Source organism: Cydia pomonella, chromosome 1, assembly GCF_033807575.1.
Source record: "Cydia pomonella isolate Wapato2018A chromosome 1, ilCydPomo1, whole genome shotgun sequence".
NCBI lineage: Eukaryota > Metazoa > Arthropoda > Insecta > Lepidoptera > Tortricidae > Cydia > Cydia pomonella.
In genome coordinates this window covers 13,583,842-13,815,151 of record NC_084703.1, presented here as the reverse complement: position 1 = coordinate 13,815,151, position 231,310 = coordinate 13,583,842, and the positions used below count along the sequence as shown (strand labels likewise).

The following is a 231,310-nucleotide window of genomic DNA, read 5'->3' as shown; positions in this document are numbered from 1 at the left end:
CTATTAAAAATTAAACTATGGCCGCTCAACTCAACATGTATTCACACAAACTTACAACACAATGCTGGGATTGCACAAACTCGAATTACAACGATTTTCAGCTTACTGGGAATTAATTCTTTGAAACAATCTAATTTGATTCTTCTTATTCGTGCAAACTTTTTTAAATTATTTTTTTGTCTGCCAATGCTTTTCCACTTCTAACCCTCTGGGTGTAGCCCTCAGGAGATCTTCCTCAGTGTACATCGTTGAGCACAAGGAACGTTCGATCATGTGTTTTGTTGTTTGGAGGACTCCACACTCGCAGAAAGTATCACCTTGTCGGCCAATACCCCATCTCAGAAGATTATCTTTTGACCGACCAACTCCCGTTCTTAGTCTGTGAAGAGCTTTCCGTACTGCCCAGTTTTTCTTTCCCCCGAAGGTAATTTCATTGACCTATGTCCATTATAACTGATATGTATTGATTTTTTTAGTCGTTAATTTAACATGCTTACTCATAGTTTACTTTTAGGTATATCTTGTAGGTATTTTATCTAGTTAAATTGTTTTTTTTATCTGCCACTCAATTCCCCCATTTTCGCTTTATATTTTACACCCGTTTTTCATTTTCTTACCTTATCGCATATTTTATTAATTAAATGTGACATTTAGTAGTACATACTAGTAGCTCTGTGAGCTGTAGACCTCGCGAGCATAGCTTAAAACTGAATAAATATTATAGCACCGCTGTTTAGAAGAATTTATAAAAACAAAATTGACAATAATTTTCAAGAAAAAAAAACCGACTTCAATGAGGGAGACCGGTGAAAGAAAGATTATTGTTGATTTTGGATTTCATACAATGAAATTAAGAGACTGGTAAAATACCTGCAATAGGGTATTCGACTATATTTAAAATAAATTATTTCACACCATGCATTAAATAGTATTAAAAATGGCTATAACGTTGCTTATAAGTGTTGAAAAGTACCCTCAATTCCTCATGGAATCCATAATCAAAACTCAATCTTGACAAAAATATGTACCTTGAAAACCTAACTGCTTCACAAACTTGCGAAGAGAACAAAATTGCCAAACGTGAACTATGCGGCGTTGAAGATTTTCATTCTGTTCATCATCAGCAATTCCGCTTCATCAAATGTCACTTCTACAAATGTAAATGCTTGATTTGATGATGAAAACACTAAGATCACTATATTTATGCCTTTAACATTTGAGGAGTTCCCTCGATGCATCATGGACCCCATCGTCAGAACTCTAACTTGACAAAACAATTATATTTAATCATAGAATATGGTCACAAAATTTCACGCGAATCGGTTGAGAATTGCGACCTGTAGAGGACAACATCCGGACATACGAAAGCAGATTGCCCGAGTCAAAACGTAGACCTACGCTACGCTTCGGTCAATAATTAAACAGTACCAGTATTATTCAGTCAGCAAGTCAGGGGCGGATTAAGAAGGCGCGGGGCCCTTAGCACAATAGCTGGCAGGGCCCCCTAGTTTGAAAAAAAAAATGATTAAGTGCGAGTCGGACTCCGTCAGTACCATCACAACATTTTTACGATGTCTTAATTTTTTTCCACTCGTTCTCGATTAGTTTTTAACATGTTATGCAGTGTATTTTTTAGGGTTTCGTAGTCACCTAGAAACTCTTATATGCTCCGTGATCGTTAGGGCCCCCCCCACATCTAGCGTCTCCCAAACGTCGACGAAACTATAATTTGGCATGGATACATAAAACATGCATTGCAACAGAACGGGTAAAATAAAAACTATAAAAAAAAATTAGGATACCTCCCATACAAAATGTTTTTTCTTTGTTTTTTTTTTGCTTTGACCCTGTAGTGTGGCGTATGGTTGGATAAGGTCTTTCAAAACGAATAACGTTCTCCAAAAACCTTATTTTTAAATAAAGTTATTACTTTCGGAAATATCGCTCAGATAGAAAAATGTGTGAGGGGGGGGGGGGGGGGCTCTAACTTTTGAACCATAGGCCCAAAAAATATGAAAAAAATCGTGAAACAAAAGCTTAATAATAATAAATACTTTCAATGTAAACTTTCAGCGAAAATGATCGGTTTAGTCACTTTTGGGTTATTGCAAAAAATCTTCTCTTCTTACTAAAAAGACGTACAAAGCGCTGCAAAGGTTACTTCCCTTATGCTTGTAATGTAATGTAAATGATACTTATTAACAGCTCCCGTTTAGCCTTTTTTGACAGAATGGTAACAATAATAAATATAAAATAAAAAGAAAAATTAACGGAACTAATAAATTTACATTGTATTTAAGTGAATAAAATGAAAATGAAACGAAGCCCCTACACAAGAAATGTTTTTTTGTCTGTAGTTCGTGTCATCCACAAAGACGCGCCCCACTCCTCCTCCCAATCGCCTATAGTACCTACAAGTGTGTTGTGCAACCTTTTACTACTATAGTCGTTCTGTCTATACACATTAATTAGTAGACATAACTACATTGCCAAAAAGTTTCAGATTTGTACTATAAGCGATTAGAAAGAAGAGCGGGGCGCGTCTTCGTGGATGACACTAACTATAGGTATATGACGTCATTTAAAATCCGGAGTATTTTCCTTATTTATTAATTTGAAGGAATTCCGATACATTTTTATTTTTTTTATTTAGCCATTTTAAACTAGCCTAATCTTAATGAAGTTGTGTTATTTTATCACAGGTCCTTTCTTTTATATAGGTTTCCTCCTTACCTTCGGTTTTCATTATCAGATCAGGTCGATTTTGCCATATTTACACAAATGTTTGCAGATTTTGAAAACAACTTACGAGGATTACAAGTTAAATAAAAACATGAAGGGATTAACAACAACAATATTATTAAGTTTAATAAAAGCTTATAAAAATAGGTGAAAAGTGAGTCGGACCTAAGAAGTGGGAATTAATGCCTAAGTGAGCCAAAAAACAAAGCCGAAGGCTGAGCTCCTTGAGCTGATTATTATACGGACCACCCGATTTCGTAGCGTTCCCGTGCGAAGCTGAAGGCCAAGCTGCAGGAAAGCAGAGCCTAGAATTAAACCAATGCCAGAGTATGAACGAGGCCGTAGGCCGAGCTCCGTATAAGGGCGGATTCCCGTAGCGTTCTATCGCGGCGCGCCACCATGCAAAGGCTGAATTGTAGTAGAACAGAATTTGGAATTGAACCAATGTGATCTCGGCTCACCTGCTGCTCGGCCTTAGTTCTTGCTCGAAATTGTGACTTGCTGGGATGCTTTGGGTATCGGGCCCTATGTAGGGCTTTACATCCGGCCTATGCGAATGCAAAGCCCTACATAGGGGCCCCGCTGTTTTCTTTTTATAAAATTTTGACAGTTAGATCATATTTATCACGGCTTTGCAGCAGCTCGGCATATTTTGGGCGCCCGGCCATCCGTAGAGGAGCGCGTCCTTTGGCATCCTACGGGCTCAAAGCTGATCATCATTAGGCATTAACTGTAAGGTGCAATTTGTTATTAGAAATAATAATTATAAATTAATCATCCTTCCTTGCTCTTCACTAATATGTTTTTAAACACAGTATCTTCTTTTGTTCGTTTCCGAGCTCTGCTGTTTCCTGCAGCTTAGCCATGCACAAAAGTTTTGAGACACTCTGCACCTTCGGTTTTATGATAAACTCTGCTCTTGCGTAAGCCTAAAAATTATTTTAATTTGGTATCGTCATAAAGAAAAATAGACAGGATAATAACAAATAATAATAATTGATCAATTTTGTTACTGACTTACGAAAAAAGCGGCCAAGTGCGAGTCGGACTCGCCCATGAAGGGTTCCGTACCATTTATGACGTACTAAAAAACTACTTACTAGATCTCGTTCAAACCAATTTTCGGTGGAAGTTTGCATGGTAATGTATAATATATATTTTTTTTAGATATTTCATTCTGTTATTTTAGAAGTTAGAGGGGGGGGGGGGGACACAAATTTTTTCACTTTGGAAGTGTCTCTCGCGCAAACTATTCAGTTTAGAAAAAAATGATATTTGAAACCTACATATCATTTTTGAAGACCTATCCATAGATACCCCACACGTATGGGTTTGATGTAAAAAATTTTTTTTTTTAATTTTATTACGTATTAAAAAAAAACTACTTACTAGATCTCGTTCAAACCAATTTTCGGTGGAAGTTTGCATGGCAATGTATATCATATATATTTTTTAGATTTTTCATTCTGTTATTTTAGAAGTTACGGGGGGGGGGGGACACACACATTTTACCCCTTTGGAAGTGTCTCTCGCGCAAACTATTCAGTTTAGAAAAAATGATATTAGAAACCTCAATATCATTTTTAAAGACCTATCCATAAATACCCCACACGTATGGGTTTGATGAAAAAAGATTTTTCGAGTTTCAGTTCTAAGTATGGGGAACCCCAAAATTTATTGTTTTTTTTTTCTATGATTGTGTAAACATCCTAATGCGGTTCATAGAATACATCTACTTACCAAGTTTGAACAGTGTAGCTCTTATAGTTTCGGAAAAAAGTGGCGGTGACATAATCGGACAGACAGACGGACATGACGAATCTATAAGGGTTCCGTTTTTTGCCATTTGGCTACGGAACCCTAAAAATACATTGTAAATAAAATGTGGTAGTACAGGATCCGCGGAATGCGAGTACTACTTGAACTTGCCGGTGCCGAGTGCCGAAATCGCATGGTCAGGGTCGGAGCGCGGGGCCCCCCTTAGGCGCGGGACCCTATTAACATATGCTTTTTCTGCTGTTCGGTTAATCCGCCACTGCAGCAAGTCACGCCAAAGTCTTTGACACGTTAACAACTTAACACTTTGCCATGTGTTAATAGTGTAAACTCGTTCAGACTTTACCTTGCAAAATACTCTTTATTTCCAGTGAATGAAGGTATATGTAATCTTTATAGGAAGACTCACAAATAATATACTCAAATATTATTTCCTGAAATCATTGCGCAATTAAGTACCTTACTGACTTGATGACATTGAGCTACATCGTGACTAATCAGAAAAATCACATTAAAGTAAAGCAATTACCTACGTTGATCCATTTTTAAATTGAGTCCAAACGTTTAGTAAAGATAAGATAAACCATTTGTATTTTTGTACTGGCACCTGACGAAATAAAATAACAAGTTACGACTTTGTAACAACTTTATCACATGATAAAGGCATCATGGAGTGTAAATTTATGGAGTAGTATGGAGGAATGTGATGTATAATTCATTACGAAGTCGAGGCTTCTAGGTTCTTACTTAGGTCACGTTAAACTCATAAAAGCCGATCGCTTAGGTATAGATACTATAGATACGATTCGCATCTATTCGTATTTTTTTTAGATAGGTTGGGATCCTTTAAAAAAAATGTAGATTTTGGGTGACCTTAGAGCTCATTAGTTTTGGCAGAATGAAAGTCGTTTATACAGAGATACCCACGTACGTAAATATATTTAATTTAATCATTCAAGGTACAAATGAACATCCCATTTAATGTTCGTCACAAGGTACTCATTCAAAAGATTCCATTGTGGTTCATTAACGAATTCTCATTCACGAGGAAAGTTTAAATAGATAAGTATTGTACCTCTTAAGTTATGAGTGATAGGTATAAGTAATAGTATAATCTTGCATTTAGCAATAAAACACTTAGGGTCAGTTGCACCAAACCGTATGTCACCGCTAAAACGTTCCCTTAATTTTATTTTATGGGAAATTTCACAGTTCACTGCTGAGTGACATTGATTAATCCTTCAAATTTGGTTGGTGCATGATGCAATTGGTCCGTAGTTATATTATAACTGTTTAAGGGAAGGAGGGATAAATCCGCGAGCGCCAGGGTGTTTTGTTGTTAAACAATAGCCTTTAAAGACCTAACCTAACTCTGCAAGTCTGCACTAACTTTAATGGAACAAAGTCTGAATTTGGCACTACAACCGTCATATAATATTCATCTGCTAATCACTATTCGTTTAGGTATTTTTAACTCAGGCACTTGATCTTTGCCTTTGGTGAAGTGGAATTGTTGACGAAAACCATAAAATGATAGCTGATAGCATTTCTTGTTGAAAACTATAAACATTAATGTTGTATCAGCTGTACATGTCGACAACCGCATTTTAAGCGCCACTTGCACCAATCACTAACCCGGCGTTAACAGGTTAAACCTGGAGTTACCATGGTTACCAGTATAATTTGACACTAGGTTAATAGTTTAACCGGTTAACCCTGGGTTAGTGGGGCACCAAGTGGCCAAAGTAACTTCCCAGTCACAGTAATAGTCCCAAATGAACTAGTCGTAATCACAGGCCCAGTACCAGGGGCCCATTTCTCGAACGTATTAATCTAATATTAAGTCCACGAACTGTCAAATCGTGAAATGAATTGCCATGACAACACACTAGTAATATTAAAATAATATTGTTCGAGAAACGGCCCCAGTACATTCCAGAAGCAACCCCAGCCCTATACCCGGCCCCAACCGTTCGACGCGAATTTGACATTCAAATTTTAATTTAATCCCGCGCTTTGAAATTACTATTTGTAGCATTTTAGTTTAAGAGTAACTTCGGCCTCACGCTCCCAGGAAAATCGTAACGTTTAATTTAGTCTTCAAACTATACCGATTATCTTTGCTCTTTACTGTGTTAATTTACTTATGTAAACCATAGATAAAAAATAATAGACGCAAAATTTATATCAGACCGTCGTTGAGGTACTTATGCATTATGTAAGAAGATAGTATTATAGGTATTATCAGTAAACTTCTATCTGTGTTGTTCTTTGGTTTATCTACTTGCACAAACACGAAGTAAAAAAGCATCGCGTAGGTATCATGCATGCGATAGCAACATGCTTTCAATTTTGTTATTGCGCCAAACACGCTGTAATCACCTTTAACTTGACCGGTCGTCGTAAGGAGAAATCTATTTGCATACATTTAAATGTATTAAAGCTCAAGGACTTGGAAATAAAAACACATACTCCCGTCTAAGTGATTTTTATCTCACTGCAATGTGTAGGTATATAACTATGTATAAATAGGTTATAGTTACTCATACATAAGGAGCACAAAAAATACTTCCATATTTATTTCTATATCTACGAAGAAATTTGTTATTTTTGATTAATTTTCGCATTCCATTCATCTTTGTCATACTCGTTGTTAAACATGAGCTCTTTCTCTTTCAGTGAGCGGGAGCTCGTTAGCACGTGCACATCTCTCGCTTGTCCAGGTACGACTAAAGGCAATTTAGGCAACTTGTACAATTTATCACAAGGTAAGCGCATCAATTTAGGAACTCGTATAACATATTTTGAGTTATAATAAATCATTGTCTTACTAGAAAATTATTTTCAGCCAAGGAAACATGCAACATTATTAAACGAAATTTGTCCCCGCCGGTGACAGATGGGAATACGCGCTGCCAATACATACCTAATTCCCGCATGTATGGCGGCGGTCACGTAGGGTGTAAATAAATGGGAAAACACCAAAAAACTAGAGTTGCCCGCAACTTCGAACGCGTGACGGTAGGTATAAAAGTTGTTTCACTGCCCCGGGGAAGTGTGCAGTAAAGATTTAAATTGTGCTGTATGGTCGAGTTTACAAACATCTATGCAAGCCAACGTTCTAAAATAGTTATTTACGATAAAAGTGCAGAAAATAGGAAATTCGCAACGAGTGGTGATAAATCAAAACACGACAAAGGGAGTGTTTTAAATCGACACGAGTTGCGAATTACCTATTTTCTGCACTTGCATCGTAAATAACTATTTCACCACACCAGCTCGTAAAGGCTCCCTTGATTGTTCAAAAACTGATGAGAAAGTGACATTTTAAGTTTTAACCACAAGATTGGCAAAGTAATTTGCTACAAATTGTAAGCTGGGGCCTTATTCGAGATGCACAACTGTCAAATTTCGCGTCCACATCAAATCAACACTTGATTCTATCGCATGTTGATTGTATCAAGTGTTGATTCTATCAACTGTGGATATTATCATTTGGAACAATCAAAACTCATTCATAGAAAAAATAATCAAACAAAAATCAACTTCGTTTATTACTACTATATAGTTTGAAATGGCTCTGAACTCGAAGTGGTTCGGTTTGATTTGATTGTCACCTGACTGTGGATTGCTAATGTCAAATTTTGACAAGTGTTGATTTTATTGCTAGACTTTTTTGTCCATGGGCTTGGGCACCATCTTGGATTTTTTGACGTACGACAGGGAATACCCTTCCTTTCCTACAATATATGGCATAGAGTAAAGCGTCTTTTTTTTTAAACATAAGTTTACAGGAATCAGCGACATCTTGTATTCGATAGGATAAGTAATGCGCTATGAACAATGCGGCGGCGAGTAGTGAAACTATACCTGACAACGTCAATCAATTAAAAAGTGACCACATAGTTGATGGTCGATAAAGGCGATTATTAATTGAATTTTAACGACAATAAAGAACTATTGACATGCGATCTTTTTGTTGAACCCACACCTACACGTCAAATAATGCTCACTCCACATATTCTCCTATAAACGCTCAAAATTGTAAAAAAAATTGATGCAATTTACTCCGCACCCAGTCTCAAGTTGCTTCTAAACCACGTTCACGAACCAAGTTGTAACCTGTAAACACATCTGTAAATATAAGGCATATGATTTAGAGATAAAGTCCGTTTTTTTTAAATTACGAGATGATTCATGAATAACCTTTATTACTATAAAAATAATACTACATTTGTCAAATTTTTTTTCTGTATTGCGCTATTACATAATGCATAAAATTGATATAAAGATAGGTACCATAGTAGCTCGCTCACTTGGTCTATCAACAACTATTTTAATGTTCTTTGTACTCGTATACGCGACCCCATTGTATGTACAGTCGCCATCAGATATATCGGAACGCATGTATGAGATCTCAAATTATTTAGATAAGACCTACTGTACTGTCTATATTACTTACCAAGACCTAAGTACCTATTATTTATATATACCTACACAAAGAGAATTCCTATGTTAAAAGGAGATTAAATACATATTTTGTTATTCAACTACAAATAAAATAAAATTTATCTTTTTCAGTTAACACATTTTTTTACCGATTTCTTTAATAAAATAAAGCATTAAATTATTATGTGACTATATTTCATTGTCTTCGGTGTAGATTATTTACTGATGTTCCAATTTCCTGTATCAGTTTGGTACCAGGAAATATAAAAACTACACCTCTTCAAAAACTTTGCTGGTAGTTCGACATCTGTAAGTTTAAATATAAAACATGATAAAAACACTTAAGTCAAAAACGTATACATAAAATATTTGCCCTATATTCTGGTCGCTCGGTAGGGTGCCCAGAAGGCTGGGTGCATTTCCGCGCTGGTTAACAATGCTGATCCTCTGGTCACCAGAAGCCTATATAAGGCGCTCTCATAGAGCCACGCTAGTGCCCTAGAGTTTCAAATTCAACCCCAAGTGCCACAAATATGTAGTTAAGGGTTTAAATTCTGGATCAAGAACATGGAATACTGTTCGCTAGTAAGGCCATAGGTATTAGAAAAAAATAATAGTAGGAGACGGCCGTGGTCATGGTAGGTGGTACAGGTGGGCCAGGCAAGCTCTGAAATTATGCACCTATTTTACTATAACTTTGTTCACCTGTGTATATTTACTGTTTCCATGATAATCATTTTTAATATGTAGCCCGTGTAATCGGGCTGTATCATTGGTCTCATATTTTTTAACACAAAATCATAATTTTAATTCAATAATTAATGGTGTTTTACATATTAATCATTAATGTACCTATTTTGCAAAATTTTCTTGCATATAATAATATTGTTTACTTCAATTGACGTGTTTATTATTTTCGTTACTATGTCAACGTTAATACTTAAAAAATTATAACGTGAAGGTTGAGTCCGCAGTACAGTTACAGTTTACGTACATAGTGGCATTAGCACAGTCAGATTAGGACCAAACTCGAAATGTCTGAACAGTCATGAAATTTGGTATGTATATACGCCCCTTAAAGGCCCCTTTTTCATGCCCACACCATTTGACATTTGGGGACCTCGAGGAACCGCAGCCATCTTGGAAAATGTGGACCATCCAGGAGAAATTCGCGTTTTACTCTAAATCTACGTTCTTTATTCAATAATCGTGTAAGGCAACATTCAAGCTTATAAAATTCTACATAAAATAGTTTTAGACATCTTTGCGAAAAATTGATCTTGCTTTAAAAAATACTTGCTAAACCCAGATTTAGCCCTTATACCCTTTCATGGGATATTCTCTTAATAGGAAACTTGGAAGAATAATAATTCCACTTTTAACTATACATTTGTACATAATACCCCAATATCAATATTTTACTTGACTGCAACTTAACCAGAAAGTAGGGTTATGGGTATAAGTACTGAGGATTCAGGACAGCCTGTAGGTTAGGATACTAGACGGATTTTTTAAATGACGTATTATTTAGCCCTAAACTTTTTTCTTCCGTTAATTTTAGTAACTTTGTATTGCATAGCACTTGTATACTAACTGTGGATCTACTGATGTCTGTTTTACTGTACTCCGCTCAATAGTTTTGGCGCTAGAAGAAAAAAATATGATTTAATATTCGGAGTCCTCTCAAGGCGGCTGTATTGATTTTTCTTTAATAGAACAAGTAAAAGTAGGTTGTGAATGGCAAGAGGAATCTAACGATATGTCATTTAAAAAAATCCGTCCAGTATCCTAATACCTAGCTACTGGGTGTACTGAAACATCAGTACTTACACCCATAACCCTTCTTTCTGGTTTAGTCGCAGTAGAGTAAAATGTTAATATTGGGGTAGACCACGTACAAAATGTATAGTTAAAAATAGAATTCATATTCCTCCGAGTTTCCTTTTAAGAGAATGTCCCCTGGAAGTGTATAAGCGTTAAACTTAGATTCAGCAAGTATTCTCTATAACAAGGTGTATTGTTCCGCAAAGATATCGAGGACTTTTTTGTGTAGAATTTAATAAGTTTTAATGTTGACTGTTGTGTTGATGGTACACATTTTCCAAGATGGCTCGGATTCCTCGAGGTCCCCAAATGTTAAATGGTTTGGGCATGAAAAAGGGGCCTTTAATTTATATACATAATAAATTTCATGACTGTTACAGAGATTTCGAGGTTGGTCCTAATCCGATTATGCTACATTTTGTGCGTCCGCAGCAAATTCGGTTCTCCATACAAATGCAGTTTCGCTCTCATTTTAAATCGGCTAGCTAGATTGCTCTGAAACTTTGTACTTACAATAGGATATGATATGTCTATGCCTATAATTAATTTAAAACATAAATGTGAAATAAGAGCCAATTAAGTTCAATATTAAGAATATGTGTCGTTGTTGACTCGCCGACAACGGAATTGAGATCTATATGGGTGCCATGTTCTGTGCTGTGTAGAAAATCCTGAAATTAGAAAGGATTTGTCTTGGCTAGTTTTTACGTATAGCGTAGCCTATCACCGAAATGTCACAAACACCACGAAGGTTCGGCTTGTACGGGCCCTCGTTTTTCCTATATTCTTATACGCTGCGGAGACCTGGACTATCCGAAAGACAGAGGAGAAGACGATAGACGCCCTAGAAATATGCGGTGCTGGAGGAAAATGCTGGGGATATCCTGGACCGAGTTTCGGACTAAAATGTCTCCATCCTTAAAGAACTCCGTATCAAGCAGCGCCTTCCGACTCTCGTAAAGACCCGCATACTCAGTTTTTTTAGGGTTCCGTAGCCAAATGGCAAAAAACGGAACCCTTATAGATTCGTCATGTCCGTCTGTCTGTCCGATTCTGTCACAGCCACTTTTTTCCGAAACTATAAAAGCTATACTGTTCAAACTTGGTAAGTAGATGTATTCTATGAACCGCATTATGATGTTTACACAAAAATAGAAAAAAAACAATAAATTTTGGGGGTTCCCCATACTTAGAACTGAAACTCAAAAAATCTTTTTTCATCAAACCCATACGTGTGGGGTATCTATGGATAGGTCTTTAAAAATGATATTGAGGTTTCTAATATCATTTTTTTCTAAACTGAATAGTTTGCGCGAGAGACACTTCCAAAGTGGTAAAAAGTGTGTCCCCCCCCCCCCCGTAACTTCTAAAATAACAGAATAAAAAATCTAAAAAAAATATATGATATACATTGCCATGCAAACTTCCACCGAAAATTGGTTCGAACGAGATCTAGTAAGTAGTTTTTTTTAAATACTTCATAAAACATAAAAAAAAAAATTTTTTTTCATCAAACCCATACGTGTGGGGTATCTAAGGATAGGTCTTCAAAAATGATATTTAGGTTTCTAATATCATTTTTTTCTAAACTGAATAGTTTGCGCGAGAGACACTTCCAAAGTGAAAAAAAGTGTGTCCCCCCCCCTGTAACTTCTAAAATAACGGAATGAAAAATCTAAAAAAAATATATGATATACATTACCATGCAAACTTCCAACGAAAATTGGCTTGAACCAGATCTAGTAAGTAGTTTTTTTAATACGTCATAAATGGTACGGAACCCTTCATGGGCGAGTCCGACTCGCACTTGGCCGCTTTTTTCGGTCACGTCTCGAGGAGGAACAACGACTCCATAGAGCGTCTAGTGGTGCAGGGTAGAGCAAACGGAAAAAGACCGCGCAAAAGGCCACCTATGCGATGGACTGACCAAATCAAATCTGCCATGAAGGGTCCCCTGAACGCATTTGCCAGAATGGCCCCCAACCGCGAAAAATGGCGAGAAATCGTACGGCAAGCAACATCTGCGCCTGATATCAGCAGTTGACAACGACGCTCTGCAAAGAGTACAACGACAAAGAAGAAGAAGACGTATCATATTTGTCTAAAATTTGGTTTGTTGGTACACACACAAGGGATAGTCTCTAGCTAGGTACGGGGTGCCACACTCGTCAGCGCGACGGCGATATATTTTACCTTTTACCTAAAAATCTCAAATTTGTGTACGGGCTCAGCTCCTGTTTCGTCTTAAGCCTAAATTTAACAGATTCTGACTCACAGGGGGCTTTGAGCATGCTGTTGCGTTCGTTTTCAAATATTGAAAAAAAAAACTAGCCTAACAACACAATAAATGCTTGTTTTTCCGCATTCTTCACTATATCTCCCTGTCTCACTACTATCTGACCTTCTAACCCAGAGGGGAAAATATACCTTATTGGGGATACTCCATCTTCCTCATGATAATATATTTTACTTTACTGAAAAGCAATCGGTACATGTTACAAGATGCACATTGTTAAGAGCCGGGGTTAGAACCCACGACCATTGGTTTTAAAATGAAGCTTTGTATATAATTTGTATTTTTATAATAAATCTGTTTTCTTGTTGACATTTTGTGGTATTGTATTGCTTTATGTTAATTGTCAAGATATTTTTTTCATCCTGGACAATTGTCACATGCGTCACATGTACGTTTTTATGATAGATCTACATCGACGCAACTGCATGTCATTGTCAAAGAGCATTATAATCACTACGTTTTAAGAGACGGGATTTCCATACTAGCGAGTGGAATCAGTTTGTTTCGCAAATCATTACCAAAATGTACGACAAAGAACTGTCAAAGAACCATAGTACCAACATAAGCGATTTAAATAGTGTAGTACGCTACACGCTTACGATTCTTATCGATATCGATAAAATGGGGAGGGTTGAAACATAGGCTCCTGTCTACAAATTTTGTACTCGAAATCAGGTTAGCATCGAGTTCACATTTAAGTTGTATGTTATATAGTGGATAGTTCTTAATTGGACTACTATCTGGTCGGGCTTAATGTGGACTCGAATTATTTTAATACAGTTTTTAAGTCGTGTTTTTTTATTTTATTAAATGCTTGATTTTCATAATGATGTGCACATACATGTTTGAATAAATGTAACTTTTCTATGGGAAGATGTATCAGGTCTTCGTTCCCAACAAATTTGGCCCACTGCCTGCATCTGAAAACATACAGCCTTGGAAAAACATGACTTTATATTCCATGTGTTTGCTAATGAGATGATCAACTGATTATTTCGCGCTAATATGCATCTATAAATCATGTTTTTCGGCATCCAGTTATCAACAACCCTTTATCAATGCTTTAACTTTTTATGTATTTATATGTCTGTTAATCATGAGAACGGGTCTGGCCTTGTTGGCAGCGACCCTGCCTATGAAGCCGATGGTCCCAGGTTTAAATCCTGGAACGGGCATTTATTAGTGTGATGAGCATGAATATTTGTTCCTGAGACATGGGTATTTTCTATGTATTTATAAATACTTATAAATTAGGTCTATGTACATATATATATACATTATTACACAAACTGACTTAGTACTAAAGTATGAATGGCATGTGTTGTGGGTACTTAGACAACAATATATATATATACCCACAACACATGCCATTCATACTTTAGTACTAAGTCAGTTTGTGTAATAATGTCCTATAATATTTCTTTATTTATCATAAAACAGAGATTAATTTTCTTACATTTTAGGTTAATATATTAAATAATCATACACACACAATAAAAAAATATGTTAACTAATGACCATTAATGCATAAGTTATAGATAATTTATGCATTATTAATCTTCGACGAATTAATTATGGTCATATTGCATGCTAGTTCTAAGGAAATTTCACATATTTAATTTAATTATTTACACTGATATACAAATAAAACTACAGTTATCGATAGTTATAGTACATCCCTAGTTCACAACGAAAAATAATGTAAAATATCTAATTTTCGATGTGTTTATAGCCTGCTCAACCAAAATAAGGTCAAAAGTATCTAAAGCAATACTTACCAGTCTTCAATTTTCATCCAAGGGAAATTTCACCATAAAATCCCTTTTTTCGTGATTTTCTCGAGTGGCTCGCTTGCCACATATTTCACACTTAGTAAACAGTTTTCTCGCTGGCATTGTAACAAACTCGCTCTTTATTCTGATCACGGTTGACTATTTTCGATTTTTTCACTAAATAATAAAGAAATTACACGAAATACCCGAACAAAACATTGAAGCCTTCAAAACAAACAAAGCAATTAGGCTGACAGTAGACTTGATGTAAACTTGACAGAATAAATAGCACTGACGTTTTCTTTTTCTTCGTTGGCAATGATTTGCGAAACAAATTCCATACAAAACTTTTTTCTTCCTAGTTGCGTCAGCCTGATCGGAATTTGGCAGCTAACTCCATCTTGCGTCCAGTAGGAGAATCAAAAACGTACAGAAAAAACTGCTCTCTGCCTTAGGATCCCCTTTTAAATGTCATAAATCCAAACATGGCAGCCATACCCATCGACAAAAAAGTTTACCGTTGATCTAATTTCATTTGACAGTTAACTAATACGTATTCGACACGCTTATATTTGACAATTAGAATCCTGACTAGAGCTGGGACTGCGTACCAAAAGTACGTCTCTGTTACTCGTACCAAAAGTACGTCTAAAATACCAGTTTTACGAGTATGACCCCCAATAGGCAGTTTACGTATTTGCCGTGCTTAGGCGTCTTACAAATAAGGATTATTTATACAAATATCGACTTATTATTTCGATAAGGGTCGGAAATATGGTGACGTTTTGAGTGAAGGCTATGAATCTATTGTCATATTTTTGTTATATATTATTACATTATTTTTAGATACAACAGACACCCAGACGACCATCTGTTAACAAAAATTTATTTTACCTAAAGTAACTACCGTTACTTGAAAGAATGGAGGTACGAGGTGATAAAAGTTTCATATTTGTTTTATTTCAGAAATCAAAGTCCGTACTTTTAAATACTCGACAAGCTAAAAGTAGTCTATTACAAATAACCTGTTCCAAAAACTATTCCGGTACAACGCCCCGCCTCTAGTGTGGATATTGTTCACTGACAGGTGGTGATAATAGCAATTCGACAAGTCACAATATTTCTCACATCAAATGGAAATCAACACGAAACGTCACTTTTAGCATGTCGAATAAGGGCCCTGTTTCCTTATGTTAGTTGGTAGTATTGACTTTTAAATGATCAATATTTAAAAACGTTTATTTGGATTTTAATGGATTTAATTTTGTTTGATTTTATTAGTATTTTCCTCGTGTTGATGTGATGAAAAGTTGTGTATTTCACTCGGTTGCAATTTTTTTAACCCTCGCGCCTTGTTACCATCGCATCGCTCAAGATTCCACATTACGAATTTTGGAATCTAATAATGAAATTAGCACGACACGAGCGATTAAACAACAACTTTGCCCCCTTGTAAAACAAATAACTATTGCCTACACGACTTTATCGTCAGTATCTCAGAGGTGATATTATTACATATGAATAAAAATCAACCTTTGGTAAAAAAAAAGGCGACAGAACAGGACAGAACAGATTTTTTGACAAAATGGGACTAACTTGGAATTATGCACCAACAAAAAATTTTTTTTCAATTCCACCGGCCACCCATACGGACGTTATGACATTTTACACTTTCCGCTCTTGCGACTCCACTCTGGCCGGCCAGTCAAGACCAGCACAGAGACGAGGACCAGACCAGACAGATCATACCAAAAATACGCTGAAATGTATGTTATTTATGTAAGTACCTAAGTGACTTCAAACTTGATGTCTGCTTCCCGATGCTAAATCCAAATTGGTAAGGCAAGGTAGGTTTGTATTTCGTCAAGTATACTTTGGTATACTTACTTGACGAAATGGATTAAGCCTTTTGAGTCTTAATCCATTAATTACGTCACACAAAATTTCGATTTTTTGTCACGCCCCCTCCCTCTTGTCACGCTTCTTCCTATCTCGCTCTGTTGCTGTGACATATAACCCGAAACTAGAGTTTCCCGCGTAGCCAACATCCCAACGAACAGCAAGCGAATAAAACGCAACTATCTGATAGAGATGACTACACTATGCTACGGAGCCTTAACGATTGGCATGTTGGCTACGCGGGCTGGACGGAAACTAGCACTATTACCAATTAGTCGAAGATGCAAAAGCCATAAAAAGCTCCATAAAAATACAGTCAAGAGCATGTCAGGCCATGCTCAGTTTAGGGTTTCGTAGTTACCCTTCTGTCACAAACACAATAGGCTGCCTTGAACGGGGCTATTAGTAAGAATCATGTCAAGGGAAGACTTTTAGCGCTAATTCAATAGCTTAACCGATCATGTTCGCTATAGCTTTTTTTCCACTTTATCGACTTTTTTCCTATACCCTAATGAAATTTTTAGTAGTTTTTTTTTTAAGACTCCGGTCGAGTTACTACGCACTTTTTCACTCGGTAAAATGTGTTATGGTTTTGAATTACTAGACAGGGCTCGAAAAATCAACTCAGTACCCATCCCATCAAACTGACCAAGGGGCTGATTTTTAAATTTCGAGCGCTTGAATTCGTCACTCGAAAATCTGTGGAAAACGGCGAATTGATATTTTAGAAACACAAGCAATAGAAATTGGGAATCTAGTGGTATTGACCACTCGTTTTCAATGATATTAGTAGAATTTAAATGCCTAGTAGTGGAGATAAATTGAAGGGAATTACACGAAATCGAGCACTCGAAATTCAAAAATAAACCGGCCAAGAGCATGTCATGTGCAAAACCGCCAAAAGTATCTGATATTCCGGATAACTTTTTCAAATATAGATAATTCTCTAAAAATCACCTTCAAAACTATATTTTTTACAGTCTAAATTGGTCTACATATATAACCATCAACTTTTGTTAAGCTGTTACAGAATGTAAAAGTATCTACACTTTTGAAACCTTGTTTGTACTTTTGATGCTGACTGTACATATATAGTATTGAAACAAATATTCCTCTAGAACTATTTATTGAAGTCTGTCAAATATACATTTGAAAATACAGCAGTTATATATAAAAAGTATGTACCTGATGGCCAGTTTCAACACTCCCCCTACATCAGGGCAGGCTTACTTATCATGCCCAACAAGGTGCGTGCTCTGAGGAAGCTTTCCTTGGGCAAAGCTTTTGTCAACGTATCCGCTACTTGCTCCTTGGATGGCACGTAGAGGACATCTACCATCTTTTCGTGGTACATTTCTTGTACGAACTTATACCGTGTGTCTATATGCTTAGTCTTGAAATGGAACACAGGGTTTTTGACTAGCTTGATTGCACTTTGGTTATCCACAAACAATGTAGGTATAACGGTGAATCCTCGCACTTCTTTATAGAGACGATTGAGCCAAATTACCGTCTGGGCTGCTAGGCTGGCTGCAACAAATTCTGCCTCGGTCGTTGAAAGGCTCACACATCTTTGCGTTTTTGAAGACCACGACACTGCTCCCCCTGCGGCCAGACATACATAGCCAGAAGTCGACCTTCTCGTAGCCTTGTCTCCGGCGTAGTCCGCATCGCTATACGCTACGAAAGAATTTCCTTCCGCTGACGAATACTTGTACAATATACCAAGGCATTGGGTTCCCTTCAAGTATCTCAAGACTCGTTTAGCGATCGCATAGTGGCACGTATCGGGTTTTTCAACATGTTTCGATAATACATTTACAGCAAAGGAAATATCCGGTCTACTCACAACCGATAAATATAATAATTTTCCAACCAATTCTCTGTAATGAAAATTATTGACATTCGTGTCACTGTCGAGTTTGAAATTTTCTGTCATCTGACTTTTGTCTATCGGAATAACAACAGAGTTTGCAGCACACATGTCATAATGTTTTAAAATAGTTTTTATGTAGGCTTCCTGGTTGATAAATATTGAGCCGTCATTTAGGCGATTTATTTCTAGCCCAAGATAGCAGCCAACTTCAGAAGTTCGAACTTGAAATTCTGCCGTCAGGGCACTCAGGAACTCTTCCATACATGTTTTGTTTGGAGATAGGACTAATCCATCATCCACGTAGATCATGACGATGAGTTGCCGATCTTGGCTTATAAACAAGCACGGATCAGAGTCACTTTGCTGAAGCTTATATTTAAACAGGAACGAACAAAACTTCTTGTTCCAGCACCGTGGTGCTTGTTTCAAGCCGTATAGGCTTTTGAGAAGCTTGCAGACGCGGCCTGATCCGTCGTCAAATCCCACAGGTTGCTCCATATATATAACCTCGTCGATGTCGCCGTATAGAAAGACAGTCTTGACATCGAATTGGGTAATGTGCATTTTTCTAAGAACTGCTTCGCTAAGCATAGTCCGAATCGTATCCCAGCGAACAACAGGGCTAAAAGTTTCGTGATAATCGATCCCGTGCTCTTGGCTGAATCCTCTGATGACTAGTCGAGCTTTAAAACGTTCAATAGAACCATCAACATTCTTTTTAATTTTGTAGACCCATTTGTTGCTGAGGGCCTCTCTATTTTGAGGTAAATCAACAAGAGTCCACGTATTGTTTTGTTTAAGAGAATTCATTTCCTCTTCCATGGCATTACGCCATTCTTTATGGTTCTTTGAATCCATTGCTTGCTTGTAAGTCTGAGGTTCATCTTCTGAAAGACATACACAGCAATTAGATCGGGAACTTTGAAGTAATCGTCTATCTCTTAGATTGTAGCGATTTACTGGATCTTCATTAGAGTTAGGAGGAGTTTCAACTTCGCTAGTTTCGGGTATATCGGGTAGTAGAGCCTCATCCGGAATAGCCTCATTACGAGAGTCGTTTTCTGTTTCAAAAATCTCAGCTGTTTCTGGATCTTCATGCTCGCCTATAACACATGGAAGCTTGCAAAAGTTGAAAGAAACTGTTTCTGATCTAAACAGTACATCTCTTAAGATGATAACGTCATTCTTTTCAGGTATCCAGATACGATAGCCGTCTTTGTCTCCGCAATATCCCACCAAATATCCTTTTATAGCCTTCTTATCGAGCTTCTTACGTTTCTGCTTAGGGATATGTACAAAACATTCTGTGCCGAAAATACGTAGATGGTCAATACAAGGTGTCTTGTTATACCAGAGCTCATAAGATGTCTTCCCTTTAATCTGTGTTGGTCCAGTCCTGTTAATTACGTAACTCGCAGTATTAATGGCTTCAGCCCACAATTTTTTCGGAAGGTCTTTATTGTATAGCATGCTTCTTGCTGCCTCAACAAGAATCCTATTTTCTCTCTCTGCACCGCCATTTTGTTCTGCTGTGTAAGGCATACTCATGCGGTGATGTAGGCCAATTGCTTCGGTGATACGGTGTACTTCGACATTGTTGAATTCTTTTCCACCATCTGTGAGTAATTCTTTAACAACATGACCGGCCGTTTTAATTTCAGCAATAAATTTGGGTAGTACGCTGGCTACTTCGGATTTTTGTTTTAGGAAGTATACTCTTCTAAACTTTGTGAAATCATCTTTAAATACAACGAAGTATCTTTTTCCACCAAGTGATAATTCTGACATAGGTCCACAAACGTCAGCGTTAATTTGATCGCCTGGTTTATTGCCACGATGTTGCCTTGTACCGAATGACAATCTAGTCATTTTTCCGTATACACAGCCATCACAGTCATCTTTCTCTGGTGAAAATTTTATACCGTTGCGTGTAAGGACTTCCTTTACATGTCTTTTATTTTGATGACAAAATCGTTCGTGCCAAATTTGTAAGTTAGTCCCTTCTTTGACCACACATGCGTTTGCAGTTCTTACTCTCATTAGAAGTTTGTACAGATTACCCTCTCTGATGCTGACAGCTTTAACTTTGCCGCTCTTGTCTTTAAAGATGCGCTTGTCCTTGTCGGCTACCTCAATGTAACCGTGGTCTAAGGCTGAACCAGCTGAGAAAAGGTTTTGACCTGCTTGCGGTACATACCACACGTTAGTAAGGTGAGCACGATTCCATTTGCCATGTACAGACATTTCTACGTCAACAATTCCTTGGCCATAAGCATACATAGCCCGATCATCTCCAAGGCGCAGGGCTTTTGGGTTATCGAAAGGTGTGTAGCTTCTGAACCAATTTGCGCTAGACGTGACATGATGAGACGCACCAGAGTCAACGATCCAGTTTGAATTGGGATCGCTAAGACGAGACAGAAACGCATCTCCATCAGCCTGAGTGGACTCGTTACTCGCAGGTTTCTTTGTGTTGTTTCGCTTCTTAGATTTCTTGAGCAAGAAACACGCCGATCGCTTATGTCCGATTTTGTTGCATTGTGTACATTTAACGTTAGGTTTACTTGACATGAGAGCTTCGTCAGATATAGAAGTAGAAGAACTAGTACCGAGATCTCCAAGGCGTTGCTCGTGAAGGCGCAGACGTTCCATAAGAGTAGAGATATTTCTATTCTCTTTAGGCACTGACTCCCAGGCATTTTTGAACTCGAGGTATGTTGAAGGTAAGGTATTCAATATCCTGTTCATAAGTTATGATTGAGGGAGTGCTCCTTCTTCCTTTAATTCGTCGTTGAGTTGTTGCCATAATGTATGTAGCTTAGAGACGTGCATAGCAATATCATCAGCTTCATCTTTAGTATAGGTAAACAACTGGCAGTACAACAAATCGAGTCTTCTCTCATTCTTCTGCTCGTAGACCGAGTGAAGTTTATCCCACATTTCCTTACCAGATTTGGCAGTGAGAATATGCCGTTTCGGTTCGGCGGACACGCTACATCCTATGATGCATTGCAATAGTGAATCACGTTCTTCATATTTGATAAGCTTCTTTTGATAACTTTCGGTTTCGTCAGCCGGCGCATCACTACTTGGCGGAACAGGAACAGACTCGACGCCTTTTACTATACCTTGCAGTTTGTGCATAGTTAGTTGCAGGTTTATGTCGAACTTCCATTCTAACCAGTTGTCTTGACCGCGTAGCTTTTCAATATTAAAGCGATCTAGTTTTTGACCACTCATATTTTATACGGAACACAAAATCTCAAAAGATAAAACTCATCCGAAAAATAGAAGAAAAAGCTCACTATAAAAGGTATATTTGTAAATATTTAACCATAACCTATTGAAACAAATATTCCTCTAGAACTATTTATTGAAGTCTGTCAAATATACATTTGAAAATACAGCAGTTATATATAAAAAGTATGTACCTGATGGCCAGTTTCAACATATAGTAATCATGTTCGACCGAAACATGTTTTTTTGCCGAAACCGAAAGTTCGGTTTTGGTTCTAGTTTCGGGCGAAACCGAAACTTTTATAGATGTATTAAAATTGCGGAGTAAAATATAAATGGACCGTTAGACTTTTCTTTTAGGCGTATAAATAATGAAATATATATAATTCGCGTAGATGGTACAAAATAAAACAAGTTTAGTAAAAATAGGTTAAATAAATAAATATTATAGGACATTATTACACAAATTGACTAAGTCCCACAGTAAGCTCAATAAGGCTTGTGTTGAGGCCCTCAACACAAGCCTTATTGAGCTTGAGGGTACTTAGACAATGATATATACACCGTTTTTTTTTTTGATTTGCGTTAATTTCGAGGGTGCATTCCTGAGCTTAAATTAAGTAATTTTCTCAAAGACACCGATATTCTAATTAACTCCATTTCGGAGATAATCAATCATAAATTTTTATATTATAAGGCCCTGACGAGCGTGTACACTTGCCTTAGGGCCTGTTTACTTATTGATTAGTGTTTAGTGCGAGTACATACATTTGCTACTAAACGTACGTACTATCTCGGACGATCGATGTTAGAAATGACATTGATATATCACAGTTTTCAATTGTTTGGTTGAGTTAAATGTAATGCCCATGTTACAACAACGCTATATGCAACATTTAGTTACTTTTTATAAATATAAAAATTGTAAAAAAAAAAAACAAAAAAATATTTTTTTTGAAAATTAACTATGCCATTTAGTTTCCTTAAACGTACTTACCGAAACCCCGGAGTTAACGCAATTCAATAAAAACACGGTGTATAATATATAAATATTTATAAATACTTAAATACATAGAACACACCCATGACTCAGGAACAAATATCCACGCTCATCACACGAATACATGCCCTTGCCAGGATTTGAACCCGGGACCATCGGCTTCGTAGGCAGGGTCACTACCCACTAGGCCAAACCGGTCGTTAAATAAAATGTATTACGACTTTAACCTTAAGAGATCACAATCAATCTAACTTCAATAAGGCCTTTTCAATTTACTAAGCGAACACTCAAACTTACACCTCTTTTAATCTGCTAATTTAAAACAATTGTTGTACAGTCAGCGTCAAATACTTTGCAGCAACCAAAGTAGCCAAATAGTTCGGTACACCATATATTTAGTATGGTGTACCGAACTATTTGGCCACTTTGACTGCTACAAAGTATTTGACGCTGACTGTACAGCTCACTACTACTGCCTACATATTTGTTCCCTAATAGTCAAATATTTTACTCGATGGACCGAATTCATTTGGAACATTGCAAGTTAGCTGTGCAATCATAGTGCACACTGCACAAGCAAGTATTAACTGCAAAAAACCGTACCTAAATATATTCAAATTCTCCAAGTCTGTGAATCAAAGACTTTTCAAAATACCGGCACAGAAACGACCCGGCTAATCCACAAATCGAAGCAGCTATTCTCATGCAGCTATTAAAATCGAAATCGAAGTTCATAAGTAAGCAGGCGTTAGTGTAGCGTAAATTCTAACGTTATCAAGCAAAAGGTACCACAACATCGCTTACCATAAGGACGAAATTTACTCGTATCTTTATACGAATAACCTTTCAGAGCGTCTTTATGGCAAACGAAATTACTACTAACGCTATGACATCTCCAATGTTAAGTAAACCCTAAATGGCTCAAATATTAAAGTCCGCGACTGTACTTAACTTCTGAACCTTATTTGATCTCATATAAATCATGAGTTTCGTATCTTACCATCTTTTGAGAATGTTACCGGTAACATTGGTAACTTACTAGTAACATTCCCAAATGGAAACTTACTGGTAGCGGAAATGTTTCCGCAGCCCATCACTGTAACGAGCCGGGATTTGAACCCGCGACCTCCGGATTTAAAGTCGGACGCCATATCCACTCGGCCACCACCGCTTAAAAAGTATTTAGTATTTTGAAAATAGAAAATAGTTTTCATCAAAAGGTATTTAAATAGAAAATGCAAAATAAGTATTTTCCATTCTGTATCTGCATTTTAAATACTTAGGTACTCGTACATGTATTTAAAATAAGTCACATCTCTGCTACTGCCGAGTATGACCCTCTACACTATCGTGCTCGCCCGTAATCGTCTGTAATCGCCGATAGTGTAGATGAGCCTTATGGGTTCCTAGTTGACTACTGATACGGAACCCTAAAAATGGGTATTTTTAACAATATTTTAACCCTTCTTAAACACAGGAAATTAATATTTTTATAAATTGTAGCCTATTCCTCATTCGGAGGTCTAACATCGGGTATATTAATGCCTTTGCTTTTTTAACCTTATTTTTATTTCCGCCAGATTCTTCAGTGAAAGGACTGAAAAGAGAATATATTTTTTCCGGCAATAAAATAACGTTATTAGGTATAGGGCATTAGTATTAGCGTCAAGGAGGGCAATGAAGCGATTTGCAGGCCTGAGTATTGATTTTAAATGGGTGTCCTTGGGAAGCCGTATAATTTAATATGAAGCAAGCAAATGTCGTGATAAATACTTAATATAGTGGATCAATACTAACATACCAATTTTATAAAATAAGGTCACGTAAGTACTCTATAAATACAAGGAGTCTAGACCTCCAAAATGAATTAATGAATGGTTAAAGCTCTAGGACTAGTCACTTGAGACTTAGTTCGTTCGGTTAACAAGTCAGTGAAAAAAAAAAGCCATAAACAGTTAAATATATTTTTTAGGCAACCCCATTTTTATATGTCCGGAATAATATTTTATTTAATAAAATATAAATTTCATCCGGTTACAGATCAGTGAAGGTCGACCTTACTTGGAAATCTTGATATCTTAGACCAATAAAAAATGTGCCTGAGGAAAAATGGAATGTGTACTACAGAATCATCCTGATGTAAATAGAATTTGTACACATTGTCAGAAAGAGTTAAAAAAGGAATTGTAAAAAAAAATGTTATATATCTACCTACTTACCTACAGTTTTAGAAATCTTACGAACTTTCAGTATGACCTAAGAACATTGAGAGTCGGCATCTCCATCAAAATGATTCCACACCTCATTGAAGTGCCGGCACTTCATTGCGTTTTGTACGTCTCCGACTACTTACTGGCGAGATGCCACACATGTAACGAAAACTTTAAAAAATAATAAAAATATAAAATGCCTTTATGCGTTATAAAAATGTATTCTAATAAAATCTAGAAACATAATAAAAGCAATATAATAACAATCCACTGCGAAAAATGTTTTGTTTTAAGCTTATTTAGATTATTTTGAAACGTCACTTTAAACACTCACCATTTGCTTTGGCGCATAGATTACATTTCGCAGATGTAACACAAAGGCACTAATGATAATCTACCTTATTGTTTGCAGAATATGTACACAAAAATGGTATATTAATTTTAATATACCATTAAAACTTATAAAGTAGTCCTAAAACCTTTTGTTTGACTCTCGAGTCAAACACAAAAGGTTTTAGGACTAAGTACTTTATACATTTTAATATCGGTAGTGTCACAAAAGAAACAAAAATCATTACTTACACTTTAATAGAAATAAATAAATTTAATCTAGATTCTTTACAGTACGTATTTAGGCAGAAAATGAACAGTTATCATACTTAACAGTTTCGTCTCCGACTAGCTATTATTCTTAAGCTTAGTGACAGACGTCAAACGCGGAAAATGGCGGACACAAGTTTGTTGAACATTCTCTGCTCACATAAGTCAAAAGTCCACACCTCGACATTGGCAGAATCCACCTTGCTAAATAAGCGAAGAGTAAAAGCCATTTAAGGGAAAAAAACAAAAAAAAAAAAAAAGTTTGTTCTCGATAGCGTGTCTAGTACGTAGTACATTTATGTCAGTGCCAAAGAATGAAAAAAGTTGTAATGTAAGTAGGCTTAGGTCCTATGCAGCTAACGATGTCAAATATAGAATTTATTTATCTGTGTTCGAAGTGAAGTTTTTCAACATAAAAGTACACTTGATTTTTTCGCGAAAGGAATGACGGTTGAATCATGTTATACGGCTGGTTTTCCTACAAACTTGTAAGCGATACCTAATGCGAAATATCTTTTTTCTAGTCCAGCACATCTAATTGTCAATTAAATGACTGCATAGTAGCGCTGGATTTGGGACAAGCCTCATACAGGGCTCATGACAGCAGTGTTATTATATTCATACAATATAATACAGTCAGCATCAAAAGTAGCGTATGAAACAACGCGCTAATAGGATCTGATATTCCGGATAACTTTTCCAAATATAGATAAATTGTTAAAATTCGCGCTCAAAAATATATCTTTTACAGTCTTACTTGTTCTATATTAAAGACATCACTTTTTGTTGAGCTGTTACGGAATGGTAGATACTTATTAAACGTTATTTGATCTGGTAATTTTGATGCTGATTTACTGATTATTTCCTTTGATTTTATTTATCATTATAGGCGTTTGCTGCTGTCTTACAAAAAATGTTGTGTGCAACGGTACATTAATAAAATTAGCTCTTAATAATCTCGGGCCTGTCTTTACAAAACTCGACTTTGTCATGTTTTGTAATTGCCATGAATTTAAAGAACCCTTATTATGTACTTGTTGCACAATAGTATTTTATGCAACAGTTGTATAAGAAGGGTCAAAAAAGGCGAGTGGCGTGAGTTACAATGTGAGCCGGAGCCGAAGGCGTAGGCGAACATTGTAAAGGAATACGCCACGAGCATTTTTTGACCTACTTATACAACGTTGCATACAATATTTTTCCTACGAGTCAACAAAAATAAATCTTAATTTAGGTAAACAAAGCAAAAGTATATATCCAAGACGCGCGAGCATACCTTGTTACGCGGCCGGCCGGTCCGCGACACCTCGTAACTCATGAGGCCCTGGTACTTGCTACTTGCTAAATTAAATTTTTGGACAGTTTTTTCTCAATTTTGGCCACCGTAGCCTACGGAGACTAACAGGCAACGCTAAGCGGTCTTCGTAGTCTATGGGTGTTGCTATATTACAGGTGTCACATGCGTGTTTCTGACTTATGAAGTAATTATTTTTACTATGCAACCAAATGAATATTTTGTAAGTTGGCAGCAATGCACTTAGTTTAAACTGTATTCGTTTTGGTTTTGTTAGGTTGGTAGCCATTAATCGCAGTAACGTTATAGCGATTAAAAGCACAAGAGCTTTTATGAGGAATAGACAATATAGACTTTTCTTGAAACCTTTTATGTATGTTCTTATATTCGTGTTAATGAATGCATAAATGACAGATAACAGTAGAGGAGTAGGAAAAATACTATTAAAGTACTCCTACTTAAATGTATTGTATTTGTTTTAATTTAATACTGATAACGTCTATTAAAGGTTTAATATTACGTGACCTTTTTTGGATTTCGTCTTCGACCACTGTGTGAAAAAGGACTATATGGTGCATTATTGAGTTTTAAATCAAAATTATCCACTATTCAATTATAAGAGAAACAACAATGCCCGTATTCTGCTACAATTTTATTTTTATCTAAAATAATATGATCTACTGTTGAAGAAATAGTACGTATTATTGCAGAGGCGATGAGATTGCGGTAAATGGTAATTCTTGGATGAGACTTTGTTGATTGAAGAGATTTTGTTGGACAAATCGAAGCAGAGTCATGCAACGAAGACGAATCAACGAATTGCCTCTCCTACCGAGGCATGTATGTTAAAATTGTCCTATGTAACGTCGCATACGTGTAACTATGTCTTAAATTGTTTTGCTGTATTATTCCAAACTAAGCCTAGTTTTCCTAAACTTCTAACCTCAAATTTTAGGAACCCTTGTTGTGTGACTGTTGCACCATATGATATACTTGATTGTCTTATAAAGTGCCTGTGAAAAGGCTGAGCGTGAACATTTATTTTGCAGACTTGATTATTTTCTTTGCTAAGGCGTAAGTGCTTTTTTTAAGTATTACTTTTAAAAAACCCAGTTTTTTTACAGTAGATTGAGCCCGATACCTACCCAAATGTATAAAGGTCATTGGAGGTACCTTTTTAGGGTTCCGTAGTCAACTAAGAACCCTTATAGTTTCGCCATGTCCGTCTGTCTATCTGTCCGAGGCTTTGCTCCGTGGTCGTTAGTGCTAGAAAGCTGAAATTCGGCATGGATATATAAATCAATAAAGCCCACAAAGTCGTACAATAAAATCTAAAAATATCATTTTTTTGAGGGTACCTCCCCTACACGTAAAGTTGGGGTGAATTTTTTTTTTGCTTCAACCCTACAGTGGGGTATCGTTGGAAAGGTCTTTCAAAACTAATAGGGGTCTTCAATAAACATTTTTTTGATAAAGTGAATATATACGGAGATAATCGCTCCGAAAGGAAAAAAAAATGTGCCCCCCCCCCCCCCCCCCTCTAACTTTTCAACCATAGGTACAAAAAATATGAAAAAAATCGTGGAAGTAGAGCTTAAGAAAGACATTAAATGAAAACTATAGCGGACATGATCAGTTTAGCTGTTTTTGAGTTATCGCAAAAAGTTTCCCCTTCATAGTAAAAAGACTTACTTTAATTAGGTACTGATTATGGAATTTTGCCTATTTGTTTAACTCGCGTGAAAGGTACCGTTTCATCCCTTGGTTAACAATTTACTATACTTTAAGCTCCAGTTTAGCTTATTGTGACAGAAGAGTAACTACGGAACCCTACACTGAGCGTGGCCCGACATGCTCTTGGCCGGTTTTTATATTTGAATGTAGGTTTTCTTTATTATCAAACCGACATCATGGTTCCTGGTAAAAAGTTCCCAACTCAACATTTATTCTGTGTCTTCCTTATCACTGACTGCCCCATTTGGATTGCTTCGATTTGCATATATACAAATTATTCATTGCGATCGGTGATAGATGTTTTCATAAAACCACGTTACCTATTTATTCTATGACGGCAAGTAGCGATGAGCGGGTTTGTTTATTCCATGTGCCTGATGAGAAAGAGTGCTGATACGGACTATAAGGTTAATGCGGAAGAAAAACTGTTTAGGCTTACAGATTATTTATTTTTATTTTTATTACGAAAAGGTAAGCGTTTGACCACAGTCTCACCTGATGGAAAGTGCCGATGCAGTCTAGGATGGAACATGCTTACCTAAAAGATGTCTATTCACTCTCGATTTAAAAAGATCCAAGTTATAATGGACTGGGAATAGATTTGCAGGAAGTGAATTCCACTCCTTAGCCATTCGCATGATAAAGCTGGATGCGTAGCGTTTAGTGCGAATCAGTGGTAAAGTAACGACATAAGGGTGAAACGCAAGTCCGCATCTAGTCCCACGGTGGCAAAACGGAGATGGGGGGATAAGATTATGTAGTCCCATCGATATACCGATAGAATACCGATAAACAGGCTACCTTTCTACGGTGTTCTAGGCCCTGCAGTCTAGCCTCTACCAATCTCGCATCCCCAATAAGCTTCCTAGCGCGTTTGTCTATAGAATCTAAGGCGGCTAGCTGAGACTTAGCAGATCCATCCCAAAGGTGGCTGCAATACTCCATACATGATCGGACTTGAGCTATGTAAAGCTGAAGAAGCTGCCTCGGTGTGAAGTACCGCTTGACCTTAGAAAGGACGCCTAATCGTCTAGCTGCAGATTTAGCCAGAGATTCATTTATGAAAGAATCTCCGACCCCCGCACGCCACTCAGTTTGAAAGTAAAAAGGTTATCATTCCATAATAGATCTGTCATTTTACATGGCGGATTCAGCTAGCGAGGTCGGTACAAAGCATCAGCTGTGTGTTTCATAAATAATCATGCTGTGTACATAGTGCAGAGTATTTTTGAAGCATAGGAACTGCGTCTGATAATCTACAAAAGAGCTACCCTTTTGCTGAAACTTACTTTTCGGTTTGACATGTTTTACGAACAACTACTAAACAAATGAATAAATAATAATGAGATTACCGTAGGTGCCTGCCGTAAAAATTATAAATACTCAGAAGGTATAGCCAGTACTCGCAAATGTGGTAATAGATCGTCTACATTTCCACATGCATCAACAATGTTTTAGTTATACTGGGTGTACTACTCTTTTACTTTCCACTCACTGATTGGCTGATAGCTCAATAATCTCAGCGCACGAAGTTCATTTGGTAAAATATAGTAGCGGATATCCTTTTAAAAATAAGAGAGGTTGTTTAGGTCCAGAAACTTATCTGTAAGGCGCTTATAAAGTAAACGGCATTGGCATTTTTTTTCTAATAAAAAAATATACATTTGTATATTAGCGCGATGTTACCATGATGTTTGACATTTTTGTAATTTGTTGAGACGATAGATAAGTACCGTTTTGTTATAAGAATGGGATTAAAATAGTAAAAATGAATAATCACAACACGCTTACAGAAATTAAAGCGACTGCGAGGTTGATTATTTGAAGGTTTTTGAAGTGTATGAATTTGTTATCCCTTAAAAGGATTTTAAACTATAAGTATGTATAATGAATTAGTTTCCTAACAGTTGTCCTGAATAGCAATATTTGTAATGACTGGGCCGAAAGTGTAATAGATGGATTCGTATCTTCGAGGGCCTCCCCTGGGGCTCATCCCTCAAACTAACTCATCCATTTATTGGTCACTTTCTAGCCTCTTCAACAATGTATAGGTAAAACACTTAACTAACTTAACTATCTTATTTTTTAACCTTTTTTTCAAGTTTGACTATTCCTGTCCACTTATGGATCTGTAATAGTTGTCAATGTCAAGTAAAGTTGTCTATTATTTTGCGTCGTTCATGAATACAGTACCCCTAGTGTAAATTTGATCGACATCATAACGTGACGAACGCGTTTGCGTTAAGTCTCATTTTGTATAGGATTTTGAGTTTCCAAAACGTCCCGCTTGGCGCGCTCTTTCTGATTTGTTAGATGAGTTTCCCAAACGCAGTTATTCCTTGCAGCTAATTTTCTTTTCGCATTTTTTCCCGAAAGCGATTATCCTAAACACTTTTTTTCTCTGCAGCTTATTTTTACAGTCGCTTTGCTTCTGATTCCGATTTTTTTTTGTCTGAATTTTAACCTGCAGTTAATTTTTCCTCTGCAGCTTATTTTTACAGTCGCTTTGCTTCTGTTTCTGATATTTTTTTGTCTGAATTTTAACCTGCAGTTAATTTTTCCTCTGCAGCTTATTTTTACAGTCGCTTTGGTTCTGTTTCTGATATTTTTTTGTCTGAATTTTAACCTGCAGTAAATTTTTCCTCTGCAGCTTATGTTTACAGTCGCTTTGCTTCTGTTTCTGATATTTTTTTTGTCTGACTTTTAACCTGCAGTTAATTTATAAATTATTTTTGTTTCGTTTTGTGTTTTTATCTGTTTTTTCACCCGTAGCCATATTTCCTAATAGTTTTCTCAATGTTCCGTTTTTTCGTCTTGTCGTGTTATTTTAATGTCCGCGACCAGCTACCAGAGGGGAGAAGGGGGGGGGGGATATATTATATATAATTTGAAAAAAGTCGAATTTGTATTTATGTAAAAATAATCATAATATTTTAAAATAATTGTGTAGCACCCATATTAATCTTTTAATGTAAGGTACACTCGGCTAATTCCGAAAATCGGGATATTCCGAAAATTACTAATATCACTAATATTCTACTAAACGCGGCTACATTATTTGCTCAGATTAGTGAGCGAGTGAAAAATTCCCGCTTTTTTGACATATCTTATTTATCTGCAATATATATAATAGATTTATCTTTATTTTTTATGAAATCTGTTTTTTGCTCCTAATTATTACAATAATAAAATAAAACCGGCCAAGAGCATGTCGGGCCATGCTCAGTGTAGGGTTCCGTAGTTACTCTTCCGTCACAATAAGCTAAACTGGAGCTTAAAGTATAGTAAATTGTTAACCAAGGGATGAAACGGTACCTTTCACCCGAGTTAAACAAATAGGCAAATTTGCATAATCAGTACCTAATGAAAGTAAGTCTTTTTACTATGAAGGGGAAACTTTTTGCGATAACTCAAAAACAGCTAAACTGATCATATCCGCTATAGTTTTCATTTAATGTCTTTTTTAAGCTCTACTTCCAAGATTTTTTTCTTATTTTTTGGACCTATGGTTCAAATTTAGAGGGGGGGACACATTTTTTTTTCTTTAGGAGCAATTATCTCCGAATATATTCACTTTATCAAGAAATGTTTGTTGAAGACCCCTATTAGTTTTGAAAGACCTTTCCAACGATATCCCACACTGTAGGGTTGAAGCAAAAAAAAAAAGTTCATCCCCACCCTAAGTATAGGGGACGTACCCTAAAAAAAAAAAATTTTAGATTTTATTGTACGACTTTGTCGGCTTTATTGATTTATATATCCATGCCAAATTTCAGCTTTCTAGCACTAACGACCACGGAGCAAAGCCTCGGACAGACAGACAGACAGACAGACAGACAGACAGACGGACATGGCGAAACTATGAGGGTTCCTAGTTGACTACGGAACCCTAAAAACGCGTTTGTAAACAAATTCGAGCATGTTAGAAATTGTTTTAGGGAAATATTGCGAGCAACAAATATACTACAGAGTAATAAAACGAATGTAAAAAAACGCGTTTGTAAACAAATTCAAGCATGTAAAAAATTCGTTTTGGAAAATATTGCGAGCAAAAAACTATACTACAGAGTAATAAAACGAAAGTGAAAAAAATGCGTTTGTGAACAAATGCGATCATAAAAGTCGCTACCGAGAAATAGTAAGACAGGGAAATTAAAAAAGTGGGAAAATTTGCGACTGTGAATAACGGCGAAAAGAAAATTAGCTGCAAGGAATAACTGCGTTTGGGAAACTCATCTAACAAATCCTCAAATCCAATACAAAATGAGACTAAACGCAAACGCGTACGTCACGTTTCGGAATCGAATTTATTTACACTAGGGGTACAGTTTACTACGGAAGTAAAATTAAAAAAATCGATTTTTAATTCAGGATTTGTTAGATGAGTTTCCCAAACGCAGTTATTCCTTGCAGCTAATTTTCTTTTCGCCGTTATTCATTGTCGCAAATTTTCCCACTTTTTAAATTTCCCTGTCTATGTGTTACTATTTCTCGGTAGCGACTTTCATGATCGCATTTGTTCACAAACGCATTTTTTCACTTTCGTTTTATTACTCTGTAGTATATTTTTTGCTCGCAATATTTCCCTAAAGCAATTTTTAACATGCTTGCATTTGTTTACAAACGCGTTTTGTCTTATTCGTTTTGTTATAATTCCCTAGATTATATATTAAGTAAGTTTCTCGGTAAATATAAAGTTACTTAGTTATTTCGTCCGGAATCCTAATAGAATAGACCAAGATTAACTAACTGCAAATATCATAACCTCTAAAAGTTATTTCTATTATATCTAAAATTATTTCAACTTTTCACAAGCTTTTCACATTTGTATTTCCACAACAGTGATGTGTTGTTAAATATATTTACTCGTATTTTCATTTAACACTCATAATCGTAATTACGATTAGATTTCCTCCGTCGCGAGTACAATATAAATATAATGTATAATGCACAAAAATCTAATCCTGTTAATTTTGTTATGTCTGTGTACGGTCAGCTGCAAATATTGTATCGATACAAAACATCAACGTGGTTGATCAACAATGAGGTCGTGTATACGTATTTATGGCGTTCTGATTGTATCCATATTTTTGTAATTGACCATACTTACCTGTCGTTCTTGTCCGCAACAACATACATCAGAAAATTAATACTTATGGATTCTAAACAAATTTAAAAAATATATGATTCCCTTCCCTTTATTCATTTAAAGTATTATGATTACTTTTACTTTACATACATTTCAAATCGACTATTTTTCAAATTATATATATCCATCCCCCCCCCCCCCCTCCCACACACACACACACACACATCTGGTAGCAGGCCGTGGACATTAAATTGCACGACAAGAGAAAAACGCAACAGTGGGAGAAAACGTTTAGGAAATATAGCTACGGAAATAAACACAACAAGGAAAATAAAAGAATTTAAAAATTAACTGCAGGTTAAAATTCAGACAAAAAAATATCAGAAAGAGAAGCAAAGCGACTGTAAAAATAAGCTGCAGAGGAAAAAGTGACTAGGATAATCGGTTTCGGGGAAAAATGCGAAAAGAAAATTAGCTTCAAGGAATAACTGCGTTTGGGAAACTCATCTAACAAATCGCGTTTTATAGTTGGCCCAACCTGATATTACATAAATAAATATTATTATAGGACATTATTACACAAATTGCCACTGTGCGAACGGGACAGCAATAAGTATGCGCGTGCGATAAAGATAGGAACAGCCGGGTCATTTACTAAATTCTTCGTGCTTAGCGTCCGTACTTTATCAGTTGTAAAAAAGAATTAAAATACCTATACCTAAACGAAATTGTTTTAAATCATTTTAATTTACAATAATCGATGAGGTGATACAGATATTAAGCGGAAGTGATAAATAAATGTTATATATATAACATATATATTTATATTTATGTTGTATATATTTTCTATTATATATTTATATTATAGATTTCAACCTACAGAAATCTGATCTTAAGCATGCATGCTGATCCGTTATCTCTGGACAATGCATTATCGATTGCGACATGCCGATCCAGTGAACAATGTTCTGCGACCTTAATACTTAGGCACGTTTCGCCATGCCGCTGCAAATAGCTGATGTTTTCAAAGCAAATTAACATTTATCGCTCAATAATTAGTGGTCACCATTGTAAAAGAATCATTGCCAGAACGGCTACGCTCACAGCCAATTTAAATATTAACGCTTTTCTCCTAATTAGTATTTGCATGTGGTGTGTAGCGTCCGAGTGTGCCAAGATGTTGGCCGTGTGCTTCCCCATCCTTGTGTCTTTGGCTGTGGCAGCTCCAGGCATTTCACGTACTTGTTATGATTACTGCAATTCAAAGTAAGTTTTACTTTATATATTTATTTATTTTTCGCCAGACCTGCTCGAAAGGCTCTCTTAATCTTTTGACATAGGTGTTCAAAGTTATCCAATAGAGGGCAAAGTAATTCAACTCATTTCTTCATGTTAAATAGCTGTCAGGGTTGACTTGGAACTTTTAAGCGATGATATTGAATGAGAAATATTGAATAGCGTTACTTTAGATAGTATTAATATTTACCTCACGGTATTTAATTTGTGTTTCACTAGGGAGCAAAGCATTCCTTAGGTTAAATTAACTATTAATTTCTCGAAGACGGATGATTTCTCGAGCGGGATGCTATATAGGTATTCAACACAATTATCACATGCATGAGATTGTTTTGATTGTTTCTATAGTCTAAGATGCAATTGCGAATTTCTGCACAAGTCTGTGTTTCACCCTTGGTCTTCATAGCCTTTACAGAGCTACTTGTGCTACTATAGGTACTTATTTAGTTTCCAAAAAAAATAATTATGAATGATCCGATTCTGGGGAATGACACTTAATGTCGTTACATTCATTTTCAAATATTAGCAATGCAAACCATTAGCTGTATTTAAACTATTAAATCGTATTAAATAAAATCTATCCATCTAAATGAATAAAAACTTATTACAAAAATGTAAACCCTTTTTTGTAACGACATATACTAAGCGAAAGGATAAACGCTCGAGGCTCAAAACAGATGCTGTTCCAGCTTAGGAGTTAGATTTAGAATTTAAAAACAAATACATCAATTTCTTGTTAATGCTCTTCTAAGTCGATCCCTCACTGCTGAGGATCGTGAGTCCGCTTGCCAATTTTCCTTATGGCAGCTCTCCACTTCTTCCTGTCGGTTGCTTTATGGAAAGCGTTGCTTAGTGTCATGTCCATCTGGGCGGATATTTAGTCACGCCATCTCGTTCTCTTGGTCCTCTAGGCCGTCTGCCGTCCCCTTTCCCTTGACTGGCCCTGTCCCTTGTTAATGTAGCAGCACATTAATTGTAAAAGACTCACACGGCAATAAAAATCTATAGAATTTTTCTGTGTTATATTTTTATCAATCAATCTCAAGTATACGGATTTACATTACGACTAAATGCATACCATTAATTTCACAACCTACCTACCTACATCGAATCTTCGTCGAAAAGACCCAAACGCAAGAAGATCGTTATTAAATTGTTATTATAACATCTAATAGTACCTACATTGTTCAATGAGGCAGGTATGGATAAAATTGTAAACAAGAGTCAATAGAAAGTGCGTAACGGACGTAGCCCACGGGAGTATTAAGTACATACAATATTTGAAATCACATTTGCAAGGAATAAAGTTTTAAAAGAATTAAGTGTTCAAAATATTAAAATTATAGGTAGGTACGTAAAAACATGACGGACTTTCATTTTTCCATACAGCTTGGGTACGGTGACAGATATCATCTCCATACAATTCATAACCTTACGAAATGCTGTGAGAAATGTATTGAAATGACATCTGTCACCGTACCGAAGGTGTTTGAAAAATACAAATAATCGTTAAATAATTATTCTTCTAATCATAATAAAATAATAAAACTAACATAAGTATTTATAAAGTAAGACTCATATAAAGCTTGATTAATAATAATAAAATGTTTGACTTGCCTATTAGGTAGGTACCCTTCTCGGTTCATATGACTTAGTGCCATTTTTTTCCTTCCTAGAGTTTTGTTTACAGTTTCTCCCGCTAATCATGCTTAAAATACAACCCTTTATGAGCAAGCGTAAGCGAGATGAAAACAAATGTTTCTGATATTGCCCTAAAACACGCAAGTTTACATAAATGATACAAAGCTATGTTTCTACATAAGTGTATAGAACCTGGGCAACCGAGCAAAGCTCGGAGAGAAGTACACTTAAATTGTAAAAAAAAGAATGCCATTTTTTTGTAAAAATATATATCACATAAAATAAGTATGTTTTATGTTACAGCCAAAAAACTCAGTGGCCCTTATTTTCTTTTGAGGAGTATATATTGTTATCTCAAACATTAACTACATTTTTTTAAACTTGTCTAAAAACAATAAAAATTAAAAAATATATAAACTTGAACATATAAAAAAAAACAAAAGTTAGTCACCGGGCGGTATTCGAACCCGTAACACTGGTTGTTTCTTGCCGTCCGCGTCTTAACTTAACCCACTGGACCAGACGGACAGTAGCCGAAAACACGAAATTAGCGACCATATTCTGCGTCGAAAGAAAAACGCATGAAAACTCGAAAACACGCGTTTTCCCAAACAAGACTAATCTAGATCGATTGTTTACCCCCAAAAACCCCCATATACCAAATTTCAGCGAAATTGTTAGAGCCGTTTCCGAGATCCCTGAAATATATATGTATATATATATACAAGAATTGCTCGTTTAAAGGTATAAGATATATTTGCTTAGAGGTGATCCATTTATTACATCACACGAATTTTTGACCCCTCCCCCCTCCTTATCGCATCTGGTCATATTTGGCAACTCTCTCCCCCCTGGAGTCACGTCACACATTTGGCAATCTTGTTATTAACGAAATAAGCAATTCAAATGAAGTATGTATTGTTATTTTAATAAAAAATAGTTTTAATCATAGCAATTTAGTAATTTTACGGCACGAAACCGATTCGGAATAAAAAGTATCACGAATAATAACTATATATCGTTGCAAAAACGAACAGTTATTTAGCTGTACTGCGAATACAAAAAAATTTTTTTTTGTCTACAAATGAAGTTAAGCGACGTCACAAAATTGTTCACTCCCCCCTCCTCCATATCACATGTCACACCTAAAAGTGTGACGTACTCGTAATTAATTGATGATACCTTATACATAGAAACTGATTCTGTGACATACGAGGGCCGGTCTGAAAGTACTTAGCATCTCCGGATTTAAAGCGTTTTGTTTGTAGGATAACTCAATGCTGATTATGGCTTTAGAAAGTATTTAAAAATATATTAAAATATTTTAGGAATTTAAGATAATTTAAAACCGTTAGACTATGGGCATTCTGTAGGAGACTTTCAGGGGGCTGGTGGGGGAAACGGCACCACTTTTGAGTCTGGCAACATCACTAACATTGACATATTATCGCTAACATCAGGTTTCTTGTAGCCTGGGAGCCCCACTACAAGGATCAGATGTCAAACTGCGATCTAACAATTATGCATACGACACTAATCTAGACATCCTGGTCTATGTATTAAGGCAAGGGATGACAACGTCCAATTGTTTAGTTACACAATAAAACTTCAAAATAGATTGTGAAAATATGTACAAAAATTGGTCTCAGAAGCATAATGTAACAACACATGTCTTAAAGTATCAAGTGTTCCATTCTGGCTAAAAACCTGAATACAACCTAAAAAAACTTTGCACATTTTACCTAATCTCAATTTAAAATAATAGAATATAATAGTAAGATGACTCGCCCTTAAGTAGATTGATTTAAAAAGGTTTTAGTGGGTACGGTATGTCATCAATCATCATCATCATTATTATTAGAAAATATTTTTATATTACAGTACATATGGTGCTAGTTTATCGACTATGTCATATGTACTGTAAAACTTTATACTATACCCACATGCATGTGCGAATAGGTAATTCGCAACTTTAGTCGATTTTAAACACTCCCTTCGGCCGTGTTTTAATTTATCGTCACTCATTACGAATTTCCTATTTTACGCACATGAATCGTAATGTACTTCAATGAATTTTTAAATAAATTATGTACTTGTTATATTTATTTTTCCAGAGAATCCAAACCAATCAAAAACATTGTGCCCCTGGAGTGTAATTGTGCGGATTTCCTAAATATTGTGATTGAGTCCGAAGAGTCATCCACGCTCACTTTAGACGATACCGGCGTTTACTTTGTACCGGCAGAAGTTCAATTCATCCAAGACCAGTTTAATTCCCAGCCTTTCTTTATTTCAAACCCGGCAAAGCTATTCCCAAAAACAAAATATAGAATAAATAGAGAGTATGACTCTTCAAAAGTGTCCTTAAATGATCCCTTGCCTTCGCAGAGCGCACATATTGAAATATACAAAAAGACGGAAACAATTTCACATACCAGAATAGATGAGGAATCAGGAAAGTCACCGTTATATTTAGATATAGAAATTCAGAATTCGGCAGATACAGATAGAACAGCTGAACAGAAATATACCTTTATTGAAGACTTTGACACCACCGAAAAGACTTTGGTTAAATGTCTCGACTTTCAGATTGTACATTACACAAGGCAACATGGATTTATGAAAGAGTTTCAGGAATTCTGGGAAGCCAGAAATTTAAACAAATATAAAAACTGGTCTGATCTGGATGTAGAGGAAAATATTCAAACATGGTGTAGTGAGCCTGCTTCTATAGTACAAAAGAGCCTCCATGAAATTAAGCAGGGGTTACCCAAAAAAGAACCTAATTCCAGGTCCGTTGAAAGAATGACAGAATATGTCAATAAGACTGACATAATAAATAAAACTAACAAAACAATCATGCCAGAGTTTACAGAGCTAGAAAATACAACATCCTCGTTCGGGTCTAATATCCTGTATGACAATGAAACTGAATCACCTAAAAGGAGTAATAAAAGCACCGAAACAAATACTGTGCGGAAAAATGCGACGGGAACATTCGATACTACATACAATCCGATCGTAAAATGGGCTGCCGTCAATACGAATTCGTCCACCAGTTTAAATACGGATAATATAAACGAAATACAACATTTAACTTCCCCTGCAGATGCAATGTCTGACACAAGTACGGCTACCACAGACGATGCATTATTAATAGATTATCCGGACAAAATTAAAATTGCGACGACCACCATTAATACATTATATGCAGATAATTTAGACACAAGTAAAACTACAGTAGAACCAGAAAATGATTTAGACACTATGGGTTCTGAAGATCTTATGCACACCTACGTCCCAATATTAACAGACGTTAAGACACTTGGTGACAAAGATGACATTCACATCTTAAACAATACATCTTTGGTCCACATCTCGACCACCCCTTTAAGTACAGAACAATCCTTGGGAACAGAAAGTATCATTGATAAAGATATTTTCGATGGTGAATCGTTTAACGACAACAATATTCCACAGATTTCAGTCACCAATGCTTACTCTGAACTGCGAAGTGCGTACCAGGAAAATGAGATGAACATACCCAGAATAATAACCAAGGAATGTCAAAATAATACAATACAGACTGTAATAGACGGCATTGAAGAGTTACCAAATAATGATTTCACAGATAATGAATCCGACTTAAGAGGCCGTCTTTATTTCGTTTCAAACAAAGAGCTTATTCCAGTGCGTTTCGTACAAACGAATGGTACCATTAATTTGGGCATAGATGGATCCAGACTGTGTGATAACTTAATCCGTAAAGCTGACAAAAAATCAGACTTACTGACTGCCTTATGTGACTATATACAAAGTGACATGTATCTAAATAAAAACCCATAATACAATTATATACCTTTTTACTATGCTGTTATTATAAGTTTTTATTCAGAAAACTATTCAGTACCCCTAGTGTAAATAAATTCGATTTCTAAACGTGACGTACGCGTTTGCGTTTAGTCTAATTTTGTATTGGATTTAGAAAGAGCGCGCCAAGCGGGACGTTTTGGAAACTCAAAATCCTATACAAAATGAGACTTAACGCAAACGCGTTCGTCACGTTATGATGTCGATCAAATTTACACTAGGGGTACTGATCTTATAAAGTGGTATCCAGAGTTAGAAAAACTAGTTAGCACTTTGATTTTTGAAGAATCTGGATTTTTTAATAACAAGGAATTTATTTAAAAAAAAGCCGCACAAGCGCGTGTTCGTTTTACTCGCGCAATGAGGGTTCCGTACAAACTTTGAATTATCTCGTGTAACTATAAAAGTGAAAGACTTTTGATCAGTACCCCTAGTGTACATTTTTTCGATAGCGAAACGTGACGTACGCGTTGGCGTTGAGTCTCATTTTGTATGGGATTTTGAACAGCGCGCCAAGCGGAACGTTTTGGAAACTCAAAAATCTTATACAAAATGACACTTAACGCAAACGCGTAACGTCACGTTTCGCTGTCGAAAAAATGTACACTAGAGGTACAGAAGTACCTATGCTAATTATAATTATGTACTGAGAAAATGAAACATCGACAAATAATAACATCGTCATCGTCGTAATTTCCATATTTTTTGTCTCCTTTATAATTAGGTACATTATAAAGAAGACAAAGAATATGGAAATTATTAATTACTCTTTAATCCCACCACTCCCCGTTACCTAAAAGAACGCTTTAGCTATTTAAATTCCACTAGATCCTCACAAAATTTGCTTCTTTCTGTCCCTCCTTCCTCCTCAAATTTTGTAATTGCTCATTCACTTTTCGGGCTGTTCGGTTACGGAACTCTCTTCCTGTAGAACTAAGACGCGCTCAATCCCTTGCTATTTTCAAATCCCATAGTACATTACGATACAAGTGCGAAACAAGAGGAACATATTCGCACATGTATCGTACAACGTTTTACTGTACATATGGCCCTTTAAATGTTCGACACAGTAACGTAATATGCTAATTTTCGCACTAGTGCGGTAAAGTAGCACCATATGTACTGTAAGGACTATTATCAGTCTCTTCCTTAGTTTTTCTGTCCGCGTTACTGGTTATCACTTTTGGCAAGAATTATATAGTATTGTATATATGTATATATGTAGGTATATAATTATGCAAGTAGTATGTATGTATAGGCATTGTCTTACTGTTGTAGACTTAAATTTTAAAGGTATTGTCTCTACTGCTATTTAGTTTTAATTTAGTTTTTTTGCACCTCTTAATTAGTTAAATTAAAAGTTTCATTTCTCCACTACCTAAAGGTTGTCTGGAAGAGATCGCTCTGTAGCGATAAGGCCGCCTGTTGTTTACCTCTATCTTCATGTATTATATGTGTTTCCATGTACATTTGTTCTGAGGTTGTGCAATAAAGAGAATTTGTATTGTATTGTATTGTATTGTAACATCGATAAGTCGGTCATGGATTAATAATTAAAAGTTGTCAATTCTACTTGATGTAATTTACCGGGAAATTACAATGCAAATCAATTACAAATCCGACCATAATTTCTTTAGATATTATATATATTAGTATTTAAAAATTAAAACGTAAACTGTAGAATACAGTGTCAAAAAATAAGAAAACTATAAATGAGTGTATCAAAGAAGATATTGAACGTGTTGTGTATTTCGCGGTAACTATATTTTTATACAATGTTAAACATATCTAAAACGCTAAGATAACGTCGATAATAGACATGTCGATATTTGATTTTTGTTATTTACTTTATTTTGCCACAAAAACTTCTATGGCTGGATATAGCAGAGATTTGACAAACAACATTTTAAACAGAAGTATATTAAGGTAAAACATTAAAACCCGCGCTATCGCCAAATCTTCCCTGCGCGGCTTTACGCCCCTTCTTAACCCATTTTTTTCCAAGATGGTATCCTTAGAGTACGTCTAAACTAACTCTGCAGCGTATTTGATAGCACAGAGTGTGAAAGTGTTTTATCATAAACGTCAAACTACTATGAAATTATGACGTTTGAAATAATACTTGCACACTCTATGGTATCAAATATGCTGCAGTATTAGTTTAGCCTGATTCTACCTATATTTCAGTTTTCTAGTAGGTACTGTAACCAATTTTTTACCAAAATCATGCCAAAATCTAGTTTTGGCAAATTTAGTTTTCACACAGATATTAAAAATTAAAATAGGAGGGACTCCTCAAATTTTATGGGCAAATCAAGCATTTGCATTCAAATTGTAACTAAATGGGGACCAAATGGGGACTAAAAGTACCTCTTTCAAACACCATGATTATTTTAAAAATAAATGAAATAATATTGATTAAAAAATTGATCGTTTATTAGAACTTAGGTATCCACTTAGATTAATTAGAGTCCTGACTTGATATGTCAAAGCATATAACTTGTTTATAACATGTATATAAGTAATTATACTAAAACACTCTACTAGTAGTAAAGAAATAAACTAAAACAATACTTTAGGTAACAATAACAAAGATGTCTAGTAAGAATGGATAATTATTATTTTTTCTATATTTTGTGGGGTTAAACGAGTTCTGGACTTATTAAAAATTCTTTTTCTCAAACTTGTAATGAAATATTGACATGACTTACTCATCCTTCCATAATTAAGTAAATCATATATAATGCATATCGCGTCAGCTGTGAACTGTGACAGTGACTTGTGTGTATGATAATAGTATAGATTTATGATAAAATTAATTGCAGTGATGATAACGTGTTTGTTACCGATATACCAGCATAAATCATGACATCTAATATAATATTGTATTTTTACACTTTGACTTTGAAAAAAATATTATAACATAATGGCGACTCTGTGGATTCTAGAACCACGGCGAGCATCCAAAAGTCCCAAGTCTATTTATAACTTATAATTAATTGGAGGATATTAACAAATGAATTTGCTATTTTAATTATGAACAATAATTTATAAATAAGGCTTTAAATTTTAAAATGGCTACCAAATACTTTTAAATTACATATGTAAACTATTTATCCCATAGCATTTGCTTAGTATTCCAACTAAAGTTTAAAAATACCTAATGGTGGATTAGAAAAATTTTGACTACTTAGTTAAGCTGGGCTTCATCAACAAAGAGGGTCTTAAATTGAATCCAGACCACAGCCGTGGGACTACATATAGTAATGAAGCCCAGCTTAACTATATATATATATATCTTTGATATCTGCTATATATATATATGTATATATATATATATACATATATATATATATAGCAGATATCAAAGTAAGGGTCATGCAGTAAGAATAAGATCTCATCCTATCTTAATACTGATTTTGATTCTAATACAGATGTAACCAGTACCTCCTCTTTTAATAATTTCCATACAGACAAGCTCTTTTTCAACTAATATCAAAGGCAAAGGTGGTGGTGCTGTTGATGACATTGGATAAGTAACATAAGTAAGTAATTGTAAGTACATATTTTAATAACTAAACTTTTGTGAGACACGGACATATTAAATACATTAAAAACAAGTATCATGTATTGAGACAATTGTTATCAGAAGACCTGATATATGTCCAAATAATAATGAGAGAGTGAAATGTCCAAATCTCATTTTATTTGTGAGAGCTTGTATACAATACAATACTAATATTCTTTACTGCTCACCAATATCAAAAGAAACATAACATACAAATTAAGCATATAAATTAAACTATGGTAGGCAACAGGTGATGTTATTGATAAAGAGCAATCTCTTCCCAACAACCTTTGCGAAAAAAGAACAAGTAATGTGAGTAGGTGATTCAGTAAGTGGTAGAAGTTGAGAAAAGGATAAATAATAATTAGTATAGTTAGAATAATAATGCAACACAGCTTGTGGCAAGCTGTTGGGGAGTAGCGACTCCACATACCGTGGGGAGTTCTGTCACCTGTCTGACTCTGTCTGATTCTCTGCCTCTGGCTTGCCTTAACTTGGCCAGAGTCAAGTTGTTAGAGCTAATATGCTCCAGGGGTGGAAGTGAAACATGCATAAGACGCGAGCTGCCACAGGTGCCTGGTTTTTTATCCCATATCCCAGTATTCAGTCTATTACTTTCACCCAATAAGCCAGTTCATTTTGGATTCCACCGACTCTCATATATTCCTTACACACGGGCAAGGGCAGCATTCGCTTGATGTCCCCATACATTTCATTAGTGTCAAAAGGGGCTCTACGTGTTGGCTCCGCGCACGCCTCCCAAAGGTTCGGAACACCATAGCTCCGTGGCGGGCAAGGCATACAAAAAGTACCTATAATAGTGCATTGCGGAAAATTCAAAGGCAGGGTAATTTTGAAAATATATAGATTATATATATTTTGCCATTTTAAAAATGTCTGCTGTCGAAGTTAGTGCAATGCACCTAACAGATTTAAGAAAGATTGGTAATAACCTATATTACTTACTATTTTAATTAAGCCTTTTAAAAAGTGGAAGAACAAGAATAGTGCTATAATTATGTACACTTATGTACTGCTAAAACTAGAATATTATCGTCACTAATTCAAAGCTGGCTAATAATCGACTGCAACAAATCCATCTCACACGTTTTGTGACAATTCGTTGCACTTACACAGTGTATAAGTGCTATATATACCGATTTTATATTAAAATAATAGTATTTATTTACCAGCTTAAGCCTATTGTGACTAGTTTATGTAAGTTAACAGACTTTAAACGTTAAAATAGTATTCATAAAAAAAACCCTAATTTTACCGGCTTTTAACTTAAAGATCTGAGGGGCTACCGCGAACCACGTTCGACGTGTTGTCTCCCTGTCACACTTTCTTCGTACGTACGAGTGCGACAGAGAGGCAACACGTCGAACGTGGTTCGCGGTAGGCCCTCTGCTGTCAATGTCATTGTCATATTAAATGTTTTTTTTAAATTCGTACTACGTATTAAATGAATCACACATATCTATGGCGCTGATGATCCGGTAAAATTGCAACAGACGAAGTTAATTTTTTACCTTATTTCTTAAAACTCAATTATAAAATAGATAATATCAATACAACGTTTATAATAAGAAAAAAAATATTTTGTAATTTAGTTTATGGATCAAATAATATGCATCCATGGAATTTAAAAAAAGTAGCTACTAGTGTTGTATAGATGGTTTATCGACAGTATATTATAGCAATTGGTTGGCGTTTGCGTTCGCACGGCTTGATTTGATCAGACAATTTAATCAGATTGCCGAAAAATTGTCCCGTCAGAACTGACCTTGAGCCTAAATGTAATGTGCCAATTATAGCCACACTTTATCAGGCCTGGGGGCCTACTGCAAAACTGAAATTCCCAAATTGCGGGGATCTTTCTCTTTTTCTCTCACTAAGACGTAATTAGATTGACAGAGAAAAATGCTCGCAATTGACAAATTTCGGTTTTCGCGGTAGGCCCCTGACCTGACGTCCGACGTGAAAGTATTTTTCCGTTTTACCAAATATCAACACATCGTTAACAATATTTAAAATGTAAAATAATGGTTCATTTGCAAAAATATCTAACATCGAATATTTTTGGCAATAAGAGACAAAGCTTTTTTACATTTCAAATATTGTTAAAGATGTGCTTCTATTCCGTGAAACGGAATACGATTGTCTGGCCCAATATGGGAAAGTGTGGATGTAATTGGCCCATTAATCAAGTAATCCATTGCTGAGTTATCTTCGCCTAACTCTACAGACCTTTATAAAACGCGATGCTAAACGCGTTTATAGGCTGATTGATGTGCGTGACTTGTCTTGCTGACTTGGCGTGGCTGGTGCTCGCATCCTTAACACAAGATTGTTTTCATGATTTAATTTTATTTTATTTGCTTTAATTTATTTTTAGAGCGGTGGTGGCCGAGTGGATATGACGTCCGACTTTCAATCCGGACGGAGGTCGCGAATTCCAATCTTGGCTTATACCAATGAGTTTTTCTTATGTACGAAATATCATTTGATGCTTACCACTAGCTTTTCATTTATGTTTACCACTTCGTTTTAAGGAAAACATCGTGAGATTCGTGAGGAAACCTGCATAGTTGCATACATCTGCGAAGAACTTCAAAGGTGTATGTCAAGTCCCTAATCCGCATTAGGCTAGCGTGGGACTATAGCCCGAGCCCTGCCACACATGAGAGGAGGCCTGTGCCCAACAGTGTACCTGTATAGGCTAAATTATTGTATATTATTATTATATTATTTTTTATTGATTTAAAATAAAGTTTAGTGGAGTCAGACCATGATAAGTTGGCAGCGGTTTTAACAGCCCAGACAGCGCAAGTGTTGTTTTAAACATCAAAGTTCAATGAAATGGTGACGTTTACTTAACAAGTGCACAAGCTGCGCTATCAAAATCGTTGCCAACTTAGCTTGGTCTGACAACAGTGGCGGTACTTCCATAAGTACAAGCCCAAAAGCTGGGCTTGCCTTAGTTGCCTTACCGAAATTACGTAGCGATAAGATCAATATAGATTATTTTTAAACCACGCGCCAAAAGAACTCGTATTATTGAATTCAAGCCACCGCGGCGCTAGCGGGTTGCAATTTTTTGCCGTGGCGTGGCTCCTCGTCCGCGCGAAAGAAATCAGTCGTAGGATCTATTCTGATCTATCCTGCTCGCACTCGTCGGTTTGCAACCGGGCTTGCTTTTTCGTCCCGCTCTAGGCGCTCTAGCTTACAAACTGCCATATAACGAATGTAACTATGTGTTGGTATCTATTAGGACTATTTGGGACCGTGCGAAGTGCATGGTGGGGGTAAATAAAGCGATCTCAGCGCATGAGGTGGTAAAAATTTGAACTAACTGCGGATAGCGTCTTTAACATTTCGTACAATTATATGGCTCGAAATGAAACTTTGATTTACGATTACTCCTGAAATATTCATTTAAATTGTATGGTGTAAGGGACCATTGTAAGCTGTATGAAATGCTTAATATAACTAACGTATATATTTTGATAATTGTTAATAATGTATCCATGTAAATAGCTTTGCAAATGCCACATATTACGTGATCTTTTTCTAGAAGTTACGAATATTTATAGTAAGTTATCCTTAAAAGATAGACATTTAACATCGCGGACTTTTTTGTAGACCTATGAATGAGAAACAACCCCACCATACATTGTGTTGTTATAGCTCAAACGGATTAGGCAGCGTTTTCGATTAAAGCTCCTAGCCAGCGTGATTTTTTTCCGACAACATCGTTATATTTCAAACAATTTACACAAAACCTTAACAAGTTATATACTTAAGCCTTCCTCAAGAATCACTCTATTGATAGATGAAAGTCGTATGAAAATCCGTTCAGTAGTTTTTAGTTTTGGAGTAGCTGCATAATTGTGCACGAGCGCGAGTTTACTAAACAACTTCAAGTGTATTATTATTTGACTAGTCAAAATGTGGTTGAAATAGTATTATTCTACGTCGAAAGTATAATTTAATTTGTTTTAAGCGAATCAGTGAGTGTGGACTTGTTTGTTTGTTGTAAGTGTAAGTCTCTAATTCGTTAACAAGACATGAAGTTGTTCCTTATGTGATGAGATGCGTCCACGTATATACGTACACTCAACGAAGGCAAGGTAAAGTTGTTAAACTTCGTAGAAAAACGGGATATCATTTCCGCGCCCAAACCAACACCTGACTTGTGTATTTCTCAGTCAAGTCAGTCGCATAGGAGAAAATTATATAGGGCAACGGCCGGTTACAAAACACAACACATTGAATTGTTAGTTGATCCCATACAAATGAGATGTATGTATGCTTCCGGCTATGACATCTTATATAATTTATCAGGCGCGATAAAGATAAGTTTATAATTGCTGATATGTTTGTAAAATTCTATTTAGTAGTATAGTAGATACTTACCTCAGTGCGCTATGATTAGTTCACCTCGACTGGCTAATGCATTTGAGTGCGAAAAGTGAAGATTGGAGAGGTTCGGCTTGCTCTACTCCAAAACTCTAGGCACGCCACTGTCTGACAATATGTAATATAATAGATTTTGCGTTTCAGCAGCCGAACCATGAGTAGTAGTCATTTTCAGTAAGTTTAAGGTTATTGTATCTTTTTATTTATAGTATATTTGTATAATGAATGGATCTATTGCCTGTATAGAGAATCATTCAATTCAACCAATATAAAACTGATAAAACATTAAGGGACATTGGACTATATTTAGCTAAAGATAAATATCACTAAAGAATTGTTGTAGCTCTTATAACTAAAGGTCAGTCTAGACGGGACCTTTTTTCGCCAATCTGATGTAGTTGTCTGATGAAATCACGCGTTAGATTGTGAGATTATGGAGGTGCGGAAGCAAGAATACCAATAGGGATGTTTCCAATTTTTGAAAAACGCTTGTATTGCGTTCTATATTAACTAAAAGTTGCCCTAAAATTCAACTTTTATACTAAAAACGGCTTTAAATATGTTAAATTAATTAAATATATTTTGACAGACGCTTTCGCGCCCAAAACGCTCTTTGAAAATTGCGTGACGTCACAGTTTACGGTTTGACACATAACTACATTCACACGTAGAAGATATGAACTGTCAACTGAAATTTGTCATTTGTTGTTTATCGCCTAACTGTCAACAGTGTCAATCCGAGAGTTGTGACGTCATCAGAATCTTCAAAGACGTTTCGAGTTTGGTCACGTGACGTGTGCCAAAAGATATTTTAAATTCTATATTTACAAAAATATGGTCATTACAGGTCCCCTAAAAGTAATTTAACATGTTCTTATAATCCAAATGAATTTATTGGGATACAATTCTGCCCTAAGATTTGTAGATGGAAACAACCCTATTGGTGACGCTAGCATGCGCGTTTGAGGGTATTATTTAAAATATAGAGTGCTTTAAAATCACAATAAATCTAAAATTGGTGAATAAATTGTATACGTGTGGACGCTAAATAATTTTTGATCAACTCGTCTGGACTGGCCTTTAATCTTTAAATTGTCTTAAAAATATTTTTGTTACTAATAGGTGCTATATATTGTTAAGAATGTAAAACTATTATAAATATTAACTACAAAATTTTATATAAAATATCGACAGTCGATAATAAACAAAAACTTATTACGTGTCACTATTGCGCGCGTCCCTATATAAATTCTCTTTCTCTATATTTGTCTTGTCACGATCGAAGAGCAGAACAGTTAACATCGAGGAGAGGTCGTGGAGGATTTTTACCATCTAGCCACCATCGCCGTTCGCCAATTACACCATGGCTGATACCGAAAAGGCGCCGCAGCCGCAGCCCCAACCACAACAGCAACAAGACCCATCAACCCAGCCGCAACAAGCTAAAGCGGCCAAACAAAAGCAGGTCATTGGTAAGTGCCGCTACGCCATCTTAGTTTTCGGGTGCCCGGCATTATGTTATCGAAAGCACATGGCTGCTAAAGTGTAAAAAATATTATTTTCGTGTTTGTTTCGATTTAAGCAGCAATTTTAAGGAGTTTTTGCATTCGCTATAATTAAATATAGTGTTTTGGTTGTCTAAATTACTCATTTTGGACAAGTAAAAGCCTTATTGATCGAATGTTGACCCCGGCGCATTCTCGCGTGGGTACCTGGTGCATCGCGACGCAGGCTAAATCAATACCGGAGATGCGTCCCAGTGCTCGCGTTGAGATTCGCCGCCGATGAAATGTGCCCGAATAGGTAGAATCTTGACTACCTGTAGGGGTATTATAATAATAATGCACGAGTATCAAATTGGATTCCAACTAGTACGACTGATGCATCTATGGTTGGTTACTTTATTAGTTCACAAATAAATATCTAGGTCTAATGCATTCTTCTTACTGTATCATAGTGCAAGTGTTAGGCATTAATTGTGTATAAACAAATTTGTTAGTACCTAACTCAATAAAATAAATTGTTGCTGTTTGTGTACCCACAAATTTGATCAAGGAAATATATTTTTAGAGAAAGAGCTTGTTGATTCCTGTTAAATAATGGTACGGTCTTCATTTCAAATGAATATAATGAATTTATTACTAATCTATTGTTTAAAGATTCTGTTCAGGAAGAGCCGTGGAATGTATTGGGCCACATACATTCCATGATCCTTCTCTTTTCACAGTTACAATATGATAGAAGATTATCAGTAGTCAAAAAGGTGCATATAGATGCAATTAAAAATCAACTTTAACACATTGAGTACCGGGAACCTGCTCGGCAGGTTCTCTATTCGTAGTCACTTTCCTCTACAAAGCGGGAAAACGCTGGGATCGGCTATGATAACATTGGTAGCGAATGTGTTAACGTTAACCAACAATTAAGGACTTTTGACTGAAATGTAATTTTTCTAAGGGCCACTTGCACTGTCCCACTAACCTGGGGTTAACCCTGAGTTAGTGGGATGGTGCATGTGACACTAAATGGAGTTTACCCATTGAAGTACTTTGCATATGGCACCAGAATAGATTTTCCTGTCAATCCCTAGATTTTTGTAAAGTTCTTGTTTTTATCTGAATTTTATGGCCTGGATGCCTTTAAGTGCCAATCTCAAAAAATAGAGAGGTAAAACCTATGCTGGTGCCATCTATGCAAACCTCTGATAGTGGCCAACTCATCCTGGTGAAATAGTAAGATTTAAGCCTTTATTTTAGGTTCATTGTTATTTGATAAAGCTAATGAGTAGGAATATACATTATAAGCAAGCTTATTTTTTTTTAATGAAAAATATGTTATAAAAAAAAATCTTTGTATGTATCAACAACTTATTGATATTTTTTTTTACACAGCTGAAAAAGTATCCGGCACCGTCAAATGGTTCAACGTCAAGAGTGGATATGGATTTATCAACAGGTAATAGTAATATGGAATCTTATTCCTATAGGCGAGTCCACACAGCAAGCGAGCGAGCACGCACAAATTTCCTCGCGCGTATGCTCGCTCTGTGTGGACCCGGCTTATTACTTATAATATTTGTTGCCTTATGGTCATGCCGTTTTTTGTTATCATTAATGCTTTATGTCCGTGGTGTCCAAATGGAGGATGCCAATCCGGATCTGGCCTGCAGATCTATTTTGTGCTTTATATTACATTTGTTTTTTATTTAGTCATTATATTGAAATGGAGTGCTAACTATGGTAATCTTTTTTCAAAAACTGGACTGCTGTATGTACTATTGGATTGACATTATTATTTTGTATATTATTGTGTGACTAGGGTATGTCCTTAAACTGCATCCAAAAGAGAGGTATGGGCACTGTGAATATAATCTCGCTTTGTGTGGTAGGGCACAGCACTGTGGATGTCTTTGCAGATCTAGAGCAGAGCCCAACTTGGGAAGTACCTTACAGAAAACCGCAGCCAAATAACACTAAAACTTGCTCATAGTTATTGTGTTCCTGCCGGTGAGCAAGGTTGCCAGAGCTCAACAAGGGTGTGGAGTGTTAGGGTCGGCAACGCGCATGAAACTCCTATGGACGATAGGCTAAGGAGGCTGCTTACCATCAGGCAGGCTGTACGCTTGTTTGCCACCGACATAAAAAAAATAAGATTCATGGGTGCTTTCTATGTATTTAAGTATATTTTGAATATTATATATATTGTTGTCTAAGTACCCACAAAACCAGCCTTATTGAGCATACCGTGGGACTTAGTTCCTATACTGATCACTGACTGACCAATTGCTGACTGAAAGGCGTGAATTATACACAGACTGCGTAAGGTGAAGGCGCGGCGCAGGCGTGGCACAGGCATGATGCCACATCTAGGTTTTTATACAAAATATAGGAAAAGCGACGGGTCGCGCCGCTTGTCGCCATCGCACATTTTGCATGAAAACGTTTTGTAGCGGCATCATGCCTGCGCCATGCCTTCACCACGCCGTCTCTGTATAATTTGCTCCTTAAAGTCAAATTTCAAACTATTTTTAAATTGCACATGTTCTTAGACAAACCAGTTTGGAATTAATTTGTTGAAGTCTATACTACATAACTGAAATATGCCCACTTTCCACTGCTAATTACGAATTAATATAAAACTTTCTTTTACATATATGTTGACAAATAAAATTATATATTTATTTCAGGAATGACACCAAGGAGGATGTTTTTGTGCATCAAACTGCAATTGCCCGGAACAACCCACGCAAAGCTGTGCGCTCGGTCGGAGACGGCGAGGCAGTGGAGTTTGCCGTGGTCGCCGGGGAAAAAGGCTATGAAGCAGCTGGAGTCACTGGTCCCGGCGGCGAGCCAGTAAAGGGCTCGCCCTACGCAGCTGACAAGCGCCGCGGTTTCCATCGCCAGTTAGTAGTTTGTTTCGTGTATTGCTATTAGTTGCATATATTTTGCTTATTGATAATTACATCTGTGGGGACAGCAAATTAAACTACATATACTTATTACATTTATCTAGGTATTACCCCCGTCAAGGCGGCGGACGTGGCGGTGAAGGCGCTCCACGCAGAGGTGGCATGGGACGCCGCGGACCCCCTCCCACCCAGGGGGGCGCCCAAGGGGATGAGGGGCAGGAGGGAGGCAGTGCACCGCCTCAGCGTAGGTAAGTAGGATTGTCCCAACAAACATTTATTTATTTTTATTTATTTAGGTAAACAAATAGTCACTACAAGAAAGGCTTAAATATAAAGTATTTTAAACACTGTTTACAGTATGTGTGACCAACACCGTTCACCACTTAGTAATTAGGTACAATTAGTTAGATTATTCGGAGATTTTTTTTACAAGTTTTACAACACTGGAGCTTAAGGCTCCGGGAGGCATTAACATTGATAAATTCGTGAAGAAGATAAAATAATCCTTAACGCTTAACAGTTAACAGTGCATGCAGTGTTACTTTAATATTGAATACTTACATTTTTTTTCGCTTCATATCAGTAGATGTTACATTTAGTTATTATCTCTAAGTACATCTATTACAAGTTTTTATATACACAACATTGTTAAAAGGTATAATTAAAAAAGCGGCCAAGTGCGAGTCGGACTCGCCCATGAAGGGTTCCGTACCATTTATGACGTATTAAAAAAAACTACTTACTAGATCTGGTTCAAACCAATTTTCGGTGGAAGTTTGCATGGTAATGTATATCATATATTTTTTTTAGATTTTTCATTCTGTTATTTTAGAAGTTACAGGGGGGGGGGGGGGACACATTTTTTCACTTTGGAAGTGTCTCTCGCGCAAACTATTCAGTTAAGAAAAAAATGATATTAGAAACCTAAATATCATTTTTGAAGACCCCACACGTATGGGTTTGATGAAAAAAAAATTTTTTTTTCATTTTTATGACGTATTAAAAAAAATCTACTTACTAGATCTCGTTCAAACAAATTTACACACGTATGGGTTTGATGAAAAAAAAATTTTTTTTTTAAAAAGACGTATTAAAAAAAATCTACTTACTAGATCTCGTTCAAACCAATTTATGGGTTTGGGTTTGATGAAAAAATATAATCGGACAGACAGACGGACATGACGAATCTATAAGGGTTCCGTTTTTTGCCATTTGGCTACGGAACCCTAAAAATAGTGTTAGTTTCATGTCAAATCACAAAATGATTAAAATTTTAATCTAATTGCAGTTACTTCCGTCGTAACTTCCGCGGCGGACGTCGTGGAGGTGGGCCAGGACCGATGAACCGCGGTGGAGGCGGCTTCCGTCGCATGCGCCCGCGCAACAACTACCAAGGCCAGGGCCCGGCTGGCGGTCAGCCGCGACAGAACGGCCAGGAGGGAGAGGCCCCCGCCACTACGTCATCCCCGCAGCCGCAGCCGACTCAACAGGCCAAGCCCAAGACCACCAAACCTGCGGGCACCACCATCGAGACTACCACCAATGAGAGCCAGGCCTAAACACCCGGCATCTTAGTGTGGCACAACCCCTTGTAGTGCATGTTAATTCTAGCTGTGCCACACTCCATCACATTTACTGTCTGTTCAACCAGTGTTGTTTCAATGTTGTATCAGGCTCTTGAGAAATGAGATCTTCGTAATTATAACAACATTTTATCTTTCATTCGTTAATGGTGGGGAGGTACAATAAAAAAGAACTGCAAGTATCATGGATTTAAGATGTGATATTTTATTAGTAAAAATTAATTTATTGTTTTAACTTTTTAAATTTTGCATTTTTTACTTGCAGTATTTTTCTTTGTGTATATTAATGTATTTCTGATTTTAAATCAAAAATCTATGAAGAGGAAAAGTTTGTGCAATTAACGTTTGATATAGTAAGGGATATGCAGGTCCAGTGCCCCAATTAAATTGAAAAATGTGAGAAACTTTTGTTTCAAGTTTGATTTTGTGCTGCATGTTACGAAATTATTTTAATTTTAATTAGAAGTACTGTACCCACTTGGAAGATTAAAAACTTCTTTATACCTGTGTGAAACATATTTCATTTCAACATCAGTCAGCTATGCAACTCTTTGTCGTGACCGCCTTCTCCGGTGTCAGCGGAACGGGGTGCGGTCGTGTTTTAATTTATCGCCACACGTTTCGAATTTCCTATTTTTCGCACTTGTATCGTAATGTACTATTTTAATACAGTTGCTCAAAAAGTGCTACTTTACGTAGCTATGTATAGCGTGCGGAAAGTTGGTTTTCGCTAACTAGTGCTTTTAACTTTTCCATTTTTTTTTAATTTATACTTTTTCCAATTCATGGCTACTTATTGATGAGTGTTAATATTAGTTTTCTTTAAAAGTCGTAATGAACTTAAAAACCTTCTGTAAATGTAAGATTAATAAAATAGTACATTACGATTGCGAAAAATAGGAAATTCGAAACGAGTGGCGATAAATTAAAACACAACCGAAGGGAGTGTTTTAAATCGACACAAGTTGCGATTTACCTATACGCACATGTATCGTACAACGTTTTACAGTACATATGGCCGTTAAATTGAAAAATTGAAAAAATTTCGACATAATTACGTAATGTGCTAATTATCGCACTAGGGCAGTAAAGTAACTCCATATGTACTGTAAATATACATATTTCATATTTTATTACTTACCTCTTCAGCATTACAACACGTTATTTTTTAATATTGAGTATTGAAAAACAGTACTTAATAAGTTGTCTGAATGGAACGGAATAGCTCCTTAGGCAGAACTGAGGGCCTACCGCAAACCACGTTCGACGGGTTGTCTCCCTGTCACACTTACGTACGAATTTGCAAGTGTGACAGGGAGGCAACACGTCGAACGTGGTTCGCGGTAGGCCCTCAGCTGTCGGCTATAAATAATAGTTCCAAATCTCTCAAGAGTAGCTAAGAACTTGGGCGTTATTGACGGAGTGAAGTGCGCTGTCTAGTCTGATAAGATTTTTTTCTCAAGTATTCTAGGTATTGTAGCGCCACCTAATTATGGTTTTTTGTCGAACACTTTTTAGGGTTTCGTAGCCAAAAGGCAAAAACGGAACCCTTATAGATTCGTTATGTCCGTCTGTCTGTCCGATTATGGCACAGCCACTTTTTGATATATGGAGATTTCCTTGCCATTACCTTCCATAGAATAGCTGCCGAAACGCCTGTCAAAGATGAGGCGTTTTTAGGGTTCCGTAGCCAAATGGCAAAAAACGGAACCCTTATAGATTCGTCATATCCGTCTGTCTGTCCGATTATGTCACAGCCACTTTTTTCCGAAACTATAAGAGATATACTGTTCAAACTTAGTAAGTGGATGTATTCTATGAACCGCATTAAGATGTTCACACAAAAATAGAAAAAAAAAACGATAAATTTTGGGGGTTCCCCATACTTAGAACTGAAACTCAAAAAATCTTTTTTCATCAAACCCATACGTGTGGGGTATCTATGGATAGGTCTTCAAAAATGATATTGAGGTTTCTAATATCATTTTTTTCTAAAATGAATAGTTTGCGCGAGAGACACTTTCAAAGTGGTAAAATGTGTATCCCCCCCCCCCCCCCCCGTAACTTCTAAAATAACAATGAATAAACTAAAAAAAATATATGATATACATTGTCATGCAAACTTCCACCGAAAATTGGTTTGAACGAGATCTAGTGAGTAGTTTTTTTTAATACGTCCTAAAATTAAAAAAAAAATTCTCATCGAACCCATACGTGTGGGGTATCTATGGATAGGTCTTCAAAAATGATATTTAGGTTCCGAAGATCATTTTTTTCTAAACTGAATAGTTTGCGCGAGAGACAGTTCTAAAGTGAAAAAATGTGTCCCCCCCCCCCCCCCCTGTAACTTCTAAAATAACAGAATGAAAAATCTAAAAAAAAATATATGATATACATTACCATGCAAACTTCCACCGAAAATTGGTTTGAACGAGATCTAGTGAGTAGTTTTTTTTTAATACGTCATAAAATTTAAAAAAACTTTTTTTCATCAAACCCATACGTGTGGGGTATCTATGGATAGGTCTTCAAAAATGATATTTAGGTTCCTAATATCATTTTTTCCTAAACTGAATAGTTTGCGCGAGAGACACTTCCAAAGTGGTAAAATGTGTCTCCAAAATGGTAAAATGTTGAACAAGATCTAGTAAGTAGATTTTTTTTAATACGTCTTAAATGGTACGGAACCCTTCATGCGCGAGTCCGACTCGCACTTGGCCGCTTTTTTTCTTACTGCAAGCATGTTTTAAGTTTCCAAAGGCAACATTCGATATTGTTTGTATATAATTTAAATATACCATACACAAATAATCGTAACTAACGATACTTAGGTAATAATAGTACAATGTTTTATATTTACATTTGTTTCTATCTTATAGAACATGCATAAAATAAAATTGTTGTTTATCTTATTTTTTCGCAAGTGTATTAAATAACGTCGTTTGATGTTAGTGCGGAAAGTATGTCATTACTTCACGAGTACCGCGATATCTTGCCACGAGTACTATTTTGTAAACACAAAATATGTCAATGTAATGGTAAGTAACTGATATTAGTTTGATAGTGCAATTACGCTAAGAGCTAGACTCAAATAAGTCCGGTTTGTGATAAAGGTTTTTTTCGATAGCAAATGTATGAGAATTCTAAGGGGGAAATTGAAAGGGCAGGGCCCAATTTTATAAAGTTACAAGTTGCGGGTTACAAAAGTACAGGCTACAGGCAGCTGTAATGCACTGTGAACGGCTACAGGTGTTTTATAAATACACGCAGATAATTACAGTTGTAAAGAACCATGGTCAATCTCGATTAAGTACAAGTGACATCTACAGGTGTGAAGGACATCGCTGTTTAAAAAAAAAGTTTTTCGTAGATACTCATTGAATTTTGCTGCTGTTGTGTTTGTTTTTAGTTTTCAATTATTAATGGAAAAATGACCAGAAATGAAGATAAAATCGAGTGGTTGAGAGCGGTGTTCGATGCCAAATATACACTTTTCGGGTCGTTTTCAGGTAAAGCATTAAGGCAAAGGACGATAGATTTAATGAAATATATACCTAATAAGTAAATAAGTACTGTTTTACAACCGAGGTTCGTGGGCTATTACATTAAAATATATCGTTTCGGTAGCGGCTCAAAGATACGCTGTGTATCGAAAATTATGAATAGTACACTTTACCATAATGTGTGCACTATACTTATTGGAATAAATGCTTTCTACTCTACTCTACTCTACTCTAAATAAAGAGACGAATGCTATTAAATCAACGACAAATATCGGCACCAACGCTTTTCCTAGTATATAAAATAAAACGAGTCATTATAAAACCAATATCAAACATATTGTCACTTTATTTACCATATAAGATACTTTAACAAAAATTGATCAGGTCAGTGCATGGAAAAGTATATAATATATAAGACTCGGAAGAATCTCTCAGAAGAAAAACTCGAGCGGAGAGCGAATCACTGAGAGTACTGGGGGCCTACCGCGAAAACCGAAATTCGCAAATTGCGGGATCTTTCTCTTTTACACAGAGAAAAATGCCCGCAATTGACGTACCTGCTGTACCTGCTGTTACAGAGGGCCTACCGCGAACCACGTTCGACGTGTTGCCTCCCTGTCACACTTACGTACAAACTTACGAGTGCGACAGAGAGGCAACACGTCGAACGTGGTTCGCGGTAGGCCCTCAGGGCTCCTACCGGGAAAATCGAAGTTCGTCAATTGCGGGCATTTTTCTCTGTCACTCTAATTACGTCTTAGTAAGAGTAAAAGAGAAAGATCCCCGCAATTTGCGAAGTTTACATAAAAAAAATTTTAGGGCATAAATCAAAATACCATTTTTGAACAATATTTCCCATGACATACCAAACTCATCACATATTAATCTTTTGTAAAACTAATGGAAAATGAATATTTAATAGTTAATACCAAAGTAATTGTAGATTAAAAGATATATAACTATAACCATACCACTTACTTTTATGCCTATTTTCGTCATTTTTAGGGTTCCGTAGCCAAATGGCAAAAAACGGAACCCTTATAGATTCGTCATGTCCGTCTGTCTGTCCGATTCTGTCACAGCCACTTTTTTCCGAAACTATAAGAGCTATACTGTTCAAACTTAGTAAGTGGATGTATTCTATGAACCGCATTAAGATGTTCACACAAAAATAGAAAAAAAACAATAAATTTTGGGGGTTCCCCATACTTAGAACTGAAACTCAAAAAATCTTTTTTCGTCAAACCCATACGTGTGGGGTATCTATGGATAGGTCTTCAAAAATGATATTGAGGTTTCTAATATAATTTTTTTCTAAAGTGAATAGTTTGCGCGAGAGACACTTCCAAAGTGGTAAAATGTGTGTCCCCCCCCCCCCCGTAACTTCTAAAATAACAGAATGAAAAATCTAAAAAAAATATATGATATACATTGCTATGTAAACTTCCACCGAAAATTGGTTTGAACGAGATCTAGTAAGTAGTTTTTTTTTAATACGTCATGAAATTAAAAAAAAAAAAATTTTTTCATCATACCCATACGTGTGGGGTATCTATGGATAGGTCTTCAAAAATGATATTAATGTTTCTAACATTATTTTTTTCTAAACTGAATAGTTTGCGCGAGAGAACCTTCCAAAGTGAAAAAAAAGTGTGTCCCCCCCTGTAACTTCTAAAATAACAGAATGAAAAAACTAAAAAAAATATATGATATACATTGTCATGCAAACTTCCACCGAAAATTGGTTTGAACGAGATCTAGTAAGTAGTTTTTTTTTTAATACGTCATAAAATTTAAAAAAAAAATTTTTTTCATCAAACCCATACGTGTGGGGTATCTATGGATAGGTCTTCAAAAATGATATTTAGGTTTCTAATATCATTTTTTTCTAAACTGAATAGTTTGCGCGAGAGACACTTCCAAAGTGAAAAAATGTGTGTCCCCCCCCCCCGTAACTTCTAAAATAACAGAATGAAAAATCTAAAAAAAATATATGATATACATTACCATGCAAACTTTCAACGAAAATTGGTTTGAACGAGATCTAGTGAGTAGTTTTTTTTTAAAACGTCATATAATTAAAAAAAAAATTTTTTCATCAAACCCATACGTGTGGGGTATCTATGGATAGGTCTTCAAAAATGATATTTAGGTTCCTAATATCATTTTTTTCTAAACTGAATAGTTTGCGCGAGAGACACTTCCAAAGTGGTAAAATGTTGAACAAAATCTAGTAAGTAGATTTTTTTTTAATACGTCTTAAATGGTACGGAACCCTTCATGCGCAAGTCCGACTCGCACTTGGCCGCTTTTTTTAGTTACAAAAATGATAGGTAAAGTTTCAAAATTATAATTACTATAACATTTTTAATACCAGCAACGTATAAACGAAATTAATACTAAAAGCAATTTTTTAGGGTTCCGTAGCCAAATGGCAAAAAACGGAACCCTTATAGATTCGTCATGTCCGTCTGTCTGTCCGATTCTGTCACAGCCACTTTTTTCCGAAACTATAAAAGCTATACTGTTCAAACTTGGTAAGTAGATGTATTCTATGAACCGCATTATGATGTTCACACAAAAATAGAAAAAAACAATAAATTTTGGGGGTTCCCCATACTTAGAACTGAAACTCAAAAAATCTTTTTTCATCAAACTCATACGTGTGGGGTATCTATGGATAGGTCTTTAAAAATGATATTGAGGTTTCTAATATCATTTTTTTCTAAACTGAAAAGTTTGCGCGAGAGACACTTCCAAAGTGGTAAAAAGTGTGTCCCCCCCCCCCCCGTAACTTCTAAAATAACAGAATGAAAAATCTAAAAAAAATATATGATATACATTGCCATACAAACTTCCACCGAAAATTGGTTCGAACGAGATCTAGTAAGTAGTTTTTTTTTAATACGTCATAAAAATTTAAAAAAAAAATTTTTTTCATCAAACCCATACGTGTGGGGTATCTATGGATAGGTCTTCAAAAATGATATTTAGGTTTCTAATATCATTTTTTTCTAAACTGAATAGTTTGCGCGAGAGACACTTCCAAAGTGAAAAAATGTGTGTCCCCCCCCCTGTAACTTCTAAAATAACAGAATGAAAAATCTAAAAAAAATATATGATATACATTGCCATGCAAACTTCCACCGAAAATTGGTTCGAACGAGATCTAGTAAGTAGTTTTTTTTTAATACGTCATAAAAATTTAAAAAAAAAATTTTTTTCATCAAACTCATACGTGTGGGGTATCTATGGATAGGTCTTCAAAAATGATATTTAGGTTTCTAATATTATTTTTTTCTAAACTGAATAGTTTGCGCGAGAGACACTTCCAAAGTGAAAAAATGTGTGTCCCCCCCCCCTGTAACTTCTAAAATAACAGAATGAAAAATCTAAAAAAAATATATGATATACATTACCATGCAAACTTCCACCGAAAATTGGTTTGAACGAGATCTAGTGAATAGTTTTTTTTTTAATACGTCAATAAATTAAAAAAAAAATTTTTTCATCAAACCCATACGTGTGGGGTATCTATGGATAGGTCTTCAAAAATGATATTTAGGTTCCTAACATCATTTTTTTCTAAACTGAATAGTTTGCGCGAGAGACAGTTCCAAAGTGGTAAAATGTGTGTCCAAAGTGGTAAAATGTTGAACAAGATCTAGCAAGTAGATTTTTTTTTAATACGTCTTAAATGGTACGGAACCCTTCATGCGCGAGTCCGACTCGCACTTGGCCGCTTTTTTATGAACAATATAATTAACATGGATCGTTATTAAAATTTAGCATTGTATTGCCATTTTAAATAAAAAAAAATCCCTATAACGTATTTATGTAAACTGGATCTTTTCCGTTGATTAATTTGCCACTATGAAACTATACCTGGAGTAAATTATCAAAAAAGATCCAAGTAACTTAAATCGACTTTGATGTTTGAAGCTGAATATAAGAACAAGTTAATTTAAACCTGCAAAAATGATTCAAACAGTTTGAATGATTTCTGTTATTTTTTCCTCATCTATTTAGTTTGTTTATGAATTACGATCCAAGTCGACATATATAGTAAAAAATTCAAAATTAGCCTATCATAGCAGTAAAACTGCCTTTTAGGTTAAGTATAAAGTTGTTTAAATTTAAAAAGTCAGCCTAAAGTTAATATATTTAACATGAATCGTTTTTGTTGTTTACTGATACACCAATGCTGGAATAACAAGAATTCCACAAATGTGATCCAAGTTTGCTGAATCGTTTTTGTTGTTTAGCTAAAGTATTTACACATCGTCAAATTAGTTTCTCAAAAACGATCCAAATGGGTTGGATCAGTTTTGTTGATATATATTTAGGACGAAAAGTATTCATTGCATTTTCTCAAAAAGATTCCAAGCAGTTTGGATTTTTCTTGTTGAATTTTATATAAACCAGCCCTGTCACTAACCTAATTTTACAACAAGGTACCAAGAGTATTGAATACTTATTGGTGAATATCATTTTTAATCTTTCATACATGGGGGATGGTATCCGATGTCGATTAAAATATGAAAACGCTATGTGAGCTCAGTGCTTTTTTGCTGAATGAAAATATACACATTAAAGGCCTGCCTGGTATACTTAAATCATGTTTTGGTATTTTTGTGGATTGGATCCTTTTCCTTTAACTACGTCCAAGTGTTCCAACCTACACTTGTAATTTACAATATTTTTATAAAACGCTTGTTCGATTATGAGTTTATAGTATTTTATGCAACAGTTGTATAAGAAGGGTCAAAAAAGGCGAGTGGCGTGAGTTACAATGTGAGCCGGAGCCGAAGGCGTAGGCGAACATTGTAAAGGAATACGCCACGAGAATTTTTTGACCTACTTATACAACGTTGCATACAATATTTTTCCTACGAGTCAACAAAAATAAATCTTAATTTAGGTAAACAAATTACAGCAAACGTATATAGCCAAGACGCGCGAGCATATCTTGTTCCGCGCCCGGCCCGCGGCCGGTCGGCGACACCTCCTCGCAACTCATGAGGCCCTGGTACTTGCTACTTGCTAAATTAATTTTTTGGACAGTTTTTTCTCAATTTTGGCCACCGTAGCCTACGGAGACTAACAAGCAACGCTAAGCGGTCTTCGTAGTCTATGGGTGTTGCTATATTACGGGTGTCACATGCGTGTTTCTGACTTATGAAGTAATTATTTTTACTATGCAACCAAATGAATATTTTGTACGTTGGCAGCAATGCACTTAGTTTAACACGTTCACTGCGGCTTGAGGCAAAACCGCCCCAAGCTCGACTATACGCTGGTGCGGGGCTAAAAGTTCCTGTTATCTCTCTCGTGCGGGAGCTGTCGCCGTTTACTTACAAGGCGTACGATAAAGACAAATATACATTTCTTTATGTTATTCAAACCCAGACTCGTTGGTATAAAAAAAGTGTTTGAGATCAAAATAAGCCTCGAACGCACTGGGTATATATTTTATCCACACAGTGCGGGTTGAGGTTTATTTACGCCCCTAGAAAGTGACCTCAAGGCCGCACTGAGCGGGACGCGGGCGGCGCGGGAGTCGATCGCTTAACGTTAGTGCGGCCATAGTTGTCGATACGGAGCCAGCGTGTTTCACGTAAATAATAGGTATAACCTAAATACGAAAACGATCGTGACCTATAGTGTTTCAGTTAGTATTTGCAAGTGTGAATTAAATTGTGTTTTAATAAATGTTAATAGTGTAAAGCATATACCGGGTGTGGCCTGTAATAAGAGCAAAAAATTAAAACATAGACTCTACTCCTCAAACTAGACAACGTTTTTCAACAACTTTTAAAAATAACATGTATTTTGAATTTTATTACAGTTATAAACTTATATTGATGTCATATACAAAGGAAAAAGTGACCATAAATGTATTATAATCAAGAATATAATACATTTATGGTCCGCATAGCATGCAGAAAGAAGTGGTTTACATATTTGCACAGGCATGCAGTCGGTATATTTGATAGTTCAGAAATTATTTGTAAAAATGTGTGAATTCCCCCTTATAGTGTCATCCACTGAGCCGCTAACCTTACTTACTCGAACTCGAAATAATAAATATAGCATAAATGCATTAGATTAACTTAAAATTGCGTCTGAGATATTGTATCGAAGATGGTCGACGAGATGATGACTTTTCATCGATAATTTAGCGATAACTATCATTCCCTTCACTAGACTTAGATAAAATTTTGTGCGTTTCGAGGCCTAAAAGACCTCAACAATTCTTTAGGTATTTTTTCTTTAACCAGAGGTCAGAACCAAGGGCGAAGCTAAAGGTATTTTAAACATTTACTGACAAATGAAGACCACAATAAACAAAACACCTAATCCTTGTCTAGGCAAAATTATGAAGGTTGTAAGTAACTACTGAAATTTGAGGTCCATAACGCCTCACCCGCACTGTAAATGAGCTTAGGTTTGGGCTGATTCGATCTCAACCGCACCAGTTTAAAGTTCGCCAAGATTTGTCCCGCAGTGAACGTGTTAAAACTGTATTCGTTTTGGTTTTGTTAGGTTGGTAGCCATTAATCGCAGTAACATTATAGCTTATAAAAGCACAAGAGCTTTTATGAGGAATATACAATATAGACTTTTCTTGAAATCTTTTATGTATGTTCTTATATTCGTGTTAATGAATGCATAAATGACAGATAACAGTAGAGGAGTAGGAAAAAACTATTAAACTCCCATATTTTCGTCTATGGTTGAGCTACATGCACTTGTACCTGTAAAATTGTAAAATATAGTTGGTCAAACCAATTTGTCAGTAAATAAGAACAATAAAAACTATACTCATCCTTTTCTTTTGGATGCTAGTACTAGTGTAAGACAAAGATAGTATGACTCCCTCTGTTTATGTTTGAAATGAGATAGCCCTTTGACAAACTATAGTACTTTTATAAAACGCAAATTGTAAAAAACGGAACAAGTGTTGCCAGTAAACGCCTGTAAACTTGTAACTTTATAAAATTGGGCCCTGGTGGGGATAACGGCATCAATTTTCATCCTGGCAACATCAGAGGGCCTACCGCGAACCACGTTCGACGTGTAGCCTCTTTGTCGCACTTGTAGATTCGTACGTAAGTGTGACAGGGAGGCAACACGTCGAACGTGGTTCGCGGTAGGCCCTCAAGTTTCTAGGAACTCCACTACAAGGATGAACTCAAACTGCGGTCTAATAATTATGCATACGACACAGTTATTAAGATCCTGGTCTAATCTATGTAAAGTTGTCCCTAAATATTTATTATTTTAAATAAATCTAAGAGAAATTTAGTGGTGCTCCATTTACGGATGGAAACCCAAATAGATAGGTGAATATTTAGTATGGTGAATTTATTTAAATATATCTATAAAATACATTTTTTGGCGTGAAACGTAAGGTGAACGAATGCCTTTGAAAAGTTTGAAAACCCGTAGAGCGGCTGCTAGGAAAACTAGAAATAACGAAAAATGTTATTGCGTGGTGGCTTAAATCTTTGTAACTATAATACCTATATGTGTAGTTTTGATATCAGTGTATAGATGAAAGTAGCTATTACTCGGAAATGTGGGTGCCGCTGACATAGATGGCGCTGATTCTGCGCTATAAACGACACATTCGGAGCTAAAATTACCCCTATTTGCAGTGTTTATTTACTCGTAGTATAGTAATTAAATTACTCATCAGTCCATTAACCTGTTAATGGACTATTGGGAATATTACGCAAAACTTTTACGTGGCCTTTTACAGCGTAAGCTCGGGCAAAGCCCGACGTTCAAAGCGCGCAAAGCGCGTTTTTAACATAATTGCACTGCAAGGTAATAAATATTACGCCCACTTGCACGCCCTTTACACGGTACGCTTTGTGCGCTCAGACATACAGAGCGAATGCGCACACAGTGTACTGTTTTGTGTCTGAGCACTATTGTATTATTTGCTGAGCACTAACTTTAAGTTCTGTGGTTTAGCAATAAGCTCTCCTAAGCTTCGAGCCTTCGGCCGTAAAGCGGCTTTTGCAATAACCCACGCCACGTTTCACGTCAAACCAATATGATCCGTATGGTCTATTAATTAGGCATTTAGTTACGTCCACTTCTTTGTCAGCGGTGCGTAAATAAAATGCTATTTTGTACAATAGATTCTGAAACAATTAAAATTTCATACTTATAATAGATTTTGAGCTACGTAGGGGTCAAATGGCCAAATGGTTCCAGTAATATAACACACGGCCGCTGCGTCGCCAGTTCTCTTATTTTAAACATGGCTTGACCCGCTGCCGCGTGTCTAGGTCTAGATTCTTGTTGGGGCAAAGACACCAACTTCACGTTAGATGGCGATATTCCATGCAATAAAAATTCCGAGTTTAGTATCATTTTTCTGGTCGGGTTGAATAAGTAATAATCGAAACCCTTTCGTTATTATTCGTTGGCCTGGTGCGTGCACCTGCGGTGGCAGCAATATTTGCATTTTTATCACTAGGCCTGCCACTATCGCACTTACATACTTGTTAGAACGTGTCAGGCGATAAAAATGCGAACGTGCTTAGCCTGCAGAATGAGAACCAATGAAAGTGCGACAGCCAAGTGAAAAACGTTCGTTGGCATGGTGTGTACGCGAGACCTTTCTTTACGAGAAAAAAAGGAGACGAATACTGTACTTATTGCAGAAATTTTACTGGCTCTGGCAAGTTGGCAACACCAACGCGAATGTCATTGTGTCAAACGTAGCTGCGCGTACGATAGGGTAGGGAATGATACCAGTCGTGCGTGAACGAACGGCCGACAAACGCGCGCGTACTTTTAAAACTTACCAACTAATATGTTTTGTTTATATTGATTGTAGAGTGTAGAAGTGTTTGTATTAGTGCTTTATAATTAAAATAGATCTACAAATATATATCTACAAATTAACTTAAATTTTAAGGTAAGTTCTATATATACCTGTATATTTCAGTAATAGTTCGGATTTTACTTTATTCATGAAGTTCAACACTTTCACTTAGCATTGCGTAAGTTTTGTTTAATCATTCGTAGTCCCGACAAATATATTTTTGTCTATTTAGGAGCTGAGGTCTATAGCATGGTGTAGTAATCCTTTTACTTATTAATATAAACCACACCAACAAATATGAGAAAATTTATCATTTAACATACACATGCACTGAGATGTTTACATGTGTCCAGATAAATTTTTGGGATTTGAGTGATTTTCATTACGATTATTGTGATACGACAAGTACTTAACATACTATTAATTAAGTAATTAATTACGTTAAAGCGTTTTGGTTTTTATTATACTGTTTCAAATAAGTAGGTTATATATTGTATGTAAGTATGTACTTTTGTATCATGCGCGATAAACATCCTCTTAGTTTTTGTGGAAGGTAAGGTCAGCCACTTGCCGTCGCGCTAGATGACATTCTATGGCCTCTACCTACTCTGCTAGCGATTGCTCGTTTCGCCGTTGAATGTACTTAATCATTTACTTGTACTCAAATGTTCTCATGGTACCGGCAAGCATTGCGTGATCAGATTGAAGGTTGGAAAAGGGAAAAGTCATATTATACACAATGAGTTCATACCTAAATCTTGGTACTTAAACAAGTTATTTTATTTAAAAAAATTAAATGAATAAAATATAATCATGTTATTAATATACCTATATTATCTAAGATTCTTATTATTAAACATCGTAGACTTGGTTCGTTTTGGCAGTGGTGCTTGCTGTCGGGCCTGCCGGCGCTGGCTTGTTCGTGGACTTGCTCCGAGTTACTGCCCGGAGTTTCTCTTGTAACTTAGCGGTCATAGAATACATGGTATTAGTCCTGTGTAATGCTTTTTCTTCCTGCAATGGAGTAATTAATGAGATAAGTCGACACACGGGTCATAGTACCAGGTCATAGTCCTTCACAATAGGTATTATCTTGCATCGCTTTCGCTCTTATTACGAGGCGTAACGAACTCATAATAAGAGCGTATTTGTAGGTAATCAACATCCGCAGTGTTTAGGGCTCTAAGAAAAACAAAACATTGTAATAAATGGTGCAATGGTACGGAACCCTGTGAACGCGAGACCTATATACCCACTTGTACTGGTTTGAAGACAAAGGAACCGAACATATGCTTACCGACACGTAAAAATGATATCTATTACTTATCTGGGCTTGTCTTCTAACTATTGTCACGTAGGTAGGTATATAAGAAATAAACTGCTATACCCTTATCCTATTAACTACCTACTAGTATTTAGTATTTGGGTAAAATAATTTATTAGAATATTCTTTCTCTCCTTTATATTTCAATACGACGAAAATAAACTATGTAATGCACTAATGCATCTACGTTATGTCGACACGCACGAGTACCAGTAAGTAATAACATCATTGATTACGGTTCAACAGTGGCTTATTTTTTAATGAAACTCCCTAAAATAGGAAATAAACCGATTCATTCCTCATTATTATTAAAAAGACATTTTACTTCATAGCGATATGTACCTACTAGAATAATACTGAAGGGCAATGCCATCTGATGTACAGTCAGCATCAATAGTAGCCTATATACAATGCGCCAAAAGTAGTTATGTGCCATCCCGGAATACTTTTCCAAATAGTTATATATTTCTACAGCTGGCGTTTAAAAGTTACTGCTTCAGTCGAATTATTCTACATATAGAGATATATCTCTCGTAGAGAATGGTTACTTTTGACTCGTTATTAAATTTGATCCGTTAATTTTGATGCTGACTGTACTTATTTAAAATATTGAGGGCGTCCGCTAGCTGGCGCGGTTGCACGGAGCGGGTGAGCGGGTTAACGAAAAAGAGTATGCGCAACGCTAACTGGCGCGGACACGTGAGACGGATTTTACCTTACAATAACACCTGCTCCGTTCGCCCGCGCCAGCTAACAGACGCCTTTAAAGGTCGGGGACTATAGCCAAATATTCAAGCATGGAATAAAAGCCTTACGTCCATTTGGCAAGTATTGAAAGAGAGATATTAAGTTTATGATGAGGAGAAGAGAACCTATATAACGAGAAGACGAACTGAGTTACGTACTCTGAAATTGAAGTCCCAAAAAAGTAACCTAATTCGAAACGCTTATCCTCAAAATGTTCCTAAACAATAAATTGAGGTGATTAAAAATACTTCTCCATCCGCGAAGATCGCCTGGTTGATTTGCTGCAACTTGTGTCTAGTTAGCACATCAGAGTAGTCACACGAAGATGATTCTGAAGACACCTAAAAGCAATGAAATTGTTCAGGAAAACCTCCAAGCATGTGTTTAAGATGGAAAATTAGTCATTGTATTGGCCTTAAGAGGGAAGTATACCGCACGTGATCGTCCATACAAAAGGAGAAAACGTTTTTCCACTTCTAAACATTTTCTATTCTCCACGATTTTCAGTATGTCATTGATGCAATGAAAAACTAGTGAACGTCCTTTTTTCCTTTTTTTCCAAATTTACACATCAAAAAAATTTTTTTTTTGAAAGCGAAACCTATAATCTTAGAATATATACGTATTATGCTGATGCGATCGACATCAAAATGAAAGTGATTTGTTAAGATTTAGTTGGGTAGTGGAAAACGTATTCGCCTGAAATGGTATTTCGTAGAAAAAATACCGATACTTCGTTAGATTCAAAAAACTATTTTTCCCTCTTAAGGTTCAATTTGTTAACACGATTTCAGTGATTGAACTCGTTCTTTCATTTTTATCCATCATGCAGACTCATTCATATCGAGTTTCGTAAAAAGTTTCAATAGTTCAGTTATGTATACGATGCGTTGGGCCATAGAAAAAAATAGAGTGCAGCTCCTTATCTCGATTTAGTTATGTAGGTATGGTCCCATTCGGCAGAAAGCACGAATAATATGCTTATTAACCTTAAAGCTATATGCATGCCAAGTTTCGTGCTATATGCCGATGGGACCATAGTTGAGGCTAAGGAGCCGCACTAATAAGTAATTTCAAATTAATGTATTCTCGGCATATTTTTCGATATATATGGCTAGTTATTTTTATATAGGTAGGTATTATATAGAGGATATCCAGAGTCCCTTCCCTTACACACGCTTACATACGTATTTTGGTATGTATTGTACAGAGAGACGGAGATGGCGAAACTATAAGGGTGCCTAAAAAACGAATGTTTATATGGAATCACTACCTACCTAATACTAATTATATGCACACCGTACCGGAACTAGTGATGTCCGCTGGACTCTATGAATGTCGCGAGAGCACGCAGCCGGGGATGTGAATACTGGATCTACGCGGAGCCTGTTGTCTTCATTAGCGTTAAATACAAAGAATGAGTTGGCACTGGGTGGCAGGAATTTGGTGAGAACGTGCCAGGCTGCCAGCGCTGCGCAGAGGAGGGCTGCGGACACAGCGAATACCGGGGCAAAGCCGAGCTTTTCCACCGGCAGACCGCACTCGGCCTTGCGCTCGTCGAACCTGAAACATAATGCACTTGCAAACTAAAATAGATGTACCGGGTGAACTCTCCGTACCCGTAGCTGGGACCGAATCAGACTTATTTTCAGTATTTGCGACCAGGGAATTACATTAATTATTTGTCTTGGTAGCATAAGAGTAGTTTTATTTCGACGTTATTGGACCAGTTCTTGGCCGTATTATTTCAAGATCGAATGACGGTGCATTTGCGTATAATGACTGTTTTGGGCTGTGTAATGTATATACCATAATTCATAAAACAACTAGTAAACAAACGGAGGCCATACTTGATACAAACCTACAGTCACCGAGTCACCTGACTGTGGTAAAGTGATTGATATAAATAACGTTCAAGTGCCAAACTACCTCAACAGAAATGAGTGCCTTTCATCCCTTAAAATAACACATGGCACGAGTAAACGTAATTATTATTATTATTATTTAGAGCCTGTCGTGTCCCACTACTGGGCAAAGGCTTCCCCCCCCAATCTCTCCACTGATATCTGTCCAGTGCTGTGCCTGGCCACTCCTTCAAGAAGGAGTCCAGTTCATCCCGCCATCGCCGGTGAGGTCTGCCAGATCCCCGATTCGAGTTTTCGGGCTCCCACTCTGTATCTAGTGACTTTGCCCCACAACTCATTCGGCATTTCGCAGACGTGAAGCCTCATTCACTCTCAATAGTTCTTGGTTAGGAAAAAATACAAAAAGTGGGTCAAAGGTTATGTTTGTCCTGTTACAAAATTAAGGATTAAAAATGTTTAAATAAATAATGATATGGTCATCGGTGAAGATTATAGAAATAGGTACTTAGATGAATCTTTCGATGGCTCGTGACTATAAATCAGCATCGGCATTAAAATTAACATTGATCTCTTGTTAACTAACCAGTCAGCAACTCCGCAGTTTTTGATTCCATCACATACTACGCCGCTAGTAAAACAGTATCTGTTCTCATTGTATACACATAATGATTCGTTTTTCCTGTAGCAACTTTTCTCGCGGCGTGAGAGCATACGGGCTGCGGTTGCTGTCACCTGGTACATGTGAGCCTGCAATTATAAAGGATATCCTTAAAGCTGGTGTCTCTATATTATTCTCGCATGGACTTAAGGCCATAAGTTTTAGCCAAAAATTCAATATTCGGTCATTGAGATATAGTACTAGATTCGGCATCTCTATCAAAATGTTTCCGCACTTCAATGAAGTCTCGGCACTTCATTGCGTTTAGTTAGTAGGTCTCCGACTACTGGCGAGATGCCACGCATATAAAAAAAAAATGGTTTGTCAAATAATAAATAGTCCATTTAGGGTTGCCAACTATTTTTTGGTGGATAGTATTTTCCAGAATAAGGAATTAAACATATAGTACATTTTAAAAAATATAGTACTTTTAGATAAAATGCTTAACATAAGTGTAATATACGTTAAATCATACTTACTAGCACTCTGTTAAGATTAGTTATGGTAACGATTTTAGAGCAAAAATGTAAAATTGATAGATTTAGTCGTTGAAATTGTACTCCTTTTGTTACGTAATATCTAAATAACAAGTATTGGTTTCTATTAGCACGTCTTCTCATCTTGCCTTTTAATAATGAGGTCGCAAGCGTGTGTCCCCGGTAGACTCCAGCTATCATGCCATCAGTTAGTCATATATGTAAAACTGCTCACTCGTCATCTCATACGCCCAGTAATAATAAAGAGTAAAAAAATATCTTTTTAATAACAATATTTATTTAAAGTTTAAATTTATATTTTTTATTGAGCTTTGTGCACTTTTTAGTAATGTCTAATTTTTAATAAAATGAGACAACGATTCAGTACATTTATACTGAATATTTATGACAATTTAATAGCTCACTTTTATTAAATTTATGTCAGCCCTGTTGCATTCCCCACGCCATTTTGTCTTCATACTTGAAATAATTTTATTTGATTAGAATTAAATTGATAATCGATCTTGAACAAATTAGAAGGATGTCGGAAATATAGTATTTTAGCGTACTATATATTTTTTCAACAGTATACAGTACAGAGAGCCAAAATATAGTACAATACTATATAATATAGTACGGCTGGGAACCCTAAGTCCATTGTGCAACGATGGGGGTAAGAGGAATTTTGGATATGAGGGAATTAAAGACCCGAGTTTGCAATATTCTTACCCCGGGGTTACACGCTATGTTTTTCATCACACTTGCGAGGAAAAAAGTAAATTTTAAGCGAAATAATTTTTAAATACAGTGATATATCAAACATTCGTCCGCCATTTTGTAATTTCTTGACAGGTTAGGCATCGAAAGCACAGATCTATTCGGCATTCAGCCACGATTAAAAATTATGAAAAAATATTTTAAACGGCTGGTAAATTAATCAAATGAAGTCAATTTAAACATAAAGAAATATATTAAATTATAAACGTATTTAAAAGAAAAACTCATTTATGCTATTTGGTTTGTATGAATAAGTGACATAATAAAAAAAGCTAGTTTTTTTCACAATCCATAACCGTATTACATTTCTTTTTTAGCTTACTGTAGGCGTGCATATATGCCTTCTTAGGTAGGTATATACCTACCCAAAATGGAGCCATATATCGTATAGGTACAGATAGTGTGACCATCCCGATTATCGTCACATAAAAATGCATTAATTTTGTACTATTTAGACACTATAAATTAAAGTGAATGTTGACAAGGAAAATATAAATTACTTAATTGTGGTCCATGGTGATGGGTAAGATGAAAGTCGCACATCGCACAAGCCAAACACTTTACTGTGAACGACTCTTTTACGTTGACCAAATACGAGTATGTTCTCTGTTAGTCAACGTTTGTCTTTGTGTTTTGCATACTATATATGTCACAAGATATCGAAGTAATTACGAATTAACTAGATCACTTGGATAATATATTCATATAGTTATATTAGATATTCTAAGATAATGCTTAGTTGTGAATTTGAGCAAAATGTATTGACGGAGTTAGTGAGATGAATGTACCTATTTTCATGACAGTCAATTCAATACTCCGTACCTCATTACAGTCGAGGAAATTGAATCTTTAGCAGTTTGCGGTTCAAATAAATTTAGTTGTTCATACTTATGCTAAGAATGTCCAATGTAAAGTGAACCATAAACTACTAAAGAATCAATTTCCGCGGCCGTACATAGAATACTTAGATAATATCTAAGTTTATAAAATACGAACGTTCATATCTATATTAATACTGCTGTTACTCCAGAAGTGAAATTGAAATCTTTCCCGAACACTGGTAACAAAATAAGGCGACTTTTTGTTGTTGCCATCGATGGTATCGCATATTTTGTAACATTTATCCTTTGTCTTATACACTGTTAGTGCACTTGGGTTTCGGTAGCAGCTGTAGTCCATATTTTGTGGATAAAGAATGGATATTATTAAGTATACGTCAGAAGACTCCGCCACAATTTCCACCTGGCAATCGTAGTCGATTGAGTGTAATGTATGAAACACCTGAAACAGGAACGTTTATATTAATTGAACATATGTTAAAATAAATTAAAATAATTTATGAAGTATATTATTTTTATACTCCAAATAACTTTTTGTAAAGCCTGAGCAGTAATATATATGATCACGCGCCATATTGCGGAACTGTGACCTTTTACATGAAAATAACAGCGCCCTCTTGACAATGATCATATATTTCTGCCGGCCTAGCCAAGGTGACAATCGCTATCGCTTCGACAACGAAACGCTTTGTGTCTCTCTATCACTCTTCTATATTAGTGCGACAGTGGCTACGGAGCGTAAGCGATTTGCACGTTGGCTACGCGGCCTGATCAACCGGTCTAGCCAAGGTGACAATCGCTATCGCTTCGACAACGAAACGCTTAGTGTCTCTCTATCACTCTTCCATATTAGTGCGACAGTGACAGCTACGTTTCGATCGCTACGGAGCGTAAGCGATTTGCACGTTGGCTACGCGGCCAGGCTTTTAGATACTGCACCAACATTTTCCTGAGGCTCGTATCTGATTGTAAGTAATTTCTTGTTCTAAATCTGTTATGGATTTGAATTATCATCTGTCAAGAAATACATTTCATAGCAGGTTGCGCCAATAATTTTTATGGGAGAAAAATTGTCGCACATAAAAACAGTTTAAAAAGAATGAATAGTACCTTGATACTAAATCCTCTGATTGTAAAGGTTTTGTATTGTAATTTTTGTGTTCTTTCATTCCTAGGTTTATTTTTTGGATCAATTGAAATCTGATATTACTAGTGTTTGCCTTTCCGGTGTGAAAAGGAGACAAAAATATGTGTGTACCTTTTATATAATATGTGTAGTATCAGAAATATCAGAATCCAAACCCTCGTTTGCAAATGATCAAATTTAATAATAATTTGAAAACAAATAAATCAAAATAACTGACTTTTGAGTCCCGATTCTAACGACATATAAACAGCCACAATATGAGGGGTAGGTACTCGGAGCGGAGGCTGCAGGACCATTTCAAAGGCAGCGCAGCATTCGCCAAGGTGGAAGAATTTTAGAAAGTTAATGGAATCTGTAGTTAATGAAAATTTACGACGCTATTAGGGTGAACCTCAGTGCACTTATATAATATCTAGGAATTGCATAATAAAACGGTATCCAATTACTTTTCCGTCAGACTGCCCAGTGCCCAGGCTCCATACAGGCAGGAGGGTCAAAATTAACCCTGCAACCGACTGTACTTAGACCGTATTAACTAAATCTGCCTCAAATGGAGATAAGTATTTGCCTATGGAACTCACCAAGGTAATCGTGTCTGATAACCCCATACCAAAAGACAAGTCGTACCTAAGAGCGCTAGAATAAGCGCAATTGTTAGATACGTCATACGGTCGGTAAAGTATTAGGAGCCCAACACCACTTACAGACAGAAACAAGCTCAGTAAGATACTTAAACCAAAAGCTTGATACATGATGTCTACAAGTTACTTAAATGATGTTGAAACTAATTTTCACTTGACAGATAACCCTTATTGGCAATTTACTTGAAAATTCTACATGGTCGCGAACGTCATTTACTTAATTGATAATGAAAACTTCTTGTCAACATATTTTTTTTTACCACACCATCTGGTAAAAGACTCTCTTCATTGGTTTATTTGTCCAAGGTCTTCATTGTAAAACACTGATGAGAATGAAGCATTTTATCCACATGTATGCCAAAGTAATCTGATGCAAATTTTGAGTTGTATTGATGTTGGCTGGTAGAAATGATGAATTTGAATGATAAATATTTAATCATTCAAATTTGGATTTTATATATATACATAAACCCCCTACGCTATATCTATATGCCAACAAAATCCATTTATCGCAAAAATACCTTTCCTCATTTTGGAAAAGAGCTGATATACTTCAAACTGATGGATCGAATTCTATGAAATACTTATAGTTAAGAAACACCCTAAAAACCTCGTTTTATATTTAAAAAACGCATCGAAATTGTCCCATTCATTCAATGCTACTGTAACCTCCCCTACCCACACCCCAAATCTACCCCATCTATTCAACCCCGGACCTAATAAAATAAGGAACCTAATCGTTATCAATCCCACCTTTAAAATTACCCCTAAAATTTACCCCAACAATAATTTTACCTTAACAATAATTTGGCCAAGTGAACGTCTAGTTAAAGGTTAGGACCCCTTGAAGCGAACCGCGGTACCCTAGATTCTTTAATGAGTAACAACTAAATCTTGGACTCTGATTCTACCTGATTAAGTATTACCTAGACGTTAAGACTCTGAAATTTACTATACTAAATAATTTATTATGATGATAAGAAGTAATCGATAGGATTTTATGTTAAGATTCAACCTTCAGCAAAATACCGTAAGACTGTGTTATTCCAAACCCTTTTCTATATTAAATATGACACCTTACAAGTAGAATGAAAATATATAACAATCGACAAGGTATGAGCAGTGTCGTGGTAAAGAATATAGGCTCCGCCCACATGCACAAGGTCGTAGACGACGGGTGTAGCCTTAAGTTAAACTCAATGATTTTGATGTAATGTAAGATATATTTCTATTAATTTATTAGAAAGATATTTAGTTATTGCAGCATATATGATTATATGAATATAAAAATATTTTTGGTAAAATCCTGCTACTCCTATTAAGTCTTCGGGGTAACATTGAAGCAGCACTCCTGGGTTAAGCCCATTTACACACTTATATTAAGATTAAATATTTTTACCTATCAATCCTATAATCTTCTAAACGAAGTGTGAATGGATCACACGTGCTGCCTCTAATGCTAGATGCAGGTCTGAAGACTCTTACTCCGATTAGCAATATCAATCGGGCCACCTACTCCTATCTTATTAGCCAGACGGGCTATGACCAACGCTTCGCAACCCTATGCAAACTGGGCTGACGAAGAGAAGCGATAAGTATTCGTCAGACACCATTTACTTATCTTTTTATATCCAAAAGCTAAGGCTACTAAGCCATTATCCCAGTCCCCATAGCTAAAAGTAGGCTGAATTCCTAGGCCTTTTAAATGTATAAACGAAGTACAAGTTTAACTCATTACTGTACTTTATGAGATCGAACTATCAAGGTGAGTATTATTCCACTCAAAGATTCCAATGGACTGCGCTCGCCTGCCAAAGGGTCTCTAAAACAAACCATTCTTTAATCCCAGAATAGTCTGTGTTCCTAAACCCAACTTGATATTTAAGGATTGAATATATAAATACCTTAGGACCTGATCGTAATACTCAGTACTTCGTCTCTACACCAAAAACCCAGAAATGAAAATACATAGATAAGATGTTACAGATAACCCTCAACTTTCCACTCAGAGTAACAGTCTGGAAGATTTAGGTAATTAAAACCCATTACCAGTATTTCACTAATATTATCATCAGTACACGTTATAAAACCATAGCTTCACATCATTAGAACCTTTTGAAAGATATATATATACACTAACCAATCGAATTTCTAGATCAAACCTAAGAGAGACCCTATAACAGTGTGTGTGACTCTACCCTATTCCTACCCTTAGACCCTAATCTAGCATGTCCAGAACACAGATCGTACTTACCATTGATCTAGTGATTTGGAACATACACAAGTGTATCCCTAAGTCTAAGCTGTAAGCATTCGGCCGACAAAACCGAGGTATAGCAAACCCTAGTGTCTGTGTGATTGGCCCCCTCCTCATCGCCACGTGGGCACGGTGGATGAGAATAGACCGACCTAGCATGTCTATAAGTAATCAGCACACTAGCACACACACCCGTACCAGTCACATGGGATACCCTGCCATGACTAAAACTTTATCTGTGTTTGTTACCAATCATGACAGAAGCTCTCCCGTGACCAGCACTAGCATGAGCCAGAGCACCGAAATTTATAAATATATTTAATACGAGACCTAGCCTCAATTACTGCAGACTTCAGTGAGCCGAGATTACTCTCAATGGCACGCACGTGATGCCCTCACATTCATCTAACAGCTGGACTTTGAGACTAAGGAGAGTATGCTCGCCTCTTATGTTGGTAAAGAAGAGACGCCAAGTCCTCTCAACTTGGAGCAAAAGACTTCTAAACAGCTGCAGTTTGACACCGTTAGGGAACAGCTGATTAGATGGACAAACTGTTAGTCCAAACAGTGATCTGGCTTTATAAAATAACAAACTAACCTCATAGAAAGGTAATAAAATAACAAAATTAGATTTTACTAACAAAAACTCACAATATAGTGACACAGATAAGGAAGTAAAGAATCTCCACCATAGCCTAAGCTTAGCATTACGACAACATTGTCCCCGCAATGCCAAACATAGACACAATTTACAAGTTTAAATTTACCAGGATAATTCCCAGCAAACACAAACAAATAGAAGGAATAGTAGAGAAACCTTACTTACTCAAAGCCAGAGATACCGCCAGTCCGATGGTTAAAGAATGAATGCCCCTCCTCCGTACTTTACGGCCCTTTTATATACTTTAGTAGCGACATAACAGCGACATAACGGCGACATAACGGCGACTAGCGACATAATAGCGACATAACAGCGACATATTGGCGACTAGCGACATATCGGCGACATAATAGCGACATAACGGCGACATAATAGCGACATAACGGCGACATAATAGAGACATAACGGCGACATAGTAGCGACATAACGGCGACATAGTAGCGACATAACGGCGACATAGTAGCGACATAATGGCGACATAATGGCGACATAATAGCGACATAACGGCGACATAGTAGCGACATAACGGCGACATAATAGCGACATAATGGCGACATAATAGCGACATAACGGCGACTTAGTAGCGACATAACGGCGACATAGTAGCGACATAATGGCGACATAACGGCGACATAGTAGCGACATAACGGCGACATAACGGCGACATAGTAGCGACACAACGGCGACATAATGGCGACACAACGGCGACATAGTAGCGACACAACGGCGACATAGTGGCGACATAACGGCGACATAGTAGCGACATAACGGCGACATAATAGCGACATAACGGCGACATAATAGCGACATATCGGCGACATATTGGCGACATATCGGCGACATATTGGCGACATAACGGCGACATAATGGCGACATAACAGCGACATAATGGCGACATAACAGCGACATAATAGCGACATAGTAGCGACATAACGGCGACATAGCGACATAACGGCGACATAGTGGCGACATAACGGCGACATAATAGCGACATAATAGCGACATAACGGCGACATAACGGCGACATAATAGCGACATATCGGCGACATATTGGCGACATAACGGCGACATAATGGCGACACAATGTTTTTTACGCACACAACGACAGGATTCGCTTGGTAGTCAGTTTAAGTAGACCAAAAAAATGATAAAATGAAACGTTTCAAAACCTATCAAGCATGAATATGCTAACATTATTATTTAACTTCAGGTATTATAGTTTTGTTTCCTGAAAATAACGTCTGTATTGTAATATTTTATGTTTATTATTAAGTTAGTAACTCAATGTTCTTTATTGCACCAATAATTATGCATTTATTCTAGGTTAACTTCAATTGATTATTATCATTCTTTGCAGCATTTTAAAATAAATAAAAAAAAATGAAAATTCACTGAATGTTATGTATTTAATCGAAATCACAAGTGGTAAAATACGGAAACGTGTCCTTCAAGTTGTAATTGTTAGAATACGGAGTGAAATCATGACTGAAAGATGCAAACGAAGAGTACTGTAGTTTTTCATTATTTTCTATGTGTTTTAATATAAAACCAAGGCCAATATTACGAAATAGGCATATGGCTAGTCACACTACGATGCCACTGACCGACATTGGAGTCAAACATAGGTATAACACCTCTCTTTTTGCGTCGGGGGTTAACCAAACCAGTGCGTGAAAATAAATATTAGTTTAATACAACGATTGACAATGTTATAGATGGTGGCGGATAGAGACTCCGAGAAAACCGACAGGGACCTCGCAGATCAGTATGGCTACAAAAAGGATTTTCGGACAGCAATCCCGCAGTTCCTAGCAGTCAGCGTCAAGAACTTGTTATTACTTGGTAAGAAATCATTTATGTTATGTAGTCATTATCTACTAAATGTTTAGAACGCTTCCTCTCTCTGGGGCCATCCATTAGATTAAATTGATTCTTAAAATTTTGATTCCATTATGACAGAAGATATTTAATTTCAGGTTATGGCATGACACTCGGTTTCCCGACAATTCTCATACCTGCAGTGAGCCAACCAATAGAAGAAGAACAATTAAGTCTATACCCGTCACAAGTGGCTTGGATTAGTAAGTGGAGATATATACAAGAACAATTTGTTTTACAAGGGGGCAAAATTGTTGTTGAAGTCATCGTGCTATATTCATACCCGAGCAAGCGAAAGATTCCAAAATTGAAAGTTTCAAGGCACAAACGAAGGTTAAACAATTTTTGCTACCAAGTGGAAACAAACATTTTTCACCACACCAGCGCGAGGAAAATATATAATAACTATAAAACATTGCAAATCAAATTCAGATGAGTGCTATTAAATATTTATTAAACTATCAATTAAAAATCAATTCAGCCAACTGACATGAAAACAATTCAACATTTGCATTTAATTACGTTGCCAGTCTTGTCGATAAAAGCAACTTTCTAGTATTAGTTTTCGAAGACAATGAAGACCTTGGACAAATAAACCAATGAAGAGAGTCTTTTACGAGCTAGTGTGGTGAAAAATTCCTTACTGTATCAACATGCACCTTCAGGAAATTTCAGAGATAAGCATTAAAATAGGATTTGACAGTTAATTTGTTGTATTCCCTGCTTGCAAATCTTGAATTTTATTTATTAATTATTATTGTATCTTCTTGGATTTCACGGGCCTAAAAATCCCGGTCTCTTGATAGGCTTGCGTGGGGATATAGATCCAACGCGTAGAGGCCCCTTGGAGAGCTTTAATGTCATGTAGAATGCCTGCTGGAACCCGTTCACAGGCGCAACAATAGACACCCATGAACCGGTCAGAAAAAAAAAAACACACAATTATGGCTTCGACGCATTTCGCAATTCAGCAGTGTTATGCAGCCGAGCGCGGAACCGCTGGTACTTGACACCCCTCGGCCAATCTTCTCCACCTGCCCTACTACTCTACTACTCTCATAGAGTACCTACTCGTACGTCATGGCTTATAGACCAGCAAGTAGGTCGTACGTAATGTACTCTCAACATAAGATAGACGAAAAAAAAACTTTTTGAAAATAAAACCTGGCCGCATTTTCACTGATATAAGATACTTATCATACGCATTTGCAATTCAAATAAAATTATAATGGCAAAATAATTCAATTTCTTAATAGCTGTTTAAATTCAAAATACACAGATTTTTAACAATTTTTCTTGAGATTGCAAGAGTTAAGTAGATAGGTACTTAATCAAAGTGCTAGAAAAACAATCATGAAACATGATATTCTGATAATGATGCCTTTGATCCAATAACTACTGAAACATACTTGTCTTGTTGATAGCTACTTTGAAACTAATCTACTATACTATCTCAAAAATCACAACACCCAGTAACAGGCCATGAGGAAAACTTCAGTTTATCTACATAAACATGATCCAATTCCATATTATCACCCTTCAGGTTGTCATAGATAAAAGTTAAGTACGTACTATTTACCGGTAACAAGATATGTTTAAAGAGCTTCCCTTTTTCCTCAAATGATCGCGGAAACGAACGGAACCGTATTACAAGACTCCGCTGTCCGTCCGTCTGTCTCTCCGTCTGTCACCAGGCTGTGTCTCATGAACCGTGATAGCTAGACAGTTGAAATTTTCGCAGGTGATGTATTTCTATTATATTAACAACAAATACTTATAAAAACTATTTACAAAAAAAAGTAAACTTCAAAAAGGATAAATTAAAATATTATCCTTTTTTAAGTATATGCGTTACCAGCTGATATGAACCCGTGGCTCGAAGCTCGTGGTAAGGCTGTAGCCTTACCACGAGTTGCAACTGTAGTTGCACTACATCAAATTGTTAGTTTACGAGAGGAAATACTTGAGTTTGCTTAAGAATATAGTCAGATCACCATACACGTGCTTTTAAAAAAATAGTAGTTCCCTCAATTCCTGATGGATCCCAACATCAGATCAGAACCCAATTAAAATGGAACCAACTTGGAGGTAACTCCTTTCAAAAAAAATTTTTAAGAAAAAAAAAACCGACTTCATTGAGGGAGACCGGTGAAAGAACGATTATTGTTGATTTGAGATTTCATACAATGAAATTAAAAAGACAACGTCCTACACCTAATTATGTAGAAAAGGAGGTAACATGTTTTTTTTTGCCACTGCACCCACCTTGACACAATTCAGATTTGCCCTATGGTTGTCTGGTAAGATACCTACCCGCAATAGGGTATTCGACTGTATTTAAGATAAATTATTTCAAACCATGCATGAAATAAAGCAGCAGATAATTATTAAAAAAGTAAGTAGGATAGAAATATAAAAATGTCCCTTGAAATCCTAACTGCTTGGCAAAGAGAACAAATTGCCAAACGTGAACTATGCATCATTGAAGAGTTCCGTTCTGTTCATCATCTGCTGATATGAACTGCTGTTCCACTTCATCAAATGTCACTTCTACAAATGTAAATACTTGATTTGTTAATGAAAATACTAAGATCACTATATATATGCCTTTAACATTTGAGGAGTTCCCTCGAGGCCTCATGGACCCCATCGTCAGAACTCGAACTTGACAAAAATTTGTCTTGAAAATCTAATTTGCTTAACAAACACAGCGAAGAGGACAAATCGCCAAACGTGTACTATGCGTCGTTGAAGAGTACCATTCTGATCATCATCAGCAGTTCCACTTCATCAAATGTTACTTTTTTAAATGTAAATGCTTAATTTGTTACAGAAAATATAAAGATCACTATATGAATGCCTTTCACATTTGAAGAGTTCCCTCGATTCCTCATGGATCCCATCATCATAACTGTGTTTTGACAAAAACGGGACCAATCTGTATATATATAAATTCAAACAAAAAAATAATTTTCAAAATCGGTTCAGAAATAACGGAGTTATGGAGTAACAAACATAAAAAAAAAAACAACCGAATTGATAACCTCCTCTTTTGAAATCTTGAAGTCGGTTAAAAAAAGAATCACTCAAATCGGACCGCAGGTGTCGAAGTAATCGGTGAACATACATAAAAATAAATAAATTAATAGTTTAAAAAACACTAGAAAAACACGCTTTTCCTTCGTCAAAGTCATTAAATTAAGCGGTGCGTTTGGGCAATTTGCATTTCGCGACCAAGCTCTTCTTTTTGCTTAGGATATATTTGAGATAACTGAAAAACTTCCAAGTCAATATATAATAGGTTTGTCATACCCTTGAAATCTGATCGTGTTCAAAGTCCATTACGTGACCTTTCTCACAAGTGCAAACACGACTATGATACGATATTCCACCATGGAATTCCAGTGCCTATCTTCCGGCTTCATCATCAGACCTTGAAACCTAATCGTGGTCAAAGTTCATTACAAGACTTTTCTAACAAATCCAAACACAGGTATGATACGATGTTCCATCATGAAGTTCCAGTTCATATCTTCCGGCTCCATCATCAGATCAGTTCGACAGTACCATATTATTGTATTGTCATCAGAACTACATACAGCTGCCAATTTTCATGACGCTACGATCCTTGGAAGATGGTAATATTAGTTACCTTATTTCTATGAAATTGAAGTCGTTTAAAAAATAGAATAAAATAAATATTTAACGGAGCTCCCATACAACAGACATGATTCTTCTGCCGTTTTCATTTATTATTACGCAGTGTAACACAGTGTAATAATAAGTTACTGCTATTTATTTACCTCTATTATCCTAATAGTCTTAACGAGAGTAGATGAACAGGTGGTCTTATTCTATATACTTACTCGTACACATAAATAAATGGCAACGACGTTGTATTTCATTTATTCACTTAAATACAATACAAGTTTACAGTATGTCATCACACCAAACCAAAGCACATATCTTATACAGATATAGTGCATAATCCTCTACCATCGTATTTTCAGGGAAACGTACGAGCGTGTCATGCTATTTCAGTTAGTCTCAGTACAGAAAGTACTGAGGTTGACTGAAGTAGTATTACAAATACGAACTTTTCCGAGAAAATACGATTGTAAAGAAATAAACACTACATCTGCACTAAAGTAAATATTGCATTGGTTAGCATATTGCATAAGGTATCTGTCTGTCTAAATGGAGGCCTCCACTACCAATATTTTTTTTTATATTAAGGCAAATTTTAGGAAATAAAGTCACATAAGTACCATAATAGTAAAAAAAAATCGGCACCGGAGGTCATTTCAGACAGTCACCCCAGCATGCAATTTACTGTTAAACTTAAGTACCAACACAAAACAGAATTTGTACACCTACTGCTGATAAGACATAGTGATACTAAGTAATGAATTGTATCACCTATGTACCTATGTTTAACAAATAAAAATATTGATTGATTGGTTGATTGGTTTTTCATATTTTAGAAATATCTTAAGAGGGTGCGGACCGTCAAGTAACGCCTGAAACCCTGTATGTGTAGACGCAACTGTACTTTTCGGTTCTTGGCTCATGCTTATAGTTAAATTTTTGCTTAATTTAAACAACCATCAGTATCAAATGTCATTTAGAACGCGAACTGTAGAGATATATATCTATATCTGGATAATAATTAGTGCCGACTGTATTAAAATGTCATTTTGATGGAAAACTTATCAACTTATACCATACTTACTTATACTTTAATCACAGACTACGAGTAAAAACGTCTACGTCACTAAGGACTTTTTAGAACCTCTATGTTCATGTCCTTGTGCTACCCTAGCGCAGCCGGAGAGATTTCGAACTAATATTTTACAGCAGCCAGCGGAACACTTTAGCAATAGTTCTCCCGTAAGAGATTGTTCATAAAGAAAACTGTAGACTGTCTTAGCTAACATTGCACTAGCTTGAACAGAACTACAAGGAATTGTCATTACTCATTATATTATAAACATCATGTTTTCGTAAAAATTTGCCACGAACGATGACATGACCACACTTCGTCATTGCAAACGCCATACAGAGTTAGTTTAGGTTTTTTTTTATTCAGGTAACTACAAAATAAATGCTAAACCTATTTACTAAGTATCGTTAAACCTGTAAGATTTGTCTCGATACTCCATTCCGTAGTAGACTTTATACAAAAATGAATTATCTTAAAAGCATAACAAATTGGTTAATGGTTCATAATAACTATACTCAGGTTCAGGTTATTATCAGCAGTTTATAAATTACAAAAAACCGATACCATTGCACTGAAGTTCTACTCTATGATTATTTTGTTTACTAAGGACTAAGGAGCTACTAGTGAAATGTACAGGGTGCGTAGACAAGATACCAATCGTTAACGCTCCGTAGCGAACGAAACGCAACTGTCACTGTCGCACTAATACGGAAAAGTGATAGAGAGAGATGACTACGCTAGGAAGCGTTAAAGATTGGCTAAGCACCTTTGCTAAGCACCCAGTACAGGTAAAACCTTTTTCAGGTTCAATCAACTTAATAGTGGTCCCATTGGGCTGCGCGTTGTCCGGCGCGGTGACCGCTCCGATGGGCCGGCGGCGCGCGATGCAGTTTGTGAACCTGCCCTTCTTCGTGGCTTGGCTGATGTTTCATTTTTCCACCACTCCTGCGCATTTATATGGAGCTCTCTTCCTCACTGGGTTGGCGGGAGGACTTCTTGAAGCTCCGGTAAGACTTTGGAATGAATGAATATGAATAGGTACAGTCAGCATCAAAAGTAGCGGATCAAACAAGGTGTCAAAAGTATCTACCACTTGAACAGCTTAACAAAATGTTATGGTTCTATATGTAGAACAATTAAGACGGTAAAAAATATACTTATGAACATATATTTTAGAGATTTATCTATATTCGGAAAAGTTATCCGGAAAATCAGATACTTTTGGTGCGTTGTTTCATCCGCTACTATTGATGCTGACTTAGGGAATGCTAACCGGTTACCCGGTAATTTGACCAATATTACAGTCGGTAAAATACCGGTAATTTCCAGCCGTAACCGGGAATTTACCGAACGTTGTATAGGCAAATAAAAATGTAAAAACCTGTTGAATTACCCATCTATGTCTTCGTACTTACAAAAAAAAACAATTACTACGGTTTACGATTACGAAGAGACACTTAAAATACTTACTTTTCTGCATCTTATGATCTCGTCTGAGTAGGAACTATTTAGGAAGCAATGTTTTGTGACAAATGAGTGGTCGCTAATCCCTCGCCCTTTCCCTTCTCGCCACCCCTACCCGACCCGCCTTACTATGTTCAGTGTCCTTTGTTTTAGTCTGTAGTGTCCGACAAGTGTAGAATGCGAAAGAACATTTTCTACCGCTGGTTACTTGTGTTCAAAATATCGTTCACGAATGTCTAAGCAACGTTCTAATTAATCGCCTAGATATTTAACAAACGCAATTATTTTATATATAATTAACAGAATGATCTGATGATGACATGTTCCTGATTCCAACTCCTATCTTAAGAGCCCGGTAACGATTTTAGAGCAAAAATTTTAAATTGATAGATTTAGTCGTTGGAATTGTACACCTTTTGTTACGTAATATCTAAATAACAAGTATTGGTTTCTATTAGCACGTTTTTTCATCTTGCCTTTTAATAATGAGGTCGCAAGCGTGCTTCCCCGGTAATAGGTGACGAGAAGGGATATATTTTTTAAATTCATATAAATTATGGTAGTAAATTATACAAAATGATGTATAAGAACAGTTTCAGCAAATGTTGTAGATTGTTTAAGTATCAAAATTACGTTGAAATTAAGTCAATTTTCAGAGAAATTGTCACTTGTTTTGAAGTAATTTCTGGAGAAAATTGATTTCGTCTAACTTTCATTTACACTACTTCAAATTTATAGTAACAAAAATGTAGTTTATTAAAGTTGAAGTACAGGATATGTGTAATACAAAATTACCATTTTTAGCAATCCAAACTTAACGAAATTTACAAATAAGATCGACAAAATCACTGCTTTTCGCGCGTTTACCTAAACGTCCATCAGAAAAAAAAACATTACTAATTAAGTGAGTCTGTTTAAAAAAAATATATTTATTATAATGAAAGATAACAAGACGTGCTAAAAAAAACCAGTACTTGTCATTTTTAATAGTTAACAAAAGGTGTACAATTTCATGCGCTTAATCTATCAATTTGACATTTTTGCGACTAAAATCGATAACGGCCTCTTAAAGTGCAATTTTAAAGTAACTAGTGTTAAAATGATATGAAATTAATCTTGCTGTTAAATTTTTTTTTCTTATATTTACTAGATTTTAATGAATGTTGATTACGGTTTTAGTTACTTTAATAACAATATTATATTGATAGATGTGTAAATGCAAACTTGTATGACATTTAAATGACGACTGTCACTCTTTAGTTATAATTTTTGTTACCCTTTGATTACTGCGATTTTTAAAGAATTAAAAAAGTTTGATGTTGCTTATTTAATGTACAAGTTCATTTCGCTTTGAAATGATACATGTTTGATTTTTTATTTAATATGATTAGTAAATATATCTTGTTTAATGTTTATAGTTTATTTTCATTATTTTGTTTTGTCGATGTTTCTATAACGTGCTGTTGATTACTTTTAAAGGTTACTGACGAAAATAATGCAAAATCAATGTTTTTTATTTCATAAACGTATAACCGGTAATTTACCGGTTAACCGGTTAGTGGGACCTCGCGTCGGTAAATTACCGGTAATGAAAAACGCCCGGTTATTGCATTCCCTATGCTGACTATACTTTATGCGGCACTTATCTAGATTTTTTTTTTAAAGTTAATAATTTATTAAGTTTTTAATGATACTTTTCGGCACAGTGAGCATAAACTTAATAAGGCCTTAAATCAGTCCTTATCCGTATACCTATATAAGTACTTCCTTATAACCTTTTTACCGTAAGTATAGAACAGCGAAATATATGGTTAAAGTTATTTGATTTATTCGGGCCCTCCCAGCATAAAATCATAAAATATCTATATTCTTAAATTAGTAATAAAATAATATATTTTAGATAAACACTTCGCAAATGACCTCTAACTTCATCCATACATCCTCTAATTAAAAAATGACAAACTGGACGTTGGATTCAAACTAGTTTTTTTACTCGTGAATCCAACTAATTTGGCAAAATCACGTGCGTAATAATATTATCTCATAATCAGTGGCGGATTTGCCTAGGGCGGCTAGATATTAGGGGCGTCAGTCTACATAGGTACATATACACGGTGCCCGTGAGCATTGCGAGAGATTTTAATAGTAGGTTTATTCCTGATCATATTTAAAGACTAAAATGTCCTATAAACTTTTTTTGGAATTCGCCTAATTTCAGAGTTAAAGCCACTTACAAAAAATAACATCTTTTCATTGTTACTTAGAGCGAAACGCCTTTTTGATGGTGATGTTGCCACTATGGGACCTAGTCCAAATATCCTTATTGATAATGTCAAAAAGTGTTAACTTAAATTAAACACTTTTTCAGTTACAGTTTTACAAATAGCGTTTACATTTTACGTACAAATACGTACAAAAAACGAAAAACAAAATTGTTTTCCTTCTTTTGGCCTCAGAAATGCGTGGTCTCTCGGGTTTCTCGTGGGCAGTGGGGACCTAGTATAGAAAGGTGCCGAGAAAAGGGTGGCTAGTACAGTCACGTCTGGAAATATCGGTACGAAAAATGTGCAAAAAATATGTAAACATTACCTTAATATATGGGCAATAAAGTAGTGTATATTATTTTTGGCACTTTTTTCGTATCGATATTTTCAGACGTGACCGTACCTACTTAATAAGGGGCGCGGGGCCCAGGGCGGCCAAAGCTGCAAATCCGCCACTGCTCATAATAACTATTCAGCGGGGAAAGCTGTCAGCATTTCTGATACTAGAGTCGCACCACGATACGTTTTCATGTAAAGTGTGTATGGAATTGATAGGAATATGACTGTATGTAAATATGAATTCTAACTGGCAAGTTTGTACGAGGCTAGCTTGGACAGATTAGGTATACCTACATGTGCCACAGAACCCATTTGTAAGGTTTATTTTAAGAATTTTACGACTACCTATGCAATGTATTTTTTGTGTATTTTCTATAATATCTCTACTAAGCTAGGACCCTACCCAACCGAGTTGAATTGACATGTTTGAATCAAGTGACTGCCTTTATATGACGCGGAGTATCGTATAAGACTAGTCGTACCAATATTTAAATATTCCTTCATAAATCAATATTCTTTTACTGTTAAAAAAATTGTTTTGGGATGTCTGGAAAACCAATTTTTTTGTAGAAAATTATGCGAAATATCAAAATTTGTTTGCGAGTTCACCATTCGCGCCCACATTTTCCAAACCTGCCGCTTTTCTCTACTGACAAAATTGGTTTACAACTCAAGCTCTTTGACTATAATATTGAAATTTATTTTTTCTATGGAAGGACAACTCTTTGCGCCTACATATATTAAATTTAATTTGCTGACTTGTGTACCGACTGATGGAAATGACTTGCCTATTTTTAGTAACTACACTTTTTAACGAAATATGGCGTTTTTAGGTTTTAAATTATATTGACCCTACACCTCGAGTTTGAAAAATAATATAGATCAAGAACTTACATGGAATTTTCATTCTATTGCGGTATCTGATCAAACTTTTGATTGCAATTTACCTTAGTAGTCGGCAATGTAACGTAAATTGCATGCAAGCTCTTTTCAGTCTACGTGCTTAAAGTTTGTTTCCTGTAGATCTCCACGATCGCGAAATTCTCGAAACGTTGTAAACTTATGAGGATTGTAAGTGAAACTATATCTCAGAGAACTGCTTATTCGTAAGAATAAATATTCATGCAGGTGTTAACATACGTGGCTGAGATAACACAGCCGCACCTCCGGGGAGCGTTCACCGCCACCAGCTCGATGTGCATCATCATTGGCGTGTTCACGCAGTTCCTCTTCGGCCTGTTTATGTACTGGCGCACCGTGGCACTGGTTAACATCATATTCACGGCAAGTATATTATATATATATATATAAGCACGAGGTTTGGCAAAAATAGAACTAAAACAACAGTAAGCGTGCTTGGTATTTTTTAACAGATCCTCGCGGTGATTGCCCTGTTCTTCGTACCCGAGTCTCCGCACTGGCTTGTATCGCGGAAACGATATGATGAAGCGAAGTCGGTAAATATCAGTTGCATCATTTGAATTTTAATGTGTAGACATAAATGTTATGTCATTTACGATGGCAAAATTACGACGCTCGGGTAAGAAGGCTTAAATTTTTATGAGACGTAGACGTAGCAATAAATATTTATAACACCTAACTAAGATTAGGACACATTGCACATTTTACTATCCTTCGATGTTTTGGCGTGTCGGATAGCTGACATCCTGCAGATTGTTAGTGTTACTAGAGTCAGACCAAGCTAACTCTGCAGCGATTTTGATAGCAAAGACTAATCTATCAAAATCGCTGAAGAGTTAGCTTGGTCTGACTCTAATTTATTCTACTGGGAACTGAGAAGGAGTTTCCTGGACAACAGTCGTTCCTTAAATAGTGAATTAACCATCAGCTTCTCTAGAACGTGTAGATGTTTTATTCAAAGTGACAAATCAACACGCTGACCTTACTCGTGCAGCACGCATGCACTATTTATGAACCTAATCGAAACTAGTTTCTATAGGAAGGTAGAAGTAACATCCCGTACTAAACAAATAATAATATTTTTTTGGATCGCAATACAAACTATATGTATATAAACCTATTTACTATCGAAATTCAATCCTACGAAAATATAAGTGTGATTGTACTGCGAGTTTTTTACCGGATGAAGTGGGACGGCGCTGCTGGACTGGCGCCAAGAGTTTTTTGGTGTGCTCCAACCTTTATGAGATGACGCCTTATAGACAATTACTTGAATATATACAAAACATTTTTAACACGGGAACGATCAAAACGTAGGTTCAACACACAACACAAAAACCAGCCAAAAGCGACGACATCGAGTTTATTTATAGGTAGGTACATATTTTTTTTTTTTCTTAAGATCTTTCTAATAGATTATGCTGTAATCTATGGGTAATGTACTATTCTCTGTATTCTTACGCCCGGTTTAATTTTTTTTTATAATTAACCGGCTGCCGCCAAGATTTTTAGACAAATTAGTTTCGGAGCAAATTAGCTGTGACACACGGACAAACAGACAGGCCCACAAGCAAACTAGTGATTCCATGAGGTTCCGTTTTTTTATTTTAGCTTTGAAGAAATGGAGCCCTAAAAACCCAAATTAAAATCACGGACCTCCAGTCACTCCATGCGTCATTACTGACTTAGTTACAGAGGCTGTAATAAAATATCAATATCTATATAGATAGTAGAGAGGAGTATATTAATTAGGATAAAGATGTTATCGAGCCCCAGCTTTGTGCGTGTGAAAACTACCATGAAATTGGAATTACCTGAATCCTGTCACAGTAATAACATAGCCATCATGGCATATTGTGGCATCATCATCATCATGGCATATTGTGATACAACTACCTACGTTGCTCATTACACACGAGGTGATATTGTGCGCGCGAGCTGAAAGCGAGCCCGTAATAAGAAAGCTAATGTGTGTAATGACCAACGCACACGTGTTTTATACGACATTTGTCAACACAGTCACGAGGATAAAGCCGGAACTTTCATATTAATCAAATTTTAATTGTTAAAATAGTCAGCAAAAGTCTAAAATCTGTCATACTGCCTGCCGGCTCCTCGACCCTGCCGCTGGCGACGGCGGCCCGGCTGGCGTCCTCCAGTCTTTGTTGTAAAGTCTATTCGACCGATTTAAGAAGGCACCGGTTCCATGCATATTATTAGCGATTAGTTACAGTCTTAACTTGATGTTATAATATATTACCGCACGAGTGCTTTAATATAATAAGAGCTCGCGTGTGTAATATATAAGATTGTGAGCCTATATAAAAGCGGTTCAATACGTTCCACGTTATAGTTCGTGTCATCCACGATGAGGCGCAGATTTGTCAAATGTAACCTTTAATAACTTGACATTACGAGTCAAGGCACGCGTCTTCGTGAAGGACACGAATTATACGAGCAAATGTGTTGCAAAATAATAAGGAAGGCATTTTAGTCTAGCGCCATCTAACTGTAACACCATGTTGTCCATACTTCAAATTCCATTGAAATACAATACTATTCAATCTAGGAGGATGGTTCCCCCCCAAGACGAGCAAAACAAGGGCACTGCCTACCTTCGATACTACAAGAAGTACCTATTGTATAATAAAAAATAATGAACAGTGAATACATTTTTCACCTTACGCCCACGTGACGGTAGCGAAACGGTTAAGCCACTTATTTTGACTAAGGTGTAGTTTGTGAAGTTAGGACTTGTAGAGTTAGAAGCTTGGCTCTACAAGAGATCTGATAACTTTTTGACAATGCGAGCCTTATGGTTTCGTCTTGGCAACATTTCACTCATTTTTGAAAATATTTTTGTTGGGATGGGATATTCTTTATTGCACTCCTCACACTGTTTACAATACATGTACAGAATCATACACAAAGACAATTGGTACAACAGGCAGTCTTATCGCTTAAGAGCGATCTCTTCCAGACGACCTTCAAAATCAGTATCCTTAAAACTTTACATGGGTACAATAATATTTGACAAGGTGAACCACTTTGTTAAGTCGTCAGCCTTGACAAAATACTCGTAACGTCACTGTTATCGAGGAATTTGCCGCAGTTGGGCAAACATCCAATTATATCCATAATTCATGTTCAATTAGATTCGTTGTTCAATTATGAGACTTTATCCAAGTTTCCTTTGACTAAAACGTAAGAGTCAGTAATAGTACACTATGTATTAAGGGCGGTAAACAAGAATTTACGAACAAGTGTTAGTTTTATTTTAATTAACACGAGTTCGTAATTCTTGTACCGCCCGTGGCACACACAATGTTTTTCTTCACACTTGTGAGGAAAAACTAAATTTTAAGCGAAATAATTCTTAAATACGGTGACATTTCAAACATTCGTCCGCCATATTACTATTTTTAACAGGTATTGAAGACTATCCGGCATTCAGCCACGATTGAAAATTGTACAACAAGAGAGCAAAATTTGATATTTCTTCGAGTGCTTATGAATCTAAATTAGAATTATGAGCGTAGTAAGGGACTCAAAAAGCGTACGAGATGTAAATAACTTTGATCTCGTGTAGTACACAAAAATTTTCACGTCGGCAGTGGGAACAAAAAACAAAACGAAATAAATTTCAATAAACAATACGAAAATAATGAAAAAAAAAACTTTGTAAGATACGGTCCGAATTGCGGATACTACATTTGTCAACTATAGGAGTGATCGTTAAAAGTAAAATTATTTACTTTGCGTAACAATTGCGTAAATTTTTATAAGTTAATTGTTTTGATTGTATAATAATAGTACATTACGATACAAGTGCGAAAAATAGGAAATTCGAAACGAGTGGCGATAAATTAAAACACGACCGAAGGGAGTGTTTTATATCGACACGAGTTGCGAATTACCTATTCGCACATGTATCGTACAACGTTTTACAGTACATATGGCCCTTTAAATGTTCGACACAGTAACGTAATATGCTACTTCTCGCACTAGTGCTATAAAGTAGCCCCATATGTACTGTAAAATACGTAAAATATGGTCTGTTTATTTAATTTTAAACTTTTATTTTATTAATTAATTATTACGATTGAAGACTCGTATGGTGTTTTGGAACAATGCGGTCTGACTTATTTCGGGTGTCTATTATTAACCGTCAATATACCGTTTGAACTTTTTTGTCTCTTTCTTTTTGCTAATGACGTGAAAGGGACAAAGACAATAGAATCCAAATATTTCGAACTTGTATTAGGCCCCGCATGTTGAAATGACATTCGAATATAAAGGTCACTTGAATGTTATTTTGTTTCACTCACTGTTTTTAAGCAGCTAATTACCCTTGTTCTAGCTGCTGACGTGAAAAATATTTTAAACGGCTATTTATTAAATTAATCAACACAAATATTTATAAACATACACAAAAAGAATATTTTGAAGGTCAGTATTTTAAAAGTAAAATTAATTTATACCTGCTTGACAAAACATTATGCCCACTATTCCGATGCAAAGAGCATATAATCACTACGTTCCGATGGGCGTAATGAGAATGACTGATAAATTGACAGTGTCCATACAAAGTAAATCAGACGCTAAGTATAGCATTGCACGATCCTCTGGGTGATTTTAATTAATAGTTACCTACTGGCTAAGGATACCTACACTAGAAATGAATAAACTTGTTAACAAAGTTTGTCTTAGTTTCTTAGTGAATATCACGATTATACGAATGTAACTAAGTCTAAACAAGATAACTATGTGACTCGGACCAATAGGCAAACGCTAAGAAGGAAGACCTTACATGCAATAGTCAGACGGCATTGCTAACATTTTCTGGCCCAAAGTGCAATTCACAGTACAAGAGAGATCTAACTGGCTCTCACCCGAGAAGGGGTTCCGGCTTCGTAGGAATATACGGAATTTACGGAGTGTAATTTTAATATAGTTCATGTAATAATTTTTAAGAAAAAAAAACCGACTTCAATGAGGGAGACCCGTGCAAGCACGATTATTATTGATTTTAGATTTCATACAATGAAATTAAAAAGACAGCGTCCTACGCCTAATTATGTAGAAAAGGAGGTAACATGTTTTTTTTTGTTACTGTACCCACCTTGGCATATTTCAGATATGGTTGACTGGTAAGATACCCGCAATAGGGTATTCGACTGTAAGATAAATTATTTCACACAATGCATGAAATAAAGCACCAGATAATTATTTAAAAAACTAAATAGGATAGAAATATAAAAATGTACCTTGAAAACCTAACTGCTTGACAAACATGCAAAGAGAACAAATTGCCAAACGTGAACTATGCATCGTTGAAGAGTTCCGTTCTGTTCATCATCAGCAGTTCCACTATCAAATGTCATTTCTACAAATGTAAATACTTGATTTGTTGATGAAAATATTATATGTATGCCTTTCACATTTGAAGAGTTCCCTCGATTCCTCATGGACCACATCGTCAGAACTCGAACTTGACAAAAAATTGTCTTGAAAGTCTAATTTGCTTAACAAACACAGCGAAGAGAACAAATCGCCAAACGTGTACTATGCGTCGTTGAAGAGTTCCATTCTGATCATCATCAGCAGTTCCACTTCATCAAATGTCACTTTTTACAAATAAAACAAGCTTAAAATTTAAAATTACTAAAATCCTAAAGTTATAATGTACCAATAAAAATGTTAATACGATACGTACCATGTGGTACATACATAGTCATTTCCTATTCCCGTCTCGATGCACAGGTAGCCAATATCGTAAAACTTTACCATACAGATTCATGAAAATCCACACTAGTCCTCATCACAACATAGAAACTAGGTAAAAGTGCGTCGACAAACATACCGGACGCGCTGCAATAGCGCGGCAATCTCATGAGGGCACGAAATGAGTTTTTATATTGCACCTTCATGGTGCTATATCAGCTGCGCGTAAAGCTATCCAGAATTGGCAAATATAGAAACACTGACAGGAAGTGTTAAATAAGGTCAACTTCGTTACTGCACTTGCCAAATCTGCATGCCAACATGTTGCAGCGCTTGCAGCGCACCGATAAGGCTCTCCGCTCCCTCTTCAAGTCCATATCGTTCTTGAGACTCTCAGTTAGAAATGTTAGAATGTACCCCGGGCTGCGGGTATTTGAATGCCTTTACAACTACGACCGCAGCTCCATTTAACTTGACTCCAGAAACGGAGCCTGCCCTGAAAACAAGCATTTCTGGTACATATTGTACTTTAATCCTCACAGATTATAAGTAACTTCTTTAAGCCTTTGATTAAGGGGCTGAGCGACACCATATTCTCAGCATAGCTAAGGCTGTTGACGCACGTACCGCCTAGGTGACATTCGGTACGCAAGCCCCTCAATCGTACTATTAGGTCGTTAACATAGACGTTACATCGGAATACACACCCCTTTCTAGTATGTGAACGTTAGAAGTCGCATGAGTCGCAACGCGACACATTAACTAAGTCTAAGTACCTACTAGGGATGTACCGACCGACTACACACACACCACACCACATTTCTAGCCGGTTATTTGTCGGCGACAAGTCGGCAAAAAAGGCCGATTACCTATTATGTACTTACAAAAAACAGGATATAAACACAACAGCCAATACTAATCAAATGTTTTATACCCATTATACTCAAATACGTATTTAGGGTGCAAAATGTGCTTTTATTTATATTAAATTCATGTGTACGGATTTATGGACCTATATCATCGACGTTCGTGGAATATTTTGTACAGTTGGTGACAATTACAATCGTTATACCTATTACGTAGGCAATTACTTCAGGCGACTTTTATTAAGCTGACCTAATAAGATTTAAATGTCAGTCTACTAAAAGGGCTCAAACGGCAACAGAGATAGAGAGTTTTGTTTGGAGTTTTCCTAGGAGAATGAATATGATAAGGTGTACTGCTGATCGGGACAAAATCACAAATAGTTAATTGGGATACCATACAAATAGGTAGACGTTAGGTCTTTAAACTTGAACCAGTACGGCAGCAGCAGCAGCACCATTTTAGTTCATATTGTAAATAAATAACGAGACGACGAAAGGGGAAAAGCATATTGTTTTTTAAATGCGCCCGAGACTAAGCTACTGCAGTGGCCATACGAATGTAACCTTTATCGGAAAGTAACGATTATGAACTGGCCGACTAGCCGACTAGTTAGTACTATTAGTCGGCTAGTCGGCCAAAACCATAGGCGGCACATCACTACTAAGTACTCATTTTAAGTTTGTCTTTTGAGGGCCATGAATGATTGATTCTTGATAATACTCGTACATTCAACTTCAACAATGCTGTCACTGTATTGCAAGTAAGTAACTAATTGTTTGAAATTAGCAGTATCACCGCGATAATAAACATGTTTCCAAATAGATACCTAACATATGTAAATCTTGAAAGTATTGTAAAATGACAGTATTTAGACTGAGTCCAAACAAAAGAAGAGTGAGAAATACTTACCATGTGCAATTTGACCATTTTACATTTGCGTCTAAGTTGCACGTTAGGACTATTAAATACCACAAAAATGCGACAAGAAAAAGATTAACCGATAACACCCATGATTCGCGAGGTGTTGTTAATGCACATATGACCGCTGTACCTTTGTTTTTTTTTTTCAATATTGCTTTGGCATAATGAAAACAGATTTTATATGCTATAAGTACTAAAAACTATAAAACTGAAACTCAGAAATATTTCCAGAGCCTGCAATGGCTTCGTGGCTGGACACACTCCAGTGCCGTAGAGAAGGAACTACGAGACATCCAGGCATTATATAAAAACAAAAAAGGTAACAAACAAATTTGACAATAAGCGCCACTTGCACCATCCCACTAACTCGGGGTTAACCAGTTAAACCGTTATCTCAGTGTCAAATTGTACTGGTAACCATGGTAACTCCAGGTTTAAAAGGTTAACTCTGGATTAGTGGGATGATGTAAGAGCGACCCTAAGTAGCTGATTAGTAAGTTCTTTTTTGCTTGGATTTATTCATGTCAATTAGTAATCAGATAATAAGCATATAATTTGACGCTGGAAAGGAGAAATTGGATAATCGACATGCAGCTAACTTTACAGGGGAGCCAAAAAACTGCTGTAATATACTTATTTAAAAAAATCATTAAAATTCGTAATGAGGACGAATTTTTTAAATGAAAAACTTTATATGGTTATAGTGATCTATTCTATATTATCCCATTTTTAGGGTTCCGTAGTCAACTAGGAACCCTTATAGTTTCGCCATGTCCGTCTGTCTGTCTGTCTGTCTGTCTGTCTGTCTGTCTGTCTGTCTGTCCCTCTGTCTGTCTGTCCGAGGCTTTGCTCCGTGGGCGTTAGTGCTAGAAAGCTGAAATTCGGCATGGATATATAAATCAATAAAGCCGACAAAGTCGTACAATAAAATCTAAAAATTTAATTTTTTTGAGGGTACCTCCCCTACACGTAAAGTGGGGATGAATTCTTTTTTTTGCTTCAACCCTACAGTGTGGGGTATCGTTGGAAAGGTCTTTCAAAACTAATAGGGGTCTTCAACAAACATTTTTTGATAAAGTGAATATATTCGGAGATAATCGCTCCGAAACAAAAAAGAAAATGTGTCCCCCCCTCTAACTTTTGAACCATAGGTCCAAAAAATATGAAAAAATTCGTGGAAGTAGAGCTTAAGAAAGACATTAAATGAAAACTATAGCGGACATGATCAGTTTAGCTGTTTTTGAGTTGTCGCAAAAAGTTTCCCCTTCATAGTAAAAAGACTTACTTTAATTAGGTACTGATGATTATGCAAATTTTCCTATTTGTTTAACTCGCGTGGAAGGTACCGTTTCATCCCTAGGTTAACAATTTACTATACTTTAAGCTCCAGTTTAGCTTATTGTGACGGAAGAGTAACTACGGAACCCTACACTGAGCGTGGCCCGACATACTCTTGGCCGGTTTTATTATATTACCTGTAAATGGGTTATTTTAGAATTTAAGTTCACTTAAGCAAAATGACCGTAAAAATACACTTAGGTAAAATTATCTTACCAACATGTTTAACATGAAATTAGGTAAAAAGGTCCAAGCTGAATTTGTCATAAGAATTAATCGAGTAAAAACTATCTTATTGCAAATAGGCTTATTTTATAATCAAGTAAAACTATATATGTATATATAAAAACCGACATGAAACTAATCAAGATAAATTATTGAATCAATTTTCAAGGAACTATTTCAAACTTGATAAAGCTGATGGGGCATATTCAATCTAGAGTGGGTGCATTCTATGAATAGTAGTTAGTTATGAACCACAAGGAAATGATTGTCATGATAAAAACATCCTCTTAGAAATGTGTGTAGCTTTATTTTAAATTAGTAAGTTAGTGACTATTAGTCTTAAAATTACATTAACAAGTGTACCTTTTCTGTTAAGGATTGCTTAAAAAGTGGCAAGTTAATTAGAATAATACCTATAAGAACGGGATATTTCATATCTGAAACCAAAAGAGGGCAAAATACTATCTCATGTTTTTATAAAAAATATAATTATAATTCCACTCACTTGGTATTTTCTGAAAGTATGAAAAATAATAACTAGGGAATGCAATAACCGGCCTAACTTCATTACCGGTTTCGGTTACGGTTATGGCCGAAAAATAACCGAACATTCGGTTATTATCGGTTATTCAACGTTTATTAATTTTCCTCATTTCAGATATAAAACTTTGTCGTTTATTCCATTTTACTTTAAACTAGTTCGAAAGACTACAGTCATTTCAGCCGATTTGTCGTATAAAGCGTTTATTGAAGGTACAACTTAAAAAAAAAAGATGCATCCCACCAAAAACATTTTCATGTCAAATGTTGCCAATATGACACTATATGGCTCGCAAGGTGAAAAAGTTGTCGAGTCTTATATAGAGCCATATGCTTCTAACTCTACAAGCCCTATGACTTCACAAACTCTACACAAATATATAATATTTCAGCATATGCACTTGTGAAGTTAAAAATTTGTTACCTACAGCAAATTTTTAACTTACTTTTTTGTGTTATTATTAGGGAATGCAAATTAATAACTGCCCGAACAGGTTGCACCCTTCGCGAGTCCTGTAGTCTCAAGCTTACTGTTCCTTGTCATCGTACGTCTCTAACTCCTTCACCGTTCAGGCGATCCGGCTTTGAAATGATCTTCCACTCAACATTAGACAGGCTCAAACCAAGCTCTCGTTTAAGCGCATGTTACGCAAGCACTTTTTCGACAAGCCCACTGGTTAATTGTCCATCGTAGTCATAGTATTTTTTGCAGTAGGTACATAAATTTATATATATGTATATATATTTTATTATAGTATATTTATGTAAGTTTATTGCCGTTAGTATATATTATTTATCGCTATATTGCTTGTTTTAAGTAACTTATTCTGTTTTTTTTTTTGTGTAATGCCTGCTCCTACTACTGTTTCTGTTTAGCCTGATGGTTGACTGGTAGAGAATGCCTTTAGGCATTAAGGCCGCCATTAGTACTTTATTTGTTTTTTTGTGCAATAAAGTTTAAATAATAAATAAATAAATAACTTTTCATCTAATCTCCACTTTTCAAATAGTTGTTAAAAACCAAGTCGTTTAGGTAGTAATTAAAATGTGCTAGTGATTCTCTAAATCATCGTCTGGATAAGCGACATTAAAGTCGACAGATGGATATGAAACCTAGACCATTCGATGAAGAAAAATCTGGAGATTGCAACGATTTATATAACTCAATATCTCTAAAGATGTCACTTATCCCATTTCTCATTTCTAGCGTCGATATATACTTCTGCTGATTAGTTTCTTAATGAAAACCAAAAATATAATTAATAACAAAATTAGAATAAAATATAGCCTAAAAAAATACTTACATACGTTCAAATATAAAACTATGGGTGACCTACCCTAATAACCACAATTGTCTTACTTTTTCAGTGCAATCAGAGGACTCGGATGAAACTATTAGAGAAAAATTATCGTATTACCTGGAGAGAACATTTTTGATTCCATTCTTTCTCGTTAGTTACTGCTTCTTCATTGGGCATTTCAGCGGCATGACTACGTTACAGGTATATTCTTCCTTGAGTTTTGTTGAAGTTAGACGAAATCTCTTCCAGATCTTAAACTGACATGCTAAATACCTACCCAACGTGATTATATTGGCTAACATCGCAATGTACAACGGCATCAGCTGGCTGTCAGTGTGTATGTCTAGCTAAATATGTTTGTAAGATAAACACATAAAGCGATTTCAGGTAGGTACAGATCTATGTAAAACGTGACCATCTTTCTAGACTAAGATATCGTCAAAGCTTTCCACCGGGATTGTGAGATAAGCCTGCGATGACAATCTTAACAGACGTCTGAATCATTCGTATTTTGTTTACTTATCCTTAAAGTCTGTTGAGATAAAACATAAACATGATGATAAAAACCACTTAATCCCAGACATGTTATCAGTTTCTTCTAAAAGTAAGTACCGCGGACTAAAATAGTTTGCATACGGATAAATACAGAACCGATTAGCTCACGTTATATTCATCTAATTTATCTAAAGAAAAGTTATTATTATTACAGATTGCGTACGCCAATTCACAATAGTATTTTATACAATCTCTGATATAATAAAGAGCTTTTCAGTCGAGCACCGTATTTAGGTAACGAAGCTTGCTGAGTTGCCTAAGTGAGGTACGAGACTGAAAAGTTTGATTATATCACTATTGAATACAATATTTTTTCAACAGGTCTATAAAAATAATACTTTAAACTAATAAAATGTCATAGGTAAACAAATCAAAAGTATACAGCAATTTAAGATACTGCGCTATAATTGGTAAATTTCATTATAGTTGACTCGTTTCGAAATGAATATTACAAGTTGAGTTGGGAGTCCATACCTGAAAAGTACCCAATTACAGTTTGGTATACGAAATCTAAATTCAACCATTACAGTCGACGAGTAGAAAAAATATTTATCATTCCAAATCATCAGTTACAAGCCAATTTCACCAGCCAACACGAGGCAGCAATTCAAAATTATCATAACTTTGCCACTCTTGAGGATAAAATCCAATTTTCTCATCAGTTTAAGAAGAATAAAGAAAGCCTTTACGAGCTGGTGTGGTGAAAATAACTGTTACTTGTTTGCAAATATTGTTTACCTACACATTTGATGAAATTATTTTAGTTTCTTGATGACATGGCTAAAAATCATATACGAGTAGGTATTGTGCAAAATTGACCTCATGACCACCATTAATTTCCACCTTGATGTACTTACTGCCTGATTGCTTTTTCATTAATGGTATAGAATCAAACCAAGCTATGCAATGACAAATTGTGGAAATGTCATCATTAATGACAAGTTTCTATGAAAATATGAAGTTGATAATGACATTACCTCACTTTGTTCTGTAAATTTTGACTCTATGAAACTACGGATAAATAAAAAAGTTATACCGACCTCGCGCTATTTTTTAAGGTTAATACCTAATTATAATAAGATAGCAGCCAATGAGTTCGTTAATAATGCTAATATATAATCGAATAGTTTCATTCGTTAAAATCAGTACCGTCCCCAAGTAAATTCTATGTTAGACCCATGTTTTCTAGCTAATAACAATTGGGGTAATGAAAACCATAATGATGATTATATGTATTTATTTTTCATCATGATTTGAATTGGCCCCGCGCAGACATACGCGGTGTCCATATTCCAGATGTTGGAGGCTCCAATAGACAAGTACTATGCCACGCTAATCCTGGGCATCGTGCAGATATTAGGCTCTAGCGCGTGCGTAGCGCTGGTGCATTACACGGGGAAACGTCCCTTAGCTGTATTCTCCACGGCGGGTGCGGGGATCTGTTGCGTACTCGTTGCGGCATATGACGGTTACATACAAATGGTAAATATATATTTTAAAAGTGTTCTATACTAACACTGTTTTGAGTTGTCTTTTGACAAGGATGTCTCACGGTTACTTTAGGTATAGTCGTTAGATTTGTAGATGGCTCCCAACGGCTTATCCTTTGTCTATTGTTAACTAAAATGGCGCGTGCCACTACCTGCAAAAAAAGGGGCCGGTCACTTTAATCGGTTATTTAATTACGACTCCTATGGTAATTGAAATAAGATTCAAAATGGACAAATGGAAAAATAATTTGCGTTTTCTTGTGTGGTCACTATACGGTTAGTGAGTGCCGCGCCGGCGAGTCGAACGCTACCGATCTAGTCTAAAATGTGTCCTTGATATGCGTAACAAAGGCGCGTTATCGGAGACTACACCTACATAAACTGGTTTTTTGATCGTTGGACTAACCCGCGCTCAGGTGCCAATTAGAATTATACGACCCTTTTTTTGCAGGTAGTGGCACGCGCGGTTTTAGTTAACAATAGACAAAAGATTAGCCGCTTCGGGCCAGCTTCAATTCGAACGACTATATATGTGTATTCTTCGCTGATCTACAATCAGTATAATCATGTCTTTTAAGTATTTGTCCATAACGTTTGATTACAGTTTGTTTACCTTACAGCATAGTGTCCCGGAGGAATCTATTACTGACACTGATATGAGCGGAACTCTCAACAGTGACATAGCAGTAAGTTTAATAATTGTAATTACGGCTGCCCTTTTTTTACTAAATAGACCTATTCCAAGGTTCAGCCAATATTCGCAAGAAACTGAAAGAACTGAACGTTGGAATGACACGAAGTTCCTTGACGGGTAATCCACTTAAAATACATATTCTTGGACTTCTTGGTGATAGCTTATAAAAGTATGGACAGAACATACCTACATACTAGGTGTTGCCCGCGACCGCGAGGTGGTAAAAGGGGTTGAACGTTTATATTTCACTTTAAACCCCATTTTTATCACCTTAGGGGGATTAGAATGAATTTTCAATAAAGCAAAACGACTTCTATTTTTCTGAAATTTGAAGACTCAAAAAAAAATACAAGTCCTATACTCAGTCAAAATAATATTCGATCTCGAAATCGAAATACAGTGTACATATAAGTAATGCCTAGTCCCTTATAAGTACGAGGTCCAAAATACCTGCCAGTACACATATTGTTAAATAAAATTCTTTTGACATACATACTATTTATCTCATTTCTAGTATTCTTTATTTAAGGCGCCGTATGTTCAGGTTTTTCTCTTATTCTCACTGAGCGTGGCCGTGAGCGAGACGGCTGTGCATGCCCGGGATCGCGGATATAACTGTATTGAATCATTATTTTAGGTAGTCTAATAAAAAAAATTGTTCAATCAAAAATAAAATTGCGTAATTTTAGGAGCAACTTTCATATTTTCAGCTTTTGTGTAAAAATTGTTACAATTATTTAATGGTACGTTTTAGACGTATGTACGTGTATTTTTTCTAACGAGCGAAAGTTATATAAGGCCTGTGTTCTTCTCTCACTCTGACTGAGCGTAAGCGTGAGGGAGATGGATGAGCAGGCTGGGTACCGCGGAAATCATGTTTATGAACTTTAATTTGTTGTAGTTTTAACAAAAAAAAAGTAATCGAAGAGTTCCCTCAAAAATAATAATGCGCATTTTTAGAAGCAATATTCATATTTTTTAGCTTTTGTGCATAAATTGCAAGAATTTTTTAAAATGCGTTTTCTATCAAGTGAAACTAAAAAAATATCGATTCGAACCAATGAAGTCACTAGAGAAAATCCTCAAGATTGCTAATTAAATTTTTGGCAACCGCATTGTGATCTAAAAAAAGCGGTATGATTTTTCAAAAACTCCGTTCTCTAAACCTACGGCACCTTAATCAGGTTTCAAATCCATAAAGTTATTAAAGAAAGGCCTCAAGATTACTATTCATATTTTTTGGCAACCGTATTAATGGTATCAAAAGGCGCTAATATTTTGACAAGCTTTTATTTAACTTGTACATATGTATGTTTGTGTGGGTCAAATCTTGGACATTAAATTTGACCCACTTCCCGAACTCCGATTGAGCTGAAATTTTGCATCCATATGTAATTCGGGTGACAACGCAATATTATGGTACCATCAAGCTGATCTGATGATGGAGACAGGAGGTGACCATAGGAGCTCTGTGATAAAACAATGCAACGTGATTGTGTTTGGGGTATTTAGAATTTTCTCTATGAGTTGCCTGTGGAAAGAAAACTACAGTCAGCGATAAAAGCTTGTACCAAAAATTAAATTTTTGATAAAAAACATTAAAGAAAGATCGTGCTGAATGGGATCCTGTTATTTCAGAGAAGTATAATGTCGGGCTACTCTTGGATCCCTACAAGCCTCCTTTTGATGCTCGCCTTCATCACGCACACGGGGATCAGGTTACTGCCATGGATTCTTATTGGTGAGGTAATGCAATCCAATCAATTCCTTGATTTTATATATAATTTAGGCTAGGTATTAAAATTAAGATAGGATGAGCTAGAAATTAAATTCCACAGAGGTTAGTTTTGGGTCCTAAGATGTACCTACGCATACAGATTACACCCATATTTATACAAGGCGTAACAAAAATAGTGGGGATTCATTTATGATATCCGGTATCGTGTTCTGGTGCTGGTTGTCCAAGTCGGCTAACCCTCCATACAAAAGCCAAATATTTTTCGCGACAAAATAATATTTCTTTTAGTTTTTCCTAATCAGTACACGATACCAAATATGCCCAGTATATATGTTACACTTTGTATATTTTACTGGCCGCCAGCAACGGATTTCCGTGACAAATAGCGTCCAGTAGTGGCAGCATGGTTCCATTTTTATCGCTTGTCACTATGCGTGTCACTTTCGCGCTTACATACTAGTTAGAACGTGACAGGCATGGTGACAAATGATAAAGAGCCGACAATCTTAACCATACTGGGCGATACAACCGGTTGGCGATTTATCTATGCGATCACTTTTTTTTATTACCTGTAATAGTAAGTAGTAAACTCTTTACTGTACAAAAATACTTATTAAAAACTGTTTGGGTAGCTAGTGTAGCTACCCTTCATCAATTCACCAACTGAGTGGCAGCTGATGTTCACGAGGGTTCATTATACATCTCCTTTTAATCGCTGGTGATAAAATAGTGACCTGGTGCACAGATGATAGATGTTCACGTCGGGCTTCTGTATTACGGCTTTATCGGCGTCAGCTGACGGTCTTTCCACCGCGATTTATTTATTCACATACTCTTAAACTATTATCTAACTATGTTTCAGTAGGGACGCGATGGCTGAAAAAACATTTTTTATTACATGCTCACGTGACCAGCTGAAGGTCTTCCGATACGCGATACAACCCGGTGAAGATTATTTTTAAATTCATTAGCATAGATAGATATGAATTATCATCTAATATTTCAATGGGGAGGCAATTAGATTTTTGAGTTTAAGCGGCTGCCGTTCCTCAACCTACTAATGGAGCCGACGTTCAAAGGTTTCATTACACATCGCCCTAAATAGCCACGTTTAGTTATATTCCAAATTGTGACATTCAATTTTGATATCCAGGTGTTCAGCGCAAAGACGCGATCAGGAGGCGCCGGCCTCGCCAGTGGCGCGGGTTACATCTTCGGTTTCCTAACCAACAGGTTATATGTTGCCTTATTGGACAACATATCAATCCGTGGCACGTATGGGCTCTATGGTGCAGTAAGGTAAGCTTTTTCATATCAGCATCACGTCTTCAAGAGATTTGGAAGTAAGCAAAGGAACTATAAGCTTGGGGGCTGAATGTTTTTTCCGTTATTTTAGTCGGTATTAATTTTTAAACAGTTTTCTCCCGAATTTCATAAAAAGTATAAAGGTTATCTGTTATTTCGTTATTCTTCCCTCGCAACTCAATACACTCTTAACATACAGCCTGATAAAATAAAAAATTAGTTATTAAAAATTAAACAACCAGCGGCCAAGTGCGAGTCGGACTCGCGCATGAAGGGTTCCGTACCATTTATGACGTATTAAAAAAAATCTACTTACTAGATCTTGTTCAACATTTTACCACTTTAGACACACATTTTACCACTTTGGAAGTGTCTCTCGCGCAAACTATTCAGTTTAGAAAAAAATGATATTAGAAAACTCAATATCATTTTTGAAGACCTATCCGTAGATACCCCATATGTATGGGTTTGATGAAAAAAAAATATTTTTATTAATGACTTATTAAAAAAACTACTTACTAGATCTCGTTTAAACCAATTTTCGGTGGAAGTTTGCATGGTAATGTATATCATATAATTTTTTTAGATTTTTCATTCTGTTATTTTAGAAGTTACAGGGGGGGGGACACATTTTTTCACTTTGGAAGTGTCTCTCGCGCAAACTATTCAGTTTAGAAAAAAATGATATTAGGAACCTAAATATCATTTTTGAAGACCTATCCATAGATACCCCACACGTATGGGTTTGATGAAAAAAGATTTTTTGAGTTTCAGTTCTAAGTATGGGGAGCCCCCAAATATTTTGTTTTTTTTTTCTATTTTTGTGTGAACATCTTAATGCGGTTTATAGAATACATCCACTTACTAAGTTTGAACAGTATAGCTCTTAAAGTTTCGGAAAAAAGTGGCTGTGACATAATCGGACAGACAGACGGACATGACGAATCTATAAGGGTTCCGTTTTTTGCCATTTGGCTACGGAACCCTAAAAACCGAACGCGCACCGAGGGTTCCGTACAAACTTTGAATTATCGCGTGTAACTATAAAGGCGCGAAAGACTTTTGAACAGAAGTACCCATACTAAGCATAATTTTATAAAACGCCATCTGTTGGCAAATTGTCTAACTAATTTGCGTGATTTAATGCACGGCTTATGTTGGTTTTTTCGAGGATAATTCTCTATCATGTGAACCGATTTAATAAATTGATCTTTTTTTTTATAAGAGTGTATTTAAAGTAATTTCATAGTAAATTTCAGTTGTTATTACACCTGTAACACATGTAAAGTTGGTTGGATATTTAGCGATGTGACAGACAGACGGACGGACAGAGTCGCACCATATTTTGTACCTTTTTTGTACGGAACCCTAAAAATTACAATAATGTAGGTACTTACATTTTACCACAGCAACCAGCTTTACTTACTTGTTTTTTATTTTCAGCTTAACTGGGTGTTTGGTATTGTATTTTATTCTGCCGGAAACTGAAGGGAAAGAGTTGGGTGATATAGAAAATCACTTTGCAGGAATTAAAAAGCTCGGCAACGAAGTCTATAGACCTCCGGTAAGTAGATTATCTTTATATGCCTGTCTCTTCTTTGTACTTACATATATTTTGTGATGTTCGATGGCGCAGAGTTAATTTAAAAATATTTGGCAATAATGTGCTCAGGATTATGATTTTGTTCCGCAAATTAAAAACAATTGAAACCTTTTTTGAATAGTAGGGTTGCAGTATATAGTTAGTTAACTAACATAAATTTGAACTACCTTTATACATAGTCTAGTACGAAGTTACTTAACAAGCACACTATTAATTGAAACTATAAAATAAATAAATAGGTATAGGTACCCAGATAGCAGATCACCTTGCAGCAAATATGATTTTTCTTTGATTATAAATTGCTACGTCAAATGTAACAAGGCAAGCTTGTATCAATCTTGGAGCAACTTATAAATTTGATATATAATGCTTCAAATATGTTGCAGTATTGTCGCAATCTTGCATTTTATTTCATGTTTCGAATATAATCTTTCAAAATGGCTGCAAACTTTGAAGATACTGCAAGTTGCAAATATGATTTTTGACATTTGTTTCAAAGTTTCTACAAACTTTGTTTATATTTCAATTTGCAAAGATGGTCTTTCAAGTTTGTTTTATAATTGCTGCAAGCTTTGCTGTGACTTCAAGTTGCAAACATGATATTATTATTATTTTTATAGTTGCTGCAAGCTTTGACGTTTTTTCAAGTGGCAAGCATGATATTTCAAAGTTGCTGCAAACTTTGCTGATATGTTAATTTGCAAAAATGATCTTTCAAATTTATTTTAAAGCTACTGCAAACTTTGGTGTAACGTCAAATTGCAAGCTTAATAAAAAAAAAATTCTAAATTGCTGCAAACTTTGATGATGTTTCAAGTATCAAAGTTGATTTTTCTACTCGTCGACTGTAATGGTTGAATTAAGATTTCTTATACAAAACTATAATTGCATATTTTTCATATATGGACTCCCAACTCAAGTGTACAAAATTTTTTCGATACGCTGTAATCAACTATTAAAAAAAAATAGACCAATCACGTGCCGCCGCGCTCCCATAGAACGGGGGACGGGCGGGCAGAGGCTCGCGCGTTTTTGTCTTTTGTACTACTTACCAATTTTCATTACTTATTTAGGTTTTATAGTAAAAGAAATACTATTTTTATTAGCTCGTAGAATAAGTATTGTATACAATAGTGATATAATCAGGCTTTTCAATCTCGTACCTCACTTAAGCAACTCAGCAAGCTTCGTTGCCTAAACACGGTACTCGACTGAAAAGCTCTCTATTGTATTAAGATTGTATAAAATACTATTTCCGTGTTTGGTTTAAAGTTGCTGTTAACTTTGGTGTAACATTAAGTTGGAAACATGGTCTTTAATTATTTTTCAAAGTTGCTGCAAAGTTAATTTTTATAAAATTATTTTATTAATTAGTAAAATTACGTACCTACATGCACATAATTATTATCATCAAAAGGACACAATACCTACATGATCTTTCAATTTTACTGCAAACGGATGATGATCTTTCAGATTTAAGTTTGTATTGATTTAAAGTAACTCTTTTACCTTGGTCCTAGTTTTACCTCGGACAGTTGGAAATATTTCCACATTGCCACGGTTATTGAAATACCTACTTCATTCATATTATTTGAAACGTTATTATTAATAATCAAAATCAAGCTATCAACGAAACTTTTGAAAGCGGTCGGTATCTCAAGAAAAAAATCAAAATATAAATTGTCTTATGAAAAGTCAGTATATCGAATGTTAAGTACCTACATCAAGGATGATGATTTCATGTTTTGCTAACAGATAAAAAAAAAGAATATAATATATGGGTTAAAGTTAAATAAGTAATTAGCTACTCGATGGTAGGATTACTTCAGCCTAATCTCAATTGGAAGTGCTATTACGAAGCTTACTTGTCTAAAAAGTTGCTTTGTTGTACCTCAGATACCGAAAATATGTTGTACTTTGACCAGAACTTGCTACTAATGTACCTACTTAAATATTATTATTTTTTTAAGGATTAATATTTGCCGTATTCCTAATTATTGGTTACCTGCGTTATAAGTTACCAGGTAATTGATCTTAGAAAGGATTCCTAAAATGATTAGGCAAAAATTAAATAAGACCATTGCTAACTATATTTTTCCAAGGTACCTACTAGAAAAATCTATTGAATGGCGTAAGTAAGTATGCTAAAAATATCTGATTCCATACATGAATATTATTTCTATGATTATTTTATTATTAATTAAAACAAAACAAGCGAAATTTCGTACTCTTTCGACAAATACAATACATTAATAGTTGATTAGTTGGTTATTGTACGAATTCCCGCCATGCCGCCAATTCGCAAACCCAAAACAAAGACGATATGCAGTTCACATTTCAAAAAAAATTATTTGAATCGTCTCAATGTCTAATATAATTTGACCCCTAACTTCAGTACTACTAAACGATAAATAATATGTCAGACATAAAATGGACGATCGATTCGTGTTGCTACGCAAGTGTTCGGTAAGCGTCGTGAATCATCCTTCGTTGTTGAACTGACGCAACTTTCGCTACTTGCTTTAATAATACGTATTATGAGGTTCTTAAATTTAAACCTTAAGAATCAAAAAATAGAGCACTTTTTTGTCTAACAAAACTTTGACCGTTTTTTAATATCATGGTCCAGTATATAGCGCGGTTAGCGTCTACCTGACAGCTCCATCCGTTCGCCGGCCGTATTGTGCTATTACCAATTTACCGCCCAAAATCCTTATGAAGAAAAAAAAAAACTCCAGCAGAGGCAGCAGAGGCGGTCGAGACAAGATGGCTGAGGCTGCATGAAGCTGGTATTGTGAATATTGTGATAAAGTTTTTATTGTTACTGGACATAGTAGGTAAGTAGGTTAAATTCTTTAATTTCCTTATGTAACGATTTTGTTGTTTTTAACGAGAATACGGCCTATCTATACGAAAGCAGATATCATTTTAGCCTTTAGACGTCTTCAACCCCAGAGGTGATGCTTTAAGGAAGGATTCACTGTGTGTGTTGATGGCTAAAGGGCAAGCAGGCCTGTTAGCATAACTTGACTTTTGACGCGCGAGTTCATGGTACAACGTAAGATATGCTAGCCCTACAGGTTGTAGCGTATTTACTTTATACTTCGAGTCACGCTTGAAGTATGAATTCGCGCGTCACATGCCAAGATATGCTAGGCGTACAAAAACATTACTATGAGTCGATATGGAATGATATTGGTGACTAGAGTTAAAAATCTGACGGCTTCTAGAGATATTTACTTATTTTCTATTTTTTATTTTCTTTAGGAAGAACTGAACATGTCTCGAAAACCTTTTGTCCTAATGTCTAGGCAGGGACAGTTAAAGAGAATAAAACGAGAAATGGCACAAAACACACAAACAAATAATATTTCGACCAATGACAGCCACACAGAGGAAAACATATTGTTTTCTCATCACAACTCTCGTCAGGTGGTGCAGCTAATGGCAGAGAACGAATTTGACTTGAATAGCCCGGGTTCCTCTTGACATTGTTCCCATCCTCCTCAAAACCATTTCAATTCCTCTCCAAGTCAACAAAATACTCCAGCTTATAATGATTATTCGGCATTTAATAATTTTATTAATGAACAGCCTTTATCAGATAGTGATAGTGATGACCAGGTTAATCCAATTGATATGAATGAATCATTTAAAAATAGTTTGAGACATTGGGCTATCAAAAATCAAATAACCCATGTTGCTACTAATGAATTGCTGAATATATTAAAAGATCATGAATGTTTTGATTTGCCAGCTGATGCTAGATCATTACTTAAGACTCCGGCAAATGTTATCTGTCGAGTTGTTGAGCCAGGACATTACTCTCATATAGGTTTGGAGAAAAATTTGAGGGAAATATTGAAATTTGTTAGTGAAAATGATAATGAAATTCTTCTATTAATCAGCATTGATGGGTTACCATTATTTAAAAGTAGTACAATGGAGTTTTGGCCAATTTTGGGTTCTGTCTATAATGTTCCTGCAATAAAATCGGTTGTGTTCCCTATTGGCGTGTATTGTGGCCCTAAAAAACCTATTAGCTGCACATCTTTTATGGAAGAATTTATTTCTGAAGTTGCTAAATTGATTAACTCGGGTTTGACTATTAACGGCAAAAACATTAAAGTTGCTATTAAAGGTTTTGTTTGTGATACTCCGGCAAAATCTTTTCTATTAGGAGTCAAAGGACACACAGGTTATTATTCATGTACAAAGTGCAGACAGCCTGGTGTTTATTTGGAAAACAGAATGACATTTCCTGAGTGTGATGCAACTCTAAGAACCCATGAAGAGTTTCTCAAGATGGATGATGAAGATTTTCACCATACTCAAACGCCATTAATATCAGTACCTGGCATAAATTTTATTAAAAGTTTTCCATTGGATTATATGCACCTTGTTTGCCTAGGTGTTGTGCGCAGTCTTATTTATATATGGATGTTTGGACCAGTACCAATAAAACTGCCTCGTCAAATTTTAAATAACATCAGTGCTGATCTGGTTGCTCTTGCCAAGCATATGCCTTTAGAGTTCAATAGGAAACCACGTTCTTTGGATGACGTCAAAAGGTGGAAGGCAACTGAATTTCGCCATTTTTTGCTATACACAGGGCCGTTAGTACTTTCAAAATTAAAGTCTGAATATTTATCATATTATAACAATTTTATAAGCCTTACTGTTTCTATGAGTATATTATTAAATCCGGAATATTGCTTTAAATACAATGAATATGCTAGAAATCTGCTAAAACATTTTGTCAAAACATTCATCAATTTATATGGCGCCCAAATGGCAACTTATAATCTACATGGTCTTGTACACCTCAGTGATGATGTATATGAATTTGGTGCACTTGATTCCTGTGCAGCATTTCCATTTGAAAACTTTTTACAGGTTTTCAAAAAGAATATCAGAAAAGGGGCCAAACCTCTTCAGCAAATAATTAAGAGGTTCGGGGAAATGAGTAATTCTAACTTTTGGACTAAAAACATATTACCTTGTGGTTCTATTTATCCAATATTTTTAAAACCTCACTCATCAGGCTTGCTTTTGCCAGGGTGTGATAAATTACAGCAGTTCAGCTCAATTAAATTTCAATCTTTTGTAATAAAAACAGCACATCCGGATTCATATTGTGTTTTAAAACATGGTAATATTGTAGCAGTATGCAACATAGTGTTTTCCAATAATGTGCAGAGCATGGTTATACTCTGTAAAGAGTTTGCAACTAAAGAAAACTTCTTTGGTACACCATTAATAGAAAGTTCTAGTATAGGAATTAATATAGTAAAAGAAAAAATGAGTCTATGTGAAAAACCTGTGTCGGATATTGTGGGAAAAGTTGTTCTTCTCCCTTTTCATGATCACCATGTCGCAATCAAAATGCTGCATTCATAGGTCTTATTAATCCATAATGTCCTTTGTTCCTGTCCTATCCTTTACTAGCCTTGTGGGTTTTGTCAAAGTGGATGATTACTTACTACAGGTATGTGGATATCAAGCCGGGCCTATTTTTAAAAAGCTTGTAACATGTTAATACAAGTTACAAGCTTTTGAGAAATATGCCCCTGGTCAAACTGTTAATACAAGTTGCTTTTGCAGAGCCGAAGTGTATGAAACACCCAACATTTTATTCGCGATATTGAAATTAGTCCTATATATTAGTCCTATAGTAGAAGTGGATGTAGCTGCTGCAAGTGTATGTAGCTGCTAAACCCCCGTGCCGCTACGCGATAATAGTTTTAGGAAACCTTTTTTAGCTTTTTAATTTATGACATTTAAATAATTTTGAAACCAGAAAAATTAAGTCAGGGAGAAAATTGAATTATTTAAAAATACACATTTGATGCCATTCGCTGTTTCTATCACGGATTAAGATCAAGAAACCAACCTTAGAGCACTAGGAAAGCCACCTAGTATCAAAGAAAACATTTTCCATACATTAGCTAAAAATACAAGGTTATTCACTTAATCGCATAAGGATATTTCTGTGATTCATTACAGCTTGCAGCATGTCTTCATAAGTGAAAAAATGTATAAAAAATAGTAACTTTGATTTTCGTGATTTTTAGTAATCCAATAGCATCAGAGTATTGTTACAGATGGCGCCAGCGTAGGTTTTCCCCGTCAAATTTTAGTTTGGGATTTGGCTGAAATCCCATAGAACAAAACTAGATACTGGGGAAACATATGCTGGTGGCATCTATCAAAACCTTTAACATTTGCCTTCCCCATTGTGATGTCTTCATACAAAATTATGATTTTAAAAAGCGTATAATATGAGTATGTGAGTGATTGACCGAAGTAATAAAAGAGCATTTTCACAATGTATGGGAAACGTTTTCTTTGATTTGTGTTTTTCCTAGTGCCCTTGCCTTAACATGGCTTGGTCTCTATGAAATCCCTGATGGAAGCAGGACAGATGGCACTAAAAAACTTTGTTTTAACCAATTTTGTTGCTGCCTACATTAAAATAAAAATTGCAATGTTATAATTTAAAAAAATCTAAAGGCCCGCTAAGATAATCTTCTTATAGGGGCATGGGATTATAGTAGCTGCCAATACTGACCCATTAAAAAAACCATCCTGTATGTTCACCGCAACCGCTTATAGTCGAAAAACTCCCAGAATTATTGACAAAATCGTTACTACTTACTTATTTCGTTGGTCAATTTAGCTATGCTTCATAGGTACTTATTTTGTAATGTATTTTCAGATTCTTTATAATGGCTCATTTTGCCATCGTTACATTTGTGGACGAGGCTGATGCACCAGGAATAATTGCATCAAACTGGGTAATAAATGAAAATTTATGTTCGTACCCTAATGTACGTACAGAAGAATTAAAAGACAAATTGTTAAAAAGGAAAGCTGAACCCGAGGATAAATGGCCGCAGTATAAAATAAAAATTCTAAAATACTACGGTATGAAATTTTCATATATTTTTAGGGTTCCGGACCTACCTGAAAAGGAAATAAAACCGGCCAAGAGCATGTCAGGCCATGCTCAGAGTAGGGTTCCGTAGTTACTCTTCCATCACAATAAGCTAAACTGGAGCTTAAAGTATGGTAGATTGTTAACCAAGGGATGAACTGTGGGTGTACGTCTTTTTACTATGAAGGGGAAACTTTTTGCGATAACTCAAAAACAGCTAAACTGATCATATCCGCTATAGTTTTCATTTAATGTCTTTCTTAAGCTCTACTTCCAAGATTTTTTTCATATTTTTTGGACTAATGGTTCAAAAGTTAGAGGGGGGGGGACACATTTTCTTTCTTTCGGAGCAATTATCTCCGAATATATTCACTTTATCAAGAAATGTTTGTTGAAGACCCATATTAGTTTTGAAAGACCTTTCCAACGATATCCCAATATCCCACACTGTAGGGTTGAAGCAAAAAAAAAAATTCACCCCCACTTTACGTGTAGAGGAGGTACCCTACACGTAAAATTTTTAGATTTTATTGTATGACTTTGTCGGCGTTATTAATTTATATATCCATGCCAAATTTCAGCTTTCTAGCACTAACGACCATGGAGCAAAGCCTCGGACATACAGACAGACAGACGGACGGACATGGCGAAACTATAAGGGTTCCGTTTTTTGCCATTTGGCTACGGAACCCTAAAAACAATACCATCTCGTATATATATTTTTCGTAATTTTCCTGAATCCATTTTTACTTTCAGAAAATTATAGCGAAGCCCGTCTCCATTTGAAAAAAGCAGAAGAAACTTCCAATTTGGATTCTGATGAGGAAGTAAGAAAAAGAAAAAGAAGACTAAAAAAAATATCCCTGCCAGAAGACTCTAACTCAGAAGATGAATACCCCATTATGAAGATGTCAAAAACCCAGCAAATATTAAAAAAAAAGAAAATGATTTAGTTAAATATCCAACTCCTCCTAAACCTAAAATAAGTGCCATGTTAGTAGCAGACACAAATAAAAATGCCAGTAATTCCTCTAAAGAGATGAATTGTCAACACAACCCAGCTGTAGAAGGCCATCTGTGTTCTAGTGGAGTTGAAGACCACGCATATGGTAATTGGTTTATTGTATATTGACCATGTCTATTTTAAGGATCCCGAGGAGGTTACGTAGAAATAAAATTTGAAACTGATTTTTTTTACCGAAGTCCGTTTTTCTGTCTCTTTTTTGGTTATTAATCGTGTTGGGTGAATAAAAATAGCTTTGGTAGCTACTTTTAAGGGAGTCACCCTAAATCTCTACATTCTTTACCCACCGTGTGTGACAGCTTATCTGATACGCATTTTTAGCAGATTTAGAAATAATTTGTAGAAACTAAATTTTTTGTTATATATTGTTTTAACGTTTGACTTTTATGTGTTTGTTGCAGACATTGTGCCTGAAGAATTTAACAACTGTGCAGAAGTTAACAACCATGGGGCAATAAATGGAAACTCTATCATTGTATGTAGTCCCACTCATACTCTAGCCTGCACAAATAATTTCTCGAACGGTATCTCTGGTATGTGTTTTTTTCGTCATTGTTTTTAGATTAGATGTAGATAGAATATTTCTTCACATCACCTATTCAGAAATAGTTATTTGTGCAATAGGAGAGCAAAGTTAGTAACGAGTGCCGATTCTATAATATAATCACGAGCGTAGCGAGCTATGATCATTCAGAATCGTGAGCATGGCAACGAACTAAAATCGGCATGAGTAGCAAAAACTTTGCTCTTGGTTTGTGAAATGTGGTGATATGAATATGTGCTGTGAAAATATCTAGGGCTACATTATTTAATTTTTACCTTTGCGGCCATTGTGATTTGTGGTATGATGACGATGACGACGAAAGATGATGGACACGGATCTCTTTTACCCACTAGACGCGGAGCATGCGACACTATTTGAGGTCACCACACACGGGCGCTCCCATATACTAATTTGTGACCTTATTAATAACAAATATCATTTTCATGTTGTTGTAGCATAAATTAGAACAGGAATCAATTCAATTGTGCGGCTCACGGCGCAGTATTTTATAAGCAAAAGAGCTCCTATATTTGTGGTGACCTCGCGGTCTTAGCTTCTAATCTGAGCTCCATATGCTTCATATAGCGGTGTTTGGATCTAGTCTGTGATGATGGATGACTGTCGAATGGCGGATGACGAATGTCTGAAGACGGACGTCAAATAACGGATGTTGAATGACAGATGTCAGGTGGATGGTGGATGTATTGATTGTCTTAGTGGTCTTTTATTTTCCTCAAAGGTGGCGTAAAAAGTATAGGCATGTGTTACATATGGTACCTAGCAATAGTTATTTATTATACAAGGGGGCAAAGTTGTTGTTTAACTTCTCGTGCTTATATTGAGACCCGAGGCAGCGAAATATTCCGAAATTGAGCCACGAGCGTAGCGAGTGGTTCAAAAAGTGGAATCTTGAGCGTGCGAGGGCCTCAAAGCACGAGAGGTTGAACAAACTTTGCCGCCGAGTGCAATACAACATTTTTCACCACAACAATGCGAGGAAAATACAAGCTGTTAAATGGAAATGTAATCAAAATTATTGCTATTCAATATTTATCATTCAAAATTATCGCAGAAAATGAATAATATTGTTGTTGTTAGAATTTGTATCAAGTTACATTCGGATATGATATTCGGACATGTGGATAAAACGTAACTTTCCACACACTTATTAAAGGATATTAAGAGCGCCTTTCCGAGGTGGAGTGGAGAAAAAGTATTTTCATCGTGCATTCTATTTTAGAATCCCGAGCGTAGCGAGCTTTACTTTGTCAAGGATTATTATGTACGCTTTCTCCATAAATGTAATTTAGCTCCCTTGTGACACCATCTAACTACATATTATTGTTGTAGGCTGCTCCGTAAGCAAACAATTTGGCATGCAGCAGGCTCATTTAATCCAGGTCGTGACTGACTTGGCCAAACAAATGTCTGAATTGAATAGAAAAGTTGACATACTTTTAGGGACACATACAGCAGATAGCTTTAATGCATATACACAAGATAATTTAGAAATTTCTGAATTATTAGCTACTCTTCCAGTAAAGGATGATGCGAGTTTTTGTCATTTCAATGACCAGTTACAAATAGTCCGGAACAAACAGGCAATTGTGAGTATACAGTATACACTTGTCTACTTATGTCCGACACTTATGTATTGTTTTTTATCTTGTAATTTTGTAACTTTTATTTAATAGGTATCATTTTTGGCTGGTATTGGCGGTAGAAACATTCGAAGTCTAACCACTAATATGTTGAAAAGAATACTACAAGACGAAGTTGCCGAGCTATATTCCTTAACTGGAAAACAAATGAAGAACTCCAATAAAAAACCATTTTTAAAGACAGAAACCTGTAAAATAATCTTTCGTAAGTATATTTTGTGACCAAATTTCCTAACATTAAAGTATCTCAACACCGACTTTGACATTAACGGCCTCATATCATAATAATTATATTAAAAAAGTATTATTTATACCTTTCCCATACGCCTGCTTAAAATTTCGATAGCACAAGTAAATTCAAATCGTTTTTTATTCAGAAATCTGCAAGAAAGTTTACGAAGATGCGACAGAAGAAAACCTGAAAGAAATAATTAGCGACTGGCTGAATCAGGCTAAAGTTAGGACAACAAGAAGGTAAGAATTACTGTAAGGATTAATGCTTTGAATATCCCTAGTTTCTAAGGTCGGTGTCGATAGAAAAGTAAATTATGGCAAACAAACCCATTTACCTTCATTGCATCGCAATTTTCTGAAATAACTGCCCACGTTTGACTGTTATTTTTCTGATCCTAAAAAAATAAGTATAAAGTAGGTAACCTTAATGCGTCTATGATATATACCTCAAGTCGATTGGTATGTGGTAAAAACGGCATGTCATTATAATATTATTTATTTGTTTCAGGGCAGAAAGACTAAACAGACAAGCATAACCCTTATAAAGGCAGAGGCGATATTTTAAACATAGCTAATATGAGAAAATGGAAGAATCCTTCAGCATTTTCAATTGAGAAAACCATTATTATATAGTTGATATATATTGCTTTCGTACCTTATACTTACTTTTTTCATCAGTATTTAATTTTGGTGTTAAGAAATCCACGGCAATAAGTGGTCAATTTATGCACTACGCCTGTTAAGGAAGGTGAGTTATCATATTACTGTTTTAATAGAGAATATATGTCAAATCAAGTGTACTAATAGGTAGAGTGCATATATTTACCACGTGTTTTTTTTAATTATTTAGGTTTTTTTACTGTAGATGTATTCCCCAGTGTATAACTGGGGTCTTATTAAGGGATAAATAACGAGTCTGTGCATTAAGTAACAATACTGTATGTTGGTACTCTTTATATATTATTATTGCATACTGACACCAGTCAGTTTAACCAATAGTGCTTTAATAGTTATTTACGATACAAGTGCAAAAAATAGGAAATTCGCGACGAGTGGTGATAAATTAAAATACGACCGAAGGGAGTGTTTGAAATCGACACTAGATGCGAATTACTGATTCGCACGTGTATCGTACAACGACCCATATGTACTGTATATGGGTCTTTAAAGTTTCGACATATGCACAGAAAGTGCTCATTCCCGCACGCGTGCGGGAAAGTAGCACCATATGTACCTACTGTAAAATAATATGTTGTGTTCCATACCTAATAAATACTGTAATAAAATCTTACACAATTACCCATGAATAATTTGTTTTATTTAGTTAGTTTAAGGCTTCGTCACACTCCAGCGCGATGCCGGCGGGGCGTCGGCGCGGGCGCGACACCGACAGTCCGACACACCGTTGTGCCTCGTGTCACGACGTGAGGCTAACATTCGGACCTCAGCGACGCGCCTCGCTCACGCCTCGCCAGCATCGCACTCGATTGTGACGAAAAATCCTTTAGTTAAACAAACACTATGCAAAGCTGAGATGTTACTATTGCATATAGTTTATGAAAACAAACATCATTCAAATTTGACATGTTAGCCTTGCATATAAATTGTAGAAACAAAAAAGACGTAAATCTGACATGTCAGTATTGCGTATAATTTGTTAGAACAAACATCATGCGAGGTTGATAATATCAGTATTGCATATAGTTTGTTAAAACAAAAAATATGTAAGGTTTACAATGTCAATATTGCATATAAATTGTCGAAACAAACACGATGCAAATCGAACATGTCATTATTGCACATAGTTTGCAAAACAAACTTCTTGCAAGTTTGTTGTTGGGAAACTAGGAGGTTTGATCCAGGCTTGCGTCAAGTGTACATACTTGTCATCGCAAACTTGTCACAACCCTTCACTTGTGATACGTCAAACTTGTTGCAAGGCGGGTCCAAGTCTAAAATGCTATCTGGGTAGGTAAGTTGACGTTGAGTCAGTCCGCAGCTTTGCTCCTTGATAGAAAGCTGCAATTTGGAATGGATACATAAATCATGCATGGCGACAGAAGGGTAAAATAAAAACTACAAAAATATATTAGAACGAGGAAATGCCGCCAGCATCCTTGGTACAATCCCTCAAGGGCCTATTTTCTGTTTTTCTTTGTTCTCTGTTTTTTTTTCGGTACCTGTCATACAAAATCGTTTTTTTTTTTTGCTTCAAGCAAGCATCGTCTTTCAAAACGAATACCTAATGGTCTCCAGCATCCATTTTTTGATAAAGTGAATATTTTCGGAAATAATCACTCCAAAAGTCCTCCCACACCACTAACTTTTGAACCATGGGTACAAAAATATGGAAAAAAGTAAAATAAAAACACGTACAAAGCGCTGCGAAGATACTCCCTTAATGCTTGTATTGTACATGATACCTAATAATAGCCCCCGTTTAGCTTATTTTGACATAACCTCCTCTTTTGAAATCTTGAAGTCGGTTAAAAACAGTAACTACAAAACCCTACACTGAGATTAGCCTGACAAGGTCTTGGCTGTTTTTTTTATGCTGGCATTAATTGTTGGTCGAAACTGGGACTGGATCTTACTGGTGTGATAACACTGCTGATAGGTCGAATCAGTTACTCAGAACAGAACTGAACCTAGGTAGAAACAAATGAAGGAAGAACACAAAATGTACTTAATACCATTTATGAGAGCTTCAAAAGCTTGTACCTCGATACCTACCTACTCGATTACCAAGATAATTCAGAGTTAAGTATCTAGAGCAGAATTCATAATTTTCTATCCTCATCTTCAGTTTCACACTCATACCATATCTAAATCAGGAAAAATTAAAGTATAGCTTCGCTCTTTATGTATATTTGTTTTTTATGTTTCAGAAAAAAACGAAGGAAGTGACAATGACTCATCTCAAAGGTGCCAGCAATCCAACTTTTGAGGGCGATGATACGCATATGTAATAATTATAATACATAGGTCACTAGATAAGTTTTGCAATAGACACGTATGAAACAAAGAGGTCACATATATCTTTTTAGACTATATTTCCATAGACAATGTTTCTCTGGATTTAGACTTTGAAAAAGTTGGCGCGGGCTAAAGACGATTTACGTATATTTTATACTCAGATCATTCTTATATCTATGATTTTATACAACAATTTCATTACATAAAAATTTTAGATTTTTTAATAATTAAATTTAAAAAGAAAGTAAATGTTTTCCGGCCAAACATTGTCTAAGGAAATATAGTTTTTAAAAGTATAGTTTCATATTTATCTAATGCAAAACTTTTCTAGTGACCTATGTATATTCGTTGTATAGATTAATTTCATTGAGATTACAGATATGTAAGCCTCACCATTTTAGTTTTATTTTACCAATACACAAATAGGTGTAGAGATTATGAAAAAATAAATTGTGGTAAAAAACTCAGCTAATACATTCAGATTGGATTGAGATGTTGATTCATGCCACCGTAAAACCATCCAATATATACAGTAGAACGTGACTTCGCCTGGGTTTTGACACCTTTTTGAAAATTTCTCACAGATAAACGTATTTTGGCTTGTTAAGTTAAATAATCTAATTAATCTATATAGGACTATGTTCTGAGTTAACTTAAGGTCTATATTTTGCTGTAGAATGGCTACAATTGAACTCCAAAGGTAGTAGGCGAAGTATAGGCAAAATTCCTTGTCTTCGCCTCCGCCCGCAATTACCAATTACCAATGGGGCACAATAATAGAACGATAACAATGTTCTATTTGGTTATAATAAATTGAACTACTACATTTAAATCATAGTTCCACCTAAACGATATGGCACCAGCGTTAAAGTTAGATTTAGATTTTAGAAGTTAGATTTTTGCCCCCTTCCCCTCTTGGCGACGCCCATGTTTGAGGGCTTTTGAAATATAACTGGGTCGTTTTACGGCACGTCTATTGTGCATCGTAACTATTTGATTATATTCATTTGTTACGTTCTAGATCGTTCGTCCGTGCCAAGTTGACAATAGGCACTACATGAATAGATACACAATCCGTGCGCGAGTGTATTTGAACTTTTACACAATAATTAATAACTTAATAATAACGTCACAGGTACAATGACGTACGACGAAAAAAAGGGTCGTATAATTCTAATTGGCACCTGAGCGCGGGCTAGTCCAACGCTCAAAAAAACAGTGTAGGTGTGCTCTCCGAAAATGCGCCTTTGTTACGCATATCGAGGACACTTTTTAGACTGGTTTGGTAGCGTTCGATTCGCCGGCACTTAGTAACCGTATAGGGACTACACAAGAAATAGCAAATTATTTTTCATTTTGAATCATATTTCAATTACCATAGGAGTTGTAATTAAATAACCGGTTAAAGTGACCGGGCCCTTTTTTATGCAGGTAGTGGCACGCGCCGTTTTAGTTAACAATAGACAAAGGATAATCCGGTTGGGGGCCAGCTACAAATCTAACGACTATACCTAAATATAGTTTGGCTAGGGACTGTCTCATTTCAAACATAGACAATATAGATAAAGAATCACACGCTAGTACTAGCACCCACTTTCTTTACTCTTTAGTAGCACTCAAAAAAAGGAATGTTTTGTTTGTTCTTATTTATTTGCAAAGGTTTGCCAGACTGGTACGCGAATGATTAGTTTCCAATACAAATTTTGAATTTCGGCAGCGATTCTGATAGCCCAGCCTGTGCAAGTGTTAAAATAATTTCATAGAGATTTGACGTTTAAAATACTTTAGCGGCTTGCAACACTGTTTGTTGCATAGACATGGCATAGACAAAAGATGGATGTCATATAAGTCAAATTAGTTAAATGTCAAACATTTTCACATCGACTTTACTTTTCGTATGACTTTTTTAAAATTGGGAAATCATAAAATAAAACTGAACTCTTTTGCTTCTAACGACAAATGCGAAGATCTGTTGTGATGTGTTCTTTCGTATACATTTCCAAGATTGTTTCTAGTCTATTGTAATAAATGACAGGGGTTTTAGAAGTAATTAACACCCCACCACCATGGGGTGTGGAGTGAAAATGTGGCTATGAAGAAATTGTGTAAATAGATAAGAGAGACTATGATGTTTGACTGTAAAGGGATTTTAAGCTCATTAAGAGCCCAAATACTATAATTACAATATGTATAGCTAAAGGAGTCAGAAAAACAATGAGATTTCATAGAAGGTGTGGTGACAGAGTCACACTTCTAAATGACAACACTACAGCTGTAAGGAATTTTGTTGAGTTCAATCATGGCTTGATACTTAGCGCAGAACCCTTGAAGGATGATGTTATGTTTGAAGTGTGTATTGATAGGAAGGTAAGTGCATCTTTTTTTGAGTTCTTGTTTTTGTGTCTTTGTGTTCACCTACATGTGCAATCAGTGGTCAGTATTTTGTATGTTTACTGATAATAATATATTGAGCTACTGTATAATGCCCTAGCATACTTACAAATATATGATAAATTTAAAATGAATACACTGAACTAGTCTGAAATTAGAAACAAAGGAAATGTGGAAAAATCATTGATTTGGGTTTTCCTTCTATCTAAGCATTCTTTCTGGGCATTATGATATTTTGCGTGAGTGCTTCATGTAAATTTTATAAATTCTGAATTTGACCATATCATGAGCAAGTTACAAACAAAATAGCAATATATTTTATACATGCAATAAGGATGTGTTTGGAACCTATTTTCTATACAAAAATAATATTCCAAATTAGTACTGGGAGGATACACTCAGTACATTAGAAACTAACCTTCATGATCAGACATTGGATTCTAGGAGGCAATATTTAACAACAGATTTAGAGATTTAAATTATCATAATCTAATGATTATGATCTTTCCTAATATTAGTAATCAGCCCCAACCCCCCACTCCTCATTTGTAACTCTATGTTATTTGTAAATATTATTTTGGGGTTGATGATAAACTTTTCACAATGCATATGATCGCTAGGCTAGAAAAAAAGATGAGTGAGCTATCTAAAATCCCTTGAAAATAAAGAAGGAAATTGATTCATTATTTTGTTTCATGTTGCAATAAAATTATATTTTTACAAACAAAACTTGGACCAATCACTAGTATATGAGACAAGTATTGATAACTGAGTTTACCAATATAGGAACTCCCTGTCATTTGATTTTGCCTCCTAGAATCTAATGTCTGCCCATGATATATATATTTACATAGTGTTTTTTTAAAGTCCTTTTATTTCAAGAGTGGATTCCTGAGCTTAAATTAGGTAACTTTCTCAAAGAAACCAGTACTCTAATCAACTGAGTTGATTACCAGTTTCTGGAGATAATTAATGATTTATTTTTATCTGATAAGGCTTTTACCAGCATGTACACTTGCTTTAAAGTCTGCTTACATATTTATTATTATGAGTTTATACATTTGCTACTAAACGCAAGTCCTATCTTGGATGATGAGTATTTGAAATTTCATTAGTCATTAGTTACAAAAATTAAAATTAACTATGCCTTTCAGTTTCCTTAACCTTTTGAACGCCAAGCATTGAAGTAATGTGATGTGATACCGCAATGAAGCAAAATAAAACTCCAAGAACAATAGTGATTGCAAAACAAGATGTTGATATTATTACTGGTTTCGTTTTTGACTGCTTAGAATAGAAAAATCATCACACAGGTGTTTTACAATATCATTTTAGTAAATTCTACTAAAAACCCTTAAAAGACGTATTTAAATATCAAAATGTACTTGTAACTTCCACTCAAATTTCTCAATAATGCCACATCACTACTTGGTGGTGACATCCTGCATCGGACATGGACTGCTGTCATGGGCGCTGAGAGTAGTGCAAATTATTAATAACGCTAGGGTTGGGAAAGTGTTCTAAGCAATAACTTTTAGTATCAATATATGATGGTCAAAATAAAACAACGTGGTCTTGTGAAAATGTATACAAATTATTAATAACGCTAGGGTTGGGAAAGTGTTCTAAGCACTAACTTTTAGTATCAATATATGATGGTCAAAATAAAACAATGTGGTCTTGTGAAAATGTATAATGGGGTAAACAGAGTAAATGAGATCCCATAAGAATAGATATAGGACAATTAGGTTTTTAATAAGCTCAAATTAAATTAATAATAATTCAATATTGCAAATTCATTTTAATTATCTACTGCCGTGCTAACAGTAAATGCCGTAATCACACGTGAAAACGCATGCATTTTTTATCTTGTTCTATAATTACCCAGAGGTGTGCAAATCTGTTGTCCATTATTATTACCTACTAATTAGCGAACTGCAGTATCGTTACTACAAAATAAATGCATAAGGGGTTACAGTATAAGAAAAGGTCATGCAGTACCGTCTTTCAAACCAAGTTGTTTAATTTTTAAGCACAAGAACAAGAACTGTAACAGCACAAGTAGCTGGTTTTTTTTTGCAAAAACAACTCCCCTTATAAAATGTATGGGATTAAGCCATATCGAGTTAATGAGATTATTGATGGCGCTAGCGTGCGAAACTATTTCTATTAAAAGATTGTTACTCAATATAATAATATTATTCCTGCATGACCCGGTCACATCACTAGGCGACGACAAGTCACGCTTTTGGCGTGGCTAGCTATGCTATTTACTGTATAAGCCGTAGTATTGCTTTTTTTAACCTGCTATTCATAGTTGAATTATAATAAAGACATACAATAAAGTAAGGGCAAAATATAATAAAGCAAATACAAACAAAGAAATATAATTATTTATTAAAGAGTTTTTGATCAATTCATTTTGGACGGCAAATGACGTCGGTGGTTTGAGTGGCACAGAATGTCGACGACGTGATTTGCCGTCTGTGGCGGTCAAAAGGTTAAATATGCTTTGCTTAGCCATACCCCGAAGTTAACGGAGTCAAAAAAAAGCACTGTGTATATATATTACTGTTATTTGTTGAGCAGGTCAATGTGTGGAATGGAAGCCTTGAAATTGGAGTTACCACCCTGGACCCGGAGTTCATGGAACTGCCCGCAACAGCTACAAAATTGAGAAATACAGCTTGGGTATGACTTGGTTTTACATTATTTATAAATAATTTGCCAGTTTATTATGTTAGTCCTTGAAATAAACCTACCTTTAGCTACACAAACTGGAGTTGTGTTATTAACTTTCTTTGTTTGATACCTTTTACTTGTCCAATGCATGACATATTGCTATACTACAATAAAATTATACTATGTAGATTTTCATTCTGTAATTGTATGCTTGATGTGAGTGGTAAAAATGAGAAAAAACATATTGAAACTTGGTTCTTCCGATTCGATAAAATTTATAGAATATCAAAATGACTGTGATTTTCCTCTAAAAGTATTTTCCATAGAATTTGGGGTAGAAGGGGGGGGGGGGGGTTTGGGGATTATTAAAATTAATAATAAAATGAATAATTAAAAATTGTAATAACTTTATATGTACTAAACTTTAAAGTAATTTCAACATGTTAACTGTTGAAGGCATTTTTTCGCCAAGTACCTCGGTGAATACCAGTCCTTGGGCGTTATTCATCCAATTGTGTAATGCACACACAGTTTTGACAATAGAATCTGATTTGTTTAGGCTGGATATGCATGCGAAATCCATCTTTTGAATTATCATTCAAATGGTGGAGTGGCAATTCTTGCATTCAACCAACTGTTTGCTTCGTTTACGTATATATTCCAGAATTTAAATCAAATAGCTTTTAATATGCAAGAATATCACTTTAGGTTTAGACTCAACAATTTTTTTGCCTCAATTTTATTGTATGGAATGTGCAAGAAAGTGGTATAATGTAAATGGGCCTTTACTAAGTAAAACATTTCATAAAATTCTAGTGTTAAAGATTCGATGATTAATTAATCAGGAATATTTAATGTAAAATTTTGCTTAAGTAAATGCAAGTGTCTTAAGAAATATGATATGAGATAGAAAGATAAAATACAGTCAATAAAAAAATATTATTAAATAACATTACAAAGTAATTGATCATATTTAATCTATGTAGATACTCCCAAAATGAATCAATAATTCATTAAATCATAAAATAACAAATCAGGTCACCAATTGCCCTCTGTACTTTTTTGGCTACCTTAATACAATAAGTATATAATCTAGATGATAAGTACCCAAATGTATTTTATAGGGTCATTTTATTTTAGAGCAAAAAAGTAAAATTGACAGATTTAGTCCTTGAAATTGTACACCTTTTGTTACGTAGTATCTAAATAACAAGTATTGGTTTCTATTAGCAGGTCTTCTTATCTTGCCTTTTAATAATGAGGTCGCAAGTTAAGTCTAATACAAAATTACCATTTTTAGCAGTCCACACTTTACAAAATATACAAATAAGATCGATAAATCAGTGCTTTACGCGCGTTTACCTAAAAATCGATCAGAAAAAAAATCATTACTAATTAAGTGATTCTGTTTTCAAAAAAAAATGTTTTATTAAAATGAAAGGTAACAAGACGTATTAATAGAAACCAGTACTTGTTATTTCTAATACACAAAAGGTGTACAATTTCATTGACATTTCTAAAATCGATAACGGCTTCTTCTGTCATACACATTAAAATTGATATATTTAAAAATAAAATAGGTATCAAACTTATTATTATTTAATTGCTTTCCATGTAACAGATAATGTCTGGCAGCTCAATTGTGAAGGATGGTGTGACACTTGTTAATTCCTATGGTCCCGAACTAGACACACTCAGCGAAGGAGACTGTGTTGGTGTCATGAAAACAGCCAAGGTAAAATTGGTGGTCTTGTTGTAACACATTGTTAATAGTATTAAATTTTTATGAATACATGATATGATCATGAAAATACGTTAAATTTGCTCATTTGTATAATTGAACTTCAAATTGTATTTTGTTACAGGGGGAGTTATTGTTTTATGTGAATAGTCGATGCCTTGGTGTGGCAGCTAAAGACCTGCCTAGCAAATTGTTTGCCGTCATAGATTTATATGGACAGTGTGTTCAAGCTTCTATCACTCATGTACATGGCATGAGGCCCATTATGGAAACCAGTATTGATCAGGTATATAATTTTTATTGGTTTACAATCAAAAATCTTATCAATTTTCTTTGTGGGGACATCAAATTCAAACTCAGAGGAGAACGACACGATTACAGCAAGGGGCCAAAATCTGTGTTAGGTGCAGTCGCTTTTATGCTATTGTCAACGATATGGTCCGCGATTTGCGGTTACAGTAAAAATGCGACTGCATCTACATACAGTCTTATACATTCACGTCCCTAGCTTCGCCGTGACGATAAAATCGTATTGTTTTACCTTAGACGACCCAAAGTGTAAAAGTAAAAAAGAGCACAAAGGGTTAGTTGAATTTAAAATCAATTTCAACTTATGATGACAATGGCTCTCAGCATGTTTGAAAAAATGTATGCTTAACTGTTGGTTTCTGTGTAGTAATTACTTAATCACTTATTAATAACTTAGTTCGACTATGGAACATATCAAATTATTCTTATATAACTATATTTTACCCTAGCATATATAAAGTATAAAGTGAAATTAATGTCATATACTTACAAAAAAAAACCCAACTTTCCAGTGGCTAAGGCTGGAATCGAATTCGTCTTCAGCTTACGCGGCTAACGCCTTTGGACCTTTAGGCCACCTGGCCACACCGCCCCGGCTGGACCGTATTTCAGTTTATAATAGGGTTGTTTCCAATTTTTTTCAAACGCTCGTATTACGTTAACGAAAAGTTGCCCTAAAATTCAACTTTTATACTAAAAACGGCTTTAAATATGTTAAATTAACAAAATATATTTTTACAGATGCTTTCGCGCTCAAAACGCTTTTTGAAAATTGTGTGACGTCACAGTTTACGGTTTGACACATAACTACATACGCACGTAGAAGATACGAACTGTCAACTGACATTTGTCATTTGTTGTTTATCGTCTAACTGTCAACAGTGTCAATCCGAGAGTTGTGATGTCATCAGAATCTTCAATGACGTTTCGAGCTTGGTCACGTGACGTGTGCCAAAAGATATTTTAAATTCAATATTTACAAAAATATGGTCATTACAGGTCCCCTAAAAGTAGTTTAACATGTTCTTATAATCCAAAAGAATTTATTGGGATACAATTCTGCCCTAAATAAGATTTTTAGATGGAAACAACCCTATTGAATACCTTTTCTTGCAGTTGGAAGAGGACCCCAACAATGATGACACTTTAAGAACAAGTGACATGGATGTCGTGCCTCTACCTCCTAACCTGTTGCAACCTAAGCCGTCTCAAGATGTTTATGTCCCGATGACCTCTGAGGGTGCCTGTGCTCTGGGTAATTCACTTTCATAGATGTGTGTTATTACCAGCTCAATGTATACAAAACTAAATGGTGTTTTCTTTACAGTAGCACAGGATCGTTTAAGGTTTCACCCAAGATGTGGGATACTTGTAAAATTATCAGCTAATAATAAGTAAGTGTAATTACATTTTTTTTTTATGGTTTTTATTTGTCATTCTAAGTAATAGTTTATTCTATGGCGGTACCTTATGTTTTTATCAAAAAATAGCTTCTGCTTTATAATGTCAGATATAATACATGAGAATTGTTAAATACGGGTGAATCAACTTTTCCTTGCCATACTAACGGTCACATCACTTTTTATAACCCTGGTTTAATTGTATGGCATTTAAAATAACTAAACATACATTTTTATGGCATTTGTAAACCCTTTACATTAGTAGAACATAGTGTAACGTTTCATGTGGCAAACTATGCTGCTGTTGTCGCCTGGCTAACGGGACAAAATAACAAAAAAAAGTTGGTCCGCCCATATACAAACATTGTTTGGTTGCACTTCAGATCAGCAGAAAGGGCTAGGCCTTTGGATGACTACAACAATGGCGTAGTGATGACGCACCGCCCGCTGTATGACAACGAACTGTTTGAGATACGCATCGACAGGCTAGTCGACAAATGGAGTGGTAGCATTGAGGTAACAAACTAGTCAAACTATTCATATATTACTCATATGTCTACTCTACAGTCCTGCACCAAACTAATAGTTCACTGGTAAAGAATGCCTTAAGGCGTTAAGTCCGCTAGTTTTACTCTTTTTCTTGTTAAGGATGTATTTCAGGTGTAGTACTAAAGGTACTATGATTTTACGGGTGCTTTTCGGAATTACCCGAGTAAACCGTACTAAAAATAAGAAATGTTGCGTAGGTCGGCGTAACATCCCACAATCCAGCAACAATCAGATTTCCATCCACTATGACGAACATGGACTCCGGCACGATCATGATGTCGGGCTGCAAAGTGCTTATGAACGGGCACGGCATGTGCATGGAGTATGGGAACTTCAATCTCGATGAACTAAGGGTAAGTAACCATACAAGTCGGATTTATTTGTTGGCGTTTAACATTAAGTCCTTGTAATGGGATAGTTTTTTGATTAATTGTTTTTTGTACATTTATTTACAATATTCACCGATATGAAATAGTATTAATAAACTAACTATGCTAGTGACTGTTTTACAATACCTGATAAAAATATACTGAAGTTCCCAGAATTCAACAATAACATTTATATTTTAAAAGTTATATAGTGTATTATAGAATTAAGCCTGTTATAATATTACTAATTAATAAATAAATACAATTGATGAACAGGAAGGAGATACCGTTGGTATGATGAGAAAGAGCACTGGCAAACTGCACTACTTTATCAACGGCGTGGACCAAGGCATAGCCACAGATAAAGTGGAACAACAAGTCTGGGGAGTTGTTGATCTCTATGGCATGACTGTAAAGGTATGTAGCAAAAGCAACTCCTAGTTTGGTACCAAAACGCTTATTATTTTCGTAGTCGACATCTAGCGTCAAGTAGCGGAATTATCAGTACTGCTACTTGACAATAGATGTCTCGAGTGTCGCGACTGACGGAAATTGTGCTTCTCAACAATTTACAACTAATATTATAAGCAGAAAAAGTTGAAAATAGAGTTCCGGTTAATCCAGTTGTAATATTAGCTGAAAATTTTTGAGAACTTGACTTTTCGTTCGTCGCAACACCTATTGTCAAATAGCGGTACTAATAATTCCGCTACTCGATGCTAGATGTCGACTACGAAAATTATAAGTGTTTTGGTACCAAAACCGATGGATGGAGTGAGCACTCTATGTACTTTTTTCTCTATGGTATTAGGCCAAGAAATTAATGCTCAAAAAAACTGATGGCGGGAAATGAAAACCGACTTTTTTACTAACTTGCGGAAGTTCTTATAAAATCTTAAAACCTTATATTAATGGTAAAATGCGCTGGTTCATTGATAGTTCTTTATTCGTTGGAAACAAGAAGAAGAATAATGCACAATATCAGAATGTAAAAAAGAACATAAATCAATAATACTTATAAACTATTATTCTATTCCTTTGTGAGGAGTATACTTGAATTTGGTTCTGTTGTTTGAACGCCTCAGTACCAAGTCCATATTGATCGTATGGAAAGGATCCAAAATATTTTTCTAAAATCACTCTGTTACAGAACGGGTAATTATTTTGAACGTACTTCGTTAGCAGCGAAGCATTTTTGTGTTCCTTCCCAAGGAACTTGCTTAGAAATGATTTTACAAATATTACTTAAATTAACATTAGAACTTGCCGTTAGGTGTACGTACACTCATAACAGTATAGCGTAAAATAACTATAAGCAAGTTAAGTTGCAATCATTATAATATTTCGTTTATGCATTTCATTCCGACGAACCATTTTAAAAGGTCATATATTATGTCCCTGCAGTAACCGTAGTGTTTACGCCGTTTTATAATTCGCGCAATGAACTCAGCAAGAATTCGTTATGAAATTTCGTGTAGTTTATAACCTGATAGAGATTAACGTTACACAATAAAGAAAAATAACAGAGAAAGCATGAATACAGGTAATTATAAGATAACCAGGGCGTAAGCAACATATTTAAATAAAACATACTCTCATTAAAATAAACATACCAAAAGGCCTAAAACGTAGTTATACCTATATACCTATTTCAAATCTAACTATACATGATTGAAAGAAATTCAATAAATAATAACAGTAGGTGTATTTCTCAATGAATGTCTACCTACTAATTTTTCCTAATCTTGCGGAAGATCAAAATCGATATTTTTTGTTTATTTTGATGTTTCTGCATCCATCCACACAAGCCATGTTATTTGTTCGTGACGAAGAGATTTCCTTCGCACAATAAGAGCGCGTGGTGACGCGGGTCCGTGAGCGCGCGTGGCAACCAACTGGCTGACTTTTGTACCGTAGACGGGGCGAGTTTCGTAGGCATAAATTCGAGCTCGCGCGGAGATTTCCATAGGCCTGCTAGTAGTCCATCATTCGGACTTTGTTGTTGATTTTTGACCGACTACTTGGTTTGTAATGGGTGGCACTATCATTGGAGCCTCAAGCAAACTAACATTGTCATTGAGTTATTATTACTAGTATTAAAAAATTAATACTAGTTAATTATTACTAGTAGTAAAATAATTATATCTAGCCACACTCGGCCCAGAAAAAGGCTTTATCTCAAAAAGAATGAACTAGAAATGGAACTGTATGGTTAAGATTTAAGGTACATGTTTGCATTCAATTTTCAATGGAGATACCACTTTTTAGCTAAGCAGGCCACTACGGCTGTGGAAGAAACCGCGAGTACAACCAAGAGATGACATTTTTATCAGCATTACATTACTTATCTTTAGAAGTACTATACCATGATGGGAACTACGTAAAATTTTGAGAAAATATGATATTTATCCCTTTCCTAAATATGTATCTGGTTTTTCATAAAATTTACTAGTAGAAACTACTTCTAGATTTTGTTTCTTAAATATTAAAGGAACAAACACTCCCAGATTTACGTCTCAAATAAACCTTCTTTTATTTATCTTCATCAGGTTAGATGCAACCTAAATCTGGTCTTAATCCTGATTATAATTATTAAAACAAACAATACCATTTTATATCGGATGTGACAATACGACGTTCAACAAATGATTCCCTTTCGTATTGTACGCTTACTACATTCAATAGAAACATTGTCTTTCAATATAATTTTTGCAATTGACTGTCAAACACAATTTTTGCACAAAAAAAATTACCAGTCGCCATCCTGAAATTGACTTAAAGCACGCTTATTACGTTTTTCCAGGTCACTATAGTGGACCCGTGTGAGGACATGGACACTACCGTTTCCAACGCGCCGGTTGCGCTCAGCGCTCCCGAGCTGCCTGCTCCAAGTAAGGTTCCTTTCCACGATTTATATCAAATATTACCCAAACCGTAGTCGCTATAGTGTGCATTTATAAACTCTAAAAAATGCTTCTTCCTGTTCCTAATACAGTATGTAACTGAACGTAAAGCAATTACTCAAACCCGTTAATGTTTACGTCATACTGAGCAACTTTTTCTATGAGACCAACCCCGAAATCGTGAAAAAAAAAATCGCCTGTTTCATACATTTTGCTGGTCTGGTATTGAAACTTCCTATGGGATGTATGACCAAAACGGGTTTGAGTATTTGTTTTTTCATTTAGTTACTTAATGTATATTTAGTAATACACGGCGTATCTCGGTGATCCCGACAAATTTTATTACCACCCATTTCTGAGGCCAAAAGAAGGAAAAAATATTATATGAGTTTGGTTTTTATTAATGTATTTGTACAAAATAATGAAATGCTATTAATAAACCTGTCAGTACTATTACTACTACTACACTACTACTACTACTACTACACTACTACTACTACACTACTACTACTACTAGGAATGACACTATTAAAGTATTTCGGGTTCCTCGTTAAATACCGTGTTTGATATAGACTTAAATCTAACGGGATATGGACCGTGATCAATCGTGAAGATGGGTTTAAACTCTCAAATGTGTGGAATCCTGTGATAAAAAATAATTTGTATAAAAATCAGTGGTATCCGAACCAACACGCGTAGTGACACTGTGAGTGTAGTGTGCTTGGATAGACCAACAACGCGACCAGTGGAAACACTGGAAACGTTGAAAGCGAACGCAGCCGACGCGCACGCGTGAGGCTAGACCCAGCGCGGTCTACACAACTTTAACACCCGTCCGCTATCTTGTCGTAATATAGGGAGCTCAAAAACAATACAAAAGGTAATCACGGTCCATATCCCGGTCGATCTAAGTCTAGTGAAAATAACCGCTATTCACTAAAAACCATGTTCACTGCCGGTGAAGTGGCGGCAAGAAAGTAGTAAGTCTCTTAAATAAATATCAGTTTTATTTAATAGACAACAATAATTAATGCTGCATTCTTCATATCAACAGGCAGGATAAGACAAAGATTAGATGAAGATAGCCTTTTATTTCATACGCTGCGTGATTCGAATGTTATTATTATTAATGATGGTAAGACTGCTCATAGGCCTAAGTAAGTATCATTTTCTATATATAATTTACCTTTTCTAGAATAAACGAGTTGACACTTCAGCTTGATATTTTCATGAAAACTGTACAATCTTTTGTTGTACGTTTGTTGAAAAATATGCTGTAACTAAAGACATACGTGTCATATTGAAATCTGAGTTATTTAAATGCACCTGAAATAGATATTGGTTAGAAAATGTATGAGATTATTGTAAAATTCATGTTAACTTTTATTCCAGTGCTTTCGAATACTTCAATAACGGGATAGTGATGACGAATCGCACATTGAGGACAAACGAACTATTTCAAGTGCGTCTCGACTTGGTTATCCCTAAGTGGGCCGGAAGCATTGAAATTGGGGTCACGCAGCATTCTTCAAACGATTTATTATTTCCATACAAAATGAGCAACGCAAAGTAAGTGTTTTATTAGTAAGGAAATGATTGTTTGTCATGAAGTGTTAATAATATATTAAAAAAAAGAAACACTAACTGATCTAGAAGTAGGTAGCTCAAAACGTGGCTGGTATACCACTCTTCCAGTACATCAGGCTTATGATAGTGAATGGTTAGTATGACAAAATTTCAATTGCTTTGTTGATTTTATCAACCAAAATACTATTGTGGGAGATTTGCAAAAAAAAATACACAGGACCTGTAATTAGTATGAAGTTAATTGATCCATTGTTTTATGGCAATTTAGCCGTTTCTATTAAAATTATAGCATGAAAGTGTGTAAGCGTACGCTATAGAATTTTATGTGTATGATTAACTTAAGACTAATTAAATATCCTTAACTATGCTTATGTCCATAGATCTGGCACTTGGGCAATGACCGGAGAAGACGTAATACGAGACGGGACCACCATCATACCGCAATATGTTAGGAATCTCAACAGACTCGTGGTTAGTACTCTACTCTTATTATGGCCGAATTACTATACTACCTGCATACCAAATGACGACAGGAGTAAAACTTGTACTTCACACTTGTAGGTTTTTTGAACTCTGACTTGGGCTAATATGCTCTTGGAGTTTTAGAGCTCGTGCATGGGAAGATAACCTGGGGAATAATTACATTGTGGTACCTGAATCGACATACTTATCATTTAAACAAATAAATAAACAAATCCACAAAACAGTTCAAGCTAGAAGCAGAGCACACATTCAGGTGCCATATGTAATTTTTGAGTATTTGGTAAGATAAGTTTTCAAATTAACTAAATTACAAATGATGACTAATTTCAATCGGGAGCCAACCGGCATGTTCAGTATGGGTATTTTGTATTAACATGGCTTCGTGTGTGTCATAGGAAGGGGACACAGTGGGCGTGATGCGCAAGGACATGGGTATACTGCATTTCTTTGTGAACGGCGTGGACCAGGGGCCCGCAGCCTTCAACATCCCCGAGCATGTCTTCGGGCTCGTCGGTGGGTGCCTCTCATTACTACATCAATAAACATGAGCGCTATTCATTACACAATAGGGAATCTCTACATATCTATACTTGAAATATAATATTTGACTTTCACATATTTCTGCACTTTTAACGTTTTTTTTTGCCTTACAAGTACCTAGTTTGACTCCTCCGATATGTGATGGTTTACAAATTGAGATAGTCATGCATGAGAGTGTTCGATATACAGAAATTATACAGTACTGCTGAGATAAAAAGAGAGAGAGAGAGAGAGTGTGGTGACAATGACGTCTGAATAGCAATTACGGTCTATCAAGACCTATCATTTATTAAGTTTGAAAATAATTTTATAGAAGTGACACTTCAATTACGAGTTTTTCAATATGTGTAGCTCGTACAGTGTAGTTGTTTTTGCCTGCAGACTTGTACGGGCGAGTGGCGCAGGCGACCATAGTGGAGGCGTACACGCCGCATGCCGCGTACTCGCCGGAGTCGCCTCTCTCCACTGAGTCAAACGCTACTATTTATCCGTAAGTATTTTGTAATATCTAGTATAGGAGGTCTACAGTAGGATCTCGATATCTAATGAAATGATAAATTAGATGTCCTGCTAAGTAAGCTCACAGACTGGATCTTAAATTCTCAGAAGTCTTCATTTTCATTGCCATATTTCTTGTCTACTTCTGTTGCCTGTTCTCGCTATCATAATTAACGATTGATTCGGTACCAACATGACACGGCGGACTTTAGATACACTTTCTTCGAAAATACTTCTGTCTGAGAAGAATTGAACTAATTTTACGGTTTAAGTCACACATTTTTAGTCACTCGCGCGACATTGGTGCTTGGAAATGGAATCCTAACTCTGTGACTGAAAATACGAAAGTCACACCGTAAAATTAGCTTAATGTTTGTATGATTCATATCAGTTTAACTCTTTATAAGGCCCCAGTTATACAGATATGCTACGTGAAAGTTAAATATACTACCATCTACGGCAAAAAAAAAACGAAATCATTAAGAAAAACATGTGGTCAATATATGCACTCAGCCTGTTAGTGCACTTGAGTTTTCAGATGATCTGTTTCCAATACACCTATTCATTGACAATGACATAACATACATAAGGTGCTCTGTACAGACTGGCGTTTAATTGACTACATACGGTAAATCGAACGTTATTGTGTATCTTGTAGTGGGTAGGATTAATATACGAATATCACTGAAAAAAGTATAACCTGTAATTATAACGTCGTACAGTTATTGCAATTCACGATGGAGAGTGGATTTATCAAAATTAGACCTTATCATCATACCAATAAGAGTCTCGCCACTCGCCATTGTGAATTGCAAGAGTTATAAATTAAAATTATTAGATACAGTGACGTGTATATTTTTAATAGTATAATGGAAACAATGACGATAGCTTGCTATCCTTGACCTAGTGCATAAATTGACCACATACTATAAATTAATTAATTACACTAAAATTAAATACTGTCCGCAAAAGTATGAATGAGGAAAGAAAGCCTGATATATTTCGCTATATAATACCATTATAGTTAAATAAAAAAAGAGGATTTTCTTCTCCGTAAATGTTTATTAACTAAGTGGTTTCTAAATCGTCTCTGCCTTATAAAGGGTTAATTTTGATTAATCATGAAGAAACTTGGCGAGTAATTTATAAACATTCCATGTTCGTGCAGAGAGATGTGCTTCCACCGGTTGCACGGCCGCAACGCGCGACTGTCTCGCAGCCGGCTAACGGCGTCGCGCGCCACCGTCTACTCGGAGTTCAACGACGCCGTGCTGTTCAGCTCGCGGCCGCTGCGCGAGTGCGATATGTTCGAGCTGCGCATCGATAAGATGGTCGACTGCTGGATCGGCAGTCTGGAGATCGGTGAGCTATAACCTAATCCTCTCCGGTCCAGCTCCCACCTATCCAGTGATAGTGATGTCGCGTCAAAATTATTATTTACCTTTAAACCTTACACACTCGTGATGAACCGCATTGACATGGTGTTGTTATTGGTGGCAAAGTCACGATATTTCGACTTGTGTGGTCCGTCAAGGACTAAAGAGGCCCACTGATTAACAGTCGGCCGGACGGTATCGGCCTGTTGGTTGTTCGGAACTGTCAACTTGTTGTTCTAACTGACAGGCCGATACCGTCCGGCCCGCTATGGGCTCCTTTAGATACGATCAAGTTTTTTTACTTTTCACTACTAAACAACTATTATCCATTACTAAATAACTCATAATTTTCAGGTGTAACCGCAATCCGTCCAGACGATCTTGAGGCAAACGGAGGCGTCGGCGCCATAGCGGGCACCGCGACCGACCTCAACTGGGACACGTACATCCTGAGCGGCGCCGCCATGATGAAGGACGGCGAGTGCGTGCGCAGCGGCTACCCGCTCGACCTGGACACCCTCACCGTCGGGAGCAGAGTCGGTCAGTACCATCCACACAAGTAGTTTTTCGTTTCGCTCTAATGCTTTTGAAAGATTGGGCCACGTATACCGTATTGGGTAATTATTCACTCTACCTGGGCACTCTGGACAACCTGTACTCCTAAACAACTTAGTCCACCCTCACTACGGGCACGCAGTGCGCACGTTCGGTTTTGTTTAGAATTTGTACTTTTCTGGGGTTGATAGCAAATAGATATGTACTGAAGTGGGAGTGGACTGGGTATGTGGCTCAAAAAGACGGTTCATGGTGCAAGAGACTGGTAGAGTGGAGGCCTTGGGGAGAGTCACGCCGAGCAGAGAAGCCAAAAATGCATTGGTATGTTGATATCAACATTTCTGAGATTGAAAAGGGCTAAGAAAAAGAAGAAGAAGATGTACTGTAGACATCTTAAAAAAAACATGCTTGTTCCCAATCGAATTTAAACCGTGGAAAACCTTTTTTTTATCGACTGTATAAGATGACGTTGTTTTTTAGGCATGATGTGGCACGCGGACCGCAGCCTGCACTACTACCTGGACGGCATGGACATGGGCAAGGCGTGGTACGTGCCGCACCTCAACATCTACGCCGTCGTCGACCTCTACGGGCAGTGCACGCAGGTATGCTCGTTGCTATCAGCCGCAAGCTTACCAAGTCGTCGAAACTGACTCATGTGACGGGCCCCACAGTATATAACCATCTACCAAAAAATATAACTGATGCCCCAAGCGTAAGCAGCTTTAAACATCGCCTAAAAAGTTGGCTTATTGAGCACCCGTTTTACAATTATGACGAGTTCATAATGACCAATAAATAATTGTATGATTTACTTTGATTACTCTCTATTGAAAGTATTGACATTTTTTATTATTAGTGACATGTAAATTAGCTTTACAAATAAATGATTACGCTCCTGGCGCGTCTCTATACCCTAATTTATAATTAAATTCCATCAAATCTACCAAGAAATGTCACTGTCACAATGACCTTTTTGGTATCATAAAAAATATTATTACGAACATAATAAAACCGTTTTTGTATGGAATACAGAAATTACGTCAAAATATGTGACCGAAACCCGGTTTCGGTCACTCCATTCTCTATACCTTTAATGAAACGCTGCCAACTACATAAATGAAGGGTTTTTGTTAAATGTGTCGCCTATACTTCGACTCTTAGATTTATGTTATGTTAGTTATGTATATAAGTAAATATTTATTCACTATACCTACAAAATTACGCACTTAATCTTTGAGCACTTATAATTTATACAATACAAGCTTTACTCAGTTGGGGACTAGAGTATTTTTAAAACATGCTGGTTACGCTGGGTGATGTGGCATCTCCATACAATTTATAATCTTAAAATGCTAAATCTCGCAAAATTGTATTTAGATGACATCTGTTCTTTTCTGATTACCCTTTCTGTTTGAAAAATACTATAAGTAACAGACGTCAGATGCCGAATGAAGTGACAACTTGACTTGACAAGTGAGTGTCATGGCCGGCATAAATCTATCATGGTAACCATAACAACGTATTACACTATCCTGAAGTTGTCGTTTTCGAATTCACGTTTTAAGGTATAGTAATAATACTAACAATACACTCTTAAGACGATAATGTTATTGTATTAAAACGGAATACCAAATGTTGTTTAGACCTGAAGTATTGCCATTTCAAAACGAACATTTCTACCTCAAAATAGTTTAAATTCAATATTAATTTTTAGGACTGTTTTTTTTAATAAGTCTAATTATTTGAACTTAGCATTTAAATGTTGTATTTCAAATTAGTAGTAAATTATTTATTTACGTGCATTCTTTCGCCAATAATATATTTACTATTTATGGAACGTTTCATTTTACTGGCAACACAGTGGTAGATTTGATGGAATATAATTAAGAATCAGGGTATAAAAGTATTTACAGTACATATGGGGCTACTTTATATAGCACTAGTGCGAGAAGTAGCATATTATGTTACTGTGTCGAACATTTAAAGGGCCATATGTACTGTAAAACGTTGTACGATACATGTGCGAATAGGTAATTCGCAACTCGTGTCGATTTAAAACACTCCCTTCGGTCGTGTTTTAATTTATCGCCACTCGTTTCGATTTTCCTATTTTTCGCACTTGTATCGTAATGTACTATTAAACGCTTCCATACATGATAATAATAAGGATATATTGGTAACAGCAGAATTCTTTGTTATCTAAAGCGTGAAGGCTAAGAGTGTATATTTGCATAATTCAAGTGAATTTATACAAACTCTGCCGTAACTTACTTACAACAATATGATCCAATTATTACAAATAAACTTTTAATATACTATGTTGCTCTCAGATGTTATCATTTTAGTCTTCAATCGCCCACTGCTGAGCATAGAGCTCTTCGTGTACCTCCGCCACTTATCTTACATGTTAAGTATTTATTTATTCAACATGACGCAGGTTACAATTCTGCAAAATGAAGAAAGAGCTTTCAACTACAATGGTTGCACCAATTCCGATAACTCACTGCTGAGCAATTCAAGAGCATTGTCATCGCCCCCGCCGCCATATTGGTATGTTTATAAGTTTATAGTTGATCTGGAGAAATATTATTAAGGTTCGTCCAGGTCTGGCGAATGTACCGCTATTGCAGCATTCTAGAACTATCTGTGAGTGGCTTGCTAACTACTCGCGAGCATTTCGTAGTAGGATATGTGGACACGAAGGCCTCGTTCGCCGGATTTGGTCGCACCTATGTACAGCTAAAGAACGTAAACAATAGATTCATGGCAGCTAAATATCTTTAATCCAAATGAGTACCAAATATGTAGGATTATCACCAGTATTGCCGTGGTATAATGATCGAAGCGCACCATTAATAGATACATATATAGTATAATTCAAATATGAATATTCGTTCAAATATTTCTTATGCATTTCAGCCTGAGATTTGTAAGTAAGTTTATTATACCTGTTATCAAGCATTATATTGTGAAACATATGTTTGTCTATCTATAATTTTATGTTCGATGCATTATCATTTCAAACGTTTTAAACTCTAACCAGGGTAACTGTTAACCAAAGAGAATTTGAAATAGAGGTGGATTCTCAAAGAAAGTTTTGTAGCCACAGTAAATTTACTGTCATCTTTTGACACATGATTAAAACTGACACATAATTAAAACATTTAGGTATCAAGGCTGTAAACACACACTTGTCGCGTGTCATCGGGAACCGAAGGTTGACATATGAGGAATTTTCGACGATCTTAGCCCAAGTCGAGGCTTTACTCAACTCAAGGCCACTCACTCCTCTCAGCACCGACCCCAACGACCGGCCTTGACACCGGGTCATTTTCTCACCGCGGAACCCTTATCGGTCATGCCTGAGGAAGACCTCAGATGTTCGGATTAGCCCTCTCCAACGCTGGAAGTTGCTTCAGGAGATACACCAGGACTTCTGGAACAAATGGTCGAAGGAGTCTATGCATACTCTCCAGCAGCGGATGAAGTGGCATGACACATCCTAACGTCCAAGTTGGCGCACTTGTGCTTGTTGTGAACGAGCAGACGAGCCCAATGAAGTGGCCCCTTAAATTATTGTATGTTTCGTCTAGTTGTCTCTCTTGCTCTTACATATTCGAGTGATAAAGGAAGATTTGCGTTATATTTTTAAAAAGTTCTCGATTATTTCCCGCTAAAAACGTTATATCAACATATTAACGCCAAATCATTGACGATCATAATGTAAATTCATATAGATTAACATAAGAATAATTTATACTGTAATTTATCGTTATGAAAATAAATAAATCTAAATCTAAATTATTAAACACGGAATAAGATTCTTAAGCAATAACTAGATAAGTAAATGTATTTATGGAGTACCATAATTGGCAGCACGAAAATAAATCTAAGTTTCTATGTTACTTAAAAATCAAACTCAAATACATACTTGTTTTGTCTCTCTGCAGGAAAATTGTGTATGTAAAAGTGAAACATTTGAGATTGCGTCGAAATTCAAAGCAACGTTCCCTTCATTTGTCATATAAAGCAGGATAAAATGGCAAGCATCAGGGACTCTTTTTTATAGGAATTTCACTGCTTGCCAAGCCGATAGATAGATAGATTTTATTCGAAATTAATTCTTAAATGCTGTATTAAAGATTTTTATCCGATAGGTAGGGCAAACCGATACTTAGATTATTATTAGACATAAGTGCTATGTAATTTTATAGTTATCTAGGTTCAGACTCGTATCTAGGTATTATTCGTTATTTAGGTCATACAAACCTTATACAAAGAATAAGAAAATAAAGTAGACTTATTCATTGGTCCATAATTATAGCCAATCCCAAGTGAATCACGGCAAGGATTGGCAAAAAACAGCGAGATAGAAAATCTCGATCGTGATTGGTCGGTCAATTTCCCGTAGAGAATTCGATTACGCTCAGTTGTACTATGAAAAACGCTTATTTAGGCTATTATTTCAGTAATCCTATTAATTAGGTTAATAAATGTTATACATACGAGTATAAGAAATTCCCTCGATTCTTCATGGAACCCATCATCAGACCTTTTCCTTGACACAAATGTTCCTAAAAACCTTGGTATTTGAAACTTACTCGCTACAAACTTAACAAAGAAGACAAATGACGCGCGTGGAAGACTTCCGTTTCTGATCAACATCAGCAGTTCCACTTCACCAAATGTACTTACTTACACAGTTATTTGAAACAGTACATAGGTACTCCATTTTGATGCCACCAGCTAGGATCTTCAATGGCCTCAGTGTCTGATGAACAACTTAATAATGCTGAAAGTAATAATAATTATAAAAAGATGGGGAAGAGCGACCTTACGTACCCGAGTGCTCCTGGGGAGTTCCGTTACGCACAAGGAGGGTGGGTGGAGTCGTTAGAGGTATAAGCTGGCACAGTGGCTGCTCGTAGCCACAGGGTAGAAAACGCTGAGCCGCTCACACCGGTGTTGCCCTTGAGTCATCCTAGATGTCGCTTTTTGTGGGGGCCGGTCTTGTAGGGGCGAGTCACCGTCTGCCGGAAATAATTTTTTAATTAGGCAGGTGTTCGGTTTTTTACCCCATAGCCCAATATATAGTCCATCGCTTTCACCCAATAGCCCAGTTCATTTTAGATGCGATCAAGTCTCAAATAGTCCTTACACCCTGGCGAGTGCTGCCTCTGCGTGCGTCCCATGACACGGGTAAGAGCAACATCCGCTCGGTGTACCCTTTACATTTCATTAAAGTGTCAAAATGGCCTCGACGTGTTGGCTTCGGCTCCGCGCACGGTTCGGAACATTATTGTTCCGTGATGGGAAGGAAATCAAAATTCTTTTTGCCTTTAACTAAGCCGTCCTGAATATAATTCTGTGGTACTGAGTCGATATCGTACCTTCATAACGCTATTCTTAACCTCCTAAAATATAATTTGATGTGCAGGAGTTTCTCGGAGTACTGCGGCGACAACATCTGCATAATGCACGACTACTCCTTTGCGCGCCGGCTCTCGCCCGACCCTACCGCCGCGCTGGTCTTCAGCGCCGCCCACCTGGCTGTCGGCGAGATATTCGAGGTACCTCACAACTCACAACAGCTTATAGCCGTCGACAACAACACTTCATAGTTAGCAAGGTTTCATTGATTTTATAACATGCGATAAGTCTAAGGAAACATCGTGCTCCGAGTTACAGATAAAGAAGATGGCGCCGTATGTTTTGTGGTACAGTCAGCATCAAAAGTAGCGGATCAAATAACGTTTCATAAGTATCTACTATTCTGTAACAGGTTAACAAAAAGTGATGTCTTTAATATTTTAGAAATTTATCTGTATTTGTAAAAGTTATCTGGAATATCAGATACTTTTGACACGTTGTTTCATCCGCTACTTTTGATGCTGACTGTACTAGCTATAAGTAACGAATTGTCAGTCAGCTTTTGACAGTTAGAGTTACCGCATAACACAAGAAGCCGTATAGCACCATTTAAATACATTAACTCTTAAATACAAAACATGAATAATTTGACTTTACACGTGTACCGAGTAATACAAGAATAAATTTGTACTAAACCCTGTGGTCGATAAAACGTATCTGTTCTGATAAATGATAACCTGGAAATAACTTTGTTTGTTAATTGACCAAGCATGAAAGAAATATTAAAACCTAAATATGTTTGTTGTGCAGGTGAAGATCGTGGAGTGCAAGTCGGGGTACGCGGGCAGCTTCCGCATGGGCGTCACGGATATCAACATCCTGAATGTTCACGTGAACCGCAGCCTGCCCCCGACCGTCGCTCTGCTGCCGCACTACACCGCCTACATAGACGGTAACTTACAACAAAGTAGCCTGCAAGAGACTAAACTTTGTTTTTACTAAAGCATTTTATATTTTTTTCTGCGATTAAACAATTCCAACTATTTTACAGGCAAATACATGAAGTATTCGCGTCTCAACGAGAAGGAGCATACGCTGCGCTCATTTGTGCCTTCGTTCGACTGGCTGCGGCCCGGTGACCGCGTGGGGCTCAAGAAGACCAACGACGGCCGCGTACTCGTTTACTACAACTCCGAGCTTCTCGAGACCGCCTTCGAGAATGTTCCCGATGTTAGTACTATTCTTCAGATTATCAAAGTTTTACATTGAACTTAGCAGCTGTCAGCGACTTCGCCCGGGTTACACCAAAGAGAATTTGAAATAGAGGTGGATTGTGAAATAAAACTGTAGCCACAGTAAATTTACTGCCATCATTCGACACTTGATTAATACTTTTAGAACGCCATTTAACTTTGATCCTTATTCTTTCACTGATATGTGTTAAATTTGTTAAATATCAAACCACCTCTATTTCCGATTCTCTTTGGTTACACTTACATCCAAACGAGTATTTAACCAAACATTAACCCCCTTATTCATAAACGTCTTCTAAAGTTACGAAGCCGCTAATAATCGTTTGTCCCTTTCCATCATACCAATACGTCGGAAAGGGACAAACGATTATTAGCCGCTTCGTAACTTTAGTAGAAGTATATGATTTTTATGAATGAGGGGGTAAATATACATATATATTTCTTGTTCGACTTCAGATATTATCTATTACCAAAATATATTTCCACTCATTTATTATCTACTACATTACACATGTAACTTTAAAGGTTCGTATACCGTTAGCGCTTGTGGTTATCTATTTCATTTGTATCATTTTTTTCTAAAACATTTAAAAACTTCAAAAAAAATTACAGAAAGTATACGTGGTGATGGAAATATTCGGTCATGTGACAAAGATCCAAGCTGTCTCCAAAGGAGCTAACGTGGGAACGGCGTTGCCTCAACACACCATTCCGAACGACGAGTACGTCAAGCCGCCGTCGCTGAGCGCCGCGGCCAAGAACGCGAGCAACGCGAGCGTGGCTCACTCGGCGCAGAACAACGCTAACAACGAAACTGCGGCACAGGTACTGAAACGCCAGATAGCTCACATGTCACTAATTTTAATTAATTGCGACTGAAACCGCTTTGGTTTCATTGCATCTTAATTTCATTTTACCCATTTACCAAAATTTCTGGATCTCAAAGCGATCTTTCTTTTCCCAAAATGCCTATAATACAAAACGACGTGGTGTCATAACACGTAATCTCAAATTACCTGCATTAATGATTGCTATTTTATCCAATATCTTTAGTTCCAGTAGATTGTTAAAACAATAAACGTTTTAAAAATGGACTTCAGATATAGCTAAACTTAACATACCTATTTAAAAAAGAAGCCCGTGGGTAATTCGGCATTTGACGAAAGAAACTTTAACCTTCAGGTATTTTGAGACTTGGGCGATATATTATTCATATAGTCGTTAGTCGTTATGATATTTGGCCATTTTAAAAAGAACAATTTGATGTTAAGGCGTTTTGGGACTAAGTTGCTTAGAACTTATAAAAATAAAGTGCTTTTAAAATGTCAAGATTTTGTTACAAAAATAATTGATAATGTAATTGGTAACTAGGCCCAAGTGGAAGTGACGGAAGACACGAATGAAGAGTCAATCCACTCGAACGAGATAGTGTCGTCAAACGTGGATTTTCTGGCCGGCGCGCTGGCCGTCAGCAACGACACGCTGACCGTGCCCACGGAGACGTCCAACCTCACCGTGGTGAGCGCTGACTCGCGCCGCCGCCGGAACCCGTTGCCCTACACCTTCCATTACGTGCACGGGAAGAATATTAAGCTCTGTAGCTCAGGTAAAACGTCACATAATGAGCGATGTTATTTGTTATAATTTTAGACTAAAACAAACGAACATATTTAATGTCAGTAACGCGGTGTATCGCGGTTAAATTTCATTATTTTACCATTAATCCGACTTTTCATGAAAATTAACTAACATTAACCACAAAAGTGCTACCACGATTCAACGTCTGCGTAACTTACTTTCAATACATCTCGCTCGCACTAATATGCTAGTGCCAGCGAGATACATAAGAAAGTAAGTTACGCACACCCTAGCGAAGATGTTAGTGTCAGGTCAGTGTCAAGCTCGTGATGCGCAACATGAACTTACATATTTGTCGACGCCTCGACGGATACGTCTGGGAGGACATCATTGTATATCATTGTGTAAAACCGTTTTATCTATGTTCCAAGAGTAATGCATTGCATGAACTTCACAGATACCGTGGCAATGCGTACATCAGGATACAAAGACGGAATCGCGATTGTCAGCCAACCGCTTCGGAGGGGTCACAATTTTAGGGTATGTATTTTTTCCTCCGCTGTTTTCTTTTAATTTACAAATAGCCTGCGACTGCTGTTCTTTGTCCTCCTCCTCTTCGGTAATCGCTCCCAGCCTCCGGTTGTATACTCACAGATCGAAACATGTCACCTACGAGTATGCCAAGCTTTATCTGGGTCATGCTATATGCTGCCAATATTTATGTTAATGTAACGTGTCTCATATTTTGAGCTATGATTTTGTATTCGTTATGTTGCGTTGCGTTGACTTCTCAACAATATTCGTTATTTGTTTCATTATGAAGTATCTTATTATCTTAGTAAGACGTGCCTAAGTAAAATATGTAAAGTGTTAGAAACTGGTGGCGTTTTGTTGTCCTTTTGAACTCGGTAAGTGCGTAGTAAACTGGTACAGTACCCCTAGTGTAAATATTTTCGACAGCGAAACGTGACGTACGCGTTTGCGTTAAGTGTCATTTTGTATGAGATTTTTGACTTTCCAAAACGTCCCGTTTGGCGCGCTGTTCAAAAACCCATACAAAATGAGACTTAACGCAAACGCGTACGTCACGTTTCGAAATCGAAATTATTTACACTAGGGGTACAGATCTGTATGTTCAATTTACGGCGTATGCCATTGCAGCAATGACGGCTTAAGTTATCGTTATCGCAAATGTAGATAATAAAGGAAAACATACACTTTACACAGTAATAATAGTGATCTCATTAGTTTATTTTTACGAAATGGCATCCTGTGTTTATTGCTGCTAAACGAATGTATATAAATTTTACGCGTATGCTAGTTTTGCGAATGCATGTAAAAATACGTATGCTATCTTCACAAACTACTGAATTATTTGCTTGTAAACATCTTGTAAATTAACATTGCGTTGCGAACTGAGTGCTATACAATATAGTACAAGGAAGCTACGCATTACCTCACCAAGGCTATGGCTTCATATTATTATATGTGCGATTGTGAATATGCGAATGTAAGAATAAACCTCATAGAAGGAGGTGGTTCTGTTTCTGTATTCGCTTGTGGCTATTTTCTTTATTTTTTTTTATTTATGTTCACCGATTACTCCGACACCCGTGATCCGATTTTAGTAATTCTTTTTTTGTTTGAATAGAGTTACCTCCAAGTTGGTCCCATTTTTATTTGGTTCTGATCTGATGATGGGATCCATGAGGAATTGAGAGAACTCCTCATTTTTTAAAGGCACGTGTATGGTGATTTAGGTGTTTTCTTAAGCAACTCGAGCATCTTCTCACAAAAATCATCAATTTGATTAAGTGGATCGGATAATGATGATTTTTTTTATGATAATGATGATGATTTTTTTAATGTAGAATGTTTACCGATTACTCCGGCACCCGTGGTCCGATTTGAGTAATTCTTTTTTAGTTTGAAAGGAGTTACCTCTAAGGTGGTCCCATAATATTTTTGGTCTGATCTGATGATGAAATCCACGAGGAATTGAGGGAACTCCTCAATTTTTGAATTCTTTTATATTATGAAATGAAGTTCTCTGGATAAGAAACTGGAAATAACTCAGCCTCAATTCCACACTTGTGTGCTATGAACAGTTCGAAAATTAGTAGAAATAGCTCTTTAAACATTTTGACGGCAAATAAACATATTGGATTTATACTAATATACCGACAAACATGGTACGGACTGCGCTAAGAAGATTCGGCCGTGTCTTCATTATACCTACAGAAAGTATGTTCATTGCTGTCGTGTTAGGCAATCCAACGTATTGTACATACTTATATAGTTGCATCCTCGATAAAGCACCAAAACCATGGTATGCATTAAAATTTGGCTTGGCATCGACTTCAAACATCAGTTGGTAACGCATATACTTAAAAGAGGATAATTTATTTCATTCTTTTTGAAGTCGGTTTACTTTTTTTTGTAAAAAGTTTTTATTACTTTTAGATTGGCGTTTGTTGACAAACGATTGTCATCATGGCTACAACCCCTGAGTCCATCTAAGTAATTAAAAAAAGAGTACATATTTATATCAATTAGGCACCTTTTCATACTGTAAAGATTGCACATAAGTAGTACACTGAGAACAAAATAAATTATATTTATTAAAGGTTTTTCATTTGTGTTTTTTAAGTAGTCACTATAAAAGCCGAAATAGCTGAAGACGTCGGTTCGAACCGGCCTCGCCCACTGGTGGGTTTGATCACTTTTTCTTTCATACAATGACATCTATTTCAGTTTATAATTTGCATATTAGTGTCATATTACTAATATGATATTAGTCTGTGGCTTTCCATCAGACAAGGGTCCTTATGCACACGGATCATAAGGACCCTTTAGGCATGGAACGTATGGACTTCTAAATTAATTGTCAAATTTGATACCAAATCAAATTATTTCATAATGATATTTATGTATGTTTGCCAAGTGTTTCTCTTACACAAAGAAAACACTACAAATGTTAGTATTGCATAGCGATTGAATTTTAATGTTTGTCAATTAAGTCTTCTATGTGAATTATATATTGTGTTAGGCCAATGCCAAAATGCTTTATTTCATTTTATTAATAATGCTATTTAAAATCAAAACTTAGTGTTATTTGAAATATAAATATAAGATTTTTGCCATAAATATACTTCTATTTATGGAAATGGCTTGAAAATACTTAAATTTGGTCCATAGTATGTTTTAAGGTATTATCGCTAACAACCCTTACTGTAATCAAATGCGAATATTGTTATGAAAATGTGTTTAACCAGTTTTCTGGATCATACTTTTCTTAGTCAAAAATAAGCGGACTTATGCAGCGTTTACTTCATCGCAAACGAATTTGCCAGCCCTATAGGCGGTATTACACTTCGTAGAAATACTCCTACGTCATGCATGACATTATTTAATCTGCATTTATGCTTATAGCATCGCATTGCGAGTTATAGTTTTGTAGATGTGTTAAAAATACACTGCTATCCTTCTAACGGTAAGGCGTGATCGACCAATGAGCATCTTTGGAACTAATAATATGAAAATAAATTCAAAGGTGTGTGTATGAAATCGCAAAATTGGGCGCTAGTCCTGTTTTAAAATGAAAAGTTACTGTGTCCAACAGTGGGATGTTTAAAGGCTGGTGATGATGACACTGAACGACAACTGCGCAATATGTTAACTAATATAAATTCTACATAAATAACTATCTTTAAGATATCCCTTCTGTAGGCGGCTTCAACGACGGTCGATGCCGCGAGATAGACTACCCATCTCTCACTAATTAATACGGTTAGAAAAAAACGGGTAGTCTATCTCGCGTGCAAGATACTGTCTTAGCGCTCCTATGCTAAAGCCCACTATCTAAGTTTTTAGGTGGCGATTTGTATACTGATTTTCGTAATACATCGAGACAAAATCTAGGGGCACATTGTTTTTAGTGGCTGTTTAGCTGTGATAGTTATATTGTATAATTTATTACTTTATTGCATCATGCTACTAGAGTTAGACCAAGATAAGTCTGCAACTATTTTGATCACGTTATAATTTTAATAGACGTTTGACTATTAAAATAACACTTGCACTTCATGTGCTATCAAAATCGTTGCAGACGGTCTTAGTCTGACTCTAGCTAACTTTGTAAAAGAGTGCAGATATACTGATTTGCATAATAATGTCATCAATTAGAATTATACGCAGCGATTGTTAGTGTTATAAAAATTCACTACTTACTTAAAAAAAAGTATAATCAATTTCCGTTATTAGTACAATATCGACAGTACATCCACAGATATTTTCCTAAATTTAGTTAACATTTTTTTTTTAAACCTTCATTTTGCTTCTCATCTGGTGATCCCACACTGGCTGTTCTAAAATGTTTATTTACATTGTGTGACAGGGACAACACGATAGTATGTTAGTATGTTGTCCCTGACACAAGTATAACAGCCAGTGTGGGTGACCTAACGACTGCGCTGTAACGATAGTTTTATACAAATATGTTACGTCTGTTAAGTCTCAGCGATGTTGCGGTTGAACGGTTATTTGTACATTTTTTCGTTTTCTCGACAAATCATTGTGTTTTTCACGCCATGAGCCGAAGCGAAATCAGAAATTTCAACTATATTTAGATTGCTTTTCACCTATTGTGTATTCCCACTTCTCATGGCCGAAATCGGGTAAATGCTTCATTGGTGTCGCTTCAATTACTTAGGACTTTGAATACTCGTAGTATATTGGAGACCCATTGAATATGAATTAAAGCCCGACCAGAAATATATGAGCATTGTCAAGGGGATGCTGTTATTCTCATGTATAGGGTGACGGTGCAGTTTAGTATGAAAAATTTAGTTCCAAAGAAATTCCGCAATATGGCGCGTGATCATATATTACTGGTCATGCTTTAAAAAAAGCATTAAAAATTAAAGTTCGTTGAATTAAGGCTATATTTATTGCATTCGATTTGGTTGCGTTTATCATCGAATCGTTATTATAAATTAATATTGCTGACGCAAATTCGTCAGCATTTGATAATAAAATGAAAATTAAGAACGATAATTCCAAGCGATACCGTTAATAAGAATACCACCGAGTGCTATACAGTAGTGAAAAGTAAATGCATTGTGGTCAAAGCTGACACTCCTTTTTGTGGCCGAGGCAAGAGATTAAGAGTTGGTTGCACCAAACTGTCGGCCACCGTTAAAGCGTCCGCTAAACTTTATTGTATTGGAAGTTTCATAGATCTCTGCTGCGTGGCGTTGAGCTGTATATGTTAACTGTGGTTTGTGCAACTGGCCCGAAATGAAGTTGGAGTCTCTTCGTTAGGAAGCCCATAATAAGAGGAACACGCGTGTTACAGTTTCGCGTGGACAAGGTGGGCAGCGACTGGTCGGGCAGCATCTCCCTTGGCGCGGTGGGCTCGCTGCCCGCCGACTCGCTGCCGCAGTGCGCTATGCACCTCGACCCGCCCATTTGGGCCGTCACCAGCGACCTGCTGCACGACAACGGCACCTTCGTGAGTACCTTGTGTGTCACAGTCCGCGTAGACAAGGTGGGCAGCGACTGGTCGGGCATAATCTTACTGGGCGCGGTGGGTTTGCTGCCCGCCGACTCGCTGCCGCAGTGCGCCATGCACCTCGACTCGCCCATTTGGGCCGTCACCAGAGACCTGCTGCACGACAACGGCACCTTCGTGAGTACCTTGTGTGTCTCAGTCCGCGTGGACAAGGTGGGCAGCGACTGGTCGGGCAGCATCTCACTGGGCGCGGTGGGCTTGCTACAAAAAAAAAATCAAGCATTAAGATACAAGAAAGCAAAATGAAAAGTAAAACAGATGTAACTATTCTAGAATTAACCTCTAAGCTATGTGAAACTACATAGAATCCAAGAATACTACAATTTCATGTACCAACCTACTATAGAGGTAGGTGCATACAATTGCAGGAATTAAACAAAATGGACCTAAAGGCCATCCAGTTAATTTGTCACAACAATTATTACTTTTGACATTTCAATGTAAACAATGATTTATATTTGAATAAGTATATTTTGTGTCAAACTATTTTTTAAATTATGGAACAGAAAAAAACCGTTATATACTCATTGATAGCGTAATCACTGTAATGGTTGTTAAACATGACGCATCTTCGTACATTACAGAAAAAGACGCAAATGGCATCTGCGTTCGATGAGCTGACCGAGCAGTCAGTGCTGACGATTCACTTCCGCTTCAATAGTGAGCTGGTGGTGGACGTGGACGGCAGCGTGGTGGGCGTGGTGGGCGTCGTGCCGCGCGCCTTCAGCCACGTCTACCCGCTCATCGACCTGTATGGCCGCGTGCACCAGGTACAAGTGCCATGCCACAAATGTGTGCGTCCACCTATATTGAAATTATGAAGGATATTTTAAAGACAAAATGTTTGTGTATAGGTATCCGTGCTGCTTCATCCAACTGTGGTGGCGAGCGGTGCGTCTCTTGACCTACCCATCATCGCAGAAAACTTGCGCGAAGAGTCGCTCGCCGAGCTCGAGCTGCTTGACGACGACGAAGACGAGGATAAGATGCCCAAACTCACCCCCGAAACTCCCGAAATTCATCCTAAGCGAAAAGCCAAAGCCTATAGCCATGACAACCTCACAGGTGACTCTTCAGATCCACTGTACTCTCAACCCGGCCCCAGCACTCATCCCGACCCGCCAACACACAGTCTTCCAAACGAAAACGACGCCAAAAACAAGGAAATTAAATGCAGTAAAACATGCACCAACCGCAACGTGCTCCATCAAAGCTTGATAATAACGTCCAATCCCACCGATAACAACGAGTCCGCAAATCGATGCATACAAAAAAGTCACTCTACGCATAATTTTTGTCAATTACTGGATGAACATTTATTTGGCGTGGAAAATAAGGACATGCTCGGGGACATTTACAGCCCTGTGTGCCGGCTGGGCGACGAGACGGGCTCTTCGTCTGACGAGCGCGCGCTGTGGTGCGACACCAACATCCGCCACAACGACCGCTACCCCGAGGCCAGCGACGTCGACAGCCTCGACACCGAGATCATGGACGCACTCGCGCTCGAGGGCGGCAACTTGCCGGACCTCACCGAGGAGCACTCTTCCTCCATCGACGAATCTACTCGCCGAGACGACGTGCGGATGGAATCTCTCTCCGTTGAGAATCTCAATTACTTGAATCGAATACTTTGTCTGGAACAGCAGAGCGCGGAGGACCAGAGTCTGGAGGCGGAATGGGAGGCGCGGGGGGAGAGCTGCGAGCACCTGCACGTGGTGCTGAAGTACTGGCATTTCCTGGCGATGCCCTATCCCGAGTTGCGGCGCTCCGTGTCCACGGGTCAACTGCGCTGCTTCTGTCGTAACTGCCAGCCGGACGCTTCACCACCTTTGGCAGGTATAATAAAAATTATAGAACATTATTACACAAATTGACTAAGTCCCACAGTAAGATCAATACTGCTTGTGTTGAGGGTACTTAGACAACGATATATATAATATATAAAACCACCCATGACTCGAGAACATATATCCGTGCTCATCACACGAATAAATGCCCTTAACAGTATTTGAACCCAGGACCATCGGCTTCAAAGGCAGGGTCACTACTCACACCCACCCATTATATAATGATTAACTTTTGTGTGTTCATATTGAATACTAAATACATATTAATTGAAAGTTGTCTTAAAGCAAATGACTACCACGAGCAAGCTTGGAAAACTATTAGGCTGCGTATTGCAGGATGGGTGCGCATCGAATGCGCTGAGGGCGGAAGCGCCCGCGCCTACTGGCACGCGACGCGCGCCGCGCTGGACGCGGTGCAGGTGGGCGACGGCGCCGGCCTGCTGCGCCGCCCGCGCTCGCTCGCGCCCGCGCCGCGCGCCAACCATCCCAAGCACGACATGTAACAAACATTTCTACATACATTCCCTATACGAAAGACTAGAGACTACCTACATGTAGAAAATTTGATACATTTCTACTCATAGCTGCAAAAGCGCATCGCCCACTGAAATAAATTCCATTCGTTAAGTGGGTGTGCATTTATGCAGCTGTGTTTAATACAATAATTTATTTTGTTCCGAATACAACTGTTCGACATGGTAGTATGATAAGTGTTAATATATAGTAAAGCAGTATAGTGTAGTGTAGTAGTAGTGTAGTACATTAATAAGTAGTGCAATGCAAGCGCCCAGAAAAGGATTACAAGTGTTACTTTTTCGCATCCGAATGGAGATATTATGCGATGAACTCTGTTCTGACGAAAAATTCTATTTAAAATTTAGTTATAAAACTAATCAGGTGAGACTAGATCACTCCATAATTAAATGTTTAAAAAACAAGTGTCACCGCAATCCCATATCATATAAGTATCCCATTCCTATTTCACCCCCTTAAAAATATTCAGTACTGTAAAACTATTGTATTTTTTTAGGGTTCCGTACCCAAAGGGTAAGAACTGGACCCTATTACTAAGAATCCACTATCCGTCTGTTTGTCACCAGGCTGTATCTCATGAACTGTGATAGCTAGACAGTTGAAATTTTCACAGATGATGTATTGCTGTTGCCGCTATAACAAATACTAAAAACAGAATCAGGGCTCCCATACAACAAACGTGATATATTTGCGTAATGGTATGGAATGTTTCGCGCACGAGTCCTACTCGCACTTGCCCGGTTTTTAAGGCCCAATAAGTTGGCCAATTTCTAAGGACTATGTTCGAAATAGGTTAGTTTTTTGCCATTGAAATCAATAACCTTATCCAATTAATATATACTTAGTCACCTACACATTTAGTCAGATATTGCAACGGTACATAAGTAAGTCTCCAAATTCACGATTACGTATAGTTTTGTAACCTCGACCCTTGAATGTTAAGAACATGATTACCTGTTGCATAAATTGCTATTTAGCCATTGACACTAATCAATCACTATTAATTCCAGATGGTTTGATGAAGAAGGCAAACCTCACCACACAGTGTTGGCTATAGAAATTGATGTAGAGTAAGTATTGCGAAATTATTATTTCTTAATTATTGTTTGGGAGATCTGAGTACCAACATTTGACCCATCCACAACGCCCAAAGAACGTAAACGCGTATGACGCATTGAAATTATAAATAAAATCCTGTAATAATATTAGGGCTTGTCAAGTACTTAAAAACAATATTTCGCTTTTATTCAACATAACTTATATTAAAAAAACTTAGATCTTAGTTATTGAATATTTTACGATAATAATTAATCACACAAACAGTTGCCAACGAGTATTGTCTTTTGTTTTTTAAAAGCAGTGTTGCCATGTCGTTTCGATTCATATAGCATTTCCGAAAGTTGATAAAAATCGATTATGTAATAAACGATGTATTTAAAACAGAAGCATGACAATAAAATTTAAAACGATGTGAAAAAAAGGTTAATTAATAATACAAACGCACAATACAAACATGGAAAAATCGGCGGGAGAATCGATTCGACTAATTCGTTTATAATCGCTAGATTTGACAAATGATACGTCACGTCAAACTTCAATAGACAACTCTTAAATGTGTGAACTTAGTTCTCACAAACCACCTAGTGATTATATGCTCTTTGACACAAACTATAAGGATCGGTTGCACCAAACCGTTCGTCACCGTTAAAAAGTTCGCTAAATTTTAGTGTATGGGAAGTTTCATAGATCTCTGCTGCGTGACGTTGATCAGAATGATCAGTTTGTTTACTGTGCTTGGTGCAACTGGCCCTAAATCGTCCATACAACTCGCCGTGGCGGTCCAGTTAATTTGCACGATCCCTCTATTTTTCCTATATTTCACTTTGTCTATTTATCTTCTTGTATAACAGATAAGTTTTCGGTGCTATTCAGTCTCGTTTAGTTAAAATCAAAGTGTTATTTATTGTAAAATGAAAAATAGTGCCCAGCCGAGTCCGACAGCCGATCTAAAGGGCGCTATACGATGACAACCAGATCTAACGCATAATGTATGGAGCCGTAGGGCGCCATATACATTAGCTATAAAATTCGAATCGCTAATTTGTCTTGGACTGTACATCTATACAATGAATAAATCTTTAGTTAAAAATAATGTCCAAAACTTCTAAAATCGTATAAGTTTACCAATACACAGTTAGCGTTATATCAGTAATGACACTGGGTAATTTGATGGACTTTAATTGCAAATGTAAACCTGTCAGCCGAACATTCCCGGCGAGGAAGTGCTGCCAGCCTCTTCAGTGCTGTGCCGCGGGGTCCACTTTTAGTTTTATTTTAGTGTTAAAGCTTAGAAATAAATTGAACGTGGAATAAATCACTGTCTTGGGCAGGCTCGAACTTGCGACTCTGGATCATTACCCCATCGCTTTGCCAAATGAGCTACCGCGACTTCATTCGAGGACAGCGAATAATTCCACCATATGGGCCTTAGGGAGGCGCCTAGCGACATCTTCCATAGGAGTACCTCTTAAACGGCTACCAGAGTTCCGAGTCATATTGGATATTCACCAGTATGGCACCGTTAGCAATGCTTTGTTCTCTTATTGATGTTGTACTTTGTTTCAGAAGTCCAGACGCAACTCGCGACCGCCTATTGGCGTACCTGATATTTCTGAAATCTCACTCTGTCCAGCACAACGACGACAACCCGCCGAGCCTCGATGATTAAGCACGCCGATCTCCACTGTCTACTCAACATACATATTATATATGCGATATTATACATTATTTTTAAGGGGCACAAAAGGTTGTCATGTAGGTTTTTTTTATTGCAAAGGGAAACATTAGTATGGGAAAAATTAGTATTAAATGAAAGTTAACGAGACGTCAGCCGTCTGTATATTAGCAAGTAACATGTGTTAACGATAATGTTACGGTCAAACTTCTCCATCTTACAGATTCACCTGTACACGTGCTTTACTAGTCTTATTATTTTATAAGCACTGTTGTGATCTCAGTCTACTGACTAAGTTATCTATAATGTTTAAGTTATTATTTATTATTTCGGTGTTTTTCATAGTTATTTATATAGAACGACAAATAAGTATGTTTAAGGAGTGAGGGTGCGCTCACACACTAAATAAACGTTTCGATGTCAACCAGTCCTTCAGCTGCCGAAGTTTACGGTAGGTTGGTGCAACCTTCAGGGCCGGCCTATGTCAATGTCACACTGCAGATTAGGTATACTACAAGCTGAAGTCTCTTAAGAGGGGGCGTAAAGCCAGGAAATTTGAAAATAACTAAAAAAAACGCATGGCCATTGCGCGAGGTCTTAACCCTTCACCTCAATAACCCTGAAAATTGTTCGGCCCGTCCCTTGGTTATATCGCTAGCTATTTTATAATGCTGTGGTAATCAGGGTAATGACATACAATTGAAGTGAAATAAAAAATTTGACATGTTATAGCCAATTTAACCTGGTAAGGTTTTGGCTGGAATCTTCCCTTGCAAATATAATCTAGTCTCCGTGTTAATATTTTTACTTGCCTATTGTAAAAAATTGTAAAAATGTGTAACAATTTGATATAATAACTACAAATTTGCATTACCCCCTCTTAAAAGCTTCCGCCTCTAGATAATATACAAGTATTCATGAAAGCGGGCTCTTGTATAATGTTGTCCAATGAAACTTGTTGTGTTGCTAGGAAAACATTGTTTTGCTATTATCGAGGCGTGAGGTAAAATATGAGCGTATTACAAAATATGTACGTAAGTATATAACCGAGACTTGAGGTCCTGAGCAGGGTGTGAGCGCAACTGTGCGATAGTAAGCGGAATGAGCCAAGCGAGATACTGTTTGATAAACAAGACTATTGTAATGTGATTGTGACGTTGTTAGGGAACTTCCGATGTGTTGACCTCCTATGCTGGCTGGGTTTGTCTCACTCCCCTTGTTGCTTGTGTCTTCATATTTTGTGGGTTCAAATATACAGTTTCGTCTAAGCCATTTTCAAGTCAAAATATAAATATGTTATCTTGTATGTGTAGCACTTTGTCTCAGGAGCTAGGTACGCTATAGGATCGGATCTTGAACGTATTCTCAACTTCCACAATCAATTGAGATAATAAGTAACGTGCTAGCTTTTCTATGTTGCATATTTTGTTCGAATATCGAGACATGTCTATAATACATAATAGTATATTACTTAAGTTTTATCGAGCTTCACTGCATGGCATGAAACACACGAATAACAACATTTATTATGCACCCATATACTCTGGTTGTTTAGTTTCTTGTGCACATAGGACTAGGACTGCGAAATGTCGCATAATAAACAACATTATCAGGCGTGTTGATCCTATGATCTTCATACAATAATTTCCTGTAAAATATTAATGTAAAACGTAGGAGGTAGCTATAGCTTAAAGATCTATTTTTAGATTGTGAAATTTAAGCCTCTTCAAATCATACTGCCGTAAGACGATTACGGTTTACGTGTCGTAAATACACCTTCAATATATTTTTGCGACATCAGATTTCGTGCGAGTTGTTATGTTGGGGTCATTTTATGAGGGCTACCGGTTTTAATTAGTAAAAGAGATTTTTTAACGAAAGCTTAAACGTCGAGCATTTTATTACTACGGAGCTTACTATCCGGCAAAAAAATGCGGTTAAAACAAAACTTGGCATCAGGATCTATTATATTGCGGTAGAATCTTGGGAGGAAATACTAGAGGAGTCGATAAATTTCATACCATCTTTCAAAATAAAAAGTTCTGCCGCTTTATTTAGGAACATGGTAGCGCGCGCATATGAAAACAAACTATGCACAAATGCAGATTTGGCCTTCGAAACGGGGTTTTGGGGGTCACGTGCGGGGTAGTCGCCCGGGGCCTCGTTCTAGCAGGCGCCTCGCGCAATAAGCCGGGGAGTTTTTTCGTTTTATTTTTGACGTAAAATAGGCGTAGAAGGAGTAAATTGCTAAAACCATATCAAAAAAAATGTCAGGGCACGGTCGCTTATATTATTTAAATTTAAACTGTAAAACGGTGTTAAATCGAAGCAATATTAATATTACGCTTGCTTTGCTATGCCAAGCTCGACATCCGGCCTTACTTAAACTTGGCTATTGATCCAATTCCTTTGGTCTCACACGGAAGTGCGCAGCTAACTAAAGTCCTTCGACCCTATATTGTGCTCGGCCTTTGGCCTCGCTTTTTAAAACACTCTAACAAACGGCTATTCATTATTTTCCGAGCTCAGCTCCATTAAAGGTCGGTTTTTAGCCTCGCAGGACACCTCCACGTTTTTAACACTATGCGAAACTGTGTCTCTCCGGCTCTCCTGCAGCTCGTCCTTCGACCTCGCACAAAAGCATTTGTCCATTGTGCTCCTCTTCAGTAGCTCTGCCTTCAGCTTTGCAGTGAAGGGGGCCGTAATCGGAAGCTCCAAGCTGCTGGACCTTTTTACGGAGCTTGGCCCTCCCCTACTGGCTCCGCTTATATTTGGGGTTCGATTATACGCGATTCTGCAGTTAGACTTTCAGCCTCGCACTGAAGAGCGTTGGAATTGGGCGCGCTGGATCTTCGGTTCCAGGCGGAGCTCGACTTTTGACCTCAATTTTTGACACATCATATGTCCATTGGTTCGTGACCGAGCTCTATTCCTCTTAATCTCAAATAACACGTTTCGCTGATACAGCCTACCCCTTTTTTATTTCCGATGACTGACAAATAATTGGCTATTGTTCCTGGTTTATTTACATAAACCAAACATTTGGGGTTTAACAAAACCCCAAAGAAAGAAATCGCACGGAGTTAAATCGCATGATCTTGGTGGCCAGTTGATATTTGAATTTCATGAGATGATTTGCTGCAATAAATCGGTTGTTTAATGGGTGTTTTCACAATGATAACACGTTCTTATATTGTGTAACGCTCCATTTTTATTAATCGGAACAATCATAAGCGACGGCTGTCAAATGTCAGAGTTGACACATTACCCGAAAAACATAATACACAAAATTTAAATCGTGCACTTTTATTGAGATACCCTATAGTTCTGATGAAGAATATCTCCCTCAATTTATCTTTACTTCTTTAATATCGTCAGGTGATAAGCAAAACGGCTCAGGAACGCTTCGGCCCCAGTTTCATTTCGTCATCTCCATAAATCGTCCGCAGTGTTATGTCGTCACCCTACAATTCCTAATTCGTAACCTTCCTAACTCGTCCACTTTCTTATATCGTCAATACCCCATTTTGTCTAAATTCCTATTTTGACCATAGTGCCAACTCGTCCAATATCTGATATCGTCAATATACCATTTTTGTCTACGTTCCTATTTCGACCAAAGTGCCAACTCGTCCGCGTTCTTTTATCGATAGGATAGGATAAACGGTAAGGTAAAGTCTAAAGGCAGTGTTTCATTGGAATATATATATATATATATTTGACTGACTTTGACGACTCCGTCGATTCTAAAACCATAGCGAGCATCCAAAAGTCCCAAGCCTAACTATTACTATGCTATGTAGTTGACGAGTTGGCACTGTGGTCTAAATAGGAATGTTGACGAGTAAGCACTATGGACGAATTAGGAGTGTTGACGAATCGGCACTGTAATCTAATTAGGAATATAACCAAGTTACTACAGTGGCCCACGTAAGAAAGCGGACGAGATAAGAAAGTGACGATATAGGAATGCTGGCGAATCGGAACAGTAGACCAAATGCGAATGAGAACTACTTAAGAAGTTGACGAAATGAAACTGAGGCCGAAGCGGTCCTGAGCCAGCAAAACTCACTAATTACCACCACAAACTCATAACCATAATGAACCATACTAATACTAAAATAAGGTTGATTTTTGTTTAATTATGTTTTAGTAATTAGTGAGTTTTGCTTTTCACCTGAGGATATGACATTTATGAAAAACACCAAACAAACCCAAAATCGTGTTGTTTTGGTGTCAGTATTGTTAACGTTTATTATATTCGAAGATGTTTAAACAATTGATGGAACTTAGTCATTATACTCTGGCACAGCCACTTTGTCAGTAAAAAATGTAGGCGTGAAGTGTTGACCACACAGAAAATTTGAAATTTGCAAAAAAAAAAATTAAAAATATTTTATACTGACAAGTTGGATGTGTTTTAGTAATACGCAAGAATTTCAAAATGAATACGTATGTAGGACCGGCATAAGTCATGGATATTATTGAATAAGTATCCGCGGTAACTTAGAAACACACCAATAACTAAAATACAAAAACTTGCATTTAACTTATAGGAATTCCTTATAAATAATACAAGAGAAGAATGAGCTTATAATTAATCATTCAAAAGTTAATGCAGCTTAACTTGTATCATTCAACAGAAGAAACTACATATAAACAAAGAAACCTACAATGATACATTAGAACGTCGTAATTGTACCTATACCTTGGTTGTAAATAAATCGAATTACTTATACCAACGCAGTGTTTAAAATATTGAATCAAATCAAAATGTTTTCACTAGACTCCTATAATACGACGGCGCACCATCTTAAACGTAAGTAGATGTGATAATTAAAATATCCCCTTGTGATATATTTTTATTCACTATTATACCAATACATAAATAGGACTAATGGAGTAAATAATTTAGTGTTGAGGAATTATATTTGAAAATGTGGTTAATCAGTGTACCTTTACAGATATTAAATATGCTTTTAGAACTATCGCTTGCGCAGTGTCTGCTTCAGAATAGCGAATGTTTGACTGAATTGTCCTCCAACATTTGAGTTCTGAGTTTATGGATTTAGTTCAGTATTTCAATCTCCCGGCTATATAGTGAGCTGTTTAGCATGTATAATTTATGATCAAATAAACGAATCTTACTACCACTTGTCTATATTACTTACTCGTATTTTCCTTTTTATCTCGGAAACAACAACTCGCGGCGCATCAGCGCAGTGCCTTTGACCGCTTGACCACGATATCACTGGTGTGTTCAGGTAGAATAATGAATAGGTCCAGAACGACTCGATAGTGTATGATAGTATTGATAGTATTTGTTTACTTACAGCAAAGTGTCGTTGATAGTTTGACTGTTAAAATTGATGGCTCTACTGCACTAGGGTTTAAGGTCACTGAGTTGCCAATCGCCAACTTGAGGTTCCTTTGCGTGCACAACCACCGATAAGATAATTACATGAATGTTGACAACCCTAAATAGCCGAAAGGGATGGTTCCATACATTAGAAAAGGACAACATGATTCGGCCCTGAATCGCAGCCAAACTTATCAAAACCGTAGGAAGTTAGCATGTTCGCACGTGTATTTCACGCGTTATTTTTAATTTAGCGATAGACCTAAGATATTACTTTAAATTGTATGGTGTAAATATTAAATTTAATAGGGATTGAAATTGTATTCGTCTAAATTTAATAACTCTTTCCTCGTTACCACATTAATTGTGACCTAAATGCTATGCGACGTCGCTGAGCAGTGCTATGCGTGGCGAGGATGTGAAACGATGTGAATGTTTCCGTGCGAGGTCGCTGAGTGGTGCGAGGATATGTACTTATGTAGCCATGGTGTGTAGGGGGCTCTTTTCAAATAAGCGAACAGGGTGCGGGAACTGCGGAAGCGGACCTTTTGAATGCTTTTCGCTCGCGTCCGTATCTCACAACACATCCCTTGCAACATATTCCTAGCAACACATTCCTCGCTAACATCCTTCACTTATTTTGTATAAACAAAAACCGCGCTCCTCTGAGCTGTTTACACTAGAGCTGTGCTGAGCGAGGATAGGTAAATAAATTGCACTGAAAGTAAACCAAATTTGAATATTCTAGACCCTGTTTTCATAAAAAAAAACGGATTTTATAATTTTTTTATCCTAATATACCTTGTAGTCGGATTCCTTTTTTAGGGTTCCGTAGTCAACTAGGAACCCTTATAGTTTCGCCATGTCCGTCTGTCTGTCTGTCTGTCTGTCTGTCCGAGGCTTTGCTCCGTGGTCGTTAGTGCTAGAAAGCTGTAATTTGGCATGGATATATAAATCAATAAAGCCGACAAAGTCGTACAATAAAATCTAAAAATTTAATTTTTTTAGGGTACCTCCCCTACACGTAGAGTGGGGGTGAAATTTTTTTTCGCTTCAACCCTAGAGTGTGGGGTATCGTTGGAAAGGTCTTTCAAAACTAATAGGGGTTTTCAAGAAACATTTTTTGATAAAGTGAATATAGTCGGAGATAATCGCTCCGAAAGAAAAAAATATGTGTCCCCCCCCTCTAACTTTTGAACCATAGGTCCAAAAAATATGAAAAAAATCGTGGAAGTAGAGCTTAAGAAAGACATTAAATGAAAACTATAGCGGACATGATCAGTTTAGCTGTTTTTGAGTTATCGCAAAAAGTTTTCCCTTCATAGTAAAAAGACTTACTTTAATTAGGTACTGATTATGCAAAGTACCGTTTCATCCCTTGGTTAACAATTTACTATACTTTAAGCTCCAGTTTTGCTTATTGTGACGGAAGAGTAACTACGGAACCCTACACTGAGCGTGGCCCGACATGCTCTTGGCCGGTTATTTGTAATACGTTTTTACTTAGTGATATATTCATTGCCGACAGTATTAACAGATGCCGACACCAAATGCAACATGCCGATAGCGACACTAGCATGAGTATGAGCAGTGTGAACACTACCTACTCTCGATCATGTCAATGTATGTGATTTGCGGCAACATTGCCCTGCTCACAGTCCTGCTCAGAGCAGCCAAGTTTAAACGGGGTATATAAATTTAAACACACTGATAAAAATGTTCTTTTATTTGTGTTTAAAGACTCACAACAATAAGTTTGTATCCAAAAGTGTAATACTTATCTACTTATGCTAAAAATTAAATTATCAGTGTTCATTTCCTTACTTACCTGCTAGGAGCAAGATACTATACATAAAGTAGACATATTACAAGCCGATGTTAAGTAACTATCTTATCCTCGACAATCGTAATAAATTAGACAACAAATATACCTACTAGAAACGAATAATTTTCTCGTTATTGTTTCAGTGGAACGTAGGTACGCACAGTTAGATCACATAGATAGTGACGGCCAAAGTGGCCAAATATATCGCAAAACATCCTTATTTCTATGGTAACAAAGGTGTGTTACGACGTATTTGTCCACTTGGGCCGTTCCTATCTATTTGATGCTCACTGTACATAAGTGGTATATAGGTATATAAATTTTAACAATTTAGATTACTGAAATAAAAATCTAAAGGCTTTGATTTCTTTGTACCTACTTAAATGTACAAGCTTAGAAAGTAGTTCTACTTATACAACGTACCCATCGACTGACGATTTCGTGCTCAGTGTAACATTTGATCCTATTTTATAAACACACCATTTGATTAAGTCATATGATATAGATATATTTACAAATGTTTAACTATGTAATTGAATACTCAGGTCTCAATCTAAATTTGACAAACATACCACACTACTACCTTTCGCACTATAGTAATTCTACTTCGGCCATCGAGCTAGTACGTTGACAGTCCAGACAAATCTACTGAACACGTGTTAATCAGGTGCAATGTACTGCGAGAAAACTTTCACGTAGAAACAACGAACGTTGAATAAAAATCGGCACGCGGCGTTTTCGTTGAGCGGGTGGTGTGGTTTTAAAGAGGTAAGACGAAGCACGCGCGTGTTCATGATCGAGGGACAGGCCAGCCCAATGTCGATTCAGCCACCTGAGCGCCTGCGAGGACTACCAAACTTTGCATTTCTTGACCGGATTCATCGGGGAGCCGAGCGGGCAGTTGAAGTCCTGTGCAAACTCCTCCATATTGGACATGGGCCCGATGACGCGGAAGCGGCCGGGCGCGTGGAAGCCGGTCGTGATGCGCACCTTGATCGCCTCGTTGCGGTACACTGCGCACCACGTGTTGGCTGCGCTCAGCCAGAACAACTGCAAACATACGGACACACATCATTAGTTGTCTATCGCATGCATTGTGAGGACTCACTCAAGTTATGATAATACTCTGTATCCGTCATGATTACGCACCTACAATCCGCATCAAATAAATATAAATAGTCTATGCCATAATAATAAAAGGTGTGTTCCTATTATTTATTATTTGATGCTGCTAGTACCTGTCGAGGAGTGTATCTTTCGAGGCCAGGTAGCCGTTGCTCTTCGCCGTGACGATGGGTCCAGGCTTGGTACGCATAGTATGCCTCTTTGATACCACCGTTGTCGGCGATGTTCTCTCCTTGAGTGTTAACACCGTTTAGCTGCACATTAAAACATTTTCAATCAATCATACAATATAGAGGTAATCAATAATATAAAGATGAATGGTGAAGAGCCCGTACCTTCATTCCGACTTCCTTGACTGTATAGTTGGAGTACTGGTCTATGATGCACTTGGCTTTCTCCAGATATTCCTGTTTGGTCGACTCCTGCCACCAGTCAATCAAGTTGCCGTTTTTGTCGAATTGCCGTCCCTATCAAGTAAGTTTAATTAGTATGTTATTAATGTTATTATAAATCAGTATTTAAATAAAACGAAACGAACGAACGAAAATATAGACGTAGTCAGAATCAACAGTAGCGGATAAAACAACGCGCCAAAAGTATCTGCCAGCCTGGAATACTATTCCATTTAGATATGAAGATATACCTATATATCAGTTCGCGTTCTTAAATATTATTTGTCACAGTATACTTGTTCAACGTATATAGTAATATATCTTTAGATTATCTAAGAACTTTCAAAAGAGCTTTTCACGCGTAGTCTGATTTGCTATGTTTGATGCTGACTGTACACTTGAAGTTGAAAAAGTTGTGGTTATTAGACTCCTGATGTTAGAATTATATGTTTATGTATACATATATGTATTTATAATGTGTTTTTTATATTTAGGTGTATTTTAGTTTTATTTATATGTTTATAGTTTGCGTATTCATACTTCTAGTTTTCTAGTTTTTATTTATTTTATTATTATTTATTGCTATTGTCCTACTTTATGTGTATCCAAAATTCTCATATTGCTAGTGTTCACATTGATCTGTCTTTCACCTGTTAGTGTTTTATCGCATTTTGTCAAATGTAAGCTGGAAGAGATCCCTTTTAGGGATAAGTTCGCCTTTGTACATAACATTTTATTGTTTTATTTTGTTTGTTTTTTTTTTGTTATCCTGTTCATGTGCAAAAAAGTGACATGCATACATACACTTGAGGTTCACAGTTTCCTAAAAAAAATACTCGAGCCTCTAAACCCGATAAATCCGGGGTACCTAGACTTCATCAAAAACAGAGTAAGAATATATTTATAAAGTACGGATTAGTCTCTAGCTAGCTAATTTATCCTAGTGGCCCAATTCGCCAGTTGAAAACTAACGTTTTAATTGGATCAGAAATCCATACTTGGAGTTCCGTCTAAAGGCCGCTTAAGGCGCAGGGTAGGACAAGGCATTCTCCATACAAACCTTGTGCAAGTTTTATTCGTTAGTTTTGGCACTATAGCATTTAATTTAATTTTTTGCTTGTATATATTAGATATACGCAGAACTTCATGTAGAATTTTTCTTTATTAAAAAAAATACAAAAAAAATACATCAAGCCTTAGCTAATAGAAAAATAAGCATATTCACCAAAAATAATAACTAGCGCAAACACAAACGAAGAAAAACGCTCACAAAGTTTGTATGGAAAGAGCTTGCCCTACCCTTTTGGGTTTAGAAAAAGTTAGAACTTTAGAGTACAGTAGGTAAGTAAATACCTATGCACGAAAGTTTACACGAAATTAGCCTGTAAAACCTTTTTTGGTATTGATGCCATGGGACATATGAAGTGATAACACGTAAATACCTTGAATTGTGTAAACGGGTACCTAAGTACCGTAGGTATATGTAAGTATTGATTGTAAGGTAAACGGCGATGACATTTCCATTTTACCTGGTCGTCGAACCCGTGCGTGATCTCGTGGCCGATAACGAATCCTATAGCTCCATAGTTCATGTATGCAGGGCGCTTGGCCGAGAAGAACGCGCCTTGTAGGATACCGGCAGGGAACTCTGCGGGAAGAAATTCAATTTTTCAGTCCAAGTGCTCTATTGAACACAATCATACAGTACTAGCTGTTACCCACGACTTCGTACGTGTGGATTTGTATGTTGGTGGTTATATATTCTACATGAGCATTGAACATTATACAGGAAAAGATAGCGGTAGGGACGGTTAATATAACATAATAAGCATGAGATTTGTCTGTCATAGCCTAAGAAATATAAAGCCCTTAGGTAACTGAAAAAAAAAAATCTAGATATAATCCCTCTCAACCCCCTAAGAAATATTTTGAAGTCCACTATTTAAAAAAATGTTCGTATCCGATGCAAATTTTAAACCTTTAAATTTTTTTTTTACCATTTAATTTTTATTTCAGTGCTGTGAAAAAATATTCATATAACTTTTTACGATACTTTGTTATTATTAGGCAATATATACATGACAATTATTTAGAATAACATAAATAGATGTTAGAATAGGGTCCGTGGTCAGCTTCTGACGTAGTTTAGATATAAAGTTCGAATAAGACCTTTGGACACCGTTTTTGTCCATTTTCGGAACACAAGTCTCAGCCATTTTTATTAGTTGGGCACAATTTTCAGCTCTCCAATTATTTTTATACACTCAATTCCTCAAACAGCCAAAAAAACTATCAATAAGTCGACAGTGTGGTTTGTGGGATTTCGGACTTTCTTTGTATGTAACAAATGGTATGTTATTGTTATTGGAGTACAAGAATTGTAATGTATGTCTGCTCAAACTTGTACATAATACCTAGGTACTTGTGTTTGATATTGCTTGGTATTGTAGAATTATTGCTAGTATAGTATTAATCATTCAATGATGCTAAGATGGTTGGCTCTTTATCATTTGTCACCATGCCTGTCACGTTCTAACAAGCATGTAAGCGCGAAAGGGACGGACATAGTGACATGTGATAAAAGTGGAACCATGATGCCGCTGCTGGTCTAAGCGGATTTAAACGTGGCTTGGTGGTGGTAGGTACTTACGGATGCTGTTCTCGATGGAGGAGTAGAAAGCATTGACGATGGCGGGGCGGCCGTGGGTGACCCAGTCGGTCTTGTTGACGGGTTCGCGTAGTTTGCCGAACAGGTACTCCGTGCCGAACAGGGTCAGATTCAAGACCGACTCCATTAGCTTGTCCGACGACATTTCCAACTGAAAACACAAGTGCCAGCAAACATAGAGTATAGGGGCAGCAAGGGCAACTAGTTATAATAAATAAGGAGAAACAAAACTCTAAGATCTACCATACCTTTACCTCGATATATTCGATATAGGTACGAGTACTTATCATTTTAGGTGTTAGATATAAATTCTGTGTGCAACGGTACCTATATAATTAGGTCTCAAAATTCTCATGGCCTGTATTTACAAAACTCGGCTTTGTCTCGTTTTGTAACTTCGGCCCAATTAACCCTTATTATATACTTGTTGCACAAAATACTAATATAGTTGTGCCACCAAACTTTGCTTTCGGTGCTCCAGGGTTAGTTTGGACCATAGAGAAATAAGAAAGCCTACACACATCATACCGCTTAAAATTTATTATACATACATATATTTAGAGATGGATGGTGAGTAAATACTCGGTATTTACTCAATATACCAGTATTTAGGTACTCGTTTATACCCAAATTGGTGGTTATAAACTGTTTGCACTGGAGCGGGAGCCGACTGCCATATTGTTAGATATCATAGACTTAGTATTTTCCATACTCTCACTGAAAGTTCCATAAGACCATCCCTTTCGGTCATTTCCCCCCACATCCCACGATTAATCCAGTTAAATACAATATTCGTTTAATATCATATCAAGAAACATTTCGAAGAAAACACCATCTCGACTGATATTAACTAGAATAGAGTAGGTACTAATTAATTTCTGAGTTGTTCGAAATTTGAATCTAATTTTATAATCGATATTGATGTTATAATGATGCAATAATAACATTTTCACCACACTATCACGTAACGGCCATCTTTATTAACCGTCTTCAATTCCAAGACGGAGGACATTCTGTATTCGGCTGTGGCCATTTATTTTCAAAACACACAAAATGTTCCCTTCTCTTGACATGACAGTAAACAACTAAAACCGATCGATCGGTTCAGCCGATTTAGATGATGTTTGGCATGGACATAGTTTTCTAATCACTAATAGTAGGTACGGGGAAGTGTTTAGTAAAGTTGTAATCACGGATATCATCATTCTACACAGAGGTCGCGGGCAAAAGCTACTATGTGGAACTAAGGCGCACAAGAAGATGCTTTAAAGAGACTATATTTATATAACTTATTAGTTACGGCAAGGCCTGCTTTATAAAATGGCAAGCATATAATTTAAATAAATTATGTTACTCGCAGTAGGCAGAAGGAGGTAAGCAGGACAGAAGTTCTAAATTATCTAAACATTAATTATAATACCCTATAATATTTATTTATTTATTATCTTTATTTATGAGGGAATAAAAATCGTTTTTAAATACCTTTGCTAGTTCTACTACTTATTTACTTCCTTAATTTTAAAGCAATCGACATCAATATCTACGTAAGTGCTTAAGTAAGGTATATTCCGTCGGTCGAGCAAAATATAACACGTTCGATCGTGTAAATGCCCTTGTAATGACTTCATTGCAAATGCAAACCGCATTAAGTATGGGTTCTAAACTGTATGTAGCGTGGCTGCTTGCGGCCTTGTTATTATTTATGGGCCATCCCTTCAAGTCGTTAGGACGGCACTTGTCTCATACATTTTAGATTGTACGGGGTCCAACCAACGCGCCAGGCTATGAATTATAACCTGCATGCATTGGCTGCTGTAAGTTCAAGGTTACGGTGAGGTAGGTATGTAAATGTTGTTTACAGTTCATTCACTAAAAGTTAAATCAGAGTAAAGGTTTATTTGAAGGCGGTTCTTTCATAGACACTTTTGGTTTGGAAAGGTTTGTAAGTAAACCTTTATTTATAATTAGTCATTATTCAGAAGATTTGAACGGGGATTTTATATGAGAACTATTTCTAGTTCTAGTTAATCTTGTTCACATTAGTAGGCAAGTACCTACCTACATTATTTCACTTGAATTAAATGGAAAAGCGCGTAATAGGGCGTCCCTAAGCATACTCATAAAATGTCGCGGCATATCGAAATATGATGTGGCTGGTCATACGTGATGAGGGTCGTGACACGGCGACACGCAACATGAGATGTTGCGAATTGCTAATATATATCACGACAGTAATTTTTTTTGTATTCTCATATGGATATATTTTTGTCATTTTCATGGCACTTCCATTCCCTAATTAGTCTCATTACTATGTTACTAAGGTGGGTAAGTATATAATGTATGGTATTAATACATAATATATTATGTGTTACATATGTGTGTTCGCAACGAAAGGTCGTATCGTGGAAATACGAGTACCCCACTACAGTCGTTTTTAGGGTTTCGTACCCAAAGGGTTAAACGGGACCCTATTACTGAGACTCCGCTGTCCGTCCGTCCGTCTGTCACCAGGCTGTATCCCATGAACCGTGATAGTTAGCCAGTTTAAATTTCTACAGATTATGTATTTCTGTTGCCGCTATAACAACAAATACTAAAAACAGAATAAAATAAATGTTTATTTCCATTCTCGAGGTTCTCATCCAATAACCGAAGTTAAGCAATGTCGGGCGGGGTCAGTACTTGGATGGGTGACCGTTTTTATAGATAATGGTACGGAACCCTTCCTGTGCGAGTCCGACTCGCACTTGGCCGGTTTTTTTTGTTTGACACGTACGTGACATTAAGCATTGAGCGTAAGTGACATTTGATTTGCTTTGCGGTTTGTTGATTCTCACAGTAGGCGCTGGTTATAGTTATGTATATATATACCTTATAACGGATCAGTCGCTTCGGAGACTTCGGGCCCTGACCCCATTGGAGACGGGAAAACACTCTTTCGAGGAAAAGAGTCTGTATATGTATATGTGTGGCTGAGTGTGTACTCGTAATAGGATTTCAGAATTACCACTAGGCTCTTAGAGCACGCTCTCTTTCAACTCTCTGCTCCGCTCTAGGATTTCTCTTTGCGCACCGAAAGAGTGAAAACCCTACTCGGCCCGATTATTTATTTAATTATTTAAACTTTATTGCACAAAAAAAGAAGTACAATTGGCGGACTTAATGCCTTAAGGCATTCTCCACCAGTCAACCATAGGGCAAAACAGAAATTCTCGAATGTGAGTGTAGTAAGAAAAATAATTCAGAAAAATTGATAAATTATAAGTAATTTTGAATTACTATTAACAATTTTGGACATTAACAACATTATTTACAACGCCAACACATGTACGAATAAGTTCGAGCGAAATGCAAGATAACTAATTGAAATCATTTAGATATCATTTTGATGTCAGTGTGCGTTCGAGTTGGCCCGTAACTACCTGGCAGCGCGAGAGTCAAACATATTAAGTAGTAGTAGCAATACAATTAGTGATACTTACTCCACCGTAAAAGTTAATAAGTTTCTCGTCGTCGAGCATCTCGCTGGGGTAGGCGATGTGCGAGGCCATGGCGTCGGCCTTGTCGAGCGCGGCGCGGCGCGTGCGCTCGTCCATCCACTCCACCTCCTCCAGCGTCTTGCGGAACTGTTGCCTGGACCAACCGAGACACGTCAACGACCAAGTAACCAGTTAAAGGTTCAGAATAATTATTAACTTCATTTCACGACTGCAAAAAAATAAATGACTCGTTCTTTTTAAAGAGAGAAATTAAACTTAATATGAAAACTATAAGTCGTAACAATATCCTTCCACAGAAAATATTGTAAAGAATTTTATGGAAAATATACTTCTCCTAGACATTTTTATTGTAGTTTTCACAGTTTTCATGGAAATTTATAAACACTAAAAATGGGGATATAAAAGGGGGGGGGGGAGAGTTAGAAACAATAACTTCTCGGTATGTTTCTACTTCCATTATTTATCTTTCTTTTTCAGTTAGTCTTTTTACAATATGTATATGAAAGTAAAATATAAAAACACGTACAAAAACAATACAAAACATATAAACATATTATAAAAAATCTAACCTACTTCCATTTATTCTTATAAACCTAAAACCTATATGCATGCCAAGTTTCGTGCTTTCTGCCGGATAGGACTATACCTCCATACTGTAACAACCCCCTTTCAATTTTAACCTTCGGAGTTACGGCAGTAAATACGCCGTAAGATATAAGATGTAAACTCACCTAATGTCATTCACCATTTCAAGAGCGTTGGCCTTCGAGTTTTCATTGAAATATTTTCGGATATACAGAGCTCCCACAGCAATTGACATACTGAAACAAAAACAATTAGCATATCAATCTCTCGTGATAATATTTTTTTATATTACGTCGGTGACAAACAAGCATACGGCCTGCCTGATGGTAAGTAGTCTCCGTAGCCTATGTACGCCTGCAACTCCAGAGGAGTTACATGCGCGTTGCCAACCCTAAACACCCCCCTCGTTGAGCTCTGGCAACCTTACTCACCGGCAGGAACACAACACTGAGTAGGGTCTAGTGTTATTTGGCTGCTGTTATCATATTACGCAAAACTCTGCGTAGAGGGCGCCGGTAGCACATAGGAGCTGAAGGCCTACCGCGAAACACGAAAATCGAAATTTTGTTATCCGCCTCTCTATCACTCTTGCGTATTCGAGCAATAGAGGCAGATAACGAAAGGAGATCGTCGATTTTCTTAAGAGATTGGGCCCCCTTGTCAAATTATTTTCTAGATATATTTTGGTTACTTGTGTATTAATATAACAACGAAGGTAATTTAAATATGAATTAGAAAACAAATAATGTATTTTATGAAGGTCCGTATGAACGAAATTCGGTATATGTTTTTTCACTAGAATTGGCTACTTGGCAGCTTTTTGTAAATAATGTCAATCGATTTTGATTTTCCTGAGGATCAAATGTCCACGCCACACCTATAGACCCTACTTAGGTACCGAACTATTTGGCCACTTTGACTGCTACAAAGTATTTGATGCTGACTGTACACATTCAATGAAATATATAGAATTACGGAAAGAAGGGTAAAATTTATTTTTATTATGTATCTAATTCCCGCTTAAAATACCGTATGCGTGCGTTTAATGCGTATTGATTACCTATTAGAATACTTAGTATGAACTTTTAAACGCGATAGTACCTCCTTACGATTTTAGCGTTTCGCGGTAGGCCTCTGTAAACAAACCGCCTTGATGCATCAATGTCATAGTGAAAACTTCTCAAAAAACTGTTTATGGCATAGTATGTATGTATAAATTACTCTATGGTTTACAATACGTGCTAGTACTGCTCTCTGGCGGCAGAACATTGCAGTAATACCCCCTGTAAACGTTGTAAAATAACTCAAATAGACGCAACAACCCCATTAGTGGCATTTATCGGTTTTGGGGAAACTAAAAAAGAAAACAAGTAAATAAATGCTTTGTACCAAGAAATTGACAACCGCTTATAAAGAGCATTATCAGCATTAGTGTTTTTTGACATTCCCTGTGAAAAATCTTGGTTGTTACGACCATCGTAAGTTAGTGCTGTGAAATGTTACCTGACGCTGGTGGTGTCGGCGCACTCCTTCCAGCGGCTCTCGCGCTCGGTCTTGCCCGACAGTGCCGTCACGTACGTCAGCTGGCGCCGGCGTAGCGCCTCTGTCAGATACGACACAGACGCTCCCGCCACCCGCCACATAACGTAATTCGCCTGGACACGCTTCGGGGTAGTTTCGAGGAGAATCTGCAATTGGTTTTATAAAAAAATTAAATTATCTAATTATATTTATACGGAAAAACTTAATCATATTACATTAATTTGCAAAATAAATACAAACCTCGAGTTCCGAGAAGTATTTGGGCACATTGACAATAGCAATTTCGTCTAATCCAACCTGCGTATGAGGCGCAAGAAGATTGTTTATATATTCCAGCCAAGGGATCCTAAACAAAAGAATACGAGTTAAGTAAATGCAATATCATGTAATGAATTATAATATTTATAACGCAAAAATGTTTTTAAATATAACTTACCTAGGGAATTTTTGTTGCATCTGAGCAATGGTCATAGGATTGTATAGGCTAGTAGCGTTACGCCGCTTTTCAAGAGGCAGGGATATCTGTAAAATACAATATTGAAATGTACATGTGTTGTGTACGTGTAGAGAATTGTGTGTGAAGGACGCAATTCGATTTAAGTACATGTTAATAACGGAATTGGGTCACATATCAAGTGTGAATCTTATACCTATAGATCGTAATGACACCATTTTGTCTTTTACGGTCTTCAATTTTTAGCACGACATAAATGTGTGTTTTGGTAACTTCCATGATGAAAGATCGTAAAAACACACTGGTCGGCGAATCATAAAGCAGTCGTATGTAAAACCCAAGTCGGTGAGCGGCGGGTGGCGTGTGCTTACATTAGCGAGTTTCATCTCGAACTGCAGCGAGTCTTTGAGCTCGGAGAGTGCGCGCGCGCGGTCCGCGCCCAGCAGCACGGCGATGTCCACCATGTAGTCGTAGTACGCCTGCACCAGCTTGTCGCTCATCCCGCGGTTCAAGTACTCCCGGCTGAGTCCCAGCGACGCTTGGTCCAACTGTTGATAAATATGCGCGCTCATGTTATTATTTCCCTCGCTTGTTTGGACGGCTCTAAAGAAACATTACATTAGTACGGAACTTCCTGTCAACGGCTAGCTCCTGTATTGATAATGACATATTTCGTTCGCAATAACAATGGCAGTAGCGGGGCATAAATCTAGTTATTCGCAGTAAGCAGTTTATAATAAAGTAATCGTTATGGGCAGCCTGGGTGATGGTGAGCCGTTGTTCGCAGGAATTGGGTGGAGGAGGCAATAAGGCAAGAAATCCAGGCAAATGGTTTAAGTATATTGGAAAAGAAAGGCACCTGAAACAATCCACTCAATAATTTTGTCTGCTATACACATACGGTACAACTAGGGTTATAGGTACATATGTATATATGTAAGTATATATTTGCTTTAATGTAGCTCCAGGTAACGAAATCAAAAATAAAAACACATAATTAACTAGTTCGATAGTTCATATTTTAGATCAAACTAAAGAAAACTGGAACTATTTCGGAATGCCATGCAGGATTACAGAATTTATGCCAAGATGAAAGACTAGCCAGATGCTTGATGTGTATCTTTCAAATACAGGTATCGTTACGTCAATTAACTATCGGAATTTATATATTAAAATAAAATATCTTACATGTTCTTTCGGCCATGCAAACATTATGTATTGGAAGTATAAGGTTAGGTATTTTGAAGCAGCCTGTTACATATAACGTATAACCTTACATCGATGATTCTCTTAGTGGAGTTCTTGACGTCGACTCCGATGGAGAAGTCAAAAAAGTAGTCGACGGAGTAGCCCGCAGCCCGGAACTTGTAGACGGACTTCTCCCATGAGAATGCGTTCTCGTTCCAGGCGGTTCCCTCCAGCACCGGCCAGCCGCCCAGCCGCCGCAGCATCTCCAGCAGCGGCGCCGTGCCGCGTGCCTCGATCGAACCTGCAATCCGTCCAGAGGTGAGTTTGCAATCACTCTACGGAAACTAACACTGATCATCTTACAGGGACGTTCAAATTTTAATCCTAACGTATTCCTATTTGATTCAGACATTATTGCTAGATTTAACCAAACTCAAAACCTCATCCTCATTTATGGAATGTTTTACTACTTTTACTACTGGCCAGAGATAGAGCTTATAGTAAGAATAAGTGTACCAATATAAAATACCAATAACAGTATGCCTAGGTATAGCCATATTCAAAGTTATAACTAGTAACTAATCGCTATTGGCTTGATGGTAAAAAACATGATTCATAGACGTTTTTAGTAAGTAAAAGAAAGTGTAGGTGCCTATGTATTTACACTTGGTTAAATTTTTTTACTCTTGGTTTTGCTATCGACAATTGACATTGTACTTAGAGCACCCTCTTAGTAGTTTTTAAAATGAATTTATATGAATTTATACAAGTTTTAAACAAGGGCAAATGACATGAAAATAATCACACGGAAACTAATATATTTGCAAGGGCAGACTCCGACCAAACCTTAACAGGTTAAAGTTGGCATGATTTAAAAAATACGAAATACGAAAACATGTACCCTGTAGTGGTGTATGCCATAACAGTATAATTTTAGAATTAAAATAGTATAGCCGAAGGAGCGGACGAGCAAAATTTAAACAGAAATATAAGTATATTTTCAGACTAATTGACATAAAGGGAAAACCCCTTGTGAGGGCCATTTCTCTCGTCGCAACTTCGCGCCATATATGTTTTGTTCCCTTCTAATTTCCTAGCGTTCCACTCCCTCTTAAGCAAACTGATTGTAAAAAACGTTCTCCCATTTCGAGATCAACTTTGACCCAACTACACGCCCAAAGATAAAAGCCAGGTGATGGATGACGTGGCCGTCGTTGAAATGAGTTGTCTTGTAGTGAGGAGAGGGTGTAGAAATGTATCCGCTCCGATATTTGTTCATCCATCACTTACGTCACTTGGTTGTGCAAAATTGCGGAAGCAGTAACATTTATTTTCGCTTTCACTCACAATTATGGAACAAACTTAAGCAAAATTTAGCAACAATGTTGAATAATAGGAACAGCTAAGTAAGTAGGTACTCTTCTAAATATTCAGTGTTCATGAGCAAAGTTTAAACAGTTCATTAGTTCCAAATGGTATTCTCTTATTATATTGCAGTCGAGCGAAACATGGCAACATTATGTAGGTCAAACTAGCAGTTCGGAACAACATGGCTCGTGTCGCTGAGGCGTGAGTACCATGCTAATTCGATTAAAAGTTTAATACATTGTTAAACGTGTTTTCGCAACTATCACGCGCGGTAACATCCCAACGTTGAAAATAAAACTAAGGTACATTTAATCAAACATTGCGTTATGTTTGAATTGACCCAAACTCTTATTCTCTTGGTCTGTGTTATGTTCAATTTTCACAGTATTTTTACAGATAATAAAAAAAAACATGAACTTCAAATTGACTATGAAGTCTATGGATGATTACGTAAAAAAAAAACTCCCCTTTCAAAATCAGCAAATTTGTACGTAATAATGCCATCTCGTCACCCGGGCATATTTGCATAAAAACCAATCGATTGTAACCTTACTTTCTTAAATGATTTATGAAACACCAAGATGTAACTAAGATGGTGGCAAATAAGCGTACATTCCACCTGTTGGTAAGCAGGCACCTAGCCTACGGGTCTTTAAGGACATAATATATCCCAAGTGATAAAAATAGTAATGTACAATAATTATGTCAAATTTTCAATATATTTGAATCCAGTCATTACGCGTTAAGTTAATAATAATTAAATAATGCTTATATAACGCTTAAATAAGACTGCTATCATATACCTACCAAATAACATTCTCAAATATGTTTGCCCTTACTTCAAGAAAAACATTTTTGAAGTCTTCTTTACATACGTTCATCTTATCGATATTTTAGTACTGTAACTATAACTATATAGACTACTTAAAGTAGTTTTTTTTTGGGACATAGTCTCGTATTATTCGACGAACGTAATTGAAAACAAGCGGCCGGTGTTAGAAGCTAAATCTAGCTAAACAGTTAATATCTAACCTGCATCGTTGTGTTATGGCAATGAGTAGCAACTCATTTTAATTTAATCATCTAAGTAGTAAAGTTGATTGAAATTTTGATGAGGTAGGAGAATAGCTCTGATTACATTCACCATCTGATTACCCAATGTCCGGTTACTTACAGGAAAGTTGGATAAATAATTTATATTATATTCAAAGTTAAAGTTGCTGTACGTCATAAAACACATACATACCAGTGAGATACCTACCTATCGTCGCCAGATAATGTGTGTGAAAATGACGGCTCTTACGGTGAATCGTAACATATTTAAGTGCCGGTATGAAAGCAGCATTTTACAACCCAAAGAATGCCAGTAATTGTTTTTAATGGTTACTGTAAAACAATGACAACCGTACCCAAGATTTTCTCGCCATACTCGTAATAAGCTTTGTTACGTTCCTTTTTGTGGTTATTTCGCTGGCTCTCGCTGTATTATAAGTCGGGTGGAAGGGCGTCACGTTACTCACTTCTGTTCATGCAGGCCTGGTACAAGGTCTTCGCGAGCACGAAGGGCCGCGGTTCGTGGGGCACCACGGGCTCGTCGAGCAGCGCCCGGATCTGCTCCTGCAGCTGGTCCGTGATGATGGAGAAGGTGTTGACGGAGGTCTTGTCGTCGGGGATGCGCGTGGTCTTGAGGAAAGATCCGCATGAGAACTGGTAGAAGTCGTCGCATGGGTCTACTTTTTCGTCCATGTTCAGAAGCAGTTTTGATGCTGTATAATGATAAGAATTTATCAGATATTTGTAATAATAAATACAGAATCTTACAAATGCTAAAATCGCAAAGGGTAAAAAGATCCGCAAGTTATTACGTCGTTGTAGCAACTATATACATAGTTGATGTTGAATCCACATCACATCACGCGTTGCGATTTTCATATTTGTCGGGGTACTAACGAGTACACGCTTATTCTCTACTGGCGACATTCATAAACGCTTGTCAACTCTAACAAGCCCTTGATTATGGAAGGTAGAGGTACGGAAACGGAATACAATCTCCATAGGCAGAACTGTTACAAAAGTCTCCAGCTGTCAGCTATAAATAATAGTTTCAAATCTCTTCAAAGTAGCTAAAGCTAAGGACGTAGGCGGAGTGAAGTGCGCTGTCTATGATTTGATTTTTTTTCTAATATTCTAGGTATTATAGCGCCACCTATGTAAGGTTTTTTGACGGCAATTTTTGGTACATGGAGATTGTAGTCCTTACTTCTACCATACCCTTGATAAGCGTTTGTTCTTATTATTCCTTGCATTTTTTTTATTGTAAATAAACATTAGACTTATTGCAGAACCTGGAGACGTTAAATCGTCACTAAGTCGTTTTCTTAAGTAGAAATTTACGAGTATTTATAGAGCTTTTTTTTCATTTCCAATACACGCTTACGGACTGACCAATCAATACATAATTTAAGTGACATTTGTAGCTTAATAATAAAGCTTAAGTATTGGTAAAATATTCCTGAATTATAAATTCGAAACAATATCTTAGGTTTTTTAAAGTTTTTTTTATCGTACGGAACACATTTAAAACATTAATTTTTCATACATGTAACATAAAGTGTAGGTAAATGCAAGTTTTATACCTAGTGGTATATATACACCGTGTTTTTATTGAATTCCGTTAATTCCGGGTTATGGGTAAGTAGGTACGTTTCAGGAAACTAAATATATTTTTTTAAAAGTGAAATCTTCTTTGGCGGCGCTGTGCACTTTTTGTGATGGGGAAAAAATGATAAACTCGCATCAGGGGTCACGTGACCGCCGGATTGAATATTCGTAAGACGGACACGTGACGTCATGGTGACGTGCAAATTGAATGTCATCGAAGCCTGGTTACTTTTGAAAAAACGTATCTCATTAAAGTGTGACATTTTATTTTCTTCATAATCAAAGTGGTGTCATAACGGTTAAAGAAGTTTAATCTTTGTTAATTGTGTTGTTTTGTATCTTTGTGTTGTTGGGTGCCCATGATTGTAAATAGTCAAAATTTTCCTTGCCAAAAAGTTAAATAACAGAAAAGAAGCGTGATTGTTTTACTCAATATGATGGTGAACGATTCAATCACATTTACTTATTGTGTAGGCTGTAGTCCTGCTCACGTCTCATGAATTACTCTGTATATGTTATATATTAACACTAAAATTCGCATTTCAAAATATCTTCCACACTCAAATTTATTTACGTAGGTATAATAGAGAATTATCTCTTTTTATAAAACTGCTACTCAATTTCTCCAAAATATCAAAAATGCACAACGATAATATTCAAGTTTTCACTTCTGCCGGCACTCCAGGAGTGCAACCCGATTTTTTTATAATTGAATTTTGTATTATAAAAAGTAATTAAATGTTGCGTATAGCGTTCTTGTAACACGGGCATTACATTTAATTCAACCAACCTATTAAAAACTGTGACATATCAATGTCATTTTGAACATCGATCGTCCGAGATAGTAGTTACGTTTAGTAGCAAATGTACACACTCGTACTAAACACTAATCAATATGTGAACAGGCCATAAGGAAAGTGTGTACGCTCGTAAGGGCCTTATAAGATAAAAAATAAATTATTCATTATCTCCGAAATGGACTTAATTAGAATACCGGTGTCATTGAGAAAGTCACTTAATTTAAGCTCAGGAATGCACCCTTGAAATTAACGGAAATCAAAAAAACACGGTGTATAGTTTTTGTCATCCACGATGACGCGCCGATTTGTCAAATCTAACCTTTAATAACATGACAATACGAGTGAAAGCACGCGTCTTCGTGAATGACACGATCTATACACGAGTATGTATGTGTCGAACCAAGTTAACTCTGCACAGACCTTGTAATGACAGAGCATGGAGTGGCAAATATTATAATTGTGGCACTGTTACACTTTGTCACGTCATGTCGGCGCGGCGTTAGCTAAGGCGGACTCTATTCCTACGAGCTATGAGGACGAATGTAGTATGGCAATTGGAGTAGTAGGAAGGTACAGCGAGCTGCAAAATTGCATGTACATTATAATGAATGAATACATTCATAAAGTGACCATGAAATTATGCAGCGGGGTGTACATATAGCGTATAAATTGATCAGCAATATGCATGCTGTAAGAATATGTGCCCGTACGAAATAACGTGCATTTATGATGTCAACAAAATATACAGGGTAACCTTAGCCATTGGACAAACCCTGAAATCCCACGTAGGGTTACTTCTCAGGAATGCTCTGACGTTAATATTTTTTAATTAGAACAAAAGATAAAAAAATATTTTTTTCGTACAAAAGTTATTTGCAATAATGCCAATAATCGACAACAAAAAGAAACACACTGTGTTAATCTTTGGCAGTGTTTTTGACAAGTTGTTCGAAATATTTGATAATGATGACATTTTTCAAAAGTTAGAAGCTTATTAGTGTCATAAATAAAAAAGATAAAAAGGAACAAAAAATAAAATAAAAAGTCAAAGTATAATCAAAAAGGTCGAAGAAGGTTCCATGCTATTCTTTGAAGATATTACCTTAGGAGCTACTAACACATACAGGCTGCTCCAAAGTAAAAAATGGTAATTTGCTAATTTCTTCGAAACCGCTACACCGGTTGTTATGATACTTTGTACACTGGTTCTAAATACCCTAATGCATATGTGGGTGAATCAACTTTTTTTGTTTTGTTATCCTGTCCCGTTGTCCAAGGGACAACAGTGGCACAGTTTGTTTGAAGAGACGTTGTATGCCGTTCTATTAACATGCTTAGTAGGGGGCCCATTATGGACATTGGTTATAACGACCACAAAAACGCAAGTTTAATACATTTAAGTACCATAAAATCAGTATTTCAATGAACTTTTGTCCCCTGGACAACTAATCGTAACCATGGCAACGAGTGACGCTAAAAAGTTTATTCTCCCATGTACATTTCGGCTTTGTCCAATGGCTAGCGACACACTGTATATATTCTGGCAAAACAATTTTGTCAGTAGCAGTAGAATAAATAAAACTACATTTATCCCTTTTTGGAGTGATTATTAGTAAATAGTGTTAAAAAAACAGTATTATTCTCTCTGCCTATGCTCTACTGACAAGAGATATTGTCCAAACTATTATGATGTAGGTAGTTCTTAAAGTTTTTACAAGTCTCACCTGTGTGGACGCACCCCGGCTGGCTGCAGATCTTCTCGTCGGACCCTTTGGAATTGGTGGCGGGCGGCATGGATTCAGAAAATCTCAGTTCACTAGTTTGTGGCATGTCTAAAATGCAGATATTTATATGACAAGTGAATGCATGACAAGATACAAGCGCTCTAAGTGTCAAAAACATACAGCCAGGAAAAACAATGACATTTTATGGGTAGGATAAGTATTTTATTTGATATATGTGTAAGCAAAATGAATTGTTACAGTCAGCATCAAAAGTAGCGGATCAAATAGCGTTTCATAAGTATCTACCATTCTGTAACAGCTTAACAAAAAGTGATGTCTTTAATATAGAACAACAAAGGCTGTAAAGGATATACTTTTGAGCGCGAATTTTGGAAATGTATCTATATTTGGAAAAGTTTATCAGAATACCAGATACTTTTGGCGCGTTGTTTCATCCGCTACTTATGATACTGACTGTACTTAAGAAGGTAAATTTACATACAATCTGAATTTATTAAATTCTATTTATACTTGGCTGTCCTCAAAATACAAGCAATTCCACACAACGTAACGTTATTTTTACTCAACTACAAAAAAACCTTCCTGGCTTAACTTAGACAATTACCTACGGAAACGGAAACACGTAGATATTTTTGAGTAAATTTCATATGCCTACGACTATTGTTGTTACGTCCTAGGTTCTATATTAGTTTCTGATCTAGCTACTGGCCATTCGTGTTATAAAAACTGAACTTACTTTATATTTTTTTTATGCTTGATGTGAGACAAATAGACAGTCAAATCCATAATCAATTTTTTATTTAATGTAAGGTTTAGTAAAGGACTCATATGTGTAGGGTAAAAGCGGAGAACGTATGGAACGCTGAAAAATGGCGTGTAAATGTTTTCAAGCCGGTAATAGCTCTTTTTGCGGCAAGTACCCAACATGTCAGTGTCAGCGTCTTATACTGAAGAAAATATCCAACTTAGTAGCTACCACCATGCTACCTAGCATGTTGAATTTATTATATTATCTCTGTCACCAGATTCTCAACATTATAATTCAATATCAAATTCTAATCAGTATTGGGTATCCAATTATATTTGTGAGTAAAGGTACTTGCTAAAAATAATTCTGTAGGAAATATGGGATAAGTAATACAACAGAAAATGCGGTAGTACTTATATAAGCCAAAAACATACTCGTGAACTCTAAACTGGACTGATCTAGTATACAAAGAGGAATGGCTAGTTTTCCTAGTAAAAAAGGCCTTGTGTTGTACCCAGGTGTAAGATGCTTAAAACGATTTAACGTCGAGCATGTGGCTTCTTTCAAAGGCGTTTTACGCATTTCTTGTGATGTGAGCGTGTGACGTGGTTTTTATGAGATTTTATTATGGAAGCTGTGAAAATAACCACAGCACGCGGGACTTTTTCTTCGGTAAAATGTAGTTTGATCACATAGATCAATCGGCCCGGCAAATAGATACAAGGTGCTGACCCGACGTAACTCTTAATATACATATAACGTTTAAGTTTAACTCGCTAAACAATTTCGTTTTTGTGATATATATCTATACTTCTTTATTAGTAGGAATCATGGACCTAGAATACTAAGGACGTAGTTTCGGTAAAACACAACTAGGATTCCATCATCCACCAATTTCCTAGTATTTACGCGTGACACACAGACATTGACAGTTATCTCTATGGCCTCATCCATCAAACTGCCGTCAGTCAAATCGAGACGTCAATGCATTAATTGTTCGAAGAAAAAAAATTAATACGCCGGCAAGCGTGGTCAAATGTTGCAAAAATTGATTGAAAATTGAAAGAAAAAAAGAGACAGGTTAAATCTTCATAGATAAGTTAATCAATTATCACGTTATCTTTCGTAAAATACGATATTAATAAATATTGATAATAAAAATTGTTCGTCTATGGTAGGAATAATATCTATGTATACAATAGGGAAGTTGACTCTAGTTGTAATAGATTATTTTACATCGTTGCCATAATTTTTATTGAATAGATCGGAGACTACAAAGATAATTTAATATGAAAGGGACGTCACCTTTTCGTGTTTTATATAAACTCCATAGTGGCTAATTCTTTTGACTGATCGAAAAAAGTTCTGATTGGACTAAGTACTAAGTCAAATACCCTATTAGTTCACCGTTTTTAGCCTTGGACGGTGTCCCAACGACAGGTGCGTAAGAGTAGGTAGTAGCAATCGGAAATAATAGCCGGCTTGTGAACGCCAACGAATTATGCGGTTGACTGGTCAATGGTTACATTTCAAATTCTCATACACTAGTTTATTACATACAATTCCATTAAGCTATTGTTGACACTCTGGTGCTATTTCTCAAGAGTGTGCCAATAAATAATTAAATAAATGTAATGTTTAGTCATTGTCAGAAATTTTGTTATTGAAAATTATACTTTTGCAACTCGAAGTTTCGTCATATTTCGTGATCACACTGCGGCAGGTATTTATTTTAACTGTAGGTACGGTACCTGATACACTTATTCATATCTAACGCTATATACTTATAAAAAAATACGTACCATAAAATGGGGTGAGTAGGGACAAAACTGACATTCAAACCTCGATAAAACTTTGTTTTTACACGTGGCAAACTGATTTTTATATGTACATACCGGTCGTTTGAATTTAAGTTTTTTTTTATGATTTTGTGTAGTTCCATTTCATAACTTTAAGGATAAATACGAAATAGTAGAAAATCCCACCCAGCTCACCCCGTAGTAGGGGTGAGGAGGAATTTCCTACTAAGGTGAGTTTTGAAAATTGTTGGATCGACACTTTGGGATTATGAACATTATAATAGCTTGATTTGTTATTAGAATATATAATTTACATAGCAGTAGCCTGTAAGAAGCAACTCACCCCTCTGTCATCCCTCCTCTCCCCATTCATAACCCATTTTACGTTAACTATTCTTATTTAAACTCTGGTGTTTTACTTTTATTTAGTTTTTCCTTTAACAAAATAATATGAATACCTATTGCTATAGCTCGACGTATAAATCGTAAAAACTCCGCAAGGCGAATCTCACGCATCGAAGTGCAAATTTTAATCACGTCTGATATGAATCTTCTTAGCGCTTCCGCCCTCGCCTTACACTTGTCGCGCCAACTACCAGAAATCTAATAATTTTCACTTATAATACGTTACCTTGCCTGCCTTACTAGCATTTCCAACTTGTTAGATGCAACAGCAATCCTACAAATGTTCTAAGATGCCTACGTATAAAAAAATTGTTGTATAGATACTATTTATTTGGTTCGTATTTTAATGCAATGGCACTATCCAGAAATTCCTTCCCTTAAGCGCGATAACGATTTTAGTATACCTATTCAGAATGAGATACTAACAGAGGGCCAAGTTAACTACTAAGAATTATGAATACCGACCTACGGGTAATCAGTCAATAAGTAGTTATCCTAGAGTCTGACTAGCAGAACTAGTAATTTAAGAGGAGAAACACTGTTTTTTCTCACAAATACATCTAAAATATGCTAATTGCGACTATCAATGAAAAAAAATGTTCCAACAAAGTTTTTATTTAACTAACTGGTTCCCGTGAATTACGCATGATCTTATGACCTATGTGTAATTAGAGCGTATACGTTAATTTTGATAACGAACTGATATGCAGATATGGTACCAGAAAATATTACAAACTATTCGTTTAATAGGTATGCCCGTTTTAAAGTTATCATACCGAATGCAAATTTCGATGTCGTTCGATCATATAATATATAAAATGATTGTTATACTTGAATTAAACTTACCAATTAGACACTGATATCTATGTGATGCTATCCTTTGCTGCATAATATTATCTGCTTGTGTACAATATATAACCACCAACATACAAATCCACGCGTACGAAGTCGCCGTGTGATTAAACATGTTACTGATATATATGGAAACTCGTTAATATGAATAAGTTGAAATACTATCACACTTTTTGACTTTGCGTATTTACAGTCAGGTCGATATTTTATGTTTCGAATGTACTAATTATGACAAACAGACCGAGGATTCTTTCTTTATGGCGTGATGTATTTTTTTTATGTATTGTAAACTAAGGAGGTAAATATAATGCCAGATGATTTTATATCGTCAATAGGACCATGGATTACCACGTAATCCAAGATTGACGGGAGCTTATTCTGTCTGTGCGATCTTTGCTTGCGGGTGTGGCACGAGCCCTAGAGAAGCCGCATCCGGCCTTTCCGATCCCGGATATGAGGAAGTTTCCGCAATGAACCACCTTGGGGAATGAAATTCTCTCGCTACGTAGGTACGAGTAAGCAACGTCTACAAAATAATGCACGTGAATAACATATTATTTCCTTATTTTATTATGGTATTTGGGACAACCTATATTGAATTTACATTTCAATTAGAACTTATCAAATTTCATAACTGTTAATTGACCATAGGTTTGATTTAAAATATAGTAGATAATTTAATTATGTACATATTGCGTACAAATCATAAAAGTTTTCCTTGTATCTGGTGTCGTTACTTCAAGTGGCTATAGAATAAATACTCACTGAGACGGCTGATTGTAACTTTGTGACTCATATTTACGTCAAAATTTCTCTAATTATGCATTCCACCTGCATCTGTTGCGGCACTATATATATGACGATACAATAAAGAATAATTAATGTTAAAATGCAAGCACCACCATTTTAGTGAAATTTTTAAATCTTTGTAGTCAGAATCAGTAGGTATGTATTTATTTACAAAATTCTGATCTTTATATACTGTTCAACATTCGGAGTCAGGATACGCCGGTCCGCTTAGAGTTGCATATAGTCGTTAAACATGTGATCTACGAAACTGCAGGGGCATTCGGAAGGCGGAAAATTAATTGCATGTCACTATGAAGTGTTGCCTGCCGCGCTTGTCGAACTGCATCGGACGTTGTGTGAAACGCTTTATGTCTGCAAAATTTTGAGTAGGTAGCCATGCTGTAGAAAGTCTCATTTTCGATTTGATTTTTGTAAAGATATGCTGAGTTAGTTAATGGAAAATGGCTATGAATAGGTAGAGGTGTGTTACCGGGCTGAGCAGGCGTTGGGCGGAGCAGCAGCGCCAGCACGAAGGCCACGCAGAAGGCTACAGCCAGCGCGCTGGTCACGCCAGCCACCATCAGCAGGCGCTTCTCCATCTTGCTCCGTTGGCCCCAAAATGATGGTCTGTTAACAAACGGCAAACTGAAATAAATGTCATATACGAAGAACAAATTAAGCAAAGTAGACATATATTTAAACACAAAAAGTACTAAACATCAATCAAAATACGTAATAAAAGAATTTGTTTTGAATCCTAGTTGTAATAAATTTCAACTTTATTTAGAACGTCACATGTAACTCCGAATTCCACTAGGTAGTTAATTTAATATGGTCGTAAGGTAGCCCGCTGATCCACCGCTTAGGCTCGTCCAATGTTTAAAGTATCTATATAAAGCGAATTGAATTAAAAAAAAAATGAGTGCTGTGCCTGTTAGCCCTTGTATAATAATCTACTATTTCTCCCCTTTCCAGTGGTTCTTTGTAGGTACCTACTTTTAACAGGAGAGATTAAGTCATACTTAGTTTTCCCTGCCAATTTTCAAAATATACTTAGTACACTTACACGTACGAGTATTATAATATCTTTATTATATTATGGCAAAGTTTTTGAATTTAGTATTTATTTGTCACCTCTGCATGAAACAAGGTTCTTGGTTTTCAAGGATTTATACGGTTAACAAGCACATATTCCGAATAATAATATTAGGTAAATTTAAAACTTAATACGCGATTAAGTCCCGTTTCTATAAGTTAATAATGTGTAAAAATTGTAATAGTTTAAATCAAAGTGAGCCCACTTTTAATTTGAATTTTTTGAATTTATTGGTCTTATCATGACAAAAATTCATAACCGAGAAAGGCCGTTAATATGAATCCGTAATAAATATTGGTACAAACGGCCGCCATATTGAATTTCTGCATTTTTGCTCTAACCGTGATGGAAATTGATGTCTGAGGATTCGAAAGGCTCCTTAATAGGAATTCGAAGTCAAAATTGTAATAAACGGCCGCCATTTTGCATTTCTTCATTTTTGCTCTATTCATGATGAAAATTGATATCTGAGGATCCGAAAGGGCCTTTAATATAAATTCGTTGTCAATATTGAGAGAAAGGTCTGCCCTCTTGCAATTATATTTTATGATTTTAAAGGCACCTGAAACCGAAATCAAAATTTAAAAAATTGGCCACCTTCTTCAATTTCTTCATTTTTGTCCCGGTCATAAAGAAAATTGATATATGAGGATCTGAAATGCCCTTTAACTTAAATCCGCAGTCAAACTTGTAAAAACGGCAGCCATCTTGAACTTCACATTTTTTATTCAATCGCGTCGAAAATTAAATAGATGTCCAAGAAATATAGTTCATAATATACATAGTTTTTGGCGATATACGAGTACTCAGTTTGTGGCGAACCACTAGCTTATAAAATGTAACCGTAGGTAATCAATTAAATAATTTATTGTTTTACAACAAAAACCGCCAGTCATTTTACTGATAAGTAATAAAAACGGGTGTATATGGCAAATGATTATTTTATTTATATTACTGGAATATGAAGCTCGAAAGCTAAACAACGTGGGCTTTCTGTAAATGAACGTTATTCTTTGAAGGAGAAAATTGCTTCCAAATTCGCTTTGGTAACCCGATTTTCGTATACCTGCAATTTTCCTTAGTGTTAAACGAAAATAGTCGCTAGGGAGGCTTCATCCATTCTTACGCGGGTCTAAAGAAAACTCTCTTATTACAAATACGCGTGTGGGGAATAGAAAATATACTCGTATTTAAAGGTTAGAAAGTTGTGAGCTATCATGGCGATCGCGATGTATTCGAATATTGAACTGTTACTACTCGTATTTTATGGATGTGTAATAAGTCGGTATGCAAGTAGCTACCTATGTTAATGCATGGTTGGGTGTGATCGCTCAATTGCCTTTTGCTATTAAATACAGGCTTAGTATTGCCGAGTGATACTTAGTAATATACGTACATAATGCTTTTAACGTACTGTGTTAAAAGCATTCTATCATTCATCCGCGCCTTGTCACGTACATTTAGGGTAAAATAAGATTGATCGGCTTACAGAAAATACTACGAATTTTGAAGCGTTTTAAAGGTGAGGTTTATAGGGTTTTTATTTTGTGATAAGAATCTTCCAATGCATTGTATTTTGAACCTTTATTTTGACTAATCAGAATTGCATTTGTCTTGGCAAGCTTTTATTCGTGGATAGATTAAATATGTACAAGTGAAACTTATTCTTACCGGCACCGTGTCGATTAATAGCATAAACTGAGCGGTGAAGTTGACTTATAGTAATGAAACACTTTACTACTAAAAAACCGTACTAACATTGACGACCCATTCCTCCTTATAAGTGTTCAGAGTGTTCTTTTTCTACGTAGTTACTATTTCAATCATGCAAGCTGTCTATCTTTAAAATTTAGCTAGAGATTAAGTAATTTTAAGTGTCTTGAGTAGTGCGATATCCTTTGTACGCCCATCAAGTCCATACAATTTGAAGCTGTGGGGCTATTAAATAATATGCTGTAGTTTAACAAAAACTATTTAAACATATATGTGTTGCTACAAATTCATCTTTAATGGTACTTTTTTATTAAAAATATATTCTACGTACTCGTATATCCAGTATACACTACATTCTACTCTGATTCTACTTAATTAAGTTAAGTACGTTATTTTCATATTTTAGAGGACACATGTCAATAATTACCTACTAGTTGCTTCTGCCCGTGCATTGACTTGCCCACGATCCACCTGTTGTGACAACCATAGTGTAACATAATAATAAAATATTGCCACGCACTAAAATGTTGCAGTTTATTGACAAGAAACAATAAATTTTGTTTGATAGGTCTAAACCTTAAAGTTAGTTTGTTCTTCTTGGAGTCTAAAGTTATCTTTGTGATTGTTATTGATAAATTATAACCAGAAATAGATTATTTTGAGTTGAACGTGGTCGCCGCGTTACTTGATGACATCCGTATTTGCTCGACGAGATTGAATATAAAATGTGGCCATGATGACTGCCGTTTTTCACAATTTCGGCTGCTGATTTATATTAAAAGGCCTTTCAGATCCTCATACATCAATATTTATTATCAATGAAGAAATTTAAGATGGCGATAGATAGTTTGAACTTATACGTAAGGAGCATACTTAAGCATACATAAAATACTTCCATATTTATTTCATTACCTACGAATATATTTGTTCTTGTTAATTACTTTTCACATACAATTCATATTCATCTATGACATAGATACTCTTCCTCTTTCGGTGTGCAGGAGCTTGATGGCACGTGCACATTTCTCGCTTGCCTGGGCGCGACTAAAGCCAACATGTACAATTTGTACAAAGTAAGCGCTTCAATTTTGGAACACCTTTAAGGTTAAAAGTGCGCTCACTCCTGATAGTTATCAAGAGTTACAATATCATTGGTTGACATCAGATTTTTACGATGTAGCCTATCGAATCCTGAACACAGCTGTATAGCAAAATTACTTAGTAGTAGTGTTAGTAGTGTTATTTTTGAGTAATGTGATCATTTTATATTATAAAATGGCTTTTTCACGTCAGCAGCTCGAACAAGGGTAATTTACTGCTTAAAAACAGTGAGCAAAATCGCTGCTCACTGATTGAGACAAAATAATATTCAAGTGACCTTTATATTCGAATGTCATTTCAACGTGCGGGGCCTAATACAAGTTCGAAGTATTTGGATTCTATTTTCTTTGTCCCTTTCACATCATTAGCAAAAAGAAAGAGACAAAAAAAGTGCATAGGTAATTCAACGGTATATTGACGGTTTAAATAGACTCCCGAAATAAGTCAGACCGCATCGTTCCAAAACACCCTACGAGACTTCATTCGTAATAATTAATTAATGAAATAAAAGATTAATATTTAATAAAAACACCATATTTTACGTATTTTATTATACAATCAAAACAATGAACTTATAAAAATTTACGCAATTGTTACGCAGTAAATAATTCTACTTGACTACTTTTAACAATCTCTACTATAGTTGACAAATAGTACTATGCGTAATTTGGACCGTATCTTGCAAAGTTTTTATTTACAAGAAAAAGTTGTCGATTGAACTGTCAATTGATGTTCATTAATTCATTAATCGTATTAATGAATCGTGTTATTGAAATTTCTTTCGTTTTGTTTTATTGCGGTAATTAAAGTTATTTGTTAGAATACCTTCAGAAAACATGAGCAAGACATTTTTTGATGGCTGACTGACGTGAAAATTTTTGTGTACTACACGAGATCAAAGTTTTTTACATCTCGTGCGCTTTTGAGTCCCTTATTTATATTACATTATAGAATCTTTCGCTTGCTCGGGACTCAAAACAAGCACTCGAAGAAATATCAAACTTTGCTCTCTTGTTGTACAAATAACTATTGTTACACCAGAGTGTAGGTACTGTCAACATCCGACATATCTCAAGGCGCTCAAAAATCTGACATGCAAGTTCATCATCATCATCATCATCATTGGCCACAGCATCTTGACAGATGATTGTTGCAGCGACAGGTTATTAAGAAGAAGAAGAGGTCCGTGCGCCGTCGGAGATCGGAGGTGCGGCACATCTTTTCCTGTGACTGTAAAGCCCAATCGCAGCACGGCACTTTCTGCCACAAAGATCGCAGGTGAAGCGCGAATCTGTTGATGGTTCCTGTGCAGTCCGAAGTCTTTTCTGCTTTAAATCATCGAGCCAGACTTCATCATGCTTCGCTATGCCGTCATGTAGAAGGTTACGCCATTCCCCTCTTTTTTTCATGCAAGTTAAAGTCTTAATAATAGGGTCTTTGTTCAGATATTTGTGAACACCATGGCTGCTCCGATATATCTAATGGCGACAGTACTCACCGAAATAGCATCCTAACTGAAAGTAATCAGGTCATATTATTTCACCAGTAATGTTATGATCGCAAAGTTTATGCATACATATTACAGCTGTTTTCAAATCTTAAGAAGACACCATTTGTTTGTACTTTTTTAAATGCAATTAAGTTTAAATTAGCCAATTCATAGAGTGTGTTTATGAGAAAGGTTAATTAATTGAGTATTTAAGTTAAACAAACTGTAACTTGGAATTGATTGCATTCGCATAAATTTATTTGTAAATTCTTCGTTTTGTTGATCCTGTATAAGGCTGCGTTTCCACCAGAAATGTGCGAGGTTGCGTAGCGAGGGATGTGCTTGTGATGTGATGTGATGTGGATGTGAAAAACGGAGTGTGTCATGTTCTATTACCTACATACCTACACGCTAGGTACTAGGTTAGGTAGGAAGTAAAAACGCCGTCATTAAAAATGTAGGTACCTATACTTAGTTTGTTACGCATTACTTTGATGCGTATATATAGGTACTCAAAGGAATTTTATTGGACGAAAGCCAACTCTTTGTCAACATCGTTTCTCTACCATCGAATACTTTTCTCCTATAACTAAATATGCATTTTAAACAAGGGAAAGGATAAGATAAAAATATCGTATGTGTCTGAAAGTAAAGCAATTACTATTCTGTTCTGTTTTAGTTTTTAATTTTTAGTGCCCTGAAAACTAGTGCCGCATCTAATAGACACGGCTTATGCTGAGCGGCATCCTATTTGGTGTACAGTCAGCATCAAAAGTAGCGGATGAAACAACGCGACAAAATTATCTGATATTCCGGATAACTTTTCCAATTATAGATAAATTTCTAAAATTCGGGGCCAAAGTTATATCTTTTACAGTCTTAGTGGTTCTGTATTGAAGACATCACTTTTTTTAAAGATTTAGATACTTATGAAGCGTTATTTGATCCGCTAATTTTGATGCTGACTGTACGTGACATTATTTACTTTGTTGTTTTTATGTATAAATAATTTTCTATTCTGTTCTAAACCCGTTAATACTGAGGTCAAAATATTGTATGCGTAACATAAGTAGGTAATCACATAAAAAAATCTCAAATGAGCGAGATCTAGATGTTGATTGTAATTTTTTCCATAAATTTTGAACTGCGCAGCCCAGACAGGTTGACCAAGTCGTACAAAACACAAGTACCTACTTTCAAATTCATTAAACAGAACTGGTTTTAGGAAATATACCTATTTATCTACTTACATTCCTTGATTTTAGACTTATGGACATAAAATATTCAATATCTTGTTAGAGAAAATCAATATTGGCCAACATTACGAGTATAAATAGGTACCTACAAATACGTTAAGCCTGGTTGTTTGTGAAGAAAAATGAAAAGCGCGTGCGACCGATCTCTGTTATTGTTTTTGTTTGTTACGATTTTAATTTTGTAAGCGATACGACAGTGGACGGTCCGGTCACTTTGAGTCGCGTGTTGTGTGGCGAACACAAGGAGGACAAGACGGGCTACTAAACAATCTGGAAAGGGCTGTCAGGCAAGCCTAGTGTTGATTAGGGCTCAAGTCCTTTGTCCTTTGCTGTAAGACTTGACTCAGTTTTTCAGACTCTAGTCATTAGGTAAGTCAAAACTTGAGTCCTTATCGAGACCTAAGTCTTTTGTAAATAGTTGAGCCCTTTAAAGAGAACTCTCAAATGATGTATAAAAGTTCTTTAAAAGGATTTGTCTCCACATTAAATTCATGGCTTTTGCATAAATCATTATAAAATTCCAATTTTCCTTTACAAGTCGATAATACCTATACAAATTTTGACGAAGTCTTTATTCGAAGACTTTTTAGGTGCACTTCAAATACTCGGGGCTTAAAAGACGTCGTGTAGAGTTGCGTAGTAACGACTGGAGTTCTTCAAATTTAGACTTAAAAGACTCTAGTTCTTACCAACTCTAGGCAAGACCAATCACAGCTGGCCACATATCAGGTCGATTTAAGCCTTTATAAGGCAGAGGGAATATATTTCTTACCTGATTTTTAACTTTATTTCAAAGTAATAGGATTCTATTTTGCATAATTTCTGACGTCCTTATGATTAAAAAATCACTTTCCAAGGCACTCGCACTCCAAGGCAAAAGACGAAGAGAATTCGTAGACTACGAGGCTTTTCTATACTTTGTTTTGTACTTTCTGTCGGTTTATGGACCAATGTTACTATTTTCATCTGAACTTCTAGTGACAACTTGGGTACACATCTTGTAGTTAAATATATGTACCACCGGCCAACTGTCAATCTTTTGTGACAATTCAGTTGTAAAATTTATGAAAACGAAGTCCTCACAACCTGACTGTTCTGAGACAATCGGGAAAGGGTAGGGTTTTATACAACATAGTCTTGCTTACCCAAACAAATAAAATATTAACCGCCAACGAGGAAAAGATAACAATTTTGGAACAGCACAAAAACGTGTAACGTCTAACGATCTAGTCTTCGAAACGAGATCGTCGATTTTCTTAAGCGTTTGGGCATCCTCGTCAAGTAGAACGTATACATGTATTAAACAGGAAATTAATCGTTATAATTGCTATATTAATATGGTGAAAGAAGAATCATGAAATAAAACGGGAATTTTCATAGATCCTGAAAATAAAGCTTGAAAACTATAAGAAAAACTGGTATAAGACTCACACTATTCTGTAAAAGTATTATAGCCTTTTAAAAGAAAATAGACTAATTCTGACAAGTAAATGAAACTGAAATCAAGAAGTTCATTGTTACTTCTAAAGAGAGTGAACATATCGATAACTGACCATTTTAACTCTTTTTTTCAACGATATAAGGTTCATTTAAGAGTGGCCTTGCATTCAAATATTTGACAGAATGAAACAAAAAATGTCGCGTTTCGTTTATCAAGCACGATATTGTCGTATGCTGAATTCGTTTAAATCTAACTTTAAACATAAATATAAAGTGAAATAAGTATATTTCTTAACTAATTATTTTAGGTGTTTTAATAGTCGATTTGTAATTTAAAAGTAGGTACCTATCTACCTATGAATATGTGAATGAAAACACTACTGATATTTTGAATAATATCGAAGCTATGACTAATGGCTACCCACTGAATAGTTTAGTACAAAGAGAATATAACTCCTTAGTTAGTGTTAGTTAGTGCTTCTGGGCGTTTTCCGCAACTCGACAACCATTGTGCCTATTTTGCGTGAAACGAGGTAGCGCTACTCTAACCACCCCAGCTCCTCCACGAAGCCTAGCAAAGTTTTCAGGCTGCTAATTGCCTCTCCTAGTGTGCACGGATTCCCTAGGTATTTGTTCCTGTATACTTCTACCTGTTTGCAGTCTAGGAGAATATGTTTTGTTGTTTCTTCTTCTTCCATGCACGCTCTGCACATGGGGCTGTCTGTTTTACCCATATTGTGTAGGTGTTTGTTAAGTGTGTTATGTCCTGTAATTAATCCTACTATTTTACGTAGTTGGTGTCGAGGTGTTTTCAGTAGTATTTTGGTGAGTTTGTGGTTCAGTTCCGGTAGAAAATCCTTGGTCTGCCTGCATGTGTCCATTTCATTCCAGTATTTATTGTGCAGTTGTCTGTGATGTAGGTCTAGCTGGTTGTGTATATAGGATATTGGTAGGGGTATGATGGGCTCGGGTCCATATGCCGTCGTTTCTGAGCCTTTCCTGGCCAGTTCGTCCGCTGCATCGTTTCCTCTTGATCCACTATGCCCCTTTATCCATTGAATTGTTACTTTGTTGCCTTCTTTGCTCACTTCCGTGAGGCTTCGATGACATTCGAGTATGAGCTCTGAGTTAATTTTGTCGCTGCATAGCGCTTGTAGTACTGATTTACTGTCTGACAGTATTAGTATATTTTCGTGTTTCACCTGTCGTCTTGTTATAGCATTGCAAGCTTCTATTATTCCCACACATTCAGCTTGGAATACCGTGTTATGTTCTCCCAGGGGTTTTGAGATGTGTATGTTCAGGTCTTCCGAGAAGACACCACATCCTGTCCCTTCAAATGTTTTTGAGCCGTCTGTGAATATTCTTAGGTTTGTTTGGTCTAGTCCTTCTTTAGGATCCTCTGTTAATGATATGGCGTATTCTTTCCAGAAGATCATAGTTTTTGGTGTTTTGTCGATGGGCGCCGCCAGCATGGGTAGTTTTGAGATCATATTTTCATAGATCTTCTTGTGCGATGAGCTGAATGATGTCCATAGGTTTAGCTTTTTCAACCGAAGAGCCGTGGCAGCCGCTTCTTTTTGTATATATATGTGTAATGGTAGGAGTCCTAGCATTATTTCTAGCGCCGCAGTCGGAGTAGTTCTCATACAGCCCGTCGCAGCCACACATGCTAGTCTTTGTGTTTTATTTAGTTTGTCTATTACCGTGGTTAGCTGGGTGCGGGGCCACCATACGACCGAGCCATAGCTGATCATTGGCATTATTACCATTTTGTATAGCCACAGTATGATGTGAGGAGCAAGTCCCCATCTCTTGCCCACCATCCTCCGGCATTGCCAAAAGGCTACTGTTGCTTTGTTTAGTTTATTGTCCAGGTGTTTGTTCCAGTTCAGTCTATCATCCAGGATTATGCCTAGGTATTTTACATCCTTTGAAAGTGTCAATCTTGTGCCAAAAAGGGTTGGCAGTTCGTATGTACCCAGTTTTCGTTTGTGTGTGAAGAGAATTGTGTCGGTCTTTTTTGGGTTTACCGATAGGTCATTCTCCTTGCACCATTTCTCTACTATTTTCAGTGCTGTCTGTGTGAGATCACACAGTGTGTTTATTACTAGGCCGCTGATTAGTATTACTAAGTCATCTGCGTACCCTATAGTCATAAAATGTTCGTTATTTAATTTTGTTATCAATTCGTTCACCACCAGGTTCCATAGCAGTGGTGAGAGTACTCCTCCCTGGGGGCATCCTCTCATGACTAGTGCTTGATGAGTTTGGTTTTCGGATAGTCTTATTATTCTCTGTCTTAACATATTCATTATCCATTCGGTTACGAGTGGATTGGTTCTATGTCTTTGTAATGCTTGCTGAATGCTGCTAAAGTTTGTCTTGTCAAAGGCTCCTTCTATGTCGATGAAGGTGCCTAGGCATGAATTCTTCCTTGCTAGCGCATTCTCTATGTTGCTTACTACAGCATGGAGAGCTGAGTCAGTTGATTTCCCTTGACTGTAGGCGTGTTGGTTTGGATGGATTTCTATGTTTTTTAGGGCCGTGTCCTTCAGTTCTCTGTCACATAGTCTTTCTAGTGTTTTTAGCATGAAGGATGTAAGGCTGATTGGTCTGAAAGACTTGGGGTCCGAGTAATCGGTTTTGCCTGGCTTTGGGAGGAAAATCACTTTCACTTCCCTCCATTTATATGGTATATATCTAAAGGCTATACAGCTGCACAGTAGATTGGATAGGTGTTTGATTAATGTATGTCCACCCCATTTTAGTAGGGCTGGGTAAATTCCGTCTGTTCCCGGCGATTTAAAGTTATCAAAACTATTTACCGCCCAGGTCGTTTTGTTATATTCTGTTATACATTCTGCTGTTCTCCATTCGCTTTCAGTTGGATTATAGTTCATTGTATCCTGTTCTGGGTCTTGCTCATTTACTACTTTGCATCCTGGGAAGTGAGTCTCCACCAGTAGCCTAACTCCTTAGTAAAAAAACCTAATGGTTCAGGTAAAGTTAAACCTTATGTCAATGCTATAAAGACGTTGTCAACAGCAACGCTTTTGTTGATGTACGAAAATATATCTTAACCTATATATCCTCCTTACCCATTCAATGAAATATATTGAATTACTTAGATGAGCATTTAAATGTATTTTTATTATGTATTTATAATTCCCGTTTCAATTACCTCCAATATTGTAACTATTTTGCGTATTAAAATGCGTATTGATTAATATAATTGTACAGTCATCTGCAGAGAAAAGGTACCCCGCTGCATAGAAATTTTGTACTGTACCTATGGACTTTTATACGCAATTGTACTTACTGGGCCAAAGATCGATGATCTCCTTTTTAGGGTTCCGTAGCCAAATGGCAAAAAACGGAACCCTTATAGATTCGTCATGTCCGTCTGTCTGTCCGATTCTGTCACAGCCACTTTTTTCCGAAACTATAAAAGCTATACTGTTCAAACTTGGTAAGTAGATGTATTCTATGAACCGCATTATGATGTTCACACAAAAATAGAAAAAAAACAATAAATTTTGGGGGTTCCCCATACTTAGAACTGAAACTCAAAAAATCTTTTTTCATCAAACTCATACGTGTGGGGTATCTATGGATAGGTCTTTAAAAATGATATTGAGGTTTCTAATATCATTTTTTTCTAAACTGAAAAGTTTGCGCGAGAGACACTTCCAAAGTGGTAAAAAGTGTGTCCCCCCCCCCGTAACTTCTAAAATAACAGAATGAAAAATCTAAAAAAAATATATGATATACATTGCCATGCAAACTTCCACCGAAAATTGGTTCGAACGAGATCTAGTAAGTAGTTTTTTTTAATACGTCATAAAAATTAAAAAAAAAAATTTTTTCATCAAACCCATACGTGTGGGGTATCTATGGATAGGTCTTCAAAAATGATATTTAGGTTTCTAATATCATTTTTTTCTAAACTGAATAGTTTGCGCGAGAGACACTTCCAAAGTGAAAAAATGTGTGTCCCCCCCCTGTAACTTCTAAAATAACAGAATGAAAAATCTAAAAAAAATATATGATATACATTGTCATGCAAACTTCCACCGAAAATTGGTTCGAACGAGATCTAGTAAGTAGTTTTTTTTTAATACGTCATAAAAATTAAAAAAAAATTTTTTTTTCATCAAACCCATACGTGTGGGGTATCTATGGATAGGTCTTCAAAAATGATATTTAGGTTTCTAATATAATTTTTTTCTAAACTGAATAGTTTGCGCGAGAGACACTTCCAAAGTGAAAAAATGTGTGTCCCCCCCCCTGTAACTTCTAAAATAACAGAATGAAAAATCTAAAAAAAATATATGATATACATTACCATGTAAACTTCCACCGAAAATTGGTTTGAACGAGATCTAGTGAATAGTTTTTTTTTAATACGTCAATAAATTAAAAAAAAAATTTTTTCATCAAACCCATACGTGTGGGGTATCTATGGATAGGTCTTCAAAAATGATATTTAGGTTCCTAACATCATTTTTTTCTAAACTGAATAGTTTGCGCGAGAGACAGTTCCAAAGTGGTAAAATGTGTGTCCAAAGTGGTAAAATGTTTAACAAGATCTAGCAAGTAGATTTTTTTTTAATACGTCTTAAATGGTACGGAACCCTTCATGCGCGAGTCCGACTCGCACTTGGCCGCTTTTTTTAAATCTTATACCTTTAAAGGAACAATTCTTGTATATATATATATATTTCTGTAATCTCGGAAACGGCTCTAACGATTTCGCTGAAATTTGGTATATGGGGGTTTTTGGGGGTATACAAGCGACCTACATTAGTCTTATGTTTGGTAAAACGCGTGTTTTCGAGTTTTCATGCGTTTTTCTTTCGACGCAGAATATGGTCGCTAATTTCGTGTTGCCGGCCACTGTCCGTCTGGTCCAGCGGGTTAAGACGCGGACGGCTAGAAAAGTAGAAACGAGTGTTACGGGTTCGAATCTCGCCCGATGACTAACTTTTGTTTTTTTTATATATGTTCAAGTTTATATATATTTTTTTAATTTTTATTGTTTTAGACAAGTTTAATTTAGTAAAAAAATTTTATTAAGATTATCACCTATACACCACCATATTACAATAAATAGTTATAACCGAGCAAAGCTCGGTCGCCCAGGTACTATAGCTTTAATGGTCGCTTCTGCAAAATAGAACGTAAATTTTGCTGTAGCTTATAAAATTCCATTCATAGCACGCATGACCCTCATTTTATTGAATCAATTTTGGAACTTTTCGCAATACTGTAGACATGTGTCAAGATTAGATTTTTAAGTTGTTTCAACAGGTTACTCCCTGAGAGAGTAAACTATACAAGAGTATATGTATACAAGAGTGTTGTCCGTGAAATGAAGAAACAATGGGTAGAAGGAGTACCATACAGTAAACAACTGCTGTTTCCTTCCTCTTCGTTCCTTAAGTTATTTGGGGAGCCTAATTTTTTTTTTTTTCATTTATTTAGAACACAAACAGTCACATATACAAATGGATTTGAAGTACAATGTAGAGTACTTAACATACTTAAGAATCATAGACCTGGAGGTTCATTATTAAGTACATAATGTTAACATACATACTAACAGCATAAAGAAAATGAAATCATGAAATCATGAGCCATACTTAAATTCTATTTACTAGTCTTCAGAGGAGAAAAAAAATACAATAAGTAGTAATACAGTAAGCAGGTTTGACATTACTGTCTGTTTCATTAATTATCGGATATGTTGTATTTTTTTTTTTACTAATATTTGGTAGGTATTAGGACAACCGGAAAGTTACATTTATACATTGTGTACATTGTATTATATTTAATTATATGAAATATGTACTTGAACTAAAACAATTTACGTTTAAGTATCATTTTGAGACTAGACAATGAAATGTGAAAAGGATCAATATCAAGTAGGTACTTATTATAATAACTAGGGACTCGTCTGAAAAAAGTGTGCCGAGAGTAATTCTTGCGGGCAAAGCTGTAATTTGTTTTAATTTAACCTATTAATTTTTTTTAGTTTACATTTTTGGACTTGTTAGTATACAACTGTTTGGACGAACGGTTTGGTTTCGTGGGTGCCCTGCCTATGAAGCCGATGGTCCCGGGTTCAAATCCTGGTAAGGGCATTCATTCGTGTGATGAGCATGGATATTTGTTCCTGAGTCATGGGTGTTTTCTATGTATTTAAGTATTTATAGATATTTATATATTATATATATAACGTTGTATAAGTACCCTCGACGCAAGCCATATTGAGCTATGGGACTTAGTCAATTTATGTCCTATAATATTTATTGATTTATTTATTATTTAATTACTCGTATTGTAACTGTTGCTATCGTTTATCAGTTATAGGACATTATTACACAAATTGACTAAGTCCCACAGTAAGCTCAATAAGGCTTGTGTTGAGGGAATGAGGGAGTTTATACTTAAAAGTATATTTGAAGCTACTTAGGTAGAGTAGGGTGCGGGTTTACTAGCGCAACAAGCAAATTATGTCTGACCGTTCCGTGGGGGTATTGCGCAAAGGTAATTATCCTCAGCCTAGATCCGAGTGGGGATAGATGTGAAACAAAGAAATAAGTGCCGTAGTTATGTAGATAAGAATGAGACATTCAAAGTGTTTAGTTAGGAAAAATGTCGCAGTCTGCTAACGAAACACGTAATGCAACTCGTATTCATGAAAGTGAAAACCAGTCGTATGTCGCCCCGATCACGGAGCGTGGTTTATATGAGCAGACTTCTTTCCTATAGGTAGGTAAGTACCGCACGCGAACATTAAGTCAGACAGTGCCGATTCTGCTAGTCAGGACTGGCACACGGTTGCCCTCGACCTTGCCTCACTGCTTCAATCGTTTTGAATGCAGAAAGCGTAAGTGACTCTTGTAATAAGGTAAAAGTAAATGTAAAAATCGGCTAAAGTCATGGACATTGGAAATACTACTAGGTTTTATCTTATTATTTTTTCAGAGAGCGACGCTCTTGCTTTGAACTTGAAAATGAATAGATTAAGTTTAACTTACTCATGATACTTTTCCTTTTAAATCTATTGTAATAATTATTGTCGTATTTTTTACATGCCAGATACTAATTATAACAATTTAAGTGTTAGGGGGTGAAAACAAAAGACTATATACTACCGATTAAAAATTTACCTACGCTACATCATGAACAGTCTTGAAGCGAATGCTCCCATCCGAATGGATGGGTTTCCTAGTTCAATATTTGTGACAGGTTTAGTGCAAAGGTCCCACTTTGTCGGTTCTAGTTTCCGAGTTACGGGCAGTTTAGTGAAATCTGGCAAAACTTACCGAAAATCCGTTTTTAACAAAATCTGATGCAACATACTCCAAAGTATCCGTGACTTTGATTTCAACGCTTAAATGACCAATCGATTTTGATTTTCTTGAGGATCAAATGTCTATAAGTATGGGATTCATGGCATTGGAACAATACAAAGGTAAGAAATGAGAGTTAAACTGTGACGCTAGCACATGAGGATTGAAATGCCTCTAACAAAATTATATTGTAATGTGATGTCATTACATTAGTCTGTACTGAATCTATGGAAAATCAAGAAAATTCCTATTTTGACCTTGAAATATCGCGTTTATACATATACATATAGTTGTCATACAATTTATGTTTCAATGAAATGTAAGAAATCGAATGTCAAATCAAAATAGCTCATTTTTTTCTTAAGTTAGAAAAAAATTGTGACTTTGGAGCCTTGTATTTTTATAATCTCAATATGTCTTTTTAAATTTCACTTTTTTATAATGGATGGCTCATTTTTTATCCATTTGGCAAATTATAGTTAATATTCAACATGTGCCAAGTGTCTAATTTTAAGCACCTTTTAAGCCTCAAAGTTTAGTGTCCAACTTTGTCGATACCTAAAAAAAGGGCCAAGTGCTTTTCAGACAATGCATAATGGATTGTTCTGTACCTTTATACGACACTAAAAGCCATACAAGCAAAGGGCGTAGCATTGCGGCACTTAAGTCGTTTAAATAAGCCACTAAGTTTTTTGAAAAATACTCATATAGGCTTTCGTGGAAAATATTAAGAATTACGCATTTTTTTTTTTCATTTTTAATATTTTTATACGACGGGTCAAAAAGTCAAAGGGAGGCACGCACATTATTATGATTATTATTATTTTGGAGTATCGGAGCGATTATAATTTTTTTACCAAAAGTGTTCACTAAATCAAAAAGCGCTCTTAGCAATCTTAATATTTTTAGTTACATGTATGGAGTGCTCCGATAAAAATATATTCTTTGTACTCGTCGACTGTAATGGTTGAATGAAGATTTCGTATAACAACTGTTATTGGGTACTTTTCAGGTATGGGCTCCCAACTCAACTATAATATTCATCGAAACGGTTTAGTCAACTATAATGAAATTGACCAATATAATTTTAATGAAAAATCAGAGCCTTATGTAATAATTAACCTTGATAGTTCCAACTGACAAATTTATTATATGATTTTCCTGAGAATACGTAGATTATGTAAGTAATTTGATATCAATTAATCTATAACTTCCCAGTATATGTGTTTTTTCTGGTCCCTAACTTTAACCATTATTTTCTCCATTGTTAAAGATATTCAAAAAAACTATCACACATAGACTCCATTCTTAAGTGGGAAGGTTTGTCAAAAGTTGCCATATTTTACAAATCTTACAAAATAGTTTTAACACTTATTAAATGTCGTTATCTGTAGTGTGCAGGCGAAAAAAAAATTATATTCCCAATTTTTTTTGCAGTGGTCCTTTTTAATATTTTGGGCACGAATTTGATAGGTATCACATGAAATCTATCACACAAATAATTGTCTTGTTCTCAAATAGGTATATAGTATTTCAATTAAGACGACACAATGATTTAACCAAGCAGAACTTTATTTATAAGATATAATAACTACATAAAAAGGAATGATTAAGTATCGAACCGGAATAACCTTCGTTCGTGACCACTGGTTTCGAAGGAAACAGTGATATTAAAACGAATTTTCCTGTTATAAGATGTTACCTTAACATGACCTTACGCATATTAAAGTAACTTGCTGATTCCTGCCAGAGATAACGCTATTACTTATGAGATCCCCATTAATCCTTTAAGATAAGTAATTAAATCTGTAAACCCTTCAAAGATGTCGTTTAGAAAAAAACTCTCACATAGTGACTTCCTCGACCCAAGTATGTGTATTTTAATTCTGCAGTCAAGGAAATGTATTTATGTATACACGTCATAGAAGTTATGCTATAATTATATCCTTTTTAACAACTGTTGCATGTCTAGTCTTTTGCGCAAGTGGTTACGAGGTAAATTAAATAATCACTATATTTAAACATTACTACTACTAGTTTCTTAGCTTTAGATACGAGTGTGTTCCCTGGCGAAAGTTTTGGGGTTTTAAGAGCACCTCAAGGGAAACTAAAGATAAAGAAAACAGCGATGGACACATGCATCTTACCATACCTTACATATGGCGGCCAAACCTGGACGCACACTAATAAAAGCAAACTAAAAATAAGAACCTGTCAAAGAGCAATGGAAAAGAGCAGCCGAAAACAAGACGATCGAAGGACATTATAGATATAGCTGGCGAAAATTGGCCAGTTAAGATCAAAGACCGAGACAAAGATATATAATATAATACATATTCAAACTAGTTTGAACTCCAGAGTCAAAATCAATAAAATTTAACAAAAACACTTCTGGAAATTAAAAGGCTTTATTATTCTTCAATTCAATTCAATTCCTAGCCTAGAAAAGTATTTTTATTTAAGTATATACACACGACGCGGGGTTTAAATATAGGGTATTTTAAGAGGGGGCGTAAAGCCATGAATTTAGAAGGAAATAAAACATATGGCTATCGCGCGGGTTATTTTACGTTTTATTTCAGTAAATATGAAAATATAATTCTGTTTAGAATTTTGCTCGTCAGATCCCTTGGTTAATTTACACTAGCTATTTTAGAAGTTCTAAAATTACACGGCAAGTGAAATACAACGTGAAGTAAAGTAAATGAAAATTAGTCATGTTCATATTTTTTCTATCGAGTCAACTTTAACCTTTATTTAAAGTTTGGTTGAAGTCTGTTTGCAAATATAGTAGTTACCGTTTGAAAATTTTCACGACATTTGCCATTTTGACACACAAACACTCTACGGTCGCTGGTAAAAGATATTATGATCTCAACATAAAAAATATAGAGAATTTATTGCACTGTGTTCTGCCTCTTCTGGCGCATCTTAGGGCGATACGGTTCCTTATTGTCACGTTGCGAGGAGTCATTCCAGAGTGTCGGGGTCGGGGCCTCACGTTCGCGAGAAGTGTATAAATACATTCTGTAAACTCCATTGTCCTTCTTTAAACTCCATTGTCCTTCTTTAAAGACAGATGCGATAAAATACGCCGGTACTCCAAGGTCAAGGTACAGGGTTATTCACGAAATGTCAAAATTTAATTCTAAAGGATTTGAGTTTTTCGTTGTTTTAGGCTTCCATGTCCGAAAGTTGCCAATGATTAGATTCCTATTTCTGAGTGTACGCTGTTTATTTGTCTGTCTGTCAGTGGGCTCTATCAGTATCATTATAGGTAGACAGTTGACATTTTCTTAGAGTATGTCTTTCTATTGCCGCTATAACAAATAATAAAACTTATGTTTTGTCTTTACATTTTCCATAGCGATAGCACTGGTGACAGACAGACTGACAGTGGAATCTTATTGTAGTAATAGGGTCCCGTTTTTACCCTTTGGGTACGGAACCCTAATAATAAAAAAAGGCGAAGCGTGAGTAGGCCTTAGGAAAAAACCTATATATGTATCCGGTGCGGCACCGACTCGCACTTGGCCAATTTTTGACACTTAAGGATAAAGTTTTGACATGATTGTGGTTGCTAGATCTGTACCCCTAGTGTAAATATTTTCGACAGCGAAACGTTACGTACGCGTTTGCGTTAAGTGTCATTTTGTATGAGATTTTTGACTTTCCAAAACGTCCCGCTTGGCGCGCTGTTCAAAAACCCATACAAAATGAGACTAAACGCAAACGCGTATGTCACGTTTCGAAATCGAATTTAATTACACTAGAGGTACTGTTTATAAATCGTATTACATAGTTTCACAAAGGAGAAATACATATGAGCGGCTGGAAATTGACTCTTCAAATTCAAATTAGAATAGGGTAAAAATGTAATCAACCGAAATGCAATGATGTGCTGTACAGTCGCGTGACTGCCGGCGCGGCGGGAGCCACGACAAACCCGTCTCGCCTGTCGAGGTTTAGATGTTATGCAACCATCCACAGCTTCAGCATTGTCGGCTAAAGGTCTTAATGTCATCTGACCGGTTCGACAAAGGTTCAATGTCTCGGACGGGTCAGCGAACCTTTTTGACCGTCCTCATTCACAAAAACATGTAATAACTCTTTTAATAGTGTTGCAGTAACACAAATATCAACTGTATTATATACCTTACTAACAATCAGTGCCTAATTTATTACCTCCTTTATTTGAGTAGATAGGTAAATCGTTTATTTAACTGTTGCAATAAAAGCAAAACCAAAAATAACACCGGCCATTAAATGAGGTACATTAAAAGTCGACAAGTGAAAACCAAATATATTTAATGAAAACAAAACTACATCAAACTAAGACAATTAAATAAAATTTAATCAAAATATACGAAATAAGCAAATTCCCCAACTCTGCAGTGCATCAAATATAAGAGCCTAAAAGCACCTAAAAGTATGGAAAACTATTAGAGTGACAAACACTTTTGGTGCGTTGTTTTATCCAATACTGTTCATGCTGACTGTATAAGCTTCGGCATAAACTAACTACCTTCTTTCCTCTGGTTTGAAACTGGGTAAACGAGCCAGACAGTTATTAAAGCATTAGTTAACGAGATAAAGAAAAGCGATCGCGGTCAGGTCGCACAAAGGATCACGTCGGTGGGCGAGAGGCGGCGGTAACGGTGAGGCGCAGCGCAGGCGCAGCACAGGACCGGCTCAAGGAAGGACTAACCTAACAGTATGGGATCTACCGTTATCTGTGATTGCAGTTACGTGTCAGGCTTATAAGGTCGGCGACCTCATCAATTATCCTCAGTACATCACTTATGACATGCTAATGTATTCTAACGTTACCAGATTTTTATATGAATAAATCAGGATTGTATCTGTATTATATGCAAATTTAATGCAAAGCAAGGGGCAGGTTTGCCGAAACCAAATATGAAGTAGGTATTTGCCCCGAATATTAAATATGTGTATGTAGCAACTCATTAGCATCGACTACCTACAATTCATCGAATCATTTGTAAATATCCATTTATCATGTGAATTAGTATAAGTATAGTTAGCAGCAAAATATATATAGGACAGATATTAAAACTGTGTGAAGAGATTCGATAGAGAGAGAAAGAGATTCATACATTAATCTTATGATTAGATTAATCTAAGGTATCAAGAGAAGAGTTGGCAGTCTATTTTAAACACCTCGCTCGCATAGCTAATTCTTCTGTTAACTGTAATTAATTAAAACATCTTTCGCAAAAATAAAATGGAGTTTATGCTTTATCCTACTTACAACTTTTTATACGTCAAAAACAAAAAAGTTTACAGATATATAGAGACGCACAACTCCAGGCCGCGTAGCCAACGTGCATATCGTTCACGCTCCGTGGCGAACGAAACGCAACTGTCACAGTCGTACTAATATGGAAGAGTAATAGAGAGAGATAGCTACGATACGCTACGGAGCGTGAATGATTGTAACTTTGGCTACGCGGCCAGGGGTGTCACATACCGTACGTGCCTATACATAGTACCCATATCACGCAATACATATTGGTTACCTTACAGTCTAACAGCTATACCTAGTTGAGTAACTAACTATATATTAGGTATGGTGCATAGAGTAACTTAGTAATTCTTGAAGTACCTGCCTAATACTTAGTAACGCGACGTAGTTTATTGTTTTGAACGACCAAATCAAGACATCAAGTAAACTAGCACGTCCGAACATTTTCAGCACGTTACTAGTGATGTCATATGTTTATTTATCTTATAAGGTATATGAACATGCTAACTTGGCAGCAAGTAGAGTTCCAAGCAGCGTGAATGCTGAATATTTACAATGGTCGAAGGTCACAATGATAGTTATCGAGCTGCATGGCTGATTCCCTCTTTAAACTACGGCCCTTTGTTCTGCGGCCACAAGCGTGCATACATTATAGTAATATCATGAGATAACCTTTTATTGCTTATACTTACTTGAGAATTCAATTGTTTTCTTACATAAAATTCCGGATCTTTCATTATTATTTTATATAAGGGTCAAACACATTTCAGAAAATGATCACTTCTGTGGGCTATACGTAAGTGGTCTGTGGCAATACGATAAAAGTTAACGACGGGTTCACATGTACCGGGGTACATAGGAACCCTTATTTACTTATTTCAGTTTTAAGTATTGAAAAAATAAAGTAAAAAATGTAGTATCCCGGCTGGTAGGGTGCAGAGTAAAAATTTGCTTTTGATCCCCTTAAGTTGCGATGTCTGCAGGAAAGATGTCAACAAGTTAAGCATACAATAAAATGTGTAACCCATAAGTAAAACTGAATAATCGGAAAATACAGAGTCAATTCAATGTCTTCTAGTCTAGGTTAGGTTAGGTAGACACGTCTCGCAGAACCACACATAACATTGAGGGGAATCAAAAGCAAGCAATGTATTTTATCTGTATACTTCGGGAATTTCATACAATAAACAGGTACGTTAAAACAGCTTTAATTGTATCTAAGTAGTAATTTTATTGCTATAATACAAAATTCGTTGGCATATTATGGTCGACTGGTAGAGAATAATACGGTAAGGCATTCATTCCACCTTTTGTACATTAGTGCAAAAAAATTAAATTCATAATTTCTTTATATCTCCGTTTTGGTTTGTCTATATTAGTTAAATAAATTAGAGTAAGATACTCTGTCTTGAGTTAAAATTGTACTGGCTATAACAATGATAAGATTATTATGTTTTTGAGGATGTTCATCATTTTGTGTGTTAGACATATTAGAGCGATTTCCCAAAACGGAATGAGTTCGAGAGAACTGCCAAATCTACTTCCAGCACTGATACGTGATTTCAACGTAGGCATACAGAGGTGTATAGCTAATAGTTCCCTGTTTTGGAGGTGCTAATAAGATAAGGTGCCGCGGAGAGGAGAACGTATCATAACTACATACTTAGGTACCTGACTAGTTCTTATGTAGGTAGTATAGAAACGTCGTCAAAATAACGTCAACAATAACAATGTAGTCAGCTTTGGATTTTGATTAAGTACTTATTTAAAAAAATATGATCAAAATTAATTCATTATTGGAAAAGTACTCCTTTTTTGAAGTAGGTTATAAATGCCACCGCATAGGTATCTGATATATATTGAACATGCTACTTTTAGATACTTCCATACCTAAGTTATTTAAAGTTTTTATCATGTCAAAAAATACTGATTCCTACAATTTTTGTGAATTACTTAAGCTACAAATCAGCTTGAAACCTAGATCTTAAAAATCAATACGTAATACTAATCTAATAACTATCCCCTTTCGGCATGGTGCCGTAGATGCTGGTAGCATTTATTTTATTTATTTCACGGTTTAAAAGAAAGACGAAATAGGCGATTGATCATAAATAATGGTACTCAATCTATTTTATTCATAATGAGATTGAGCTACAAATTAATATTTATTGTTGGTACAATATTTAGTACTAGCATACTATGAGCTGTTTGTAATATTTAATAAATATCTGTTGTCTGAACTTTTTACCCGATTGCAGCAAATTCAAAAAGGGGGGTTTTTATTAATAACATACCTCTCTTTATAATCGTTTTTAGGGTTCCGTAGTCAACTAGGAACCCTTATAGTTTCGCCATGTCCGTCAGTCTGTCTGTCCGAGGCTTTGCTCCGTGGTCGTTAGTGCTAGAAAGCTGAAATTTGGCATGGATATATAAATCAATAAAGCCGACAAAGTCGTACAATAAAATCTAAAAATTTTTTTTTTAGGGTACTTCCCCTACACGTAAAGTGGGGGTGAACATTTTTTTTGCTTCAATCCTACAGTGTGGGATATCGTTGGAAAGGTCTTTCAAAACTAATAGGGGTCTTCAACAAACACTTCTTGATAAAGTGAATATATTCGATGATAATTGCTCCGAAAGAACAAAAAAAATGGGTCCCACCCCCTCTAACTTTTGAACCATAGGTCCAAAAAATATGAATAAAAATCTTGGAAGTAAAGCTTAAGAAAGACATTAAATGAAAACTATAGCGGATATGATCAGTTTAGCTGTTTTTGAGTTATCGCAAAAAGTTTCCCCTTCATAGTAAAAAGACGTACACCCACAGTTCATCCCTTGGTTAACAATCTACCATACTTTAAGCTCCTGTTTAGCTTATTGTGACGGAAGAGTAACTACGGAACCCTACTCTAAGCATGGCCCGACATGCTCTTGGCCGGTTTTTAATACCTGTCATACCTTTGTATGAGAGGTATTGAAAACATTTTTTTCGTCCTTTTTCTTTTTCCTACATCATTTATGTATTGATCACGGAGCAAAGGCGCAGACGGACAGACAGACGGACATGGTGAAACTATAAGGGTTCCTAGTTAACTACGGAACCCTAAAATCGGAAATTTAATACATCATCCGTGACTGTAAGTATGACGAATTAGTCCTTGCTTTTGCCGCGTCAGAAATTAACAAAACGGCGGATTCATTTTTTTTGTTATGCAAATTTTAGCTTAAGTCAAAATGATAAGTGTGTGTCACATTCTCGTACTCGTAAATGTGATGCAGAACATATCGAAAACTTAAACCCTATATTCGATTTCGGATTTCTACTTGACTCTCGTAAACAGTTTTGGCAATAGCAATCTCGTTTGTTGCATAATCTATAATATAAGGTAAGTACCTATATACTATTTTGTCAAAAGGTACAATCAAGGTGTATATGTACTCGTATACACGATCTTATTGCCCATTCGTTAAGGTAGTGTGTACATATTTTTGGCACTTTGTCTGTCTCGATATTTATGACGTTGACTGTACCAAATTCTATCATGATCATCGCATTCCTCACAATAGAAAACATAATTAGTTATGGTAATAATCATAGTGTCTTCTGTGTAGTGTAGGTATGTATATTAATAACGATCGTCATTTCGCATATGAAAACAAAAGTGTGTAAATTGAATTTCCAAATGAGGTTCTTGAGTGTCGACCACGTAAGCTAACGTTGGCGCAGAGCAGAGAGATTGTAAATTGAATTTCCAAATGCAAATAAAAATGTCAAGTAAAAGGTAGAAGAGAACAACAAGGAGTCGAATGACAAATAAATGGGAAAATGTTATGAACTGTAGGTAAGTCAAGTGAATATTAATAGTCTACTAGACAAGTTCAAAATAGTGAACAATAGAGATACTACTCCTAAATTTACGTGCAAGACATTGGATTTGGAATAACGTATAGAAAAATGTGTTTGTGGCATTTATTAGCACACAAAAAAACTCAAAAGTTGTAGACAAAAAAGAAGATACTTCCTTATTCGCATGCAAATATCTCAAAAAGTATTAATATTTATGAAATCTGAATAGAATATTATGAACGGGGAGAAAATTTTCAATCACTTGCAGAACCTTGTAAGTATGTAGACCGGTTCGGCCGGCGATAAGCAACAATAGGACCAGGGAAACAAAATGTATCTCCGCTCAGTGCAATGGTGTTGGTTTTTGTTATTTATAAATTGCTGATAATAAGGTTATTATCCTAGACCTGATTAGACCTGAGTATAGTTATTATGAACAGTTTGTTATACTTTTAGGATAATTCAGTATCGAGACAAACCTTACTGGTTTAACAATACTTAGTAAATAATCTGTTCGTATAGCCCTTCTTATATGCATGCTTAACAAGATTACATTAGAAAAGTTTTAATATAATTAATACTTTGGTGATATTGTATATAAATATTTTAGCTTGATTTTTAATTATTTGTTAGTTTTCACCATTATTGTGAAATTTATTTTAAGGAAAGTATAATTTTAATAAAACTTTTATTACGTGATCTTGTTAAATAAGTATATAAAATATTTTAACATTTTTTTTCATATACAATAAAGACGAAAGGCCGAGAAATATGTATGTATTAATAATTGCGATAATTTTCTAACTGTAACTGAAGTAACTATATTCTTTGACATGTTCAAGATACCTACACCATATTACAAAAGAAAATGAAATAAACATTTAATACTTTTAATATAATATTTAATGTTACCTACTCGCTTTTTCACGCCGCGCACGCATCTCGAAAAAGAGACGCGGAGGGCTATGAATTGATCAGCGTTGAATAAAAAATATACATAATAAAGATACAGTTCTGCAAGTTAGGACTTTTTATTGGAAATTTCCTCCACTTTAATAATATGTTACTATAACTATGGCACAAATATTTTATTTCGGACATTATTGAATAACACTCAGTCCCACTTCAACAAAAGGTGCTTTGAGGGAATCGGACGTTTTTATATAAATATATAATATTTCAAATCAGGCCAGTAAGTAGAATAAGTCATGAATGCAATAATAACACCGTAAAAACCGTAGGACATGTTCGAGTCGAACTTGTCCGCCGCAGGTTCCGTACAAATTGAACTTTTTTTTTACTATTCTACTTGTTATAGAATTTTCCCTATACTCGTAGTATAAGACCATATTACTTGCCAAATTTCGTAGTTCTAGGTCAACGGGAAGTATCCTATACAGTGTGTAAATCTGATACTGGCGATAAATTAAACCAGACATAGAACTAATTAGTGTAATCATTGTTAAGTTACACTTAACTGTGACCCCAAAATTAATTTTCTAAAATTTTTTCAGCATTAATGTACTGTAGACATGGTTGCGTTACCAGAATATCTATTCCAAACGATTACTACGCATTTACGAACTTACCTAATATCTGCAGGAACAATCACATGTTCGTATTACACTGCGTTTAATGTTTTGTGGTTCTTTTGGTAGACAGACAGGCATGTTAAAGATATTAAATGTTATTTATTTATATTTTTTATCAACAAAGAACTGACTTCATCTACTTAATGTCATTTTAATCAGTCACGATAACAGTACTTGACGTGATGTTTCCTAATACTGAGCATAGACATACTTTGATAGCACCTTTTCTGAAAATGCATTTCATATCAGTACATTTGTCTGATTTTGTTATTCCAGACGGTGGGAAATAAGCATACGGCCCGCCTGATAATTGTATTATTACCAAAATTTATTTCGAGAATTAACTAAACAGTCTAAACACCACAAAGTTTGGTACATTGTTTCAAAACGTGACAAACTCTTTGGTAAAGTTAAATGTTTTTTATTTTATTTCAACTCTGATTTGACAATGTCAGTCATTCTTGAGTCATTCAATACAGAAGTAATCGTAAGTTATATAAATGCCTCAGTTAACAACTTTACCTGCTCCCGAATTAATGGACATGATTTTGATTTACGGCGAAGCATTACAAAACGGTAATCGAGTGTTAGCTCTGAACAGAGAGCGATTCCCTGATCGAATTGTACCAATAAACGCTCGAGTAATTGTAAACGCGATACAGTGAGTTCGCGAAGGTTTGCCCGTGACTGAAAGGGGGAGGGAGCAGCTATTCACGATGAAGTACCAGTTCCATTACAAGACCGAATCCTCCGCCATTTTGCACTTGACCCTGAGAGCAGTAGATGGAGGTAGAAGAAGAACTGAGAAACAAGATAACTTAAGTTTTTCAGAAACTTTTCAGAGATACCATCAAGATATCTGTAACCGGCGAAACTAAACTGTGCTTTTAATAGGTAGGTATTAAAATAAATTGCTTTTTTAAGTCTGTAGTTTTTTTACGTGTACGAGGATCTAACTTTATTTTTGATACTACGTATTACGTTTATCAGATAAAAAGCATCATACTTGATTATTATTTACCCACTCATGGCAGTTAATGACAATAATGACATTACATACGCGATATGAGCTTTTGAAAGTAACTGTCAACGAGCGTTTTTTTGCGGGCCGAATTATTTTGTATGGATAAAATTTTAATTGCAATTCTAAGTATAAAATATCTAATTACATTTTTTATGTCCTATACTAACCACCGTTAAGAGATTCGCCCGTATTAGATTTACACACTGTATATCGCACATCAAAATATACGTTTCTTGCGGCATAAACGGCCTTATCTTTTTTTTACGTAAACTTAGAAGTTTGAATTTTTCACAGCTTCAAGGGACTGTAGACTTGAGTATATGGTTTTAATTTTAACTTAATACCTCCACGCGTTCCCGATATAAAGTCTTGATAGACAGACAGACGGATGGACGGACGGAGAAATCAGGTCTATCATGAGTGTACTTGATAAAGTATTTTTCATAAGGAAACAATCATACAAGGGGAGTTTCACTATACGCTTATTATGGGTAAGTTCGGGCTCGGCGAATGCGGGTTGGGTTAGTCGGGTAGCTACAGTTACTTTACGTGCACGAACAGAATTCACAACAGAACAAGGCAGGTCATGATTCGAGTGCGCCCTTATAGTATTATTCTAATTAAATAATACACAAACTTTATTTCTAACTTACTTCACGTTGTTTCTCATGTTGTTGAAATTTGTAGCAATGTATTCTCCGTCCGCACTGCAACAAAAAACTCTATTTAGCACAATATAAGAAGAGTACAACAGCAACGATGTATATGACTAAATAAACTTTTTAGTTATGAAATATAATGCCGTGGCCTGCGAAAGAAATTTATATAGTAGCATACGAACGACCTTCCTAAAATAAAAACTTTTTGCTGAAAAACAAATGTACGTATAATAGGTAGATATGTAGGTACATAAGGCACAAACAAGCATTTCAATTATGGACTTCACCTTTCTTAAGTACATTACCTAGTCTGTAGCCCATTGCCCATAAAATCGGTCCGATGGATGTGTCTCAAAATGATTTCAGCGGTCAAAGCCAAACACCATTGCGTTGTTTTGTTACATAGTCCTGTGACTCGTAAGTAGGCTTGAAATATCCATCATCGAATCCGAAAAAATACTGTATATGAAGAGAGGCACAGTTAGTGGAAAATATAAATGCTTAATAGAACAAAAACTTATATGTAAGCATTAGAAAATATCTAACAAGTAGGTACAAATTATTTTATTGATGAACAGCATTTCCATGATGTAGTCCATGTAATAAGCTATTATTAAACCTGCTCAATAGCAAAATCGATGATCTACAAATATATCGAGCAAATAGGTCTGTCGGTGGGCATAAAAAATAAACATAAGGAATAACCATCACAGACATGTAACATGTACCTACAATATCAGTTCACTACTTAAATAAACAGTTAATATTGGATGCCTAAGATGCCTACAAGTTTGCAGTTCAATCTTGGATACTCAATAATACTTAACTCACAAAGAACCTCAACTAAGGAAATTGCAGCCTCGATTGTAACTCGCTGCATCGGATATTGTTCAAGGAACCTTTCTGTCTGTCTTTGAGACAATTGTGCCTTTAGGTCACTGCGATTGACGAATATACATAATGCAATATCCACGTCTTTTTAGGTAATACCTCCAATGGAGACAATAGGTTAGAATTGGGGCGCATTGGTAACGCGTGACGGGTATAGATATCTAGGCTCACATAGCTATACTATTCGCTGTGCCGCAATAGTACCTAGATTAAATTGTTTTCATGAATCTGACGGCAACACGGTACCTACTAGTTACGTGTTAAACTTTGTACATTAAAGGTAAGACGCAGTATCAATAGGTACATACATTCAATTTTATATAATTATTTGTATCCGTATCTATAGTTGCTTCTTGTTTGCGCTTGTCTTGTAATGATTTCACTACCTATAAATAAAATTTTAGCTATAGAAAAAATTTCTATCAACTGCAAGGTTATAAGGTAAGTGACCAGATCCAGGGCAATGAGATGGCTGATATATCAGCTTGTGATGCAAAATGAGCTGTTTCCTACTTTACTCAAGCTAACGCGTTCGTGAGCAGTTTCCGAGAATGTCAAAACGCTTACGCGCTGTTAGCGGGTTAATTGCGTAATTCTTTTGACGGTCGACTACGGTTTGAAATGTTTAAACCTAGTTCAAAGTCTTACTATATTACAAATGACATTCGGCATCTGGTGCTGAACAACTATAAGTAGGTAGGTACTACGCAATCAAAACAAATCACAGGGCGCTTTAAGAGCGCTCTCACATGAAAAGTCTAAATACTTAATGTAAAATTGATAATATTCCTCGATGAAATTCAGGACTTTTAATTTTTAACATAGTTACGTAATGTGCTAATTATCGCACTCGGCCGGTACAGTAGCACCATATGTACTATAATAGTAGGTACATTACGATACAAGTGCGAGAAGTAGGACATTCGCAACGATTAGCGATAGAGGGGCAAAGCTATAGATTCATTACACAACCTATTCCTAATGCAATGACGAAACATAAACAAGCGAGTATAATTTATTTCTAGTAAAAAAACTATATTATTATTATACATAAGTATATTTGCGATGGATTTAGTATTTTCGTACAAAATAATATTTATTAGGACTTTATGTACGAGCGAGAGGGAAAAATGTGATAAAAGGGATAGGCATACTGAGCTCGTACAGCCTGCCGCAGCGCGTAAAATACCTAAACTCGCTCAACGCCGAAACGTAATAGCGCTCTTAATCGCAACCTCTTATTCTCAGACTATACTAGTAGTTGCGGTTGTCTATTCTTGTTTATTTGCTTAACATGTAGGCCAATTAGTTTACTTCTTATTCAATAAGCAAGCAATAACTACCTACTTTTATTATTGCTTATTTATTGAATTTTTGCTCTTATAACTGCCTACATAATGCCCAATGTAAATCTTCCAGTCTTCTGTTATAATATAACTTTAGGTTTTATAGTATCCAAAATCCTATCCTTGACATTTGGTAATAAAAAAAACAATGTAAGCGGATATACTTAGCTAAAAAAATCCAGATTGCGCAAACTTCGTTTTTAACTTTTATGTTCTGTGCAATAAAAAACTAACACAAAAAGTAAAGACAAACAAACGAATGGTAATTGCTCGACTAATTGATTCCCACATTAGTTAGCATGAGATAATTAATTCTTCAACAAGATTTTTGATTTAGTTTATAATAATAATGCTGCACTAAAATTAGTTTAAGTACTTTAGGTCAACGACACCAAGAAAAGAACAAAAACTGATATTTTTAAAATGAGTCCTCACTCAAGATTTGCCTGTAACTTTTTTTTAACTAACAAAAAACATTCCGAATTCTGTTTGCAATTTAATTAACTTTACGTGTGTTTATTACACTTGAATTTTCTATAAGTACATTACATTAAAGACAATTTATTCAAATAACAGAACAATTTTTGAAATCGGATCACATGATAGAGAATTATCCTCGAAAAACCAACATTCTTACGTGCATTACATCGAGCAAATTAGTTAGACAATTCCGATAGAGAGCGTGTACACAATTACTTAGTGTAGGTACTCGATCAAAAGTTTTTATAGTTATACGAGATAATTCAAAGTTTGTACGGAACCCTCGGTGCGCGAGTAAAACGAACTCGCATTTGACCGGTTAATTTTATTTTATAAGAACTTATTTAACATATTATTAAATATTAAAACAACTACGGCATATTTTACGAATACATTTTAAAATATAAGCCGGTAGAACCGAACAGTTATTAACTGTCTAAAATTTACACATGACGATAAAATACTTCTTTAAGAAAGGAGGTGTTAGATACTCAAATTTTAAGTTTTTTTAAAGTTTTAAGTTTTTTAAGTTTTAAGTTTATTAACCTCAAAAGTTTACACCTAATACATAATATCTTATAATATATTACATAGGATTCATTGTCCAAGAGTTTTTCGCTGATACTTAAAATAGGTATGAACCTGTGCTATAAGTACCAGTTACCTTCCATTTGTCTCTATATACTTTATACATGTATTATATCTAGACGGGTGTTATTTATAATCATACTGTAAAGAAAGTTATACACAGTGTGTGTGTGTGTGTGTGTGTGTGTTTTCAATTCAAATGCCTTCTTAGAAATATAGGTACTTTAGTATTTTGACGCCAACTCGTAGCTGCTGCAGTATTTTTTTAAAAGTGAATCACATAAAATGTTGATGCTTAGTTACCATTGAAATAACAACTGCTTACCAGCTGGCTGCTGACGTACGTGATTGGCAGTGTGTGTAAGTATTAATGACAGCAGCTTGCATTTGAGTGCTTAGTTACCACCTCCTAGTGAGTATTATATTCTTTGCTTTCTAACCGTTATTGTCATTGTGATTAAATGAGGGTGTATGTCTGTCTTAAAGGAAAAACTCGAAGTTAAGATATATGTGACGAACTGAAAGCCTACGTGAAAATGACAACTTAGATGTCCATATTTTTGTGAAGATTCGAACCCAAGATCTCTAAACTTAGTGGGCAGGCAGGCAGGGTCACTACCTACTAGGCTAAATAGAAGGCCTATTCAACCTGTTTACAAAATTTCAAGAGAATCGGTACAGAAATGCGAACTGTTTGTAGAACAGCGGGAACCGGAATAACGCAACGATTTTTTCCAAGATGAATCGGAGACGCTGCCCTCGCGCTTCGCGCTCGCTCTGTCAGTAAGATTGACGATTGCCTAAAATGCCTTCTTCATTGCTAGGTCGGCTTTATGATCCACAAGTTTTTGACTTGAGTATTCATTTTTGACTTGAGGCCATTTAGTTCATCGAGAGTAAGATTGCCTGTTGATTGATTGATTCACGTCACGTCATATTGCCACAACATACAATATTCCATCGGCCTCATACTGTAGTGACTGTACCAGTTAGAATTAAAGATAGATTTTAGGTACTCCAAAAAATGAAAAACTAAACGCGCTGTATTGGTAAACGGACAAACGTGAGACAGTGATCTGTACGAACGTTATTAGAATCTTTACTATCACGGTTTACCAGGAATGTAGGTACTCACAAATCTCACCATCGCATAAAAAAATATATTTATCTAAAAATAGGTACATAATGTTAATTAAGACCTTTATTTCTGCTCAAAATAGCCATTTAATAACAATGATATCTGCGATCCCGGGCACGCGCGGCCGGCTCAGTGCTCAACGAATTGCATTCGGAGGACTTAAACTCACTGCACCTAAAGTAGTTGCATGATAATGATGTTAGCAGTGAAAAATTTGGGCGTCACAAAATACGTAATGAAGTTTCGTTTGTCAATTTTATTGCAAAGATTTATTTGGATTGATACAATTTATAAGAATATTTTTTCGTTGAATTAACTGAATTATATATTTTATCGAATTGTTATCAATTGTTTTTATTTGCTTCAGTTTTGGATACCTTAATTATTCGATGTCCCCAAAACGTCACCAGGAAAATAACCAAATTATGAGGTTTGAACGATATCGAGTGGTCACACGCCAAATCATGAAGTGATTATAGTAATAGTGCGTGAGTTGGTAGTAACTTAGTCCATATATAAATACAGTGTTATGATTACGTGGAGGAAAAGCGATGGTGAAATCGCCTGGTCGTGTCCAGTTTTCCCGTCCGCCGGGATAACGCGAGCGGATGGACCGGCGGAGCTCACCTCGACTATTTTGCTTTAAATGGTATTCGAAGGAAGAATGAGTAAGAACTGTAGTAATTATCTTTATAAGCTTTATAAATGCAAACATTAAACAGCGCTATTTACAATAACGATTATTCTCAATTAATTTGCCTCGGATGAAGATTACAAATTAACTCATAAAAAAGTATTAAGAGGATCACCCTGAGAGTATGGAGATAGACAACTGTAAATTATTGGTGTACCATTAATGTTACAGAAAATATAGGCATACCTATTTATAGGTATGCACTGAAGTAGCGAAAATAAATCACTAAAATATTAAACCGACTCAATGTCTTCAGTAGGTAGCCACTATCAATGCTTTTATAGTCAGAATGGAAACAAATCAATATTCAATAACCATAAACGTCATTCAATTGAGTTTTAATCGAACAGATGGTACTCCACGTCTTGGCCGTGACGCAGTCCCGGAGATCATTGCTGAAATAAGGTCGGCAAGACGCGGTGGCGTCTAGAGACGGCAACAGGCCTCTGCTAGAGGCCGGTGTGAACTGTTTTCGTGCAATGGTTTCGGTGAAATAATAGGCGCTATTTTTGTTTTTGATGTACACATCATTCTTTCATAGTGGAACAAACTATCAACGTCAAGCGATTAATAAGCATTGGGTGGACAATAATTTTAGTTTAATACATTCTATTTAACCGGGCTATCTTTAGGATCGAAAACGAGATATTTGACAGTACCTATAGGCACCTCAGCACATTTTTTTACGAACTTGCTTTTTTCCAAATTAGAATTTCAGATTTAGTTGGTAACTCTAAGTAGTTATTTGTTATACAAGGGGGCAAAGTTGTTGTTTAACCCCTCGTGCTATTGATAACCGAGCAAGCGAAAGGTTCCAAAATTAAACCGTGTAGTTCAAAAAGTGGAGTCTTGAAGGTTGCGATAGCCACGTCAATGAAACCGAATAGATAGATACATAGATTAAATTTATTTCTCATTGAAAATTACATGATAATTAACAATGTCACAATGTTTCTAAATAACATGAACTCACAAAAAGAATCTGACGTTGTAAAAGACAATAATAATTCATTAAAAATAATTTAATATAGGAAAAAATTAATAATAATAAACAAAAAACAGCAATACTCTACGATCACTACTTTGGGAGCTACAGGGTGTTTTGCCCCTTACACCCCTGATTTATTTCCTCTGGTTTTTTTTTAATTTTCTTGAATTACGAGGATTTTAAGGCACGAGAGTTAGCAAACATTTTCAAACACAAAATTTTTCGCCACATCAACTCGAGATAGAGGCGAGGCAGACAACGAAAAGAATTTCGACCCAAATTACTAACTGTAAAACGTTACAAATCATTTAACTAATTCTACGGATTCCACACGTGCCACATGTTGAGAAAGAAGACTTCGGCTCTCCGAAACATGTCGCGCGAGTGACTAAAAACACGTGAGTGGAATCCGTAGAATTAGTTAAATGTTAGTATGTCTCACGACAGTTTAAACTCAATGATTGCAATCATTATTGGACAATATTTATCATTCAAAAGCATTATTTGAGAGGTATCAGTTCAAAATGTACATTATCTTACTTTGCCACTCTGGATGGATGGATGGATAAAATGCAGCTTTCTCATCTGTTTTTAAAGGATAAAGAGAGCCTTTGCGAGCTGGCGTGGTGAAAAAAACATAATTGGAGCTGCAACATACATACTTCAATCAAGTACTTAGCTAACTATGTATGCTTTCAAAGTACGTGTATATTTTTGTAAAAATGTATGAATTTACACCGATTTTACTGTAAGCTATTAGCGTAGGTACATTTTACTAAGTAGGTAAATCCTCAAGGTGAAAGAAATAAATTGATTAAAAAAGCACTTTGTTCACGCCCTCTAAAAGTAATATATTATGTATTACACGTATGTATCCAATTCGCGCCTAATAATATGAAGTCTTGGAACTGAAGATGAAATGTGATCGCGTTGCTTTCTCAAAAGAATGTTTTTGTAGTCAATACATAACACACTAGGATTGTCGATGTAAAAGATTAACACAATTAAAACGAAAGTGGAGAACCCGCGCGAAAGCACCTCTTTATACAAACGTTTTCCTCATTTTCTTTTCTGGATATCAACATTATTGAAAATATTTTGACGCAATTTATTGTATATCAATCACAGCTATGCCCCTACGTTTGTTTTTTTTTTTTAATTTTAATTATTATAGGAGTTAGAAGCATTTCAAATTATGTATGAAATCTGTTTTTGCTCAAATTTTTCATAATAATACAAAAATCTAAAAAAGTAAAACGTAGGGGCATAGCTGTGATATGGTAAATATACATCAAACTATGTAAAAATATTTCCCAAAATGTCAATATCCATAGAGGAAAATGGGGACTACGTTTGTATGCAGAATCGGCGGTCCTCTTAAGTAAAATGTAAAATAACAATTTAAAATATTTCTTGTTAACGAAATTTACCTACTTGATATAAAAGAAAATCACCTCTGTTTGTTATATATACATTTTCTTTAATACATATACATCTCAAGATTCTTGTAAATAATTTGAGTTTGTTGAGTTTTGAGGTATTAAATCGGTCGGCCTATATTTATGAGCACATTAATATTCATACTACTTACAGAATTCTCACTAAGAAAACCAATGTTTGACAGTGGGTCACAAATCCATGTTGTGTCGCCCTAACGCATGACACTTTCCCTTTCTCGTCCGCTGGACTGTGCCTTATTACTCTTATTAGGTTGCATGCCATTTATGCTTTTACCGGGATTCGATCTCAGCCACTCGTTACCATCCGTTTCGAATATAGGTTCACTACCAAGAAGACTATTACGTTCATCACAAAGCATTAGAAATTACGTTTTAGAAAAAAATGTTTTCATGTAAATACAGTCGGTACGGTTTAGACTTGTCATGAGCGCGCGTGGTATGTTGGTATAAATCGTGTCATTCACGATCACGTGTGCCTTGACTCGTATTGTCGTGTTTTTAAAGTTTAGACTTTACAAATCTGCGCATCATCGATCGATCGATAACGTAGTGGGACCAATGACCGAAAGTCTTTTTTTATTCAAGGAAATAAGGGTAGGAAACAGATTTCTTAATATGGCAACATTGTTCTAGCATACTTTTGATTGGCACCCATTGACATAAGTGTAATCCATCATTTTGTTTGAAAATGGCTAACTCCTATTTTACATATTATTTACTTCAAAAAGATCACGTATATGTGCAAAAGCTACGTAGTTACTGACAAAGATCTAATTTACCGTTATCTATTATGTTTTCAATTTAATTTTCTGTATAGTCATCAGAAATCAAACATTCATATCAAGGTAGATCTAGTTACGACTAAGATTGTTATATAGTTATAATAATTCCTAATTTCTAAACATTTCCAAATAAGTAGTGTCGGTAACTGGTACTGTCGATAACTGGGTGTTGATTACTGGAGATTTAGTGTCGATGATTGGAGATTTTTGTTCTTCTATTTTCTTCTAGTCTATGTTTAGTAAATAAAAACGATACACCCTTTTATTATCTCAAGAATATACTTTACCATACTAGTTTAAAGTTGACTATATGACTTTTAAATATATAAAGAAGCCCACTATCTCCTAAGTGTGCCAATTATTGGTGCCACTACGTTACTTACTTACTTCAAATAATCCGTCCGTTTCTCGGAATATCAATATTTAAAATGTCGTTGAGTTTCATTACAAATACTAATTTTTGATATTATTCCTTTTTTCGATCTTCTTCTTCCTCCTGCCCTTACCCACGTTATGTGAGGTCGGCACAACATGTTCTTCTCTCCCATTCTCCTCTATCTTTCGTCACCACAGCACTCACTCCTTTCTTTCTCATATCCTCTTTCACACAATCCATCCATCGTTTTTTGAAAAAAAATGTACCACCGTAAATACAATCAGTATGTTTTATTTTTCGACTATGTTATGCGCGCAGCTGCAGCCAGCTAGTAACGTGGGCCATAGTGCGCATCAACATCGCTGTAATGCGCAATAATACACTATTCCGGTTTTTAATCTCATGATGCCTCGTGGCATTGTAAGTGGCGATCATTTCCATCAATAGCAAACTTGGAGCCAGTCGATAAACTAGCTTGCAGCCAACAGGTTTTTAGGGTCCCGTAGAGAACTAGCAACCCTTATAGTTTCACCATACCCGTCTGTCTATCTGTCCATCTGCATCTATAAAACTAGAAAAAAATATATTACCTCTCCCACGTGTAAAATAGGGATTTTTTTTCGCTTAAACCGTAAAAAAAGCCCCTCTCCCCCTCCAAATTTTTCAACCATGGGTCCATAATGTATGGAAAAATCATGAAAATAATGCTTAGTAAAAAGTTAGGGCTTTGTGTAACAAGTTTCCCCTTATAGAGCAAGAGGCCATGACTGCCAGACATACGTGATGATTGATGATGATGGTGGTTATTTTTTATTTATGAAAAAAGTTTTCATTTCACAATGTTTATTTTTACCATAAATTATATAGCCAGGAGGTATAGGTAAAATACCCCTCCGTTTGGGCGGCTCTGGAACCTGCAACACTCGGCTTTAACATTAGATTGTATTCTCCATATGAATGTCCCATCTCAGATTTCGTTTTGTTCAGTCTAAGCTCGGGATTCCCTGGAGTCTAACCGCAATCAATATGAGCAGGATTTATTATTTACCCTCCCTCGTATTTTGCTTGTAGTAGGTACATCACTCCATAGTATTTCGTACGAATGTTTTTAAGGAATATAACTGCGTTTTTAGGCAACTTTGTACAATTTACTAAAAAGTTAGCTACACAGTTTTTGAATCGTCTACATATACATACTGAATCTCAAAATATCAAACATTACTGTAACTATACATATTGGGTTGTGTGACTTCTTTATTTTATTTTAAATCACACTAACAGAGACTTTGTTCAGATACATGTGAACACCATGTCCACTCCAATATTTCTGATCGCGACTGAAGGATGATTACACAGCTCTACATCCAGTATGGTTAACTTGTCTAGTTTATAAACATTTTCCAGTTCAAATCACAAATCGAGACTATTTAGAAGTCGGTGTTGTACCTACCAGCAAGATGTTGCTTTAATAGGACACTGCTGTTTTTACTGCCCACGTCCACACGCATTTTACGATGATGGGATGGATTGCTCTCGGAAAATATAGACACTTTTATGGTCGAGTAGAGGTGTAAATATGACGCAGGCAAGCCAGGAGCTATGGAGTGTTGTTGTAAGGTCGAGCATCAAAGGAAGAGTGGCTCGACTAGGATCGCCGCACTTGACATTATCAGAATCCACTAATACGAAGGATATTCTCGCTCATATTATAGCTACTTCATCGAACTTTGTATCTCAACGATCAAATATCAGACAAACTACGAAAAGGAGTTAAATTACCTTTTAATATTTTGGACGGCACTTTACGACTTCTGCACCACGACTGCTGAACTGTGATTGTCTTAGTTTTTCTTCTTTAATATATAATCATTAAAATTTATTGTCGGTAGCGTGCGTTTTCAAAGGTTTTTAGTAATTGCTTAATTTGCTAAAAAAACAGTCATTTTTCTCGTAAGTGGAAAAACAGCATGAAAATTATGTATCCCAATATGGTTAATCCTAAAAAAAGTGTGTCTATCTACTAATTCACATGTTTACACAATGGAAATAATTTATCATTATTTTCTAATTCATTTTTTTCACAGGGTACGGTGACAACTGTCATCTCCATACAATTCTTAACCTTCAAACACAATATTGTATTTTTTAGACTTTACATGTATAAATTGTAGTAGACGAAAATATGGTTTTGTTTGCAAATAAAAATAATGTTTTTTAAGGGGTTTCCTAACGCCAATGACTTTCGATCAGCAGGGCTAAGATACCGATACCGATAGTCGTTTGTCTTAGAATTCTATATATAGTGCAAATGTAAGAGTAACGGCTCAAAAGACTCAAAAATCGATGTAAACCGCGGGAAGCCCCTTAATCATCGTTTATTTTTACCTTATTTACTTACTTACGGGTGGAATGTTTGCTTAATAATTTATTAAGATTGAAATAACAAAATCAGACTATAATAGTTTAATATTTTTATTGGGCTGGGCTGGGTATTAATCCACTTCTTTCCCCGTCGGTCGAATACAATGAACATGCAGGCAAGGATTACGAGACCTAGGGCCCTTAGGTACTTGCTATGGCACTTAGAATTTAGGGGAGCCCCCTTCTCCATCTCAAAACTAGTGCTAGATTGGCCAGGCCTTGTGGACCTAGGCGGAAATCTTAGCCCCTAGGCCCTGTGAACATGTTTAGGTACCTATTTAAGTATCTGCGTTTTATTGCTATCCCTATATTATAAAACGTGGTTCACTATTCTTTTATATAATATTATTAATTAGATATATAGGTTTCGTTAATGTGTTTAACGTAATTAAAATCATACTATAATTAATTATATATTACCTAATCAACGACATACATAATGTTATTCTTGATATAATGCTTATAGGCTATATCTACACTTGGTTATACACCGCCTGTTTGATCTAACTAGTGACATGACATAATAATTTCTGGGCCTCAATAGAAATTAAGTCTGATTCTGATTCTGAAAGGGCTCCCTGAAACCTGAATAGGTTAGGTTAAAATTGCGACTCCACACAAACGATATCTAGCTAAAAGTGGGTTATGTTATGTTAGAACTGCGACCCCGCATATAATAGTACATTACGATACAAGTGCGAAAAATAGGAAATTCGAAACGAGTGCCGATAAATTAAAACACGACCGAAGGGAGTGTTTTAAATCGACACGAGTTGCGAATTACCTATTCGCACATGTATCGTACAACGTTTTACAGTACATATGGCCCTTTAAATGTTCGACACAGTAACATAATATGCTACTTCTCGCACTAGTGCTATAAAGTAGCCCCATATGTACTGTAAAAATGTTTTTTGATTTATAAAGTGTTACGCTATATTAATCCCTTTGTGTACCTGTCTGTTATCAAAATATGTCCCTAAACTACGAATGTGGTCACGTTTAGCGTTTTGCTCACGTGTTAATTCAAGAGACTGGGCATGTTATTGTAACTCGCCGAGAAATTTATCACAACTAGTTTTGTCTACTCTCGCGGAGGATTAGCCCGCCCACGCGCGCTCGGCAGTTATAGAAATTTGCAGATAATTGCAGAAAACAAAGTTTGTTATGTACTTCATGGTGAAAATAATGTAAAATAATGTTACTATGGAGTTCATAGTTCGTCTTTGCAAGTTCTGCACTGATAGAATGTTTTTACTCAAGATGTTTACCTTGTAATTCCATGTTTTTTGTAAAACTGTTTTCATGACCACTTTACACAATTTATTTTATCTTGATGTATTAAAATTTATATTAGTACAGGTTATAAAATAATAAATAAGAGTCTCGAGAGTCATGCTGCATTTCCGAGGTCAGATATACAAACATAAGAGCAGAGCGGGCCTATGGGCTCATGTATTTCAAGTTTAGTAACAAGTTCCTACTCGTACACCCTGTTAAGTATAATTACAACCTCGCGGCTGCTGTCTCTGTGTGCGGCTCATATATGATTAGACCTATGGATAGGACCAAAATCCGCTCTGTATAACTACCAGTTACCTTTAATTAAACATGTTAACTCATGCTCCGCACAAGCATCTCAAATGACCCGAACACTATACTAATAGGCATGAGTAAATTGATGATAAAAGGTTATCTTTAATATCAGTTTACTGAATTTGTGACCTAGTCACCTAATCGTTATATAGTGCTTTTCTATCACTCCCAGTCAGAATGGCGGTAATCGAATTTAACTACTGAGAGCCTGATAAAAATAAATTCAAAGTTTCAGCATACGCATCACCAAAAGATATGAAGTTTTTTTACATAAATATTGATATAAAGTTTACTCCATTTTTTTAATGTACACACAATATAATAGGTAAGTCGAAAATTTGTAAATTTCCGAAACCGTGCTCCTGCCTGTAAAACCCATACTAATTATAACAGTATTGTGCTGATCATAATTCCTCGATTAAGTCGTTTGAACGTTCAAAAAGAGACATACATCGAAGTCATAACACAAACTGTTTCGTTAATTTAGCCAATAAAAATAGAACATTTTTTTTATTTCTGTAAATTAAACAGCTTGTAATATTAGTAGGTACCGATCGTTCAAAAAGATAATTGAAAATAGTTATCTATAGATTTATGGCAAAAGCAGAATTGAAGTAGTACGTAAGTATTCTGTATACAACATCGAAGCTCACTTCAGTCATATCATATCTAAGCCACACTACAAGGCACGCTTCGCAAACGTTCTAGAAAGCTTAAAGGAAAATATCCTTCTAGATAAAAAGCCTTCGGGGGCTAACGCTCCTTACTTAGTCTCTTCTTCTTCCTCGCGTTGTCCCGGCATTTTGCCACGACTGACGACGAGCCTGGGGTATCTTGATAACTAATCCCAAGATTTGGCGTAGGCACTAGTTTTTAGGAAAGCGATTGCCATCTGACCATCCAACCCAGAGGGTAAACTAGGCTTTGTTGGGATTAGTCCGGTTTCCTCACGATATTTTCCTTCACCGAAAAGCGACTGGTAAATATCAAATGATATTTCGTACATAAGTTCCGAAAAACTCATTGGTACGAGCCGGGGTTTGAACCCGCGACCTCCGTATTTCAAGTCGCACGCTCTTACCGCTAGGCCACCAGCGCTCCTTACTTAGTCGTTTTTAATTAATTAACAACTTCTTATAAAGATTTATTTGATGTTGGTAAAGTAAAAATAATAACAAAATGCATTTTTTGCCAATTTATTAAATTGAGGCGTATACCTATTATATAAGATTTATCTTCATACACTGGGCTTCGCAGCGTAAGATGTTACCGGAATGCTTCTAAGACAAGAGAGTAACTTCACAATCACTGGTTCGTTAGCCTTGTCATTTGATATATGTGCCTAGTGATAACAGATTCAAATTATATAACTACTTATATAATAATAATATAATATTTAATATCAAAAGAAATAAAAACGATTCACTTCTTCATTCGCAGTATAGTCTTGTATAGTAGAAATATAAACAGTTTGACATCACATGTGATTTATTAACCTTCTCGTTAAGCTCGGTGCATCTAAAGCAAAACTTACGAGTCAACAAAATACTCCGTATATAACGTAGGAATGTGTAATTAGGGACCTATATAAAAGTAAGTGATCAAATGAATGATCTTGAGTAAGCTAAGAATTGATAAGGTAATCGAGAACGAAAGTTTTTGAAATCATGGCTTTTGTTACATGAAAGACATTGATGTTATACGTATGCCTGAAAATTGACATTAGCTAACTGCTTTCGTCTCAGAACCGGCTCAGCGACGTTCAATTAATCAGTAAGTAAAACAGATATATATAACAATATTTAGGCATAACGAATTTAATACGGTTATCAGTTAAAGACATTAAAGTGTGTAAGTTTATTCGGCCTCAAAGGCAAAACATTAAGAATATTGTTGATATTTATTTGGTTCTTTACTATTAATTGCTTGTTTGCATAGATAATAAAGTAGGTGCAGATCATTACGTCAATTACTACGTAATTCGAATTTTAGTGATATCGTACATGGAGTAAACTAATTTAGGCTTAGTAACATATGTAGAACTCACATTTCTCACTTAAGTAGTAGTATAACTAAACTAGCCTAACTAATCTAGGTTTACCTCTTAATTATTGACAAGAAGTTATAACGGTTTACTGGTTGAACGCTTGGCTGCGAGCGACTTATATTATATTAAGTAAATAAAAAGTAAATACTTGATTTTGTTCCAAAAATAAGTTACTTTCTCCTAGATATCCACCGCGCAACTACTTTACCAACCGCCTGACATGAGTGGTCGACCCATAGTTAAACAATTAAGTCGAAGACATAATGCAGGGCTGACGTTCATGAATATACAAGTAATAATTAAAAAAATACTATATAAAAGACACCTACTCAGTCGTTAGTTAGCTAATTTTTCTATTGTCTTAGAAATCAAATAACTAAAAGTAACTATAACTCAAAAACAACTCGTAAATCGCAAAGCACAACAGCAAGACACTTAGCACTTCCAAATAAAACCGCAGATTTATGAACTTACCTCATTGAAGTAGTGTCCGTTTGTTTATTTTTGTTGTTAGAACACTTACGCGGGCGACATGCGGCGACGGGCGAGCGCGGCGCGAGTGGCGGGCGGCGCGACCGAGCGACGTTCACAGTCTGCGCCTTACGTGATGAGACTGAGCGGTCAGGGAAACTACCGCCGGTTGAGGAAAGCGCGGACCGAACTCTATCTAGGCGGCTCCGAGCTCACCTGCCTGCTTGCGAGTAGTCGAGGAAGCGGCCGCTGCTGCGCTGTCGACTGCGGCCGACTGAGTCACGCGCCAACCACACCATCACTTTTATATGCCGAGCCCCTTCTCGGACTTGCTACTTACACAGGTTTGCTTTTCCCCATGAGAGCCTGTGGGACCAGGAATGTGCAACAGCGACTTGTGAGCCGGAGACTCCGTTATTACCGCTCCCTGCTATTGCTAAACTATCCTTACCACTACTTACCCATATTCATATTTATAAACAGGGACGAGTACTTACCGACTTTACGACGGATAT

The 231,310-nt window shown here is 36.2% G+C and overlaps 7 protein-coding genes and 2 long non-coding RNA genes across 26 annotated transcripts; 6 read left to right on the top strand and 3 right to left on the bottom strand.

Annotated features, from left to right (window-relative positions):
• Positions 1-31,173: 31,173 nt before the first annotated feature.
• LOC133515995 (uncharacterized) lies at positions 31,174-32,955 on the bottom strand. Its single transcript, XR_009799159.1, has 2 exons — positions 32,839-32,955; positions 31,174-31,254 (listed from the first exon to the last, which is right to left on the bottom strand). It is a non-coding gene; the product is annotated as an uncharacterized LOC133515995 (long non-coding RNA).
• Positions 32,956-34,738: 1,783 nt separating this feature from the next.
• Positions 34,739-40,589, top strand: LOC133515975 (uncharacterized). Its single transcript, XM_061848628.1, has 2 exons — positions 34,739-35,064; positions 38,850-40,589. Exons 1-2 carry the CDS (start codon positions 34,817-34,819, stop codon positions 40,579-40,581), a joined length of 1,980 nt encoding a protein of 659 aa, XP_061704612.1. The 5' UTR covers positions 34,739-34,816; the 3' UTR covers positions 40,582-40,589.
• Positions 40,590-49,841: 9,252 nt separating this feature from the next.
• On the top strand, positions 49,842-55,100 carry LOC133515931 (Y-box factor homolog). The gene is made up of 5 exons (XM_061848579.1): positions 49,842-50,067; positions 51,487-51,550; positions 52,782-52,997; positions 53,108-53,251; positions 54,292-55,100. The coding sequence occupies exons 1-5, from the start codon at positions 49,959-49,961 to the stop codon at positions 54,560-54,562; spliced, it is 804 nt and encodes a 267-aa protein (XP_061704563.1). The 5' UTR covers positions 49,842-49,958; the 3' UTR covers positions 54,563-55,100.
• Positions 55,101-66,848: 11,748 nt separating this feature from the next.
• Positions 66,849-121,984, top strand: LOC133515901 (facilitated trehalose transporter Tret1-like). Of its 3 annotated transcripts, XM_061848548.1 has the most exons (15): positions 75,917-76,071; positions 79,919-79,951; positions 80,042-80,168; positions 80,303-80,407; positions 85,732-85,934; positions 90,123-90,278; positions 90,368-90,451; positions 97,659-97,746; positions 100,899-101,032; positions 102,659-102,868; positions 103,497-103,562; positions 105,209-105,316; positions 106,462-106,607; positions 108,057-108,177; positions 121,505-121,984. In XM_061848548.1, the coding sequence occupies exons 3-15, from the start codon at positions 80,042-80,044 to the stop codon at positions 121,583-121,585; spliced, it is 1,629 nt and encodes a 542-aa protein (XP_061704532.1). In that variant the 5' UTR covers positions 75,917-76,071; positions 79,919-79,951; the 3' UTR covers positions 121,586-121,984. The 3 variants fall into 3 exon arrangements, with proteins under 3 accessions (XP_061704521.1, XP_061704539.1, XP_061704532.1); XM_061848537.1 differs by lacking the exons at positions 75,917-76,071; positions 79,919-79,951 and adding an exon at positions 66,849-67,027; XM_061848555.1 differs by lacking the exons at positions 75,917-76,071; positions 79,919-79,951 and adding an exon at positions 74,569-74,588.
• LOC133515915 (uncharacterized) lies at positions 67,679-75,779 on the bottom strand. The gene is made up of 6 exons (XM_061848564.1): positions 75,349-75,779; positions 73,778-74,062; positions 71,454-71,617; positions 70,310-70,568; positions 69,254-69,346; positions 67,679-67,948 (listed from the first exon to the last, which is right to left on the bottom strand). Exons 1-6 carry the CDS (start codon positions 75,517-75,519, stop codon positions 67,787-67,789), a joined length of 1,134 nt encoding a protein of 377 aa, XP_061704548.1. The 5' UTR covers positions 75,520-75,779; the 3' UTR covers positions 67,679-67,786.
• LOC133515924 (uncharacterized) lies at positions 86,219-87,802 on the top strand. The gene is made up of 2 exons (XR_009799140.1): positions 86,219-86,523; positions 86,656-87,802. It is a non-coding gene; the product is annotated as an uncharacterized LOC133515924 (long non-coding RNA).
• LOC133515886 (uncharacterized) lies at positions 109,838-119,275 on the top strand. 7 transcript variants are annotated; one of them, XM_061848516.1, is made up of 9 exons: positions 110,349-111,053; positions 111,484-113,704; positions 114,935-115,013; positions 115,910-116,262; positions 116,579-116,710; positions 118,072-118,328; positions 118,416-118,587; positions 118,760-118,856; positions 119,125-119,275. In XM_061848516.1, exons 4-9 carry the CDS (start codon positions 116,145-116,147, stop codon positions 119,150-119,152), a joined length of 804 nt encoding a protein of 267 aa, XP_061704500.1. In that variant the 5' UTR covers positions 110,349-111,053; positions 111,484-113,704; positions 114,935-115,013; positions 115,910-116,144; the 3' UTR covers positions 119,153-119,275. The 7 variants fall into 7 exon arrangements, 3 of the variants coding, with proteins under 3 accessions (XP_061704500.1, XP_061704491.1, XP_061704509.1); XM_061848507.1 differs by having other exon boundaries at positions 114,935-115,143; XM_061848525.1 differs by lacking the exon at positions 110,349-111,053 and having other exon boundaries at positions 111,315-113,704.
• A 1,291-nt stretch (positions 121,985-123,275) lies between the features above and the next one.
• Positions 123,276-161,511, top strand: LOC133515816 (neuralized-like protein 4). Of its 3 annotated transcripts, none has more exons than XM_061848425.1 (31): positions 123,276-123,959; positions 126,573-126,674; positions 128,287-128,400; positions 128,531-128,692; positions 129,832-129,970; positions 130,043-130,109; positions 130,499-130,631; positions 130,862-131,017; positions 131,309-131,449; positions 133,836-133,923; positions 134,990-135,092; positions 135,328-135,504; positions 135,903-135,993; positions 136,401-136,518; positions 136,927-137,035; positions 138,212-138,405; positions 138,774-138,959; positions 139,455-139,579; positions 141,415-141,527; positions 144,415-144,547; positions 145,158-145,299; positions 145,399-145,577; positions 146,213-146,425; positions 146,972-147,206; positions 147,636-147,718; positions 152,535-152,690; positions 153,335-153,520; positions 153,605-154,589; positions 154,937-155,099; positions 156,145-156,204; positions 157,763-161,511. In XM_061848425.1, exons 1-31 carry the CDS (start codon positions 123,807-123,809, stop codon positions 157,860-157,862), a joined length of 5,106 nt encoding a protein of 1,701 aa, XP_061704409.1. In that variant the 5' UTR covers positions 123,276-123,806; the 3' UTR covers positions 157,863-161,511. The 3 variants fall into 3 exon arrangements, with proteins under 3 accessions (XP_061704409.1, XP_061704405.1, XP_061704399.1); XM_061848421.1 differs by having other exon boundaries at positions 123,277-123,959; positions 130,046-130,109; positions 157,760-161,511; XM_061848415.1 differs by having other exon boundaries at positions 123,277-123,959; positions 157,760-161,511.
• A 3,427-nt stretch (positions 161,512-164,938) lies between these two features.
• Positions 164,939-231,083, bottom strand: LOC133515840 (neprilysin-2). Of its 8 annotated transcripts, none has more exons than XM_061848441.1 (17): positions 230,799-231,083; positions 215,512-215,565; positions 188,164-188,318; positions 183,060-183,167; positions 179,395-179,640; positions 176,596-176,807; positions 175,690-175,866; positions 175,301-175,386; positions 175,105-175,210; positions 174,826-175,010; positions 173,469-173,558; positions 172,720-172,870; positions 169,220-169,388; positions 168,099-168,217; positions 166,513-166,644; positions 166,291-166,431; positions 164,939-166,102 (listed from the first exon to the last, which is right to left on the bottom strand). In XM_061848441.1, exons 1-17 carry the CDS (start codon positions 230,801-230,803, stop codon positions 165,902-165,904), a joined length of 2,337 nt encoding a protein of 778 aa, XP_061704425.1. In that variant the 5' UTR covers positions 230,804-231,083; the 3' UTR covers positions 164,939-165,901. The 8 variants fall into 8 exon arrangements, with proteins under 8 accessions (XP_061704425.1, XP_061704416.1, XP_061704436.1 ...); XM_061848432.1 differs by having other exon boundaries at positions 230,848-231,083; XM_061848452.1 differs by having other exon boundaries at positions 183,060-183,104; positions 230,848-231,083.
• Between the last annotated feature and the right edge of the window lie 227 nt (positions 231,084-231,310).

What these genes read in the sequence shown, in the direction of transcription:
- LOC133515975 (XM_061848628.1), top strand. Translation starts at nt 34,817, where the DNA reads ATGTTTTCAAAGCAAATTAACATTTATCGCTCAATAATTAGTGGTCAC. An exon ending in TATGATTACTGCAATTCAAA is followed by an intron (nt 35,065 to 38,849) that starts GTAAGTTTTACT and finishes TTATTTTTCCAG; the next exon opens with AGAATCCAAACCAATCAAAA.
- LOC133515931 (XM_061848579.1), top strand. Translation starts at nt 49,959, where the DNA reads ATGGCTGATACCGAAAAGGCGCCGCAGCCGCAGCCCCAACCACAACAG. An exon ending in CAAACAAAAGCAGGTCATTG is followed by an intron (nt 50,068 to 51,486) that starts GTAAGTGCCGCT and finishes TTTTTTACACAG; the next exon opens with CTGAAAAAGTATCCGGCACC. An exon ending in CGCCGCGGTTTCCATCGCCA is followed by an intron (nt 52,998 to 53,107) that starts GTTAGTAGTTTG and finishes ACATTTATCTAG; the next exon opens with GTATTACCCCCGTCAAGGCG.
- LOC133515915 (XM_061848564.1), bottom strand. Translation starts at nt 75,519, where the DNA reads ATGTATCAAGCTTTTGGTTTAAGTATCTTACTGAGCTTGTTTCTGTCT. An exon ending in AACTGCGGAGTTGCTGACTG is followed by an intron (nt 70,569 to 71,453) that starts GTTAGTTAACAA and finishes ATTATGTTTCAG; the next exon opens with GTTCGACGAGCGCAAGGCCG. An exon ending in CGATCTTCGCGGATGGAGAA is followed by an intron (nt 67,949 to 69,253) that starts GTATTTTTAATC and finishes ACTCCATTGCAG; the next exon opens with GAAGAAAAAGCATTACACAG.
- LOC133515901 (XM_061848537.1), top strand. Translation starts at nt 80,042, where the DNA reads ATGGTGGCGGATAGAGACTCCGAGAAAACCGACAGGGACCTCGCAGAT. An exon ending in GATATGATGAAGCGAAGTCG is followed by an intron (nt 90,452 to 97,658) that starts GTAAATATCAGT and finishes AAATATTTCCAG; the next exon opens with AGCCTGCAATGGCTTCGTGG. An exon ending in ATTATATAAAAACAAAAAAG is followed by an intron (nt 97,747 to 100,898) that starts GTAACAAACAAA and finishes TTACTTTTTCAG; the next exon opens with TGCAATCAGAGGACTCGGAT.
- LOC133515886 (XM_061848516.1), top strand. Translation starts at nt 116,145, where the DNA reads ATGTTAGTAGCAGACACAAATAAAAATGCCAGTAATTCCTCTAAAGAG. An exon ending in TTTCTCGAACGGTATCTCTG is followed by an intron (nt 116,711 to 118,071) that starts GTATGTGTTTTT and finishes TTATTGTTGTAG; the next exon opens with GCTGCTCCGTAAGCAAACAA. An exon ending in AAAGTTAGGACAACAAGAAG is followed by an intron (nt 118,857 to 119,124) that starts GTAAGAATTACT and finishes TATTTGTTTCAG; the next exon opens with GGCAGAAAGACTAAACAGAC.
- LOC133515816 (XM_061848415.1), top strand. Translation starts at nt 123,807, where the DNA reads ATGAGATTTCATAGAAGGTGTGGTGACAGAGTCACACTTCTAAATGAC. An exon ending in AAGTGTGTATTGATAGGAAG is followed by an intron (nt 123,960 to 126,572) that starts GTAAGTGCATCT and finishes TTTGTTGAGCAG; the next exon opens with GTCAATGTGTGGAATGGAAG. An exon ending in TCCCGAGCTGCCTGCTCCAA is followed by an intron (nt 133,924 to 134,989) that starts GTAAGGTTCCTT and finishes TCATATCAACAG; the next exon opens with GCAGGATAAGACAAAGATTA.
- LOC133515840 (XM_061848432.1), bottom strand. An exon ending in AATACTTCTCGGAACTCGAG is followed by an intron (nt 175,011 to 175,104) that starts GTTTGTATTTAT and finishes AACCAATTGCAG; the next exon opens with ATTCTCCTCGAAACTACCCC. An exon ending in CTCCATCGAGAACAGCATCC is followed by an intron (nt 168,218 to 169,219) that starts GTAAGTACCTAC and finishes TTCTTCCCGCAG; the next exon opens with AGTTCCCTGCCGGTATCCTA.